At 35.6% G+C, this 288358-nt stretch overlaps 3 protein-coding genes and 1 pseudogene across 4 annotated transcripts; 2 read left to right on the top strand and 2 right to left on the bottom strand.

Annotated features, from left to right (window-relative positions):
• Nucleotides 1-107429: 107429 nt before the first annotated feature.
• Nucleotides 107430-107546, bottom strand: LOC149076653 (5S ribosomal RNA; annotated as a pseudogene).
• A 16022-nt stretch (nt 107547-123568) lies between these two features.
• On the bottom strand, nt 123569-287741 carry LOC149076650 (uncharacterized). Of its 2 annotated transcripts, none has more exons than XM_089244267.1 (6): nt 287450-287741; nt 247694-248460; nt 218468-218510; nt 198738-198927; nt 178162-178364; nt 123569-124148 (listed from the first exon to the last, which is right to left on the bottom strand). In XM_089244267.1, exons 2-6 carry the CDS (start codon nt 248452-248454, stop codon nt 123873-123875), a joined length of 1473 nt encoding a protein of 490 aa, XP_089100393.1. In that variant the 5' UTR covers nt 248455-248460; nt 287450-287741; the 3' UTR covers nt 123569-123872. The 2 variants fall into 2 exon arrangements, with proteins under 2 accessions (XP_089100393.1, XP_089100392.1); XM_089244266.1 differs by having other exon boundaries at nt 287297-287702.
• Nucleotides 262295-264157, top strand: LOC149076652 (uncharacterized). The gene has a single exon (XM_089242279.1). The coding sequence runs from the start codon at nt 262295-262297 to the stop codon at nt 264155-264157; it is 1863 nt and encodes a 620-aa protein (XP_089098405.1).
• Nucleotides 264288-265795, top strand: LOC149076651 (uncharacterized). Its single transcript, XM_089242278.1, has 2 exons — nt 264288-265682; nt 265784-265795. The coding sequence occupies exons 1-2, from the start codon at nt 264288-264290 to the stop codon at nt 265793-265795; spliced, it is 1407 nt and encodes a 468-aa protein (XP_089098404.1).
• Nucleotides 287742-288358: the final 617 nt, after the last annotated feature.

Genomic DNA, 288358 nt, shown 5'->3' with positions numbered 1-288358 from the left:
GCCCTTAGGATTTTGAAACATGAAAATTTGGATAGATTTGTGGAAATTTCCACGTCTATGAACAAATGACAGAAATATGCATTAGTTTTCCTTATTTGAAATGAAATTCTGTACAAAATGCACATTATGAATTTTTAATAGCATGAAAATAGTTTTTTTTGCAAAATTGACCGTACCGGCCCTTAGGATTTTGGAACATGAAAATTTGGGCAGATTTGTGGAAATTTCTCCGTCTATAAACAAATGATAGAAATATGGTTAGTTTTCCTTATTCGAAATGAAATTCTCTACAAAATGCACATTATGAATTTTGAACAGCATGAAAATAGCTTTTTGGCAAAATTAACTGTACCGGCCCTTAGGATTTTGAAACATGAAAATTTGGACAGATTTGTGGAAATTTCTCCGTCTATGAACAAATGACAGAAATATGGATTGTTTTTCCTTATTCGAAATGAAATTCTCTATAAAAAGCACATGATGAATTTTGAATAGCATGAAAATAGTTTTTTTTGCAAAATTGACAGTACCGGCCGGCCCTTAAGATTTTGAAACATGAAAATTTGGACAGATTTGTGGAAATTTCTCCGTCTATTAACAAATGACAGAAATATGCATTAGTTTCCCTTATTCGAAATGGAATTCTCTACAAAATGCACATTATGAATTTTGAATAGCATGAAAATAGTTTTTTTGCAAAATTGACAGTACCGGCCCTTAGGATTTTGAAACATGAAAATGTGGGCAGATTTGTGGAAATTTCTCCATCTATGAACAAATGACAGAAATATGGATTAGTTTTCCTTATTTGAAATGAAATTCTGTACAAAATGCACATTATGAATTTTGAATAGCATGAAAATAGTTTTTTTGCAAAATTGCCCGTACCGGCCCTTAGGATTTTATTATGAATTTTCAGTAGCATGAAAAACCTTTTTTTTTTTTAAATTAACCGTACCGGCCCTTGCAATTTTAAAACATGAAAATTTGGACAGATTTATGGAAATTTCTCCGAACAAATGACAGAAATATGGATTAATTTACCTTATTTCGTAATGAAATTTTCTACAAAATGCCCATTATGAATTTTCAGTAGCATGGAAAACATTTTTTTTAAAAATTGACAGTACCAGCCCTTAGGATTTTGAAACATGAAAATTTGGACAGATTTGTGGAAATTTCTGAGTCTATGAACAAATGACAGAAATATGGTTAGTTTTCCTTATTTGAAATGAAATTCTGTACAAAATGCACATTATGAATTTTGAATAGCATGAAAATAGTTTTTTTGCAAAACTGACAGTACCTGGCCTTGCAATTTTAAAACATAAAAATTTGGACAGATTTGTGGAAATTTCTCAGTCTATGAACAAATGACAGAAATATGCATAATTTTCCTTATTCAAAATGGAATTCTCTACAAAATGCACATTATGAATTTTGAATAGCATGAAAATAGTTTTTTTGCAAAATTGACAGTACCGGCCCTTAGGATTTTGAAACATGAAAATGTGGGCAGATTTGTGGAAATTTCTCCATCTATGAACAAATGACAGATATATGCATTAGTTTTACTTATTCGAAATGAAATTCTCTACGAAATGCACATTTTGAATTTTGAATAGCATGAAAATAGTTCTTTTGCAAAATTGACAGTACCGGCCCTTGCAATTTTAAAACATAGAAATTTGGACAGATTTGTGGAAATTTCTCAGTCTATGAACAAATGACAGAAATATGGATTAGTTTTCCTTATTTGAAATGAAATTCTGTACAAAATGCACATTATGAATTTTGAATAGCATGAAAATAGTTTTTTTGCAAAATTGACCGTACCGGCCCTTAGGATTTTGAAACATGAAAATTTGGATAGATTTGTGGAAATTTCCACGTCTATGAACAAATGACAGAAATATGCATTAGTTTTCCTTATTTGAAATAAAATTCTGTACAAAATGCACATTATGAATTTTTAATAGCATGAAAATAGTTTTTTTTGCAAAATTGACCGTACCGGCCCTTAGGATTTTGGAACATGAAAATTTGGGCAGATTTGTGGAAATTTCTCCGTCTATAAACAAATGATAGAAATATGGTTAGTTTTCCTTATTCGAAATGAAATTCTCTACAAAATGCACATTATGAATTTTGAACAGCATGAAAATAGCTTTTTGGCAAAATTAACTGTACCGGCCCTTAGGATTTTGAAACATGAAAATTTGGACAGATTTGTGGAAATTTCTCCGTCTATGAACAAATGACAGAAATATGGATTGTTTTTCCTTATTCGAAATGAAATTCTCTATAAAAAGCACATGATGAATTTTGAATAGCATGAAAATAGTTTTTTTTGCAAAATTGACAGTACCGGCCGGCCCTTAAGATTTTGAAACATGAAAATTTGGACAGATTTGTGGAAATTTCTCCGTCTATTAACAAATGACAGAAATATGCATTAGTTTCCCTTATTCGAAATGGAATTCTCTACAAAATGCACATTATGAATTTTGAATAGCATGAAAATAGTTTTTTTGCAAAATTGACAGTATCGGCCCTTAGGATTTTGAAACATGAAAATGTGGGCAGATTTGTGGAAATTTCTCCATCTATGAACAAATGACAGAAATATGGATTAGTTTTCCTTATTTGAAATGAAATTCTGTACAAAATGCACATTATGAATTTTGAATAGCATGAAAATAGTTTTTTTGCAAAATTGACCGTACCGGCCCTTAGGATTTTGGAACATGAAAATTTGGGCAGATTTGTGGAAATTTCTCCGTCTATAAACAAATGATAGAAATATGGTTAGTTTTCCTTATTCGAAATGAAATTCTCTACAAAATGCACATTATGAATTTTGAACAGCATGAAAATAGCTTTTTGGCAAAATTAACTGTACCGGCCCTTAGGATTTTGAAACATGAAAATTTGGAAAGATTTGTGGAAATTTCTGAGTCTATAAACAAATGACAGAAATATGGTTAGTTTTCCTTATTTGAAATGAAATTCTGTACAAAATGCACATTATGAATTTTGAATAGCATGAAAATAGTTTTTTTGCAAAATTGACAGTACCTGGCCTTGCAATTTTAAAACATAAAAATTTGGACAGATTTGTGGAAATTTCTCAGTCTATGAACAAATGACAGAAATATGCATAATTTTCCTTATTCGAAATGGAATTCTCTACAAAATGCACATTATGAATTTTGAATAGCATGAAAATAGTTTTTTTGCAAAATTGACAGTACCGGCCCTTAGGATTTTGAAACATGAAAATGTGGGCAGATTTGTGGAAATTTCTCCATCTATGAACAAATGACAGATATATGCATTAGTTTTACTTATTCGAAATGAAATTCTCTACGAAATGCACATTTTGAATTTTGAATAGCATGAAAATAGTTCTTTTGCAAAATTGACAGTACCGGCCCTTGCAATTTTAAAACATAGAAATTTGGACAGATTTGTGGAAATTTCTCAGTCTATGAACAAATGACAGAAATATGGATTAGTTTTCCTTATTTGAAATGAAATTCTGTACAAAATGCACATTATGAATTTTGAATAGCATGAAAATAGTTTTTTTGCAAAATTGACCGTACCGGCCCTTAGGATTTTGAAACATGAAAATTTGGATAGATTTGTGGAAATTTCCACGTCTATGAACAAATGACAGAAATATGCATTAGTTTTCCTTATTTGAAATAAAATTCTGTACAAAATGCACATTATGAATTTTTAATAGCATGAAAATAGTTTTTTTTGCAAAATTGACCGTACCGGCCCTTAGGATTTTGGAACATGAAAATTTGGGCAGATTTGTGGAAATTTCTCCGTCTATAAACAAATGATAGAAATATGGTTAGTTTTCCTTATTCGAAATGAAATTCTCTACAAAATGCACATTATGAATTTTGAACAGCATGAAAATAGCTTTTTGGCAAAATTAACTGTACCGGCCCTTAGGATTTTGAAACATGAAAATTTGGACAGATTTGTGGAAATTTCTCCGTCTATGAACAAATGACAGAAATATGGATTGTTTTTCCTTATTCGAAATGAAATTCTCTATAAAAAGCACATGATGAATTTTGAATAGCATGAAAATAGTTTTTTTTGCAAAATTGACAGTACCGGCCGGCCCTTAAGATTTTGAAACATGAAAATTTGGACAGATTTGTGGAAATTTCTCCGTCTATTAACAAATGACAGAAATATGCATTAGTTTCCCTTATTCGAAATGGAATTCTCTACAAAATGCACATTATGAATTTTGAATAGCATGAAAATAGTTTTTTTGCAAAATTGACAGTATCGGCCCTTAGGATTTTGAAACATGAAAATGTGGGCAGATTTGTGGAAATTTCTCCATCTATGAACAAATGACAGAAATATGGATTAGTTTTCCTTATTTGAAATGAAATTCTGTACAAAATGCACATTATGAATTTTGAATAGCATGAAAATAGTTTTTTTGCAAAATTGACCGTACCGGCCCTTAGGATTTTGGAACATGAAAATTTGGGCAGATTTGTGGAAATTTCTCCGTCTATAAACAAATGATAGAAATATGGTTAGTTTTCCTTATTCGAAATGAAATTCTCTACAAAATGCACATTATGAATTTTGAACAGCATGAAAATAGCTTTTTGGCAAAATTAACTGTACCGGCCCTTAGGATTTTGAAACATGAAAATTTGGAAAGATTTGTGGAAATTTCTGAGTCTATAAACAAATGACAGAAATATGGTTAGTTTTCCTTATTTGAAATGAAATTCTGTACAAAATGCACATTATGAATTTTGAATAGCATGAAAATAGTTTTTTTGCAAAATTGACAGTACCTGGCCTTGCAATTTTAAAACATAAAAATTTGGACAGATTTGTGGAAATTTCTCAGTCTATGAACAAATGACAGAAATATGCATAATTTTCCTTATTCGAAATGGAATTCTCTACAAAATGCACATTATGAATTTTGAATAGCATGAAAATAGTTTTTTTGCAAAATTGACAGTACCGGCCCTTAGGATTTTGAAACATGAAAATGTGGGCAGATTTGTGGAAATTTCTCCATCTATGAACAAATGACAGATATATGCATTAGTTGTACTTATTCGAAATGAAATTCTCTACGAAATGCACATTTTGAATTTTGAATAGCATGAAAATAGTTCTTTTGCAAAATTGACAGTACCGGCCCTTGCAATTTTAAAACATAGAAATTTGGACAGATTTGTGGAAATTTCTCAGTCTATGAACAAATGACAGAAATATGGATTAGTTTTCCTTATTTGAAATGAAATTCTGTACAAAATGCACATTATGAATTTTGAATAGCATGAAAATAGTTTTTTTGCAAAATTGACCGTACCGGCCCTTAGGATTTTGAAACATGAAAATTTGGATAGATTTGTGGAAATTTCCACGTCTATGAACAAATGACAGAAATATGCATTAGTTTTCCTTATTTGAAATGAAATTCTGTACAAAATGCACATTATGAATTTTTAATAGCATGAAAATAGCTTTTTGGCAAAATTAACTGTACCGGCCCTTAGGATTTTGAAACATGAAAATTTGGGCAGATTTGTGGAAATTTCTCCGTCTATAAACAAATGATAGATATATGGTTAGTTTTCCTTATTCGAAATGAAATTCTCTACAAAATGCACATTATGAATTTTGAACAGCATGAAAATAGCTTTTTGGCAAAATTAACTGTACCGGCCCTTAGGATTTTGAAACATGAAAATTTGGACAGATTTGTGGAAATTTCTCAGTCTATAAACAAATGACAGAAATATGGTTACTTTTCCTTATTCGAAATGAAATTCTCTACAAAATGCACATTATGAATTTTGAACAGCATGAAAATAGTTTTTTTGCAAAATTGACCGTACCGGCCCTTAGGATTTTGGAACATGAAAATTTGGGCAGATTTGTGGAAATTTCTCCGTCTATAAACAAATGACAGAAATATGGTTAGTTTTCCTTATTCGAAATGAAATTCTCTACAAAATGCACATTATGAATTTTGAACAGCATGAAAATAGTTTTTTTGCAAAATTGACCGTACCGGCCCTTAGGATTTTGGAACATGAAAATTTGGGCAGATTTGTGGAAATTTCTCTGTCTATGAACAAATGACAGAAATATGCATTAGTTTTACTTATTTGAAATGAAATTCTGTACAAAATGCACATTATGAATTTTGAATAGCATGAAAATAGTTTTTTTTGCAAAATTGACCGTACCGGCCCTTAGGATTTTGGAACATGAAAATTTGGGCAGATTTGTGGAAATTTCTCCGTCTATAAACAAATGATAGAAATATGGTTAGTTTTCCTTATTCGAAATGAAATTCTCTACAAAATGCACATTATGAATTTTGAACAGCATGAAAATAGCTTTTTGGCAAAATTAACTGTACCGGCCCTTAGGATTTTGAAATATGAAAATTTGGACAGATTTGTGGAAATTTCTCCGTCTATGAACAAATGACAGAAATATGGATTAGTTTTCCTTATTCGAAATGAAATTCTCTACAAAATGCACATTTTGAATTTTGAACAGCATGAAAATAGTTTTTTCGCAAAATTGACAGTACCGGCCCTCCCTTGCAATTTTAAAACATAAAAATTTGGACAGATTTGTGGAAATTTCTCAGTCTATGAACAAATGACAGAAATATGCATTAGTTTTCCTTATTCGAAATGGAATTCTCTACAAAATGCACATTATGAATTTTGAATAGCATGAAAATAGTTATTTTGCAAAATTGACCGTACCGGTTCTTGTAATTTTAAAACATAAAAATTTGGACAGATTTGTGGAAATTTCGCAGTCTATGAACAAATGACAGAAATATGGATTAGTTTTCCTTATTTGAAATGAAATTCTCTACAAAATGCACATAATGAATTTTGAATACCATGAAAATAAGTTTTTTGCAAAATTGAACCGGCCCTTGCAATTTTAAAACATAAAAATTTGGATAGATTTGTGGAAATTTCTCCGTGTACGAACAAATCACAGAAATATGCATTAGTTTCCCTTATTTGAAATGAAATTCTCTACAAAATGCACATAATGAATTTTGAATACCATGAAAATAAGTTTTTTGAAAAATTGAACCGGCCCTTGCAATTTTAAAACATAAAAATTTGAACAGATTTGTGGAAATTTCTCCATCTATGAACAAATTAACAGAAATATGGATTAGTTCACTTTATTCGAAATGAAATTCTCTTTAAAATGCACATTATTAGTTTTTAATAGCATGAAAAACGTTTTTTTGCAAAATTGACTGATCCTTGCAATTTTAAAACATGAAAATTTGGAAAGATTTGTGGAAATTTCTCCGTCTATGAACAAATGACAGAAATATGGATTAGTTTTCCTTATTTGAAATGAAATTCTGTACAAAATGCACATTATGAATTTTGAATAGCATGAAAATAGTTTTTTTGCAAAATTGACCGTACCGGCCCTTAGGATTTTGGAACATGAAAATTTGGGCAGATTTGTGGAAATTTCTCCGTCTATAAACAAATGATAGAAATATGGTTAGTTTTCCTTATTGGAAATGAAATTCTCTACAAAATGCACATTATGAATTTTGAACAGCATGAAAATAGCTTTTTGGCAAAATTAACTGTACCGGCCCTTAGGATTTTGAAACATGAAAATTTGGACAGATTTGTGGAAATTTCTCCGTCTATGAACAAATGACAGAAATATGGATTAGTTTTCCTTATTCGAAATGAAATTCTCTACAAAATGCACATTTTGAATTTTGAACAGCATGAAAATAGTTTTTTCGCAAAATTGCCCGTACCGGCCCTTAGGATTTTATTATGAATTTTCAGTAGCATGAAAAACCTTTTTTTTTTTTTTAAATTAACCGTACCAGCCCTTGCAATTTTAAAACATGAAAATTTGGACAGATTTATGGAAATTTCTCCGAACAAATGACAGAAATATGGATTAATTTACCTTATTTCGTAATGAAATTTTCTACAAAATGCCCATTATGAATTTTCAGTAGCATGGAAAACATTTTTTTTAAAAATTGACAGTACCAGCCCTTAGGATTTTGAAACATGGAAATTTGGACAGATTTATGGAAATTTCTCCGTCTATTAACAAATGACAGAAATATGCATTAGTTTTCCTTATTCGAAATGAAATTCTCTACAAAATGCACATTATGAATTTTGAATAGCATGAAAATAGTTTTTTTTGCAAAATTGACAGTACCTGGCTGTAAGGTTTTCCCCATTGGGAAGGAGCATGATGGGAGTAGAAAGCGTGGGTGGGGGAGAAAGGCCCTCGACGAAGAGAAAAGAAGCTTGGTGTGTTTTCGGTTAGTTAGAGAGTGGCTCCTGTGGACTCAGGAGGTAATTTCAAAGGCTCGCTGTAAGCGAGGAGGACGTGTTAATAGTATAACGTTTATTGTGATAAAGCATGATTAAACCAAATATTATATATAAAAGTGGCAGAGAGTGCTTATGATTGTGTGTGGCAATTATTCATTGAAAACGAACCCTACATAGTGGTGTCAGCAGTGCGGTCAGTAGAACTATACTGAATGGAAACTGACTATTTTGTGCGAAGGTGATCGCAGGAATAAATCATCGTTAAGCGGTTGACAAAATAGAAGGATCAGGACTGATCACTTGGCGTGGCTGATCACACATTGGGTGGTCACCAGTGTCTCAGGACATCGGAATATTTATGTGAAAGTTCGACCATCGGCAGAAACGAACGAGCATCAAGACTTTCGCCTATACTGAGGTGAGCGGTCACATTTTTTTTGTTTGTTAGGCGAAACCGAACTATTTTCGTACAGTAATTTCATTAGATACTGATTTAAGAAAAGAAAAAATACAAAAAATGGCCATCTTTGCCAGGGGACGAAAAGAGGACCTGCTGATTTTAGCAGATGAGTTACGGGTGGAAGTCCCCAAAGCCGCAAAGGTTGTGGATTTGAAAGAGCTAATCATGAAAAGCCCTCATTATGAACCAGAATTTGTGAAAGAATTACTAAATAGTATTATCGATGAAAGAACAGAGCGAGAAGCAAGAAACCACGAATTAGAGGTAGAGAGAATAAAACATAATGAAAGACGTGGAACACGTGGAAATAATGATTTTATTGGGTATTTGAATTTAATGAAAGGTGTAATACCAGAGGTGACGGAAAACATAGAGGATTGGCCTTTTTTCTTTCATCAAGCAGAGACTATATTCAAGTTGTATGAGGTCCCGGAGGAATACCATGGGAAAATTATACTATGCATTTTGAAGGGGAAGGCTGGATGCATAAGTATGAGGCAGGCAGAACCCGATTTTGATGATTACAACAGAATCAAAGAGATGATTTTGAAGGAATTTCAAATCACTCCCATTGAGCATAAAAAGAATCTAGATACAATGAAAAGGAAAACGAAGGAAACGTGTAGTCAATATGCGGTCAGGGTGGAAACAGCTGTAGATTTATACCTCAAGTCGAGGGAAGTTAGCACATTTGAGGATTTGAAACAATTGGTCATCGTTGATAAAATTAAGGAAAGCCTGTCCCCAAACATCAGAACCTATATACAGTTGAAAGAAACAGACGGTTGGTTAGATGCAGTCAAACTCGCGAAAGAAGTAGATAATTACACGAGTGCGACAAATAATAGCGGTTCACATTCAGAAAATTTTTCTGACATAGGATGTTATGATAACCAACAGAATAGATATTTTCGTGAGCATGACCATGGAAAGAAATATTCTGATCAGAAGCCACTTCGAGGGGAAGGTTGTTTCATTTGTTCGTCAAGATTCCATGTGAAAAGAAACTGTCCTGAAAATAAGAACAAAGTCAGCATGAGTAATAGAAGAGCAGGTAATTTGGATACTAGAGTCAACCAGATAGAAACGGAAAGTGTACCACAAGATACAGAAGCGTTTTCAGTAACAGGAATCGGTATCAGTGACGATATCAGACAGGATTCCGGATATATCCAATCTATCACCGCATTGAAGAGAATGAAAGTTAGCATTGAGGGAAAAATTGTGAATGCATTGATTGATTCAGGTTGCCAAATTTCTGTCTTAAGAGAAGATTTGGTCCCCCGCTACAAGACAGAGTCTAAAGCAAAGACATATTTGAAACCTGCATTCGGAAAGCCTGTTTTGGCAGGTTTGAGACACATCAATCTGGCCATTCCCAGAACGGACAAAACAAGTGTAGTCCACCACAGAGCTATTTTGTGCGCTATTACACCCCACATAAGTGAGGAGGCCATATTACATCCACAAATTATCAACTTACTCAAAGGGGAAGTGAAGGTCCAAAAGATCGCAGCTGTGAACAAGAAGCATATAACGAACAACGAAATGCCGGCAAAGCAGGGTGGGAGAGATGGAGTGGATGAGAGGAAAAAACATAAACAGAGCACACCCTCAACCCACGAGAAGAATTTCGAAGAAGCGACCCACTGGTTGCTGAATGGGAGTCAGCAGCGAAGGGTAAGTGAGGATACGGCGGGCTGCGCCCTTCAACAAAGGGGTTGGGGGTTGGTTTTACCAAAGGAAAAAAAAAAAGTTTTTTTGCGAAGGGCCCGTGAAACTCCTTTTGAGGGACATTACAAGAGCGCTAAGAAACAAATGACAGAATCTAGTACTCATTTTATTGGGAGGGGATTGTCAAGGATACGAAGGAATTTTGTGTGTGCATGTGAGGCTTGCCAGTTGAGAGGAAAGAACGAAGTCTCAGACAGAGCTTCAATTACTCCATCAGTAGGGGCAGAACAAAAACTCATACTGTCCGACCATCATCACAACACCTGGAAGCGGACACTCCGGGGACAGACAACGTAAGCGCAGACGTGATATCACGTTTACGAACAGAATGAATTGTGTGAACTGAAATAATGAACATTAATGGTTACTTGCGTTTTATTGCAAATTATGTAAATATTTATTGCTATCAGTATCGTGTTATTTGATCATATCCTAGTTTCTATTATCAGTATCAATGCATGTAATCAGATTGTCTTGTAAAATATGTTATGCATATTTCACGCTTAGGAAGGGGGTAATGTAAGGTTTTCCCCATTGGGAAGGAGCATGATGGGAGTAGAAAGCGTGGGTGGGGGAGAAAGGCCCTCGACGAAGAGAAAAGAAGCTTGGTGTGTTTTCGGTTAGTTAGAGAGTGGCTCCTGTGGACTCAGGAGGTAATTTCAAAGGCTCGCTGTAAGCGAGGAGGACGTGTTAATAGTATAACGTTTATTGTGATAAAGCATGATTAAACCAAATATTATATATAAAAGTGTCAGAGAGTGCTTATGATTGTGTGTGGCAATTATTCATTGAAAACGAACCCTACACTGGCCTTGCAATTTTAAAACATAAAAATTTGGACAGATTTGTGGAAATTTCTCAGTCTATGAACAAATGACAGAAATATGCATTAGTTTCCCTTATTCGAAATGGAATTCTCTACAAAATGCACATTATGAATTTTGAATAGCATGAAAATAGTTTTTTTGCAAAATTGACAGTACCGGCCCTTAGGATTTTGAAACATGAAAATGTGGGCAGATTTGTGGAAATTTCTCCATCTATGAACAAATGACAGAAATATGGATTAGTTTTCCTTATTTGAAATGAAATTCTGTACAAAATGCACATTATGAATTTTGAATAGCATGAAAATAGTTTTTTTGCAAAATTGACCGTACCGGCCCTTAGGATTTTGGAACATGAAAATTTGGGCAGATTTGTGGAAATTTCTCCATCTATAAACAAATGATAGAAATATGGTTAGTTTTCCTTATTCGAAATGAAATTCTCTACAAAATGCACATTATGAATTTTGAACAGCATGAAAATAGCTTTTTGGCAAAATTAACTGTACCGGCCCTTAGGATTTTGAAACATGAAAATTTGGACAGATTTGTGGAAATTTCTCCGTCTATGAACAAATGACAGAAATATGGATTAGTTTTCCTTATTCGAAATGAAATTCTCTACAAAATGCACATTTTGAATTTTGAACAGCATGAAAATAGTTTTTTCGCAAAATTGCCCGTACCGGCCCTTAGGATTTTATTATGAATTTTCAGTAGCATGAAAAACCTTTTTTTTTTTTAAATTAACCGTACCGGCCCTTGCAATTTTAAAACATGAAAATTTGGACAGATTTATGGAAATTTCTCCGAACAAATGACAGAAATATGGATTAATTTACCTTATTTCGTAATGAAATTTTCTACAAAATGCCCATTATGAATTTTCAGTAGCATGGAAAACATTTTTTTTAAAAATTGACAGTACCAGCCCTTAGGATTTTGAAACATGAAAATTTGGACAGATTTGTGGAAATTTCTGAGTCTATGAACAAATGACAGAAATATGGTTAGTTTTCCTTATTTGAAATGAAATTCTGTACAAAATGCACATTATGAATTTTGAATAGCATGAAAATAGTTTTTTTGCAAAACTGACAGTACCTGGCCTTGCAATTTTAAAACATAAAAATTTGGACAGATTTGTGGAAATTTCTCAGTCTATGAACAAATGACAGAAATATGCATAATTTTCCTTATTCAAAATGGAATTCTCTACAAAATGCACATTATGAATTTTGAATAGCATGAAAATAGTTTTTTTGCAAAATTGACAGTACCGGCCCTTAGGATTTTGAAACATGAAAATGTGGGCAGATTTGTGGAAATTTCTCCATCTATGAACAAATGACAGATATATGCATTAGTTTTACTTATTCGAAATGAAATTCTCTACGAAATGCACATTTTGAATTTTGAATAGCATGAAAATAGTTCTTTTGCAAAATTGACAGTACCGGCCCTTGCAATTTTAAAACATAGAAATTTGGACAGATTTGTGGAAATTTCTCAGTCTATGAACAAATGACAGAAATATGGATTAGTTTTCCTTATTTGAAATGAAATTCTGTACAAAATGCACATTATGAATTTTGAATAGCATGAAAATAGTTTTTTTGCAAAATTGACCGTACCGGCCCTTAGGATTTTGAAACATGAAAATTTGGATAGATTTGTGGAAATTTCCACGTCTATGAACAAATGACAGAAATATGCATTAGTTTTCCTTATTTGAAATGAAATTCTGTACAAAATGCACATTATGAATTTTTAATAGCATGAAAATAGTTTTTTTTGCAAAATTGACCGTACCGGCCCTTAGGATTTTGGAACATGAAAATTTGGGCAGATTTGTGGAAATTTCTCCGTCTATAAACAAATGATAGAAATATGGTTAGTTTTCCTTATTCGAAATGAAATTCTCTACAAAATGCACATTATGAATTTTGAACAGCATGAAAATAGCTTTTTGGCAAAATTAACTGTACCGGCCCTTAGGATTTTGAAACATGAAAATTTGGACAGATTTGTGGAAATTTCTCCGTCTATGAACAAATGACAGAAATATGGATTGTTTTTCCTTATTCGAAATGAAATTCTCTATAAAAAGCACATGATGAATTTTGAATAGCATGAAAATAGTTTTTTTTTGCAAAATTGACAGTACCGGCCGGCCCTTAAGATTTTGAAACATGAAAATTTGGACAGATTTGTGGAAATTTCTCCGTCTATTAACAAATGACAGAAATATGCATTAGTTTCCCTTATTCGAAATGGAATTCTCTACAAAATGCACATTATGAATTTTGAATAGCATGAAAATAGTTTTTTTGCAAAATTGACAGTACCGGCCCTTAGGATTTTGAAACATGAAAATGTGGGCAGATTTGTGGAAATTTCTCCATCTATGAACAAATGACAGAAATATGGATTAGTTTTCCTTATTTGAAATGAAATTCTGTACAAAATGCACATTATGAATTTTGAATAGCATGAAAATAGTTTTTTTGCAAAATTGACCGTACCGGCCCTTAGGATTTTGGAACATGAAAATTTGGGCAGATTTGTGGAAATTTCTCCGTCTATAAACAAATGATAGAAATATGGTTAGTTTTCCTTATTCGAAATGAAATTCTCTACAAAATGCACATTATGAATTTTGAACAGCATGAAAATAGCTTTTTGGCAAAATTAACTGTACCGGCCCTTAGGATTTTGAAACATGAAAATTTGGACAGATTTATGGAAATTTCTCCGTCTATGAACAAATGACAGAAATATGCATTAGTTTTCCTTATTCGAAATGAAATTCTCTACAAAATGCACATTATGAATTTCGAATAGCATGAAAATAGTTTTTTTGGAAAATTGACAGTATCGGCCCTTAGGATTTTGAAACATGAAAATTTGGAAAGATTTGTGGAAATTTCTCCGTCTATGAACAAATGACAGAAATATGGATTAGTTTTACTTATTTGAAATGAAATTCTGTACAAAATGCACATTATCAATTTTGAATAGATTGAAAATAGTTTTTTTGCAAAATTGACAGTACCTGGCCTTGCAATTTTAAAACATAAAAATTTGGACAGATTTGTGGAAATTTCTCAGTCTATGAACAAATGACAGAAATATGCATAATTTTCCTTATTTGAAATGGAATTCTCTACAAAATGCACATTATGAATTTTGAATAGCATGAAAATAGTTTTTTTGCAAAATTGACAGTACCGGCCCTTAGGATTTTGAAACATGAAAATGTGGGCAGATTTGTGGAAATTTCTCCATCTATGAACTAATGACAGATATATGCATTAGTTGTACTTATTCGAAATGAAATTCTCTACGAAATGCACATTTTGAATTTTGAATAGCATGAAAATAGTTCTTTTGCAAAATTGACAGTACCGGCCCTTGCAATTTTAAAACATAGAAATTTGGACAGATTTGTGGAAATTTCTCAGTCTATGAACAAATGACAGAAATATGGATTAGTTTTCCTTATTTGAAATGAAATTCTGTACAAAATGCACATTATGAATTTTGAATAGCATGAAAATAGTTTTTTTGCAAAATTGACCGTACCGGCCCTTAGGATTTTGAAACATGAAAATTTGGATAGATTTGTGGAAATTTCCACGTCTATGAACAAATGACAGAAATATGCATTAGTTTTCCTTATTTGAAATGAAATTCTGTACAAAATGCACATTATGAATTTTTAATAGCATGAAAATAACTTTTTGGCAAAATTAACTGTACCGGCCCTTAGGATTTTGAAACATGAAAATTTGGGCAGATTTGTGGAAATTTCACCGTCTATAAACAAATGATAGAAATATGGTTAGTTTTCCTTATTCGAAATGAAATTCTCTACAAAATGCACATTATGAATTTTGAACAGCATGAAAATAGCTTTTTGGCAAAATTAACTGTACCGGCCCTTAGGATTTTGAAACATGAAAATTTGGACAGATTTGTGGAAATTTCTCAGTCTATAAACAAATGACAGAAATATGGTTACTTTTCCTTATTCGAAATGAAATTCTCTACAAAATGCACATTATGAATTTTGAACAGCATGAAAATAGTTTTTTTGCAAAATTGACCATACCGGCCCTTAGGATTTTGGAACATGAAAATTTGGGCAGATTTGTGGAAATTTCTCCGTCTATAAACAAATGATAGAAATATGGTTAGTTTTCCTTATTCGAAATGAAATTCTCTACAAAATGCACATTATGAATTTTGAACAGCATGAAAATAGCTTTTTGGCAAAATTAACTGTACCGGCCCTTAGGATTTTGAAACATGAAAATTTGGACAGATTTATGGAAATTTCTCCGTCTATGAACAAATGACAGAAATATGCATTAGTTTTCCTTATTCGAAATGAAATTCTCTACAAAATGCACATTATGAATTTCGAATAGCATGAAAATAGTTTTTTTGGAAAATTGACAGTATCGGCCCTTAGGATTTTGAAACATGAAAATTTGGACAGATTTGTGGAAATTTCTCCGTCTATAAACAAATGACAGAAATATGCATTAGTTTTACTTATTTGAAATGAAATTCTGTACAAAATGCACATTATGAATTTTGAATAGCATGAAAATAGTTTTTTTTGCCAAATTGACCGTACCGGCCCTTAGGATTTTGGAACATGAAAATTTGGGCAGATTTGTGGAAATTTCTCCGTCTATAAACAAATGATAGAAATATGGTTAGTTTTCCTTATTCGAAATGAAATTCTCTACAAAATGCACATTATGAATTTTGAACAGCATGAAAATAGCTTTTTGGCAAAATTAACTGTACCGGCCCTTAGGATTTTGAAATATGAAAATTTGGACAGATTTGTGGAAATTTCTCCGTCTATGAACAAATGACAGAAATATGGATTAGTTTTCCTTATTCGAAATGAAATTCTCTACAAAATGCACATTTTGAATTTTGAACAGCATGAAAATAGTTTTTTCGCAAAATTGACAGTACCGGCCCTCCCTTGCAATTTTAAAACATAAAAATTTGGACAGATTTGTGGAAATTTCTCAGTCTATGAACAAATGACAGAAATATGCATTAGTTTTCCTTATTCGAAATGGAATTCTCTACAAAATGCACATTATGAATTTTGAATAGCATGAAAATAGTTATTTTGCAAAATTGACCGTACCGGTTCTTGTAATTTTAAAACATAAAAATTTGGACAGATTTGTGGAAATTTCGCAGTCTATGAACAAATGACAGAAATATGGATTAGTTTTCCTTATTTGAAATGAAATTCTCTACAAAATGCACATAATGAATTTTGAATACCATGAAAATAAGTTTTTTGCAAAATTGAACCGGCCCTTGCAATTTTAAAACATAAAAATTTGGATAGATTTGTGGAAATTTCTCCGTGTACGAACAAATCACAGAAATATGCATTAGTTTCCCTTATTTGAAATGAAATTCTCTACAAAATGCACATAATGAATTTTGAATACCATGAAAATAAGTTTTTTGAAAAATTGAACCGGCCCTTGCAATTTTAAAACATAAAAATTTGGACAGATTTGTGGAAATTTCTCCATCTATAAACAAATTAACAGAAATATGGATTAGTTCACTTTATTCGAAATGAAATTCTCTTTAAAATGCACATTATTAGTTTTTAATAGCATGAAAAACGTTTTTTTGCAAAATTGACTGATCCTTGCAATTTTAAAACATGAAAATTTGGAAAGATTTGTGGAAATTTCTCCGTCTATGAACAAATGACAGAAATATGGATTAGTTTTCCTTATTTGAAATGAAATTCTCTACAAAATTGACATTATGAATATTCAGTAGCATGAAAAAAGTTTTTTTGCAAAATTGACAGTACCGGCCCTTAGGATTTTGAAACATGAAAATGTGGGCAGATTTGTGGAAATTTCTCCATCTATGAACAAATGACAGAAATATGGATTAGTTTTCCTTATTTGAAATGAAATTCTGTACAAAATGCACATTATGAATTTTGAACAGCATGAAAATAGCTTTTTGGCAAAATTAACTGTACCGGGCCTTAGGATTTTGAAACATGAAAATTTGGACAGATTTGTGGAAATTTCTCCGTCTATGAACAAATGACAGAAATATGGATTAGTTTTCCTTATTCGAAATGAAATTCTCTACAAAATGCACATTTTGAATTTTGAACAGCATGAAAATAGTTTTTTCGCAAAATTGACAGTACCGGCCCTCCCTTGCAATTTTAAAACATAAAAATTTGGACAGATTTGTGGAAATTTCTCAGTCTATGAACAAATGACAGAAATATGCATTAGTTTTCCTTATTCGAAATGGAATTCTCTACAAAATGCACATTATGAATTTTGAATAGCATGAAAATAGTTATTTTGCAAAATTGACCGTACCGGTTCTTGTAATTTTAAAACATAAAAATTTGGACAGATTTGTGGAAATTTCGCAGTCTATGAACAAATGACAGAAATATGGATTAGTTTTCCTTATTTGAAATGAAATTCTCTACAAAATGCACATAATGAATTTTGAATACCATGAAAATAAGTTTTTTGCAAAATTGAACCGGCCCTTGCAATTTTAAAACATAAAAATTTGGATAGATTTGTGGAAATTTCTCCGTGTACGAACAAATCACAGAAATATGCATTAGTTACCCTTATTTGAAATGAAATTCTCTACAAAATGCACATAATGAATTTTGAATACCATGAAAATAAGTTTTTTGAAAAATTGAACCGGCCCTTGCAATTTTAAAACATAAAAATTTGGACAGATTTGTGGAAATTTCTCCATCTATGAACAAATTAACAGAAATATGGATTAGTTCACTTTATTCGAAATGAAATTCTCTTTAAAATGCACATTATTAGTTTTTAATAGCATGAAAAACGTTTTTTTGCAAAATTGACTGATCCTTGCAATTTTAAAACATGAAAATTTGGAAAGATTTGTGGAAATTTCTCCGTCTATGAACAAATGACAGAAATATGGATTAGTTTTCCTTATTTGAAATGAAATTCTCTACAAAATTGACATTATGAATATTCAGTAGCATGAAAAAAGTTTTTTTGCAAAATTGACAGTACCGGCCCTTAGGATTTTGAAACATGAAAATGTGGGCAGATTTGTGGAAATTTCTCCATCTATGAACAAATGACAGAAATATGGATTAGTTTTCCTTATTTGAAATGAAATTCTGTACAAAATGCACATTATGAATTTTGAACAGCATGAAAATAGCTTTTTGGCAAAATTAACTGTACCGGGCCTTAGGATTTTGAAACATGAAAATTTGGACAGATTTGTGGAAATTTCTCCGTCTATGAACAAATGACAGAAATATGGATTAGTTTTCCTTATTCGAAATGAAATTCTCTACAAAATGCACATTTTGAATTTTGAACAGCATGAAAATAGTTTTTTCGCAAAATTGCCCGTACCGGCCCTTAGGATTTTATTATGAATTTTCAGTAGCATGAAAAACCTTTTTTTTTTTTTTAAATTAACCGTACCAGCCCTTGCAATTTTAAAACATGAAAATTTGGACAGATTTATGGAAATTTCTCCGAACAAATGACAGAAATATGGATTAATTTACCTTATTTCGTAATGAAATTTTCTACAAAATGCCCATTATGAATTTTCAGTAGCATGGAAAACATTTTTTTTAAAAATTGACAGTACCAGCCCTTAGGATTTTGAAACATGGAAATTTGGACAGATTTATGGAAATTTCTCCGTCTATTAACAAATGACAGAAATATGCATTAGTTTTCCTTATTCGAAATGAAATTCTCTACAAAATGCACATTATGAATTTTGAATAGCATGAAAATAGTTTTTTTTGCAAAATTGACAGTACCTGGCTGTAAGGTTTTCCCCATTGGGAAGGAGCATGATGGGAGTAGAAAGCGTGGGTGGGGGAGAAAGGCCCTCGACGAAGAGAAAAGAAGCTTGGTGTGTTTTCGGTTAGTTAGAGAGTGGCTCCTGTGGACTCAGGAGGTAATTTCAAAGGCTCGCTGTAAGCGAGGAGGACGTGTTAATAGTATAACGTTTATTGTGATAAAGCATGATTAAACCAAATATTATATATAAAAGTGGCAGAGAGTGCTTATGATTGTGTGTGGCAATTATTCATTGAAAACGAACCCTACATAGTGGTGTCAGCAGTGCGGTCAGTAGAACTATACTGAATGGAAACTGACTATTTTGTGCGAAGGTGATCGCAGGAATAAATCATCGTTAAGCGGTTGACAAAATAGAAGGATCAGGACTGATCACTTGGCGTGGCTGATCACACATTGGGTGGTCACCAGTGTCTCAGGACATCGGAATATTTATGTGAAAGTTCGACCATCGGCAGAAACGAACGAGCATCAAGACTTTCGCCTATACTGAGGTGAGCGGTCACATTTTTTTTGTTTGTTAGGCGAAACCGAACTATTTTCGTACAGTAATTTCATTAGATACTGATTTAAGAAAAGAAAAAATACAAAAAATGGCCATCTTTGCCAGGGGACGAAAAGAGGACCTGCTGATTTTAGCAGATGAGTTACGGGTGGAAGTCCCCAAAGCCGCAAAGGTTGTGGATTTGAAAGAGCTAATCATGAAAAGCCCTCATTATGAACCAGAATTTGTGAAAGAATTACTAAATAGTATTATCGATGAAAGAACAGAGCGAGAAGCAAGAAACCACGAATTAGAGGTAGAGAGAATAAAACATAATGAAAGACGTGGAACACGTGGAAATAATGATTTTATTGGGTATTTGAATTTAATGAAAGGTGTAATACCAGAGGTGACGGAAAACATAGAGGATTGGCCTTTTTTCTTTCATCAAGCAGAGACTATATTCAAGTTGTATGAGGTCCCGGAGGAATACCATGGGAAAATTATACTATGCATTTTGAAGGGGAAGGCTGGATGCATAAGTATGAGGCAGGCAGAACCCGATTTTGATGATTACAACAGAATCAAAGAGATGATTTTGAAGGAATTTCAAATCACTCCCATTGAGCATAAAAAGAATCTAGATACAATGAAAAGGAAAACGAAGGAAACGTGTAGTCAATATGCGGTCAGGGTGGAAACAGCTGTAGATTTATACCTCAAGTCGAGGGAAGTTAGCACATTTGAGGATTTGAAACAATTGGTCATCGTTGATAAAATTAAGGAAAGCCTGTCCCCAAACATCAGAACCTATATACAGTTGAAAGAAACAGACGGTTGGTTAGATGCAGTCAAACTCGCGAAAGAAGTAGATAATTACACGAGTGCGACAAATAATAGCGGTTCACATTCAGAAAATTTTTCTGACATAGGATGTTATGATAACCAACAGAATAGATATTTTCGTGAGCATGACCATGGAAAGAAATATTCTGATCAGAAGCCACTTCGAGGGGAAGGTTGTTTCATTTGTTCGTCAAGATTCCATGTGAAAAGAAACTGTCCTGAAAATAAGAACAAAGTCAGCATGAGTAATAGAAGAGCAGGTAATTTGGATACTAGAGTCAACCAGATAGAAACGGAAAGTGTACCACAAGATACAGAAGCGTTTTCAGTAACAGGAATCGGTATCAGTGACGATATCAGACAGGATTCCGGATATATCCAATCTATCACCGCATTGAAGAGAATGAAAGTTAGCATTGAGGGAAAAATTGTGAATGCATTGATTGATTCAGGTTGCCAAATTTCTGTCTTAAGAGAAGATTTGGTCCCCCGCTACAAGACAGAGTCTAAAGCAAAGACATATTTGAAACCTGCATTCGGAAAGCCTGTTTTGGCAGGTTTGAGACACATCAATCTGGCCATTCCCAGAACGGACAAAACAAGTGTAGTCCACCACAGAGCTATTTTGTGCGCTATTACACCCCACATAAGTGAGGAGGCCATATTACATCCACAAATTATCAACTTACTCAAAGGGGAAGTGAAGGTCCAAAAGATCGCAGCTGTGAACAAGAAGCATATAACGAACAACGAAATGCCGGCAAAGCAGGGTGGGAGAGATGGAGTGGATGAGAGGAAAAAACATAAACAGAGCACACCCTCAACCCACGAGAAGAATTTCGAAGAAGCGACCCACTGGTTGCTGAATGGGAGTCAGCAGCGAAGGGTAAGTGAGGATACGGCGGGCTGCGCCCTTCAACAAAGGGGTTGGGGGTTGGTTTTACCAAAGGAAAAAAAAAAAGTTTTTTTGCGAAGGGCCCGTGAAACTCCTTTTGAGGGACATTACAAGAGCGCTAAGAAACAAATGACAGAATCTAGTACTCATTTTATTGGGAGGGGATTGTCAAGGATACGAAGGAATTTTGTGTGTGCATGTGAGGCTTGCCAGTTGAGAGGAAAGAACGAAGTCTCAGACAGAGCTTCAATTACTCCATCAGTAGGGGCAGAACAAAAACTCATACTGTCCGACCATCATCACAACACCTGGAAGCGGACACTCCGGGGACAGACAACGTAAGCGCAGACGTGATATCACGTTTACGAACAGAATGAATTGTGTGAACTGAAATAATGAACATTAATGGTTACTTGCGTTTTATTGCAAATTATGTAAATATTTATTGCTATCAGTATCGTGTTATTTGATCATATCCTAGTTTCTATTATCAGTATCAATGCATGTAATCAGATTGTCTTGTAAAATATGTTATGCATATTTCACGCTTAGGAAGGGGGTAATGTAAGGTTTTCCCCATTGGGAAGGAGCATGATGGGAGTAGAAAGCGTGGGTGGGGGAGAAAGGCCCTCGACGAAGAGAAAAGAAGCTTGGTGTGTTTTCGGTTAGTTAGAGAGTGGCTCCTGTGGACTCAGGAGGTAATTTCAAAGGCTCGCTGTAAGCGAGGAGGACGTGTTAATAGTATAACGTTTATTGTGATAAAGCATGATTAAACCAAATATTATATATAAAAGTGTCAGAGAGTGCTTATGATTGTGTGTGGCAATTATTCATTGAAAACGAACCCTACACTGGCCTTGCAATTTTAAAACATAAAAATTTGGACAGATTTGTGGAAATTTCTCAGTCTATGAACAAATGACAGAAATATGCATTAGTTTCCCTTATTCGAAATGGAATTCTCTACAAAATGCACATTATGAATTTTGAATAGCATGAAAATAGTTTTTTTGCAAAATTGACAGTACCGGCCCTTAGGATTTTGAAACATGAAAATGTGGGCAGATTTGTGGAAATTTCTCCATCTATGAACAAATGACAGAAATATGGATTAGTTTTCCTTATTTGAAATGAAATTCTGTACAAAATGCACATTATGAATTTTGAATAGCATGAAAATAGTTTTTTTGCAAAATTGACCGTACCGGCCCTTAGGATTTTGGAACATGAAAATTTGGGCAGATTTGTGGAAATTTCTCCGTCTATAAACAAATGATAGAAATATGGTTAGTTTTCCTTATTCGAAATGAAATTCTCTACAAAATGCACATTATGAATTTTGAACAGCATGAAAATAGCTTTTTGGCAAAATTAACTGTACCGGCCCTTAGGATTTTGAAACATGAAAATTTGGACAGATTTGTGGAAATTTCTCCGTCTATGAACAAATGACAGAAATATGGATTAGTTTTCCTTATTCGAAATGAAATTCTCTACAAAATGCACATTTTGAATTTTGAACAGCATGAAAATAGTTTTTTCGCAAAATTGCCCGTACCGGCCCTTAGGATTTTATTATGAATTTTCAGTAGCATGAAAAACCTTTTTTTTTTTTAAATTAACCGTACCGGCCCTTGCAATTTTAAAACATGAAAATTTGGACAGATTTATGGAAATTTCTCCGAACAAATGACAGAAATATGGATTAATTTACCTTATTTCGTAATGAAATTTTCTACAAAATGCCCATTATGAATTTTCAGTAGCATGGAAAACATTTTTTTTAAAAATTGACAGTACCAGCCCTTAGGATTTTGAAACATGAAAATTTGGACAGATTTGTGGAAATTTCTGAGTCTATGAACAAATGACAGAAATATGGTTAGTTTTCCTTATTTGAAATGAAATTCTGTACAAAATGCACATTATGAATTTTGAATAGCATGAAAATAGTTTTTTTGCAAAACTGACAGTAACTGGCCTTGCAATTTTAAAACATAAAAATTTGGACAGATTTGTGGAAATTTCTCAGTCTATGAACAAATGACAGAAATATGCATAATTTTCCTTATTCAAAATGGAATTCTCTACAAAATGCACATTATGAATTTTGAATAGCATGAAAATAGTTTTTTTGCAAAATTGACAGTACCGGCCCTTAGGATTTTGAAACATGAAAATGTGGGCAGATTTGTGGAAATTTCTCCATCTATGAACAAATGACAGATATATGCATTAGTTTTACTTATTCGAAATGAAATTCTCTACGAAATGCACATTTTGAATTTTGAATAGCATGAAAATAGTTCTTTTGCAAAATTGACAGTACCGGCCCTTGCAATTTTAAAACATAGAAATTTGGACAGATTTGTGGAAATTTCTCAGTCTATGAACAAATGACAGAAATATGGATTAGTTTTCCTTATTTGAAATGAAATTCTGTACAAAATGCACATTATGAATTTTGAATAGCATGAAAATAGTTTTTTTGCAAAATTGACCGTACCGGCCCTTAGGATTTTGAAACATGAAAATTTGGATAGATTTGTGGAAATTTCCACGTCTATGAACAAATGACAGAAATATGCATTAGTTTTCCTTATTTGAAATGAAATTCTGTACAAAATGCACATTATGAATTTTTAATAGCATGAAAATAGTTTTTTTTGCAAAATTGACCGTACCGGCCCTTAGGATTTTGGAACATGAAAATTTGGGCAGAGTTGTGGAAATTTCTCCGTCTATAAACAAATGATAGAAATATGGTTAGTTTTCCTTATTCGAAATGAAATTCTCTACAAAATGCACATTATGAATTTTGAACAGCATGAAAATAGCTTTTTGGCAAAATTAACTGTACCGGCCCTTAGGATTTTGAAACATGAAAATTTGGACAGATTTGTGGAAATTTCTCCGTCTATGAACAAATGACAGAAATATGGATTGTTTTTCCTTATTCGAAATGAAATTCTCTATAAAAAGCACATGATGAATTTTGAATAGCATGAAAATAGTTTTTTTTGCAAAATTGACAGTACCGGCCGGCCCTTAAGATTTTGAAACATGAAAATTTGGACAGATTTGTGGAAATTTCTCCGTCTATTAACAAATGACAGAAATATGCATTAGTTTCCCTTATTCGAAATGGAATTCTCTACAAAATGCACATTATGAATTTTGAATAGCATGAAAATAGTTTTTTTGCAAAATTGACAGTACCGGCCCTTAGGATTTTGAAACATGAAAATGTGGGCAGATTTGTGGAAATTTCTCCATCTATGAACAAATGACAGAAATATGGATTAGTTTTCCTTATTCGAAATGAAATTCTCTACAAAATGCACATTTTGAATTTTGAACAGCATGAAAATAGTTTTTTCGCAAAATTGCCCGTACCGGCCCTTAGGATTTTATTATGAATTTTCAGTAGCATGAAAAACCTTTTTTTTTTTTAAATTAACCGTACCGGCCCTTACAATTTTAAAACATGAAAATTTGGACAGATTTATGGAAATTTCTCCGAACAAATGACAGAAATATGGATTAATTTACCTTATTTCGTAATGAAATTTTCTACAAAATGCCCATTATGAATTTTCAGTAGCATGGAAAACATTTTTTTTAAAAATTGACAGTACCAGCCCTTAGGATTTTGAAACATGAAAATTTGGACAGATTTGTGGAAATTTCTGAGTCTATGAACAAATGACAGAAATATGGTTAGTTTTCCTTATTCGAAATGAAATTCTCTACGAAATGCACATTTTGAATTTTGAATAGCATGAAAATAGTTCTTTTGCAAAATTGACAGTACCGGCCCTTGCAATTTTAAAACATAGAAATTTGGACAGATTTGTGGAAATTTCTCAGTCTATGAACAAATGACAGAAATATGGATTAGTTTTCCTTATTTGAAATGAAATTCTGTACAAAATGCACATTATGAATTTTGAATAGCATGAAAATAGTTTTTTTGCAAAATTGACCGTACCGGCCCTTAGGATTTTGAAACATGAAAATTTGGATAGATTTGTGGAAATTTCCACGTCTATGAACAAATGACAGAAATATGCATTAGTTTTCCTTATTTGAAATGAAATTCTGTACAAAATGCACATTATGAATTTTTAATAGCATGAAAATAGTTTTTTTTGCAAAATTGACCGTACCGGCCCTTAGGATTTTGGAACATGAAAATTTGGGCAGAGTTGTGGAAATTTCTCCGTCTATAAACAAATGATAGAAATATGGTTAGTTTTCCTTATTCGAAATGAAATTCTCTACAAAATGCACATTATGAATTTTGAACAGCATGAAAATAGCTTTTTGGCAAAATTAACTGTACCGGCCCTTAGGATTTTGAAACATGAAAATTTGGACAGATTTGTGGAAATTTCTCCGTCTATGAACAAATGACAGAAATATGGATTGTTTTTCCTTATTCGAAATGAAATTCTCTATAAAAAGCACATGATGAATTTTGAATAGCATGAAAATAGTTTTTTTTGCAAAATTGACAGTACCGGCCGGCCCTTAAGATTTTGAAACATGAAAATTTGGACAGATTTGTGGAAATTTCTCCGTCTATTAACAAATGACAGAAATATGCATTAGTTTCCCTTATTCGAAATGGAATTCTCTACAAAATGCACATTATGAATTTTGAATAGCATGAAAATAGTTTTTTTGCAAAATTGACAGTACCGGCCCTTAGGATTTTGAAACATGAAAATGTGGGCAGATTTGTGGAAATTTCTCCATCTATGAACAAATGACAGAAATATGGATTAGTTTTCCTTATTCGAAATGAAATTCTCTACAAAATGCACATTTTGAATTTTGAACAGCATGAAAATAGTTTTTTCGCAAAATTGCCCGTACCGGCCCTTAGGATTTTATTATGAATTTTCAGTAGCATGAAAAACCTTTTTTTTTTTTAAATTAACCGTACCGGCCCTTGCAATTTTAAAACATGAAAATTTGGACAGATTTATGGAAATTTCTCCGAACAAATGACAGAAATATGGATTAATTTACCTTATTTCGTAATGAAATTTTCTACAAAATGCCCATTATGAATTTTCAGTAGCATGGAAAACATTTTTTTTAAAAATTGACAGTACCAGCCCTTAGGATTTTGAAACATGAAAATTTGGACAGATTTGTGGAAATTTCTGAGTCTATGAACAAATGACAGAAATATGGTTAGTTTTCCTTATTTGAAATGAAATTCTGTACAAAATGCACATTATGAATTTTGAATAGCATGAAAATAGTTTTTTTGCAAAACTGACAGTAACTGGCCTTGCAATTTTAAAACATAAAAATTTGGACAGATTTGTGGAAATTTCTCAGTCTATGAACAAATGACAGAAATATGCATAATTTTCCTTATTCAAAATGGAATTCTCTACAAAATGCACATTATGAATTTTGAATAGCATGAAAATAGTTTTTTTGCAAAATTGACAGTACCGGCCCTTAGGATTTTGAAACATGAAAATGTGGGCAGATTTGTGGAAATTTCTCCATCTATGAACAAATGACAGATATATGCATTAGTTTTACTTATTCGAAATGAAATTCTCTACGAAATGCACATTTTGAATTTTGAATAGCATGAAAATAGTTCCTTTGCAAAATTGACAGTACCGGCCCTTGCAATTTTAAAACATAGAAATTTGGACAGATTTGTGGAAATTTCTCAGTCTATGAACAAATGACAGAAATATGGATTAGTTTTCCTTATTTGAAATGAAATTCTGTACAAAATGCACATTATGAATTTTGAATAGCATGAAAATAGTTTTTTTGCAAAATTGACCGTACCGGCCCTTAGGATTTTGAAACATGAAAATTTGGATAGATTTGTGGAAATTTCCACGTCTATGAACAAATGACAGAAATATGCATTAGTTTTCCTTATTTGAAATGAAATTCTGTACAAAATGCACATTATGAATTTTTAATAGCATGAAAATAGTTTTTTTTGCAAAATTGACCGTACCGGCCCTTAGGATTTTGGAACATGAAAATTTGGGCAGAGTTGTGGAAATTTCTCCGTCTATAAACAAATGATAGAAATATGGTTAGTTTTCCTTATTCGAAATGAAATTCTCTACAAAATGCACATTATGAATTTTGAACAGCATGAAAATAGCTTTTTGGCAAAATTAACTGTACCGGCCCTTAGGATTTTGAAACATGAAAATTTGGACAGATTTGTGGAAATTTCTCCGTCTATGAACAAATGACAGAAATATGGATTGTTTTTCCTTATTCGAAATGAAATTCTCTATAAAAAGCACATGATGAATTTTGAATAGCATGAAAATAGTTTTTTTTGCAAAATTGACAGTACCGGCCGGCCCTTAAGATTTTGAAACATGAAAATTTGGACAGATTTGTGGAAATTTCTCCGTCTATTAACAAATGACAGAAATATGCATTAGTTTCCCTTATTCGAAATGGAATTCTCTACAAAATGCACATTATGAATTTTGAATAGCATGAAAATAGTTTTTTTGCAAAATTGACAGTACCGGCCCTTAGGATTTTGAAACATGAAAATGTGGGCAGATTTGTGGAAATTTCTCCATCTATGAACAAATGACAGAAATATGGATTAGTTTTCCTTATTTGAAATGAAATTCTGTACAAAATGCACATTATGAATTTTGAATAGCATGAAAATAGTTTTTTTGCAAAATTGACCGTACCGGCCCTTAGGATTTTGGAACATGAAAATTTGGGCAGATTTGTGGAAATTTCTCCGTCTATAAACAAATGATAGAAATATGGTTAGTTTTCCTTATTCGAAATGAAATTCTCTACAAAATGCACATTATGAATTTTGAACAGCATGAAAATAGCTTTTTGGCAAAATTAACTGTACCGGCCCTTAGGATTTTGAAACATGAAAATTTGGACAGATTTGTGGAAATTTCTCAGTCTATAAACAAATGACAGAAATATGGTTACTTTTCCTTATTCGAAATGAAATTCTCTACAAAATGCACATTATGAATTTTGAACAGCATGAAAATAGTTTTTTTGCAAAATTGACCGTACCGGCCCTTAGGATTTTGGAACATGAAAATTTGGGCAGATTTGTGGAAATTTCTCCGTCTATAAACAAATGACAGAAATATGGTTAGTTTTCCTTATTCGAAATGAAATTCTCTACAAAATGCACATTATGAATTTTGAACAGCATGAAAATAGTTTTTTTGCAAAATTGACCATACCGGTCCTTAGGATTTTGAAACATGAAAATTTGGATAGATTTGTGGAAATTTCTCCGTCTATGAACAAATGACAGAAATATGCATTAGTTTTACTTATTTGAAATGAAATTCTGTACAAAATGCACATTATGAATTTTGAATAGCATGAAAATAGTTTTTTTTGCAAAATTGACCGTACCGGCCCTTAGGATTTTGGAACATGAAAATTTGGGAAGATTTGTGGAAATTTCTCCGTCTATAAACAAATGATAGAAATATGGTTAGTTTTCCTTATTCGAAATGAAATTCTCTACAAAATGCACATTATGAATTTTGAACAGCATGAAAATAGCTTTTTGGCAAAATTAACTGTACCGGCCCTTAGGATTTTGAAATATGAAAATTTGGACAGATTTGTGGAAATTTCTCCGTCTATGAACAAATGACAGAAATATGGATTAGTTTTCCTTATTCGAAATGAAATTCTCTACAAAATGCACATTTTGAATTTTGAACAGCATGAAAATAGTTTTTTCGCAAAATTGACAGTACCGGCCCTCCCTTGCAATTTTAAAACATAAAAATTTGGACAGATTTGTGGAAATTTCTCAGTCTATGAACAAATGACAGAAATATGCATTAGTTTTCCTTATTCGAAATGGAATTCTCTACAAAATGCACATTATGAATTTTGAATAGCATGAAAATAGTTATTTTGCAAAATTGACCGTACCGGTTCTTGTAATTTTAAAACATAAAAATTTGGACAGATTTGTGGAAATTTCGCAGTCTATGAACAAATGACAGAAATATGGATTAGTTTTCCTTATTTGAAATGAAATTCTCTACAAAATGCACATAATGAATTTTGAATACCATGAAAATAAGTTTTTTGCAAAATTGAACCGGCCCTTGCAATTTTAAAACATAAAAATTTGGATAGATTTGTGGAAATTTCTCCGTGTACGAACAAATCACAGAAATATGCATTAGTTTCCCTTATTTGAAATGAAATTCTCTACAAAATGCACATAATGAATTTTGAATACCATGAAAATAAGTTTTTTGAAAAATTGAACCGGCCCTTGCAATTTTAAAACATAAAAATTTGGACAGATTTGTGGAAATTTCTCCATCTATGAACAAATTAACAGAAATATGGATTAGTTCACTTTATTCGAAATGAAATTTTCTTTAAAATGCACATTATTAGTTTTTAATAGCATGAAAAAAGTTTTTTTGCAAAATTGACTGATCCTTGCAATTTTAAAACATGAAAATTTGGAAAGATTTGTGGAAATTTCTCCGTCTATGAACAAATGACAGAAATATGGATTAGTTTTCCTTATTTGAAATGAAATTCTCTACAAAATTGACATTATGAATATTCAGTAGCATGAAAAAAGTTTTTTTGCAAAATTGACAGTACCGGCCCTTAGGATTTTGAAACATGAAAATGTGGGCAGATTTGTGGAAATTTCTCCATCTATGAACAAATGACAGAAATATGGATTAGTTTTCCTTATTTGAAATGAAATTCTGTACAAAATGCACATTATGAATTTTCAATAGCATGAAAATAGTTTTTTTGCAAAATTGACCGTACCGGCCCTTAGGATTTTGGAACATGAAAATTTGGGCAGATTTGTGGAAATTTCTCCGTCTATAAACAAATGATAGAAATATGGTTAGTTTTCCTTATTGGAAATGAAATTCTCTACAAAATGCACATTATGAATTTTGAACAGCATGAAAATAGCTTTTTGGCAAAATTAACTGTACCGGCCCTTAGGATTTTGAAACATGAAAATTTGGACAGATTTGTGGAAATTTCTCCGTCTATGAACAAATGACAGAAATATGGATTAGTTTTCCTTATTCGAAATGAAATTCTCTACAAAATGCACATTTTGAATTTTGAACAGCATGAAAATAGTTTTTTCGCAAAATTGCCCGTACCGGCCCTTAGGATTTTATTATGAATTTTCAGTAGCATGAAAAACCTTTTTTTTTTTTTTAAATTAACCGTACCAGCCCTTGCAATTTTAAAACATGAAAATTTGGACAGATTTATGGAAATTTCTCCGAACAAATGACAGAAATATGGATTAATTTACCTTATTTCGTAATGAAATTTTCTACAAAATGCCCATTATGAATTTTCAGTAGCATGGAAAACATTTTTTTTAAAAATTGACAGTACCAGCCCTTAGGATTTTGAAACATGGAAATTTGGACAGATTTATGGAAATTTCTCCGTCTATTAACAAATGACAGAAATATGCATTAGTTTTCCTTATTCGAAATGAAATTCTCTACAAAATGCACATTATGAATTTTGAATAGCATGAAAATAGTTTTTTTTGCAAAATTGACAGTACCTGGCTGTAAGGTTTTCCCCATTGGGAAGGAGCATGATGGGAGTAGAAAGCGTGGGTGGGGGAGAAAGGCCCTCGACGAAGAGAAAAGAAGCTTGGTGTGTTTTCGGTTAGTTAGAGAGTGGCTCCTGTGGACTCAGGAGGTAATTTCAAAGGCTCGCTGTAAGCGAGGAGGACGTGTTAATAGTATAACGTTTATTGTGATAAAGCATGATTAAACCAAATATTATATATAAAAGTGGCAGAGAGTGCTTATGATTGTGTGTGGCAATTATTCATTGAAAACGAACCCTACATAGTGGTGTCAGCAGTGCGGTCAGTAGAACTATACTGAATGGAAACTGACTATTTTGTGCGAAGGTGATCGCAGGAATAAATCATCGTTAAGCGGTTGACAAAATAGAAGGATCAGGACTGATCACTTGGCGTGGCTGATCACACATTGGGTGGTCACCAGTGTCTCAGGACATCGGAATATTTATGTGAAAGTTCGACCATCGGCAGAAACGAACGAGCATCAAGACTTTCGCCTATACTGAGGTGAGCGGTCACATTTTTTTTGTTTGTTAGGCGAAACCGAACTATTTTCGTACAGTAATTTCATTAGATACTGATTTAAGAAAAGAAAAAATACAAAAAATGGCCATCTTTGCCAGGGGACGAAAAGAGGACCTGCTGATTTTAGCAGATGAGTTACGGGTGGAAGTCCCCAAAGCCGCAAAGGTTGTGGATTTGAAAGAGCTAATCATGAAAAGCCCTCATTATGAACCAGAATTTGTGAAAGAATTACTAAATAGTATTATCGATGAAAGAACAGAGCGAGAAGCAAGAAACCACGAATTAGAGGTAGAGAGAATAAAACATAATGAAAGACGTGGAACACGTGGAAATAATGATTTTATTGGGTATTTGAATTTAATGAAAGGTGTAATACCAGAGGTGACGGAAAACATAGAGGATTGGCCTTTTTTCTTTCATCAAGCAGAGACTATATTCAAGTTGTATGAGGTCCCGGAGGAATACCATGGGAAAATTATACTATGCATTTTGAAGGGGAAGGCTGGATGCATAAGTATGAGGCAGGCAGAACCCGATTTTGATGATTACAACAGAATCAAAGAGATGATTTTGAAGGAATTTCAAATCACTCCCATTGAGCATAAAAAGAATCTAGATACAATGAAAAGGAAAACGAAGGAAACGTGTAGTCAATATGCGGTCAGGGTGGAAACAGCTGTAGATTTATACCTCAAGTCGAGGGAAGTTAGCACATTTGAGGATTTGAAACAATTGGTCATCGTTGATAAAATTAAGGAAAGCCTGTCCCCAAACATCAGAACCTATATACAGTTGAAAGAAACAGACGGTTGGTTAGATGCAGTCAAACTCGCGAAAGAAGTAGATAATTACACGAGTGCGACAAATAATAGCGGTTCACATTCAGAAAATTTTTCTGACATAGGATGTTATGATAACCAACAGAATAGATATTTTCGTGAGCATGACCATGGAAAGAAATATTCTGATCAGAAGCCACTTCGAGGGGAAGGTTGTTTCATTTGTTCGTCAAGATTCCATGTGAAAAGAAACTGTCCTGAAAATAAGAACAAAGTCAGCATGAGTAATAGAAGAGCAGGTAATTTGGATACTAGAGTCAACCAGATAGAAACGGAAAGTGTACCACAAGATACAGAAGCGTTTTCAGTAACAGGAATCGGTATCAGTGACGATATCAGACAGGATTCCGGATATATCCAATCTATCACCGCATTGAAGAGAATGAAAGTTAGCATTGAGGGAAAAATTGTGAATGCATTGATTGATTCAGGTTGCCAAATTTCTGTCTTAAGAGAAGATTTGGTCCCCCGCTACAAGACAGAGTCTAAAGCAAAGACATATTTGAAACCTGCATTCGGAAAGCCTGTTTTGGCAGGTTTGAGACACATCAATCTGGCCATTCCCAGAACGGACAAAACAAGTGTAGTCCACCACAGAGCTATTTTGTGCGCTATTACACCCCACATAAGTGAGGAGGCCATATTACATCCACAAATTATCAACTTACTCAAAGGGGAAGTGAAGGTCCAAAAGATCGCAGCTGTGAACAAGAAGCATATAACGAACAACGAAATGCCGGCAAAGCAGGGTGGGAGAGATGGAGTGGATGAGAGGAAAAAACATAAACAGAGCACACCCTCAACCCACGAGAAGAATTTCGAAGAAGCGACCCACTGGTTGCTGAATGGGAGTCAGCAGCGAAGGGTAAGTGAGGATACGGCGGGCTGCGCCCTTCAACAAAGGGGTTGGGGGTTGGTTTTACCAAAGGAAAAAAAAAAAGTTTTTTTGCGAAGGGCCCGTGAAACTCCTTTTGAGGGACATTACAAGAGCGCTAAGAAACAAATGACAGAATCTAGTACTCATTTTATTGGGAGGGGATTGTCAAGGATACGAAGGAATTTTGTGTGTGCATGTGAGGCTTGCCAGTTGAGAGGAAAGAACGAAGTCTCAGACAGAGCTTCAATTACTCCATCAGTAGGGGCAGAACAAAAACTCATACTGTCCGACCATCATCACAACACCTGGAAGCGGACACTCCGGGGACAGACAACGTAAGCGCAGACGTGATATCACGTTTACGAACAGAATGAATTGTGTGAACTGAAATAATGAACATTAATGGTTACTTGCGTTTTATTGCAAATTATGTAAATATTTATTGCTATCAGTATCGTGTTATTTGATCATATCCTAGTTTCTATTATCAGTATCAATGCATGTAATCAGATTGTCTTGTAAAATATGTTATGCATATTTCACGCTTAGGAAGGGGGTAATGTAAGGTTTTCCCCATTGGGAAGGAGCATGATGGGAGTAGAAAGCGTGGGTGGGGGAGAAAGGCCCTCGACGAAGAGAAAAGAAGCTTGGTGTGTTTTCGGTTAGTTAGAGAGTGGCTCCTGTGGACTCAGGAGGTAATTTCAAAGGCTCGCTGTAAGCGAGGAGGACGTGTTAATAGTATAACGTTTATTGTGATAAAGCATGATTAAACCAAATATTATATATAAAAGTGTCAGAGAGTGCTTATGATTGTGTGTGGCAATTATTCATTGAAAACGAACCCTACACTGGCCTTGCAATTTTAAAACATAAAAATTTGGACAGATTTGTGGAAATTTCTCAGTCTATGAACAAATGACAGAAATATGCATTAGTTTCCCTTATTCGAAATGGAATTCTCTACAAAATGCACATTATGAATTTTGAATAGCATGAAAATAGTTTTTTTGCAAAATTGACAGTACCGGCCCTTAGGATTTTGAAACATGAAAATGTGGGCAGATTTGTGGAAATTTCTCCATCTATGAACAAATGACAGAAATATGGATTAGTTTTCCTTATTTGAAATGAAATTCTGTACAAAATGCACATTATGAATTTTGAATAGCATGAAAATAGTTTTTTTGCAAAATTGACCGTACCGGCCCTTAGGATTTTGGAACATGAAAATTTGGGCAGATTTGTGGAAATTTCTCCGTCTATAAACAAATGATAGAAATATGGTTAGTTTTCCTTATTCGAAATGAAATTCTCTACAAAATGCACATTATGAATTTTGAACAGCATGAAAATAGCTTTTTGGCAAAATTAACTGTACCGGCCCTTAGGATTTTGAAACATGAAAATTTGGACAGATTTGTGGAAATTTCTCCGTCTATGAACAAATGACAGAAATATGGATTAGTTTTCCTTATTCGAAATGAAATTCTCTACAAAATGCACATTTTGAATTTTGAACAGCATGAAAATAGTTTTTTCGCAAAATTGCCCGTACCGGCCCTTAGGATTTTATTATGAATTTTCAGTAGCATGAAAAACCTTTTTTTTTTTTAAATTAACCGTACCGGCCCTTGCAATTTTAAAACATGAAAATTTGGACAGATTTATGGAAATTTCTCCGAACAAATGACAGAAATATGGATTAATTTACCTTATTTCGTAATGAAATTTTCTACAAAATGCCCATTATGAATTTTCAGTAGCATGGAAAACATTTTTTTTAAAAATTGACAGTACCAGTCCTTATAATTTTGAAACATGAAAATTTGGACAGATTTGTGGAAATTTCTGAGTCTATGAACAAATGACAGAAATATGGTTAGTTTTCCTTATTTGAAATGAAATTCTGTACAAAATGCACATTATGAATTTTGAATAGCATGAAAATAGTTTTTTTGCAAAACTGACAGTAACTGGCCTTGCAATTTTAAAACATAAAAATTTGGACAGATTTGTGGAAATTTCTCAGTCTATGAACAAATGACAGAAATATGCATAATTTTCCTTATTCAAAATGGAATTCTCTACAAAATGCACATTATGAATTTTGAATAGCATGAAAATAGTTTTTTTGCAAAATTGACAGTACCGGCCCTTAGGATTTTGAAACATGAAAATGTGGGCAGATTTGTGGAAATTTCTCCATCTATGAACAAATGACAGATATATGCATTAGTTTTACTTATTCGAAATGAAATTCTCTACGAAATGCACATTTTGAATTTTGAATAGCATGAAAATAGTTCTTTTGCAAAATTGACAGTACCGGCCCTTGCAATTTTAAAACATAGAAATTTGGACAGATTTGTGGAAATTTCTCAGTCTATGAACAAATGACAGAAATATGGATTAGTTTTCCTTATTTGAAATGAAATTCTGTACAAAATGCACATTATGAATTTTGAATAGCATGAAAATAGTTTTTTTGCAAAATTGACCGTACCGGCCCTTAGGATTTTGAAACATGAAAATTTGGATAGATTTGTGGAAATTTCCACGTCTATGAACAAATGACAGAAATATGCATTAGTTTTCCTTATTTGAAATGAAATTCTGTACAAAATGCACATTATGAATTTTTAATAGCATGAAAATAGTTTTTTTTGCAAAATTGACCGTACCGGCCCTTAGGATTTTGGAACATGAAAATTTGGGCAGATTTGTGGAAATTTCTCCGTCTATAAACAAATGATAGAAATATGGTTAGTTTTCCTTATTCGAAATGAAATTCTCTACAAAATGCACATTATGAATTTTGAACAGCATGAAAATAGCTTTTTGGCAAAATTAACTGTACCGGCCCTTAGGATTTTGAAACATGAAAATTTGGACAGATTTGTGGAAATTTCTCCGTCTATGAACAAATGACAGAAATATGGATTGTTTTTCCTTATTCGAAATGAAATTCTCTATAAAAAGCACATGATGAATTTTGAATAGCATGAAAATAGTTTTTTTTGCAAAATTGACAGTACCGGCCGGCCCTTAAGATTTTGAAACATGAAAATTTGGACAGATTTGTGGAAATTTCTCCGTCTATTAACAAATGACAGAAATATGGATTAGTTTTCCTTATTTGAAATGAAATTCTGTACAAAATGCACATTATGAATTTTGAATAGCATGAAAATAGTTTTTTTGCAAAATTGACAGTACCGGCCCTTAGGATTTTGAAACATGAAAATGTGGGCAGATTTGTGGAAATTTCTCCATCTATGAACAAATGACAGAAATATGGATTAGTTTTCCTTATTTGAAATGAAATTCTGTACAAAATGCACATTATGAATTTTGAATAGCATGAAAATAGTTTTTTTGCAAAATTGACCGTACCGGCCCTTAGGATTTTGGAACATGAAAATTTGGGCAGATTTGTGGAAATTTCTCCGTCTATAAACAAATGATAGAAATATGGTTAGTTTTCCTTATTCGAAATGAAATTCTCTACAAAATGCACATTATGAATTTTGAACAGCATGAAAATAGCTTTTTGGCAAAATTAACTGTACCGGCCCTTAGGATTTTGAAACATGAAAATTTGGACAGATTTATGGAAATTTCTCCGTCTATGAACAAATGAAGAAATATGCATTAGTTTTCCTTATTCGAAATGAAATTCTCTACAAAATGCACATTATGAATTTCGAATAGCATGAAAATAGTTTTTTTGGAAAATTGACAGTATCGGCCCTTAGGATTTTGAAACATGAAAATTTGGAAAGATTTGTGGAAATTTCTCCGTCTATGAACAAATCACAGAAATATGGATTAGTTTTACTTATTTGAAATGAAATTCTGTACAAAATGCACATTATCAATTTTGAATAGATTGAAAATAGTTTTTTTGCAAAATTGACCGTACCGGCCCTTAGGATTTTGAAACATGAAAATTTGGACAGATTTGTGGAAATTTCTGAGTCTATAAACAAATGACAGAAATATGGTTAGTTTTCCTTATTTGAAATGAAATTCTGTACAAAATGCACATTATGAATTTTGAATAGCATGAAAATAGTTTTTTTGCAAAATTGACAGTACCTGGCCTTGCAATTTTAAAACATAAAAATTTGGACAGATTTGTGGAAATTTCTCAGTCTATGAACAAATGACAGAAATATGCATAATTTTCCTTATTCGAAATGGAATTCTCTACAAAATGCACATTATGAATTTTGAATAGCATGAAAATAGTTTTTTTGCAAAATTGACAGTACCGGCCCTTAGGATTTTGAAACATGAAAATGTGGGCAGATTTGTGGAAATTTCTCCATCTATGAACAAATGACAGATATATGCATTAGTTGTACTTATTCGAAATGAAATTCTCTACGAAATGCACATTTTGAATTTTGAATAGCATGAAAATAGTTCTTTTGCAAAATTGACAGTACCGGCCCTTGCAATTTTAAAACATAGAAATTTGGACAGATTTGTGGAAATTTCTCAGTCTATGAACAAATGACAGAAATATGGATTAGTTTTCCTTATTTGAAATGAAATTCTGTACAAAATGCACATTATGAATTTTGAATAGCATGAAAATAGTTTTTTTGCAAAATTGACCGTACCGGCCCTTAGGATTTTGAAACATGAAAATTTGGATAGATTTGTGGAAATTTCCACGTCTATGAACAAATGACAGAAATATGCATTAGTTTTCCTTATTTGAAATGAAATTCTGTACAAAATGCACATTATGAATTTTTAATAGCATGAAAATAGCTTTTTGGCAAAATTAACTGTACCGGCCCTTAGGATTTTGAAACATGAAAATTTGGACAGATTTGTGGAAATTTCTCAGTCTATAAACAAATGACAGAAATATGGTTACTTTTCCTTATTCAAAATGAAATTCTCTACAAAATGCACATTATGAATTTTGAACAGCATGAAAATAGTTTTTTTGCAAAATTGACCGTACCGGCCCTTAGGATTTTGGAACATGAAAATTTGGGCAGATTTGTGGAAATTTCTCCGTCTATAAACAAATGACAGAAATATGGTTAGTTTTCCTTATTCGAAATGAAATTCTCTACAAAATGCACATTATGAATTTTGAACAGCATGAAAATAGTTTTTTTGCAAAATTGACCATACCGGTCCTTAGGATTTTGAAACATGAAAATTTGGATAGATTTGTGGAAATTTCTCCGTCTATGAACAAGTGACAGAAATATGCATTAGTTTTACTTATTTGAAATGAAATTCTGTACAAAATGCACATTATGAATTTTGAATAGCATGAAAATAGTTTTTTTTGCAAAATTGACCGTACCGGCCCTTAGGATTTTGGAACATGAAAATTTGGGCAGATTTGTGGAAATTTCTCCGTCTATAAACAAATGATAGAAATATGGTTAGTTTTCCTTATTCGAAATGAAATTCTCTACAAAATGCACATTATGAATTTTGAACAGCATGAAAATAGCTTTTTGGCAAAATTAACTGTACCGGCCCTTAGGATTTTGAAATATGAAAATTTGGACAGATTTGTGGAAATTTCTCCGTCTATGAACAAATGACAGAAATATGGATTAGTTTTCCTTATTCGAAATGAAATTCTCTACAAAATGCACATTTTGAATTTTGAACAGCATGAAAATAGTTTTTTCGCAAAATTGACAGTACCGGCCCTCCCTTGCAATTTTAAAACATAAAAATTTGGACAGATTTGTGGAAATTTCTCAGTCTATGAACAAATGACAGAAATATGCATTAGTTTTCCTTATTCGAAATGGAATTCTCTACAAAATGCACATTATGAATTTTGAATAGCATGAAAATAGTTATTTTGCAAAATTGACCGTACCGGTTCTTGTAATTTTAAAACATAAAAATTTGGACAGATTTGTGGAAATTTCGCAGTCTATGAACAAATGACAGGAATATGGATTAGTTTTCCTTATTTGAAATGAAATTCTCTACAAAATGCACATAATGAATTTTGAATACCATGAAAATAAGTTTTTTGCAAAATTGAACCGGCCCTTGCAATTTTAAAACATAAAAATTTGGATAGATTTGTGGAAATTTCTCCGTGTACGAACAAATCACAGAAATATGCATTAGTTTCCCTTATTTGAAATGAAATTCTCTACAAAATGCACATAATGAATTTTGAATACCATGAAAATAAGTTTTTTGAAAAATTGAACCGGCCCTTGCAATTTTAAAACATAAAAATTTGGACAGATTTGTGGAAATTTCTCCATCTATGAACAAATTAACAGAAATATGGATTAGTTCACTTTATTCGAAATGAAATTCTCTTTAAAATGCACATTATTAGTTTTTAATAGCATGAAAAACGTTTTTTTGCAAAATTGACTGATCCTTGCAATTTTAAAACATGAAAATTTGGAAAGATTTGTGGAAATTTCTCCGTCTATGAACAAATGACAGAAATATGGATTAGTTTTCCTTATTTGAAATGAAATTCTCTACAAAATTGACATTATGAATATTCAGTAGCATGAAAAAAGTTTTTTTGCAAAATTGACAGTACCGGCCCTCGCAATTTTAAAACATGAAAATTTGGACAGATTTGTGGAAATTTCTCCGTCTATGAACTAACGACAGAAATATGGATTAGTTTTACTTATTCGAAATGAAATTCTCCACGAAATGCACATTTTGAATTTTGAACAGCATGAAAATAGTTCTTTTGCAAAATTGACAGTACCGGCCCTTGCAATTTTAAAACATAAAAATTTGGACAGATTTGTGGAAATTTCTGAGTCTATGAACAAATGACAGAAATATGGATTAGTTTTCCTTATTTGAAATGAAATTCTCTACAAAATGCACATAATGAATTTTGAATACCATGAAAATAAGTTTTTTGCAAAATTGAACCGGCCCTTGCAATTTTAAAACATAAAAATTTGGACAGATTTGTGGAAATTTCTCCATCTATGAACAAATTAACAGAAATATGGATTAGTTCACTTTATTCGAAATGAAATTCTCTTTAAAATGCACATTATTAGTTTTTAATAGCATGAAAAACGTTTTTTTGCAAAATTGACTGATCCTTGCAATTTTAAAACATGAAAATTTGGGCAGATTTGTGGAAATTTCTCCGTCTATAAACAAATGATAGAAATATGGTTAGTTTTCCTTATTCGAAATGAAATTCTCTACAAAATGCACATTATGAATTTTGAACAGCATGAAAATAGCTTTTTGGCAAAATTAACTGTACCGGCCTTTAGGATTTTGAAATATGAAAATTTGGACAGATTTGTGGAAATTTCTCCGTCTATGAACAAATGACAGAAATATGCATTAGTTTTCCTTATTCGAAATGGAATTCTCTACAAAATGCACATTATGAATTTTGAATAGCATGAAAATAGTTATTTTGCAAAATTGACCGTACCGGTTCTTGTAATTTTAAAACATAAAAATTTGGACAGATTTGTGGAAATTTCGCAGTCTATGAACAAATGACAGAAATATGGATTAGTTTTCCTTATTTGAAATGAAATTCTCTACAAAATGCACATTATGAATTTTGAATACCATGAAAATAAGTTTTTTGCAAAATTGAACCGGCCCTTGCAATTTTAAAACATAAAAATTTGGACAGATTTGTGGATATTTCTCCGTCTATGAACAAATGACAGAAATATGGATTAGTTCACTTTATTCGAAATGAAATTCTCTTTAAAATGCACATTATTAGTTTTTAATAGCATGAAAAACGTTTTTTTGCAAAATTGACTGATCCTTGCAATTTTAAAACATGAAAATTTGGAAAGATTTGTGGAAATTTCTCCGTCTATGAACAAATGACAGAAATATGGATTAGTTTTCCTTATTTGAAATGAAATTCTCTACAAAATTGACATTATGAATATTCAGTAGCATGAAAAAAGTTTTTTTGCAAAATTGACAGTACCGGCCCTTGCAATTTTAAAACATAAAAATTTGGACAGATTTGTGGAAATTTCTGAGTCTATGAACAAATGACAGAAATATGGATTAGTTTTCCTTATTTGAAATGAAATTCTCTACAAAATGCACATAATGAATTTTGAATACCATGAAAATAAGTTTTTTGCAAAATTGAACCGGCCCTTGCAATTTTAAAACATAAAAATTTGGATAGATTTGTGGAAATTTCTCCGTGTACGAACAAATCACAGAAATATGCATTAGTTTCCCTTATTTGAAATGAAATTCTCTACAAAATGCACATAATGAATTTTGAATACCATGAAAATAAGTTTTTTGAAAAATTGAACCGGCCCTTGCAATTTTAAAACATAAAAATTTGGACAGATTTGTGGAAATTTCTCCATCTATGAACAAATTAACAGAAATATGGATTAGTTCACTTTATTCGAAATGAAATTCTCTTTAAAATGCACATTATTAGTTTTTAATAGCATGAAAAACGTTTTTTTGCAAAATTGACTGATCCTTGCAATTTTAAAACATGAAAATTTGGAAAGATTTGTGGAAATTTCTCCGTCTATGAACAAATGACAGAAATATGGATTAGTTTTCCTTATTTGAAATGAAATTCTCTACAAAATTGACATTATGAATATTCAGTAGCATGAAAAAAGTTTTTTTGCAAAATTGACAGTACCGGCCCTCGCAATTTTAAAACATGAAAATTTGGACAGATTTGTGGAAATTTCTCCGTCTATGAACTAACGACAGAAATATGGATTAGTTTTACTTATTCGAAATGAAATTCTCCACGAAATGCACATTTTGAATTTTGAACAGCATGAAAATAGTTCTTTTGCAAAATTGACAGTACCGGCCCTTGCAATTTTAAAACATAAAAATTTGGACAGATTTGTGGAAATTTCTGAGTCTATGAACAAATGACAGAAATATGGATTAGTTTTCCTTATTTGAAATGAAATTCTCTACAAAATGCACATAATGAATTTTGAATACCATGAAAATAAGTTTTTTGCAAAATTGAACCGGCCCTTGCAATTTTAAAACATAAAAATTTGGACAGATTTGTGGAAATTTCTCCATCTATGAACAAATTAACAGAAATATGGATTAGTTCACTTTATTCGAAATGAAATTCTCTTTAAAATGCACATTATTAGTTTTTAATAGCATGAAAAACGTTTTTTTGCAAAATTGACTGATCCTTGCAATTTTAAAACATGAAAATTTGGGCAGATTTGTGGAAATTTCTCCGTCTATAAACAAATGATAGAAATATGGTTAGTTTTCCTTATTCGAAATGAAATTCTCTACAAAATGCACATTATGAATTTTGAACAGCATGAAAATAGCTTTTTGGCAAAATTAACTGTACCGGCCTTTAGGATTTTGAAATATGAAAATTTGGACAGATTTGTGGAAATTTCTCCGTCTATGAACAAATGACAGAAATATGCATTAGTTTTCCTTATTCGAAATGGAATTCTCTACAAAATGCACATTATGAATTTTGAATAGCATGAAAATAGTTATTTTGCAAAATTGACCGTACCGGTTCTTGTAATTTTAAAACATAAAAATTTGGACAGATTTGTGGAAATTTCGCAGTCTATGAACAAATGACAGAAATATGGATTAGTTTTCCTTATTTGAAATGAAATTCTCTACAAAATGCACATAATGAATTTTGAATACCATGAAAATAAGTTTTTTGCAAAATTGAACCGGCCCTTGCAATTTTAAAACATAAAAATTTGGACAGATTTGTGGATATTTCTCCATCTATGAACAAATTAACAGAAATATGGATTAGTTCACTTTATTCGAAATGAAATTCTCTTTAAAATGCACATTATTAGTTTTTAATAGCATGAAAAACGTTTTTTTGCAAAATTGACTGATCCTTGCAATTTTAAAACATGAAAATTTGGAAAGATTTGTGGAAATTTCTCCGTCTATGAACAAATGACAGAAATATGGATTAGTTTTCCTTATTTGAAATGAAATTCTCTACAAAATTGACATTATGAATATTCAGTAGCATGAAAATAGTTCTTTTGCAAAATTGACAGTACCGGCCCTTGCAATTTTAAAACATAAAAATTTGGACAGATTTGTGGAAATTTCTGAGTCTATGAACAAATGACAGAAATATGGATTAGTTTTCCTTATTTGAAATGAAATTCTCTACAAAATGCACATAATGAATTTTGAATACCATGAAAATAAGTTTTTTGCAAAATTGAACCGGCCCTTGCAATTTTAAAACATAAAAATTTGGACAGATTTGTGGATATTTCTCCATCTATGAACAAATTAACAGAAATATGGATTAGTTCACTTTATTCGAAATGAAATTCTCTTTAAAATGCACATTATTAGTTTTTAATAGCATGAAAAACGTTTTTTTGCAAAATTGACTGATCCTTGCAATTTTAAAACATAAAAATTTGGACAGATTTGTGGAAATTTCTGAGTCTATGAACAAATGACAGAAATATGGATTAGTTTTCCTTATTTGAAATGAAATTCTGTACAAAATGCACATTATGAATTTTTTTTGCAAAATTGACAGTACCGGCCCTTGCAATTTTAAAACATAAAAATTTGGACAGATTTGTGGAAATTTCTCCGTCTATGAACAAATCACAGAAATATGGATTAGTTTTACTTATTTGAAATGAAATTCTCTACAAAATGCACATTATGAATTTTGAATAGCATGAAAATAGTTTTTTTGCAAAATTGACAGTACCTGGCCTTGCAATTTTAAAACATAAAAATTTGGACAGATTTGTGGAAATTTCTCCGTGTATGAACAAATGACCGAAATATGGATTAGTTTTCCCTATTCAAAATGAAATTCTCTACAAAATGCCCATTATGAATTTTGAATAGCATGAAAAAAGTTTTTTTCCAAAATTGACAGTACCTGGCCTTGCAATTTTAAAACATAAAAATTTGGACAGATTTGTGGAAATTTCTCAGTCTATGAACAAATGACAGAAATATGCATAATTTTCCTTATTCGAAATGGAATTCTCTACAAAATGCACATTATGAATTTTGAATAGCATGAAAATAGCTTTTTGGCAAAATTAACTGTACCGGCCCTTAGGATTTTGAAACATGAAAATGTGGGCAGATTTGTGGAAATTTCTCAGTCTATGAACAAATGACAGAAATATGGATTAGTTTTCCTTATTTGAAATGAAATTCTGTACAAAATGCACATTATGAATTTTGAATAGCATGAAAATAGTTTTTTTGCAAAATTGACCGTACCGGCCCTTAGGATTTTGAAACATGAAAATTTGGATAGATTTGTGGAAATTTCCACGTCTATGAACAAATGACAGAAATATGCATTAGTTTTCCTTATTCGAAATGAAATTCTCTACAAAATGCACATTATGAATTTTGAACAGCATGAAAATAGCTTTTTGGCAAAATTAACTGTACCGGCCCTTAGGATTTTGAAACATGAAAATTTGGACAGATTTGTGGAAATTTCTCAGTCTATAAACAAATGACAGAAATATGGTTACTTTTCCTTATTCGAAATGAAATTCTCTACAAAATGCACATTATGAATTTTGAACAGCATGAAAATAGTTTTTTTGCAAAATTGACCGTACCGGCCCTTAGGATTTTGGAACATGAAAATTTGGGCAGATTTGTGGAAATTTCTCCGTCTATAAACAAATGACAGAAATATGGTTAGTTTTCCTTATTCGAAATGAAATTCTCTACAAAATGCACATTATGAATTTTGAACAGCATGAAAATAGTTTTTTTGCAAAATTGACCATACCGGTCCTTAGGATTTTGAAACATGAAAATTTGGATAGATTTGTGGAAATTTCTCCGTCTATGAACAAATGACAGAAATATGCATTAGTTTTACTTATTTGAAATGAAATTCTGTACAAAATGCACATTATGAATTTTGAATAGCATGAAAATAGTTTTTTTTGCAAAATTGACCGTACCGGCCCTTAGGATTTTGGAACATGAAAATTTGGGCAGATTTGTGGAAATTTCTCCGTCTATAAACAAATGACAGAAATATGGATTAGTTTTCCTTATTCGAAATGAAATTCTCTACAAAATGCACATTTTGAATTTTGAACAGCATGAAAATAGTTTTTTCGCAAAATTGACAGTACCGGCCCTCCCTTGCAATTTTAAAACATAAAAATTTGGACAGATTTGTGAAAATTTCTCAGTCTATGAACAAATGACAGAAATATGCATTAGTTTTCCTTATTCGAAATGGAATTCTCTACAAAATGCACATTATGAATTTTGAATAGCATGAAAATAGTTATTTTGCAAAATTGACCGTACCGGTTCTTGTAATTTTAAAACATAAAAATTTGGACAGATTTGTGGAAATTTCGCAGTCTATGAACAAATGACAGAAATATGGATTAGTTTTCCTTATTTGAAATGAAATTCTCTACAAAATGCACATAATGAATTTTGAATACCATGAAAATAAGTTTTTTGCAAAATTGAACCGGCCCTTGCAATTTTAAAACATAAAAATTTGGACAGATTTGTGGATATTTCTCCATCTATGAACAAATTAACAGAAATATGGATTAGTTCACTTTATTCGAAATGAAATTCTCTTTAAAATGCACATTATTAGTTTTTAATAGCATGAAAAACCTTTTTTTGCAAAATTGACTGATCCTTGCAATTTTAAAACATGAAAATTTGGAAAGATTTGTGGAAATTTCTCCGTCTATGAACAAATGACAGAAATATGGATTAGTTTTCCTTATTTGAAATGAAATTCTCTACAAAATTGACATTATGAATATTCAGTAGCATGAAAAAAGTTTTTTTGCAAAATTGACAGTACCGGCCCTTGCAATTTTAAAACATAAAAATTTGGACAGATTTGTGGAAATTTCTCCGTCTATGAACAAATCACAGAAATATGGATTAGTTTTACTTATTTGAAATGAAATTCTCTACAAAATGCACATTATGAATTTTGAATAGCATGAAAATAGTTTTTTTGCAAAATTGACCGTACCGGCCCTTAGGATTTTGAAACATGAAAATTTGGACAGATTTGTGGAAATTTCTCCGTGTATGAACAAATGACCGAAATATGGATTAGTTTTCCCTATTCAAAATGAAATTCTCTACAAAATGCCCATTATGAATTTTGAATAGCATGAAAAAAGTTTTTTTCCAAAATTGACAGTACCGGCCCTTGCAATTTTAAAACATGAAAATTTGGACAGATTTGTGGAAATTTCTCCGTCTATGAACTAACGACAGAAATATGGATTAGTTTTACTTATTCGAAATGAAATTCTCCACGAAATGCACATTTTGAATTTTGAACAGCATGAAAATAGTTCTTTTGCAAAATTGACAGTACCGGCCCTTGCAATTTTAAAACATAAAAATTTGGACAGATTTGTGGAAATTTCTGAGTCTATGAACAAATGACAGAAATATGGATTAGTTTTCCTTATTTGAAATGAAATTCTCTACAAAATGCACATAATGAATTTTGAATACCATGAAAATAAGTTTTTTGCAAAATTGAACCGGCCCTTGCAATTTTAAAACATAAAAATTTGGACAGATTTGTGGAAATTTCTCCATCTATGAACAAATTAACAGAAATATGGATTAGTTCACTTTATTCGAAATGAAATTCTCTTTAAAATGCACATTATTAGTTTTTAATAGCATGAAAAACGTTTTTTTGCAAAATTGACTGATCCTTGCAATTTTAAAACATGAAAATTTGGAAAGATTTGTGGAAATTTCTCCGTCTATGAACAAATGACAGAAATATGGATTAGTTTTCCTTATTTGAAATGAAATTCTCTACAAAATTGACATTATGAATATTCAGTAGCATGAAAAAAGTTTTTTTGCAAAATTGACAGTACCGGCCCTCGCAATTTTAAAACATGAAAATTTGGACAGATTTGTGGAAATTTCTCCGTCTATGAACTAACGACAGAAATATGGATTAGTTTTACTTATTCGAAATGAAATTCTCCACGAAATGCACATTTTGAATTTTGAACAGCATGAAAATAGTTCTTTTGCAAAATTGACAGTACCGGCCCTTGCAATTTTAAAACATAAAAATTTGGACAGATTTGTGGAAATTTCTGAGTCTATGAACAAATGACAGAAATATGGATTAGTTTTCCTTATTTGAAATGAAATTCTCTACAAAATGCACATAATGAATTTTGAATACCATGAAAATAAGTTTTTTGCAAAATTGAACCGGCCCTTGCAATTTTAAAACATAAAAATTTGGACAGATTTGTGGAAATTTCTCCATCTATGAACAAATTAACAGAAATATGGATTAGTTCACTTTATTCGAAATGAAATTCTCTTTAAAATGCACATTATTAGTTTTTAATAGCATGAAAAACGTTTTTTTGCAAAATTGACTGATCCTTGCAATTTTAAAACATGAAAATTTGGGCAGATTTGTGGAAATTTCTCCGTCTATAAACAAATGATAGAAATATGGTTAGTTTTCCTTATTCGAAATGAAATTCTCTACAAAATGCACATTATGAATTTTGAACAGCATGAAAATAGCTTTTTGGCAAAATTAACTGTACCGGCCTTTAGGATTTTGAAATATGAAAATTTGGACAGATTTGTGGAAATTTCTCCGTCTATGAACAAATGACAGAAATATGCATTAGTTTTCCTTATTCGAAATGGAATTCTCTACAAAATGCACATTATGAATTTTGAATAGCATGAAAATAGTTATTTTGCAAAATTGACCGTACCGGTTCTTGTAATTTTAAAACATAAAAATTTGGACAGATTTGTGGAAATTTCGCAGTCTATGAACAAATGACAGAAATATGGATTAGTTTTCCTTATTTGAAATGAAATTCTCTACAAAATGCACATAATGAATTTTGAATACCATGAAAATAAGTTTTTTGCAAAATTGAACCGGCCCTTGCAATTTTAAAACATAAAAATTTGGACAGATTTGTGGATATTTCTCCATCTATGAACAAATTAACAGAAATATGGATTAGTTCACTTTATTCGAAATGAAATTCTCTTTAAAATGCACATTATTAGTTTTTAATAGCATGAAAAACGTTTTTTTGCAAAATTGACTGATCCTTGCAATTTTAAAACATGAAAATTTGGAAAGATTTGTGGAAATTTCTCCGTCTATGAACAAATGACAGAAATATGGATTAGTTTTCCTTATTTGAAATGAAATTCTCTACAAAATTGACATTATGAATATTCAGTAGCATGAAAATAGTTCTTTTGCAAAATTGACAGTACCGGCCCTTGCAATTTTAAAACATAAAAATTTGGACAGATTTGTGGAAATTTCTGAGTCTATGAACAAATGACAGAAATATGGATTAGTTTTCCTTATTTGAAATGAAATTCTCTACAAAATGCACATAATGAATTTTGAATACCATGAAAATAAGTTTTTTGCAAAATTGAACCGGCCCTTGCAATTTTAAAACATAAAAATTTGGACAGATTTGTGGATATTTCTCCATCTATGAACAAATTAACAGAAATATGGATTAGTTCACTTTATTCGAAATGAAATTCTCTTTAAAATGCACATTATTAGTTTTTAATAGCATGAAAAACGTTTTTTTGCAAAATTGACTGATCCTTGCAATTTTAAAACATAAAAATTTGGACAGATTTGTGGAAATTTCTGAGTCTATGAACAAATGACAGAAATATGGATTAGTTTTCCTTATTTGAAATGAAATTCTGTACAAAATGCACATTATGAATTTTTTTTGCAAAATTGACAGTACCGGCCCTTGCAATTTTAAAACATAAAAATTTGGACAGATTTGTGGAAATTTCTCCGTCTATGAACAAATCACAGAAATATGGATTAGTTTTACTTATTTGAAATGAAATTCTCTACAAAATGCACATTATGAATTTTGAATAGCATGAAAATAGTTTTTTTGCAAAATTGACAGTACCTGGCCTTGCAATTTTAAAACATAAAAATTTGGACAGATTTGTGGAAATTTCTCCGTGTATGAACAAATGACCGAAATATGGATTAGTTTTCCCTATTCAAAATGAAATTCTCTACAAAATGCCCATTATGAATTTTGAATAGCATGAAAAAAGTTTTTTTCCAAAATTGACAGTACCTGGCCTTGCAATTTTAAAACATAAAAATTTGGACAGATTTGTGGAAATTTCTCAGTCTATGAACAAATGACAGAAATATGCATAATTTTCCTTATTCGAAATGGAATTCTCTACAAAATGCACATTATGAATTTTGAATAGCATGAAAATAGCTTTTTGGCAAAATTAACTGTACCGGCCCTTAGGATTTTGAAACATGAAAATGTGGGCAGATTTGTGGAAATTTCTCAGTCTATGAACAAATGACAGAAATATGGATTAGTTTTCCTTATTTGAAATGAAATTCTGTACAAAATGCACATTATGAATTTTGAATAGCATGAAAATAGTTTTTTTGCAAAATTGACCGTACCGGCCCTTAGGATTTTGAAACATGAAAATTTGGATAGATTTGTGGAAATTTCCACGTCTATGAACAAATGACAGAAATATGCATTAGTTTTCCTTATTCGAAATGAAATTCTCTACAAAATGCACATTATGAATTTTGAACAGCATGAAAATAGCTTTTTGGCAAAATTAACTGTACCGGCCCTTAGGATTTTGAAACATGAAAATTTGGACAGATTTGTGGAAATTTCTCAGTCTATAAACAAATGACAGAAATATGGTTACTTTTCCTTATTCGAAATGAAATTCTCTACAAAATGCACATTATGAATTTTGAACAGCATGAAAATAGTTTTTTTGCAAAATTGACCGTACCGGCCCTTAGGATTTTGGAACATGAAAATTTGGGCAGATTTGTGGAAATTTCTCCGTCTATAAACAAATGACAGAAATATGGTTAGTTTTCCTTATTCGAAATGAAATTCTCTACAAAATGCACATTATGAATTTTGAACAGCATGAAAATAGTTTTTTTGCAAAATTGACCATACCGGTCCTTAGGATTTTGAAACATGAAAATTTGGATAGATTTGTGGAAATTTCTCCGTCTATGAACAAATGACAGAAATATGCATTAGTTTTACTTATTTGAAATGAAATTCTGTACAAAATGCACATTATGAATTTTGAATAGCATGAAAATAGTTTTTTTTGCAAAATTGACCGTACCGGCCCTTAGGATTTTGGAACATGAAAATTTGGGCAGATTTGTGGAAATTTCTCCGTCTATAAACAAATGACAGAAATATGGATTAGTTTTCCTTATTCGAAATGAAATTCTCTACAAAATGCACATTTTGAATTTTGAACAGCATGAAAATAGTTTTTTCGCAAAATTGACAGTACCGGCCCTCCCTTGCAATTTTAAAACATAAAAATTTGGACAGATTTGTGAAAATTTCTCAGTCTATGAACAAATGACAGAAATATGCATTAGTTTTCCTTATTCGAAATGGAATTCTCTACAAAATGCACATTATGAATTTTGAATAGCATGAAAATAGTTATTTTGCAAAATTGACCGTACCGGTTCTTGTAATTTTAAAACATAAAAATTTGGACAGATTTGTGGAAATTTCGCAGTCTATGAACAAATGACAGAAATATGGATTAGTTTTCCTTATTTGAAATGAAATTCTCTACAAAATGCACATAATGAATTTTGAATACCATGAAAATAAGTTTTTTGCAAAATTGAACCGGCCCTTGCAATTTTAAAACATAAAAATTTGGACAGATTTGTGGATATTTCTCCATCTATGAACAAATTAACAGAAATATGGATTAGTTCACTTTATTCGAAATGAAATTCTCTTTAAAATGCACATTATTAGTTTTTAATAGCATGAAAAACCTTTTTTTGCAAAATTGACTGATCCTTGCAATTTTAAAACATGAAAATTTGGAAAGATTTGTGGAAATTTCTCCGTCTATGAACAAATGACAGAAATATGGATTAGTTTTCCTTATTTGAAATGAAATTCTCTACAAAATTGACATTATGAATATTCAGTAGCATGAAAAAAGTTTTTTTGCAAAATTGACAGTACCGGCCCTTGCAATTTTAAAACATAAAAATTTGGACAGATTTGTGGAAATTTCTCCGTCTATGAACAAATCACAGAAATATGGATTAGTTTTACTTATTTGAAATGAAATTCTCTACAAAATGCACATTATGAATTTTGAATAGCATGAAAATAGTTTTTTTGCAAAATTGACCGTACCGGCCCTTAGGATTTTGAAACATGAAAATTTGGACAGATTTGTGGAAATTTCTCCGTGTATGAACAAATGACCGAAATATGGATTAGTTTTCCCTATTCAAAATGAAATTCTCTACAAAATGCCCATTATGAATTTTGAATAGCATGAAAAAAGTTTTTTTCCAAAATTGACAGTACCGGCCCTTGCAATTTTAAAACATGAAAATTTGGACAGATTTGTGGAAATTTCTCCGTCTATGAACTAACGACAGAAATATGGATTAGTTTTACTTATTCGAAATGAAATTCTCCACGAAATGCACATTTTGAATTTTGAACAGCATGAAAATAGTTCTTTTGCAAAATTGACAGTACCGGCCCTTGCAATTTTAAAACATAAAAATTTGGACAGATTTGTGGAAATTTCTGAGTCTATGAACAAATGACAGAAATATGGATTAGTTTTCCTTATTTGAAATGAAATTCTCTACAAAATGCACATAATGAATTTTGAATACCATGAAAATAAGTTTTTTGCAAAATTGAACCGGCCCTTGCAATTTTAAAACATAAAAATTTGGACAGATTTGTGGAAATTTCTCCATCTATGAACAAATTAACAGAAATATGGATTAGTTCACTTTATTCGAAATGAAATTCTCTTTAAAATGCACATTATTAGTTTTTAATAGCATGAAAAACGTTTTTTTGCAAAATTGACTGATCCTTGCAATTTTAAAACATGAAAATTTGGGCAGATTTGTGGAAATTTCTCCGTCTATAAACAAATGATAGAAATATGGTTAGTTTTCCTTATTCGAAATGAAATTCTCTACAAAATGCACATTATGAATTTTGAACAGCATGAAAATAGCTTTTTGGCAAAATTAACTGTACCGGCCTTTAGGATTTTGAAATATGAAAATTTGGACAGATTTGTGGAAATTTCTCCGTCTATGAACAAATGACAGAAATATGCATTAGTTTTCCTTATTCGAAATGGAATTCTCTACAAAATGCACATTATGAATTTTGAATAGCATGAAAATAGTTATTTTGCAAAATTGACCGTACCGGTTCTTGTAATTTTAAAACATAAAAATTTGGACAGATTTGTGGAAATTTCGCAGTCTATGAACAAATGACAGAAATATGGATTAGTTTTCCTTATTTGAAATGAAATTCTCTACAAAATGCACATAATGAATTTTGAATACCATGAAAATAAGTTTTTTGCAAAATTGAACCGGCCCTTGCAATTTTAAAACATAAAAATTTGGACAGATTTGTGGATATTTCTCCATCTATGAACAAATTAACAGAAATATGGATTAGTTCACTTTATTCGAAATGAAATTCTCTTTAAAATGCACATTATTAGTTTTTAATAGCATGAAAAACGTTTTTTTGCAAAATTGTCTGATCCTTGCAATTTTAAAACATGAAAATTTGGAAAGATTTGTGGAAATTTCTCCGTCTATGAACAAATGACAGAAATATGGATTAGTTTTCCTTATTTGAAATGAAATTCTCTACAAAATTGACATTATGAATATTCAGTAGCATGAAAAAAGTTTTTTTGCAAAATTGACAGTACCGGCCCTTGCAATTTTAAAACATAAAAATTTGGACAGATTTATGGAAATTTCTCAGTCTAGGAACAAATGACAGAAATATGGATTAGTTTACCTTATTTCGTAACGAAATTTTCTGCAAAATGCACATTATGAATTTTCAATAGCATGAAAAAAGTTGTTTTGAAAAATTGACAGTGGCCTGTTATGAATTTTGAATAGCATGAAAAAAGGGGAGAGAAAGCTATAGTGTCTTGTGTTTGGACAGAGCCTGTCCCTACTCCCTTTTTTTGCCTTCTTATCGAAGATAAGAAACCGATCTCCCAAACCGGTTCGCTTTCTCCATTGGACTTCAGTTTTAGCACTTTGACTATACGGAGCGGGGGCGAAAAGATACGATTGTCATCGTCTTAAAAAAAAACTTTTTTCTTTTTCAGTAGCGAGTTGTGAAGAAATTAAAACAAGTCAAAAGGGATGGAAAGCAGTGACATTTTGCGGTTTCTCAGAATTTGCATAGTGAGATATTGGCTGTAAACAAAAGGAAGGGAGGGATAAAATAGGAATAGTAGGAGAGAATTGGAATAAAATAGGACAACTGCGACGAAAGTAAGAAAATAAGAGGGCGTTTTTTTCAGCTAAAAAAATGTATATTAACCGTGTTAAGTGCAATAGTACAAATAAATAAAAAGTTTGCAGATGAAAAGAGAATATCAAAAGCATATGAATTATTTTAAAATGCTCCTAAAATCCTACTTCCTTCTCTCTTGCTTGAAAAAAAATTAAAGCTTACACCGGACACAACAGTATACACAAATAAAAAAATACATTCGTATGTATTCGTTAAATATTTTTTTTCCAGCTTTTCATGTCAAAGTAGGTATATACTTTCCTATTAATGTAATTTTTTTTATCCCTGCGAAAGTATGTTTCTCTCTGCGATATTTTGATAACAATTACGTAAAACAATATGAAGAAAGTAAGATCTCGGTCAACCAGAGGAAACTAATTCTGAGCTACCTCGCATACCAGAAACCTTGTTTAATAGAGACGATCCTTGAATATTTGGAGAAACATTAACACAAAAACCCAACACACAAAAACAAAGCATTTATCAATTAAGTATGCTGCGGACACGCAATTATAGTCCCTTACCCGTAACGGGTCACACTGCGCTTGCGAAAAATGTATGTGACAACTCAAACTTTAAATGGCCACATGTTATCAGAAATAAAAAGCTGAACCTACATTTTGGTTCTTACATGCAGGTTCCACGGTAATGCAGTTTTGATGGGCATTGCACCCATGTTCTTGGTGGTGCCCGGGGCCTTCGCGTGGCTCCGAGGGTGCAGTTGCTGCTGTCCTGGGATGGGAAGACCTGTGCGCTGGGACTTTGCAGTGACCCTGGTGGCCTGCCGGAAGTGTTCTCCCAGCATGACCCAACTGTTTGATAATCTGTTTCTATCTAAAAATGGACAGAGCAGGAGCCATGTCTGGTGTTGGTGGTGATAAAGCAGTTTCGGTTTCAGTGTAGAAGAAGAGTTTTGTTATCTATTCAGATTTTGTGTGCCACTACTGAGACCGGCCAAATGAGATTCGTTTACATCAGTGAGGGATCCCCAGATGGGCCCTCTGCGGTCTCGTTCGGTATCCCATTTATTTGCCGGCCGATTCATGGGGGGGGGGGGCCCTCAGTTGGCTCTGCTTGGCTCATACTTGCCACCCAGCACTGGACCTGACCCAAGGGACTTTTTTTCCCATCCATGAGGGACCCTCAGGTGAGCTTTCTGTGGTCTCTGCTCGTTTTGCTCAGCACCTTGTTTAGTCTTTACCCTTGATCTGCTTGGTGTATGCACTGAAAAGGTTGGGAACGACTGCTAGAAACTCAAGCGTCTACAGCTGAACTGTAGCTCAAGCTCTGCTCACTTTAACAACTTTTGGTGTTTGCGAATACGCTATAAAGACTTAGTGATTTGTTTAGGGAACATTAAGCATTCTTCTTTTAACTACTCACATTCCTGACAATTAGTGTTTCTGTGAAAGATTTTAAAAATTCGAATAAAATTTTATATATATAATATAACACTACAAATACTAATATAACACTACACTATCTTCTCTTCAAATGGAAAGAAACTCTACTGTAAAAATAAGCTTTTGCCCACTGATGACATGTCTCTATTCACAAATAATACTTTTTAACTTCATTTACGGCTTATAATTTTCAAATAAAATGATGAAATCAATAAAATTCATTAAAAATTTCCAGCTTTGTACACCTGATGTATGAACATTTTTGCGTCAAAAACCCCTATTCTTTGCCTTCAAATAAAGCATCTCATACTACAACGTATAGAGATAGATGCTCAATAATCCCTCCAGTAATCCTGCGTTTTTAGGCCGGTTTTCTTCGAGCATAGAAGAGGAAAACATGACAGTGCATGTCTAAGAGCCGAAGTTTATATTATTTGAATGAGCTTTTCAATCAAGTTGCAGTAATTGCCAGCGATTTCGGTAACCCAGAACACGCTGGTGGGATATTGTAACATGACGTCCTCCGGGTCATGCTTTTCCTTAATTATAATATCAAGAGAGTACTTACCTTTAGACCACAGGGACCGCTTCAGGGCCCTACACACGTTCAGTTATACCTGTGCAGGCAAAGCTTCTGGAACCGGTTCTAGGCAATCTGTGGGGATATTTTCATTCTTCTATCTCTGTCTTAGCGGTCTTTTGATCAGTTCGGATTTTTTCATAGTCTATACAGTTCGGAATATTCTAGTATGATTTCCACAGATGATGCTTTGGGTGTAGTTGGATTGGTTATGGCACTGAAAATTATTAATTAAAAAAAAAAGAAGAAAAAAAACGGATAACGTGGTGCAAAGATTGGTTAAAAAAAGCAACAATATTCATACCTTAAATTATTACAGGAATTGAGATTTACACCAAAAGATTGCCATAATTTTCTCAGAATGGATCAAGATACCTACTCAAAGCTACGAACTTCAGTGACTCCATTAATAGTGTAATGAATATGTCATTATTCGAGTCATCCCCCCACCCCCCCCAAAGGTGAGGCTGGGATCAGGATTCTGGTTTCAGAGCCCGAGACGATTCCCATCATTCTTTTTCCCTCGTTAAAAAATTCACTACAGTGGCGGCCCGGCAAAGAAAATAGCCTCTATGCCCTGCGGCAGGATGTGGGTGGGCACGGGAATGACGCCCAAGAGCCGCGATGCACACTTTGAGGAATACTGCTGTAATGGAAGATGTTGAATCTACATCATATAAAGTACAATAATGTATTTTTTCCCTTCAAAATTTTGATGCTACTAAAACCTCTCATACTGACCGATTGTCATGACTTAAGTAAAAGGCACTATTGCCTACTCATGCTTATCAAGAATGCTATCCATATCTACAGTGATTACGACAATATAGGCAATAAAAGAGAAATTTTGGTATCACAGTCGATGGCCGATATAACGACACCTTCGTCCCGTCGAGAATAGACATTATATTTGGAGCAAGGTCGTAGTGAGAGGGGGGAGACTTGAGGGTGTGGTAGGGCTTGATTGGGAGGGCCGTTAAATGAGTAAAACATATCATTGTAGTTCTAGGAAAACATTAGAGACTTATCCTACCAGTCATTGTAATAGAATGATCGCTATAATGTGAGGTTGTTGTAACGAGCGTCAACTGTATCTACGAAAACAAGCATCGTTTCTCCTCTGAATATACGGATAAGGGATACATGCTCCTCCAGCATCGTATGATAGCATTTTTTTTCTCGCGATAGCGTCGATTTAAAAAAAAAAAGTCTTGGAAAATTTTTATGGCAACTCACGTAGTGTTTCTCTTTGAAAGAAAACAATGCATTTTTCGCGCGACCTCTTAAGATTAATTCAAGTCAATTCGAAATTGACTTATGGTATGTATATTAATAGTATTACTCACTATATAATATAATTATATTGTCAATCGTATCTCTCTCAGAATTTTTCTATTGTTTTCTTACGTTAAAAACTAGCGTAATTTCATCTGAATTTTTTCTTTCAATGTTTGAGCTGAAAGTTGAAATTCGTTGCAATCTGACGAGATGTGTTCAAAAAACAAATTCAATGAGATCCATTAAGAATTACATGTAAAAGAAAATAATAAATTGCAGTGATTTTTGTCCTGTTGATGCTTTGCTGGTTTTCGGTCAAGAAAATAGTGGGAATCCTGCATTTGAAATTGCAAACATTAACTGACTCATATAAATACCTGCTTGATTTCTACATGTGAAAGAATACAAAATAATCTGACGTTATACACAGAGCCTCTAAAATCTCCAAGAACCATGGTTAGAGACCTCCTCTCTAAATAATCCATAAACAATTAATAGTCATAGCACATTATTTGAATATAGAGTTTGTGTGTTTCGGTGCATAATTTCGGGCAAATTTATTGAAAAGAGTGATTTCAGAAACAAAATTACGAATTTTAACAATGGTCGAAATATTTCTAAAATTTTATTTTGATATGAAATTGTAAGAAAATATCATGAAAATTACACCATTAGAAAATTTTCTTCTAATTAAATGGAATCCCTCTCCAAAACAAGTTATTCAGTTATTATTGTTCTATTACATTAAACATCAGTGAAAAAAGAAGAGGGAAGAAAGTAGGGTGCTAGTAAAAAAGCGGGAAAAAATAACTGCGCAGTTATACCCGATGGCCCATACACACGGTCAGTTATACCGAATCGAAAAACCATTCCCTTCAGGTCGCCTGTGCAGGTATAACTGAGCGTGTGTAGGGCCCTTTAGTCACCAGAAACCACCGAAGGTCTCGCTAGCATACCGGTATGGGCTAGTTCGTCCGCTTAGTCTTTCGGCTGGAGTCTTCCAGTCAGTCGCTTGACGAGGATGAGACTGCAGGTTGGGCAGCTAATGTCCTATCTAAATTAATCTCTCGCGATATTATCTTCCTTAGTTCTTAATCTGTTGGTGCCTCCCGGGAGATATGTCACCTGGTATCATTGGAGGTGTTGTCCCTTGGTATGTTTCATGTCAACTTAAGTATTTCGTTTGCCGGCGGATGGCCGCGGACCTCCGTTGATAAACTTTCCAGATTGTCGTTGGTCGTGTTGGGTGAACCTGGCCAGTTAACCTGAGATGTTGCCAAACGGTAATTTAATGTTTATGCTAATATTCTGAAACTATATGTAAATTATGTTGATGTTTTCTTGTTGTGACGTAATAGTTTATAGTTATGACGTAATATTTTTCTTGATGTGATGGAGTATTTCCTCGGTCCAAGTGGACCAAAAATACTTGTTTTCTGATTATTATATATACAGATTCTGGTTATCGAACGTTCACATCTAATCACATTGCATTTCACCTCACTCGTTTAACGAGTCTGGTAGCACAATGGTGCTAGTCTTTCACAAGTTAGATCTAATGTAGTGTGACTTCATCTAGCCTTAGGCTTGGAAACATATCCTGTGATGATTATCTAATTTGCATTTGTGTCTTGACAGGTCTGAACTTACTTTTAATAGTAGCTTTACATATAAGCGATGGTTTGGTTCTTCTAACGCTAGCCAGGTGATGTCGGAAAGTTCTCTACACCTAAAGCTCCTGGTCTAATTGGTATCGCAAACTATGTGAAATAGACAGGTCAACAACCGCTGTTCACAACATCTGCCTCATCGCGGCCTGATTCCCGATCTTCTGCAGTTCTAGCCCTTCGGCACCCGCTGGGCTGACGTCCAACGATTGTCTCACCTACAGATTTGCATCTCTTGCTTGGTGAGAATCCTCTTGGTTCCGATGTTGTGCTAATTCTAGACAGTGCACCTTGAAATGGGAAACATGGTTCCCAGTCGGCTTCATCCATCTCGGGACCAGTGAGAATCGGCTCTCCGACGGGTCTACGTGACAGCAGACGTCCACTTCAAAACCGGACTTGGTGCCTCATCTCTAGTCGCTTGCAGAAGTTTCGGACCGCCTTCAGATAAGTGTGAAAACATAACATGAAAAAATCTAATATATTTACATTGTTTTTTATTTAACGTTAAACTAAATTTTTAATGTCATTAGTAAATTCTTGAATTAATATTGTAACAATGTTTAGCTTTTGATAATTGAATAAATGTATTGATTTGAATTCTGGTATCGATTTATTTCCTTGTGCTGTCAAAAAACTTGAGGATAAAAATAGAATCCGGGAGTGCACTAAACACATTGCAATATGTGCCAGTTTAGCAAGAGTCTATTGTATATTAATAATTCATATCTCTATCAATTCCAGAAATATTCAACTCCTTCTGCGTTTTTTTATGCTGCTATTTCTTCAGTTTTCTCAATATTTTTCTACATTGCTCAGATTTTGAACTTGCATGTCCCACCACTGAAGGCAGTGTGGTATTTATGGGGTGGGGGGCTTAGAGGACTATAGCCCAGGGCAGCAAGTTCAGAGGGATCAAGAAAATTAGTAATATAGTATGAAAAGTGGTGAAATTTGTATAACCCTCAATAAATCCACCTCTGCCTCAGACAACAAGTGACTAGGTCAGTGAATGACCAAAAGAGTAACCTAGAGAATTTGCAAGCAGGTGAGTGAGCAAAAAAGTAACCTAGAGAATTTGCAAGCAAATGAGTGAGCAAAAGAGTTTTTAAGAGTGAGAGTAAGCATGTGCGAATGACCAAACGAGTGACCCACAGAGCGAAAGGCCAGTTCAGTAAGTGGCCTAGAGTCAACCATCTTAAGCACGTCCTGGGTCCTCCAGTAAAGTGATTTTTGAGGCCTCTACCTGGCGAGACATATTTACTTTCAAAAATTTTAACCAGATATCACTTTTACGAGGTCCCCCCCCCCCCTGCACTCGAGGTCCCTACCCATGTTGGGGGAGGGATGCGTTAAGACAGCATTGCCTAGAGCGTGTACAAGTAACCAAACAGTGACCAAAACTGTGTGCAAGCTGTGAATGACTAAAACAGTAACACGTGTACTTGCGGAAGTATGGAAGGGGGGGGGGGCAAGTGGGCTATAGCACAGGATGGTGAATTCGAAGAAAGAGTCAAGAAAATTAAGGAAGAATTGGAGAAAGGTAGCAAAATTCGTGTAGTCCTCAAGCAGCAAAATCAAATGTGCATCTGGGGTCCCTGTTAAAATCATTATCAGTTAATCTGCAAGCAAATGCAGCTTCATTCCCTGGGAAAACTCCAGATATGCTACAAAAATTGTAGAATATAGTATCTTCACCTACCTATTTTAAAACTTTAAAATTTTCACTTACCGAAACAACCTTTATTTCAAAGATCTGGCCATTTTTCGGTCGATCTCAAGCTTATACGTCTAAGGACTAAAAGAAAAAAAAACCAGGAAATTGGTGATTCACCTTATTCGATGCTTGTGCTTTATTGTGCGTTACTAATAAAACTGAAGGGTGTACGTTTGCTTCTCTCCTTGCAAAAATTACACTTGTGCCCTTAGGCGCTATGGATATCTATGGGTGAGTTGCACTGGAAAGGCAATGTGACTAGGTTATTTTTTGGCGGTAATACAACTGAATTGACCCTCCTCCAGCCACGGCTTCTTTATTCTTTCGACCTTACCAGCAGAAGAACAAGAAAAATCAAGGTCAAACTTCAAGTGCACAAATTTCAGCAAAAGGAAATTTAAGAAAAAAAAGAAAGAAATTAATTTAAAAAAATTAAGAATTAATAAAGAAAAAAGTGAGGAGTTATGTTTTCTTGAAGGCTCTTGGGAGGGGCGATCGCCCCATTGCCCCTGCACCGATCACCTACTGATTCCATGCATAGCCCATTTTACTGCTGAACATGGTTTAAAAATTTTTAGGCATATTGGCCTTATAAAAGGCCATCAGATTCCAATTAATCCTGATGATATACATAAAACTGCTATATGTACACCATTTGGATTGTTCTAAAATACACGAATGCAATTTGGCTTAACGCATCTGCAACATTATGTTTCATCTACAAAGGCACTCAAGATTTACCGGGAGTAACTGCTTTCGTTTATCATATTGTATCTAAAGACAATGAAGAACATTGTGAGCATTTGAAAGCTTTATTTTCAAAATTGCAGGAATATGCATGTTTCGAAATGCACATTTGACACATCCAGTACTGACTGCTTAGGTTTTCATCTATCCAAAGGAATTCAACTACCTTAACTCAACTGTGTAGATTTATTGATATATCGATTTCTATAGGCGTTTCATACCCAAAGCTGCACGTATACTTGCTCCCTTAGTACAATTTTTAGAAGGACACAAAAATCAAAATCTCATTCTAAAGTTTCCACTTCGAACGAGCAATCTTGAGTGGGAGGAAAATACAGAACAATCCTTTATTGCTGCCCAGACAACTATTGCTCAGGCCACTTCCTTGAAGCATCCTATTCCAGGAGCTCAGTTGAGCATATGGGTTGATGCATCAGATGTTGCTATAGACGGCACTCTACTGCAATTTTCTAATGAAAATTGGGAACCACTTGCTTTTTTCTCAATGAAATTTAACAAAAATGGTTGACATATGACAAGAAATTATTTTTGATTTATTCTGGAATAAAGAAATTTAGACACATGTTAGAAGGTAGAAATTTTCAAATTTACACGGATCAAAAACCATTAATTTATGCTCTTTCAAGCAAAATCCTAACAAATGTTCCCCTCGACAATTACGTCATTTAGATTTTATTTTCCAATACTCAACTGACATCAGACATGGGCAGAGAAAATGTAGTCGCAGATACACTATCTAGGATTGAAATTCTATTACAAAATATCCAATTTTGAGATTTAATAAATTTTCGGAAGCGTAGAAAAATGATCCCGAGGTACAAAAATGATATCTCAAAAATTCTCAGTCTCAAATGATTTCTCGCAAATATCTGTCTACAATTGTAGGTTTGTTATTCACAAAATTAAACAAAAAAAAATTAAATTCACAAAATTATTTATATATATATATATATATATATATATATTAAAAATTAAGAAACGCAGTTGCCACCTCAATCACACGTGAAGTCCAGGCCGAACATACTCACTACGTGGCTTGACGTTGAGGGGTTAGTAAACAAACTCCTTTGGTGACAGCATTGAATTATGATTGCATGACTATGAAATGAGGTAATCTTTTATAAATCAATGTCCTCCACTTCACTTCCTCTGCATTCAGTGAAAAAGACCCATTTTTCTTCAGGCTGCTTTTCTCTCTACCTTGAAAAAAAAACTTCCATCCCTTGTGATACAGGATAGGTAACAAATTTAGAGAGAATGCAAATGAATAAAAAAAGAAAGACATCAGTATATGAAGTGTCACAATTCAGATTTATTCGTCATGAAGTTGTATCAAATCAATTCACAATACAATTTGATTTGGACAAATATGTACAAAATGAACAAATATGTACATTCTTGAACAAATATGTAACAAGCAGAACCGTGAGAGTCAATAGGTAACAAATTAAATAACATTCCATTCCTTTCAAACAAAAATAAAGGGAAAAAGATAAATTTCATTTTGTAAAAAAGACAATCGGATATAGATATCATTTAGACATACAGCAGGGCTGGATAAATCCTAGGCTACTAAAAAATTGGCATTTGGCTCCTAAAATTCTCTTTGTGTAGTTACTAAATTCAAGGCTGAAAGCAGCCAATGTTTGGGATTTACAGCAGCATATCTGTTGACCCTTTGTTGCTAACTTGACTAGCTTCTCAAACCGTTAAATTCAATTCATAATGGATAAAAATAGGTTTACTATTTACTTTGAACTTTTCCTTTTCAATCATAGAAGACACCACCAAACAAAACAATCCATGATCTTCAGCTGTGACACGTTATTTAAAATCCTTGTATTTACAAGAATTTTTTTTTTTTTTTTTTTTTGTGATTACAAAATTGTACCTGCACACTCCTTTAGGCCTAAGTAGACAGCCTACAACTTTTTTTGTTGAAATCCCAACTTTAAAGGGTAGTGTGCCGTAAAGGATTTACATAAAAGTGGGTCACTATGCTCTGAAAAAGTCAAAAGCAGCATTATTTTGGACCGTTTTCTCCAAGTAAAAATTTTTTAGCACCTGAAATTTTTTTATGGTGATCTAGAATCTAGAAAAACTAGAAAGATCTAGATTCTAGATCTTTCTAGCTTTTTTTTTTGGGTGAAGGATTTTTCCAACCCTGACATTCAGTATATCTATGTATAAGATAGGTGGATACAGAGAGGGTAACTGCAGGTGGTTATCCTAACGGCTCCATATATCTCTAAGAATTTGTATCTGCATATGATGTATAATATATATAATTATTGCTCAATGATGAAATACAAAACTAATTTGATTCCCTCAAAGGTTAAATTCATTTCATATAATTTACATTTTTCAGTCCAATTTATTAACAATGCCATTCAAATATAATGAATTTTCTCATTCAATGTAAAAATTCATATGCATAGATACAAAGGGACACACTTACTGGTTACAAAATGGATTAATACTATAAGACATTATAGATAGTGAAAATCATATAGTTTTGCGTAGCAGCTAAAAAAAAAATAAAACATCTCTACTGTGTATACCAGCATTACTGATTTCCAGAACACAGAAATCAAAATACATATTTGCTTTATACTGAACAGAGAGAAAGAGAATAAACTCTGTACAATTGTGAAATTTTCAGATACATGTTTCGTATTTGTGTTTTTGAGTGGAGAATTTACCTCACCTAAAGAATTTTTTTCCAGCCCATTATACAATTTTAATTTGAAAATACAGTGGAGCTTGGTTAAATCAAAGTTCAGTTAATCTGCAAAAACTATAATTATTTATTTTACCGATACAGGAACTTAGATTGACCACAAGAGACTGTCTTTAATATTCATATAATAATTGATTATTTTTAGGATTTTAAAAATTTAGTTATGCTTACCTGATAAAGTATTTTTTCATGTTTTTCAGTCATTTCAAGATACAACCCGTTGACATTAAAGCTAATGTTATCAAGATCCCCTTCCACTGTCTTCTTCCCCTCTCATCAGAGGCTGGCCCAATTAACTGGCTGTAAATTGATTCATAGTCCTAAACAGGTCATGCAGACAGCAAGGCCTCAATATTTTCACATCCTTAGCAAATTTCAGACAACTCAATAGCCAGTGAAGTCAGATATGAAGTCGTTAGTGACGTCACGCCCTTAATGCAAATTCTCAACGAGCCTCATAACGCAAATCTCAGCGACCATTGTCAAAAACTTGATTTTTCTCAGCAACCCCCGGTATGTCGTTATCTATTTTACGAAAAACTACCTGGTCCGAGAGTTGCGTTAGCTCCGAAAGGGGATGGACCAATCGGATAATCATCATCACTATCAAGGAGTGCTGCAGCACGTGCGTTATTATTTTATTTATTTGTGCGCATTAGTGTGTGTTGGTTGTGCCTAATTTTCTAAGCTGCATTTTTTTTTTTACTTCATCCGGATTCTTTTTATTTTCATCGAATATTTGAGAAAAAGGTAGGCTATGCACGCACATGATACTGGAGCGGGAAAATTTTCTAAATTATTACGTTTAAAAAATTATTTTCTATTGAAGGTCAATGATATGAATTTCCAAAACGACTATCAAAAATATCATCATATATTACCGTGTTTTTAACACATTTATCTACCGCCTTGATATTAAGTCAAAATGAAGAACAATCTTTTATTTACATCATTAATTAGAAAATTGGTTTCCTTGTTTCACACATGAAAATGAAGTGCCACCAAATTTACACTGTTGTTGACATCTTTTTTATACTCCGTTCAGAAAATACACTCAAGGATTAGAAAAAATTTATTTGTTGATTAATAAAATTTACTTTGATTTTTTATAGTGTACTTAGTGCACAGAGTATAGTGTGTGTGTAATGGTGTTTACTGCATTACACTTCTGTGTACTGCACAGAAAGTAGCAATACTTAATTGATATTACAAAATATCAATGTTATTAAACGAATTAAGAAGGGGGAAATCTGGAGACGTTTAAATATATATTGACGTCGATTTTAAACGAGATGTAAAATAAATATCGAGCAAATTTCAAAATGTCTTGAAAACATCGCGATAAAGAGATTTGCCAGTTAAATAATATTCTTATATCGAGATGAGTTTAAGATTAGAATAAAGGCATTTCCATGCAAGATTAAAAAAAAAAATAACAACGTGTAGAGTGATTTATCTTTCATGGTTCGTACTCTTCCAACGAAAAAAAATTCAAGGACTATTCAAGCACTTTTCAAGGTAAAACTTAAAAATTCAAGGACTTTTTTTACAAACGCATATTTTTCACATGAATAGGCGCATATTTAATTTTGATTAAAACTTTCAGAGATTACATTTCTACCTACTTTATTTCACATTATCTGTAATTAATAAAGGAGGCCACATACACATATATATCATACAAAACATATGACACATAGAATAACACAGTTCGTGCCTGCCAGTTTCCTCATTGAAACGTAGTTTAGTCTCTAAATATTGCAATTAATTTTCTTTTAAAGACTAAAAAAAAAAAAAACTCTTCTAAAGATAATGAAAGACATAATTTAATGTTTTTCTAATTCTGAATTTATTTATTCCATCAATGCTGAAAAAATTTCTTTCGTTAATTCTGGAATTTTTTCATCAATTCTGGAATTATTTCTTTCATTACTTTTGGAATAATTGCTTTCATTATTTTTGGAATAATTGCTTTCATCAATTTTGGATTTGTTTCTTTTGCTAATGCTAAAATTCTTTCTTTCATTAATGCTGAATTCTTTTATTGATTCTAAAATTATTTCATTAATTTTGGAATTATTGCTTTATTAATTTTGGAATTATTGCTTTATTAATTTTGGAATTATTGCTTTATTAATTTTGGAATTATTGCTTTATTAATTTTGGAATTATTGCTTTATTAATTTTGGAATTATCTCTTTTATCAATGCTGAAATTGTCTTTCATTAAGTTTGGAATTCTCTCTCATTAATTTTGGAATTATCTCTCATTAATTTTGGAATTATCTCTCATTAATTCTGTAATTTTTTCTTTCATTAATTCTTTCACTATCTCTTTCATTTATTCTTTCACTATCTCTTTCATTAATTTTGGAATTATTTCTCATTAATTTTGAAATCATATCATCAATACTGAAATTATTTCTTTCATTTATTGTTTGAAACTCCTTTAAACAACTATGGATGCCATTAGAAAATAACGGAGATGTGGCGACATTCTACGCGTCACGCAATCTTCCAAGGAATGATGTAGACCATTCACACGTCATACCAGCGCCGGTAATAGAGGGCGCAGCGGGGGGGGGGGGGGGGGGCAACTGCCCCGGGTGACAATTTTTAGGTGAACACCGTTATAAAATTATCGAATTCCGAATTGGTGGGGGCGGCAAGACAATACAAAAATCCTAGTTATGGCCCTGCATCACACTCCCTCCAGTAATATAAGTTCAATTTATTTGAGCGCCGATTCACCCATTGGAGCACAGCTTGCATTTGGCGGTATTTTTGTCTGGCACACTCAGCAACCAATCTTGATAGAAGGGATTTTTTAGACACAAGTAATTAAAAGTACACACACTTGCTACTCATTTTTTGTTTTCTTTCTTTAAAGAACCTTGTACAAGCACGGAGATACGGGGGGGGGGGGGGGCAGCGTGAAAGGTGAAGTTGACTGATCTAATGTATATATGTAATGCGCCCCCCAGAAATAATGACCGTGCCCCCCCCCAGACTTCCAAGTCAATCTCCGCCTATGGTTGACAGTAATCAGAGGAAGCTTCGCTCACTTACGGACCGAAAGGCTGAAATTATTTCGGCAAAAATTATGAAACTTTTTTTTCCTAAGATATTGATTTCTCAAGTCATCCAGAAAAAATACCTAGTACAAAAGTTTAATGACTTTCAACGACTCCAAATACGTCTACATACGATCACAGGATACATGCTACCATAAAGCCAGGTTTTCCTAAAAGTGGGTTATTGAAATAGATTCTAGAGCAGAAGGACTTCTACTCTAGAAATAGGTATTGGTTGGTTGTTGAAGGCCAGAGCGGGCCGATTGAGCTGAAGAAAAAAAAACAACGATCAGAAGTTCATTTTGAACTCTAGCTTTTATTCCATAAAAAGTTGCAAAAAAACAAAAAAAAAACAAGATCATTTACACGATCATAAAAAAAATAAATAAATAAAACGGCCGACAAATAACAACCGGCAATCTCAGGGAGAAAAAAAAACAATCCAGACATACAAACACGCATGAAAAAACCAGCCTACAGTATAAAGTCGAGCTTCCGTGAGGGTGAGAGCACATCGCTGGCGATTTACATATTGCATCGGGCCGAGCAGTTCCACGTGCACAGAGAATAAAAAGGGAAAAAACATTACAACATAGGTTTTTAGCGCTGCATGAGCCGAACTGAATCGGATCATTTCGCGTCGACAGAAACGTGTTACATAATCACACTACGCGTTTGTGTATTCCTACCGTGGTGCATCAGCTCTCTCACGGCTACTATGTACTATGACTATCAACTACTATGTCATCTGCATGCTCCGGTTTGAAGGGAAGCATCGAGCTCGATGAAGGGAAGTGAAAGAAAACCAAAATGAAGAGAAGATCGGTAAAACGAGTGGCGCATAACGCATTTGACTCCTTCAGAAGCAGTCGGCCAATCACGCCCGACGTAAAACACTGTCGTGAGGCTTGTTGCGCTCTCTAGGAAAACAGTCAAACTTGTTTTCTTATTATTGGTGAGTGGACGCCGTGTCACGCTGGGCGATTCACTTTGCACGCGGCACAGAAAACCTGCTCCTACGAAAACCCGGCTTAAGAATAATGGGAAAAAACGTGCTTTAAATTCAATTATCCAGGGTTATTGGCTGCTAAGGCTTTTGCCCTATGCTTTGCACTTTTTTAAGGACGTCACTTGCGGAGTAAATAAAAAAATGGCGAAAACTATTTTGGAAAACACAAATTTTTCAAGGACTCTTATGGATTTTCAAGGCCTTGAAAATGAACTTTTTTTTTTCAAGGACTTTTCAAGGTTTTCAAGGACCGTACGAACCATGTCTTTGTACCGAGTATAATAATTTATAACGATTTACCACTATGAATAATTTTTTCCAATCAGTATGTGTACAGATAACATTTTAAACGATAATGCTGTCTCTGAATCATGTTACTAAATTAAGTAATGTAATTCAGAGAATTACATTATAATGAACAACTTGATAAATTAATAATGAATGAATAATTTCCAATTCTAACTAATTTGTCTCCGTTGCTCTCACCATCGAAAAATGTATGCGCGAGCGGCCATGTTTATTTCCGTAACGCGAACATAACGAGTGATCTCCGATTCTCGTTAGTTAACGTTTCACGTAGCGATGACTATAATGAAAATTGCTAGTAACGATGTGAGAAAAATCAACCTTTAGCGATGATGACGTAAATCTATCCCACAATGCACAGCAAACCCCAAACACGTTTGAAACGCGGGCATAACGACATGAGCGTAATAGACCCCCTGGAGGTCCAACCAAAGATCTCCTTTGTTGAGTCTCTGCTTGAGTTTCTTACTGATTTTGTGATATAAATATGGACCTTAACTGAAGAATTTCAGCCCAAGCCAGTGTTACAGGAACATAATTTTCAAGAGTAATTTCACACCTCTCCAAAATTTTAAGGGGTAATTTGAAAAAAAGGGGATATTTTTTTTAATGAAAAATAGCAAAAACTTTAATAAAAAGAAATTACCAAAAATTTTATGGCGTATTTTCATTCCTCATCAAAATTTGGAGTGAAATTTAATTTTGATGCATGAATCACGCATCTAAATGCATATTGTCATACACTAGTCCAAACAATGACTTAATTTTCTAGGAACATTCTTACATTATTTTGCAAAAATTAATGTTACTGGAAAAAAAGTATTTCAGATTTTTCAGAAAAAAGAACGAAGTAATCACTCATTTCAAAAAACGACTATGGGGCACACTGAAACTACATTTCTTGTTAGGAAAATAATTATTTTTCTTATTTTTGCTGTTGACACAAATTCGTGTTTTTTATGCACTCTTTACAAGTGCAAATTTTTTACAATGATTGGGGCCGTTCAAATATTACGTCAGCAAATGTTTAACCATTTTTGACCCCTTCATAAGCGAAAAAAACAACATTTGACCCCAATCAACACTGCCCCCCACCTCCTAACGCATATTGGTGGGATCAAAAAATGTACGCAGGAGGGGAGGCATAAGGGGGCTTGTGCGCCTCCCCCGATGGAAAAAAATTTTAAATGTAAAAAATTAAAATTTCGAAAGAAAATACCTTTCATTTTATAATCAATTTGTTAATTTCAATGCTATTTGAAGGGTAACAACTCAAAATTTCTCTTTAGGAATTCATTGCGACCCACCCTTTAAGCCATGTATGGCAAACCCTTGACCAGCAGATCTAATGTGGCCCTGAAAGTTATGATGTGGCTTGCCCCAAAATGAACTAAGCTACACATTTACAAATCGCTTAAATGACTCGTGGCACAATTCCAGAGCATTTAAGTGGCCCACGGAATATTTTTGGATCACTGAAGTATGCCTGAAAGATCACTTAAGTAACCTGCAACACAGTACCATAACACTTACGATCCGTGGCACATTGAGATCCTTGGAGTAGCTTCCCAGTGCAGTTCTACATTACTCAAGTTACCCGCGGAACATTCCCAGATTACTTGAATGATCCATGGCATAATTACAGATCATTTGAGTGATACGTGGCACAGTTCCAGAACACTTGAGCAGCCCGGACACATTTTCAGAGCACTTGAAAGATCAGTGAAACATTTAGAGATCACTAAAATGGCACTGTAGGGGACTTATCAATAATGACAATGTTAATTCAGGTGCCCGATAACTATCAAATGTTTTTTTCCATTTTTGGTGCACTGAATAAGATGCTATTAAGAATATTTCATATCTTCATAAAGGGTGGTTGATGATGTAAGCCTCATCCAAACCCCATTCCCCCCTTGTCATCGAAAGTCAGCAAATCGGAAACCCCCCCCATTGATGCTGACATAATACTTGAATGACCCCTTTAAACAGAATGTCAAATTCAAATTTTTCCTTTCTTGCCTTGAGAAATAGAGAGAGTTAGTGTAATTGTCACAGAAAAACTACACGTGATTCGTGTTGAGGCATCAGGATTCGAACCCATTCAGTTCTATTAAATATACCACTTTGCGATGACTCCATTTTTCTCTTTCTAATTTCTCAAAGATTCAGTAAGAGTAAATGTATTTTAGTATCTCATTCATTATCTTACCCCCCTTCCAGGAAATTCTAGTCAGTCTATCTCAGTGAAACAGCAAGAATGTTTTTAAGGGGATAGTGTCACCCACTCCCAAAGAATAAAATAGATTTTTTTAAAATATACTACCACCACTACTAAACTACACATGCACCTTGTTCACATTCCTCTGCAGAACTTCTAACAAATTGGTACAGGTTGGAATGTGCATGCAAGTTTTATGAACCTGACGTGAAGTTTGTTTCGGTGTAACACTTGTTACATGAAGTGCTGCCATCAGTTTTTGTAACAATGAGTGAAGTGCAATGATTGACTAGTTGTATCGTTGTAGGCTTGTTGCTCTCTGTGACAAGACTTTTGAACAGGGAGATCGACTCGCATTTGCGCCTTTAAGTTAGGAACCACAGAAAACTAACTTCAGCCAACTTCCATTGTGGCGGCGGTGGGGTATTTTGTCTAGAGATGTTTTCACAAATGAAAATAAGATCAGAGTTTTACCCCTCTTGTCTCTAGTGTTTTAATAACAAACACTTCCAATAATAATTTAATCAAAAGAAATATTAAAAAATCAGATGCGAAAAACTAGTCCCAAATTTTGGAAAAGCATAAGTAAAAATTAGAGCTTGACAAATTGTGAAGAGAACCAGAAAATTTTTTATGCGTCAAATATTATTTTCCATGAAAAATTAGTCAAAAACTATTCTTTAGACTTTTCCAGGACTTAGTGACAGTCTTCGTTACTGATAGATACTTTAATTTAAAAAATGTGTATTGTCCTCCGATTTCACTTTAGCAGCCCCATATACAAAAGCTAAGGTGCCAATCAGAGTTCACCCTGACTTTTTATTAATTGTAGCAATTTGGCTAATCAGATGGAAAAAGCTGTAGCCAAATGAGAGAGAATCTTATCCAAATTGACACATCATAAAATATGGATTCCAAAACAACTTATATAAAGTTCAAGATGAAAATATAAATCAAAATACAAATGATTTAAAAATAAAAATTGTTTAATATAAAATGTAAATTACAGTAAAAAAAATATTTTAGTTCTCAACAATTTGCGGATATTTTTTTTGCTGTCCACAATTCAAAAGCATTTTCAAAATTCAATTGTTGCCTGCTGGGACCATTAACAGGAAAAGAAATACTATTATTTATAGTTTTACATTTATTCTGTTCCGCAACTGCGCTATAATAAAGTTCATAGTACTGAGAGGCAGATATGCCACTCCACTCAAATTTACTTGAGTCCCAGGACCCAAGTTATTGGCAAAATATGGGTCCTTTTTGAGTGAAAGTGGGTTCTTCTCAGGAAAAAAAAAAGTTTGTTTCCCCCTCATCATTGACAGGCACCCCTGTGAATCAAACAAATAATTGATTTCTATAAAAACAAGTTGAATCCAAAGATTTAGGGGAAAGTGCCTGAAATCTGTCCCCTGCCGCAAATTCGTCCTCTCTCTAATTTACATGTACAGAGCTGCTATCTTGCGAAAGTGCCAGAAAACTCTTCAGACCCATTCAGTTGACTACTTGCAGTGATGCAGTTGCTTTGCTCTCTTTATTCATGCCTTAATTTTTCAAAAATAGTTTTTGTTATAACTGGTTACAGTGCGGAATCAACTTTGAACAGTTATATTTATAGATCGTTAATTGAATATTGCTTTGCATATTTCACCATAGTCGTGTAGCTGTAGTCGTTTAGTCTGGAAGTGCCAATTTTTGCTATAGCTGAATTCCTAAATTCTTCCTCTCTGAGTATCAGAGGGAAACTCTTTTTTCCTGCCTACTTAGATTCAGTTTGATTGATGCATGATGACTTGTCAGCATTTTTATACCGAGTTTAACTATATGTCTCTATATATTTTTATACTATATCTTATTCATCTAGAAAAGCTAATTATATAAATATAATAAAGCAAGAAATATAAGCAATATAAATGGTATATATGTACATAATAACTGGAGGGGGAAGGAATTTGGATACATTTGATGAAAATCCAAAATTTGGCATTGTTTTTTTTTTTTTGGTTAGGAAAAATTCCGTACAATGACACTAGCAGCACAATTTGGTATGGACTTGAGTTACCTAAATCAGTTTTCAAATTATTTTTAACTCTAAATAAATTTTCAGCACTAACAATTTTGCTTGGGTGGGGGACGGTATTTGGGCACTTTCCCTTACTAACAAAAAAAGTTTAATTTAATAGTATAACTAGGTTTAGTTTTTTTTAATATTCATTGCTAAATATTCTATTGGTACAAAAAAAGAGCTGCAAAGAAATCCAACAACACTGAGGAATTAACAAGTGTAACTAATTTAAAACAAATATAATTAAGTTAAGCACCATTATATACGGTATTTACTAATAAATCAGTCTATAATTTCTGATTTTTCATTTTAGAAAATCTTAGCTTCAATAATGAATTTGAAGCAAATGATTCTGATGATCACCTTCTGATTCATATAAATCTTTTTTGAGCAATTCCCAGCTTGGAATGATACCCCCCGCCCTCTCGATGGTCCACAACTGTGGTCCACCACCATTTAACATCTTAATACCGGAGCTATGTCCGATTTGTATTGGCCTTGCAATTCCTAAAAAATAATATTTTGGCAACTTCCATTTCTGATTTTGCGACTCTCCAGAGTGGACAAACATTCCCCCCCCCCCTTTTTTCAATCAACAATTTTTTTTTTTCACTCTTTCATCTCGGATTTGGTGACCCTCCCGGAACGGCAACCAGTGTAAGTCGCATATCCCGGGAGCCGCTTCTGCATCGTCGCAACTGAATTTTTTTTCCAAAGGATAGCCAACTGAAAAGTTGGAAAACTTCAGAAAATAGAATTTATTCTACCACCACTGTGCATTAGCGGTGGCTTCGAAACAGGGATTTTCGTGACGTGAAACTCACAACCGCATAGCGGCTTGTTGATAACTGAATAATTATGATACAGTTTTTACAGATGTAATTTTTTTTTCTCCAACGATCTCAGAAAATTGAATTACAATTCGAACAGGCGATTCTTCAAAATTGTATTTGCAATCTCGTGGAAATGAAGCGAATTTATGCTGTAAATATTCTGTCTCTGACGTGGGTGGGTAGTTGCGAACGTACAGTAATTTGATATATAACCCTTAGGAGGAAAAAAACCCTCAGAAATTGGAAAATTCAGTATATTAGCCGCTCTCATTCTAGGCGCAACTTGATATTTCGTCAGCCTTATTCGCTTTTAAGGTCATGGTACCTCATCGCGATCATGACAGACATTGAGAAGGAGGAAAAATAAAACAAGTTGGTACACAGGTTTCCCCCCTCCGTATTTTTTCCCCTTGAAACTCGGGAAGTATGCGTCCCACGGGAAGCGTGAACAGAATTTTTATGCATCCTTTCCCGAAATTCTGGGTATTTGACGCACAATAGCACGTCATCTGTGCTGATGGACTGATTATCATCGAGTAAAAGGGTCAAACAGGTTGTTTTTTGCGTGTATGCTCTTGGGGCATGCTCAGCTAGTAACGCTTCTAGATAAGGTTGACCGTCCCTGTAAACCCCCCACCCTCCTCTGGATCCATACTGAAAGTGGCGTACAAAGTATGCTGGATCCGTACCAAAAGTAGTGTACCGAATGGACACTCGTGACTTGGAGAACTCAATCTTTTATTTATTCGCCAAATGATATATTGTAGCGATTTAGCGCAATGGCGGTCAACAGCACGAACACCAATACTAATTTCGTAGCCGCCATGGTGACCTAGGATTTTTCAAATTCAAAGTTATATAAACTAAAACTGATCTAGCAACTGACGGAGAAAAATCTAGATTAAAAAATCATCGTGTTTGAAAATGGTCACTCAATATGCAAACCTCTAGACTATTTTGAATGTTGGAAGGCTGTATTGGTACCAGCATTTTGATGAGTTTTGTCTTTTCCTCGCCCTGATTTGACATGATGTGACATTTAGCATAAGCATATGATGTCATTTTGGGGGAATAAGCCTAATTAACAGACTTTTACCATGTAAATTCTTTGAAAACCCCTTTCTTGAAAACTAAGGATTTTTTTTATGATTTCATTCAATATTGCGTAGATAAAGGAATCATTCAGGAGTCTGGGAGAAAGGACAGAAATTTGGAAGTCGCATATAAAATTCTGGAGAATTAGCAGCTATTAGTCATTCTTTCTCGACTCTCCCGAATACATCAGAACATTTTCCACTGCACATAGCTAGTCAGAAGAAATTGACATAAGGAACTCAAAGGGATCACCCCTTTACAAGAAAAAAAGTAGCTAGAGAAAGAAACCACAATTTCTATCGTATTTATAGCAATGGTTTCTCATTCAACCCACAGCTCCCTTGCCTGGTCAAATGTTGTCAGAACCACTGGCACTGAAACCTGGGGGCTCAAGCAATACCACACTATAGACAACTCCAAAGTGGTATTGGCTTAATCCATTACCCCAACATCCTGAAGTAAGACCCCTAGGCTGGGATCTTTAATGGGCCCCCTTCACAGTGAATTTATAGCATGAAAAGAGAAGCCCTCCTGTGCTACACAGCTGGAGCCTTGTCATCCCTACCTTTCGGAGCCATGGCTCCGTTTATGGCCTTTTGGTTATGAGGTTACGTGATTTGTATGAAATAAAGGATTCAGGATGATTAATTAATTTCTTAAAATAATAATTTATTTACAACACGAAATATAAATCTACGGGAGCGACATGTCACTCGCTTGATGGTTTGGTCGCCTATCTCACGATTCCCCATGTGACAATAGGATGGCGTCAGCTTTACAAGTGGCACCATCTGTGAGATAAAATACAAATCGAATCTCACCACATGAGTTCCCCCCCAGTGAAGGAATATTGTGAGAGAATGATAAATGTGATGCGAAATGAAAATATGATACAAAAAATTAACCATAAGATGCAGAATAATAGATGTGCAAGACATAATACAATGATGCAGGAAATCATGTGCAATAAGTAAACACTTAAAAATATATGATGCAAATGTGCAATTGAATGCAGAAAATTCAAAAAGGCGTAAAATATATATGGATGCACAGTGTAAATAAGATGGATGAAATACAAGATGCAAAAGAAAATCAATGAAATGTAGAATTACGTGATGCAAAAAAAAAAAATTATGATGCACAATTTGAAATTAAATGAATTTCAGTTATCAGCCTAGGATTGAATTTGACTTTTCTGCCAGACCTAGTGACATATGGCTGTACTGACACATTGTCATTTTTCTTTTCTTCAAGCTTGTTTTTGTGAAGTTACACGCAGACATTATTAAAGATAAATGCGGGTTTCACTCTGTCAAGTGAAACACAGGTCTTTCTCCCATATACATTTAAAGTGATTTTTTTCTCCTTACGAGAAATCACTTCATGGGGTCCAGTATATGGTTGTGTCAAAGGTGGTGTGATCTTGTCAATTCGAAGAAACACATGTGAGCATGTTTGCAGTTGAGGATGCACATAAATTTTGGATTGCTCAAGAGATGATGTTTTGCATGGTTTGATACTAATCATACTCTCTCTGAGCTGTTGTACGTATGTGTATGTTGATGAGAGCTGACCGGGTATATCCGTGCAGAGATCTGCAAGTAATCTCAAAGATGTACCAAAAACTAACTTGGCACTAGAGGCTTTGATATCCGGCTTGACGGCTGCCCTGAGACCAAGTAAGATGGCTGGCAATGTGACGGTCCACTTTGGATTCTCATGTGCCTTCAATGAGCTTTTTAAGACACTGTGGAACCGTTCGACCAATCCATTGGCCTGTGGATGGTAAGCAATGGTACGAATCCTGCTAGTGCCAAGAAGATTGATCAGTTCTCTGAAGAGTGATGATTCGAACTGCCGTCCATGATCGGTTGATGGACATCCATAATGGCAAATCCAACCATCGAACAAGGCACGACAAACTGTCTGCTGTGATGTCAGCTATAGGTATTACTTCTGGCCATCTGGTGTAGCAATCAATTACTGTTAAGCAGTATGTTTTTCCTTCTAAAGGAGGCAGAGGTCCTACCAGTTCGATATGAATATGAGAAAATCTTGCATCGGGTGTTGCAAAGGTGCCTAAAGGTGTTTTGGTATGCTTATGAAACCTTTGAGCGTTGACACTCATTGCAACACTACCCAATTTTTGATGTCCCTTCTCATGTTAGGCCAAACGTATCTTGCAGATATTAGCTGAGTAGATGCTGTTACACCTGCATGAGCAAGATTGTGGAAATGATGGAAAATAGTCTTGCGGAAGCTCGCTGGAACAAATGGTCTTGGCGAGCCTGTAGACACTTCACATACCAGTTCTGCTATGGTAAATGGCAGTGATCTAGAGTTGTCTTGCTGTAACTGTTTTAATTCAGGATCCTCTCGTAGAGCAGTTGCAAAAAGGTCAAAATGCAGGAATGGTGATTTCGAAATTGAATTGATTTCTATTCTTGAAAGAGCATCAGCTACCACATTATCTGCACCTTTTATATGAAGAACATCAGTGCTGAATTGCGAGATGAAGTCAAGGTGTCGCCATTGACGTGGGCTGCATTTATCAGGATTTTGCTTGAAGGCGAAGACGAGAGGTTTCTGATCTGTGAAAATTGTGAATTCACGGCCGTCTAGCATGTGTCGGAATCTTTTGACAGCAGTGTACATTGCTAACAGTTCTCGGTCGTAAGTGGAGAACTTCTGTTGACTCTTTAGTTGTTTTTCTGTCAGTTTCATGGACATGAATGCAATGGGTTCCCATCCTTTTCCATTTGATTGCATTAGCAAACCACTGACTGCTAAATCACTGGCGTCGACCCAAAGACTTAGTTTGGCACCAGGAATTGGATGGTGAAGTAATGTTGCACCAGCTAAAGCTTGATTCGCATCGATGAATGCTTGCTCAGCTCGATCAGCCCACTGAAGGATATCAGCTGGCTTGGTTGGAGTAGCTCTTTTGGATTTCTTCTTGTTTTTTATTCCCTCCAAAAACTTGTGTAGAGGTGTTAAGATTGTATGCAGCTCTGGGCACAAAATGACGATAAAAGTTAGAGACCAGGAAAACATCTTAGTTGGGTGATGGTGCTTGGCTTAGGAAAGTTCAGGATGCAATCAACACGATCTGTCAAAGGTTTGATGCCAGATCCAGAAACATTGTAACCCAAAAATTCAATTGATGTTACACCAAATACACATTTAGAGGGCTTGATGCTGACGCCATATATTTGCAGAAGTTCGAATAACAACCTTAGATGTTCGATGTGCTCTTCTCGTGATTTCGAGGCTACCAGTATGTCATCAACAAAGGCATATACAAATGGAAGTCCACAAGTGACCTTGTCAATAAACCTTTGGAATGTGGCTGCAGCGTTGCAAAGGCCAAATTGCATTCGAGTGCTCTCGAATAACCCAAATGGTGTGATAATAGCACTTTCATGGACATCTTCCAGATGTATAGGGATCTGATGATAGGCCCTGATGAGATCTATGCGAGAAAAGATTTTATTACCATGCAATTCAGATGTGAAGTACAAAACATTTGGAACACTATACCGGTCCTTCACAGTCTGTGCATTTAAAGCTCGGTAATCACCAACTGGACGCCATTCATCACTGTCCTTTTTTGGGACCAAGTGCAGAGGTGATGCGTAGCAGCTGTTAGATGGTCCTAAATGGTCAAGGTCAAGCATCTGCTGAAATTCTTGCTTCACGACTTTCAATCGATCAGGAGCCAGGCGTCTTGGTTTGGCACACACAGGTGGACCAACAGTCTCAATATGATGCACGATAGAGTGTTTCACAGGTTGTCGTGGCTTGATGATGTCAGGAAACTGGCTGAGAAGGCTGTGATGGATGGTGTCACCTTCGATGAGTTTGATTGAGTAACTTCAGCAATGTGAAGATCACAGTCAGCATTGAGTTTTGTTGTCCTATCTAGTAAACATCGTCGTCGGAGATCCGGAACAACATCAAAGTTGAACAGAAAGTCTGCCCCAATAATGGGTGTGGAAACATTTGCCAGTAGGAAAGTCCAAGTGAAATTACGATGGAGATTGAAATGTAATGTCGCCCTCTTTTGACCTTAAACACTAATGGATGAAGCATTAGCAGCAGAGAGCTTCATAGTGGTGTCACAGCGTCGTTGTGATGGTGATGCTGGAAGGATAGAAACATCGGATCCAGTGTCAATCAGGAATCAAATTTCAGAATTTCTGTCCATGGCAAAAAGGCGACGAGATGCCTGTGGCAAGGAGCAGGTCGCGATTACAGTCAAACCTTGTTAATGAGTCACTATTGGGAGAGCAAAAATATTACTTAGTAAGCAGAGTGACTCGTTAAATGGAGTAAGCCATAGCTGTGCCAATTTCTGTCTGAGGACAATTGGGACTTCCGAAAAGTGACCCGTTGAGCGGAGTGACGTGTTAACCCGGTGACGCACTAACGAGGTTTGACTGTACTTCTCCCCTGACTCGTTTTTTTTAAACTTGCACAGCGACACGCACTTTCTGACGTTGTTGCCAAATTTGTTGTGATACCAGCAGTTTTCCGATCGTGGATGCAGACTGCGCGCACGTTAGGTACGCTGATGAGAGTTGCTACGCGAACGCAGGACGTTTTTCAATTCACGGCGTAACTGAGCCACCTCCTCCCGAAGTTGCGCGACGGAATTCGGCTGTTGTGGTTTCTTAACTGCGTCCACATGCTGAGGATTCACTTCCTGAATTTGTCGGCGAGTTGAGCAGCTTTCTCGAGAATGAGTGGAGTGACAGTAGCGAGAATGGACTGTGGTGATGCAGGTAGGTGCTGGAGAAAAAGCTCCATCAGCAATTCGTCGGAGACGGCATGTGTTTCTGCTTGTCGTTAAGCTAAGGCTACACACACACAAGCAAGAGAGGGAAATAACTGCAGAAAAATGAATGGATTGTATAGGACCAGTCATGCACAAAAAGTGCATGCTCAAAATAGCACACAAAAACGCAACCGGTTCTATTTTTTGTTTTTCTCTTCAGTCGGAGTGGACATAAGAATTTCATCAAGCTGCAGTTATTTATTTCTCTATTCTATATTTCCTTAATTTTTTTTTTTTTTGCTATTTAGAAATGGATTAATTTGGAATTTTTTTATGCCGATTTCTCTCATTTTTTCCCTATTTTTCCAGTCATCCTGTTGGGAAATTTGTGTGTTGTGGCTTCTGATTTCATATTTATATTTGCATAAAGCAAGAATTCTGAAACCTATGGGTCGCGACAAAAACTTGGTTTGTTGGCTCTGAGATGGATCTACTGCAAGAAGTCTTAAATATACATGATTAAAGGCATGATTTATCAACTGTAGAAATCGGCTGTTTGCCATTAGAATCGACGCACATCGCCAGACAGGGATGTGCATCAGAAAAAAATACCCTCTAAATACAATGTGCCCTTTCCTTTACTGATTGCATTACCGCATGCAGACAAATCGTATTGGTGCAGGTAAAATAAAAAAATTAGGAGAAATGTTCCTTATATACGAGAGTCAAAACCATTGTGTAAGGGTACAAACATAGTCCGGCTGATTTTCCAATTAGGAGGGAAACACAGTAGGGGGTCACAGGTTCCAGCCCTATAGCCTGGAACCCTAAACAAGATAATTCTTGTTTTTGTTTTTCCACACTGTGAACTCACTATACGGGTGCCCGTGAAAAATATTTGACCTGAGCCCACCAAAGATCACAGCTTAGGGGCCTACTGCAAGATATGGGGCCACTAGACCAGTGTTTCTCAACCTTTGGAATCCTGCAGCACAGTTGATTTCTTTTTCTTAATTGGAAGGCCTGGGTATACACAAGATTAATGGGAAATAAATGGGTAAAAATGAAGCAATAAACCACTCACAGCCCAGTTAGGCTGATGCCAGGGCCCGGCGGTTAAGGAACACTGCATTAGACAAACCAAGGACCTTTCAAAAGAAGGCGCATGGATTTCAAATATTCTTTTTTCTATTCACATTTTTGGAAGTCCAATGTTATTGGACTTGCTATTTGGTCTATCGTCATGCTTAGGTGTCCGTCTAGATCAGGCATCTTCAATCCATTGCTAACGAGCCCCATGGTGCTCCCTGAAACACCCTGAGTGCTTGATGCTCGTGTCCGATTTTGTGCTTGTGACTTTTCCAGGCAAAAATTTAAAACTCAAGGATATTCATATTGACTGATAAAATAACCGATAAAAATGAATTTTCCTAAAAATCAAATTAACTTGATTTTTCTTTTTATTCAACATTTCTTTAACCTTGAATACATGATTTTTTTTACAGCTAATAATGCTTTTCCAAGCTATGTATAGAAAGCCAGAGAAAGAGGAAAAACCATTTAATAAAATCTATTTTGAAACGTACTGCTTATACAGAGCCTAAAAAAAAAAGCACAAATCCTAAAAATTTCATATAAAATAAACGTATTAAATCAATATTACTTTCTAGACATATAATTCTACCTTCTTCGTGATTGAAACCCTCTTCGTGTAAAGAAAAAAAAATTGAGTTGCAAACTTAAAGGTAAAATTAAGAAATTAACAAATTAGCAAAATCACAGCCACATATGCTCTGCAACAAACAAAGAATTGTTATTGGGACATCTATCCACAAATTCAAAGTAAAATGGAAAGAACCTTACCTTATATGCGAAAGAGATTCTGAGTTTTTATCTTCTGACTGACTGCAGTAATGAAAGTTTAAAGAACCATTTGCACATATGCAAAGCATTTAAAGGTTAATTTCGAGTTTGAAAAGCTAATTTATTATAGATACCAGTTTCAGGGGTGCAAGCGCCCCTCATCTATTTCGGAGCATCAAATTTCATTTTTGGAGCAGAAATTTTGAAAATAGAGCAGAACTAAAAATGAACTATATCTGTAATATAAGGAGTAATTTTTCTGTGAAATGCCAAATGTTTTGCCAAAAATGGTTGAAACAAATAATTCTAAATAATTTTCCTTCACAAATTAAAATCCATTTAATTTTTTTCTGAATTATCTTATTTCTGTCACTACTAAAACATGCATTACTGAATGGACGAATAAAAAATATTACTTATCAAATTAAGCAACATGCATAGTAAAAACCTAGGCAGCAAGAATTCCTGCTGCTTGAACACCAAAATTTTATTCATCCTGATATAGCAAAATAAAGTGTGTGAAGAATATAATAACGGTTTCCGTGAAAAAAAATTAGCTTCTCACAGAATTTAAAGGAATTATTAAATTTAAATGCAAAAATATGAAAAATATAAAGATACCTTATTTACTTAAACAATTTCTCAACCTAATAGCATGTTAATAGATTATGAATCACGAGTCGCTTTCAGAAAATCAGCATCTCAATAACAATTTTTTTCAAATTATTCATGCCCTGGAACATAAGATTTTGTATGTCTTATTCCATTAAAGCATTGGATAGACAGATTTTTCAATGTTCGAACAGACTTTTATTTATTTGTTAACAATAAACTCTTTCACTGTCTGCATTACCATGTGCTATAGATAAAAAAGCCTTCACCAAAACTGGCAAAATTTTGAACTTTGAGCTTCTTTCAAGGTACAAAGTTTGAATATGTGTCTGCCCAATATCTATCTATCCTCTGAACTGATTTCACTTCTTGCAATTTTTTGCATTGTAGTGCAACCCATTCACCATAATTGATAGTTCCGTTGGGGATACAATGTTAAGCAACATCCCAGCAAAATACGTGAATGTACCATCCCAACAATGCACGAGAGAGAGAGAGCGAAAAACAAGGAGTGGGTGCAAATATTTCAATCTCTCCAACAACATGCTATGGAAAGGTAGGACATTAATATAAAAAGGTATCTCACAGAAGTTATGTAAAATAAGCACATGCTCTTAGTACAAACTCTTTTCTTTGAATATTGTCAAGAGCTTGCCCCTCCACCACCAATGCAGTGGCGGACCGTGCGACCATATTGGGCACCGCTCTAGGAGGGGTGCCAAATAGAGTAGAAAGGATGAAAAAAGCTTTGTTGACCAAAAAAAAAAAAAAAGTGGTCAGTAGCACCAAAAATAGGTTCTGCATGGGTAGTTTTTTTTTTCTCGAGCCGCACGTTTGCCAAATCTGGATTTTTTGTGATGTGAAATTTTCACGATCGGCAACCACAGACAATAACCACACGCGCATAGTGGCTAGATGACAAAACTATGAATATATTAGCTGGAGTTTTTACAGATCCCATTTTCTCCCAATGTTCTCCATTAAGTTAAACGAGTAAACCAATCCTCTTTTCGATGTATGCCGTCTTCGAACGCAGGTTGGCAGCCACGAAATTACTGTTATTTCCTTTATATAACCCACAGGAGAAAAAACTATCTCCAAAAGTGGAAAATTTGGTATATTCATTCAGGGACTTTGATAGCCCGCCGGTTATACCAATAGCAGTATAGGACTTTATACTTCAAGGTAGTATTTTATATACTTCAAGGTACTTTCCACGGTCATGAGATAACGTGATTGTGGTAGTTCATGGGAAGTGAAAAAAAATTGAAGTTTCTCCCTCTCCGTATCTTTTTCAGTGTCTCGGAAAAAAAGCATCCCGTGAACAAAATTTTTATGCTTCTTTTTCCTAAATTCCGGGTATTTGATGCACTACACTACCATTCGCGGTACCTCCGTGAACCACAAACAATTGGTGAAAATGCGCAGGGATTCAGCGCCTTGGCGCACCATGTAGCAAGAGAACCGTTTCGGCGCAGTTTGGCGCAGCTCTTGCACCCCTGCAGTTTTGAGAAACACATGTCTCATTTTGTATTTGTAGACAATACCAAAATGGAAAAATTCTTCAAAGTTTAGCATACAAATGACATCTAAGATGAAATCATCTAATGTTTGAAACAGTATTGAAATTTATACTTGATAAAAAAAATCAAAAGCATTGCCATATATGGGCAACAGACAATAATTTAATTATTTGAAATAATTTGAAGAAATATATTAAATGCAGTTTTTTGCTGCTCGATTTTATGTAACACCTTTCCAAGCACATATGTATGACGATCTGTCCTGTAATGCATTGTTATAACTCTGTTCGTTTTTTTGTCAGCCGACCTTTGTTTAGCCGGAAAGAAGGGATTTGACGGAAGAAACTAACATAAAAAAAAGTTCAAGCACTTACCAGCACTTGAAAATGATGATAATTTTCAAGGACTGCAACAATTTTTCAAAGACTTCTAAATTTTAAAGACTTGGAAATAAACTTTTTTCTTCAAGGAATTTCAAGAAGTGTACGAAACCTGGATAAGGAAATAACATATAAAAAAACTGGAGAGATACGCTGACACAACAGATTTTTAATCAAAATATCTATTTGTCAAAGACTACCACGAGCGTGAAAGATGACTTTCAATAAGCGTCTCACTTATCTTAAAATTCTTCAACTTATAATTTTTTTATAATTCCCTTAGCTACTACAATGAAAAGTTACTTTTAATAATTGCTCTAGATTTTACACACATTTTTTAGTTCCATAAAAGCAATGGTGTAGCCAGAGGGGGAGTAGAGAGAGCGAATGCTTCCCAATCAAAATTCTGTCAACATTGGCGTCTATCTTCCTATAAGTGACTAACTAAGTCTTCAGAAATTGAGACAAAAAAACAAGTTCTGAATTTTTTACTGTTAGGTTTCTTTTGTAGTTCGGCTTCAGAGGGCACAATATATATGGCAGAAATTATTCCAAGAAAATGACTGACGCCTGCATCTCTTTTCCCCATATGTACTTGATGGCAGAGTACATACAATCAAAGATAGACACAATTAAGCATACACTATACAATTGATAAAAGCAAGTTTTTGAGTAAGGAAAATACAGGATATTAAGTAAATACAGGATAATTTGAGTAATTATGTCCATATAAATAGAGGAGTCCCACAAGGATCTATATTGGGTCCTTTGTTTTTCTGATTTTCATTAATGATCTTTGTAATTTAGAATTTGACGGTTCCATGATCACTTATGCCGATGATTGTGTTTTAATGTATTCATGTGATGATCTTGACAGCCTTAAGAATCATATTACCCACGATTTAATATTAATTCAAAAATGGTTTTATGCTAATGACTTAAAATTGAATTTACAGAAGACAAAATACGTTAATTTCAATCTTATGCAATCTGATTTACATCTTAATCTTAAATTTCACACCCTCGCTTGTGATTTTAAACCTCACTGTGATGCAATTGAAGAAGTAAATACTATTAAATACTTGGGTTTAAATGTAGACAGCAATTTAAAATGGAAATCTCATGTTCATGAATTACTTAAAAAACTTCGTTTTGTTTTATATAATTTTTATTATATAAGTAAGAAAGTTTCCACTATTTTCTTAAAAGACCTTTACTATGCTTGGTATTATTCAGTTATAAATAAGGGTGGAATTATATGGGGTGGTGATTATAAAACTAATTTATTGCCTTTATTTTCAATACAAAACAAAAGTTTTCAAAATTATGAATCTGGGTCAATCTCATTCTTCCACAATTTTTAGAAATCTTAATCTACTTCCCTTATGCCATATTTATTCCTTTATTCCTTCCTTTTTCGTACTATTCTTTTCTTAAACCGTAATAAAGACTTATGCAGTTTAAAAGATAATGTTTCCGAGCGAAGACCTCATATGATTTACCGTTTTCCTACTTTTCGGAAAGAAATTTTTTGTAAACATTTTAATTATTTAGCTCAGAAATATATAATTCACTACCATTAGAAATACAAAATATACCCATGAACTCGCCATTTTAAAAAGCATTATTCTAATTTTTCATTTCAATAGACAATGTAGACTCTTATTTTGACCTTTAGGAAGAGCAATAAAATTTATTAAATTTAGCTTTGCCACTTTATTATGTATATTTTTTCAATTAAAAAAATTTGTTCTTGTTTGTGTTTATCTATGTATGCGCCAGTTTCATTTTTTTATTTTTATGTTTTGTTATATTTTACATTTCTCGCCATGCATTAAAAACTTTGTCTTTTTTGTGTTGTGTATGTTTTTTCGTTCTTGATTTTTTACCTTTACATATTTTTTTATTTGACAGTGATAATTTTGTCTCTTTTATGTTGTATATGTGTCCTTTTTTTAATGTTTCTGTTCATGTCGTATGCTTTATATATTTTATTCATTAATTATCATGCAAATTTTCAATCATCCATACAGGCATCACAGCCTCTGGATGATAAATGTTTTTTTAAAGTAATCCAAATCTCTGTTTGTTGGAAATGAATAAATTTGATTGGATTAGGAAAAAAGTGGGCTTAGAATCATAGGCGGAGATAGATCTGGTGGCACGGTCATTATTGCTGTGGGCATGATGATGGTGATGTCAATTCATATATACATTATATCAGTCGACTCCACCTTTGACGCTGGGGGTCAATGCCCCCCCCCCCCCATATCTGCACCCATGCTTAGAATATACATGGACTGCAGTTGTCGCAAAGCTTATAACTTCCAGAAGCTTGTGTTCCCTTTATAGTATCATTGCTTTCTACCACTTCAATACTGATACCTTCATATCCCAAGTGAATTACCAAGTTATTTTTCATCAAGTGGTCAATATTTTTTCTAGATGTTTTCTTTTACTTAATATTTGATTGGTGAGTACATTTGTGAATATATATATATATATATATATATATTTTTTTTTTCTTTGTGTATATTAAGGCTTAAATACAAACTAGGCTACAAGTTTTTTTTTTTTTTTTCAAGCCGAGCAGAACTCAGGTCTATCACCATGGGCAATTTACCACCTAGTGAGTTGCGCCGGAAGTGTAACTGTGTGTGTACCTAATAGTCAGAGTGCACTAACAACTGCAGTTAGAGTTCAAAATGAACTTCTGATCGTTGTTTTTCTTTCTTCAGCTCAGTCGGCACGCTCTGCCCATTCAACTTTGTCAAGATTAATCCTATCAACTACAGGTTGTTTAAATTGTTGTGGGCAGTCCCGTCTTAACGCACGGCCTGGGGCCTCAAGAGAAGAGAGGCCTAACAAAAATGAGATCTAGTTGAAATTTTCCAGAATGCACCTGGTAGGGCCTCAGAAAAACCACTTAGCCCAGGGGCCCATGATGCTCTTAAGATGGCCCTGGTTGTGGGAGGACATGAACATCCTTCACAACGCTTTGTTTTTTGTACACCAAAGTTAGGTGGCTGTCTCGGGGTTAAGTCCTGATGTTGCTGTTCCAACTTCGGAACGAGGTAGCTCTTTTTTTAGGAAATGTTTAAAACACTTCACGATTTCTTGTCACAAGCTGAGCTAAATTTAACAGGCGGCCACTTGTACGGATTAAAATCCTGGTTTGAAAAATATTTTTCAGAGCCAGAAATGGGTGCCAGAAAACGGTTACATCTAATCCTTTCAAAGAAGGCTATTTTGCACCGGCTTTTGATTGTTGATTCCAGAAAAAGATAAATTGCTAGAGCTTGCATGAGATAACCCTCTGAACATCCTCTTCAATGACAGGATGGTGAACCTAGTCCGTTTTCGGGTTTGCCGCAGTGAAGAATACGTTGAACTGTCTGGAAAAGCCATAATATTTTTGTTGCCGTTTGTTAGCACAGAGCTTGTTGAACGGGCGTCTTCTTCATACATGAAAAATAAATTAATAAAATAACACGATTTGAGTTTGTATTTATCCTCTTTTGAGCTTAATTTTTCAAAACTTTGTAATTCAATACAGTCCCAAACATCATATTAATTTTTTCCCAATCTTTGTGTTAATTTGTTTGCTTACTTGAAAAATAAAAAAAGCTAAATAATTAAAAAAATAGACCATTTAATTTAATTCAACGTGTACCCTTTTTTTTACATTTTCCAAAAACTGTAATGGGTGAAACAGATTTGGGGTTGGGGGTACGCGGACTGAAAAAAATTGGGGACCACTGCTCTACAACAATATTTTTTCAGATCTTGATTGGAATTACCTGTAGTCTAATGCTAAACTACTCGATACAACGATATAATTTACTACGATAAATCTCTCTATAGCGATATTTCTTAAGATCTTTCAAAACTGCTGCAATATTTTGCAATAATTTGCCCAAAATAGTTTTGAATTGGATTTTAACTCTGCCACTTATTTTCGTTCTTCTGAATGCATCTTATTACACTGGTATTTTGCACCACAGGATCACAGAAAGCGCTGAAGCAGTATTGCTATTTTCTGTGTATGTCGTGACAGTGAAACGCAGTAAACAACTTTATGGGAGCAATGCATCTGAATTTTATTAATCAATTACAATTTTTTTGCAGCGAACTAATCCATAAAAGCACATTTTCTAGTGATACTAACAATGGTGATTCAGAAAAGATGAGAAAAAAAAGTATAAATTTGATGACATGCAATAATGTTACGTCTCTATACAACGATAATTAATCCCTCTACAACGATATTTTTTCCTGGTCCTCAGAGTATCGTTATATCAAGGTTTCACTGTATATAAAATCGGGTATAAAATTAGAGAAGGATGGGGGCAAGCACTCAAACTCGTCAAAACCATGTGAATAACTTAGGGTTATCTCTTAAGTATGTGTGTTTTGGTCAGTCTTATGATGGAGCAAGCACAATGTCTGGGGCAGTTTCAGGTTTACAGACCCGAAGTGAGTAAACGCTATAGCCCTGCACACCATTTTCATACAATGCTGTGCGCACAACCTGAATGTGGTTCTTGCGGATGCAATGAATTCAAACATTGGTACACAATTGTTTTCTTGAACTTTAGAAAACATTTTTGCATTTTTCACTGGAAGTCTACTGCGACTTTCAGTTCTGAGAGAGGAGCAGCAAAAAAGTCTCGAAAGCCATTCATTGCCAATAAAAAAAACTGAAATCAGATGGACATTAAAAAAATCTTCAGTGGTGGCAACTTAACAGAATCTGGTAAGGATTTTGTCTGCACTGCAACAAATTTTGAATGGAGATATACATTGCACCGTTAAACAACTTTCGGACATTAACAGGCTTATTTCAACAGTTGGTACATACAAATGAACTATCATTCTTGTTTTCTGGAATAAAGTTCTTGAGAAAACTGATCGGTTATCGAATTACTTACAGCAGAGATGCCATTGACACGCTATAACGTGTGAAATACCCAAAATTTCAGGAAAGGACACAAAAATTTGGTTCACACGACCTCTGGGATACATTCTTTCCTAGTTCCAGGATGAAAAAAGTGGAGAGAAAAACCTCCCCAACATTTTTCCCTTTTTTCTTCTTTTCAGTCTTATCACGATCGCACGCGTGACCTTGAAAAAGTGGTTTTACAACTTTGTATACCGTACTTTATTGATATACATGCAGGTTGTTAAAGATATTTAGTACAGAATTTTCGAAGAGAATTTAGGAGTTTTTACTTCCATACAGATTTTCTCCTCTACGGTTACATATCAGAAATAATGGTACTTTTACTACTATGGTACTTATACTAAATGGCCGGCTATCTGCCGGCATTCAAAGACAGTGTTCTACACAGCGTAAATTCACCTTGTTCTTACAAGATTACGAATGCGCATTTTTCAAAAATCGTTAAGGATTTGGAACGCTTGTTCAAAGTGGGAAACATTTTCCGAGATCGTTGGAAAAAAAAACGAATCTGTAAAAACTCTACCTTGAATATTCAGTTTTGGCATCTAGCTGCTATGTGGTAGACGCTGTTTCGCATCGCGAAAATCACTGGCGTGTACGCGGAATCTGCTCTAGGAGGGGCAGAAGGATTTCTTCCAAAGAACACTTGTGGATCATTAACGCTCAAAAAGAATTTTAAATTAACATGGTACAGTAAACTCTTAGTAACTCAACACCAAAAAGTATCGACAAACATGTCGAGTTAGCGGGGTTTCACTCTAAATTTTTGTCCAATCATTTTTGTGTACGTAATTATATACATTCTAACAATTGTATTAAATAAAATGCTAATTTTAATTCGGGGTTGTGTTTCATAATAGAATCAAAACGTATAAAAAAAATTTACCTCATGAAAAATAATCATGTACATTTACTTGTTTTTCCTTCAGAAGAGAAAAAAATGTTTCTACACTATTTATAGTTTATACTGCAATTGTTCGGCTTTTTCCTGACTGTGTAGGAAGTGACGTATCACATCTAGAGTTTTTGTACATCATTGAGAGATGGTGCAAATACTTCATCTGAACTTTCTGTGTGTGATTCTATTTCTTCGAAACATGAAGCACTTGCTTTGGTGATTGATTCTAGAATATCGTTGTCTGCTAAAAGTCCTGAAGTTACAAGATCGGAGTCAATGCTTACAAATTCATCGTCTATACAATCACCCATATTGCTATTTATGCTTTCTCCACACTTAATCTGGGAGGAATTTTTAAAAAAAATAATCGTTTTCCAAAGACTCAGAACAAAAACCAACATGACGGAAGCAGTTCCGAATCGTGGCACTTGTGCCTGAGTTCCGTGCATAATCAATCATTTCAACTGCATCTAAAATAGAAATTTTTGTGTCTACTCCAACATCCACAAATTCACAAATTTTTTGTCTGTAATTTTCTGTAAAAACTTTTCATACTCAGGATAATTCCTAATTTCCTTGATTGATACTTTTCGCAAAATCATGCTTTCTCTTGAATTATTGATCGTGATAATGGGATTGAGGGAGATCGAGGGATTTGAACCACAAAAAAGTTGCTTCCTCTAAATAACTGAATTCTAATTTCTTATGCGTTTTCTGCTTGGTTTATAAGAAGATTCAAATGCTGAAAAAAAATTTCCCTAATTTTTAGCAAATGTTGAATGGGTTATAAATGGTAAAAAAATAGCAATTGAGATGGGCTCTGTGCAACTCCATATTCTTCAGAAAGTTCACTCTGAGTTTTTCCAGATTCTAACTTTTTGAAAATTTCAACTTTTGATTTCAAAGTTAAAGTATGAAGTTCGAGTGGAGCCATTGCATTCATGGCAGTCTATACTCACAATGATAACCAAATGACATTCAGCGTCTAACCTGGCTTTACCTTTTCTTCTTTTATTCCTTTTCCAAGAAATCGTTCCACCAAAAACATTCTCCGCAACAGACAATATCAAAACTCAACCTATTGGAACCCGCGATTGCGTAGTGGTAATTGGCTAAAATACGATTTTCTAAGGTTTCCAATTAGAGTTGGCTATTCCTTTGAAAGCTCTGATCGCCGCGAAAATCACACAGACCTACAACACAAATAGGCATACATTAAATTTCCAATCCATGAAAAACCAATTTGGAGGATAGATTCAGGGCTGCAACTAGGGTGAAGGGAGAGAGCAGGAGGGTCTAGTTCCCCCAGGCTCTGGAATAGAGTGGAAGCAGAATTCACCCTTCATAACTGCTTCTTCTACATCACACAGGGTGCCAAAATGTGTGCTTGCCCCATTTGAGAAATTATGGCTACTGAACACAAAACACGCTGAATACTGGGCACACACACAAACACATTTAACTTTCACCAACACAAATCTGACATAGCTTCCATATTCAGGTGTGAAAACATGTGGCAGTTAAATGTCGACAGATCAGAGTGATGGACCAACCGGGAGGGAAAATAAAATTTTTCTACCAGGAAATAGCTTCGCAAGGATTGGTATGAAATCCTTGTTTGTATGGATAGAGAGAATCAGAAGATAATTATCTGACAGAGTATGTACAGAGAAAGAGAGAAAAAGAAAGAGAACATCTCATTTGCTTTTTAAATTTAAAATCAGAAGATAAAGAGCTAAGATTGTTTTTAAAGAAATAAAAATCAATCAGAAAGGAATTAATAAATCAATCTATTGATAAATATATAAATGTGTTTCTTCAACTTTTAATTACAGTGGATACTGCTTATAATGTTTTTCAAAAAATAGTCATAAAAAAAAGTTGTAAGCAGGAAATCACTGCAAACAGGAAATCTTAAAAGGAAAAATAATTATTTACAGATGGGACCATGAAAATCAGTTGTACTAACCGGAAAAATTTTCTAAATGGGAATGTTATAAGCGTGATCAACTGTATATTTGGTTTAGATTAGTTATATGTGCTACATTCTTTATGTTAAATTCTCATATATTAATGAGATTCTTTGCAAGCTTTTCCTACTAGTAGACAATGAAAACAAATGAACCTTTGGATAGAACATGTTTTTGGAAACAAATTATTTGATTCACCTACCGAAGAAATATAAGCAGGTGATGAAAGACCTGGGGCATGATAAAAAAAAATTCACAGATACCAGTGAATTATGGAGAGGGGGGGGGAGGCATACTTATTTTTCGAGGTAATTTTTTTCGAGAGGGACCCGATTTCACTTAAAAAGGGACCCAGATTTTTCGCATACAATGGGTCCTGGGACAAAGATAAATTAAACTACAGTGGCATCTCTGTTACAGAATAGTAAAGTTGACATCTTGACTGCTTACAAGTTTATCTGCTCTATGAAAATTCAAATGAACGAAATTCATCAAAATGATAAAAGTCAGTTTCAGACTCTAGAATCAACTGCTTCTGAATTAGCAGGAAAGTGCAGTATTCCTGTCTAGTACCAAAAATACAGGATTTGAAGAAAAAAACTTTTCTATGATGAGATCACCAAATATGAAGTTGTGTCGAATAGTCAGAGAAACTTCATCACAAAAACATATCTAGTCTCACTAGATTCCATCATTAACATCTTAACAGAAAGATTCACACAGTTCGAAGAAACAGCGTGCAACTTTGTCTCACTTGGATCCGATTGCCTTTTTTGAAGACGACGCGCAAGAAAAAAAAATCAATGTTTTGGCTAAAGAATATGTCGTTTTAGATAAAGACGAACTGGTGAAGGAATTTTTATAATTTAGAAACCTCTGCAAAGATATATCGGATAACATAAAAGCATTGAGTGTCAGCACAATGCTAAAATTCATGATTACACATGGAATGAATGCAATTGTTTTTTCCAAATATGGAAAAATTGTACAGACTTTATTCAACTTTGCCAAGCTCTTCTGCAGAAAGATCATTCAGAAGAGGTTAAAAATTATTATATCTTATTTAAGATGGACCATGAAAGAAGTAAGATTAGTGGGATTGGCTTCGTTGCCGATGGAAAGGAAATTAGCCACAATGAGCTTAATATTCAAAAAGTAATTGAGTACTTTTCAAAGATGAAAAAAAAAAAGCGGAAAAAGTTATGATTATGGATATTACTCTTGCAAAAATTTGTGTCAAAACTCAGAGGAAGCGGATCATATAGGTTTTAATCGAACTTTTTCAGCTTCACTTATGAGTGCGAAACTGTTACATACACATCCCATGATAAAAACAATATGCATAGTTCTAGAAACCCATAAATATATTTTTTTTCACTGTCGTGATAAGTTCAAATTTTTTAGGGTTTTCGTTCCGCAAATATATATATCTTGTAGTTTACACTATATAAACTATTATTTAAATTTTTATTTTCAGTTAAAAAAGTTGTGTGAAAAATAAAAGCTAAAACAAAACGTAAACAAATGAAATTTTTATTGAAATTTTAACAAGCTCCTTTGTATAATTAATTTTGTAATTGCGGCTAAATGAGCAATATAATAAACAGCCTTTTGCTCCTCCACTGACAAAAACCTGGCTAGGCCACTGCATAAAAGTGGCTTTTCAGATAGTTAAGAATAATGAACTTTGCACTCTAAAGAAAGCATAATTGAGGAAAAGAACAGTATTTTCCAACAGATTTTATTGAAATTTGTTTAGCACAAAATATTTTTAATGACCAATGACTGCACCAACAGATCTTCGGGGACTGTGTAAGCAGCCGTCATGCTCTCTAGCTATGATTTCAAAATTATATTGGTTGTAGCCTGCAAAATTTTGAAACTTCACCTTCCAGCAAGCGTGAGTATACAGACGTAAGCTGATCATTTAATCATTTTTGTCGCACCACGGTACTTTTCACCACACAAGGGCTAATTAGGGACCGGGAACTACAATTTAGTGTCGATTCCGAAAGGCAGGCTTGTTTTTATATTCATCGAGAGGTTGGTACGCTAACACCTCAATGGAGACTCCCTGCAATAGCAATTTTTTCTGCCGTCATGTCGGCGTTTCTGTTGTACCCCTGTGCCAGGAAAGTTTTCTATCAAAAACGAAATGAGCATCGAACTCGCGACACCTCTAAACATCCTTTGGTACTTTAGGCAAGTATCTTATAGACCTGGGCTACCGCGCCGGCGTGTACCGAATTTAAGCTAATATATATTAATTTAAAGTGCCCTGCACACTTTCGTCTTTATATCTTCGCCGTAAAAAATTGTCTTCCTCTTCTGACGTTAGAGGCTACATCCTGGTTTCTCCATAGGCACAATTTGTATTTCTAAGATATATGTGACTATTCCAGTAAGTTTCATGCAACACATGGTTCAGCTGCAAAATTTGTAAGAAATTTATGTGTCTCGATATGAATATATAATATAATAATTTGACATGAATATATTATAATTAATATATAAGCATCAATATAAGGAAAATTATGTAAAAAAATATATTTTGTTTGCAATGACTAGTAAAAATACTAGTCATGAAATTTTTAGTTACTTTGTTTATATAAATACTTATACAGTAAAACTGTACAAAATGGAAAGTCAATAGAATGAAATAATGTTCAGTTTTATAAAGGTGAAGATAAAAGCACTAATCATTGAACAGACTATATTTTGGTTCGTTTAAGACAGGTTCGTTTAAGACTGGTTCTGTATTATACTCTTTTTTTATAAAAAAAGAAATTTTTTCATTCATTTTATTTATTTTCAAAATCTGTATTTATTAGCTATCAAATTTTAGTTACTGGACTTCAGCAAAATTGAATTTTACATTAGCATATCCAGGAAATACATGCAACCTACAATGTTGGTATAGAGCAGTGTTTTTCAACTGCCCGGGTTTGCCCTATACCAGGTCTCAGGAATAAGTGAAACAAAATAGCAGGGTGGAGCATAGAAAAAAGCCCAAAACAAAAGCAACAACTTTTGAAATTTTGATGTTTCCTGACCCACCAAATGGTTCCGTTAAATGAAAAACAGTGTAAGAAAATCCCAGTGCAATTGCTCATCTTCAGATTCCACAAACAGCCGTTTTGGTAATGGTTTAACTAACACAGTGTCAACAATGTGAGCTTTGGCCTGAGTGAGGTCTGGCTGTCGATGTACAGCCTCGTTCAGCCAACACCATTTGTAATAGAAGGCCTCCGTGCGAAGCTCGTGAAGTCACTGAAGAAGTCCATTTCACTTACAGTCATTGGATATATTGCAAAAAAAAGTAAAGATATCGCATACGTCGGCCTGCTATATAAAACGGCTACAGGTGAAATGGACTTCAATAAAGTCAAAACTTCACGCTAAGGCCTTCTGCTCTAGATGGTGTTGGTTTAGCACACATGAGCTTAAGGAAAGAGGATGTAGGCTTTGTAGTTTAATGGTCTTGGGTGCGCACCCGGAAAGTGAAAGGACGTGGGTCCGATTCCCTGCCAGAACAGTTGAATTTTTGTTTTTGGATTTATCTTCGCATCACAGCCAGCTGCCGAAACTTACGAAGTAATAACGGAGTGACACCGCACACACACACACATCTTTGGATAAGCTGATAAAACCTCATTTGTCAACACTTATCAAAATTGCAAGATGCAATAAATAAGTACTTTCCATCTCTTACCACTGAGAATCTAGACTGGGCTGTCTCACCATTTGTTTTTACAGACAGTGCAGAGGAAATAAATTTTACTGCTTGAGAACGAGATGAATTTATTGATTTCTGCACTGATTAATGCATTCAAAGGTAAGTTCACCAAAAGAGTGAGACGTCGGCGGCTGCTTTTTGGCTGGAACTGAGAGAGTATTCAAATCAAATGAAGAAAGTAATTAATGCACTTTTGTTCTTTCCAACATCAGATCTAAGCAAGCAAGCCTTCTCCGTATAACAACAATAAAACACAAAACAAGAAATCACTACTGTACTACTCAACTGTACATGCAGTTTATACACATTCCTCTATGGAATCTCTAACGAATTAGTACACGCCGGAATGTGCGTGTATATGTTGTGAATCCAACATGAAATTTATTTGTGTAATTCTTATGTGGAGTGCAGCCATCTGTCGAGAAATAGACTGGAAGACTCAGAGGACAATTTACATGTTTTGTTGCTACCTGTAAGGCCTGATTTCAAGTATCTGTGCTCTAAGCACCAATCACAAATTTCATATTAATCGAACAAAACTTTATTGATGTATTTTTACTCAGTGATTTTTGTTGTAGTAAACTATATTCAAGAAAGGGTGCCCCAAGTTTTTAATGTTATTCCCAAGGGTGCCACAAACTTCAGAAAGTTAGGAAATGCTGGTACAGAATTCAAGGCTTAATACAAAAAAACTATTCCTGTTTTTCAATAATGGGAATCCTGGTGTCACGTTGCAATGCATTGAAAATAGTGCAGTTTAGCTCCCTATATTTTTCTGCAATGCAAGGGTGCAAGCGCCCTCATCTATTTCGGAGCAGCAAATTTAATTTTTGAAGCAGAAATTTTGAAAATGGAGCAGAGCTAAAAACGAACTACAATAAAACCTTGTTAAGTCGTCACCCTGATAAGTCGTCAATCCAGTTAAGTAGTCACTGTTCTTCAGACCCTTCTAGCTCTCATAGACCACAATGTTATTAAACCCTTGTTTACTCGTCGCTAATTTTGGTTAAGTCGTCACTATGAAAAAGTATGAGAAAGAAAGACTATTTTTATGGCTCCCATTAAAAAAAGAGCTTGTTAACCGCATTGTCATATGCTTAAAAGTCACCATAAAATTCTATATACCCAAACAGAACAGTTTAAGTAACGAACAAAAACTGCTTAAACTAGATCCCATTTGTGCCTGGGCTCCATTGGAGAAACTGGACAAACTGCGAGACACCCAAGCTCTGTCGAGAGAAGCAACGTAAGCACTTCGCCCCCCTCCCAAGGAGAGGGGCAGGACATCTCCAGCAAAACCAAAATTTATTGATATGTCAAAGATTACATATAGTGCAAGGAAATCAAAAATTATGTAAATCGAAGAATCAAATTAATCAAGTTAAAGTCAAAGTGCAACGCGGGCACAGATAATAAATAATCATAGAAAGAATGGACTACTAATTTAGGACTTGAAATTTAAGCAAAATATCTTAGTTGAAAAAAATCAGACATTCTTTCCCAAGTTGAGGTCTTCTGTTTACTTTTCCCTGACCAGGGCCCCTCCACCAATGTCAAAAGTGTGCAAGATTATTTTGTAGTTGCATCATGAACTACTGATGAAGAATTCAAACACTAAAATTAAGTTTGATGTATATGTAAAATTAATGTGCAATAATGTAATGTAATGCTGTTATGAAGAAAAGCTACTTATTCAAACAGTTGCTCTGTTAGTCTAAATCAAAAATTACTAGTATAAATCAAAGTGTACAGTACACTTCACCACAATGATTTAAATCAGCATCTGAATGACAATTTTTTTCAAATTATTCATGCCCTGGAACATAAGATTTTGTATGTCTTATTCCATTAAAGCATACGATGGACAGATTTTTCAATGTTCGAACAGACTTTTATTTATTTGTTAACAATAGACACTGTCTGCGTTACCATGTGCAAAAGATAAAAAAACCTTCACCAAAACTGGCAAAATTTTGAACTTTGGACTGCTTTCAAGGTTATAAAGTTTGAATATGTGTCTGCCCAATCTATCCTCTGAACTGATTTCACTTCTTGCAAATTTTTGCACTGTAGTGCAACCCATTCACCACACATAATTGATAGTTCTGTTGGGGATATGTTAAGCAACATCCCAGCAAAATACGTGAGGGAGTAATGTACCATCCCAGCAATGCATGAGAGAGCCGCCCCTGTTTGCCAAATCTGCATTTTTTGTGATGTGAAATTGTCACGATCGACAACCACAGACAATAACCACACGCGTATAGTGGCTAGATGACAAAACTATGAATATTTTAGCTGGAGTTTTTACAGATCCCATTTTCTCCCAACGATCTCCGGTAAGTTAAACAAGTAAACCAATCCCCTTTTCGATGTATGCCGTCTTCGAACGCAGGTTGGCAGCCACGAAATTATTGTTATTTTCTTTATATAACCCGCAGGAGAAAAAACTGTCTCCGAAAGTGGAAAATTTGGTATATTTATTCACGGACTTTGATAGCCTGCCAGTTATACCAATAGCAGGGGTGGGAAGTGACTAAGTCCATTTCGGAGCAGCTTTGGAGCAGCAAAATTCAGGATTCGGAGCAGTTTTGGAGCAGCAAAATATGGGATTCGGAGCAGATATTTATAAATTGGAGCAGTGAAATTAACAAGAATATTTTCGTTAACCCTCAACCCTTTTCAAAATAAAACTGCACTGTCTTTTGTTATCAAACATGTTTTCGTCAGCTTGATTTTTGCTTTTGGTGTTTTAGGCTTTTGACACCTTGTTTGAAAGAGCGGCTGTCATAAAACCTTTTGCACCCGTCTATTTAAGATGATTTTTGCTTACTGAGGGCACTATTTGCTGCCTTGAACAGCAGCACTTCAAATGAGCTAAAAAATTTTTTTATAATTTTTCAATTTTTTTATACTTGGAAAGAAATTGTTGCAAAATGGGAGAGAATTTCGGAAGAATCAACTCGATGTTTGGCAAATCAGCACTCATTATCTGGCGAAATCGGCGATCTGATACTCGCTATTTGGCGAGATTGGCAATATGACACTCGTTATTTGGCGAGATTGGCAATATGACACTCGTTATTTGACGAGATTGGCGATTAACGCTTGTTATTCGGCAAAGATTCTAAACTAACATTTGTAATTCGGCGGACATGCGCTTTTAACTCCCGGAATGAAATTTTTTTCACGAAACATCGGGATTTAAAACAATGACAATCGACTACAGTAATTTCTGCTGCTTCCAGTGACGACATTTTTTTTTAAACGGAAACACTCGAATTTGCACTTTAAAGCTGAAAGGCATTGCAAACCATCTTCAGTTCCACGATCACGGACAGTATCAGGGTTTCGCGATGGAAAGCCTGATCAGGGGCCGATAGTTTAAGGCTATAGTTTTAGTGGAATAAAACACGCTCTTCTTGTAAAGAAACGTTTCGTGGCTAGCAGGAACAAAAAAATTTTTGGCGTCCTTTCCGAAATTCCGGGCATACTGAAGCAAAATTCGCTACTTGGCGCAGAAAAATGCGAAAATACGCTATTGGAGCAGGATGGCGCAACTTATTAGTTTTGGCGCAGTGCGGCACAATTGGCGAAGAGTTCCCACCCCTGCAATAGCAGCATAGGACTTCATACTTCAACAAGGTCACCAGATAATGCGATTGTGGTAGATGGTGGGAAGTAAAAAAAAAATTGAAGTTGCTCCCACATTTTTTTCAGTGTCTTCGAAAGAATGCGTCGAGTGAACAAAATTTTTATGCTTCTTTTTCCTAAATTCCAGTATTTGACACACCACAGTGCATTAGCGATACCTCCGCGAACCACAAACAAGAACTGGCACAAATGCGCTAGGATTCAGTACCTTGGCGCACCATGTAGCAAGAGAACCATTTCGGCGCAGCTCTTGCACCCCTGGCAATGTTTTCCATTCACAAAATCAAGAAATACAGCAGTTTTTTTTCTTCACTGTATCTAGGGATTAAGTTCAAGTCTATCTTTACCACAAAGATATTTTATACCAGTGGTTTTCAACCTGGGATCATATGGTCCCCTTGCGGTCCTGGGATGCCAATGGAGAAAATCAGAAGAAATGTGAGCCACGACAGGTGGTGACACATTCATTAAAGAATTCAAAGAATTTAATTCTGTTGTGGCCAAGACTAGGATTACTTTTTGTGTTTTTAATGTTTTTATAGATGGTGTTTTTAAGGGTATTTATGGCAAATAATTAAAAAAATTCAGTGCAAAATCATCTTTAAAAAATAGCCAAAGGACGGATTCGCTCCGCATCGTGTGAATAGCTCAGAATAACCCAATTGTCAAAACTTCTATTTGCGGATGCGGAGCCCGCACTTAGGTTTTGTCACATGCGGACGACGTCCGGACCCGCATGAACATTTCCTAGGTGCAGCGAAATTTCAGCTCGTCTGAAAGGCTCAGTATATTCCAATTGTTAAAACTTCTTCCGGACCCGCATCCGCTCCGTGTGAAAGGGGCCTAAGAAGGGTATTACTATATATTGATTGATATCAATAAATCCTTCTTTCATAAGAGAAATTGTTTTGAACATTGTCTGTTCTTTTATTACAGCAACTATTACAACATAATTTTTGCCCTGAAAATTACACGAATACACAATCGGTTTGTGATTGCACAGGTTTGATATTCAACAATCGATCAAGACTTTTTTTCAGCAGGAAAAAAAATCCTGTAACTCTCACAAAATTCTGCACTTTACTTGAAAATCCGGCTAACGTAATTTAGCATGCCAAATATTTTAATAGTCATAACCACCAACATAAGTATTACGTAAAAAACAGGGTTGGTGGGTTTTTGACGAAGATAGTTTAAACCGTCAAAAACTGAAAAAGTCAAAAACTTTAAATATTAGTTTTCATTTTCTTTAAAAATTCCCTGTTAATTGCATATAACGTTTAAAGTGACTATGTTAAACAAAGAATAGATACTTAATATGATTGTAAAATAATTTTCTACTTCCTACAGTTTTATTTTGGACAATATATACAGTGTATAAGCCGACCCCCCCCCCCCACTTCAAAACCACCAAAACCGCAATAAATTGAAAACCAGTGTACAAGCCGACCCCAAAAAATTTGATATTAAATAAAATTCTTATACTTTTATGCAAAATGAATAGCTTACGGAAATTTGCAATGGAAAATGATTCAAACTTTTTAATCTGTTTCTTCTGTCTCCAAGCTGATAGTAACCCATCAGATCATCAGAGGGTGCCACCAAATTCCACACCTCATGTACCCATTGGCACACTAGGCCAATGCCAAGTTTCTTCAAGGCACCACTTTTTGTAGTTTTTTTATAATCGGAATTCATCCATTTGATCCACAAATTCCCCAAACAGTCTTTGAGAGGCTTGTTGCTGCTCACATCTATAAGCTGTACAATTGACGTTAGCCCACCTGGTATCAAAGCTAATGATGTTTGATTTCTTTGCCTCGGCTTTGACATTATCAGTTTTGTACAGAATTGTAAAAAACCTGGTTTTTTTTTGAGAAAAATTATATTTCATACTTCCACAACCGCAAAATATCTAATTTAAACATGCATATACATCCTTTATATATGTCTAAATATAAATTTTTGGTACATGTTTAACTATGTATTTGATTAATAAAATATACCATACAATAAGGCCCCAAAGCAGAATGTGCCAAAATCTGAAACGTATGTCGCAGAACAATTTGGAAGAATTTTAAGAAAAAGTGCAAAAAAATCACTATTAAATTTTTACCGCAGAACATTTCCAGTCAGCTGAGGGCTCATTGCAGAACAGTGCTAAACATTCTTCTTTAAGGCAATAAGGGAATAATTGTTCACACAAACACATTCACTTCTGCATAATTTTAACTGAACCTTGAGTTGTATACAGAACTGTAGCAAGAAAATTGTGGTAAAATAAATGAATTTTGATAATGAAAATTCTGATAAATCAAGATAGTGACTGAATTTTTTCTTTTCTAAATTTTTTAAATCCTGCAGAAAATGAATTCAAAAGTAAAGATGTGAGGTGAGAATATTTTCGGAGAACGAGAATATTCTCTTGGATGTAAAGATTGGAGAATAATTATGAATATTGATTTTTCTTTTAAATAATTTAAATTTTTTTAATAATTTTATTTATATTGTGAAACATAAATCAGTTTTCATTGCCTGAAACATTTACAACAAAACAATTTTTGCTGTTTTCCCCCAACGACAACTTTTAGTTCGAGGATATCATTATTCTCCAGGTCATGATGAGAGGTTTTAAAAGTGTGGTTATAAAGATTTTAGAAACCTTCATATTAAAACCTTGAAAAATTATTTTAAAATTAGATGAATTTAAAAAAAATACGTTCAAAACAAAAGAAATTAAACCAAAGTTGATTGATAAAAGAAGATATTCTTCTACAATCATTTTCATTCCAAGAAGATACAGAGCTGTTGTTTTCTTCAATGCACATACACTTAAATTCTGTATCACTCACATTTCCTTGAAACTTGTGCAATTCAGCCAATTCAGCCTGTTGGTTTAATTTTCTTGCATTCAAACTTTAATATTGTGGTCTACAAACTTCAATGTTCCCATCTTGAAGGGGAAGAGAGACGGGGACAGAGTATTCTCAAAGGACTACAATTATAAATTACTGAGTTATAATTATTCTAAAGTTATTTATCGAGATTATTTATTGTAATACATGTTATATATATATATTCTTGATAATACTCTGGAAAGCTTTCTGTAAGTGAAACATATTCTTATCGAGGAGAATATTCTCTGCAAGCAGTATCATTTTAATAACTTCAGAATAATTCTTATTTTTTATACGAATATTCCCCAGTAATTTATGAAACTAGCCTTCTTATCAAACTAGCTATCCTTCAAGAGAATATTCTCAAGGATATTATATGTAGCTATATTATAAATAACAAGAGAATATTCTCATCAAGTATAATAGTAGTCCTACCAAAGAATATTCTTAAATATTCTCCGAAAGATTATTGTCGAGAATTTTACATCTCTATTCAAACGTGTCCCGATCAGTCAAAATTAAAACGTTCAGCTAGGTAACCAGAACCATAAAGTTTTTTTAAATCGAACCCAGACTTTCAGGAGCTAAAGTCACATGCTTCTCTTTTTCTTGAATTCCTCACTGTTGAAGAATACCCCTGCTTCATTAAATTAAATGCTGAAATATTTTTAAAAAAAGAGCAGTAATAATTAAAAAATGATCTGGTTAAGAGGAGAAGATAAGTCATTCTGAAGGATTCATTACTCTGGAGGCGTTGTCCGCATCTTTAGTTTGAAATTTGTGCATAAAAACTATTTTTTCACAATTTTTGTAATTACTTTTCTCCTTCACCCCTGATTCAGTGCCTAGAGGCATTCTTTGGTGGTTTAGTCAAGAGCCCCATAGAATATGGGTTTAAAGATGTCTTCATTCCGATCCTCACAAGTATTCGATGGGAGAAAATGTCTTAAAATATTTGCAAAAGATTTTGAAAAAAAAAAATCTGTCTTTTCAGAAAAATATGGAAGAAAAATTCCAAAAACATCCAATGATGTTCCAAAAAAAAAAGAAAAAAAAATCAGGAGATATCAAAGAATTTGCAAGTAGAAAAAAAGGGGAAAGGTGGAGACTTTCAAAATGTCTGTGCTTAGAAATATTCACATCACAATACTGTCTTAGGCCGGGATTACACTATAAAAGTTCATTTATAAAACTTGAAAAATGCAACCAATAGGCGGATCAGTTAAGTTCGCTCGAATGTAACAGATGTAAGATATACGGAAGACTGGATATTTATTATTTGAGATATTTTTTTTCTAAGGAAGGAAAATCTCATCTCTGCCTCTATCGGGAGACGAACCTGGGTCCCTCAATTGCCGGACGAGTGCTCTAACCACTAAGCTACAGAGGAGATAGAGATTTTCCTTCACTATAGCGTATATATGTGCCAAACGGAACCATGCAATGGACGGTGAACTGATCAGCCAATAGCTCATGGACAACGAGCCACCAGATGGCTATATATATGACATGAATGTCGCTCTTCACTTGTTAATACAAGATATACGGAAGACTGGATACTACTCCCGGTATAGGCAGAGATGACTCTACAGAAAATTCAGAAAACTTTTTTTTGGGTATGTGGTAGACACTGGTAATGAAAATAATATGGTAACCAGTTAGCATTTCTCGCAGCTACAGTGACCATTTTCGTCGCATCATTATCTTATTCTGCATATGAGGGCTAATTGTATTGGGTTCTATAGTTTATAGCCAATTCTAAAACAGATGCACTTCCAGACGATGTCAATCGCCCCTTCCAAGATCTGAATATTATGAGAAACATTGGTCTGTATCATAAAATATGAGATGATCTAACAAAACTATGAAATAGATCATCCTGGACCAGTCCTTTTTTTATCGGTCATCTCACGCAAGCTACTCCTACTAAACCACACATCATCTCGTCCATATTCCTCTGCGGAACCTCTAACAAATTGGTACAGGCGGGAATCTGCATGTACATGTAGTGAAACCTGACGTGAAGTTTCTTTCTGTGTAATGCTTGTTATGTGTAGTGCTGCCGTCTGCCATCAGTTTTCTAACTATGAGTGAAGTGATTTACCCATGCAGGCTACATTGCTTCGAGATAGAGTAGTTATACAAACAGCTATAGGGGCTTGCACATCTAGGAATGTGGTTTACCTATAGTCCGTTTCAGGTTAACTTTACAGTGGAGAGAAAGGTAGAGAATGTATTCCTTCGTCGCAAAATAAAGTTCCCATAAATAGTAGTTTTATGATGATCATTTATACAGAATATTTCAATTTTTTTAATGATTTTGGAAAAATAATGAAAAAATATCGTTTTGAACCGATGTTTCTTCGTTTGAAATTTTTAAATTAGAAAAAAATATTTTTTACCATTATCCAAAAATCTATAGCAACCACAATGACATTTTGGTGCGATACCCTAGATATCGTCCATACCTTACAGAGGCCGCGTATTGATACATTGGTTAAGAGGCTTTTGTTGCCATAGCAACGAGTGATGAGGTTCCCTTGTAGCTTCCTCTTTACTGCAAAGTTAACTTGAAACGGACTATAGGTCATTATTTTCTATGCACACCCGGGTCCCTTTATTAAAAAAATATATAATAGCCCCATGCAATCATGTGAAGAAGCAGGAAAAGGCTCGAGACCAAATTCTCATCTGTGCAAGACATCATTTTGGTACCTCTGGCTTATAAGCTGCATGAGTAAAATTATCTGGGGGAAACTCAGATTTGTACATGCCATGAGTAATATAGTCAGAAATAACATACGCAGTTTAGTCATTAAAGCTCTTATTGTGGGCTTCATATCCACTCACTTCATAAACTTACACATATCCATTGTATACTATTTGAGTTGTGTTCCAGCTAGATGAAATGAATAGGAAATTACAATGGTTTCTGAAAATTATTCCATCTAATAGTCATAGTTTGAAATTTGCAAAAAAAAAAAAAATTTAATTTTCATTCTCATTTTTGATTTGGAAGATACATGAGAACACTAACATGAATTATCTTTTCATTCCTTTGAAACCAACCATGACTATGGTCTAGACTAGTTTTTCTCAACCTTTCTGAACCCAAGGGCCAGTAAAATGTCTGAAATAATTCGACGGACCATTTTTGTCTGTATTATGGGTCATTTCTGTATTTTTGGTGGTTTTGAATTTCTTTTTTCATTCACTTGTCCCGTGATTTTCACTGATGTTTATTTCAATTTATGATGTTCACTAAAATTTTTAATAAACACTGTATTAGTGATTTTAGTGAAATCGTGTGTAACATGTTATAATTACAAAATTATAACATAATTTTGGGTATAAATACAAATATTTATCTAACATTGCAAGTTAAAATGTTTTCCCCTCAATTTTTCAGCACTTCTAACTTTTCATTGGGAGATTTTGCTGACTTATAGCAACATTTTTAAACACAATTGGCAACGTCCTGCATTTTACAGTAATTGGGTCATTTGAACTCTTTTCGTTAAATTTTTGTTGACTTTGATTTGTAGCTACCTATTATTTCTCCACCCGCCATCCCCTTTTACCAGTAAGCCTAATTGGCAAATTTGTCATAAACAGTATTTTTGGGCTGCAAATTAGACATATCCCGCATTTTTCTAATGAACTCAAGTATAAAGGTACAATTTTCATTTGTGAATCCATATGGATATTATTATAATATGAATAACAACAACCGAGTAATTTTCCACCCAGTTAAAATTAAATTATGAAGTCTGCCTACCAAATATGCCATCATCGCGGACCACAGGTTAAGAAACACTGGCTGGTCTAGACAAAGAAATTTCAATTAATGCTCATCTGGAAACCATGTTCCATTGAACATTAAACATACCGGTGAATGGTGTAAAAGGAAATGGCATATCAAGAGAATGAATAATAGAAAACTTAAAAGCAAAATGAGATACTGAAAATCTGTTAAAGATGCTTAAAAATAATATATATGGAGCCATCACAAATCAGTGAAAAATAGGGAGTGAAAACAGATGTACTCGGATTGAATTTTTTGTGAAAAGAGAATCATTCTATTAAATAGTTTAATCATTATAATAGTTTTTATTTCTATAGTTTAAATCAGTGGTTCTCAACTGGGGGCCATATGGCCCCTAGTGGTACTGGGATTCCTCAAGGGGGCCACGCAAGAAAATGGAAAAAGGGCCATGACAGGTGGTTTGGAGGGCTTCAGATAGCTGAGAAGAAAAATTAAGAAGTGAGGAAATAAAGCTTTTATATTAGTGACTATACACTATATATATAATCCAACAAAACCACCCATAAAACCAGGGCCATCTTAGGGCATGGACCTACCCGGCCTCACCGCCTGCATTTTGCAACAAGTTCCCTTGGATGAAGTTTTTCGCAGGTCCCTGGCTAGATTTTTCACAGGCCCCATTCTCTCTATTGAATTATAGTGTGAAAAAACAAAAAATGATGAAAAACATATCAGGTCCCGGGTTGCAGCTCTGACTGTCCACTCTTGTGAGGGGTCATGCCCGGGATCCTCATGTCCATAAGTAAGGTAGGGACATTATGATATTTGTATAGTACAATAAATTTTGAAAATAAGTAGGAAATGTATAGGCTGTTTATTTTCAGCTATATATGGGACAAACATAGTATCACTTTGCCTTGGGCGGGGGGGTTCGTGATGTTGAGACGGTTCTGATAGAACTCTGACTAGTGGGGAGATTGATAAATTCTAGGCCAGTGGTCTGGATGCCAATTTTCTTTGCAAAATTTTCGTTCAGTATAAATTCAATGAAAAAATTATTTCAATACGTATAAAGGATCTTGCCTCTAGATCTGGGTCAAAGACTCAGGGTAAGACAGGGGACCACGAGAAAAAAAAAATGGTTCAAAGGGGGCCACAGGCAAAAAAAGGTTAAGAAACACTGGTTTAAATAAAAAATAATTAATTCTAGTTTTTATTTTTATAGTTTAAATAAAAAATAATTAATGTTTTAGTTTAAGTTAAAAATAATTCAAGTCTATAGTTTTTAATAACTATTTAAATTTCTGAGAATTTCGAATAAATATTTAAAGAATGACTCAGGAAAATAAGTGGTTTTCTGTGGTATGTTGAATCAAACTGAGATAATGATCAAGAGCAAACTCAAAAAGAAACACTAATTTTAAAATTAATATGAAATGGTAAATTCTGGTAAAACAAGTAAGATCATACGTTCATAAATGCTTGAAACTCCAAAGAACAAAAGCACAACTTAGACGTGCATTTAGCGGTAAAAACAAGAAAAATTATTACTTTTTCTAATGAGCGTTTCAAGTCTCTCCTTTAGTGATTTTTTTTAAATTAGTGATTACCAGGTCAACAAGCTAAATCTAAAAACAATCATTTTCAAATTATTTCAGAAATCTGTAATACCATATACAAATAAAACGCTACAACAGGCAAAATGCCCAATGAGGTGGCTGAGAAAAGTGATGCCAACAGCACGCTGTGTTCCCAGGTGGTCACCCTCCCAAGTACTAACCGCACCCGATGCTGCTTAACTTCGGTGATCCGACGAGAACCGGTGTTTTCAGCATGTTGGCCATATGATACCATATATTAGCCTCTCATTTTGATGTTGGAGAGAATGTAAAAATAAATATCAAGAAAGAGTCTCAAAATTTTTTTATGATTAAAAAAAATTTCTAATTTTGTGCATGGGGGCACCTTCTTCTTCTGAGCTGAGATAACGCTGTTTTTTAAAGTAAAAAGTAATCTTGTGTATGCTACTGCATATATGTACATAAAACAATAGTTACTGAAAATTTTGAAGTGCTACAAAACTGATAAATGCTGCTATAAAAACATTTTTGCTGCAACAAAAATAATTTTTTCGGCTACAAAAATAAAATTATCATTTCTCCCCCCCCCCCCTCCCCCTGTAATATGTGAAGCTCATACCTAAATACTTACCTAAAAAAAATAGGAGATATATAAAAAAAGTGTGTTTGTGATTCCAAGAAATTATCACTTTTGCTCCCAAAAAAAGTTTTGACCGTTTGAAGAGCGGTGGGAACTCCTTTATCCCACCTTTTTCAAAAATTCATAACTCCCCAAAAAATAAGAATTTTTTGCTGCAAATCGAATTAAAATGTAGTTTATAATTCCGAAAGTTATCAGAAGATGGCTCTAGTTGTCCACAATCTTTTTTTCATATTACTAATGGTAGTTCTTTTTCGTCAAATATTTTTGCTGACACTATGAAAAAAGTGATTGCAGATTTTTACCAAATTTTAAATCACCAACTGGGTGAAATGATACTAATTCAATGTATAGTATTATGAATATTGTCTTTGCAAGTAATTTTTGAATCCACAAGATTTTTTTCAGAACGTATTTGATGAAGAAAAAGGGTGGGATACATGTAGTCCCACCGCGCGTCTACAGCATCCCCCTACAGAGGGCAGCACCAATTTCCTCACCCTTGGGAAATATCTTTGGAATGCATGTTTTGTAACATGATACTGTTGCGTCTGGCAATTTTTTTTTTATTTGTGTCTCTTCTTCAGTACAGAGAATGGTCCCTGTATAAAGTAGAAGAAAATTTACAACCCTGGTTCTATAGGGTTTGAACATATCCCATACCAATAATGCCGGTTTTTTGAACACTAGTTCCACCTCTAGTTCAGATCCTGGGTACGCCCTTGATGTGATGACATATTTTGTATCAGTCAAAGAAAACATGTCAGAAATGAAAGGGGAAAACAACAGGTATTTTTTTTGGGTGACCATATATAAAACCCGTTTTCCTGAGATGCATTTTCCACGGTTATTATTTTTAGCAATAATTGCCCATTTTGGCATCATATTTGGTGATAATTCAATTTTTCATATTTGAAATCCTGAGAGAGAGGTTGCCCAAATTTTCCTGAGAAACCGGGGTCAGCCTGAAATATAGAGACTAAGTAAAGCATATTTTTTTAGGAATTTTCCATTCAAACAAAGCATAATTTAAGGAATTTCTCTTTCAAGATACGAAAAATTATAAGGATCAGATTTCCGAACGGAGGATTTTAATGATGCTGAAAACTCTGAAGCATTGACACCTATGCATATATGTAATGCTAATTTCAGTTATTAAATCACCTAGGTAATCATTAATACTTAAAACAATGCCCTTATTGTGAATAACATTAGAATATATCTAGTAATCAAAATACTAAGTTGTAGGACTGATTGTATATGATGCTCAAGAAACTCCTTTGGCTTATTCTTAGTGTGAAAGTAAGAATAACCAAGTTTAACTACAATACGGTATATTTACTAGCATTTATATAATACAATGGTTGGTTTTCCCATTGAAGCTGTATCTGAATGTGCAAAACAATGCTTTGGGTATAAAGTCCTGTCAGCTCTGCTTTTATTGAAAATACTCAACTCTGGATTCTAAACAACCAACCTAAGCTATATTTAGGTGAGAATAAGCAAGTTTAATTGTTGTATTAACAGACGCTGTGCAAGAATTTTTATACGAAATAAAATTTTAGGCATATCAAAAAATTTATATAATATCTAAATAGATACTCAATTATAATTCAAAATATAAAGCACTTTAATGTACATAAAAGTGTTTTGCTATTTAATGTATCTGGTTAAAAAGTATTAAACAACATAGACCTAGTTTTTAAATGATTTGATACTGAGATGGTTTCTGAGGCCAAAAAACCTAACACTGATGCCCTATCACACTTATTTTGAATAAACAGCTCTATTTTGCTTACCAAATTGAACACAGGTAATTAGTAATTTAGATAAAATGATAAAATTATATTTTATATGTTCTAGATCCTTTTTATGTCGAAAAAATTCAAAATTGCAAATTATAATTATTTCTTGATTTTAATTATTGTAATAAATTGTTTAAAAATAAAACATTGTAATATGCAAAAAAGCAAGTTTTACCCGATGTTACGTACCTATCGTGTTCAAAATATTATCCAAACGCATTCATTTAGGTTTTTAAACTGGTTTTTAACGTCAAAAACCCAACCCTAATGAAAACACCATATCAGGGGGGGCCTTGAGGAAAATACCCCCCAGATATGTAAGAAAATGACTGAAGAAGGGGCAAAAGATGGCCAAATCTATTGTTCTATCACTTTGGTTCCCCTCTAAAAGAAATTTCTGGCTGATACACAGGATGACCAAACTAACAATATTTTACCCGTGGGGTAAAATCCCTGTATTTTCGTTATCATTCAATGTCCGACTATTATATAGAAATGCCAATTATTTTTCAATGTGATGCTCCCTTGAATGATACTTACTGGGCATTTTTGTTATGTTGACCTTTTTCCCGTGAAATATTCTAACAGATTTATAAAAAGCCCTCAATTTCTCTCCTGTCAAAATTAAGAATTTTTGCCTATAGCTAGTAATGCCCTGTATTTTTTATATATACTTCATGATTTCCATAATTTTCACTGCAGCCAGCACAGTATTACTATCTACAGCCATCTTACGATCAAACACACATTTAAAGGGGGGGGGGAACCTTTCAATGTGAATGGTCCGTAATGAACATTCATACATTAGGGCAGCTTTGGTCACTGTTCCTACAAAGTAGATTTTTCATGTAAATGGGGGATTGGGCCGCTTTCTAAAGAAAGAAAGTGCTAAGGGCAGTAGTGGAAAACCTCAAACTGTGTCTTTTCATTTTTAAAAAGTTCTAATTTTTTTATGTTAATGGCAATAGAAACCCAGCAATATGAATTCATAATCGAATCCAGAATCTCTGTAGACGTTGAGAAATCTGGCATTCCCGGCTAAATCAGGAAAGATGGCAAGTCTGCTGGTCCCTTCAAATTTCTCAATTGAATTTCAATGTGTTTTCAAGAATTTGATAAAGCATTGGTGCATAGCTATTTTATATAGAGCTGTTTCATTCAGTTCTTTAAAGCTAATTTTCTTTTTATTTAGTGTTTTATTTTCTTTAAAGGACAGTACACTGGTAGTAATTTTCTGCCAAATATATACAGCATACATAATTATATAAAATCTGGCACCCATATCTGGAGGTAACTAGATTTTTGAATTTCAACCTGTATTATAAAGTTTTTTTTACTAAAATGTGACAATATGAATATTTTTCATATAAAAAGTGTGCGTATATTTTTTTGCAATGTTGCCTTCTCTCCTGAAAAGATCGTTTTTAAATAAAATAATTCAAGACCAATTAGACACACATTTAAAAATATTGATAATTAAGAAACTTAACTTCTGACCTCTGAGAAAAAAAATCCCAGTAAGAAAAACTGCTTTTTACAAAAATTTTTTTTTTGTTACTTTTGAATTTTGTCAAATTCATGCTCCACTGGACTTCCTCATCACCATTATTATCATGCAAGACATTGTCAAGTGATAACACTATCATGAAATGATAATTAAATACCATATTTCCCCGGCATTGGCCAGCATACTGAAAAAAAAAAAAAGAGGACACTAGCTTTTCGAATGTTTCTATTCCTGGCATGCTGAGAAAAGCAAGGTTCAATAAGGTTTACAGAATAAATTCAAAAGGCCTATGTTAATTTATATTAAGAACTGACTTACAAACGGTTTCCGGGTTATTAGACCATGGTCTAGGAGATTTTCTTCCTGACGTTTCACCCACATGTGTGACAAGCATCATCTGATGCCATTTGGATACGACGACTGGAGAATTTGTGGAAGAAGAAAGCTGACCACCTGAGCTTGCTCGCCTTCGTACTTCGATGCAGAGACACTAAGAGCATGCCCAAGTTCATCGAATTGAAGAGAATATTCAAATCCGCCCAAGCTCACAGAATCTATTGCCGCGATGAAGACTCACTCCTGCGTGAAAGGATTTACGCAACTCACCGAGCCCTTGAAAAAGTTGACGATGAACTGTTCACGATGCACCTGAAACTGAGCAATTTACTAGAACCCATGGACTGGATAAAAATCTACTTCTTAACGTACATGGCAATGGAAATAAGGAAGGAAAGAAACAAAGTGCGCCAGATACAGAAGTTTGACAAAGTGAAAAAGAAAATCAAACAGTCATAAATCGCTACGGACCGCATCATTATAAACTTGTCCGACAGAGAACTCTCAACAGAGGAAACGTCTATCCTGAGCAAATGGGGGAATTTTGCCATCACAGCACCGGCCGTCCCAGTGGAGAACATCATTGCGAATGTGGAGGCTGCAATAAGAACGCTGCCAAAAGAAGCTGAAGACATCAGAATTGAAACATCTAGAATTCTCAGAAAGACTCCTAAGCCTTCCAGCAACATCAGTGCAAAAGAACAACGCGCAATCAGGAAACTTAATGCAGATTCTTCAATTATCATACTACCAGCAGACAAGGGGAACGCCACGGTGATGAAAATAACGGACTACAATGGAAAGATTAAGCAACTGCTTGAGCCCAACACCTACAAGAAGCTACTTAAAGAACCGACTGCAGGACTAGTACGCCATACTAACGACTTGATTAAAAAAACCTTCCTTAGACAATGAGGTCAAAATACATTTGAGACATTCTGAAGCCTTACCACCTCGACTTTATGGGCTCCCCAAGATACACAAAGTAAATGTGCCACTGCATCCCATCGTCAGCGCAATAGGATTGGTTACTCATGCTCTGGCCAAGCATTTTGTCACTATACTTCAACCCCTTGTGGGCAACACTTCTTCGAACATCAGAAATTCATCACATTTCATCCAGAAAATAAAGGATCTCCAATTTTCTCTATCAACCCGTATGGTCAGCTTCGATGCGGTTTCGCTCTTCACAAAAGTCCCTCTCAAGGACGTCATCTAACAACTACATGTTTCCACAAGATACAGTGAACCTGTTTTGTCACTGCCTCACGTCATCCTACTTCATCTGGAATGGCAGTATATATGAGCAACTTGACGGTGTAGCAATGGGCAGCCCCCTCAGTCCAATGGTGGCTAATTTATTCATGGAGAGATTTGAAGCTGAAGCCTTACGGTCTGCCCCACTAAGCCCTTTGGTAAGGCTCCATTACGTAGGCGACACATTTGTGTTATGGCAGCACAGGGACCTTGAACTACAAAGATTCTTGGGACATCAACATTTACCCAGCTATCAAGTTCACAATGGAAACAAAGAAAAATGCACTACTAGCGTTCCTGGATGTTCTGGTGAACAGAACTGACGACAACCGATTAGGGCACAACGTTTTTAGGAAACCTACTCATACAGACCGGGACCTACACAACAACTCCAACCACCATCAGGTGGTAAACTGTGCTAACCGTATCTGTGAGCTGCAACATCTCGACAAAGAACTGGTTTATCTACGGAAGGCCTTTTAAAGCCAACCGTTATACGATAAAAGAGTTTTAAAGAGCCATATGACCTCGCCTGAAAAACAACAACAATAGTAACAATGGGAATCGGGAACCCCAAGTCAAAGCCTATTTATCATACATCCGGAAGGTCACCGATCGAATTAGTAGTTTTGGAAAACTTGGACATCAAGCCAATTTTCAAACAGACCAGAAACTTAGCACAATCGCTAAGCTCGGCAAAAGATTCAAGAGACCCGCTGCGCATGGCAAGTGTCTACAGGATTCCATGCTAGTGTGGAAAAGTATACATAGGAACAACAAAAAGAAGTACTGCTACAAGAATAAAGGAACACCAAAGAGGCTGCCGACTGGGTAAACCTGAAAGTTCAGCCGTTGCAGAACATATGTGGGAAACCAGCCACAAAATTAAATTTGAAAAAACCGAGGCAATATTGTCTGAGGTGTACTACCATGCTCGTCTTCATAGAGAACCCATCAAAATATTCAAGCACCACAACATAAATCAAAAGGAGGAGACGATGAAGGTGCATCACACTTGGGTCCCGGTACTTCAGTGGCGTAGAGAGTCGAGATGTGCTCCCGATGAATGCCCCAGAAAATGACCTCGACAGCCAATCGTCGCCAGACACCACTTGCAGCCAATCAGCACACAATACATCCACAAAAGCCAACCAATTCGGTTCTTCTGCGGCCGATCAAGTCTCAAAAGTGCATATAGAGAACAAGTCAATGACAGTAGATGTACGAAGCCTTTCTCGCTTGCCGCGGAAAAACTTACGTCCAAATAACCTCAGATGATGCTTGCCACAGATGTGGGCGAAACGTCTGGAAGAAAATCTCCTAGACCATGGCCTAATAACCCGGAAACCGTTTGTAAGTCATTTAACGCCGGCCATGAAAGCCTCAGACAATATATTAAGAACTGAATAAAAAAATTAAGAATTAAATATTATCAAAATTTATAGTTCCCATTAAAGCTGTTTTGTCCAGGAATTTGATAATGGTAAGAAAAACTAAGTGAATTTAATTATCTGAAAATAATACAAAATACACATACACATGTTTTCTGTGTGTTCAGAGATGGAAGAAATAGGCTGACACTTATGTTTATCACTTGAGTTTTCCAACACGTGGGAAAATAGATATTTGAAATGCTGGTCTCCCTCGCTGTTTCCCGGCTTGAGGAGGAATATGGTATAAATAATGCTTGTTACTAAATCAGGTTATTTGGCAGATTATGAATCATACATAAACACATTACTTTACCAAAAAATATTTATACACAATTTTATTATTGATTTGAAAAATCAACTTTTAATGTAATAAGCCATAATGAATGAAATGAATAATTAATGAAATGCCATAATTAAATTACCAAACTGATGGCAGTCAAAAACTGAAATTTTTCATAGTTCAACCATGAAGTATAGAGAGCAATTTTGAAAGGAGGATATCCCTTTTTCAAAAAATCTAAACTTCAGAGTTTTTTTTTTCCACATTGTTTCAGTTAGAGATGGGACGAATATTCGGCTGCTATTTGGTTTCTTTTGCCTAATATTCGGTTTGACCGAATAATGTCAATCTAAGGAAAATAATTTAAAAAAATTATATTGGTGGGAATTTTTCACGTATATATATAAACTAACAATTCACTAATTATATTTTGTGTGCTGTATATCTCTTTTTCTGCAAAAAGAAGTTATGTCAGGGTGAATTTCTAGCAAAGTTGGTAAAAAACAATTTTTTAAAAAAACCAAAAAACTGGGTTTTTGATTTAAACTGTTTTTTTTAAGTTTAAATCAGGGTTGTAAAAACCCAGCCCAGGTGGGTTTTTCTAAAGAACCCATGTTTTTTGGGAAAAATTAAATTTCCTTTTTCCACAACCACAAAATATCTAATTTAAACATGTATATGCATTCTTTATGTGTATATCTTACATTATGCCTAAATATATATTTTTACTGCAAATGGGAATGACTAAATTTTTGCAAGTTTCATTGTGCAGCTTTTCGCCTGCTTTGTCAGAACAAAAAAACAGAACTTACCACAAAGAGGTGGCTGTCTGTCGAGTTCCACCTACACACTATCCAATTAACCATCCAAAGTAGGAGTGTGTAATTGACATTATATTTAAAAACTACTTACCAAAATTGACAAGTTAAAAATCTAACAATTAGGAGAAATTAGACATAACTGATCTTAATGTAATGTAGATCTCTGTGTAGATCTGATGTAGCCATCTCTACCTTCATGTCCACATACTTTAGTTGAGGCTTCTGTAACAAGTTTGACACATCTCTAGACTGTGAGTGTGGCAGGGACACGGAAACTTTTTTATAGCTCTGATGTTAATGTCAGAATTGATGAATAAAATATCATTACATACTTCCCGTAGCATTGGGGAGGATACAACAGGCCAGTATTCCAGTAAACTGAACAGAACAAACCAATCACAACCAGGCTCTGTCACATTAGCCATGTAAGCTCCATGCCCAAAAGGACACGGTCATGCCGGAAAAAACTTTAGTCGATAGTCTGGTCGGTTAATCAAGGGATCAGGATAAAAAAGTAAGAAAATTAAAAATGTAACAGAAAATAATTAAGCTAGGCTAATGCAATTAAGCTTAGCATGAAGTGTTCAATAGTTTTTAATTCTGAGGTGGATTATCTTGCTTTTAAAATTCTTCTATACCCAATATATCTTGAATGCGCTCTATGTCATCAATGATCACAGCCAATAGTAAATTTTCAAGGTGTGAAAAGAACGCACTGTGTTCAATTACTGGATTAACAACTTGAAGTAAGTCGTCAAATAACTAACACAATGTTTGAATTGCTAGAAAAACATGATTAGCCCGTCACTAAAATACTTTTCATTTTTGATGTCGAACCGTGACAGAGGACCAGGATCTCAAATTGGCAAATACTCTGGAGAATGTCTCGACATTATTGCTTTGGGTATGTCTTATAAATACAGTACTTCTGGCCTTTTGCACAGCATCTTTCTGGCTGCTTCAAGAATCAAATAATCTCATGATTCATACTCCACCACAGTGCTTTTCAAACGCAGTAAGCTGTTATCCAATGGACCTAGAAAAAGATTTTGGCCCTGTGAGTGCATCATCTATATGCTGAAAAATATGACAGAAAGGGAGTTCATTGAGAAATGGAGTAGACACACGATCCACTGTAGTGTTCTTCTCCAGTGCAATTCACATGTGCTCCAGCCCCACTCAAGCAGTCAAGAAATGTGCCTGACTGTTACAGAGTCCTCAGCTAAAGTATGTGAAGATGAAGCTAGAGATAGCTACACCAATTCTATGCTGTTATCAAAATTAGTCATGCCTAATTTCTCCCAAAAGTCAGACTTTAAACGTGAACACTTGGAAAAGAAATAATAGATGAAACTGTAAACCACTAAATCCTAATCAATTTTGGTAACTATAATGTAAATTACACACACTTTCCTACATTGGATGGTTGATTGGATAGAGTGTAGGTGGAACTCGATGAGCAGTCACCTCATCCTGGTAAGTTCTGGGTCATTTTATTCTGACAAAGCATGTGAAGAGCTGCACAATGCAACTTGCAAAAATTTGGTCAATTCCAGTTTTACGAGCACATTGTGCGACCGATAAACATTGAATGATGAAACATATTAATGATGTTTTAATTTATTTTACTTTATTGAACCATAAAATAAGAATAACAAACTTCGGCATGTCAATCGTCAAATTTTAAGTAATATTAAAAAATAAAGAAAAATTATTCAATTTTGTCAATTTTCATAAACTTCAAGTACGATGCACGAACGGAAGATGTCAACCGATTTTAAAATTTTTTACTTCATTTTTCTTTTTATGAAAGGACACTACTTTTCTGCACTATAGCGATTTGAAAATAATTTTTTTTTTTTCGACCCACTCTAATATACATCATTTATGTGTACATCTTATATTATATTTAAATATACATTTTTGGTGCATGTTAAACTATGTATTTGATCAATAAAATTTACCATACTATAGGGCATAATTGTTCACACACCAACTTCTGTATAATTATATCTGAACCTTGAGTTGTATGCAGAACTGTAGCAAGAAGATTGTTTGTGGTAAAATTAATGAATTTGGATAATGAAAATTCTGAGAAATCAGAATGGTGCTTGAATTTTTTTCCTCCAAACCCCGCAGAAAATGTAACCAAAAGTGTCCTGATACGTCAAAAATAAAACTTTTAGCTATGTAACCAGAACCATAAAGTTTTTTTTTTAATCGAACCCAAACTTTCAGGAGCTAGTCTCATGCTTCTCTTTTTCTTGAATTCTTCACTGTTAAAGAATATCCCTACTTCATTAAATTAAATGCTGAAATATTTTTAAAGGAGCAGTAATAATTAAAAAATGATCTGGTTAAGAGGAAATAGCAGTCATTCTGAGGATTCATTACACTAGAGGTGTTTTCCACTTGTCCAAATTAGCTATTTTTGGGAACTAAGAAATTACAGAATAACTTGAATTATCATTAAATACAAATGTCAATAACATTATTGTATATTAATATCACTTTATACAAGACAATCTGTCATGTATAGCAACAGATCAACAGAATAATGATCACAGCTGATCATTTCAACAGGCCAATTTTCGGGGTCAGGATTATATTATGAGCAGCATGAAAAATCAAGCTAAGGCTTATTTTATGGTTATGTCTTATTTTTTTTGAGAAAAACTATACTTTTTGTTCTGTTTGACTTGAAGATGTTTGTTAAATTAAGGAACTGAACATTGGTAACGAAGTTATTTTCTTTTTGTTATGAGCTAATGTTACTTTTCTCTCTTGATATTTTAGTTATGAAAGTCTGATGTGCCTGTATAAAACTTATAAAAATGTAATGCAAACATGTAAATATTTTTTGAATGAAAACTCAGTTTACATACATTGGTTTACTTCTTCACAGAGACTTCAATTTATTTATACAAGGATGTGTGTGTGAAAAATCATTGTATTATAAATAAGCAATAATTTTTGTGGATATGCTTATCACATATTACATATCAGGTACATTTGTTAAACTAAGGTCCATGGTTATAATTTTCTGTTTGTGGTTACTTGCAACATATTTTAATATGTGAATCTCATACCTAAATGCTTACATATAAAACGTAGAAAAACTATAAAAATGTGTGTGTGTGATTCTAAGAAATTATCAAATATTTGTTTCTAAAAAAATCGTAAAAAATATTTAAAAATATACATATTCTACAAACTGCGCTATGCAGCAATTTTTGGAATACATGAACTAACCTCAAACCTGAAAATAAAACACTTTTTTTTAAAACAAACAATATTCCCCAAAAAAAAAACCCCCGGGTTTTTTTAGACTAAAAGACTCAGCCTGGAGTGGGGGGGGGGGGGGGAATGGGTATCTACCAGGGGAGCAAATTTGACAACCGTGGTTGAAATAGCATTAACATTAAAAACAATAAAATTTCTGAAAAACCATTCAAACTTCTACTAATTCATTAAAATAAAATGTTTATTAATGTGATTAACACTATTCCCATATCAATTAATCTACAAATATTTCTTACATTTTAACAAAAATCCATTTTTGCAATTTAGTTATTTTTTTCACGTAACTCAATGAGTTACTTTGTATTTGAAAATTCTTAATGTTATTATTAACCATATAATATAAAAATGTTCTCCCTAGTTACTTTCAGTATGCGTAATTAGGAAGCTATTTTACAAAAACTAATAATACAGATTAATTAGCAATGATTTACGATATAAAGGGCAGGGTTGTTTGGTTTAAGCCAAGTGTTTTTTTTTCGAAAAAATCAAATAAAAGTGGCCTAAATATCATCTTTTCCTTAAAAAATATATTGGTTCCTTATCCAAAATTTTTTATTTTTAGCACATTTTATGTTCTTGGGGTACATTCTGATGGTATATCTTTAAATGGCATAAGATGGTATAAGTGTTTTTTCCCCCAAAAAGTCTCATAAAAGTGACTTGCAGACGTGCCAACTTCTGGAATCCAGAAATCCGGAGATTCTCCCGAAGGAGCCCCACCCCCTCCCAGAACGATAAAAAAAAAATTCACAAAAATTCTTTCGCAAAATTTTTTTTAAAATCAATTCAGAAGTTTCATTTCTCCCCCCCCCCCCACCCACAAAGAAGGTTCTGCATTGCCCCCGAGCAGAATATAATTCCATTTAAATCATTCCATGCAAAATAGACAAATCACATCTACATATACTGTTGATAAAACATAAGTGTTTCCTTCCGTGGAAGCTGTCAGTGATTGATAATCTTGGGTCTCAATGAATTAATGAACTCTTAAAAGCTTGATATTTAGCTTCATATAGCTTATAGTTTTATATTTTCTTTCTGAAGACATATTTAATCAGAGAAAACAATTTAAAAAACTTCAAAATACAAAGCTGCTGATGAGAAAACTTTTGTTTACCGCACGGCTATTAATGGAATACAATAACAATTATACAGGAATTTTGGCAACCAAGGTCATGAACTTGAAAATGATTGCTGATAAACGCTATGTAAACAAAATCACGTCTTTGCCAGTTACTTAAATGTGGACATCAAGACTTTTTTACGGCTGGTCAATGGAAATGAGCAGGGCTGTCCTCTATGGGTGTTTCCCCTAATGACAACGGCAGTCATTGACGCCATGATGATGTGAAAGCTAGCGTAAAATCTAATTTTCTGCCCAAATCCAGAGAAATTTTAACAAATCCAGAGAGTGGGAGGAAGGATGAAAAATCTGGAGTCTCTCGCCTAAATCCGGCAGAGAGGGTTTTTTTTTTTTTGGGGGGGGGGGGCCTTGAATATATATAATTTTTTTTTTTCATATGAAGTATCTCAGTTATTTAATGTTATAAACAGAAGCCAAAATTTTTCATTCTTACCACATTTTTTAACCTTTGCTAAAGATAGAGCAGCAGAATTTAGCCTAATTCATGAATAAGGATTGCATCATATCTAAATGTATTGGTGCATTATCTCACAGGGTTTTCCCCCTCCACAAACAAGCAGCAACAGTAGTGACACTATCCTGCTAAGGGCAGATGGTCCTATAATCCAATAAAGACACCAGCTGTCCCGGAAGGACAAAGACTAGTGTACTGGTAGTTACATTATCTCAGACATTTCCATTCCCATAAGTAGCATATCTCCCAGTCTTAATGCTCAATAGTTGTTTTTTTTATGCTGTTAAGCCCAGTCAATCAATAAAGTAAGTAAAATCAATATAGTAGTAAGAGATTTATGAAAAATAATCAGATATATATACAAGGTGATTATGAATAGAGTTTTGATTACAAAACTACACAATAAGTACTGGTCAGAATGACTTGAAAACTTGCATGGATACTCCTGAAGCAATGGAAAAATGTTTGGCGAAAGAAAAAAATATTCAAGTAGTGCAAAATATGCAAGTAGGTGATGTACTGTACTTGGCCAGCAGTATAATCTATTTTGTGCAACCACATCATTTCGGCACTTCAATTCAATAGCATCAGTGTGTGGATAGAACAACTTCTTTCAAGATGCACATTGCAATACCAGCAAAGCTGCTGCCGAAGACCCATTTTGACAATAACAGGATGACATGACACTTGGCCGGCCGCCAGTTCACCTGACCTTAATCCTCACAACATTTGGCTGTGGGGGGTACCTCAAAAGGTTATGAACAGTGGTCAAATTGCAAACTTTGATGAATTGCATGCTCCAATGCATCCCCTATACGTAAGAAGTTCCCCAAGAATATTAGAGTGAGGGGCGCACTTGGTTTAATAAAGGTGAACTGCAAGGGCATCCATATCATGACCGTGGCATACTCTGATCTGTTGCTGTGCTTTCACCTCATAGCCAGAACATGGTGGACAAAATATTTAACTTTCCTTGAGTAGTTTGTAGTTATTTGTTCAATTACATTCTTCCATGATGTTTCCATGAACTATGAAATCGTGCAATGCTAATTAAGCTATCGTTTTGCCCTGACTAGCTATCTTGTCCATTCTGTGAGCAAATTTCCTATGTGTTGAATGAATACAGTGTTGTTAAATTTACATTTTTAAGTATATTTTTCCCCTTTGCCATATAAAATTCCATTGCTTCAGGAATATTCATGTAAATTTTCAAGTCATTCTGACCAGTAGTTCTTATTGCATAGTTTTGTAAACAAAACTATAAATTACATAGCTGCCAATTTTTGAAAATGAAAATTCGGGAGATTTTCATGCAAACCTGTATTTTATGTTAAAACTACTCCCTAATGAATACAATAGGGATTTTTCCAAATAAAATAGGGATTTCACACACATGGAAGTTAAACCCTTGGGAATAAAATTCCTACGCAAAAAACAAGTGAAATTGGAGGCCAAAACTTCAATGATGTGAAAATAAATATTGTGTTCAATCAGAAACACTGTGAACAAACATTCTGCGCGAATGACCCCAAAATCATTAGAAGATAGAGAAAAAAAGTCAATTTTTGAATAAAACTGACATTTTGTGACACTTGCTTGATGTTTTTTTTTTGTTTTTTTTTTCATTTCACAAGTGATGATGGCAGTCTTTCTATGACCGATGTTTATTTCCTTAACACAACTTGTACAAAAAGTTTGCCTTTTTCTGGAACACTTGATGAAAGGAAATTCATCTGGGAATAAGTATCTTTAAAACTGATTAAATATGGTTTTGCTTATCAGTATTCATGTTTTGTTATATCACACATACGTAACTTAAAAGAAATTTTGACCATATGCACGTCAATAATCTTCAATTATTATCCAGGACTATTGGCTGCTAAGCCATTTTTCTGCACGATAACTTCCTTGTTACCATCAGAGGGTTTCTAAAACTTCCTTAAAAAGGGAATTTCCCTATTTACGACGCATGACGTCATTTCGAAAGGGAAAAAAAGGCTTCATGCCCCACAAGAAATTCCTTAGAAATTGTTTTCATAAACAGGGATTTTTTTTAATGAAGTAGGGAATTTTTAGGGACAACTAGGAATTTTTTATTATTTTCGTAAAAATTCAGGTTGAGTGATGAAGCTAAAATTCGGGAGATACCCGAAAAATTCGGGAGACGTGGCAGCTATGAAATTATAATCACCATGTATATAGTTGATTATTTTTCGTAAATCTGTTGCTACTATACAGTAGAGCCTTGATTAACTGGACTTAATGATTAAAGTATAAAAAAAAGATTATTGAACATTAAGATTGGGTGATATACAGTATGAGATGTGCTACTTCTCATGGGAAAGAAAATGAAAATTTATGTGAGGTAATGTAGCTACTAGTACACTGGTCTTTGTCCTTTAGGGACACTGGTGTCCTTAGGGTCTTTGTCCTTAGGGACACTGGTGTCTTATAATTGTCTATTGGATTATTAGACCACCTGTGTCCCTCGCCTGATGGTGTCACTACTGTTGCCGCTTCTTTGTGAAGGAAAAAAAAACTCGTGAGATAATGAACCACTACATTTAGATGTGTAATTCAATTCTTATTCATGAATTTGCTAAAGATAGAGCATGAGAATGTAGCCAAAAGTTAGAGAATGTGGTAAGAATGAGAAATTTTGGCTTCTGTATATGAACTTTAAATAACTAAGATACTTTATATGGCAAAAATATATACATACGGGCCCCGTTTTTGAAAAAACCACTTAAATCATTTTACACCATTTAAAGATATACCTTCAGAATGACCCCAAGAATATAAAATGTGGTGAGAATGAAAAATTTTGGCTAATAATAAACAAATATGATATTTTTCAAAGAAAAAATTATATTTAGGCCACTTTGATTTGATTTTTTAAAAAAACCACTTAGTTAAGACCGTGGTTTAAACCAAACACCCCGATTTCTAGTAAAATATGAAACTGAAAATAGAATCCTACTGTAATATAGTGGAAGTAAACACGAATAACACAAGTTCACTAACTGAAGGATGTACCAAGATAACAAACATTCAGCTACGGCCAAACGTCGAAGAGGAAAAATGAGAAAAGTTGTAAATTTTATGATGCATTAAAGAGTAAATAATGGCTGACATTTTCTTGATTAGATGTAAAATTGTGACAAGCATTGGAAAAAGACTGATTCTGAAAGTAATATTAAAATGATATATATCATCGTGAAATTTGATTGTCAGCATCATAGATTCAATAACTACTTTTATAATATGAGTTTAAATAATAAATTACATAATTAAAATTCAATATAAATCATTTGAAATAACAAATAATTTTATTTTCAATTAAAAACACTAGTTTCACTCTAATTGTGATGAATTTTTAAAAAACTGGTATTCGGCCAAATCACCGGCCTATTCGTCCCATCACTAGTTTTAATGCACTGTATGAAAACGTTTTGCTTACTGAACCAACTAATTTTTCATGAAAGGTTTTATCATTTAATTTAAGTTAATATTAAAGATGAATTATTAGGCATCAAATTCAGTGAGGGGAAGTAGAACAAAAATATAAACCTTCAAAGGCTACCGAAATTTACCAGTACAATAGAAAAAAAAAATTATGCATCACATGCCATGCATCGTTCTTTATCACTCAAACACAGCTGAACATCATTTGCATGAACATCTTTAACATCCAAATGACCTGCACACGAAGAATAACTACAGCTTCTTCGGATAAATGACTCAGACTCATCGGACGGAGATGAACTTGATGAAGATTTATCATTCACTTCAGAATTCTGAGCTTCTCTATGCTTTGGTGATGAGGAATTCATTGGGCTTCCTCCAATGAACTGTAAACGATCATCACAAAAATTCTCCCATAAACCTTTCTGGAAAAAAGAACAAAAAAAACAACTTGTGACTAGTAAAATTATATATTTACCATGACAATAACTGAAAACTAAGGTAATAAAAAAAAATTGATCCACCTAATTTAAAGCAGTTTACTTTAAATGCACTCTTTGATCTCATTAATCATTAGGAATGCCCTGGTTTAATAGGAAATATGTGGTGAAAATTCCAATAATTGTTTTTCTCAATTTCTTCCATTTTTCTTAAAATTCTTCAAGACTGTTATGCAAGGCACACAGTTTTCCACATATTTTGGTTTGGGGGACTTGAGTCCTTTATTCATAAGGGCTACCCTCTTTTGTAAAGTGAAATCAGTTTCATAGATTTCATCAGTTTTCATAGGTCTACAAAAAAATACTTTTCGAAATTTGTTCATGCTTTAATAACAGATTTTATATTATTTTCAGTGCTGATTAGAAAATGAATCTTTTTTTTTTTTTCATCGCACATAACGTTTTCTCACAAAAAAATCTCATACTTTGATGAAATAACTCGAATCAAATTATTTCGACATTTTCAGATGTGCCAACTTTTGAAATTCAGAAATCCGGAAATTCTCCCGAGGAGGGGGGGGGGGGGCGGCAGCACTGACAGACTCGATCAAAAAAAAAAAAAAAAATTCACAAAAAAAAATATTTCGAAAAATTTTTTTTTAATCAATTGAGAAAAAGTTACATTTCCCCCCCCACCCCAAGGCAGGTTCTGCATTGCCCCTGAGCAGAATATAATTCCATGTCACTCTTTCCGTGCAGAATAGAGAAATCACATCTACATACTGTTCATAAAATATGTTTCCTTTCATGAATGCTATCAGTGATTCTATCTTGGGTATATGTATTAGGATGAGTCCGTGGATCAATTACAATATATGGTTTTATTACGGAAACACACATTACTACAAACTACACAACACGTACAAGGACAAAAGGAATGAGAACAAACAGTACACTGATCAGAGCATAACAACATATGTTATAGGTGCTGCCATCTATCAGACATTATTTACACTGACATATTTCACTGTTGTTATTTACACCAACACCCCCCTTTAATTCAGTCTGTCTGAATTATCTTAGTAGAAATCAGGTGACAAGTCCAAGTTCTTTGCAAAGCTTTTGATGAGCTGGTCTTGGCAGTCCTTTCATAAGTATGTCTGCAATCATATCTTGACTCTGGACATATTCAAGGAGTATGTCCCCTTCTCTGATCTTGGATCTAATATGATGATGCCTTACATCAATATGTTTGGCGCGAGCACAGAATTTTGGGTTCTCTGCAGATTTTATTACAGATTGATTGTCACAATAAATCACAGTGGATTTTTGATGTCCTTTCAATTTCAGCTCACACATTATTCCTCTCAACCAGGCACATTCCTGTGCTGCTGAACGTAAAGACATATATTCAGCTTCGGTTGAACTGAGAGCTACGGAGTGTTGCTGTTTTGACATCCGGGTGACAGCTTCTCCTAACATCATGAATGCATATCCAGATAGGGACCTTCTGGTGTCCAAACAATTTCCCCAATCTGCATCAGCATATGCAGAAAGCTCAGAGTAATCAGCTTCATACATCATTTTCATGGAAACAGTTGACTTGATGTATCGAAGAACACGCTTCAGTGCAGTCCAGTGAGCTTTCCCAGGATTTTTGTTGAACTTGCTTAGATGACCAACAGCAAAAGCTATATCAGGCCTCGTTGAATATGCAGCGAAGATGAGAGAGCCAACTAATTCTCTGTAAGGTACATTGGACATCTCTTCCTTTTCAGATTCAGTCTTCGGTTCATCATTCTTGGATAGACTAAGACCAACCTCAAGAGGAGTGGCAACACCATGACAATCAGACATGCCAAAACGGATGAGAACATCTTTCAGATATTTTTCTTGATCAATGAAAATTTTTCTGTTCTTTCGATCACGAGTGATCCTCATACCTAAACAATGGTTCACTTCACCAAGGTCTTTCATCTTAAACTTTTTGACAAGAGCAGCTTTGAGATCATCAGTAGCAGATTTATCATCACTGAAAATTAGAATGTCATCCACATATATTCCCACAATGATTGTTTTCCCCCCTTCGATCTTGAAGTACACACAAGAATCATATTCAGACGGAGTGAACTCAAGGTCGAGAAGAACATCATGTAGTATAAACCATAGACAGATTTCAAAAGACGACAAATGGATCCAGATGGAAGCTTGACATACAGGTCTTCATCCACCTTCGGATGGAGGAAGGCTGTCACAACATCCATGTGATGAACATCCCAGTCATATTTAGCAGCAAGGGCAAGCAAAAGTCTGATCGAGGTTGTTCGGATGACCGGTGAGAAGGTTTCATCATAATCAATGCCATAGCTTTGGAAGCATCCACGAGCAACCAAACGGGCTTTGTACCGTTCAATAGAACCATCAGCAGTCTGCTTAATCTTGAATACCCATTTCATGGAAATGGCTTTCCGACCTGGAGGAAGTTCAGCTGGAATCCATGTTTGATTATCAGCATGCGATTTCAGTTCCTCGTCAATGGCCCTTTTCCAATGTTCAGCATCCTGGCTGTTCAGAGCTTCAGTCAATGATTCAGGTGTACTTTCACACAATGAAGCTTGGAAGGATACAAAATCATCATTGAAGATACAAATGTTTTGTTGTCGTGAACGTTGAGGATAGCGATCAGATCTAATCGGAACATTTGGCAAAATGTCTGGTGTCCTCACAGTATGGGAAGCAGAAGACTGTTCTGAACTGTTTTCCAATGATGTTTCAGTCTCTAGAGAAGGCTCAGAGATAGTAACGGTTGAAAACTGTATCAGCTGCATTTTCAGGCGACGGAAATAAATCATGGCTCGGTGAATCCATTTTGCCAAATGGAAACTGGTCTTCAAAAAACTTCACATCTCTAACAATTTGCACCTCTTCTGTTTGGGGGTTGTAAATGCGATAACCCTTGGTTTCATCGCTGTAGCCAAGAAAGATACCATCCCAAGCTTTAGGATCCAGCTTCTTTCTTTTACACTGGGGGATATGAACCATGGATCGACATCCAAAAATGCAAAGATGCAATATGCTAGGTTTTAGTCCAGACCACAGTTTTGCGTTTTTTTAGAGCTTGTGTAGGACATCAGTTGCGAATGTAGGTAGCTGTCAAGACAGCTTCGGCCCAAAACACGATGTCCAAATTAGAGTTGAAAAGCATTGCACGAGCAGCTTCCATCAAAGTGCGGTTGAGGTGTTCAGCTACTCCATTCTGCTCAGGTGTATGTGGTACAGTTTGCTGATGCAATATTCCAGCATCTTTCAGAAAACTTTCCATTTTCTCAGAGACATATTCTCCACCATTGTCAGAACGTAAGGCTTTGATTTTTCTTTCCATCTGATTTTCGACAAATGTCTTGAATTCAACGAATTTGTCAAAAACTTGATCTTTAGACTTCAGGAAGTATACAAAGCATTTGCGAGAGAAATCATCAATAAAAGTAAGAAAATAACGAGCTCCACCTTTTGATGAGATTTGCATGGGGCCACAGAGATCTGAGTGAACAAGTTCCAGAAGATTTCCTGCATGTGTCTTGCTTGATTTTGGAAATGATTGGCGGTGTGATTTTGCACGAACACAAACATCACAATCCTCAAAATCAGATTTTAAATCACATTTGAAATAAAGTGACTTTTGCAGCTCTCTTAGAGAACGAAAATTAAGGTGACCCAGCCTCCTGTGCCATAACTGACAGGTGTCTTGCTTCATTGAAGTGGTACAAACAAAGTTTGTTTCATTATCAAGACGATACAGTCCATTCACCTCTGTTGCAGTTGCCAAAACAGATGAACTGTCAACCATGGGTTTCTCTTTTAGTATCCTGCAACCAGTCTCATCAAAGATGACTGACAGCTTAGGCTGACTGTGTACAAGTTTACTAACACTTAACAAATTCAGCGCGAGGGTAGGCACAGACTTGACATCTTTAGCATGCAGTGTTTTTGAAGAACTGAGCACTATGGCGACGTCTCGGTGCCCTGTGACTGGCAATTTTTCACCATTGGCTAGACGGATCTCTTCTTCGAATGATACATCGTGTGAAATTGGCAATAAACAACTGAGATGAGTTGATGCACCAGAGTCTGTGAACCATTCATGTTTGTCAGAGAAAACCGCGGTAGAAAATACAGAAGAAACAGTTGCTCCAGAAGCAATTTCTTTTTCAGAGCAAACTGCATTAGCAGAACACTTAGATTCAGTTTTCCGGTGATTTTTCTTTTTTGGTTTCGAGCAGGTCGTAGACTTGTGTCCGCGCTCATTGCAATTAAAGCAACAGATTCCTTTTGTAGCACTGGCAGATTGCTTTTTTACAAAAAACACGGTATTTGATGGCGGTTTCGGAACTTCAGTTGCGTCTTCTAGCAGCAGGCTTTTCACAAATGAAGTCGTGATTTCTTCTCCAGATCTGCGAATACCCAGGACGAGAGGCTTGTAATAGTCCGGTAATTTCACGAGAATGAAACCACCGATGACATGGTCGTCCAACGGCTTGCCGACGTTTTCGAGCTGTTCCGCAAACATTCGTGAATTTATTCAAGTATTCGTCTACTGTACGGCAATCGTGAAAACGAATGTCCAGAAGACTCTGATACAGGCCTACCACACGAACAAAAGCTTTATCTTCGAAGGTGTCATTGAGAAAGTACCGTGCTTCTTTGGCAGTTTCACATTTCCGCGTGATCGTTGCAGTCGCAGGCTTGAGAGACAAGTTGATTTTCGCGAGAGCTAGGCAATCCAATGCATTGTCGATTGGTTCGGTTCCTGGCACAATACAACTCCACAAACCACAGTCAATGAGGAAGTTCTTCATGGCGAATTTCCAATCGGTGAAATTTTTCGGACCTTCGAGATGTTTAGATTCAGGCAACGTGCCTACGGAAAAACTGGTTGTCACAGTCCTGGAAGTCGTCGACATCGAAAGCCTCAGAGTTTCCAATTACCGCCTCAAGGCTTCGTATTCTTCAGCGGTCGCCATGTTGGAGAAAAAACTTTGGCGAGAGAAAGATCGTTAAAAAAACATCGGAACTCGCGAGTCTGTAGTCACAAAAATAATCTTATGCGCCGTGCCCCATAACCTATTAGGATGAGTCCGTGGATCAATTACGATATATGGTTTTATTACGGAAACACACATTACTACAAACCACACAACACGTACAAGGACGATTACAAAAGGAATGAGAACAAACAGTACACTGATCAGAGTATAACATACGTTATAGGTGCTGCCATCTATCAGACATTATTTACACTGACATATTTCACTGTTGTTATTTACACTAACAATATGAACTCTCAAAAGCTTTATTATAGCTTCAAGTTTTATATTTTCTTTCTGAACACGCTTAATCGGAAGAAACAATTAAAAAAAACTCAAATTACAAAGCTGCCGACGAAAAAACATGTTTACCGCACGGCTGTTAATGGAATACAATAACGATTATACAGGAATTTCTCCAATGGAGCCCAGGCACAAATGGGATCTAGTTTGAGCAGTCCCCCACGTTCCAAAAACCTTAGTCGGCAAATGAACTTTCCCAGCATAACTTTTGTCACTTAAACTGTTCTGTTTGGGAATATAGAATTTTATGGTGACTTTTAAGCATATGACAATGCTTTTAACAAGATTTTTTTAATGGGAGCCATAAAAATAGTCTTTCTCTTTCTCATACTTTTTCATAGTGACGACTTGACCAAAATTAGCGACGAGTAAACGAGATTTTAATAACATTGTGGTCTATAAGAGCTAGAAGGGTCTGAAGAAAAGTGACGACTTATCAGGGTGACTACTTGAAGAGGTTTTACTGTGTATCTGAGGATGATGTCACACTCTGCTATCCAAAAAAAAAAAAAAAAAAGATTTTTAACTCCTGGCTGATGTGAAGATATATTATTTAGGAAAGAAAAAATTCAACTGCCATTGCAGAGAGTTGAACCCACTTCTTTTCACTTTCCGGGTGAACGCACTAGACTACAAAGGCAACAACTACCACGGTATTTACTATGGTTTTTACCGTATACTGTCCAAAACCTCCTATTTATAACTATAAGTGAAAAACTTTGCAATTTGATAAAGAGGTAACTTCTATAATCAATTAAACTTTATATTATATAAATTATATTATTAATCACATTAAATATAATAAAATTTTGAAATTCAAAACAGTATATGCAAAGGGTTGGAAACGAAGAGGAAACATGAAGAGAGTAAATTATTTTTCATTTTATAAATTTTTTGTCACTTTCTGAATTCTTTTTTTTTATTTGAAAACAATACAGGGTGTTTCAAAAAGTTAGACCAAATATTAAAGAGATAGTAGACAAGAGGAAGTAGACCATTTCAGTACAAGAATATTAATTAAGAGCCACGATTTTTTGCTGTGAGGTCAGAAATTAAACTGGCTAGAGGTGTGCAACAAGCACCCATTTTCAGGGCTCCCACTCGTCCTACTTTTCAGTAAAATGTCCTACTTGCTCGGGTTTGTCCTACTTTTTTACCAAATTCTATCAACAAAATTTATGTAATTGATTTTAATTGAGCAAATAATCCTTGATATATTGCCAAATATTATAAATGTTGGAGATTACAATTAATGATTCTGCCAAAGCAGAAATTGTATCGCTTTAAAGGTTATTTGGGGACGGGGTGTATGTGGACCATTTGATTTATTAGTTTTTCATTTGCTTAGTTTGAGGGTTCAATAAGTATAGCAGTCATTAAAAACTTCTGCTGGTTGAAAAGAAAATAATTTTGTATTTATTACTCTTCATGGTCTTGGACAGTAACTAGCATTCATCATTCAAAATTATGGTGCAAATAGGTGAAACAACAGTTTGCATTACAAAGCAGTTGGATACATAGGCCTATTCTAAGTTTGGTGATTCTGATGCTACCTAATAGCATTCAGTTGTCTTCTGTATTTTTAAGGCATGAATAGGCATAAACAATATTTACCAGAGTTGGCAAGATTTTGGATAGTACGGTAAAATATAAAATCGTACTGTCCAAAACTGTCCTAATCCTCATATTTATAACTAAGTGAAAAACTTTGCAATTTGATAAAGAGGTAACTTCTATAATCAAATAATAAACTTTATATTATATAAATTACATTATAATATTAAAATTACATTAAATATAAAATTTTGAAATATAAAATTTTGAAATTCAAAACAGTATGTGCAAAGGGTTATATGACTGATATCAGGTAATCAAACAATTGAAACTGAACTGTCTTGAGGTTAGATATTAGATTTATGAAAACATCAAAGATACAAGAATGGGATAAAAAGTTGGTGCATGGAAATAAGAAAAAAACAATAGATATCACTACAGAATGAAATTAAACTTGAACAATGATAGAATTGTAATTTTATGAATTGCACAATTGTATTGTATTGATAGTATTGAATGATAGAATTGTAAATATAACTTGGATTTATTTGGTAAAATATTAGCTCCTAGCCTCATAACCGCAGCAATTCAAATTTAACAAAAACTTTGGGTCTTGAAGTCTTTTATCATCATATAGGCGTAATCAGTGTTTGCGAAATTGTGTTTTGTTAGTCATGAGTAGGTGCTACATAGTGGCCTCATTTTCTTCAGATATATTTTCCTTTATTTATAATTCGTTTTTAAAAATTGAGAATGTAAAATAGAAAGATCTATTTAAAATTTAAAAAAAAAGTTTGAAAAGTCAAAACAGAACAATTTGCATCAAATAAACACTACACCATTCGTATATATTCACACCATTATATTGCTATCTAATAAAAAATAATATTTATATTGAGTTTCACAATAATGCAATGATTATAACTGTGACTATGTGTATTTGGTACCTTCAATATATTTTTTAAAGAAAAGTGTTTGGAGAGATTCGGCAGGGTTTTGGACAATCACTGTACTAAATACAGTACCTGCTTCATAATCATACATGAAAAATAAGATGTGGAGTAGAAATAACATTTATGACACTTTAAAAAACTGAAAACAGTGTTTATATTTAAAGTTATATACGTGATATTAATTTACTATCAGATTTCCAACTTAAAACCATCAATTTGGTGAAAGTTTACTTAGGAAAAAAAACAAATGACACCTTTTTGAAATATTTTTGATTTAGTTTTATTTTCTAGTATTTTTTGTAATATGTTAGTATCATGAAAGAAAAAAAAAATCCAAAATGTTTCCACATAACATTTTGAAACTTGGAGGTTTTAGACAGTTTCAGACACTTTTGGACAGTTTATCCCACGTGTGCGGTCCAAAACCCCAACCCTGCAACGAATATCTTAATCTTTCCTTGGAGTTCTTAATAAATATATCTTCACATCAGCCAGCTGTTAAAACCTTCATATGGATAGTGACATCTTCCTTGGATAAGTCGCCATCTGGTGGCAGTGTCAGCAATTGTGAGCTTTGGCCTAAGTTAGGTCCGACCGTTCATGCATGGTCCTGTTCAGTACACGAGCTCCAAAGAAAGACCGAGATATTCGTTGCCTTTGTACTCCAGTATTCTAGGGCATTCACCCAGAAAGTGAAAGGACATGGGTTTGATTCCTCGCAAGAGCAGTTGAATTTTCTCTTTCCTAAATATATCTTCGCATCAGCCAGCTGCTAAAAACCTTCATACTTTCTATATTTCTGAATGGAAGAGGTCATATACCTTACTCTCCACTCAAGTTCATGGAATTTGCTGTTGGTGAGCAAACAATCATGTTTTTAAAAAGGAAATGTTATCAGTGGTGTCGGTGCTGTGGATGCTTGAGCACCTTTTGTTGCACCTCATGGGGCGAAGCACCCACAGAATTGATTCAGAAATAAATGGATTATATAGATCTTTTTTCCACAAATATTGAACATGAAGAAAATATTGAACAAATATTGAAAATTAAGAAGGAAAAACAGCCTTTTTCTTTCCCCATGCATCTTGAATCTTGCTGGAGAGCCTTTGTTTCAAAACAATTGATATTACGCTGTTGGAGGCGCAACGTCGTTCGGTAGGATTGCTCACAAGTTGAATACAGCTATTGTTAATTATTTACATTATATTACAACCATTATAACTTTAACGGCAGGAGCGTGTGGCAGACGTACGGAGAAGCCAAATGCAAAACAAACAATAATGATAGTCGGCTTTGACTACATAAAAATAGACATGTTGCCACACTGACATAAGTAATAATAATAATAACAAAGAATGATAATAAACATAGTTGGAAAAAGAGTCGCTACATGACCCCCTTCCAGTCAAGAGGATTATAGGCTCTCGACGAATTATACATTGAAACGCACTCTCTTTCCTAGCGCAGTTCCAGTTCTTTTTGGCCTGAGGATACAGTCTTTGGTGGGACCGAAATTATGTCCTTTGGCTTCAGCAAGAAGGCAGGTTTCAGTCTGTCAACACTTATAGCAGTGACACGGTCCGGGAAATACAATGTGAAATGTCTATCACCTCTGCTGATGACTGCGTAAGGGCCATCATAAGGCGGTCGCAAGGGAGGCTTAACTGCGTCACATCGCACAAAAACATGAGAACAGTCACCTAGAGCTGGATGCCAGAAGATTTTGTGCGAGTCATGTGTGGTTGTGGGAACTGGACGAATTTGCGACATAGTGTTGCGGAGGGTTTCCCCAAATTCATTGTTGGAGAGCTGAAAAAACTCCCCAGGTAAAAGAAGTGCCGTCCCATAGACTAGTTCTGCTGATGAAGCTCCGATGTCCTCCTTTACACACGAGCAGATATCTAGAAGAACGCTAGGAAGCATGTTGGTCCAGTGGTCAGTTTCGAGGCAGCATAACGCTGTCTTCAGGTCACGATGAAAACGTTCAACACAACCATTTGCAGCCGGATGATATGGTGTGGTACGAATTCTTTTAATACCAAGAATTGTAGCAAGGGCTCGAAACAAGGGACTTTCCCGTTGTCGACCTTGATCGCTGGTGATGGTTTCAGGGGTACCAAAACGGCTGATCCAACTTGAAAAGAAACATCTTGCAACAATTTTTGCTGTCATGTCCTCCAAGGGAATAACTCTTGGCCATCGGGTGAAACTATCCACTATTGTTAGGCAGTACCGGAATCCACGGGAGAGTGGGAGTGGTCCCACAATGTCTATGTGCACATGTCTAAAACGTTTATCACACAACAGGAATTTTCCAAGTGGCACTTTGGTGTGTTTGATGATTTTAGATTTTTGGCATGGAAGACAAGTCTTGCACCATTCTGCGCAGTCTTTTTTTCATATCTTTCCAAACAAAACGACTGCAGAGCAAGTTTTCAGTGGCTCGTTTGCCAGGAAGATTCAAGTTGTGAACAGTGCTGAATGCTTGAAGTCTGAATGGTTCAGGAATGTAAGGTCCAATCTATCCAGTTGAAACGTTTCCAATGTTGCTGTTGATCAGCATGGGTTTGAACTCTAAGCTAGTAGAAGTTCGAAGTTGTTCCAACTCTTCATCTTCCCCTTGAGCTTTGGCAATTTCCTTATAATCGAAAGAAGGAAATTTGATCGAACTGATACGAGAAAAAGCGTCAGCAACAACATTTTCAACACCAGATATATGACGAATATCGGTAGAGCATTGTGATATAAAGTCCAGATACCTTATCTGCCTGGCTGAGTTGTTCTTACTGATGTGATTGAAGGCATAGGACAATGGTTTATGGTCACTAAACCATTATAAAGTGTCGTCCTTCTAATAGGTATAGAAAATGCTTTATAGCAGCGTATGTAGCTAATAGTTCTCTGTCGAAAGTGTAGTTCTGCTCAGATTTTGACAACTTACGAGAGAAAAATACAATAGGTTACCAGTCATTTCCAACTCGTTGTTGTAGGGCACCTTCAATCGCATAGTCGGATACATCGACCATCAGTGCCAACGCATAATTTTGCTGTGGATATGACAAAAGAGTTATATTAGCCAAATCAGTCTTGCAATTTTCAAAGGCGTTTTTGGATTCTTCAGTCCATTGGATGAGACGTCTATCGTGCCTTTTGCTATCTTTAAGATACGCGTTGAGCAAAATTTGCTTTTTCGTGCCGTTTGGGATGAAGCATCTGTAAAAATTAAGCATCCCAAGAAATTGGCGCAGCTCTTGAATGGTCTGCAGTTGTGGATAGTTCAGGATAGCTTCAACTTTCTTTTCCAATGGTTTGATACCGTGCTCATTTACAGTATGTCCTAAAAATGTTACTTCAGATTTTCCGAAAATGCACTTATCAATATTTAAGACAATTCAGAATTCTGAGAATTTCTCGAAAATGTATCTTAAGTGAACAAGATGTTCCTCTGGACACGTCGAAGCGATGAATACATCATCCAAGTAAGGAAAACTAAAGTCAAATTCTTGAAGTACAGAGTTCATGAGCCTTTGCAGTGTTTCGCCGGCATTGCACAAACCGAAAGGCATGTAAAGAAACTCGTACAGTCCGAATGAAGTGATGACTGCCGTCTCCTCAATGTGTGCTGGCTGTACAGGAATCTGGTAGTAGGATTTAACCAAGTCAAGGGTACTGAATATCGTTTTTCCAGCGAGAAAATTAGCGAAGTCATGCACGTGGGGAATTGGGTAGCGGTCGGGTTTCGTTTTGGCATTTAATATGCGATAATCCCCGCAACAACGCCATCCTCCATCTGCTTTTGCAACCATGTACAAAGGGTTTGCTTTGCTTTTGGAGGGCCGACACCAACCTTGACTTTCCATGTAAGCGAATTCGCGTTTAGCGATAGCAAGCTTGTCCTGTGCCAAACGTCTGGCCATGGCGAACACAGGTGGGCCTGTCGGCTCGATAAACTGAGTAACGTTATGTTTAATGGACTTGGTCGAGAAATTTATCTTAGTCATTTCGGAAAATTTGGATAGCAGCTTATGATAGTCAGTAGTATCATGCATAGCAAATGTCACACCAGTGGATGGTACTTCTGCCCTGGATCCGGATATGGACATTTTTGAATCTTGTGAAACTAATCGACATTTGTTCATGTGAATCAAAAAGCTGTATCGACTGAGAAAATCAGCGCCTAGGATTGGCTTATTGATTGAGGCCACAAGAAATTTCCAAACGAAATTCTTATGCATACCAAAGTCCAAGTTCAGTATCTTAGTACCGAATGTAGGTATCTGAGTGCCATTGGTTTTGTTCAAAAATTCAGATTTTTCAGCGTGTAACACAGATACCGATGCTCCAGTATGAACAAGGAAGTGCAATCCGTTTTTACAATCATACACAAATAGGCGACTTGCAATATTAGCATTTACGCTGTGCGCCCAAAACGAATGCTCTACTAGTTTTTTGAGTGCTTGTAAGAGCAGGGCGCTGTGCACTTGTGCGCTTTTTCTCTGAATTTCCTATGTTACCAGCAAATTTGAGATGCTTGTCCCGCTGAGAGAGATTGGCGAGACCTAGATCGCGAACGATAACAAAAACGCTTTCCATGAGGTCTAGTTTCTAATCTAGACAGGCAAGTGCAGATCACATCCAATCTGGTATCGATTGGACACGGCTGGACTGAACTGACTTCCGTGGGCTTGGTAACGTCCAATATGCCGTCTGCCATCTCCGCAAGCTTCTGCAAGTCGTCAGTGCTTATGGCTAATATTTGCTGAGCAGCTACTGGCAATTGTTGTAACCACAAGGTTTTCAAAATTTTACCATCAAAATGCTTGCCAGCTAAATCGCGCATCTCCAATAACAAACGTGACGGGCGCTTGTCACCCAAAACTAGGCCTTGCAAAAGAGCCTTTAACCTAGAAGATTCGGAATCGTCATACTGGGATATCAACTGATTTTTCAGGGCATCATAGCTATTTTGAGCCGGTGGATTCATTAAGATATCCGAAATGACAGAGTTCCTGCTGATCTAAACTAGTAATTACATAGTTGAATTTCGTCGAGTCAGCGCTAATTTTGGAGAGCAAAAATTGTGATTCGATCTGTTTGAACCACAATTCCGGGCGATTTTGCCAGAACGGAGGCATTTTTACCGCGACTGGGTTGATTTCCATCGATTCGGATTGAGCCGTTGACATCGTGGTGCTTGCGACACAAATGAAGAAAAGTTCAAAAAGAACCTACCGTATGCTTGACAACATCTTCAGAAGGTGAGATGACAGCATCTGTTTTCATCGGAAACGGTAAAACGCTGGTAGCCGAAAACGCAAGTTCACGGTCGTAGCACAAACAACGTGATCAGGAAAGGGAAACAGCAACTTGCATCTCACATGCTCAAAAAAACAGGTCACCACTATTATGCTGTTGCAGGCGCAATGTCGTTCGGTAGGCTTGCTCACAAGTTGAATACAGCGATAGTTAATTATTTACATGTGTTATTTACATTATATTACAACCATTATAACTGTAACGGCAGGAGCGTGTGGCAGACGTACAGAGAAGGCGAATGCAAAACAAACAATAATGATAGTCGGCTTTGACTAAATAAAAATAGACATTTTGCCACACTGACATAATAATAATAATGATAATAAACATAGTTGGAAAAAAAGTCGCTACAATTGACATAGCCTTAGGCGCCAATAAAGGAGGCATTACTGTAAAGCCAATGCTAGCTATAGTAGACTACTACTACTAAACTAGACATGCACCTCATCCATATTCCTTTGCGGAACTTCTAAGAAATTGGTACATGTTGGAATGAGTGTGTGTGGTGAACTTTCAGTGAAGTTTGCTATGTGTAGTGCTGCCATCTGCCATCAAGTTTTGCAACTATGCATGAAATGTAATGATTGAATAGTATACTGTTGTAGGCCTGTTGCTCTCTGCAGTGAAACAGAATGATCGGCTCACACTTGTGCCTCAAAGTTTGGCGAACCACAGAAAACCAACTTCAGCCGATCACCACTGTGGGGCTAGAATCTGGGTCCTCACGATACGAGTCTGTCACTATGCCTACTGGACTACCACAGCGGCTAGCTATAGTAGACTACAGCTGGTGTTGATAGAGCTCCCATTAAACTGTATCAAGGCAAGACTTCATCTCTGTGTTTGAACTTTCTTTTATTTGAAGCAACTATATACAGGGCCGCAACTAGATGCTTGGTCACCTGGGACAAGCGTGCATTTTGACGCCCCCTTGTAATGTTGAAGGTGTTTCAGAATGAACTTTGTGCCCCCTCGAATCCAGGGCCCGGGACACAATACCCCCCTTGCTCCCACCTAGATGCGGCCCTGACTACATAGCAAGGTTGATTTTTTGTTTTTTTAAATTGAATTATTTGATTTAGATTTGTTTGATTTTTTAAACAATATATATACAGTCAAACCTCGTTAATGAGTCACTCTTTGGAGAGCAAAAATATGAATTAGTAAGCGGAGTGACTCGTTAAACGGAGTAAGCCATAGCTGTGCCAATTCCTGCCTGAGGACAATTAAGACTTCCAAAAAGTGACCCGATAAGCGGAATGACGTATTAACCGAGTGACGCACTAACGAGGTTTAACTGTATTACTAACACACTAGTCATTAATCTATGCTTTCTTTAAAGTATATAAAATTTAAAAAAATTTTACTTACAAAACCAATGACTATTAAAAAAATATTTGCAAACTAAAGTTAAAGAATCCAGAAATACGAAGATTCTTCCAAGGGGGACCCCCCCCCCCCGCACTCACGGACTCGATCAAAAAAAAAAATCAATTCAGAAAAAGGTCCCCCTCCCCCAAGGCAAGTTCTGCATTGCCCCTGAGCAGAATATAATTCCATGTCAGTCTTTCCATGCAGAATAATGAAATCGCATCTACATACTGTTCGTAAAACAGGTGTTACCTTTTGTTTTGTATGTAATTACTGACACATAGTTGTACATAATCAGCATTAAATTCTAGGTAGAAGACACAGCTCAAAACATAAAACAACTTTATTCTCTTTCCGGGTGCTTACATACTGGCAGCCTTGACCGCGTTTTTGTGTGTGTTGCCATAGGCAAACATGAACACATGACATTCCCTACATAAGTAAAAGAAAAATACTCAGGGATTTCTGATAATATTAAAAAAATGGACGTAATGGGAGGTATATTACAACCTAACCAGGCTGAAGAAGAAATATATGTATACACACAATTTTCACATTTACAGAAAAAAAAAGTTACGATGCCAAGGAGAAAAAAAAACAAAAACACACTTCCTATTACAGTGCTATATATCCGAACATGGATGTGTACATACATTAAAACACACAAAAGAAGTCCAACTTCACAGGCGCACGACAGGCACGCTGTGGTGGTCGAGTGGTCATAGTGACGGACTCGCATCGCGAGGATCCGGGTTCGAACCCCACCGGCGCCACAGTGGTGGTCGGCTGAAGTTGGTTTTCTGTGGTTCCCAACCACAAAAGGTCCAACCAATGTAAAGGTCCTTCCGAATAAATATTTGCGGAAACGGGAGACGCCGAATATCAGAACAAAAGCTCCGCTTTAGTAAGCGATCGGGAAGCAAAGGCAATTGGTCGAACTCCACGAGCTGACAGATGCGATAATACTGCTCCAACACCATATGGACTAGCATCACCCTGCAAATGGACTTCTTTGGTTTCGCCAAAATGCACCAGCAAGGAAGAAGATAACCTTTTCTTAGTTTCAGAGAAAGCATTTTTCTCCAACTTAGTCCACTTTCAGGACTCGTTTTTATTCAGCAATTTGTACAGCGGAGATAACACTGATGACATGTTCAGCAGAAATTTAACATAGTAAGTCAGTAACCTTATGAAGGATTTAAGTTCCTTCACATTGGCTGGCTCAGGTGCTTTCTCAATAGCATCCAACTTTGTTTGGACAGGATGCAGACCATCCGAATCTATCCTGTGCCCTAAATACTATACAGATGGCTGCATGAAAACACACTTTGATGGATGCAGTTTGATGCCAGCTTCTTGCAAGGTTGTCAGGACCCTTTATAGGTTTCTTAAATGATCTTCTGCTGATAGACCTGTAATGAGTAAATCGTCTAAATCAGGGGTTCTCAACCGGGGGGCCATGGAAAATTTAGAAAGGGGCCATGATAGGTAGTTTGGAGGGCTGCAGAGAGCCGAGAAGAAAAATTAAGGTGTGAAGAAATAAAGCTTTTAAGGTGTGAAGAAATAAAGCTTTTAAGGTGTGAAGAAATAAAGCTTTTAAGGTGTGAAGAAATAAAGCTTTTAAGGTGTGAAGAAATAAAGCTTTTAAGGTGTGAAGAAATAAAGCTTTTAAGGTGTGAAGAAATAAAGCTTTTAAGGTGTGAAGAAATAAAGCTTTTAAGGTGTGAAGAAATAAAGCTTTTAAGGTGTGAAGAAATAAAGCTTTTAAGGTGTGAAGAAATAAAGCTTTTAAGGTGTGAAGAAATAAAGCTTTTAAGGTGTGAAGAAATAAAGCTTTTAAGGTGTGAAGAAATAAAGCTTTTAAGGTGTGAAGAAATAAAGCTTTTAAGGTGTGAAGAAATAAAGCTTTTAAGGTGTGAAGAAATAAAGCTTTTATATTAGTGACTATACACTTACAGAATCCAACAAAATCACCCACAAAACCTGGGTTGTCTTAGGGCATGGACCCACCCGGTCCTCACCGCCTACATATTGCAGCAGGTTCCCTATGATGGGGTTTTTTGCAGGCCCCCGGAGAGATTTTTCACAGACCGCTCTATATTAAATTTATAGTGTGAAAAAAAAATGATGAAACCATAGCAGGCCCACTCTTGTGAGGGTTCATGCCCGGGTGTCTCATGCCCATAAGTCACCCCACCTTATATTTTCTATAGTACAATAAATTTTGAAAATAAGTAGAAAATATGTAGGCTGTTTATTTCCGGTTAAGTATGGGACTGCCATAGCGCCACTTTGCCCAGGGAGGCCCCCATGATGTTGAGACGGTCCTGAATAGAACTCTGATTAGCGGGGAGCTCAGTCAATTCTAGGACAGTGGTCTGGAGGCCAATCTTATTTGCAAAATTTCCATTCAGTATAAATTCACTGGAAAAATCAATTCAATACGTATAAAGGATCTTGCCTCTAGATCAGGGTAGAAGACTCTGGGTAAGACAGGGGAGCCACAAGAGAAAAAATATGCTTCAAAGGGGGGCCACGGGCAAAAAAAGGTTAAGAAACACTGGTGCACAAAGCGCTATCATGTCCCTGCAGAAGTTTATCCATTTCCCTTTAAAAAATAGCAGGAGCTGAAGCTACTCTGAATGGTAGCCTTGTATAACGGAATAAACCTTTATGCGTGTTTATCACCAGGATATCCTTAGAGACCTCGTCCAGCTCCAGCTGACAATATGCATCTGACAAGTCAATCTTGGAGAAGGTTGCACCCCCAGAAAGACATGCAAACAAGTCCTTGATGTTTGGAAGAGGATATTGCTCCAGGTCAGTAGCGATGTTGGCGGTCAGTTTGAAATCATCACACAACCTTATTTTCAAGTTTGACTTCAGTACTGGCACTACTGGTGTAGCCCATGCAGATGATGCCACTCTCGCCAGGACACATAACTCCAAAAGCCTGTCGATTTCATCTTCAACTTTCTTTTTGTATGGATACGGTACAGGACGAGCCTTGAAGAACCCTGGTGCCACAGATTCTTTCTTGTTTAAGTGCACCTTTACATCCTTCAACTTTCCCAGTCCCTGGGAAAAGAGCCCCTGGTGGTCCTTCAAGACTGTCGGTAAGCTTATTTGCAGTGGTGATGGAAGGCGAGTCTTGATCGCATTTATAGGCAATGTAGACCTGATATCATGCCAGACTTCTAGCTCGTTGACCCAGCTCCTCCCCATCAGGATCACAGAACACTGTCCCACTACTAGAATAGGAAGCACCACATTTTTTTCTTTGTACTTCACAGAGACATCTTAAGGGTATGTATGCTTGGTGAAAGATCTCAACTTGATGTGCGTATCTCGCAATGCAGGAAACTTATGTTTATACTTTACAAAAAGAGCAAGAGGCATTATTGTAAATGGAGCACCCGTGTCTACCTCCATTTCTATCTGGGATGAAACAAAAAAACCAATGAGATTCATCAAGCACCCTTCCAAAATGGGTCAACTTCCCTCATGAGGGTCCCCAGCCTGGAGTCCCCACCCCACGAGTACCACAAAAAATTGTAATTCATATTCATTTTACCAACGACTAAAATCCAAGAGCCCCCAACCAAGGAGCGGGAAGTCAATATGCAAATTTTTTTATAGGTCTGATACATTGATTTAGAGCAAACTTTTACTGCTAAAATTACAAAAAGCTGAAGCTGGTTTTCTGTGGTTCCCAACTTCAAGGAACGAATGTGAGCCGATCTCCACTTTAAATGGTAATAGGCTTGAGTTGTGCTTGGTTTGAATAAAAGAAAGCCCCCCACCCCCCGGATATCACTCTCTCAAACAATCTGGGAATGTGCCGCGGCCGCTCAATTGAAATAAGAATTTGCCACGAGCCACTAAATTTATCTGTAAGTGTAGCGTCGCCACTTGAGGCAGGCCACATTTAGGCCATGTGTTGAGCACATGTATGCTTTAAAATAAATAAGGGGCTGTTCAAGTATTACGTCAGAAAATTTTCAACAATTTTTGACTCGCCCCTCTTGTCAGAAAAAGTCAGCAAAACTCTCACCCTCCCTCTGCCCCCTCCCTCCTAACGCTTATTGGTGGAATCTGAATTGGGGGCTTCCCCCCAGATGATCAAAAATTTATTTTTTTAATCCACAAAATATTTTTTAAAAGAATTGTAAAAATATTTTTTACAATTCTTTTGTACAATTCAAATATTTTTTACAATATCGAAACAATATATTTATATGTTATTATAATCAATTTTTGTTAATTTCAATACTATTTGAAGGCTAAGAACACAAAATTGCTCAAGAAATTCATTGCGACCCTACCTCTCTAACCCCTTGGTAACCCTTGACCCGCAGTAAACATTGGGTCTCTGTGGACCAAATGTGGCCCTGGTGTTTTATGATGTGGCCTGGCCCTAAATCTATTTTTGTAACAATGAACCAAGTGACACATTTACAGATCGCTTAAGTGACTCATGGCACAATTCCAGACCATTTAAGCAATCTGTGGCACATTAAACAATCCCTTGTGTGACATGTGACAAAGTTTTAGAGCATTGGTCCTACCACCAGTGCGGTTCTACATCACTCAAGTTATCCGCGGCATAATCACGGATCACTTATATGACTAGCGGCATGGCTCTAAAGAATTTGGATCTGCTAAATATTTGAAGATCACTAGAGTGCCTCTGACTGACTCAATAGGGAGAATGTTGGTTCAGGTGCCCACAAACTAGTGAAAAGTTTTACTCTTTTTTCGCGCACCGAGTAAGACGCCATTAAGAATATTTCATATTTTTTATAAAGGGTGGTTGATGACGTAAGAATCTTCCCCCCCCCTCCACGTCAACAAATCTAAAATCCCCCATCCATGCTGAAGTAATACTTGAATGACCCCTAACATAAAGATACCCGAAAGTTATTTTCTGAAGGTTAAAAGGTTCAAAAAAGTGGGTTCAGCTATAGCGGCTGATCGGTTCGTCCTCCCCCCCCCCCCCTGTAAACCAGACGTGGCTCGGGCTGTCACTTTTAAAAGCCAGGTTTTCTATGCCGCGCATAATGTAAATCACCCAGCGCGACACACTGTCTATTCATCACTATGAAAAGCAGTACAACTGTTTTCTAAAGAGCGCAATACAGCTCACGACAGCGCTTTACATCGGGCGTGATTGGCAGACTGCTTCTGGAGGAGTTAAGCTTGGTGTGCAGCGTGTTTCAGCGATCTTCCCTTTATTTTCGTGTTGTGTCTCTTTCCTTTAAACCGGAGCATGCATCCGATAGAGTAGATGACGCCAGGGTCATATACTATATAGCCGTCCTGAGCCAATGCTCCACGCTTGGAAAACGCAAATGCGTAAATGTCATTATGTAACTCATTTCTGCGACACGAAATGATCCAGTTAGGTTCAAGCGGCGCAAAAAGCCTACTCCTAGGAAAACCTGGCTTCAGGGATGAACGCTCGTTACGCGTTCGTTCCAGTAAAGTTACGAGATCCCAGGAGAGATAAACCCATTGTCTCTCTCTCTCTCATGGAATCTCTTGTGTGTGTGTGGATAGAGCCCGTTCCTCTTTTTTTTTCTCCCTTTTTATTTACGCCAACCAATCTGCGAAACAGATTCGCTTTCCCCACTGGACTTCAGTTTTTAAGCCACGGCGGCGAAAAGATACACTTGTCGTCATCCCTTACTCCAGTGGGACTGAAATTTTTTTTCCTTTCTTCTTTTTCAGTAGCGAGTTGTAATGTGAATAAAACACGTCAAAAAAACTGCGGAAAGCAGTGACATTTTGTGGTTTCTCGGAATTTTTGTAGTGAGATATTGGCTGTAAGCAAATGGGAAGGACGGATAAAATAGGAATAGTAGGAGAGAATTGCGGTAAAAAAAAAGACGATTGTGGCGAAAGTAGAAAAATAATAGGCAAGCTGCGAGGTCTGCACTCAGTATACTGTGTAATATAGGAGGTTCGAGACATCGTTTCGCAGCATAAGTAAAAACTTTCTCACCACTGGGCATGGGGGAATTTTCGGCTACTGGTTCAGCAGAGTGATGCCGTTCTATGGACCATCGATTTCCAACGCTGTCCAGTTTGCGACACAAGCAGGAAAACACGTAAAAATTAACGATTCGGTAAAAAATCATATTTTTAGAAGCAAAAGCAAATAATCGTATTAATTTACTAAATACGACAAAATCGTAACAGTTGGCAGGTATGCACAACCACTGGATGTCCCAATCCCATCCCCTGCTTTCACATTTCCTATTACAAAGGGAGAGAGCGTTTTTTTTCCTCTTTTCTTCTTTATATTCGGGGGAAACATCCTCTTATTTTTCTAGGCAATGCTATTCATCACCATGGGAAATGCCTATTCTAAAGGGCCCTTTACACGCTCAGTTATACCTGCGCAGTTATGCCTGTACAGGCCAACAGTGCAGGCATAACTGAGCGCGTGTAGGGGCCGTCAGTTGACCTGCATAGGCGACTTGAAAGGAATGGTTTTTCGATTCGGTATAACTGTACAGTTATGCCTGCGCAGGTATAACTGAGCGTGTGTATGGGTCATCAGGTATAACTGCGCAGTTATTTTTTCCCGCTTTCTTATATTCGCCCTACTTTCTTCCCTCTTCTTTTTTCACAGATAATGTAAAGTAATCGAACAAAAATAAGTTAACTTGTTTTGGAGAGGGATTCCATTTAATTAGAAGAAATTTTTCTAATGGCGTAATTTTCACAATATTTTCTTACAATTTCATATCAAAATAAAATTTTAGAAATATTTCGACCATTTAGAAATATTTCGCAACTTTGTTTCTGAAATCACTCTTTTCAATAAATTTGCCCGAAATTATGCACAGAAACACACAAACTCTATATTCAAATAATGTGCTATGACTATTAATTGTTTATTGATTATTTAGAGAAGAGGTCTCTAACCAGGGTTCTTGGCGATTTTAGGGGCCCTGTGACATCAGATTTTAGTATTCTTTCACATGTACTTCCTTTAGAAATCAAGATTCCTAGAAATCAAGCAGGTGTTTATACGAGTTAGTTAATGTTTGCAATTGTTTGCAATTTCAAATGCAGGATTCCCACTCCTTCCTTGACCGAAAACCAGCAAGCATCAACAGGACAAAAATCACTATAATTTATTTTCTTTTACATTTAATGAATCTCATTGAATTTGTTTTTTGGACACATCTCGTCAGATTGCAACAAATTTCAACTTTCAGCTCAAACATTGAAAGAAAAAAATTCAGATGAAATTACGCTAATTAAACGTAAGAAAACAATCGAAAAATTCTTTGAGAGAGATATACGATTGATAATATAATTATATCATTGAGTAATACTATTAATATACATACTGTGCTTAATAATAAGTCAATTTCTAATTGAGTTAAATTAATCGTAAGAGGTCTCGTGAAAATGCAGTTTTCTTTCAAGGAAAAACACTACGTAAGTTACCATAGAAATTCTCAAGTCAAAAAAATTATTATTTTTTAAATTGATGCTATTGCGAGAAGAAAATGCTATCATACGATGATGAAGGAGCATGTATCCCCTATCTGTATATTCAGAGGAGAAACAATGCTTATTTTCGAAGATACAGTCGACGCTCGTTATGACAACTTCACGTTATAGCGACAAAGACTAGTAGGGTAAGTCCCAAATGTTTAATTTATATAACGACCGTCCCAATCAGATCCGACCACACCCCCAAGTCTCCCCCTCGCTACGACCTTGCTCCAAATATAACGTCCATTCTCGACGAGATGAAGGGGTCGTTATATCGGGCGTCGATTGTAATACCAAAATTTCTCTTTTATTGCCTATACGTATTGTCATAATCACTGTAGATATGGATAGCATTCTTGATAAGCATGAGGTCATTATAAGAGGTTTTAGTAACATCAAAATACATTATTCAAAAAATGAAATCTCTCTTCATAACTCAAGCTTACTTCAGGACTCTAGTCAGCGGATAGTGCTGGGGCTTTGCACCACACAACCGTATCGTGTTGCTCCGATGGGGACGGATGTTTGTCCTCTTGGTGTTGTCATCCCGGACTGTCGGAGCAGTGGGTGGGAGCTCTAAAATTCCTGGACCTGATTCTGAACCAGACTCGGGGCATTCAGTCTTGTTCAGGTGGAACTGATTTCGTCTCACAGATCCCCTTGACGTCTTGATGATGAAAGATCTCGGGGTATCTGCCCTGCGCTCAATTTCACCCCACATGTTCATGTCAGTCACCCACACTGTCTCCTACATTCAGCTGCTCTGGAGTGCGGAGACCATGTGGCAATTATTATAACTTTTCCTCTGCATCTCAATCCTTCCCTTCTAATTCCCCCTTATGAACGTAGAAGTATGGTAATTCTTGGCTCAATGTCTTCTTATCTGGCCAACTGACAGCAACGACAGAAATTACCTTCGAGGTCGTGACATCTTTCTTCTGTCGATCTTTGATCTCTAATAGCCTATCCTCCGAAGTAGGAAGTGTAGAGATGACAAGTCTCAAGTAGGCCTCGATCTCTTCCTCCAATTCGCTGGTTGTCACTTTCAGGACAACCAGGCTCTTGAGACGGTGTCTGCTGTTAAGAGCTGTTTACCTGGAGTGTTATCTTCGAGATTGTGACATCTCTTTTCTGTCCATCTTTGATCTCTAATATCCTAGTCTCCGAAGCAGGAAGTGTGGAGATGACAAGTCTCACGCAGGCCTTAGTCTCTTCCCCCAATTCACCGGAGTTGTCACTCTCAAGAGGGGCTCTTGAAAGGACGTCTGCTGCTAAGATCTGTTTACCTGCATTATAAACGAGGCGTTAATTCTCCAGTTGCTTCGTGGCACGAGTGGTTTGTGATCGGTCTCAAGACGCACTTCGTCCCATAATGAAGTCTTCAAATTTCTCACAAGCCTAAGTACGTGGTAACGCTTTGTTTACGATTTGAGCGCATCTTCTTTCTGCAATGGACATAGTTCTTGACGCATAGGCCACAGGGTGTACCGTACCATCCTTGTGATCTTGGAGCAACACACTTCCAAAGTCGTAAGACGATTCATCTGTAGAGATGATGACCGGTAGCTTAGGATCAAACCATGTTAGGACTGGTGTAGACATAAGCAAGCATGTGATTTCCTGGAAGCATCGAGCTTGCTCAAAGTCCCACACAAAGTCATTTGTTGTTTTCAATAGCAAGTATATCGGAGCCAAAATTTCGCTCAAATTCAGTATGAACTTGGCCAAATATTTCACTATTCCAATGAAACGTTGAGTTTCACGTAGATATTTTGGTGGCTGAAGATTTTCTATGGCTTCTACTTTCTTCAGGTCAGGCAGGATTCCTATGTGGTCTATGAGATGACCTAAGAACCTCACTTCAGTGACGCCGAAAACACTTGTCCTATTTGAGGGTGACATTCGCATCACGGAACTGTCGAAGAACTTCTCTGAGATGTCTGTCAGGTTCGTCACGGCTGGGATACCCTGTAGAAGTTCTGCAATGTCTCATTGAAGAACTTCTGGAGCTGAAGAAATTCCAAACAGAAGTCTCAAGAAACAGAACCTTCCAAAAGGCATGATGAAAGTCGTAAACTTTTGAGACCTCTCTGCCAAAACCCTGTTTTTAGCATCCAGCTTGGAAAAGATCCTGGCTTCTGGGGGTATCTGGCCCAACAGAAGATCAACTGAAGGTAATGGAAAGTTCTCACGTTGAACGCTGCTGTTCAACTTAGTCAGATGGACGTTAAGCCTGATGTCTCCATTCAGTTTCGCTGCTAACAAAAGTGGAGCACACCATTCACCCGGTTCCATCACTGATTTGATTATTCCGTCCTTCAACATCGCATCGAGATGCTGTTTGACTTTATCCATCAATGGGATAGGAACTCACCTTGGAACGTGAACTGCAAAAGACACGGCACCGGGCTTCAGCTTGATTTCGTATTTTCCCTTCAGTTCTCCAAGCCCATCGAAAATTCGTGTAAATTATTTTTCCGGGTCGACTTGAGTTAGACTGTTAGCTGTCACTTCATTGAGTCATCGAATCAACTTCAGTTGGACAAAATGTTCTCTTGACAATAGTGGACGATTGGGCCCCTTGATCACATAGACATTCGCCGATGTTGAGGCTGACTTGCAAGTTAGCTGACACTCGAACATTTCCTTGACGTTCAAGTTCGCTGCACAGGGACTCGAAAGATTCCGGTCAGGAGGCTTGAGTCTGTTTCTCTTTTAGATCACTCTTAATAACTACAATGATACCTCAACCGAACACTTCCGCTTCTGCATATTGGCTAATAAAGATTTTATTAGAGACTTTTCTGTCTTAACTAATGAATAATGAACATTTTTGTCAATATCTATAGCCATGCTACCTCACAATGCCGTCGCTACCATACGTAATGTTGGTGTCTACGGCGGAATTTGCCGACAAGCAGACTTTTTTCAGTCTTTTTCACCAGTCAAGCATTTGCCGTCGCTGATATACGTAATGGTGTTGCCTATGACGGCAATTGCAGACACAAAGACTTTTTGGTCTTTTTCACATAGATAAGATGAAATAATTTGTCATACATGTGCTGCCATCTCTGTACAGCCATCCTTCTACTTTATTATCTCATCACTAGATGGAGTTGACAATTATATTTCAAGGTCTGAAATTATTATTACTATTATCTTTGTCATGTTTTGCAAAGCTGCATCCCCATCGCTTTTTTTTTCCGGTTCCATTACGAAGATGCATCTGTTTTATTGCTCATATATCTTTTAACAAAGTTTCAACTACTATGGTTCCACATAAATCCATCAACAGCATTTCTTTTAGTCACAGGACATTATGACCGCCCCTCCCCACTTTTGGGGGTGTCATATTATATCTCGACACATTCGAGCTATAAAAAAACATGCTATAAAAAAAATATTTTAATATTTCAAACTTCCAGGAAAAGGGAAAAAAAAGGAAAAAGCGCACGCATCTTCAAAAAAAAAGTGGGCACTGCGGGTAACGCTCAGAGAAATTAATTGGACAGTTGACTGGTTAACCAGTTATAGGGTTCTGGCCTCAAAAATCAGTATTACATGTTTGATAAAGCTTACATCCACTTGTAGGGACGTAAAAATTTGTCAATGCAATCTGGACGTAAAAAGAAAAAAATTACAAATCAAAGAAATAAGCATACATTAAAAAAAAAAGAAGAAAAACTCATGACATACTCAAACTTTAATTTTTTGTTTCTTTCTATTTCCCTCAAGAACGCTACACATATTTTTCTTTCGATGTTTTCAGAAGAATTTGCCCACTTTCGATGTCTGCAAATTTTTTTCTCTTTATCCCCACTTCTATCATTTTCCCTGCAGTGTTTAGCATAGTTTTGGATAACTGAATTTCAAACTCACTTTCTTCTGCTTTTAGTCTTCAATTCTCATCTGGTCGTCGAACTTTCTTATCAAAAGTTTTTTGGTACTAAAGTCTGTCTTGATACTTCTGATGCGAGCTGCGAACAGCTTTCAGAAGATTGGCATCAACATCAATATCTTTAGCACTTTGAGAATGCTGTACATAAGATTTTATTTGCCTAATGCCATTGATACTTTCAATCGAAAAATTTGATCTATGTTGCAGGAAATGTTTGTTTACACTAAAGCCCCTCTCACACTGTACATTTCCATGGGCAAGACATGATAAGGCTTTGATGAGCGCAGGCAAAATTTTGAACTTTTGCACTTCCATTTTGCAATTTTTTCAGATCAAATATAAATCCCCAATACTGATCTAACCTTTGATAACTTACCTGTATATCTTCATACTGCAGAGAAATCCATTCATCTAAACAGATGTATCTGTGTCCTTCAGAAAAGATGTATCTAAAGGACAAACAACTTGCGGTAGCTTTGAAACAATGTACTTAAACATTGTATATGATAATGAGTTTTCCCAGTCGGAAAACGCAATGCAAACACTTTTTCAGCATGGTGTCCTCAAACGGTAAAACTCACTATATAAAACACAAGCTATATAAAATGATCTAGCACCTAATAGAAATTTTTTCTTGAGAATATCCCTTGGCTCAGCAAAAGATTGGATTCTATTTCAGCATCAACAACCACATTTTTCCACCAGTTCTCACTGCTTTCTATAAATACATTCTGGAGCCCAGAAACTAACATTTTGAATATGTTCAGATTTCAGGAAACACACCATAATCTTTCTAACAAGAGCTCTTAGCTCATGATACAAAATGTGTATGAGGGACTCCTCTTTTTGAAATAATGTGAGAAAGAAACTGAAAAGTCCTGATGCTCCTTTCAGAAACAAAACTTTTACCAAAACATTCATCTAAAAGGACTTTCTGGAATGGTCTGACCTGGACTCCTAACTTCTGAAAAACTTCAATGCCTCAATCTGCTCGATAAATCATGAAACAGACAGCGTAAGCCATATGCTATTCACAAGACAAACAATGCTCTGGGAAGTTTAAAGCACACTGCAGATCTTTGAAATCACTACTCTGTATGGCAGATCTTTTGAAAAAGGAGTAAGTATTGATAATGAGAGATTCTATTTCTCCACAGGGCACATTCCAAACAGTTCAGCCTACGAGCAAAAGCGTTATGCACTTTATGGAGAGAGCATTCTCCTATGTCCAATAACCCAAGACAACATACCTTCATTTTATTTTGAATGCTTTCATGACATTTGGGCCATCACTATAAAACTTATAACCTGAGCAGAGTTCAAGCCAACTAGAGCAGTTTGAATCTTTTCATGTAAGATGTCAGATGTTGAATGCCCAATGTGAAATGATTCAAGATGTTCCACAACTATCTTCTTTAGAAGATTCGTTATAATACCTGACCAAAATATCAAACTACTGGACATATTTTTCAGCCATTTTAGTAACTGGAGTTTCATCAACTTGTATATGGTCATGAAAGCATTTGTCAGATTGATTTCCTCTACCATCAAATTCTTGATATGAGGCCCAATGCCATCTGATACCATGTAATCTTGTTTCTATGGCATGAAAAATCTTTCTGCAATTTTAGAATCTCCAAACATAACTGGGAATAACTCTGTTGCAGTATCTCCAAATGTATATGGTATATTGTTAGCAGCAACTGAAATAGCAAACAGTGTCTCAGCAATCGACACTTGATCTGTATGACTTAAATGCTCATTTTTCTTCCCTTGGAAATTTAGAAGAGGTTGATTGATTATAGTTGACTTCACAAGTTTTTTGGAATCTCTTTTCCCATCATAATACAACACATGTTTTTTACCTTGAGCATGTCTTTTTATTGCAGTCACACCATGTTGCTTACAACTGATTGTAACATTGTAAACTGTACAATAACCATCTTCAGGTTTGATACTTCCTCTGCACCAGTCAGATCTCCATTGCAATCAATTTTTTCAAGGATATCTGCATTAAATCACAAGATCTGGAAAATAAAGGAAAGTATATATAGTTAGTACTATAAGTATAGGAATTACAAGTTACAAGTAGAGTTGCTTGTTGCTTTAAATTAACTTAAAACTTTTACAACTTAAAAAATTACTAGACACCATATCAATGTTTAAGATAGGCTGATACTAATAAAAATCAATCCTGTATCAGTAAAAAGTAAGGACAAGAAAAAGTAACATTTTTGGAATCATGAGACCTCTTTTTCAGAACATCCAAGTTATTTTTTCCGCGTCACTCTACTCTCGAGTTCAGAATATTTATTGAAATATAATGTACGACAATTATTACTGTCCTAATAAAAGGAAAACCAATGCTTAAAATCCAGGAGTTTCCCGATATTCTAGCAGACCAGTATGCCAAAGGGGTGGCATAGATTTCTTTTTTATGAATTTCAATAATACTCGTGACAAACTCCAATATGTCTTAATTGGAAAAACCCAAATATTCTTTGAGAATGGCTATTCATCATAAGTCTTATGAAAACTATTTTTTATGTTACACAAAAAATGTTTTACCTGCAATTATTTTTCCTGAAAACATTCAATCATCAAAAGTTTTATATCTTTTCATTCATTTTCAATAAACAAATAAGAGGTCATTCAAGTATTACATCAGCATGGAGGGAAGGGTGTTTCTGATTTACTGACTTCTGATGACATGGGGGAGGAGGGGGGTTTGGATGATGCTTACATCATCAACCACCTTTTATAAAAATATGAAATATTATTAATGGTATTGTTACGTGTTGGAGGCACAACATTGTTCCTCATTCGGTAGGCGAGCTCACAAGTTGAATACATAGATTCTTAAATATTTACGTTTTATTTACAAATATCACACTTATTAATAACGTAATTATACGAGCATGTGACAGGCACGTCAATAAGATGAATGTAAATAAACAATAATAGTCGTTGCCACACAGACATAAATAATAATAAAAAAATAGAATGATAATAAACATAGCTGAAAAAGGCTCGCTACATGACCCCTCCCAGTTGAGAGGATCATAGGCTCTCGACGAATTATACGTTGAAACATTTTCTTTCCGGAATGCAGTTCCATTTCTTTTTGGCCTGAGGATAGTCTTCTGTGGGACCGAACTTATGTCCTTTGGCTTTAGCAAGGAGGAGGTTTCAGTCTGTCAACACTCAGTGGTGACATGGTCCAGGAACTGCAATGTGAAATGTCTATCACCTCTGCTGATGAGAGCGTAAGGGTCATCTGCGTCACATCGCACAAAAACATGAAAACAGTCTGGATGTCTGAGAACATAGCGACATAGTGTTGCAGAGTGTTTCCAAAAATTCATCGGGTGAAACATCGTTAGAGAACTGGAAAAACTCCCCAGGTAAGCAAAGTGGCATTCCATAGACTAGTTCAGCTGATGAAGTTCCGATGTCCTCCTTTACACACGAGTGTCTACCCAGAAAAACGCTAGGAAGCATGTTGGTCCAATGGTCAGTTTCGAGGCAGCGTAATGCAGTTTTCAGGTCACAATAATAACGTTCAACACAACCATTTGCTGCCGGGTGATATGGTGTGAAACGAATTCTTTTGATACCAAGAATTGTAGTGAGGGCTCAAAACAAGGAACTTTCTACCTTGATCACTGGTGATGGTCTCAGGGGTACCAAAACGGTTGATCCAACTTGAAAAGAAACATCTTGCAACAATTTCTGCTGGCATGTCCTCCATGGGAATAACTTCCAGCCATCAAGTGAAACGATCCCCTACTGTTAGGCAGCACCGGAGTCCACAGGAGGGTGGGAGTGGTCCCACAATGTCTATGTGCACATGCCAAAAACGTTTATCACACAACAGGAATTTTCGTCGTGGGGCTTTGATGATTTTAGATGTTTGTCATGCGAAACAAGTCTTATATTATTTTGCGCTGGCTTTTTTCATATCTTTCCAAACAAAGCAACTGCAAAGCAAGTTTTCAGTAGCTTATTTGCCAGGATGAAGTTGTGCACAGTGCTGAATGCTTTAAATCTGAATGGTTCGGAAATGTAAGGTCTAATCTTTCCAGTTGAAACGTCGCATAAAATTTCAATTTTGCTGTTGATCAGCATGGGTTTGAACTCTAAGCTAGTAGAAGTGTGAAGTTGTTTCAACTCTACATCTTCTCTTTGAGCTTTGGCAATTTCTTTATAATCGAGAGAAGGAAATTTGATCCAACTGATACGGGAAAAAGAGTCAGCAACAACATTTTCGGTGGAGTATTGATATAAAGTCCAGATACCTTATCTGCCTGGCTGAGTTGTTCTTATTGATTATTGATGTGATTGAAGGCATAAGACAATGGTTTATGACCACTAAAAATTATGAAGTGCCGTCCTTCTAATAGGTATAGAAAATGCTTTATAGCAGCGTATGTAGCTAATAGTTCTCTGTCGAAAACACTGTAGTTCTGCTCAGATTTTGACAACTTACGAGAGAAAAATACAATAGGTTACCAGTCATTTCCAACTCATTGTTATAGGGCACCTGCAATCACATAATTGGATCCATCGAGAGAGAGAGAGAGAGACCATCAGTGCCAACACCGAATTTTGCTGTGGACATGACAAAAAAATTATATGAGTCTTGTTATTTTCAAAAGCAATTTTGGATTCCTTCCATTGGACGAAATGTTTATTGTGCCTTTTGCTATCTTTAAAATATGTGTTAATCAAAATTTGCTTTTTCGCTGCGTTTGGGATAAAGCATCTGTAAAAGTTAAGCATCCGAAGAAATCACCACAGCTCTTGAATGGTTAGCAGTGGTGGATAATTCAGGATAGCTTCAACTCATTTCATCGCGACAAATTTGAATTGCTTTAAAATTCATATGTTTGTTGTGATCTTATAAATAGGATAGTTACTTTAGGCGTAAAAAATGGAACTAATTTTTTTTCTCATTTATTGGAAATGTTTCCCTTTCCTATCTGTTTTAATTTTTAACAAATGAAGGAAAGTATTCATTGAAGTCATTAAATTTTTAAAATTTAATTTTTACCATATAAGCCGCATTTCTGTTAGGATTTCCATTTCTTGCAGTGAGGGGCCTTGAGGAGCTCACCCAAATAATAAATTGGGATCAAATAAATTTTTAAATTTTAATTTCCACCGTATAAGCCACATTTCTCACTTTTTGTCGGGATTTCTATTTCTCGTAGTGAGGGGCGTTGGGAGCTCACCCAAATAATAAATTGGGATCAAATAAATTTTGAAAATTTAGTTTCCATCGTATAGGCCGTGCTTCCCGCTTTCTGTAGGGATTTCCATTTCTTGCAGCAAGGGGAGTTGGGGGGGGGGGATGGATTGTGGCCCCTCCAGCATGATTTCCGTAATTCACTATTAAATGTATCCATGCAGAGAATACATCTTTAAGGAATTTTTTATGACAATGTATCTAAGTTTTATGTGTAACAGCTGCGAAAAGTATTATTTTCAAATTATTTTTTGCAATGCAGTGTACATTTCAAATCACTTTGTATTATCACACCGAAATGATATTCAAACACTCCGACCATAGGCACCAGAACTGGGGGTGATGCCATTTGAGCCCCCCCCCCCCCCCAACTCCAATAACTAGTGAATATGCAATGCACCATTTCGCCTCCTGAGTACGGGTTTGAGTCCCTTATAAACGGAATGAATGACGATTTTCAACCCCCCCCCCCACCCCTCAATGTTTCCTTCATGTCGGCACCTTTGACTGGCCAAGGATGCCGGAAGTGTTTGGAACTTGTGGGTTCCTGTCTTGATCTTGAAATAGGAAATTTTTATTTCTGAATCATATCTCTGGGTGCTCATACCCATTCCATAAAGTACCCTGGGCACCAACAGCATCCGTATCTGACACTACTGCAAATAGCAATCGATTTTTGGATTGTTTTTTTCAACTCTAAAGTAACAACTCTCAAGTAAAAAGAATGAAATCAAACTTTTAATTAGCCCATAGTATGTAACTTCATGTACTAGAAAAATACACTAGAATACACTAGAAATTAAAATTACAATTTCAATTACATTTAAAAATTTAAGTGCATATAAAAATTTAACTATATTTGAAAATTCAATTATAAAAATTTGAAATGTTAAATAATTGTTTTTTGCTGTGATAAAATTTCTACATCATGTGGAAAAATTTCGGTTTGTATGATATTCCCCAAATTAAAGTGAGCCTATCTTTGACGGTAAATTTCTATCTGCCCCATAGTCTTTAGAGTTTCTCCCCCCCCCCCCGCCCCCCTCGAGAGTCACCAACATTTACCATTACAGTATCTCCATAAGAACCTGAAATATTAAATTAATTAATAGTTCAATTAAATAACATTTAATTTTCACCGTATAAGCCACACTTCCCGCTTTTGTTGGGATTTCTATTTCTCACAGTGAAGGGAGTTGGGCGCAGATCAAGGGTGGAAATGTACAGTGCTTATGAATGACAATTCGATGAAGTTTTCATAATGCCCACAGGATGTAATGTAACAGTAAATGTTTGTAGTACCGACAAAGGCAATGTAATCATAATTACCAATAACAAAGATGACTATAGGTCAGTCGCATAGATATAATATAACTATTAATCTTATGTTTATCATCAGTCGCATATCTTTGGCTGGCTTGTTTGACTATTTTCACATAGTTTTCATTAGCACCTAAGCTTTTGGTACAAGGTTGGTGTGCTTGGTCTACGGCTTCAGTCAACAATTAGTAAAAACTTCTTACAATACAAGTGAATTAACATTAACAGACAATGTAAGATTATGTTCAGGGGTATATTTCCTAGGTGGGGACGGGGTATGCAGGCTTTATCCCAAGATGACAAGTTCAAGTGCGTAACCAAAATTAAGTAACTGGTGATCAAGAACATGAATTAGAAAGGAAGAAGGGAGGCAAGGTTTGAATAGCCCACAGGTGGTAAAGCTATAAATCCGCCTCTGATTATAGCCTACATTTTATGTGATTAGGATAATTAGATGTGAATTAGGATAATTTTAATTTTAAAAACAATTTGTATCGTACATATAAACACTTCACAATAACTAAACCTTTATTTATTTTCAGTGCCTTTGAGTAACATTTTATTTAAACACTTATATAACATGAATACTGCAATAAAAAGCCAGATGATGATTAATAGAATAAGAAGTGTGATGCTATTTTAAACTACCATAATTTTTTTTAACAACACATAGGAGAAGATTTAAATTTATTGCAATTTAAATTGAATTCAAACAATTTAATTTAAAATGTACATCATTATTTTTTGTCATCCGTATAACCTGTATCTCTCTTTAAGATACAACAAAAAACTCAAATAAAGAAAATTAATAATAGGCTAATTCACACATTCAATTGCATTAAAAGTTTTTCTAATTTCGGAACATGAATTATGGGGGGAAAACTTACACGTAAAAAAACACACACGTAAACCAACATATCATTTCCAAGTTCAGTTTTGCAATATTCCATGTTTTTGCCAACAGAAATATGTAGGCAAGCACACCAACCTTGTACCAAAAGCTTAGATACCAATGAAAACTATGTGAAAATATTCAAACAAGCCAGCCAAAGATATGCGACTGATTATAAACATAAGATTAATGGTTATATATATGCGACTGACCCATAGTCGTCTTTCTTATTGGCGATTACATGGTCTTTGTCGGTGCTCATCCTGTGGGCAAAATCAAAATTTATCAAATCGTCATTCATAAAAAAGCACTGTACATTTCTACCCTTGATCTGCGCCCAACTCCCTTCGCCGTGAAAAATAGAAATCCCAACAAAAGCGGGAAGTGCGGCTTATACGGTAAAAATTAAATATTAATTTCATTGAATTATTATATGATTGAATTATTATATATTTCAGGTTCTTATGGAGATACTGTAATGGTAAATGCTGGTGACTCTCGAAGGGGGGTGGGAGAAATTCTCGAGACCATGGGGCAGATACAAATTTACCGTTAAAGATATTCCCCAAACAATAGTGAGCCTATCATACAAACCGAAATTTTTCCACATGATATTGAAATTTTATCACAGCAAAAATAAATTATTTAACATTTCAAATTTTTATAACTGAATTTTCAAATATAGTTAAATTTTTATATGTAGTTAAATTTTTAAATGTAGTTAAATTTTTAAATGTAATTGATATTGTAATTTTAATTTCGATGACCTTTCTGCATTGACAAAAAAAATTATTTTCAGTTAACTGCGTGTAAACTTTTGTTCATGTTTTTATTTCACGTGTAAGACAAAAACCTACATACAAGCTCGCGTGGCACATGTACAGTGAAGAATTCACGGTTCGACGAATTGACATGGCGGCCAACTTGTACAGCTACGAATTGGAGCTGCAACAAATTTGTACCCAGACGAATTGACACTGCGACAAATTTGTATGGCGACAAATTGACACTGTAACAAATTTGTATTGTGACTAATTGACACTGCGACGATTTTGTACCACGACGAATTGACACTGCGACGATTTCGTACCTCGACAAATTAAGGCGCGACGAGTTGAGCGCAACAAGTTGAGTGCGACAAATTGACCGGCTATGTTGCTTTTAGAGAGCCAACACCAACCTTGACTTCCTATATAAGTAAATTCACGTTTAGCAATAGTAAGCTTGTCCTGTGCCAAATGTCTGGCCTTAACAAACACATAGGTGGACCTGTTGTCTCGATAAAATAAGCAATGTTGTGTTTAACGGAGTTGATCGAGAAATTTATCTTAATTTGGGAAATTTGGATACCAGCTTATGATAAGCAGTAATATACATCAGGGTTGTCAAATTCGCTCCCCGGGTAGATACCTATTTCCCCCAGGCTGGGTTTTTTAGGGAAAATAGTTTTTTTGGGGTAAATTGTTTGTTTTCGAAGAAAATGTGTTGCTTTGATGTAAAAATTTTATTTTGAGGCTAGTTTATGTATTCCAAAAACTGTTCCATACCCTTTTTATGTAAGCATTTAGGTATGAGATTCACAAATTAAAATATGTTTTATAGAAACTACAAGCAGAAAATTATCCATGCACCTTAATTTAAAAAATATACCTGATATGTAATATGTGATAAGCAATAAGCATATCCACAGAAATTCTTTATTCATAATACACAATTTTTCACACACGCACAAATCCTTGTATAAATAGATTGAAGCTTCTGTGAAGAAGTAAATGTATATAAACTGAATTTTCATTCAAAAAATATTTACATGTTTGCATTACTTTTTCACAAGTTTGCGGCGGCTCACCAAAGACTGGCCAACAGTCACCAAGTGTGGAGACGGCGCAAGTCAATGTTTGTGACTCTACAGACTGGAGCAGAATGTTGATTCAATATGTTGTATTGTCTATGATACATAAAAAGCTGATTGTCGCAGTAGTGACCAAAATATTTGTTATCCTGACCAAACAAAATAGAGCGATTACAAAAAGGCCCTACCCTGATCCTAATGGCATCGGCGGCATGCAGCAAAGGCAGATGCATAAGTTTATACAATGTGCCGATGTATATGTATATACAAACTACACTGAATAATTATTTGAAAGGGTTGGGAAAAAAAATGACAACAGAAATAGCTTGGACTGACACAGGGGTGGGAAGTGACAAAGTCTATTTCGGAGCAGCAAAATATAGGATTCGGAGCAGCTCCAGAGCAGCAAAATATAGGATTCGGAGCAGTTATTTATAAATTGGAGTAGAAAAATTAACTTACAAGAATATTTTAGGTAACCCTAATCCCTTTTCAAACTAAAACAACTGCACTGTCTTTTGTTATCAAACATATGTTTATCAACTTGTTTTTAATTTTTGGTGTTTCAGGATTTTGGACACCTTGTTTGAAAGAGAGGCTGTCATAAAACCGTCTGGAAATTTTATTTTGGGTCGAAGCATGAAAAATCATTGTTACTAATCAGTTCTACACTTTACTTTTGACCACAGTGTAAGTATATGAACACTTAGTAACCAGGTTAAAGAGAGGTGGAATGCTAAGAATTTGACAATACTTTTATTTATGTGACAAACGATAAACACCTTAAAACGGTTCTAGTTTTTGGAAATCTTTTGTACACCACTGTGTTACAATATCCTATAATGTATATACTTAAAAAAGGAAAATGCTATTAATCTGAAATACTCAGAAAAGGAAAAAAACAATACCAAATTTATCCAATACTTTTATTGACCTTATTTAACCTTCTGCTTTTTTGAACAGCTTCCCATTTGCTCCTTTTTGTTTTTTTCTAAGCGGGACATTATTTCTGCAATTTTTTTATTTGAATCTGATAGCAAAACTCCTCCACATTCTACATCTACAAAAGATTTCCTTTTCAGTCCATCACTTATGGATTGCTCTGCCTTTTTCAGCAAAATTTGTGTGGACTGCAACCTTCTATTCAATTCTTTTTCTTCATTCTTCAAGTCTTTCAATCTTTGGTCAGTCTCCCCTATCTCTTTTTGTTTCTCTTTGTTTTCTTCAGACTTCGTTCTTTCTTCATAGCGTCGCCATGACATTTTCACAGCAGTCAGAATATTTGCGTTCAAGGAAATTTCCCCACACTTCTTAGCCGCAGATTTGATTTTTCTAATGCCATTAATGCTGGCAATACTAAGGCTGCTTCTGGATTGCAAGCTGTTGTTATTCAGACTGAAACCTCGCTCACAATCTGCATTTCCATGAGCCAATGTTAACAGCGCTTTAATTAAAATTGGCAAATGTTTGTATTTGGCATTACCTAATGAATCTTTATGACTGAATATTTCTGACCAATATTCATCTATTCTTTTAGAATTTGATTCACTAGTTTCAGGATCGATTGATAGATGATCCATTCATCTACTGCGCTTGATACACTACTGGGTTCTATGACAGTAGGTACAGATGATACCAAATGCCTAATACATGTTAAGGATGATGCCTCGTACTTGAATAATGGATGCAGGCATTTAAGCCACATCAGAAACTTGTTGCCCAGTGGCAAAGATTTCAAAAGGTGTTAAGTGGAAGAGATATAAAAAGCTTGAGCTCCTAAAAAGAACTCGTGCTTTTCTGGGTTACTCCAGTTCACCTTCTCCTTGAGAGTATCACTCCCAACTTCAGGCTTTTTCAACCAATTTTCTCCTTTACGCAGATCAATTTCCTGCAGTTGGCTGCCATTTTTTTCTAGAAAAGTTGTGGTAATCATAAATCTTCCGAGAATTTTTTTCACTAGCGAAGTTAATTCTTCATATAACACATGAATTAAAGGTTCTTCTTTCTGGAACAATAGTAAAAAACCTGTGAACAAATTAGATATATTTTGCAAAAATAATGCCTTTGCATATATCGTCTTATATGCAAAGGCCTGACAAAGTCTACTCCATCGCTGGGTATCACGAGCATTACATTTTTTTAAATTCTTTATTAAAAAATGCTTCCAATACAGGGAATTGTTCTATAATCCAGCAAAGGGATTGACCTAAGGTCAACCATCTACTATTTACATGCCTTGTAAAGATGTGTTGAGCAATATCCATCTCAGATTGCAAATTTTTGAAGTCATCACTTTGTGCTGGTGATCTTTTGAAAAAGTAATAAATGTCCATTACTAACAATTCAATATCACTGCCAAATGAATTCAATCCAGCAGCAAAAGCATTGTGGACTTTATGGAATGAACATTCCCTAATGTCTAGAAAATTAGGATTCACTTTCTTCAACTTGGCCTTCAACGACTTCATGACATTTAGCCCATCGCTATAAAAGGCTAGAAGTTTTTCAGATGGAAGCTTTGTTAGGGCTTCAACAATACAGTCCAACATATTTTGTGATGTGGCATGTCCAATATGAAATGATTCTAGATGATCAACAACAATTCGCTGACACTTCTCACTAAAGTAGCAGATAAGAATATTAAGCTGCTGAATTCTCTTTTCAGATACAGGTGTCTCATCTATTTGAATAGAATAAAAGGCTTCAGATTTTGATATATCTGTCATCATTTCCTCTTTCAGATAAGGTCCAATTCCATCAGAAATCATGTACGAAACTTTTTTTTTACTGCAAGAGAATTCTTTTGCAATTTTAGAATTGGGGAACATTTTATAGAAAGTATCACTTGCTACATCACCAAGACTATATGGAAGGTCTTTCTGTGCAACCATGATAGCGAATCTGGTTTCTGCAGCAATTACATCATCTTTGCCTTGATTCGGATTTTTCAAGTTATTCCATGAATTCACAGAGAGTTGTTGCTGCTGCATACAAATCTTGAGTTTACCATTGTCACCCCTCGCCTTACTACACAGCTCAACATGTCTCTTTCCAAGTGCATGACGTTTTACAGCAAATATGCCATGTTGTTTGCAATTTATTATGACATTACAAATCCTGCACTGTGCTTCTCCGGGCTTGAATCCAGCCAAACACCAGCTGCGAATACAGTCTCCATTACTGTCAATCTCATCCAGCACAGAAGGATTAAACTCTGAGCTTCTTCCTGCAACATAAATACAACATTTGAGAATATGATCTTTTAAAAAGAGTTATACATTAACTGAATGAAATGTATCTGAACATATAATCTGCAAGCACATGGCCAGAACCAGGGGGGAAGGCGGAAAGGAACAATTGCTCCCACAGTATATTTTCGAGAGGAAAAAAAGAAGCATAAAATCTAGTGACTTTCACAGCCAAGGGTAGGGGTTAACGTTCACCCTCAGTGCCGCAACTAGAAATGGAAATTCACTTTAACGTGGAGTTGGTATCAATTTTTTTCACCCCCTCTCCCCCTATTATTTTGAATGGAAAAAGTACATGTGGCGCCCCTTCTGGTCTAGCACCCGGGATACTAGAATCTAGTCTTTCCCTAGTTGCAGCCTTGTTTCACTCTCACCTCCAGAACATTTTTGACTTGCAATTACTAGGCTGGCCACATTTACTTAAGAAAAATACAAGAAATTGGGATTCAAATGTGGACATCGCCAATTACCGCCAAAAATGATGCTATAGGTAAGCAATGTTGCAAATATTGCATAAATTACTTTCAAAATTGCTATTGACAAAGAATTGAGCATTACTGCAAATTGCAATGGATTAAAATTACAATGGAATTTCCATGAAACAAAACTTTAACCATGACAAATTTGTGAGATGAATATTCTTATAGTTGTAATTTCCGAAATATAATTTGAATTGAAAAATAATTTCAATAAATAATAAAAATTCTAGTATTTCCTAAAAATACGTGAAAAATCGGAAGCGTCAGAATCGCGTCAAAAATACGGAAATGTCCCGGGAAATACGGGACGTATGGTCACCCCGTCAGTTACGGATATTACTATATAGGTTTAATTCGCGAAGTGCGAATGTCTTGCTTAAAACACTACGCTATTAGAAAACCTTAATTTCCCGATAGCTCAATGATCTAAAAACGTCCCGCGAAGCAATGCTGATGTTTTTTTCCCTATCAAATTTATATATTTATTAAGGATTAACAACATTTTTGGCACGCGTGTTATGTTAAAAAAATATCTGAATTTCTTAGTGCAGATTTACTGCTATGCTCTATCCACGGGCGAAACTGGGGTGGGGAGGGGTGGCAATTGTCCCAGGCAAAAACTAGAAGGGAACAAAATACCATTGAAGAAATCATCGAGTTTCATGGGAGGAAGGGGGTGGTGAAATCATGTTTCTTCACAAAAAGAATAGATGTTACGGCCGCTAATTGTTTTTTCCTCTGAAAGGTTAGAAATAAAAATTTCCAAAATTAGTTAAAATTATTGAAAATTTTTTTTTTTGAAAATTTATGGATATACATAGAAGAAAAACCTTGACAGAAATTCCTTTAATTCCCCTTTAATGTTTCGTTATTGATAAATGACATTCGTGTATCAAATGCAACGCTGCAGACTATTTCTTTCACAGGCGATAATTGGTTGGAAATAATAAATGGAAAAAAACAGTTACCCATTTACTCGAACCGCGCTCCAGTTCGGGCAACAAAAAAATTTTGAATTTGATGATTTTATTTTAAAACACCTATTTTCCAAAAAAATTTTTTTTTCTTTTCCTTGTAGCCCAAATTGAGTCATCTTTTTTTAATTGATATGATGCACAACAAAGAAAAGTAATTTCCATTTCTGGTGCATTTCTTCTGAAATAAATTACATTTTTAATGGGTTAAAAAAAATCGAAAAATCAAAAGAAAATCACAAAAATGATTTTATTTCCTGGGCCTGAAATTTATTGAATAATTATTTTCGAGAAGAAAGATGGAAAAAGTTAGCTATTTCTTAATTTTCACCGTGAGCGCGTTTGTTCCTGTCAATCATTGCTTTAGATTTTCAAAAAAAACGAATTATACAAAAGGACCTCAAATAATTTAAATAAAAGAATCGAAATCTTACCTTTCAATTTCGAAAGACTCATCTTGTATTTTTTTCCCCACTCAAGAACACGGCATCGTCATCGCAGCACGTGGTAAACCAAAAAAAAAAATCTGCCAACTTCCGTGTCTCCTTCCTGAAATAAAAGTACCCAAGGAGGTTGTAATACGCTTTTTCTTTGCTCCGTGAATTCGTCACGGTTCGTCAGTAGAACAGCAACATCTTCCTCAGTGGGTGACGTATGTTTTCCGTAAGCCAATCACAAACACGGAGAAATAAGCTGAAGCTTCTACGTCAGCTGCAAGCCTTAGAAGCGCGGTGAGATTTTGGTGCAAAATCGAAGTTTGGCGCAGAATGACGCAAAAACACACCATTGGCGCAGGATATTCATTTTGCCGCACTATGACCCCCCCCCCCCCCCCTGCTGACATAGCAAATGATAAATTTCGAAATTCCAAAACGCTATTGTCAAATGCAAATCCGAAACCTGATGCCAAACTCGTACTTCAAATAGACGCATCCGCTTTTACAATTGACGGTGCACTGTTTCATGTGGTTAACGAGTTTCAGCCTCTTGCATTCATTTCTAGGAAATTATCTCCCACAGAATGCAACTACAGTGCATAGGGCCACAAGTTGCTGGATGCATATGCTTCTATAAAGCAGTTTCGGCATATGCTAGAAGCTAGGAAGTTTTCTTTACTCACGGACTATAGACCATTGACATATTCCTTCAGACAAAAATTAGACAAGGCTTCTCGTCAATGCAGGCAATTAGATTTTATCTCCCAAGTCACTACTGACATACACTATATCAAGGGTTGCGAAAACATATCCGTGGATGCTTTTTCCCGCATTGCATCAATTTCAATGCCCAATCCTATTGACTATAAAGAAATTTCAAAAGAACAAGAATGCAACCAAACTTTAACTGATCTTTTACAAAATCCACAAGGATTACAGCTAAAAAAAAAGTGACTTTGCCAGATTCAAATAACTTCACTATTTTGTGATCTCTCCACTGGCACAGCTCTAGACCATATATACTAGAATAATTTTGCAAGCAGATTTTCTACACCATTCATAATATTTTCCATCCAGGAATTAAAGCTACAACTAAATTGATTCGGATTCGCTTCATTTGGTCTTCATTAAATAAAGATTGCAATAACTGGTTCAGACAATGTATACCTTGTCAAAAATCCAAAATAACACGACATACGAAAACCTCATTAGGTTTATTTCCAGACCAAACTGAGTGATTTGATAATATCCATCTTGATATCATAGCTGCCAACTTTTGAAAATGAAAATTCGGGAGATTTTCGCACACACCCGTATTTTATGCTAAAACCACTCCCTAATAAATACAATAGGGATTTTTCCAAATAAAATAGGGATTTTACAAACATAAAAGTTGAAGCGTAAGGAATAAAATCCCTACTCAAAAACTGAAGTCAAATTAAAATAGGGATTTTACACACATAAAAGTTAAACCCTTGGGAATAAAATTCCTACGCAAAAAACAAGTGAAATTGGAGGCCAAAACTTCAATGATGTAAAAATAAATATTGTGTTCAATCAGAAACGCTGTGAACAAATATTCTGCGCGAATGACCCCAAAATCATCGGAAGATGAAGGAAAACACCGTCAATTTTTGAAGAACACTGACTTTTTGTGACACTTGCTTGATGTTTTTTTTCACTTCACGACTGATGATGGCAGTCTTTCCGTGACCGATGTTTATGTCCGTAACACAACTTGTACAAAAAGGAAAAGTCAGCCCTCTTCTGGAACGTTTGATGAAAGGAAATTCATCGGAATAAGTATCTTTAAAATTGATTAAATATGTTTTTGCTTATCATTATTCATGCTTTGTTATATCGCACGTACGTAACTTATCCAAAAGAAATTTTGACCACATGTGCATCACCATAATCATCAATTATTATCCAGGACTATTGGCTGCTAAGCCATTTCCCTGCGCGATAAGACAAACAACTTTCTTGTTACCATCAGAGGGCTTGTAAAACTTCCTTAAAAAGGGAATTTCCCCATTTACGACGTGTGACGTCATTTCGAAAGGGGGAAAAAAAGAGGCTTCATGCCCCACAAGAAATTCCTTAGGGATTGTTTTCATAAGTGGGGATTTTTTTAATGAAGTAGGGAATTTTTAGGGACAATTAGGGATTTTTGTGATTTTCGTAAAAATTCGGGAGATTGAAGAACATTTCGGGAGATCGAGCGATGAAGATAAAATTCGGGAGACTTGGCAGCTATGTGATATCATCGGTCCTCTTCCCCCTTCTGGTAGCAATGCCTATTGTCTAACTATGGTCGACAGACTCACACGTTGGCTGGAGGCGGTCCTGATTCCAGACATCAGCACTGAGACTGTAGCTAGCATATTCTACTCAACATGGATATCTCGCATCTGGGTGCCATCCAAGATTACAACAGATTAAGGAAGTCAATTCGAGAGCTCCCTCTTCCTAGCACTGGGAAGAGTAGTAGGAATTCAACAAATACGGTCCTCACCATATCACCAACAAGCAAATGGCCTCATAGAGAAGATATACAGACCACTCAAAGCTGCCATCAAGGCATATAACACAGAGCACTGGCCTTGACTCTCATATTCGTCGGTTTCGTAGTGTCTTCAAAGATCTGGAAGCTACCACCGCGGAATTAGTATACGGCATTAGTCTCAGACTTCCCGAAGAAATATTCTATCACACTCCGAAGAAAAAATCATCAAAAAAACTTGAGACTATCAAAGAACATTTTTCGAAATTACGACCGCGACCAACATCTTGTCATGGACCACCAAGTATTTTCATCCACCCTCATCTAAAGGACTGACACATATTCATTCGGCACGATGGAGTATGGAAGCCGCTCCAAGCTCCATATGACGGATCATTTCAAGTGATCCAACGACGCGAAAAGACATTTGACATCAATGTCTGTGGAAAAACAAACAGTTTATCTGGACAGACTGAAACCCGCCTTCCTGGCTTCAGATGTAAATGATTCCAGTCCGTCATCACTGCCTTCATTTAGGGAAGTGATTAAAGAAGTCATTTAGGAAGTGACCCCCCGGCTTTTGAAAATACACTACAAATGATATATATATATATATATATATATATATATGTACCTTAATTCCTCAGACAAGAAAAACACGTTCTGGATGAACTGTCCATTTCCTGGACTGTTTTGAACCAGAAGTTCACTACTGGGGGTGGAAAGCGTGCAGCAGCTCACCAAAGACTGGCCAACAGTCGCCGAGTGCGGAGACAGTGCAAGTCAATGTTTGCAACTCTACAGACCGTAGCAGAATGCAGAATCAATATGTTGTGTTGTCTATGATACATAAAAAGGTGATTGTCTTAAGTTTTATACAGATACATCAGACTTTCATAACTGAAATATCAAGAGAAAAAATAACATTCACATAAGGAAAAGAAAATAACTTTGTGGGATTCTTGAATTGAACATTGGTAATGAACACCTTAGAGTAAAACAGAACAAAAAGTAGTTTTTCTCCAAAAATAAGACCTAACCAGAAAACATAGGCCCTAGCTTGATTTTTCAAGATGCTCATAATAGAAGCCTGACCCCAAAAATTGGCCTGTTGAAATGATCAGCTAGATTAGGTTATTCTGTCGATCTGTTGCTATACATGACAGATTGTCTGTCTGTCTAAGTGATATTAATATACAATAATGTTATTGACATTTGTATTTAATGATAATTTACATTTTGTAGTTTTAAGTTCCCAAAAATTGCTAATTTGGACAAGTGTAAAACACCCCCAGAGTAATGAATCCTCAGAATGACTTATCTCCTCCTCTTAACAAGATCATTTTTTAATTATTATTGCTCCTTTAAAAATATTTCAGAATTTAATTTAATGAAGCGGGATATCCTTGTAAGGAATTCAAGAAAAGGGGAAGCACGCAACTCATGAAAGTTTGGGTTTGATTATAAAAAAAACTATGGGGTTCTGGTTACGTAGCTATAAGTTTTATTTGTGACGGATCAGGACACATTTGGATACATTTTCTTGAGGGTTTGAAAAATTAGGAGGAAAAAAAAATTCAGGCACCATCCTGATTTCTCAAAATTTTCATTATCCAAATTCATTTATTTTACCACAATCTTCTTGCTACAGTTCTGCATACGATTCCAGATTCAGATACAATTATACAGAAGTGGGTGTGTTTGTGTGAACAATTATTCCCTTATAGTTTGGTCAATTTTATTGATCAAATACATAGTTTAACATGCACCAAAAAATTAATATTTTGAAATAAGATGTACACATGAAGTATGTACATACATTTTTAAGTTACATATTCTGAAGTTGTGGAAAAAGGAAATGTGTAATAGTCAAGCTGTTGACAAGGATATACAATACTTTTATTCACGAGACACGTGAAATTTGAGTTGTATCAAGAGACAGACATTCTTGAGGAGTTGGATTTTAATCTTCATGACGAAGGGGTGTCAGTTTCGCATGTTAATGTACAGTTGTTCTGTATTAATGTAGAATAAAGGAATTTTCAGTGTTTGCCGTTCCATATACGCCACACCAACCATCACAAATTCAATTTTACCCCCATTTTGCCCAAAAAAAAAAAACCCATCTGGGCTGTAAGTGAACAATTATTCCCTTATTGATTTTAATTTTATTAATTAAATCCATAGTTTAACATGCATTAAAAATTTATATTTAGACATAATGTAAGATGTACACATAAATACAAATACAACGCCACAACGGGCAAATTGCCCAACGAGGTGGCTGACTTAAGAACATCATGGATCCCCGAGCCATTTTTTGGAGGCCCTACCTACTACTACTACACCACACATGTAACCTGCCCACAGCCCCCCCCCCCCCCGCGGAACCCCCCAACGAATCGGTACATGCGGGAATGTGCGTGTAGTGAAACCTGAGGTGAAGTTTTGTTGTTTCTCTGTAATGCTTGTTATGTGTAGTGCTGCCATCTGCCACAGTTTTTCTAACTATGAGTGAAGTGTTATGATTGAATGATTTATCGTTGAGGACTGTTGCTCTCTGTGGCGAGACTTTTTAACGGGGAGATCATTTCGCATTTGCGCCTTGAAGTTGGGAACCACAGAAAGTCAACTTCAGCCGACCACCACTGTGGGGTTCAAACCCGGATCCTCGCATCGCGAGTCCGTCACTATAACCATGTACAGGATGTACATTAGGATGGAATGAAATTTTTTTTTCGAAATTGCCATTGTAATAGAATTTAAAATATGCCTTTATGTGAAGAAATGCCATTCCTAATTTTTTTCCCCAAAACTCAAATTTCTTGACATTTCTCATCGCCCCTAAAGTTTTACGCACATGTGGAATTCTGTAACATGACACCACGGAGGAGACTTCCCTATTCCCCTGAACACGTGATTCATCATTCAGTGACCTCAATGTTTTTCCCTTGTTTTCAGTATTTATTTGCAATCTTACCCTTAACTGAGAAGGTGTATAGCAGTCAAAATTACGACCAGAGAAGCTGCTTTTATCGTTGTGACATTTTAGTAAATCCTAAAGAATTGGATTCTTGGGTCTTGCCCACCTATGGTGATGTTATGCTTTATTATTTGCTGGCTAAACACAGTATAAAGGCACAACAATCAAGAAAAGATCCAGCTATTGCAGACATTCTGGAAATTATCGTACCAAAGATAGAAAATATTTGGAAAACTGCTTCAATTTCTCACCAACGGATATGCAAAATTTACAAAGTCTTTGCAGCATGCAAATGTGATTTTGAAGACTTCATAGCCTCGTTCACATGTGCAAGATTGGGGGTCACTTTGGTGATAATTACCGGCATGACAACTTTTTTCCCCCTCGTAGGGAAGAAAAAAGTAGAGAGAAGCTGATAAAAAAAACCCATCTTTCTTGGGGTGGATTGGTGGTAGACACTGATCTTCTCTCCCATAATCCTTTGGGCTGCAAAAACTACTATAAGCTCCTTCGTCAGCCATCTTGAATCAATCACTTCCGTTCAACCTACGTAACCAGTGACAACTTCCGGAAAGAAGAGGGGGGGATTACCGGCATAAACTTAACGTCATGTGAATGGTTTGTAGCGAAAATCCCTGTTACCGGGAACTTCCCTGGATTGCACATGTGAACGGGGCTTAATTGTGACAAGTTGATTGAGAAAGGTCTCAAATTTAGAGCAAGATTTCTTGCAAGGTCAAAGAAGTACACGCAAGATGGCCATTGGTCGAGTAGATGTCATAAGAATGAAGAAATTGAAAAACAATAAACGAAGAAAAATGAAAATGACATCCCATTTGAAGTCATCTCAAGAAGAAACAGCGGAAACTAGTTCATCAACCACTGAAAACTCATCTATATCCAACGATTCTGAGAAAAGTGATCCATATGAGCCAAAACACAGTTTACCGTTGAAGTTATCATTTCCATCTACAAGTACTGAAGCTGGTCCATCAATTGCTGCCAAAGCAAATACTTCATTTGCTTTTGAAGTTCTAACATCATCGTCTCAGATGAGAGCTAAATTAACAAATGTTCCTCTTGCTTGTGATAGAACTGGTGTGTCTGATCGATCAGCTGCAATTATTGTGAATGCTGTGTTGGAAGATGATGGGTTATTGACAAAAGAGAAGCTAAATATGACAATAGACTGGATGAAAATAAGCCATGAAAGAGCATCGCAGAGAGTTTTGCAAGATAAAATTCCTAGAACAAAATGTGCGAGAAACAAATTTTGATGTTCAAAAAGACAAAACCTTAGCTAATGTTAAAGTAGGTGATTCTTTCCATAGAAGAACCATATGAAGACATATAACCATATTACAGGAACCAGAGTCAATTTATCTTGGTCACACAACTCCAAGAAGCAGTACAGCAAGGGATGTAATCAATCTTAGACTTTTTGAAGAAAGATTTTGATACGAAGGAATTGATGGCGATTGAATGGAAAGGGACTGTTACAAATACTGGTTATAAGAATGGTGTTTCAAATTAATAGAGAAAGAAATATAAAGTAATAATTAGTAATATTAGTAATTTTAAGTAAAGCCATCCTTTGCAATGGCTTATTTGTCTTTTTCACTTTAATGAGTTACCTCTAAGGGATCTTGTGAAGCATCTAGATCAGTGATTCTTAACATGGGCGTTAACGCCTCCCGGGGGGGGGGGCGATGGAAGAAACTACAGGTATAACACAAGATGCTATGGGTTAGATTGTGTTGGGGGCGATGGGAGAAAAAAGTTCTAAGCCGACCCAGAGAATTTATTGCTCTCATTACTCTCCGATGAGAATCTCATTTACAAAAAACTGGGAATCAAGAGAATTCTGAAAATTAAAAATGAAGGATGACGCAGAAATCCATACATTTTTTCCATGTTCCGAAAATAAACTTTTCTGCTAAGCACTATTCGGAACTAATTGCATGGGATCAAGTGCAAGTGACTGAACCAACCATTATAAAAAAATCAGGAAATAAACTCACCAATATTATCTGAACCTGCTTTTCCATCTATACCGAATTTTCGTGTCACACACAAGCAGTTAAACGGTGCGTACGGCTCATAAGTGATGTTTCACTGCGTAACTGAAACATCGCTTGATGTATCAACAACCGAGAGTCGTAAAGGCTTCATTCAAGCCAGAATAAAATCGGAGTACTCTTCCATCGTTTTAAAAAAAGCAGACTATTTTGCAAAAAATGAAATGTAATAGCAGTGTGATAACAGGTAAATAGTGATAAAATCAATAGAGGCATTCTCCTGACACCTATATCGTCAAATTATGGTTTTTTTTAAATTTGGAACATGGTTATAGTTTTGTCCTCTCCCCAAAAAAAGGTGTATTTTCATCTCCCTCTATCAATCACTATTCGGAGTCCTTGAAAAATTCTCCTTTCAACTGTCATGGCAGCTGCAAATTGGAAAGCTGTTCGGAAAGATTTTTATATAATGTGTACTCTTAGAAAAGTCTTTTTGTTCGACCTTTAATGTCTGTGAGGAACCTCAAGATATTAAAATATTTTTCAAGATTTTGGTATAATTTCTTAAAACCTTGAAAGGCATCTTTGAATACTAAAACAACATCAATTTCCAAAAAAAAAAGTGAAAAAACACCCTTTTTCGTTCCACCCTAATGTATATACATGTTTAAATTAGATATTTTAAGGTTGTGGAAAAAAGTAAATTTACTTTTCCCTATTTTGCCCAAAAAATACGGGTTTTCAGAAAAACCTGCCCGGGCTGGGTTTTTTTTACAACCCTGTCATGCATAGCAAATGTCAGACAAGTGGAGGGTGCTTCTGCCATGGATCCAGATATGGACATTTTTGAATCTTGTGAAACTAATCGACATTTGTCATGCCAACCAAAAAGCTGTATCAACTAAGAAAATCAGCGCCTAGGATTGACTTATTGAGGCCACAACAAATTTCCAAACGAAATTCTAATGCAGATCCAAGTCCAGTATCTTAGTACCAAATGTAGGAATCAGAGCCATTAGCAGCAGTTAACTGAAAGGAATTGGTTTTGTTTGACAATTCAATTTTTCAGTGGATAACACAGATACCAATGATCCAGCATAAACAAGGAAGTGCAATCCGTTTTTACGATCATACACAAATAGGCGACTTGCAATATTAGCATTTCTGCTGTGCACCCCCAACGAATGCTCTACTCGTTTTTTGATTGCTTGTAAGAGCATGGAGCTGTGCACTTGTGAGCTTTTTTGCTGAATTTCCTGTGGTAAAATATTTGAGAAGTTTATCCCACTGAGAAAGATTGGTGAGACCTAGATCGCGAATGATAACGAAAACAGTGTCCATGATGCTGTCCATTCTAATCCAAACAGTCGAGTACAGCTCTCATCTAATCTGGTATTGATTGGACACGGCTGGACTGAACTGACGTCCGTAGACTTGGTAACGTCCAATATGCTGTCTACTATCTCCACAAGCTTCGGCAAGTCAATAGTGCTTAAAGCTAGTACCTGCTTAACAGCTACTGGCAATTGTTGCAATCACAAAGTTTTCGAAATCTTAACAAAATGCTTACCAGCGGAATCGCGCATCGCCAATAGCAAACGTTACGGGCGCTTGTCACCCAAAACTAGGCCTTGCAAAAGAGCCTTTAACCTAGAAGATTCGGAATCAGCACACTGGAATATAACTGCTCTCGCAAGGCATCATGGCTATTTTGGTGGATTCATTAATATATCTGAAATGACAGAGAGCCCCTGCTGATCTTAACTACTAATTGCATAGTTGAATTTCGTTGAGTCAGCGCTAATTTTGAAGAGCAAAAATTACGATTTGATATGTTTGAACCACAATTCTGGACAATATCGCCAAAACGGTGGCATTTTTACCGCAACTGGGTTGATTTCCATAGATTGAAGTTGAGTCGTAGACATCGTGGTGATTGCGACACAAATGAAAAGTTCAAAAAGAGCCCACTGCATGCTTGAAAACATCTTAAGAAGATGAGATGACAGTATCTGTTTTCATCAGAAATCGTAAAACGTCAGTAGCCAAAAACGCAAGTTCACGGTAGTAGCACAAACAACGTGGTCAAGAAGTTCAAAAAAAGGTCAACACTGTTACGAGTTGAAGGCGCAACGTTGTTCGGTAGGCGAGCTAACAAGTTGAATACATTGATTCTTAAATATTTACATGTTTTATTTACAAATATTACACTTATTATTAACGTGACATAAATAATAATAAAAAATAGAATAATAAACATAGCTGAAAAAGGGACGCTACAGCATCTTACTCCATGCAACAAAAAACGAGTAAAACCTTTCGCTAGTTTGTGGGCACCTGAAATAACATTCCCCCTATTGATAAGTCCCCTGCAGTGTCACTTTAGTGATCTCTACTGTTTCGCGGATCCAAGTAATCTGTAAATGTGTCGCGGGCGGCTGAAGTGCTCTGGACCAGTGCCGCATGTCATACACATGAACCGTGACATTGATCACTGTCGTCACAGGTGATTATGTAATTATTAAATAGTTGTTGTTTTTATATGCCACGGGTAACTTGAGTGATGTAAGGGCATTGGGGACAGCACCAGCGGTCTGAAACTGTGCCACCTCACACAAGGAATCTCTAAATGTGCCACAGATCGCTCAAGTGTTCTGGAACTGTGTCGTGGGTCACTGAAATGGTCTGGAATTGTGCCACCGGTGACTTAAACTATCCGTAAATGTGCCGCTTAGTTCATTTTTACAGAATTAGGATTAAGAGGTACAAGCCACATCGTAACCCCCAGGGCCACATTTGGTCCGGGAGCCAAGGGTTTACCATATACGGCTTAGAGGGTGGGTCGGAATGAATTTCTTAAGAAATTCTGAGTTCTTGACCTTCAAGTAACATTGAAATTGAAAGAAATGAGAAAAACAACATATAAAAGAGATATTTTTTTGATTGCCTGGCAGGAGAGGGCCACAAGCCCCCCCCCCTCCCCCGCGCACGTCTGCGATACCACCAATATGCATTAGGAGATAAGGACAGAGCTGATAAAATTTTGCTGATAGAGGCAGTCAAAAATGACTACAAATTTTCTGATGTAATACTTGAACAGCCCCTAACTCTGAATCAAATTTTCAGTACTGAGAAAATTTTTCGTTTCTTGGGATAAATGGACAGGCCGACGCATGCTCATTTTGGGGGGGGGGGGAAATTGTGTTACGGAACCAGCGTTGTTAATGCAGCGCCAAGACTTGAAACCAGCAGAATATTGCATTGCATAGTCCGCCAAGATGGAAAACCCCACATGGCATAAAACATTTCCGGAAATGTTCGGATTTTCTGGAACAAGTTTATAGAAACAAACTAATTTTCGAACAATTTTCATTGCCAGAAGTTGCACCAAGGCAGGAATGGATGACAAGATGTAGCAGGTACATCGAATAGCAATACAAGTCTCCTTAGGAAATTAGCGATACGGTCAAACATAGGGGGGGGGGACAAAATTCTTGCTGACCTGATAAAAAAAAACAACTTAATAATTTATGTTAATAAGATATTGATGATAATTTAATTGATTGACTTACCTTTACACTTCACAGATGCCATTTCAAAAATGAAAACAGGGTGCAATGGGAGCTTCATAACCTTTTTGGCGCCGAACGAGCTCCGGACACCCTAGATTTTCCAAGGGCTACAGTCCCAAAGAAAGAAACTGCTTCTATTAAAAAAAACCAGTTTCTTGATATATTGAAATTTGGGGGGGGGGGGAGAGAATCGCAACGCGTGTAGCATAGCATGTCAGTGTTTTAAATTCCGAAAACCTGCGTCGTCTGCGATTGGTTAAAAACCAGAATTTCAACCTTTTCTAGCTTGAAATTTGGTTTTTTAACCAATTCAAGATGATGCAGGTTTTCGGAATATGAAATATGAATGCCCTTTGTCAATATCGCCTAGATACTACTTAAGCTATCAAGGAGGTATTGACTATGTTCACATATAAATGCAGGAAACATTTGCAGAACCAGTATCTTGATGAATTCTGCAAAAAAAACCCAGCACATACCCAAAGGCTTTTCATAAGTTACCGTAGCAACGCCGAGATTGGCCTCACCGCATGACTCAAATGATGTCACGAAAGCAAAATTCGAAGAGGGTAATTTCAGAGAAACCCAATTGGTGAAGCGTCTTAAAAATAAATGTTATGGTGCAGCATGTAGCAGAGGAAATTGCTAATGACGCAGCAATCCCATCCCTGGTCATGTCGAATGCAAAATCTTATCCCACATGTATCTGTAATTTCTTTTTCTCAAATTTTTGAACTATTTCATGTAAATGAATTTAGCTAATAAAAATGCATTGAAAAAGAAGTAACTTATGTTTTCAGAGCACGAGTTCTTTCTGTGCTAAAAGTCGAGCTGAACAACCTGGATATTCCAGTAGCTTAACTTTTCTATATGCACGTATCAGACACAAAGTAACTGACCAAATCACATATGATAGAGACACTTATCAACTCAACTGAATTGTATCGACACTAGCTTTAGTAGATAGTGTTGGTTGTGTATAATAATGTCAAATAAAGTTCTTTCATCTTCCTGTAAATTCTTTTTTTCCAACTTTTTAAGCTAAACTCTGGTCAGATTTTGTCCCCTTTCATAGCTCTATTTGGTGTTTAGTTTAGAATTTCATGCAGCTCCTGGAACGAATTAAGCTATTCTTCATAGAAACAAATCTTTAAACAACCACATTTTGGTAAATTAAGATTTTGTCCCCTTTCATAGCTCTATTTGATGTTTAGTTTAGAATTTCATGCAGCTCCTGGAACGAATTAAGCTATTCTTCATAGAAACAAATCTTTAAACAACCACATTTTGGTAAATTAAGATTTTGGCTAACAAACATGATTCTGTGAACAAATCATCTTCATTGGCTGAGGTATCACTATATCAATGAAAATAATGATTTACTGCACTAGGAAAAAATAAGCATTCCAGATTTTGTTTTAGAATCTTTAAGACCCCAATTTTTATCTTCTATTGTATTCACCACACTCGGCCCCTCCTTGAAAGAGGTGATATTTCCTTACAGACAATATGAAGTCTCAATAAATAATTTTTACATCACTGATTTGTGAGCATTAAAAGATCCTTGGCTAACCTTTTTAAAAAGTGTGGGGTTCAACAAAAAATGTCCTCCAAGACAACAGCACACGTCCCTTCCTCCTTTCTTTACAAACATTTGAGAGATTTGTGGTTTCTCATTGATCATTTTTGTCGCACCACTGTCATTTTCTACACACGAAGGCTAATTAAACCAGGACCTACAATTTTTTGCAATTCCGAACGACAGGCTTGATTTTTTATACTCATCGAGAGGTATTAGTGGTTTCTCAAAATGCCTTGTTTTAAAATGTTTAGTTTCCCTTGTGTGAATTTTAATTCTCATTTCTTTTATAATAGAATTCTAGACTAAAACATAAAATTTAATTTTCAATATAATACAGGAAAGTGAGTGAGTAAATGAATGAGTGAGTCACTCATAGGATCATTCACTCGATCATTTATACAGTTGTACTTGTATCTGGTTGAAAATGACACTTTAGAAAATACCACAATAGTTTTGCATTAAATATCGTACCCCCTCATGCATGTGAATGTACATATTTCAGCTTTTTATCAGCTAGTTGGATACTCATTTCGCTATCTATGTTTTGCCTGAAATACAAATGTGTATCCCTGTTGAAACAAGTTATAACTGCAATACAGTAAATATTTAAACATCATTTCCCACATCCTTACTTTCTCAAGAACATTGCACATTAGTGCTTGTAGTATGAGGACGACGATCAGATACTGTAACAGGAAAATTACACCAATTTTTACTGCAGAGCATTTTCTGTCAGATGTGGACACGTTACAGACCAATAGAAATACTCTACTTAGGGAATTGCTGGTTGATTGTTGAATGTCAATCCTAAAGCATAGCATTCACTATATTATAATTTATGACTGAAGGGATTTTTAATCAAGTGTTTTTTACAATTCTGTAAGCATTCAACAAACCTGAATATCTAGATCAGGAAGCGAAGAATCCATTCCAACTGGCTCATCAAGTGGGGAAAACTCATTGTTAACAATCTCATTCCTTGAAGAATTGGTATTTCCACTGCCAATTTCTTCCTTTGCTTTGATGATAGAGGCATCAGTTCCATTTAAATCAACATCAGTTTTTTTCAGCTCCCCCTTTTCAATCAACTCCAGCCGCTCTAGTTAACAAGACAACCTTTAATTAACAATAGCAAAAATGTTTTGTATATTTAACTCAAAAAATTCTTACACATATACAAACACAAAGACCACAACAGACTAAATGCTCAATGAGGAGGCTGAAAAAAAAACCATGCCCATATGGATGTCCAATATACAGGGTGATTCGGGAAAAACTTTGAGGTGATAATACACACCAATGCAAACAATTGTCATCAAAGAATGAGTCTAACATGAAACGGAAACGTGCTAGCATGTTTCAAAATGGCTGCTCCCAAAAAATTATAACAGCATTCCTGTTAAAATTTATCAGGAAAAAAAAGAACACCACGCATGCAAACGCAACCTAGGGAAGAAGAATAAACCATATGCAAATCTGCGTCAAGTGAATAAAAGGCGCAGACACCAGCCCTGTGAAGTTATTCTAGCGTGCAACCATTTTAACAGTTGTAACGTACAAGATAACAAATTTTGCTAATACTGAAAAATCAGACATGCATTTCATTTACGGAGCTGCAAGTGAAAGTATAACAGAAACAGCATGAATGGACAATGAGGGGTTTCCCAATCCGAAAACATTTGCGTGCTTGCATCGGCAGCTGTGCGAAACTGGATCCTTTCTTGCTTTCCGGTCTGATCGTCGTACAAGAACTGCCAGAACAGCAGGTGTGGAATAGAAGATTTTGGAGATGGTGGCAGATAACCCAACTACAAGACCACAAGTTGTGGACCGTAGCCCTGGTGTGCCACAATCCACAACATGGCAGGTGCTAAAGGGTGAGAGGTTGTACCCATACCATTTTCAACGAGTCCAAGCATTGAATGAAGAAGATTATGCTCGTTGCGTAGACTTCGCCCGCTGCCTCCTACGTCAGAGTGCAGCATACCCAAATTTCGCAACAACTATTCTTTTCTCCAATGAATGCACTTTCGCATGAGATGGTACATTTAACAGCCACAATAAACATGTCTGGGTGTCTAAGTCCACATGAGCACGTTACACCATCAATGTCTGAGCAGGAATCATCAGCGACCACGTAATATAATCGTATCTTCAAGCGGAATGCCTTGACGAGGGCAAATACCAGGCGTTTCTGCAAGAGGTGCTACCACTTTGTTTTTGCAAAAAAAAAACCCCACAAAATACATAAAAAAAACAGAACAAAAGCACATAGAAAGAACAACACATGAACACAATAAATAGTGATATTGGACCCCAAGGGACATAACGTCCTTCCAGACAGCCCTATGGATTAAATTATTATATTTTGCCGCCATTTTTTTTTCTAAGTACTGTACGTTATGTTAATAAATGTTATGTAATAGTATATGAATATTTCAAAAATTTATGCAATTTGAATTGTGAGATCTGAAATTGTTGAATCACAATATTTCTTGTATAAATAATTAGTCTATGAAATAAATTTTCCTTTTCGTTTCACAAAACCTTCATATATACACATACATACTCACATGACTACGTACATGCTCATAGAGATACACATATACATATATATATACCCACACATATCCTTTTTATTTTCTTATTATTTATCTTATTTTGTTTTTGTATCATGACATCATAATAAATGTTTGTTTATTTCAGCTACGATTAAATTATTCCAATATTTCCCATTGATGTCACTATATTGTATTTTATGAAAACAATGTTAAAATATATTTTCGTAATTTTTTACACTTTTTGCGTACATGAAAGCATCATATTTATTGTTACAATTATGAGCTGTCGACTGAAATGAATTCATTATTTTTGGAGCAGTAAACAAGAAACATTTTTGAAAAAGGTATTTATTTGTTTTTGGAACTTAAAATTCATGTTTGATTCCTGCCAAAGTTCTGTTTGTTTTCTTCTTTAACCAGTTGTTGTTTTTGAACACAAAATTTATAAGTCTGTAAATGTATACCTGTCTAATGTCCAATGTATGGCAATTGATATTGTTATCGTACGTGTTACATGTTTGTATTATTAGTGTTCTTGCTTTGTTGTGTTATTTAATTTCGAAATATTGGTTAGGTAAGCCCCACCCCAGGCACATAATCCATAGGTTATAATTGAATAAATCCATGCATAAAAAATGTCCTTTAAAAAATCTCCATCTATTAAATATTTTAATTTATAAAGTAAAACTATATAAAATCGGATTTTATTAGTTAATTTATCACATTGCAAGTTCCATTTTAAATCGTCCTACTCCTAGGTATTCATATTGGTGCACTCTTTGTATATCGTGACAATTGCAGTTCTGTTGTGTTTGTTGTTGGCAAGTGTGAATTTTAATGGAGATCTCGAAATTGGAGTTTATGTTTCTTGTTTTAATGCATTGATACTGGGTTTTGTGTACGTTTAATTCGAGTTTGTTTTCGGTCATCCATTGATTAATATATCTGAGGTCTCTTTCTGTTTTTTCTATAAGGTTCTCAAAGTTATCATCTTCCACGTAAAGAGCTGTATCATCAGCGAATGATACACGTTTTCCATTTAGATTCAGCAAACAGAAGTCATAACATAAATCAAAAATAATGTAGGGCACAAAACTGATCCCTGAGGGACACCCTTTTGAACCTGTGGGTATTTGCTTATTTGCTTATTGATGACGACTGCCTGTTGCCTTCTAGAATAATAAGTTTTGAACCATTCCAGAATAATTTCTCGAACACCAGCTTTATGCAACTTTTGTGTTAATATATTAAGATCAACATTATCAAACTCTTGTTTTAAATCCAGGTAGATTATCATAGAATATTTATTATTATTGTATCCTGTATTCATGCATTGACAAAGTTTGATTATTGCCATTTCTGTATTTTTCTTGTTGAAATCCATACTGATTTGGTGCAAAAAAAATTATGATTTAGAAAATTTACAACTTGTTTGTTCATATGTTTCTCTATTACTTTAGAAAAAATCGGGAGAACTGAAATTGGTCTGTAATTATTCATATTATTAGGATCTCCTTTTTTGTAAATTGGGTAAACAAGGGAATATTTCATTTCGTCATAGAAGTAACTTTCTTTGATTGACAAGTCAATTAGATGTTTTAATATTTCAATGTGATAGAATGAAATTATTTTTAGCATTTTCGATGTTAAGCCATCATAACCAATTGCTTTAAAATCATCTAAATCATTTATTAATTTTTTTAAAGTAGGTATATCAATATCTATAACTGCTATTGAGTTTACAATATTGTATATACTTTCATGTTGACGCGTGTATCCTATAGTATTGGTATTCAAGTTTCTATCAATGAATTCCTTATTAAAGTCATTTGCTAAATTTTTAGGATCATAATGGATTGGGATTTGTTTTGTTATTTTTATTGAGTATAAAAGTATTTATACAATTCCATTGTTTTCGTTTGTCTCTATTGCATTCAATAAATTTGTTTTTTAGATGTTCTTGTTTAGCTTTTTTTATTTGAAATTTTAACATTTTATCATAATTCTTATATTCATTTTTATATGCAAGTATGTTGGGATATTTCCTATATTTTTTATATAACTTTTCTTTAGTATTTATCTTCAGTATGAGATCTTTAGTAATCCACTCATTTTTTCTATTACATTTACATTGTTGTGTTTTGGTCCAGAGGTTAGAATTGAGTGAGATAATATCTGTAAATCGTTTATATTTTTGTTTGGTTTCTTTTTCTGAGAAAACATTTCCGAAGGATACATTTGATATGAATCTTTCAAATTTAGTATAATCAATTTTTGTTTTGGAGTATTCTTTATTATTTTTAATACTCTTTTGATCTTGAAAATCAATGTAACCAAGTATTGGATAGTGATCAGTAACGTGTGTTTTAAGTACAGAGAATTGTTGTAAAGTATTTTTATTTGATCTATAAAAAAACATGATCAATGCAAGTACTTCCTTCATGTAATTCTCTGGTTACTGACTCCTGTAAAGCAATGAAACCATTTACAGCCATTATGTCAAGATAATTTGATACCTCATTATTATTCTCTAATATATTAATGTTTAAATCCCCAGTGATTAACATGCTTTTTTTTGTTTTTGAAATAAAGGAATTCAACTCCTCATTGAACTGTGAAATAGTATATGAGTGAGATCTATATAGTAATAAAATATCAATATCACAATCTGGCAGGTTAATACATAAGCGTTTAGCAGTTATGAAATTTCAAGTGTTTTTGAGGCTTTTAATTGATTTATTAATATACATAATAACCCCCCTCCCTGATTTTTTATACGTTCTACAGTTAGAATATGTTTGATAATCATTCAAATGATCATAATTAACAATGTCATAACTGAATAATTCCTCTTCCTTTAACCATATTTCTGTTAGGCATATAATATCTATATGTTGTGGTAATGACCTCAAAAATACCAGAAAATTATCAAAATTGGATTTTAAACTTTGTATATTCAAGATGAGGATATTAATGTTCTTGCTGCTTTTTAAGGAATAATTAAAAAAATTATTTACTTCACATATTTCCTCCAGAGTAGGTTGTTGTTGGTACGAGTCTATTATATCATTTTCATTGTTCATCCGCACTCAACTTTTTGAGGTCTTCCTCATCCCTTATTCTTATGATTCTAAAGTCATCAAGGCTCCGGAGGAAAATTTTTCCATCTTTTGCCCAAGCATACTTGAAGTCGTTGCTTTTTTTAAACTCTCTGGTCAGGAAAAACAAACGTTTGCTCTCCTGTGAAAGATGTTCATTTATATATATTCTGTTGGATGCGAAGTTGGGGTTTACTGTATCAGCTGTCAATTCTTGAGACTTTGCCTTTTGTATCCATAATTTTTTTGAGTGTTCACTTGCAAATCTTATTATTATAGGTTTGCTTTTATTTTCATTTCTTGTGAGTACTCTATGCAGGTTCTCTATTTCTGTGTTTTCCTGTATCCCTATTTCTTGCTTTATTACATTCACAATTTCTACGATATTTTCTGAAGGCATCTCTGGAACTCTATTTATTTCAATGTTGTTTTTTCTACTCTTGTTTTCTATGTCATTTATTCTGATTTTGAGCTCCTTCACTTCTTTTTTTAGGTTTCGATTTTCTGATTTAATTTCTTTATTTTCCTTATCAATACTTTCAATGTATAATTTCATTTCACATATCTTTTTCCCGAGATCCTCAACACACTGTGAATTAAAAGTTATTGCCTTTGCTATATCAACTGTTTCTTTGTTCAGCTCCTCTTGTCTTGTTGCCAGTTTTTCGATTGCCGCAGTAAAATCATTTTTCATCTCCTGTCGAAGTTTCTCAATGATTTTTTCCAGTTTGTCAAGTTTATCGTCAAAGCCAGCTTTGATTTTTTAGATTCCCTCCGCATTAACACTTTCACACTTAAGGCATAAATAAGCATCTTTTTTTATTTTAGACATTCTTCTAAAAGCACTCTTGCTTGTTCCTACACAAACCGGGTGTAGCATCAGAGCACATTTTTTACATTGAAATACCTTAGTCTTGTCCACAATGGCACCTTTACAGTTCTCAAATTCCATACTTCCCGATTTTTTTTTTTATGTTTCACTTTTTGACTAACAGATGTCACTACGATTGTTGTTTTGTTGTCAATTTGTTACATGTGCTTTTTATGTTTACATTATATATTTTGATAAATTTACGTGAATTTTATATTTTTCGTTTACTTGGTACTTACATTTTTCAGAATATAATCCCTATCATGTAATATCTTGTTAAAATTCGTCTAATATTCACAAAAAATAGAGAGCTCTCGAACATAGGTGTTTGTAACGTAGGATGTTAAAATTATCCTCTGGAGATGTACATGGTTCCAGCACCATGGAGCTCCAGCCCATTTTGGGTGAGAGATACGCTAGTATCTGGACACCACTTTTCCAAAGTGATGGATTGGGTGAGGTTTTAGTTTCATAACCTAACATGAAATAAACAAAGATAAATTTATTCACACGAAAGATAGTACACCTTGTTGAGTACAGATGGAATGACAACTGATTTTTCTTCCTCCCTGGAAGCGCATGCTACCTGTTAACCACCGCAGCGCCAAAGTACCCCCGCTTCCAGTGCAGATCGCATAAACTAATTATTGACAACAAGGGAATATATATATACACGCATAAGGATGAAATTATATATGGACTTATAAAATGAGACTATTTGGGGAGAGCGTTCGTCAATCCCTCCTTCGCCGCTGTTCTCCTTGCATCACCGTTGGCAGTTGCTCTTTTGAACAATTATAAATTACTCATTAAAACTGCCATTTTAACATATACGTTATTCTTTTGTTTTCTCCTCGTATCAACAGTTTTACTATGTTGCGCTCTATAACACGTTTCCATTTCATTTTAGACCATGCATTCTTTGATGAAAAGTGTGTGTTTTTGTGTGTACTACCACCTCTTAAAGTTTTTCTCATCTTTTCTGAATCACCCTGTATATCTACACTACATCAAAAATGCAGCAACCAAAAAAAGAGCAATAAGAAACCAATAGTTATGATAAAATATAAATATACAGCCCATAAAAACTTATGGTTTTCTCATCTAAGTATAGAGATAGCTTCTCGATTTATCCCAATATCTTCGTAGTATTTCTTTTAAAACATGTCAGTCGTGTTAGAATGCACGACCCATGGAGGTAAGCTATTCTATTTATTGACAACCCTACAAGAGAAAACTCCACGCAACATCACAGTCTAGGACTGTCCCTTACCAATTGATACTAGTGTGCCCTTGTCAAAGCTAGTGAGTGACAGTGTGGACTCATGGTCCATTTTATCCATCCCGTTGAATATTTTAAACACTTCAATCACCTCTCCCCCAACATCTATACTCATCCAATTCAAACATAGTTATTCACAAAAATCAAGTCTGTCTTCCTAGTTCAAGCCTAATGTGCCATCAAGAGCATGTGTGGCTCTTCTTTGCAACCCCTCGATGAAGTCAATGTCTCCCTGTAAGTATTGTAAGGAGAGAGAGATGCTCTACCCTCAGTTGGATGCAAGTACCCTCTGGTGATATATACAAAGCTGAACTGTCTGTCACTGGATTGATACAGAATGCTAGGCAGACATTGACTTACATGTAACAGACCAGACGCGGTCTACAATGCTCACACTATAGACAGTCATATATTTGTTTTGTGTTTTATTCCTGTCTTGGTTATATTTATCAAGACTATCCAATTAAATTCTTATATTACAGATGACTGCTACATTTATAAGAATGGATATAATGTATAAATGTAACTAAGACAGTAATAGAACACGAAAGACAGATAAACAGCCGTGTATAGAGACATTATGTAATCTCTTACGTATGCGCCAACGCCTGAAGAGTATTCACAATAAAGCCAGCGGTAGACAACTCTGTACTCATTTATGATTTCTAGATCTTCATTTTGCCACTTAAAGACCATCATGAACCAGTTTACCGCCCCTTCTGAAAATCATTACTTCTTGTTCAGGTTCACATATAAATCTAGTTTCAAAAAAGCACAAACTGATTTTTTCCGAAGAGGAACACATTTTCTGCCAATAACACAATTACAGAGTTGCTTGGTTTAAACCATATATAAATATCAAACAAAAAATATCATATTGGTTCATTAATAGCCAAAAAAAAAATTTTCATTCTTACCACATTTTATATTCTTGGGGTACATTCTGATGGTATATCTTTAGATGATATAAGTGGTTTTTTTCCAAAAAAAAATCTCATAAAAGTGTCCGGAATATATATATATATATTTTTTCATATAAAGTATCTTAGTTATTTAAAGTTGTATACAGAAGCCAAAATTTCTCATTCTTACTATATTTTCTAACCTTTGCCTATATTCTGATGCTCTATCTTTAGCAAATTCATTAATAAGGATTGCATCACATCTAAATGTAGTGGTGTATTATCTCGCAGGGGTTTCTGCTTTAGTTTTTTTCCTTCACAAAGAAGCAGCAACAGTAGTGACACCATCATGCTAGGGGACAGGTGCATGGGCGGATATAGGACTGATCAAAGGTGAAGTCGACTGATCTAATCCATATATGTATAGATGAAGTGACATCCTCGTGTCCCCCCAGACTTCCAAGTTTATCTCCACTTGTGGGCAGGTGGTAGTGTACTAGTAGTTACATTACCTCAGACATTTTAATTTTCTTTCCCATAAGTAGCAGCACATCTCCTACTGTATATCTCCCAGTCTTAATATTCAATAGTTGTTTTTTTAACAGATTTATGAAAAATAATCAGCTATATACAGGGTGATTGTAATTAAAGTTTTGATTCCAAAACTATACAATAAGAGCTACAGGTCAGAATGACGAAAATTTGCATGGTTACTCCTGAAGAAATGGAAATTTCTTTGGCAAGAAAAAAAATGCTACTGCAAAATGTCCAAGTAGATGATGCTGTACTTGGCCAACAGTATAATCTATTTTGTGCAACCACATAATTTCAGCATTTCCACAGCATCAGTGTGTGGATAGAACTTCTATCAAGATGCACATTGCAATACCAGCAAAGCAACTGCTGAAGACCCATTTTGACAGGATGCACCTTAATCCTTGAAACTTCTGGCTGTGGGGTACCTCAAAATGTTATAAACAATGGTCAGATTGCAAACTCTGGTGAATTGTGATCTCCAGCGCATCCCCTATATGTTAGAAGATCCTGAGGAATGTTAGCGTGCGGGCGCGTTTGGTTTAATAAAGGTGAATTGCAAGTGCATCCACATCATGACCATCACATACACTGATGAAATAAATTAAGAGAATTTGAATATTTTATCGAATTTCATGAACTGAACTGAATGTAAAACCACTGCTTCTAGAGAAAAATGCCAATCTTGTACTTCAAATACGTAAGCGTACACATGTGTGTAGGCGGAGCCAGTAGAGAAACAGGCTTTATAAGCTTACGTTCGCTAGCACACCTCGGCGAATTTCTTGGTGTTATTTTGCAGCAATCAGTTAATTTCAAATTGTAACAGTAAAAATGAGTAACCACCAACGTTTAGATGATGGAATGAGGTGGCGAATTGTGGGGAGGCTAGAAGCAGGCCAATCTCAAGTCCAGATTTGTAGAGAGTTCAATTTAACGCCCAGCATCGTGCGTAACTTATGTAACAGTTCCAGGATACCGGATCCATCGAGAGAAAGCCTGGGCAAGGTCGTCCAAGAGCCACGACAGCCAGAGAAGATCACCATATGTTGATTATAGCGAGGCGTAACAGGAGTGCTACAGCTTCTCAGCTCTCTTGTGACTTGTATGCAGCCACAGGAACCCGTGTATCCAGGGTGACTGTTTCCAAAAGACTTCATGAGAGAGGGTTGTTTGCAAAAAGACCTCCTGTTTGCGTCCCGCTCACTTCTACGGACAGGAAAATACGTTTATCATGGTTCAGAGAGCATAGAGATTGGAGTATGGATCAATGGCAGGGTTCATACAAAATTTTCAAAATGAAAAGTAAGGACTTTTTAAGGAGTTTCAAGCAGTTTTTAAGGAGTCATGGCAAACTTCATAACTTACAAGTTTTACAGCAAAAAAAAAAAGGGCGGGGCACATATGCAAATTTATTTTGAATTTGCAAACAAACTTTCCCTCTTCTCAAAAATATAGATGTAGAAGTGGTTCAAAAATTACAAGTTTTGATTTGTTACCCGACATCATAAGAATTCATAAAATAATCAATCCACGTACATGCTTTCTGTCATCACCAAAGTGTTCTAAAACCTTAGTGTTAGTCAAAAATATAACTCTTAACAGCATCACATAAATTCTAAAAATTCTAAAAGTGATATTCATTCCCCCTCCAATTATTCAAAATAAAAACCACAGCCAACAAAGATTTTTCTTACAAAATTATTTATATTTGCAGCAACTCTTCAGGGCTCATACAAAATTTTCAAAATGAAAAGTAAGGAGTTTTTAAGGTGTCGTGGGGCCACGCCCCCTCCGAAAAAAAAATTGCACCAGTAGACAATAAAAGAAGCCCACATGTGAATTGATTTTCATTTAATTTCCTTTTCAATGTTTCCAAGACTTCAACTTTCAGAATAAAGGGTATAATGGGTAGCAATTTCAGCTGAAAAGAAAGATATGCAGTGACTGTACGCACGAGTAACAAGCGACAAGAGAACACAAATTTGAACAGTAACAGAGCATGATGATCAAGATTAGGTATTGAGAAGTGTAGTAAGAAAGAAGAGAGAGAGTTGCGGTAGTATATAGTATTAAAATGATTTAAAGAAATCAGAAGTGATGTACGGAGTTTGCAATAAATTTTGTTTTTATCTTGCTTGAGCTGTGGCCACTTCTGCCAGAGACAGATACAAATACAACGCCACAACAGGCAAAATGTCCAACGAGGTGGCTAAGAAAAAGATGCCCATAAAAATATGGATGTCATATTTCAAAAATACAGCAACCCAATTAAAAATGCAATGATCTGGGGCATAATGACGGATCACTTATATGACGCGTGGCACAGCTCCAGAGCATTTGGATCCGCTAAGTATTTGAAGATCACTAGAGTGGCTCTGTAGGGGACTCAATAGGGAGAATGTTAGTTCAGGTGCCCACAAACTAGTGAAAAGTTTTACTCGTTTTTCGCGCACCGAGTAAGACGCCATTAAGAATATTTCATATTTTTTATAAAGGGTGGTTGATGACGTAAGAATCATCCAACCCCCCACCTCTCCACGTCATCAAGTCAGCAAATCGAAAATCCCCCATCCATGCTGACGTAATACTTGAATGACCCCTAACATAAAGATACCCGAAAGTTATTTTCTGAAGGTTAAAAGGTTCAAAAAAGTGGGTTCAGCTATAGCGGCTGATCGGTTCGTCCTCCCCCCTCCCCTCCTGTAAAACCAGACGTGGCTCGGGCTGTCACTTTTAAAAGCCGGGTTTTACTAGCAGGTTTTCTATGGCGTGCGCAACGTGAATCACCCAGCGCGACACGCCGTCTATTCATCAATATGAAAAGCAGTACGACTGTTTTCCTATAGAGCGCAATACGGCTCACAACAGCGCTTTACATCGGGCGTGATTGGCAGACTGCTTCTAGTGAGTTAAGCGTCGTGTGCCGCGCGTTTCAGCGATCTTCCCTTCATTTTCGTGTTGTGTCTCTTCCCTTTAAACCGGAGCATGCAGCCGATAGAGTAGATGACGCCAGGGACATATACTATATAGCCATCCTTAGCCGATGCGCCACGCTTGGAAAACGCAAATGCGTAACGCCATTATGTAACTCATTTCTGCAGACACGAAATGATCCAGTTAGGTTCACGCGGCACAAAAAGTCTACTCCTAGGAAAACCTGGCTTCAGGGATGAACGCTCGTTACGGGATCCCAGGAGAGATAAACCCATTCTCTCTCATGGAATCTCTTGTGTGTGGATAGAGCATGTTCCTTTTCTTTTTTTTTTTTTTTGCCTTTTTATTTACGGCAACCAATCTGCGAAACAGATTCGCTTTCCCCACTGGACTTCAGTTTTTAGCATTTTAAGGAGCGGCGGCGAAAAGATACGCTTGTCGTCGTCCCTTACTCGAAATTTTTTTTCTTTCTTTTTCAGTAGCGAGTTGTAATGTGAATAAAACACGTCAAAAAAACTGTGGAAAGCAGTGACATTTTGCGGTTTCTCTGAATTTTCGTAGTGAGATATTGGCTGTAAGCAAATAGGAAGGAGGGATAAAATAGGAACAGTAGGAGAGAATTGTGGTAAAAAAAAAGACGATTGCGGCGAAAGTAGGAAAATAGTAGGATAAATAGGAAAGCTGCGAGGGCTGCACTCAGTATACTGCGTAATATAGGAGGTTTGAGACATCGTTTTGCCGCATAAGTAAAAACTTTCTCACCACTGGGCATGGGGGAATTTTCGGCTACTGGTTCAGCGGAGTGATGTTGTTCTACGAACCATCGATTTCCAACGCTGACCAGTTTGCGACATAGGCAGGAAAACACGCCAAAACTAGCGATTCGGTAAAAAATGGCATTTTTAGAAGCAAAAGCGTATACAAAATCGTAATGGTTGGCAGGTATGCACAACCATTGGATGTTCCAATCCCATCCCCTGCTTTCACATTTCCTATTACAAAGGGAGAGAGCGTTTTTTTTTTCTTTTCTTCCTCTTTATATTGGGGGGAAGCTTCCTCTTATTTTTTTAGGCAATGCTATTCATCACCGTGGGGAACGCCTATTCTAAGAAAGATCATCCCTTCAGAGAAAAAAAAAAACAGACTTTTTCAGGCGTGGCTGCAAAAAGTAAGGAGTTATAAGGGCCCTTCCAGAGGGAAATGAAAAGTTAGGAGTTTTTAAGGAGTTTGTAAGGATGTGCGAACCCTGAATGGGCAACCGTTCTCTTCACTGATGAGTCCCGATTCAGCCTAAGCACCGATTCTCGCCGTACGCTCATATGGAGAGAACCAGGGACCCGCTACCTACCCTCCAATGTCCGCGAAATCAACCATTATGGCGGAGGAGGTTTAATGGTCTGGGCAGGAATCATGTTGGATGGCTGCACACCTCTCCATGTCTTTGAAAGAGGCACTGTGACTGGTGTGAGGTGTAGGGATGAGGTCTTGGAACACTATGTTCGCCTTTTCAGAGGTGCAGTTGGGCCCAAGTTCATTTTAATGGACGATAACGCGAGGCCACATAGAGCTGTTCTGCTCGACGATTTTCTAGAGTGAGGATATTTGCCGGATGGATTGGCCAGCCAGATCTCCAGACCTTAACCCTATAGAGCATGTCTGGGATGCTTTGGGGAGGGCAATTACAACTCGCAACCCCCCGGGAACCATCCAGGGAATGAAAACAGCGTTGCTGTTTGCCACAGGAAATGATAAACTTCCTTATTTCAAGTATGAAATCACGCTGCGAGACCTGTATATCTGTAACAGGGGACCATACCCCCTATTAACCCATTTTATTTTTGTTTATTCTGCAACCCCGCTGTTTCATACCTTCCGACTCCAACGAGTGTTATGCACGATCATGCGTGTGTATTACAATTATTGAATGGTTATTTGTTTCGTATTGTATCAATGTATGTACATATCAAACTCGGTACAGTAGTTCTAGAGATAATCGACCAAGTCTGCAAATTCTCTTAATTTCTTACACCAGTGTACTCTGATGTGTTGTTGAAAAATAATTTTTGTGCTTTCACCTCATAGCCAGAACACGATGGACAACATATTTAACATTGCTTGGGCAAGTTGTAGTTGTTTGTTCAATTACTTCGTTTTTTTTTTGTGATGTTTCCATGAATTATGAAAATGTGCAATGCTATGATTAAGTTATCATTTTGTTATGACTACTTCACCAAACACCAACTCTGTGTTATGACTCTGTTATGACTGGCTATTGTTTCCATTCTGCAAGCAGATTTCCCACATGTTGGATGATGTGATTTTTTTTAAGTATTTTTTTCCCCTTTACCAAATAAAATTACATTTCTTCAGGAATATTTATGTAAATTTTCAAGTCATTCTGACAATTGTTCTTTTTTCTTTTTTTTTTAGTGTTTTGAAATCAGAACCTTAGTTATAATCACCCTGTATATTGGAAATCATTGCTAATTAATCTGCATTATTTATGCTTCATTAAATACATAACATTCACCTAATTTTTATCATACTTTTTGCAAAATAGCTTCCTAATTAAGCATACTGAAAGCAACTGGAGAAAACATCTTCATGTGTGATTAATAATAATATTAAAAGAATTTGCAAAACACAAGTTTGTTAAGCAAAAAATAACTAAATTACAAAAGTTTGTTTTTGTTAAAATGTAAGAAATATTTATAGATCACTTTGTGTTAAGCAAAAAATAACTAAATTACAAAAGTTTGTTTTTGTTAAAATGTAAGAAATATTTATAGATCAATATGGGAATAGTGTTAATCACATTAATAAACATTTGTTTTAATTAATTTTTACAAGTTTGAATGATTTTTCAAAAATTTTATTTTTAATGTTAATACTATTTAAAACAAAAACTGGTTAAAACCAAAAAAAAAAAAGTTTTTGGTTTTTTCAAAAACTGTTTTTTACCAAACCTGACACAATATCACCCACATAAAGTAGACGGAGTATTTCATTTTTATAATCAATTGAGAGACCTCAGACCATGGAATTGGAAAAAATGATAAGTACAGCCTGGAAATTCAGGCAAATTGCTATAAATCGTTTTTTTTTGCTTATTTTTAAACGTTTTTGGTAAAAATGTTTTTTTGTTTTTTTTTAAATTTTCGTCAGGGTTGTTAGGTTTAAACTATGTTTGTTTTAAACAGTTTTTGTTTTTTTTTAAAACCAGTCAGGTTTTTTCAAAAAAAAAAATCTCAAAAGTGGCTGAAGTATAATTTTTCTCCTTGAAAAATTTGTTTCATTATCAGCCAAACATTGATTCATTATCAGCCAAAAAAAAACGTTTAATTCTTACCACATTTTATATTCTTGGGGTAAATTCTGATGGTGTATCTTTTTAAATGATATAAGTGGTTTTTTCTGAAAAAAATCTCATAAAAGTAGCCTGAATATAAATTTTCTTTCATATTAAGTACTTTAGTTGCTTGAAAATTATACAGTATCGAAATTTCTGATTTTTAATCCATTTTCTTAATTTTGCACTACATTCTGATGCTTTATCTTGAGCAAATTCATGAATGAAGATTGCATCACGAGTATGTGGTGTGTCTTTTATCTTAGTCTTTTTTCCCCCTTCATAAAGAAGCAGAAACAGTAGTGACTCCACTGTCATGAGAAGGGCAGGTGGTCTTATAATTCAAAACACACCAGCTGCTCCAAAGGACCAGTGGTTTTTCATTTACCTCAGAAATTTTCTTTTTCTTTCCATAGGAAGCAACACATCTCGTACTGCATAATGCTACCAGGCATAATATTGTATTATTTTTTTACATATTTTCAACATGAACCCCAGTTAATCAAGGTTCTACTGTACAGTAGTAAAAGCCCGAAATTGGCCAGTTCTTGAAGTGGCTGGTGATCCCTGTCCAAATAATTCTCAGTTAGAAATTCCTTGGAATATGGACTGGGTCACCATTTGGTTATGATGTACAGAAGTTAGTGATTTATGAAAAATAATCAGCTGTATGAAGGGTGATTATAATTACAGTTCTGATTCCAAAACATGAATAAGAACACACACACACAAGTTGCTCTTTCAATATGCTTAATTAGGACTATTTTGCAAAACTATGATAAAACTAAACAACTGAAATGTCTTTAATGAAGCATAATTAATGCAATTTAATTAGCAATGATTTACAATACACAGGGTGATTAAAACTAAAGTTCTGATTTCAAAACACCGTGAAACAAAAACTACTGGTCAGAATGACTTGAAAATTTTCATGAATATTCCTGAAGCAATGAAATTTTGTATGGCGAAGAGAAAAATTACTTTAAAATGTAAAATAGAAGATGCTGTACTCATCCAGCATGTGGGAAATATACTCACAGAATGGAAAAGATAGCCAGTTAGGGCAAAATGATAATTTAATTAGTATCACACTATTTCATAGTTTATAAGAACCACTAAAAAATGAAGCTGTTTAAACAAATAACAACAACTTGCACAAGAAATGTTAAATATGTTCTCCACTGTGTTCTGGTTGTGACGTGAAAGCATAAAAATGCTTGTTCAACTACGGATCATAGCATTATATGGTAATGATGTGTGGATGTGCTTTCAATTCACTTAAGTTTGCAATCTGACATCTTGTTTGCACAAAATCTTTGCACTGACAATCTGTTTGCACAAAATCTCTGCACTGACCATCTTTTTGCACAAAATCTTTGCACTGACAATCTGTTTGCACAAAATCTTTGCACTGACAATCTGTTTGCACATGAAATTTTTGGGTATCTCCAAAGCCAAAACTTGCTAGGGTTATAGTAGCGTATTCACATTGTATTCATGGGAACATGGCAGCCAGATATTGTATCATGTTATTGTCAAAATGGTTCTTCAGCATCTGCTTCACTGGTGTTGCAATGTGCATCTTGATAAAAGTTGTGCTATCGCCAGCCAAATTCGTTAAGAGCAAAAGATGTTTTTCCCCAAGAAAAATAATCCTGAGTAATGTGGTTAATTACAAAATCAAAAAAAATTGCCACATACTTATACTTCATATTAGCAATAATGCAAATAAAATTTTAGGTGTGAAAACTGAATTTCTAGTCGCCCTGGCATCTGGGATTTGTCCAACCCTATTCACACACTGATGCTGTTGAAATGCCAAAATGATGTGGTTGCGCAAAATAGATCATACCGCTAGCCAAGTACAGCATTATCTACTTGTACATTTTAAATTTTTCTTTTGCCAAAAAAAATTCCATTGCTTCATGCAATCAATCGATGCAAATTTTCAAGCCATTATGACCAGCAGTTGTTATTAATGTTTTGGAATCAGAACTGTAATTATAATCACCCTGTATACAGCTGATTATTTTTGATAAATCACTCACTTCTGTACACAGACGTGCCAACTTTTGAAATCCAGAAATCCGTAGATTACCCCCCCCCCCCGGACACTCATAAACTCGATCAAAAAAAAAGTTCATAAGAAAACTTTCGAAAAAAAGTTATTTTCTTTAAATAAATTAAGAAAAGGTTACATTCTCCCCCCACCCCCCACAAGGCAGGTTCTGCATTGCCCCTGAGAAGAATATAATTCCATGTCAGTCTTTCCATGCAGAATAGAAAAATCACATCTACGTACTGGTCATAAAGTATAAGTGTTACCTTTCGTGAATGCTATCAGTGATTGATAATCTTGGGTATAGGAATTCTTAAAAGCTTTATATTTAGCTGTATATAGCTTAAAGTTTTATATTTTCTTCCTGAAAATGTTTAATCGGAAGAAACGATTAAAAAAAACTCAAATTACAAAGCTGCGGACGAAAAAACGTGTTTACCGCACGGCTGTTAATAGAATACAATAACGATTATACAGGAATTTTGGCAACCAAGGTCATGCCCCTGATAAATGATTGCAGATAAATGCTACGAAAACGAAGTCACGTCTTTGCCAGTTGCTTAAATGCGGTCAGGGAGACTTTTTTTACGGCTGTCCTCTATGGGTGTTTTCCCTAACAACGACGGTAATCATTGACACCACGACAACGTGAAAGCTCGTGTAAAATCTAATTTTCTGCCAAAATCCGGAGAGCGGGAGGAAGGATGAAAAATCTGGATTCTCCCGCCTAAATCGGGAGAGTTGGCCGGTCTGTGTACATCATAACCAAATGGTGACCCAGTCCATATTCCAAGGAATTTCTAACTGAAAATTATTTGGACAGGGATCACCAGCCACTTCAAGAACTGGCCAATTTCGGGCTTTTACTACTGCACAGTAGAATCTTGATTAACTGGGAAACATGTTGAAAATATTTAAAAAATAATAACTTAATATCAAACCTGGTGGCGATATGCAGTACGAGATGTGCCGCTTCCTATGGAAAGAAAAAGAAAATTTCTGAGGTAAATGAAACCACTAGTATACTGGTCCTTGTCCTTTAGGAGCAGCTAGCTGGTGTGTTTTGAATTATAAGACCACCTGCCCTTAGCATGACAGTGAAGTCACTACTGTTTCTGCTTCTTTATGAAGGGAAAAAAGACTAAAGTGGTATAGACACCACATATTTGTGATGCATTCATGACCTCATTCATGAATTTTCTCAAGATAAAGCATCAGAATGTAGTGCAAAATTATAAAATGCAGTAAGAATGAGAAATTTTGATACTGTATATAATTTTTAGCAACTAAGGTACTTAATATGAAAGAAAATTTATTCAGGCCACTTTTAAGATTTTTTTTTTTGCAAAAAAAAAAAAAAAACACTTATATCATCTCACACCATTTAAAGATACACCATCAGAATGTACCCCAACAACAAAAAATGTGGTAAGAATAAAACACATTGGCTAATAATGAACCAATGTGATATGTTAAAGGTGGAAACATAAAAGGTCACATAAAAGGCCACTTTTATGTGATTTTTTGAAAAAAGCAAACTTTTTTTTTAAAAAAAACCACTTGGTTAAAACCAAACAACCCTGCCATGCATTAACTTTGCTTTTACATGATGACATTAGACGTGAATGGATTTGTTTCAGATGAATGCAGCCCGTGTTAGAAAAGCAGAGAATATAGAAATTTGTTTCTCTATATGCTTCACATGTTTCGCTCAGGCATCGGACTTCGTTTCATAGCGAACCGATGATTGTCCGAAGAGGTCATTAATTAAAGTCATGGCTCATACAAGTGGAGGGGATTGGGGGGGGGTAGGAGCAGACAGGGCTCTGGGCCCCATGTTGTTTTGATTTGATTTTTGACCATAAATGCACTGCAAACAACATTAAACATGCATATTTAGTATTCGATTAAATTGACCAGAATTGCTCTAAGAGGTAGGTGTATGACAGATGAAGCCACAAAAAGAAAAAGTAAATTTTTTTCACAAAAGTAGAACAAGGTAGCCATGTTTCAACTTTTTTTTTTTTTCCAAACCGAGCACAACTCACGTCTATTACCACAGGCAATTTACTACTTAGTGAGTTGTGCCGGAAGTGTAAGTGCGTGTACCTACCAGTCTGAGTGCATATCTAGTGTTGTGTATGATTTTTCAGTGCTGCCATCTATATCTCAGAAAAGAAGTGAGTGATGTGTAGTGACTGAATATTTGTACTGTTTGTAGGACTGTTGCTCTCTGTGGCAAGACTGTTTAACGGGGAGATCGGCTCACATTTGCGCCTCGAAGTTGGGAACCACAGAAAACCAACTTCAGCCGACCACCACTGTGGTGACGGTGGGGCTCGAACCCGGGTCCCTGCAAAGCGAGTCCGTCACTATGATCACTCGACCACCACAGCGGCACCATGTTTCAACAACAGAGATAACAATTATCCTACATAATATAATAAACTAGAATTATTTGCAACTCGAGGAAGCCCCAAAGATAATTTTCTCTACCGGCTCCGCATCTTTCTGTAATGGTGGCTCTGAAATTGGCCTAATCGTAAGGGTCAACGAACATTTTATTTGGGGCTTGAAATCAATTTGATTTGGATAATAATGCAGTTATTGTAGACTATAATTACAACAATAGATGGATTAAGTGCAACTAATTTTTCAGGTAGTTTTTGGACCATTAATACCTTTGTTTTGTCATTTTTCTTTCTTCTAAAAATAATGTTTTTTTAGTGCCTATTTTAGCCATTTTTATTGCCTTTTTGCCTGCCTATTTTTAATAATGCCGCTGTGGTGGTCGAGTGGTCATAGTCACGGAATCGCATTGCGAGGATCCGGGTTCGAACCCCACCGGAGCCACAGTGGTGGTCAGCTGAAGTTGGTTTTCTGTGGTTCCCAACTTCGAGGCGCAAATGTGAGCCGATCTCCCCGTTAAACAGTCTTGCCACAGAGAGCAACAGTCCTACAAACAGTACAAATATTCAGTCACTACACATCACTCACTTCTTTTCTGAGATATAGATGGCAGCACTGAAAAATCATACACAACACTAGATATGCACTCAGACTGTTAGGTACTCTCACTCTGTTCCAGACTCTGGCACAAAGCTGGGCTGGAAGGAATAAGAACAGGATAAGTTCGGTGGCAAAGCCCCTGGCATTCATTCAGGCCCATTTTTAGTGCGGAATTATGAGAAAAGCAACAAATAAAAAAATTATCAAAATCTGTGACCATGGGTTACCTGGCTGGGTGATTTGACATGGAATGACCCTACAAGGATTTTTCATTAATAAAAGTAAAATTGTAGGTTTTTTGGCCTTTGCAAAAACGTGACATCATGCAAGCCATCACCAATGTCAAGTCCCCAATTATCACCAACCAATAGGTAAGTTGTCATTGCTACTCCTAAATCAAACCTCGCCATCAAAAAAATTGTAATTGGGTCTAAAACTGAGCATAGACTTAATCAGACACGTGGTCAAAGCAGATACAAGTCATTTCCCTAATCTTGGATGTTGAAAGACCAAATTGTCTTTTCCACTAAAAAATTTAAAAAAAAAATTGTGATTTGACACAATGACTGCAATTTATATCATGTACATGACGTGATTTTTAAGATTAAAAACATGAATCCAGTCTTTTTCCCCTTGATTATATTGTTTGGGAATAATTTTTTTCTCTAAAATATCTATTTTTATTATAATTTTTAAAATATTTATTTTTATCAATCAACAACTCAGTCAAAATTCAGGCGATTTAAGAATTGGCGGGCCACATGATCTGGTTAGGAGGGAGTCCGGGAGATGGGGTATATTTCCGGGAATTCTTGACAGCTTTGCTCTTGGCATGGGAAATCAGATTATCTATGATAATGTTACCCTTACCTGGATTAGCCATACTTTTCCGGATTGATGCAGGATCTTTGCTGCTCCACTTTTTGAATTCCTCTTCCATTTTTTCCACCTTTGAAGGATTTAAAGCCCACAGATATCCTTTTCTCTGAGCTCCATTCCCTGTAGGTTTCTCGATCTTCTCGAAGCATTTATTCAAAGACAAGTTGTGACGAACAGAATTCTATATTGTGGAATTATATATAAATTAAAAACTGATTACAGATTCTATAGTACCTAAAAATATGAAGTTAATTTCAGGTATTCTATAACCCCTCAAAAAAGACAGTAAAAACTAAGTAAATACCCTGGTAATTTAATACCTTTGTAGTGACCTTGAGTGCTCACTATTCAAAGAACATATCATGACATACACAAACTTATTAATAAAAAAAATTAGAATAAGAACGTGAACTTGAGACAATAATCTTACTCGATTGCTTTCACACACCATTCTCCCCCTCTTTTTATTTTTGAATGTCCCTTTTTTGATTTTGCAATCTCCGGTCTCCTGAGGCTTTTTTTCTTCTTGTTCTCTGGAGCCTCATACTGTATTGTTACATCAAGGTTTTAACTGAAAAACATGCATACAGAACACTACCCCCCCCCCAAGATTGGGGATTTACCTATAATCACAAACTGAATTCTCTTGTTTTTTCTGTTCTTTGACGAATTTGAACAGGGTGGCTCGAAATACCTCACCAACGGTCCAGCATCAACCTTTTTAGATGCCCTGGTCGTCACCTCGATGATCTCCACATCGTCTATCACTGAAATTCGGAAGTAATCTATTTGGAGGAGTTTCTTGAGCATCTTGCCAGTCGCCGCGTCCCTGCAACCTATTGTAGACTCTCAGAACTTCTCGGACGCCAACTTGATGGACCGACTTGCGTGAATCGGGACTATCACCTCGATGTTCAGAAACGACCACAACACATCAGACATCGATATGATTTCACCCACCCTTGTGTTTTATGTCGAAGCCCTTTATCAATGGCAGGACGAGGATGTTCCCGGTGGCCTCGTGGAAACAATGATTTGTTCCGCCTCGAAAAACGTGAGGCAGATGCGCGTACTGCATGTGTCCCATCTCATGGTGAATACTGATGAAATCATCCCCGGTTCTGTCTAAGCACATCTTGATCCAGCAGTCCAATCCATCGGACAAATCATGTGCAGATGTGTGGCAAACCATATTCTTGCCTTTGGGCCTGTGGAATACAGACTTCTCCCAGAATGACTTTGTCATTGACTTCAATCTCATCGAAGTGAAAACCCTTCAGCCATCTTCATTTTGAGCAACGCCATTATAATAACGACGCAGCCGAAACACGGGAAGAACCACTCTATATGTGCTGGGTGCATTTTCTTTAATTAAGGTATATATGTTAATTATGTACACTTATTACATCGTAGGTATAATTTGGTTAGTCAGCTCTTCACATGAGCTGCTTACATCCTCTCGTTTGTACGTTCCCTCCTAGACTGTGTCTCTTTTTTGTCCTCCTCTCCTTGTCCACCTCTCTCTCTCTCCTCCGTCCCTCGGCTCCTGGTATGCAGTCCCCCCATCTGACCCTTCCCACGCTTTCGTCGTGGAGGGTCATCACGGATCTCACAGTCATATTTTTTGCTTTTAATGTCAGAGCAACGTCCACCGATGGCTTCTCTGTAAATTACTTCACTTGGTCCATAATGCTACCCCATTGCTGGGCCCACATGTGGCCTAAAATATGCGTCAGAACAAGTCAGTGTTCTTGAATCTTGTCACTACTTTAACAGTTCCTGGGCATGCACTGGAAATAAGCGTGGAATTGCTTGTACAGTGGCTTCACCTGATTCCACACCTTGGACATGGCGTCTTCGAGTATGCTGCACCCATAGCTATCCAGACACATGAATCTGGTGTCTTCAAAGTCATTGAGCTTCGTGGTTTCATTGCTGAGCTTATTAAAAATTCCCAGAAAGGTTTTCTAGCAAATTTACCGGTGACGTCTCTCCAAGATATCCACAAGTATGCCATTTCGTCATATACGCGAGCTTCCGCTACGATCCTCTTTATATCCAGTTCTATTTGTAAATTGCACTCCTCTGATTTGCTTCGGCTATCAGTTGTATTGAGAAGACGAATTTCTCTGACCTTCTTGCATTTGAATTTGCAAATTTTGGTGGTGTCGAAATGTCAGTCATGTCATCCACCAGCTGTGCCTGCCTTTTGTATTTGTCCTCTTCTTCAATATTCGCACTCATGCCCTCCTCACTTTGCTCCATCAACTTGTGGTCTTCCCTTTCAGACGGGAAGGACAATCCTGTATCTTCGGTGTCGCAGACCTCGCAAAGTAATCCATATACATTTGGTGGATCTTCAGATCTACCTTTTGTGTTAACCTTATTTCTTCTGTCACAATCTTGAGCAAAATGATTCAAACCACAGATGTAACACTCCTTTGGGATTTTTCTGATATTCATGTTTTCGGTCTTGTCGAACCCTTGTTTTAGCCCTTATCGTAACAATACTTTCGAGTTGGTGGTGGATATACTGTTGTTGTCAATGTTTCTCGTCCCTCTCCATAGCTGAAGTGCTGCTGCTGTAACAATGACTTTTCCTCTTCGAAAAAATCCTTTGGCCTCTTGCCGATGTCTGGCCTAACGTTCTCCTAGTCATCCAACTTATTAGCAAAAATGTCGTGTTGCTTGAATTGAGACCACTCGTCAATAACATGGTCTCGAATCTCTGACAATACTTTCCATTTTATCTGATCCGCAATAATCAAATCAGACAGTTCTTCAACCGTGGTAATCTCCAGGCCTTAAATCCATTCAGTGAAGATGTTTCTGAGTTCATAAAAGCAAAATCACACCACATTGCTTCCAATCATTTACTGTGCTTCATGAACATCTGTCGAAACCTATTGAGAGTAAACTTATACCTCTTCAGCAAAATGGATTTGACTTGCGTCACCTCATAAGGTAATAGTCCAATCAGATATGAAACTCTGAGTTCCCTTTTTATTTCAGCTCTTTTCGCTTGCCTCTAAACAGCACTAGGTAGAGCCTGACCTCGTTGCTCTTCGGATCAAACTTTTGCCAAATGTTCTGTAGCCTAGCGATTCAGTTAATCGGGAATTCACCTGCTGCTCCAATACGAATTCTTCTATTTTCTAGTCGCATTTTTCTGTTGTGTGTGTGTGAGAGAGTTCGAACTCCATTCGTCTCTCCTCACTAGCTTCCTTCCTGTTTTCTCTCTTCACTATCTTCTACCTCTTCCTTCCTGTTTTCTCTCCTCAATTACAGTGTTAAAAAACTGTTCGATGAACTCTTTGTCGTAACATTCTGTCCCAGTTATTGCACAGATTTGAGTTGAAATACCTTCATATCCGTAACATTTTCAACTCCCATTTCCACAGCGACTTGCTGTAAGTCCTCTTTTTTGCATCCAGCTAAGAAAGTCGTAATTCCCTCAAACATAAAAAAAAAACTGGATTTTTCTTATAAAAAAAACGCTCACTACACTTTTCCTTCATTCTTCCAACACTCTTTAAGGGCGCTTCATATCACCTTCTCACGTCAAAAGTTTTTCTGTTAAATATTGTCCGATCTATTGCTCACTATCCTACCGGCTGCGCCAATGTAGTGGCCTTATGTTCTTCGAATAGTGAGCACTCATCACGACAAACATAAAGAGGAATTTATTAATAAAAAAATTAGAATAAGAATGTAAAATTCAGACGACAATCCTACTCGATCGCTTTCACATACCATTCTCCCCCCTCTTTTTACAAACGCATATTTTTCACATGAATAGGAGCATATTTAATTTTGATTAAAATTTTCAGAGATTACATTTCTACATACGGGGTGATTATAAAAAAACTATCCCGACATATGGGCCCCTAACTATCATACCATTCACAGAAACTGAATGAAATTTTGGCATAAGGTATTTTGAGGTATGCGCTCAAGAATGATATGGAAAACAACAGTGTCACTAACAGTTACGGTTACAGTGAGAATATTTCGAAAATATCAAACGGCAACACCAAGTTTTTTGTATTGGAATGCGATCTTCATACTGAAAAACACTAAATAGCGTTGGAATAGCACCTGTAGTACGAAAATCCCCAGAGCTAGGCAAGGAAAAAGTAAAAAGGACTTTGTCGTGCACCAGAGCATTAATGTTCATTTCATTCGTCACACCGTTTCTTCGGCTGAGATCCCAGCCTGATTAGTCCTCCACAAGGTCATGTGGAAAATTTGTGAAACACAATAAAATGCTTTATTTTATGCTGCTTCTCTGTCCTTATTGGTTGTCCTCACTTTTAGCCTATCTACCGCCGGTGATTTTCATGCTACAGTTGCCGTTCGAACGCTATTTAGGGTTTTTCACAATAGAGATCACATTCCAATACAAAAAACTTGGTGTTGCCATTTGATATTTTCGAAATTTTCTCACTGCAACCGTAACTGTTGCCATATCATTCCATATCATTCTTGAGCACATACATCAAAATACCTTATGCCAAAATTTCATTCAGTTTCTGTGAATGGTATGATGGTTAGGGGCCCATATGTCAGGATAGTTTTTCTATAATCACCCTGTACTTTGTTCCACATCATCCGTAATGAATAAAGGAGACCACATATACATATATATCATACAAAACATATGACACATCGAATAACACAGTTCGAGCCTGTCAATTTCCTCCTCGTTGAAACGTAGTTTAGTCTCTAAATATTGCAATTAATTTTCTTTTCAAGACTAAAAAAAAGATCTCTTCTAAAGATAGAAAAAGATTAAATTATTTCTTTCATTAATTCTGAATTTACTTATTTCATTAATGCTGAAAAAATTTCTTTCGTTAATGCTGAAAAAATTGCTTTCATTACTTTCGGAATAATTGCTTTCATTACTTTCGGAATAATTGCTTTCATTACTTTCGGAATAATTGCTTTCATTACTTTCAAAATAATTGCTTTCATTACTTTCGAAATAATTGCTTTCATTACTTTCGGAATAATTGCTTTCATTACTTTCGGAATAATTGCTTTCATTACTTTCGGAATAATTGCTTTCATTACTTTCGGAATAATTGCTTTCATCAATTCTGGATTTGTTTCTTTCGCTAATGCTGAATTCTTTTATTGATTCTAAAACTATTTAATTAATTCTGGAATTATTGCTTTATTAATTTTGGAATTCTCTTATCAATGCTGAAATTGTCTTTCATTAATTCTGGAATTCTCATTAATTTTGGAATTATCTTTCATTAATTCTGTAATTTTTTCTTTCATTAATTCTGGAACTATCTCTTTCATTAATTTTGGAACTATCTCTTTCATTAATTTCGGAATAATCTCTCATTAATTTTGGAATAATCTCTCATTAATTTTGGAATAATCTCATCAATTTTGAAAAAATCTCATCAATTTTGGAATAATCTCATCAATTTTGGAATAATCTCATCAATTTTGGAATAATCTCTCATTGATACTGAAATTATTTCTTTCATTTATTGTTTTAAACTCCTTTAAACAACTATGGATGCCATTAAAAAATAACGGAGATGACATTCAACACGTCACATGATTCTCCAAGGAATGATGTAGACTATTGACGTCATACCAGCGCCGGTAATAGAGGGCGCGGCGGGGGGGGGGGCTGCCCCGGGTGGCAATTTTTAGGTGAACACCGTTATAAAATTATCGAATTCCGAATTGGTGGGGGCGGCAGTGCCGTCTCAACGCATGGGCCCGCCCGGGCACCTGAAGAGAAGAGGGGTCTCAAAAAAATTAGTAGTTGAATTATTTGAAAATTTGCTAGGTAGGGCCTCGGAAAAATCATTTGGCCCGGGGGCCCACGATGCTCTTAAAACGGCCCTGGGAGGCGGCAAGTCAATACAAAAATCCTAGTTATGGCCCTGCGTCATACTCCCTCCAGTAATATAAGTTCAATTTATTTGAGCGCCGATTCACCCATTGAAGCACAGCTTGCATTTGGCGGCATTTTTGTCTGGCACACTCAGCAACCAATCTTGATAGAAGGGATTTTTCAGCCACAAGTAATTAAAAGTACACACACTTGCTACTCATTTTTTGTTTTCTTTCTTTAAAGAACTTTGTACAAGCGCTTCACATCACTCCTAAATAAATATTTTGTTGACAGCATGGGCAGAGATACGGGGGGGGGGGGGGCCCAGCGTGAAAGGTGAAGTTGACTGATCTAATGCATATATGAATTGACATCATCATCATCGTGCCCCCCAGAAATAATGACCGTGCCCCCGTTATTGCAATAGATTCTAGAGCAGAAGGACTTCTTTCTACTCTAGGAGGAGGTATTGGTTGTTGGGGGCTAGAGCGTGACGACTGAGCTGAAGAAAAAAACAACGATTGAAAGTTCATTTTGAACTCTAGCTTTTATTCCATAATATTGCGTCGGGCCGAACGGTTCCATGTGCACAGAGAATAAAAAGGGAAAAAACATTCCAACATAGGTTTTTGGCACCGCATGAACCGAACTGGATCATTTCGCGTCGACAGAAACGTGTTACATAATCACACTACGCATTTGTGTATTTCTACCGTGAAGCATCTGCAAGGAAAAAAAACACGATCATTTACGATCATAAAAAAAATAAATAAAACGGCCGACAAATAACAACCGGCAATCTCCGAGGGGAAAAAACAATCCTGACATACACGCGGAAAAAAACCAGCCTATTACAGTATAAAGCCAATACCTTCTAAAGCAGAGTGTGTGGGTGTTGCTCTAGAAGGTGTTGATAAAGCCGAGCTCCCGTGAGGGTGAGAGTACACCGCCGGCGATTTACATATTGCGTCGGGCCGAGCAGTTCCACGTGCAGAGAATAAAAGGGGGGAAAAACATTCCAACATAGGTTTTTTTGTGTCGCATGAACAGAACTGGATCATTTCGTGTAGACAGAAACGTGTTACATAATCACACTGCGCGTTCGTGTATTTCTACCGTGGCGCATCTGCTACTCTGTCATTTGCTTACTCCGGTTTGAAGGGAAGCATCGAGCTTGATGAAGGGAAGTGAAAAAAAAACAAAAATGAAGAGGAGATCGGTAAAACGAGTGGCGCACAATGCATTTGACTCCTCCAGAACAATACCTTCTAAAGCAGAAGGTGCTGCTCTAGAAGGTGTTGTCCAGAAGCAGTCGGCCAATCACGCTTGACTCACACTGCCGTGAGGCTTGTTGCGCTCTCTAGGAAAACAGTCGAACTTGTTTTCTTATTATTGGTGAGTGGACATCGTGTCACGCTGGACGATTCACTTTGCACACAGCACAGAAAAGAGTAAAGGGAAAAAAATGTGCTTTAAATCCAATTATCCAGGATTATTGGCTGCTAAGGCTTTTTTCCCTGTGCTTTGCACTTTTTTAAGGACGTCACTTTTGGAGTAAAAAAAAAAAAGTGGAAAAAACTATTTTGAAAACAAATTTTTCAAGGACTCGCAGAATTTAAAAAAAAAAATTTTTTCAAGGACTCTCAAGGTTTTCAAGGACCGTAGGAACCATGTGTGAGATTGACTCAAGCTAAAGCAAAATGACAAAAAAAAAAAAAAAAGCAAATGACAACAAACAAATGTAACAAAAACAATTTTTGGCCAAAACAGTGTAGCAGCAACCACAGATAATTCTACACCCTGTTTTCCCTCACAATATATTACTTTTTTTTTTTGGAGTCCTCTAAAATCTAGTGTGTAAACTCATTTCTTTGTTGCACAGCAAAGACAAGTTTTTTTAAGAATAATGCACGAACAGTTCCAAAAGCACTATCAAAAATGTGTTAATTACAGGGCCAAATAAATCAATTCGTATCATAATTAACCATAAATCAAGATGGTTTTACTGTGATTTGTTCACATTTTACTGTTCAATGTCAGTGTTCATAAATGAAGCACTTTCATTTCTGGATCTTTGTAAACATTGTTTATAAGGAAAGCGTTGACGTTTTTAGAGACTCATTTTTATAAATTTTATTTTGGCAATAAAAAAATCATAGTACATATTGAAGGAAATTTTATTGGCAACAAGGATATGTTTGTGATATGTTTAATTTTAGTTACAAATTGCACCGATATATGGTGCTACAGGCAGCATTACCATAAGTAGGCTGTACATAGTGGGTAATGCAAGCTCGTCGAGTGTTAAAGGATTGCTGCTGTAAACAATGTGCCCCACAGAAAGTAGTCGCAGGGGTGAGGTCGGGTGAATACAGAGGCTAGTCCATGCCTTTTCCCTTAACTGTCAAATAGTTACACACAATAACTATCTATTATTAATGGACAAAAATAGTCAGCAAAAAAAGAATCATAACAATTACAATCTCCTTCAATATCTGTAGGTTCCCCAAGAATATCCAACAGGTGGCCAGTGGCAAAACAATAACTATGATGAATACAGAACAAAGCTCCAATTTTAATAATTATATATGTGACCAATTTTTACCAAATACACGCCACTAACATGGAAGGTCTCCTGACTGTCATCCACTGAATTTAATAGAAATTAATAAGGCGATTAAATATCAAATAAGTAAGATATATCAAAAATTTTATTTTGATAATTACAACTGGAACATAAGTCAAAACTTCTTGTTTCTGTTGTTACTCCAACATTCGTTTTAGACTTTTCTGACAGTTGTTTCTGCAAAAAGTGCCAATTTTTTTATCATGGGAGGCTTCATACACATCATAAATTTGCTCAGGATATTTAAATTGGCAAGCAACTAGGTAAAGATATTTCATCGACCCTCTACAGTAATTTTTTTCTGTAAAGGTGAAACTACATTACAATGATACACGATATAACAATAAATCTGTACGTAATGATGTTTTTTTTTCTGCTTTGGAAATGCCTATACTCTAATGTCACGCTGCTGTTTCTCGATGCCGCTGTGGTGGTCGAGTGGTTATAGTGACGGACTCGCGATGCGAGGATCCGAGTTCGAACCCCACAGTGGTGGTCGGCTGAAGTTGGTTTTCTGTGGTTCCCAACTTCAAGGCGCAAATGCGAGCCGATCTCCCCGTTAAAAAGTCTCGCCACAGAGAGCAACAGTCCTACAACGGTAAATCATTCAACCATAACACTTCACTCATAGTTAGTAAAACTGGGGGCAGATGACAGCACTACACATAACAAGCATTACACAGAAACAAACTTTACGTCAGGTTGCACTACACGTACACGCACATTCCCGCATGTACTGATTCGTTGGGGGGTTCCGCGGGGGGGGGGGGGGTGCATGTGTGGTGTAGCAGTAGTAGGTAGGGGCTCGGGGATCCATGATGTTCTTAAGTCAGCCACCTCGTTGGGCAATTTGCCTGTTGTGGCGTTGTATTTGTATTTGTATTGAAGTATTTGTGTAGAAAGTCAAAAGCTGCTTGTGTATGGTGTGGGCAAGCCCAATCTTGCATGAACCATGCTGTGCCGGGTCGATCGTCCAACACTTGTTCAGTGGCGACAAATTTTTTCATAAGTGCAATATACCGGTCAGTCATCACAGTTTCTCGCAAGAAAAAGGGCGAAGTGATACCTTTGCATTGTGTCTGTTAGAGAAGTAAAATTCTTGAGAATAATCTTTTGGAGAATATTCTCTGGAAGGACTATTATAAATAACTTGTGAATATTCTTATAGAAAATAAGAATTATTATGAAGTTATTAATAAAAAATATTCCTTAAAGAATATTCTTGAATATTTTCCTCGAAGAGAAAAATTCAGTTACCAAAATCTTTAAGGAGAGTATTTGAAGAATATATGTAATAACATGTGTAGACGTGCCAATTTTTAGAATCCAGAAATCCGGGCGAGGGGGTACCCCCACTCCGGCACTCAGACTCGATCAAAAAAAAAAACTAAATGAAAAAAAATTTGTAAAGAAAAAGTTCCATTCTCCCCCCCCCCCCCAAGGCAGTTTCAGCATTGCCCCTGAGCAGAATATAATTCCATGTCAGTCTTTCCATGCAGAATAGAGAAATCACATCTACATACTGTTCACAAAACATAAGTGTTTCCTTTCATGGATGCTATCAGTGATTAATAATCTTGGATATATGAACTCTTAAAAGCTTTATATTCAGCTTTATATTTTCTTTCTGAAGACATTTAATCAGAGGAAACAATTTAAAAAACTTCAAAATACAAAGCTGCTGACGAGAAAACTTTTGTTTACCGCACGGCTATTAATGGAATACAATAACAATTATACAGGAATTTCGGCAACCAAGGGCTTACCCCTGATAAATGATGGCCAATAAAGGCTACATAAACAAAGTCACGTCTTTGCCAGTTGCTTAAATGCAGTCACCAAGACTTTTTTCCGGTTGCTCGATGGAAATGACCAGGTCTGTCCTCTATGGTTGTTTTTCCTAATGACGACGGCAGTCATTGACGCCACGACAACGTGAAAGCTCGTGTGAAATCTTGGTCATGCTCTGACGAAATTTTAAACTAGCCTATCATTCAAGTCGGATCCCATTTGGTATATATGCAAAATTCTGTGACAATCTATCTAAAATTGTAGATTTGTAGGGAGAAGGGGTGTGGGTCATAATCCCGACAGACGAAATCCCGACAAGTCACAATCCCGACACGGTCAAAATCCCGACACGGCCGAATTTAAAAATTCAATTTCGCCGTATAAGCCGCACTTCGCGATTTCTGTCCGGATTTGAATTTCTTGCGGCAAGGGGCCTTGGGGTGACGATGAGAATGATAAATTGCGATGAAATAAATTTTTCAAATTTTAATTTCGCCGTATAAGCCGCACTTCGCGATTTCTGTCGGGATTTGAATTTCTCGTGGCGAGGGGCGTCGGTGAGAATGATGAATTGCGATCAAATAAAATTTTTAAATTTTAATTTCGCCGTATAAGCCGCACTTCGCGATTTCTGTCGGGATTTGAATTTCTTGCGGCAAGGGGCGTTGGGGTGACGATGAGAATGATAAATTGCGATGAAATAAATTTTTCAAATTTTAATTTCGCCGTATAAGCCGCACTTCGCGATTTCTGTCGGGATTTGAATTTCTCGTGGCGAGGGGCGTGGGGGCGCTGGTGAGAATGATGAATTGCTATCAAATAAAATTTTTAAATTTTAATTTCGCCGTATAAGTCGCACTTCACGATTTCTGTCGGGATTTGACTTTCTCGCGATTAAGGGCGTTGGGGCGACGATGAGAATGATGAATTGCTATCAAATAAATTTTCAAACTTTAATTTCGCCGTATAAGCCGCACTTCGCGATTTCTGTCGGGATTTGACTTTCTCGCGATTAAGGGCGTTGGGGCGACGATGAGAATGATGAATTGCTATCAAATAAATTTTCAAACTTTAATTTCGCCGTATAAGCCGCACTTCGCGATTTCTGTCGGGATTTCCGTTTGTCGCTGCAAGTGGTTTGTGGCGCATACCATGATCAATGGAGATCAATAATTTGGAAATTCATTTACTTTTCCAACTTGGCGAAAAGCAAAGGATTCAGGGTTACCTTTTTCTGGCATTTATCGATTTTTCTATCCTCCACAAACACTGCTGTTCCTTATTATTTTCTTTGAGAATTTTTCGAAATTCTTTCTCGCTCAAGTTTCAAATAGACTTAAAATGTCAAATGATATTGCACAAAGTTAGACCGTTTCATGAAGATCTTAATTTAAAATTTTCAAGGTTTTCGAAAGCAATGTAATAGTAGAGAAATATTTTTATTCATATGTATAAAATTACATGTCTTGACAGCTTAATTCACTGATTCATCGCCGAGCCGCAACCACTGAAGGTCAGGCCCGTATCTAGAAATTCCATTCGGGGGGGGGGGGGGACAAGGTGGTCAAATAATATATCTGGCCATGTTTTACCTTATTTCAATCATTTTCTCTCATTTCGAAGGGACCGGATCCCCAATTCCCCCTTCTCACTACGAAGCTATAAACATAAAATTCTGTCAATAGTTTTATTTTATACTGTTGAGACTCCCAAAAAAATTTCTTAAAATTCTATCTCTAAGTTGGTCTTAAGGCTTTGAAGAGAGTATGCAAATTGTGTGGTAGTGTAGTTGCATACAGGGTGTCCTTCAAGAGTTAGTACGGCCATTGTCTTCTCAACCATCCGTGGTAGAGATGATTTCAGTTTGAAAAAATGCTCAAAAGGCGTTCAAAAATTACCCTGTACCAGTTTTGAGAGTGAAAACACAGTGTGTAACAAAATAAAAAAATATAAATTTTTAAAACTTCTAATTATAAAGTGACTGCACCGTATCTCCTGAGACCAACAAAAAAAATCTAAGTTGACAAGTACAATGTTCGCCGAGATATTTGAATTCAAAATTCGAAGGAAAGGTGGAAAGGACAGCATAAATTTGGGGAAGGAGCGTTGTCGATTAGTTTTTGCTGTCTTTTCATAACTTTTCTCCAGTTTTCGAATTCAAATATCTTAGCGAATATTGCACTGAGAAACATGCAATTTTTCTGTTGGCATCAGGAGAGACAATGCAACAACTTTCAAATTGGAAGTTAAAGGACGGGAAATCAAAGAAAAATTTAGATTTTTTTGTTTTGAGCCACACACACACTGTATTTTCCGAGGATGATATCACTTTCCGCTATCTATACGAAGGTTTCAACGGTTGGCTGATGCGAGATGAAGTTAGGAAGGAAAAACTCACCTGTGCTCTTGCTAGGAATCAAACCCACGTTCTCGAGCTTTCTGGGTGAGCCCACTAGACTACAAAGGCAAAGAATATCAATTTTTACTTGGAACTTGTATGCGATGAACGGTCGGACCTAACTCAGGCCTCTGGAATCACGAAGTGCGGCTTATACGGCGAAATTAAAATTTGAAAATTTATTTGATCGCAATTTATCATTCTCATCGGCGCCCCCACGCCCCTCACCGCAAGAAATTCAAATCCCGAACCGCGGCTTATACGGCGAAATTAAAATTTGAAAATTTATTTGATCGAAATTTATCATTCTCATCGTCACCCCAACGCCCCTTGCCGCAAGAAATTCAAATCCCGACAGAAATCGCGAAGTGCGGTTTATACGGCGAAATTAAAATTTGAAAAATTTATTTGATCGCAATTTATCATTCTCATCGTCACCCCAACGCCCTTCATCGCGAGAAATTCAAATCCCGACAGAAATCGCGAAGTGCGGCTTATACGGCGAAATTAAAATTTGAAAAATTTATTTGATCGCAATTTATCATTCTCATCGGCGCCCGCACGCCCCTCACCGCGAGAAATTCAAATCACGACAGAAATCACGAAGTGCGGCTTATACGGCGAAATTGAATTTTTAAATTGGACAGTGTCGGGATTCTGACCGTGTCGGGATTTTGACTTGTCGGGATTTCGACCCTGTCGGGATTTTGACCTGTCGGGATTTCGACCCTGTCGGGATTTCGTCTGTCGGGATTGTGAACGGAACCCAGGGAGAAGATACACACAGAAAATCAATTTTATATATATAGATAAGAATATTCTCTTGCCCCGACAATGTGAAAGCTCGTGTGAAATCTAATTTTCTTTCAAAATCCAGAGAAATTTTAATAAATCTGGAGAGCAGTGGGAAGGATGAAAAATCCGGAGTCTCCCGCATAAATCCGGAGAGTTTGGCAGGTCTGCATGTATTATAATAATCTCGATAAATAACTTGATCATAATAATTATTTTTGACTAGCTGTGATACCCAGCGCTGCCCGGGTTTTCTTTAATGAGGCTTTTTGGATCACGTGATATCTCTTTCTTTGAGGGACATGCAAACCGTGTCTAAGTTAACCACCATGAAGACTTCCTGCGCGACTCATGAAATAAACAAATCTAGATTTAAAGAAATGTAGACATAAATATATTATATTTTACTTTTTTAAGGGGCGCTAAGTATTTCCATTCCCCCCCCCCCAAACTTCAAGTTATCCATCTGCTTTCAACTTTCAAAAATGCTTAACCCATTAGCTGCCACAATCCCTATTTGGGGATTTTGGAATTTTTACGTTCTTTACATTTACAACTTTTTGTGCATATATATAATTTATCCGGCCAAGAATTTCAAAAAAAAAAAAAATTGGCAGTTAATGGGTTTAATTAAAGCTGTGGAATTATTTTGATTTACTTTTTATGAGCCCATAATTAATTTTAAAATATCCTAACCCACATGAATTTATGCAGTTCAATATTAAAAGACAATACAGAGACATTAATTTTTATGCTTGAGAAGAGATAAATAAAAAGTTGAAATCAATGTTATTGCATGAACATCCAACTCAAAAGTAGGTTCAGCAAATTACTTCATATTTAATCTCCTGGGCTTTGCATATCTCTGAGCATATTTCAAAAATCGAGAATTCTATACAATTTTTATAATTACTACTGTGACAGAAAACTTAGTTTCAGCATTTCTATACTAAAATATGCAATTTTAACACTGATTTCTATGAGAATCACCCTTTCACTGACCCTCAAAGTGATACTGATGATGTCGTCTATTCAAAAAGCCTCATTACTGAGAGTATTGAAAATGTGGCAAATCATTATAAAGGCATAAACTGTTATATATATAGTTAACAGGATTAGAGAAGTAAACCATTGTAAAGGCATATACATGTTTGAAACGCATTGCTAGGGAACCACGGTAACCAAAGTAAGCATTCGGAAAATGATTGTTGAGGCTAAAAAACCATTGTTGCACAAGTTTTTTTGCCCGTTTGGGGCATTGGCCATGCTCTGACGAAATTTTAAAGTAGTAATATATCATTCAAGTCGGATCCCATTTGGTATATATGCAAAATTCGGTGACGATCGGTCTAAAATTGTAGATTTGTATGGAGAACATACACACAGAAAATCAATTTTATATATAGATAAGAATATTCTCTCAAAGGACTACTATTATCTTATTTATACTAAGATAATACTTACTAATTACCTTTACTATTATCCTAGTATTTAGCAAGAAAATTATGGCAAGAGGGCTGAATTGCACAACTTTTAAAGAAATATGAGTGATAAAAAATTTAAGTGTATGTACATTGAAGAAAACATTTGTGTATTCTTAGAATGAAGGTGATTGAAAGAATTGCTTCCTTTGTCACCTTTGGTTTTAATTTTTTGCTCTCAACCTTATTTCTGAAAATTTAAAACCTTAAAATATTATTTTAAAATAAGATAATCTCAAGGTTTCTAAAATCTCCATAACCAAACTTTTAAAACCTCTCATCATAACCAAGAGAATATTTCTGAGAATGTTCTCGAACTAAAAGTTGCCATTGGAGGTGATTATATCAAAAAAAAAATTTAATGTTTCAGGTAAGGAAAAAAAAAGATTTATATTTCATAATATAAACAAACAAAATTAGTAAAAAATGTTTCATATATTATTCACAAGAAACATGAATACTCTCCATTCTTCCATTTTTACTTCCAGGAGAATATTCTCACCTCACATCTCTATTTGTGATAATGTAAATAATTCATAAAGGGAGGCTTGCCAAAGACATTGTATAATTTTACAATGAGAAATAGTAAATATTTCTTATTAATTATGTAAACATTAAGTATAAAGTTTTTAGTATGATAACTGAACACTGAAATGATTTTATGATCATGCATTCTATCACTATTATTTAGAGCAGCGGTTCTCAACCGGTGCTCTGCGGAGCCCTCGGGGATCCTTGTGCACTCTCCAGAGGCTCCGCGGCCGGTCGAGGAAAATAAAAAAAATTAAAATTTAAAAAAATAATTATAAATATTTTTAAATTGTAAAAATAAATCAATAAGTTTGATGAATAATTAAAAGAATTGGCGGAACAGCTTTGGTATAAGAGACAGGTTGGCGATTTTTTTCCGGCGCCAAATATGTCCGATGGCCCGAGAAAAAGCCGCCAGACACTACGTGTGCCAGAAGAAAAAATCGCCAGCATAGAAAACAGTAATGACAAATGGTATAAACAAAAATAAGCTCTGGATTGTTTAAAAAATAAAACTGGATAAAAATAAATGAATCAATGTTTAAATCATAGTTTTCCAAACTTTTTGTTCCATCGCCCCCAGCTCAATCGAATCCATAGAATCTTATGTTATACTCGTAGCTTCTACCGCCCCCTTGGACCATTTCATCGCCCACCAGGGGGCGATATTGCCCACTTTGGGAAACACTGGTTTAAATAAAACCCAGACCGTTGTAATAAATCGATCAGGGTTTAAATAAAAGGGTTTAATAAACTGTTCCCCAGGTTCTTATAAATAAGCAACGGTCCTGCATGTTGTATAAATAAATATATTCTATGTATTATAAATTAAAACCCGGACTCTCTTTCCAGAAATGCGGATTCAAATAAGCTCGATGGCAGCTTATCGCCGGAAAAAAAAAAAAAAATCTCCAATTTGGCATGTCCCTTATACCAAAGCTGTTCCAAATTGGCCTATAAGGCTCCGCCATAGAATTTTTTTACTTAAAAGGGCTCAGCGAGTCAAAAAAGGTTGAGAACCGCTGACTTAGAGTATATTTATAGTATTTTAGCTACAGTAAAAATAATAACAAAGAAAATTGTGAATACAATCAAGTAAATAGTCCTGCCTCTTATAGAAATATCCAATTAAGATTGGTCCGATACCTCACTTTCATATTTTCGGTTAAGAAATGTTTGATATTTTCAGTCAAGAATCAGTCGATATTTTCAGTTGTGAATGATCCGATACTGACCAAGAGTGGTATGATATTTTTATTAGAGAATGGAATGGAAAAACTTTTCCCCCCTATATGTATTTTTTTCCTTTTAATGAATCATTGTTAAAAAAAATTTTTCTTGCTCTCTTTTGGCTAAGTCCTGCTTTACTTCTTACCTTCGGCAAAGCTTTAGAAGTTCATAACAGGGTTGTTTGGTTTAAACCACGTTGGTTTAAACCTTGGTTTTAACCAAGTGGTTTTTTTTCAAAAAATCAAATAAAAGTTGCCTAAATATAATTTTTTTCCTTGAAAAATATCATATTGGTTCATTATTAGCCAAAATGTTTCATTTTTACCACATTTTATATCCTTGGGGTACATTCTGATGGTATATCTTTAAATGACATAAGATTTTATAAGCGGTTTTTTTCAAAAAGTCTCATAAAAGTGGCCAGAATATATATATATATTTTTCATATGAAGTATCTCAGTCATTTAAAGTTATATAAAAAAGCCAAAATTTCTCATTCTTACAACATTTTCCCTTTGGCTACATTCTGATGCTTTATCTTTAGCAAATTCATGAATAAGGATTGCATCACACATCTAAATGTAGTGATGTATTATCTCACAGGGTTTCTTTTTCCCTTCACAAAGAAGCAGGGACAGTAGTGACACCATCATGCTAGGGGCAGGTGGTCCTATAATCCAATAAAGACATCAGCTGTCCTTGAAGGACAAAGACCAGTGTACTAGTAGTTACATTACCTCACATACATTTTCATTTTCTTTCCTATAAGAAGTAGCACATCTCCTACTGTATATCTCCCAGTCTTAATATTCAATAGTAGTTTTTTCATACTTTCACACTGTTAAGCCCAGTTAATCAGGGTTCTACTGAATAATAACAGATTTATAAAAAATAATCAGCTATATACAGGGAGATTATAATTTGAATTCTCCAAAACTATACAATAAGTACTGATCAGAATGACTTGAAAATTTGCATGGATACTCCTGAAGCAATGGAAGTTTCTTTCGCAAAAGAAAAAAGTGCAAAATGTGCAAGTAGATGATGCTGTACTTGGCCAGCAGTATAATCTATTTTGTGCAACCACATCATTTCAGCACTTCCACAGCATCAGTGTGTGGATAGAACTTCTATCAAGCTGCACATGGCAATACCAGCAAAGCAGCTGCTGAAGACCCATTTTGACAGGATGCACCTTAACCCTTGCAACTTCTGGCTGTGGGTGTAATAAACAGTGGTCAGATTGCAAACTTTGAATTGCAACCTCCAGCACATTCCCTATATGTTAGAAGTTCCTCAGGAATATTAACGGGGGGGGGGGGGGGGGGGCATTTGGTTTAATAAAGCTGAATTGCAAGCACATCTACATCATGACCATGGCATACTCCGATTCTGTTGTTGAACAACAATTTTTGTGCTTTCAACCTCAGGTTGGACAACGTATTTAACATTTCTTAAGTAAGTTGTAGTTATTTGTTCAATTACTTCGTTTTTTGTGATGTTTCCATGAATTATGAAATCATGCAATGCTATAATTAAGGTATCATTTTGCCATGACTGGCTATCGTTTCCATTCTGCGAGCAAATTTCCCACATGTTGGATGATGTCATTAATTTTACATTTTTAAGTATTTTTTCCCCTTTACCAAATAAAATTGCATTTTTTCAGGAATATTCATGTCAATTTTCAAGTCATTTTGACAATCGTTCTTTTTTTACAGTGTTTTGAAATCATAACCTTAGTTATAATCACCCTGTATATCATAAATCATTGCTAATTAATCTGCATTATTTATGCTTCATTAAATACATTATATTCACTTAATTTTTATTACTTTTTTCAAAATAGCTTCGTAATTAAGCATACTGAAAGTAACTGGAGAAAAACCTTTATATACTATATGATTAATAATAACATTGGAAGAATTTTCAAACACACAGTAATCCATTGAGTTGAGCAAAAAATAATTAAATTGCAAAAGTTGGTTTTTGTTAAAATGTAAGAAATATTTATTGATTAATTAGTATGGGAATAGTGTTAATTACATTAATAACCATTTCATTTTAGTTAATTATTAGAAGTTTGAATGATTTTTCAGAAATTTCATTGTTTTTAATGTTAATACTATTTAAAACAAAAAACCGGTTTAAACCAAAAAACTGGTTTAAACCAAAAAAACCCGGTTTTTTGGTTTTTTTCAAAAAAACCCGGTTTTTTTACCAACCCTGGTTCATATGCTGACCTGTCACTTGGTGACTTGCAATCAGATTATAAACATTCTATTTTCTCTCTCATTCCAAAGTTTGGATGGAATTCCAAAGGTAACACATGCTCCCTATTGACCAATCAGAAAATATTATCTCTATCAGATTGTTTCAACTCTAGGTGTATCTCACTTTCTGGCGGGACTCGAAAAAAAAAGATGTAAAATATATTACAAGGAGATGGAAAATAATTTTTTGTGGCTGTTAGTACACCGATTATTTTTGTTATTTAGTCTCATTTCTGTCATTCTGCTTTGGCTGGAGTCAATCTTACAGAATACTGAAATAGTGCTAAGAAAAAAATTTCCAATTCTTTTAAATAAAAAAAATAAATTTTGGTTTTTTCCATAAGACTGACTATATTGCCTTAAGGGGGGCACCCCCCATCATACTTTTTCTAATTTTTTTGAGTGGGAGTTCTGATATATTGATATATCATTACATTGTGATGTAAAGTTGACAAAGTATCACAATGTAAAATTTTCAATATTGCCCGTCCTATCACTATAGGAAACTCATGAGCAATCTTGGAGAGGGGAGTTTCATATATATATGCCCAGAAAAAAAAAGGTTAGTAATTTTTCAGAAAAAAATTTAATTGATGCTTTTTTCCCATATCTCTTCTGTAAGAAATAATAAGCCTAATCATAATTTCAAAGTAAATTAAACTGTCATGTGAATTAACATTTTTGATTTGCAACAATAAAAAAAACATTTTAAATTAATATAAAAAAAAATTACCTTCCAACCGTTAGGAGCAGTCTTGAAATACGGGAAGTTTTCACTAAAAATAAAAAAGACAAAGGAAATTAAATAATACCCATCAACTGAGCAAAAACAATGTGAAATCAACATTATTATCTATATCAGTCAGAACCAGAACTGGACAGCAGTCATAAAATCATCGAATTTTACACTGGTGGGGCCAGTAAAATCATGTGTGGTCTTCCCTAATAAAAATCCTAGTAAAATGACAATACAATCTAATCCTGTTTTAACGAATACCAGTTATAGCAAAAATCTTGTAGCAAAAACTTTTGTAATAAATTTACATAGGAACAACGTATTGCGAATTCTGCTATTACAAAATGAAAAATCAGATAATTCAAAAACAAGTTTCTGGAAATCCAAAAAAGAATACAGAATGTTGCAAATATGATCCCATAAAATTGGTTTAAGAGCTGAACTGTTTAAAAGGGTTGTCCTATGCCTTACACGGGAAGTAATTTCAACTAATATGATGAATGAAAAACATAAAATCTGTAGTAAGCCAATCTGTAGTAAGCGCGTTAGGAATATTTCATATTTCTTCTAAGAAGTGGCCTCGAAAGGAAAAATATCTTGATTAAAGAAAAACTTGATAGTAAACAAAAGCAATGTGGCATTAAAATGTAGCATATCTCCATCTCATGTTTAAACATTTTTTTTAAAAATTGGACAAGTTTGGAATTTCAAATTCGAACAGCAGTCACAGGATTCCATATAAAAAATACTTTTTTCTCAAGATATGGAAGTAGTTGTCTTTACAGAAAAATTGGTTCAAGACATTTTCCAGAAATACATGGCTTTAGAACATTCACACTCGAAATGTGCCATTTACCAGCCCACTCACAGAGATGTCACTGTATTCTAATTTACCTGGGTCCCAGGTTATTTAACAAAAAGAAAGAAGCAAGACCTCATCGCTCTAGCTCAAGCATTGGGAGTAGCAGTGTCAACCGACATGACAGTCATTCAGATAAAATCTGCAATAATCAACCACGATGATTATGATGAGGACTTAATGAAAGAATTCCTGCTAACTGTCATCGATGAGAGAATTTCGGACTCTAAACGCCAAGATCAACGGGAACAAGCCACGCTTCAAGCGGAAAAGGAAATCAAAATCCGAAAGTTGGAAATGCAATTCGAACTTGAAAAACTCAAACTTCAACCCGAAGTCGCTTATAACAGTGCCAGCTCTGTGTCAAAGTCACCAGAATTTAGATTTGAACTTCATAAACTGCTCCCGAGTTTCGACATTCAAAAGGATGACATATCCTTGTTCCTATCTCTCGCTGAACGGCAACTCAAATTGACGAAGGTCCCTGAAGAATTTTGGGTATCCCACCTCATCACAGTCCTGCCGAGTAATGTAACATCGCTCATCGCACAGGAACCTGAAGATAAAGCATCTGATTATCAACATGTAAAAGGGGTCCTCCTGAAACGTTTCCGATTATAAGCTGAAAAATTCCGTCAACTGTTTGCTACTCACAAGAAATCGAAAGACAGTACTTAGCGTGATTACTATTTCGAGCTCAGGTCGTTCTTCGAGAACTGGTTAACTGAAAAGAACATCACAACTTTCCATGGGTTAAAGGACTTGATCATTACCGACCAGATGAAAAAGAAAGTCCCCCTGAATGCAAAGAGCATCTAATGGATGAGTGGACAGAAGTAATCTCACCCACTGTTCTTGCCGATAAACTGGATACCTATGTCAATATCAGAAGTGTTTTCAACCAAAACAATTTTCCGAATAAACCCGAACAAGTTCGTCAAACTGTGCAACCCCAAAAAATCTGTACCTTTTCATGACAGATTGTCTATCGATTGCTATGGATGCCGTATGCCAGGATTCATCAAAGCAAAATGTCCAAATTGCTCTCCATCGACTGAGACAGCTGTGAAATCACCAAACAACGCTATTTTGTACAGCTGTCAACCCACAGACGCTCAGGTATCGCTACCGCTGATGGAAATTCAAGTATGTCAAGATCATGGTCTCATATGTATCGACAACGGTGCGACACACTCGGTTGCAGGGGAGGTTTTATACAAGCTTTTCCTAAGTAAAAATATACCAATGAACAGTGCCGCCATGACTATTTGTCTGGCTGATGGTACCTGGTCTATCAGCAAGGTCTATGAAGTCAAAGTACCTGTACGCGTTGAAAATCAAACTATTGATACCACATTTTTAGTGTTTCCAGAAGAAAAGGGGAAACCGATCGCTGCTGGGATTAGACTTCCTGACAGCAGCAGGCATCGCTGTGGATCTAAAATGGAAATGTTGGTTTTTCAGTGACACTCCCCATCACCAATTCTCATTCCCACAGCTTCCAGTGGCTAATTGTGCAGTATCAGAATCAGTGGACCTCATGCATTCATACCGATTGCGTGCTGACGAGGGAAGAGATTTGACTCCCAAGCAAAAGCGTCAACTTAGCGCCCCGCTAAACGAACATCAGGATGTCTTCAAACCAGGGGGAGAGCCTACTCCATTCGTTCAACATCATATCAACACTGGTAATAGTTCACCAACACCTGTGTCTTAGTACCGATTGTATCCAGCGAAAACCAAGAGGGGTCGCAAGCCTGTCCCGCCTCGACTCGTGGACATCCGAAGCCAGAGAGAAAGGGGACGCAAAAAGGTAGAAGCCTTGATAGAAACAACGGCTATGCCCAGAAAAGACAATGCAAAGAAACAAAGGGTCGCTGCGAATCCTCCGCTCAACGCCAGATATTTATTCAGATGTCACGTCTGCCAGTTCGTTCAGAAGAGTCAGTTTCAGAGACGCGTTGGCGAGCAACACTCAAAAAACCATTCCATATCCACAAAGTCACCAACTTCAAGCAGCTGCAAGGTCGTGTCTGCCAGTCGCTTGCATGCTGCCTATGCTTGCGGAATCTGCCAGTCCACATTCAGTCGGAAATTGCAGATGATAAAGCACGTCATGACTCACATGAACGAGGCGTACGCCGAGGAAACGACAGCGTCATTGCCAGAATCGCGAAAGCCAATTCGCGTCCAGGTGATCGTCTGTCAATACTGTGAGATGACCTTCGAGGACGAATCAGTCTTCCAGGATCACGTAGAGTTCCACAAGATGAAAGAAAAAGACGAAAACTGTAAACACTCATTGCCGAGGCGCCAAAATTCTGCGGTGTCCCAGAGATCTCCATGTAGACATGATGTGGCCAGTACATCTTCACCTGAGGTATCGCTTGGAGTGAATCATACATCAGCACTTCAACCTTGCAAGAACATTGCACAGACACAGGTGATGCCTATGCGTCGACGAGGCTGCCCTCCGAAAAAGTCGTAGATTGATCTACGTACAAGTCATCGTTCTCGTGAAGAATGAACTATATATACATTATTTTTGAAAATATGTGTGATTTTTATTTTTATTTTTTGCCCTCGATTATTGAAATATGTGCGTCAAATATTTTTTGATTGTTTATATGCCCGTATTGTTTATGTTTGAAGACTCTTTCTGGTTTCATACCGAGATGGTTTCATGAAACCAGAAAGGGAGTCTGTAACGGTCAAGGCCGGCCGTATTCACGAATATAGCTGGCACGCCCGAGATTCGCTCTCGTGGCAGACGTGTTCGAGAGTGGTTCGAACGAAGTTGTTGTGATGTCGCCCACGCGGTGAATATGTTGTCGTAAGCCGGATTTCCCCCCCCCCCCCAGATGTAAATTTTCAGTCCCTTAAAAATAAAAATATAGTAGTTTCAACCCTACGAGGCTACACCGTTTATTTTGGGAAAAATCAAACTTCATTTTTCCACAACCTCAAAATCTCATCTTACATTATGTCTAAATATACATTTTTGGTGCATGCTAAACTATGTGTTTCATCAATAAAACTGACCATACAATAAGGGAATTTAATTGTTCACAAACAAACACACCCACTTCTGCATAATTGTATCTGAACCTTGAGTTGTATGCAGAACTGTAGCAAGATTGTGGTAAAATAACTGAATTTGGATAATGAAAATTCTGAAAAATTAGATGGTGACTGAATTTTTTTCCTTTTAATTTTTCAAACCCTGCAGAAAATTTATCTAAAATAGTCCTAATCCGTCAAAAATAAAACCTCTAGCTATGTATATATAACCAGAACAGTAAAGGGTTTCATTTTTTTTTTAAATCGTACCCAAACGTTAAGGAGCTAAAGTCACTTGCTTCTCGTGTTCTTGAATTCCTCACTGTTGAAGAATATCCCTGCTTCATTAAATTAAATTCTGCAATATTTTTAAAAGAGCAATAATAATTAAAAAAATGATCTGGGTAAGAGATAGCAGTCATTCTGAGAATTCATTACTCTGGAGGTGTTTTCCACTTGCCCAAATTAGCCACTTTTGGAAACTACAGAATAACTTGAATTATCATTACATACAAATGTCAATAACATTATTGTATACATAGGTGATAATTCACAGACTTGAAAAATCTGTAGTTTATCATTTTGCATAAAAAAACATGTTATACAGATAAAAATGAAAAACCGCGGACTTTTTAAATTGCAACAGGTGATCATATATAAATCCTATTTTTCCAGGATGCATTTTCTGCTGCGTTGATTTTTTAAGCAATAATTGGCCCCTTTGCATGCATGCTTTTGGCATCATATTTGGCAACAATTAGATTTTTCGTACTTGAAATCCTGATTCCCCATATATTTCCTGAGAAACCAGAGTCATCCTGAAATTGAAAGGACTGGAAGAATATTTTCTTTAGTAATTTCGCATTCAAACAAAGCACAACGATGACTTTTAGGAATTTTTCTATGAAGATACGAAAAATCGGAAAAATCTGATTCCGACCGGAATAGTCTGAAAAATCTGAAGCCTTCCGGAAAAATCGGAACATGAAAATCGGAAAATGAAAATTTGATTTTTGTAGAAGGAAAAATTTTTGTAGCAGCATTTATCAGTTTTGCAGCACTAAAATTTTTGCAGTAAATAAAATACACAGTTTATATGTACATATACACAGTAGCATACACAAGATGATTATTTTTTACTTCAAAACACAGTGCTATCTCAGCTCAGAAGGCAGCAGTACTACCCTCCCCCCCTCCAGGACACAAAATATAGATATGAAATCTCTAAGAGAAATTTTTGTTTAATTTTTAAAGCATAAAAAATTTGAGTGACTTCTTGATGTTTTATATTTTTACATTCTCTACAATATCAACAAATGATAGTGTTAAAAACAAATGGTATTTCATATTTCAAAAATAACTTGAAATGAATGTTTTTAGATTTACCTTGAAATTAACAAAGAAAGCTATTATACATTTCCACCTGTGGAGGAAAATATCTTTAGTACAGAACAATGCTGTGGGATTATCGTTTACCTATTTTTGGTACAAAGTTTAGATATGCAAAGAATTCACGTTAAGGTGTGTATCGATCGTCTTGAAAACAAAATACAGTGCTGCATTATCTTTGCCATAGTCGAAAGTTACCTGTTATCAGGACTCAAGAGCTCATTCAACACCCCCAAAGAAAAGGGGAAAGTTCTTTTCGGAGTGTGGTTCAATATGGATGAAAGTATTTAGGGGAAGGGGGAACGCGAGCATAGAAATAAGTACGTATTCGTGAATAGTTTTGAAGAGAAAGAGGGAAGATATTTCTTTTCTTATACAAAAGTGTACGTTCGTAAATGAGGACAATACATGTCTGTTAGTAGGAATATAGAAGCATAGAGAATACGAAGCATCATCTCGTTTTTGCCAGTTCGGTTTCATACTGTGTTTGCTAAAAGAAAACAAAAATGGGAGATATAATTTGTGTGGCCCGACCAAAAATAAAAAAATTTTCGGATGAACAAAAAGTAAATGACAAATAATTTGTGGACCAGCAACAAATAAATAAATGAGAGAAATAATTTGAAGTTCTGCTGACGGGTAAAATAAGAATAAAAATCAATATAGAGACAGTAGTATACTATGTAATGTATTTAAAATTAAATTGAAAATCAAATCTCTCGAAAGTTACGTAGCGACTATATGAATTGGGCAAAATGTTCCATGGACTAACAGTCAAATATTGTTCAAGATCAATTGTGAATATCGATCTCAAAGATTTCCCGTTCCTGACATCACATCAAGCATTGAGCCAGGGATCTCCAGCCACTTTGTGAAATAGCCAGTCTAAGCCCAAATCATTTCTGCAATTCAGACGGAACTTGGCCAAAACTCTTAGCCCATTTGCGAAGTGGCCGGTCCTATCTCAAATTAGTCGTGATTCAGGCTTTGGCAGTAACATGTATATATAGGTGTACTGCTTATAGATTCTTTTTCTAAAAAATAAACAGCATATATTCAAACTTTTAATTTTTTTTCCCCATCTCTCAGTCATTTTACATGTATGCATTATTTTGTACGGTAATTTTTTTTTAAATACCAAAAAAAAATTATTTTTTACTCTGATGTACATCAAATATTTCAACTTGTTTTGACACCTCTTATTATCTAGTGCCCTGTGCAATTGCACAGGTCGCACTGCCCTAAGATCGCCATTGGCCTTATACTGTTTGTGTGGCCTTTGTATATCATTCACGGTATTGCATCGTCACCTTTACTTAATTGGCAAAAAAGATCCTTGAAACACAAAAGGTTTATAAAGCTGACTTATTTTATTTCTTTTAATTATACACCGGGACATGGTCTCAAAAAAGTTAAAACTAGCACACCAAACTTGAGTAAAGTTATTTTTAACTCAGTTTTTTGTAGCACATTAAAATATATTGTAAAATGCGTCTATAATAATAATGAAAGAATGTTTTTACTCTTCGTTGCTGACAACAAACACAAAGCTCTCATACGAACTGATAAGAAAATTCCATTCACTTTCAATACGTGTTGTTATAGACTTATGGATAAGTCAATGAATAGAATTCAGCATGTACTTGTAGGGGGTGTTATTTACAAAGAGGTTTCTGTAAAATGGTTTATCTACTGCAGAGGTACACACCTATCTGACATTTTCTTTTCTTCTCTCTCAATACACCGCTAGTGACATAAAAATACGGCTGTACAAAAAAAACCTTTCCCAATTTAAAAGAATTCCAATTATCCGGATTATTCTTGGAATCAGAAATTTTCTTTCAGCACTGTACATAAAAATGTCGTTTTATATACAGTGTTGTGTAACATAAATTAATTGCATCTCAATATTCCTAATTCTCATATTATTTTGCTAAAGTTAATGTTACTGTAATAGAAAAGGGAAATTTTTTGTATCTTTTTTACTTCATAAGGTAAGTTTTCGGTCTTTCGAGACATTCATTCTTTATAAAGCATTTTTCATCAGTTTTTAGGTCATGAAAATCCTAGCCTCAGTTATAAGCATACTTGCCAACTATGGAATTCACATAGTTTCTACTGATTTCCACCACAAAATATGAAACTACGTTGGAATCGTAAAAAATGAAAGAAATATGGTTGTTTTTTAGAAACTTCTTTTGTTCACGGATTTCTTGGAATACCATTATCCTATCGTGTAAAAAATGACATCACACAAAGACTTCATTTCCAAAGAATAAATATTGAATTAATAACAAATTTACAATTGACCTAAAAAAGTGTGGTTTAAACTAAGATAACTTATCGTGCCTGCAGGTAACTAGGCTGGGGCAACCGGGGCCCTCTCTGAACTTCCTCAATGAGAGAGAACACATTACTATTATATTTTTTATAACAAGCTGCAACATCACGCCCCCCTTTATATTTAATACCTCATCATAATATTATAAATTATAATGCAATTGTAATTTCTATAATGATACAGTAATACCCCAACTTACGATAAAATGAGTTGCGTGATTTTCTATGAAAAGTTGCATGTTTCTGATATTCCATCATAATCACAGGATTAATGCTGAGATAGTAAAACATATATTAAGTAAAAATCAAGTAAGAGTTGTTTTATTCTATCCGAACACCATATGAAATAAAACTACATCAATTTCTACGAGGCATAGTATATATATATATAGAGCATATAAAGATGTAAAATTTGCAGTGATTTAGAAATTAAATCTCAAGGGGTTTAATGATAGCAGCCATTTTTCTGGAAAAAGTCACAATTATCAACACATCTGGTAAAACGGGTGAGGATAGAAAGTTGTAAAGAGAGAATTTTTAAGGTAAAAAAAATTAAAAAGAAAATATTTTTTCCCACAACGTAATGCAAAAAGACATTTTGTTTGCTACTTGATCACCATAGTGCAACCCCCCGTATAAAAAATTCTAATTATGGACCTGGGTGGAAGATGAAACAACTAAGGTGTGACGGACCAGAGGTGTGCCAAAATGCATGTTGGCGGGCTGGCCAAGTTTTTGGCTGCAGCCCTGATTGAATTAACTATTTATTGAATTCTTGAATGATTCACTAACCCTCAAGAATCATTTAAGAAATATTATCAAAGAAGTGTTCAGGGTTCATACAAAATTTTCAAAATGAAAAGTAAGGAGTTTTTAAGGAGTTTCAAGCTGTTTTTAAGGAGTCATGGCAAACTTCATAACTTACAAGTTTTACAGCAGAAAAAGGGGCGGGGCACATATGCAAATTTATTTTTAATTTGCAAACAAACTTTCCCTCTTCTCAAAAATATAGATGTAGAAGTGGTTCAAAAATTACAAGTTTTGATTTGTTACCCAGCATCATAAGAATTCATAAAATAATCAATCCATATACATGCTTTCTGTCGTCACCAAAGTGTTCTAAAACCTTCAAGTATTAGTCAAAAATATAACTCATAACAGCATCACATAAGTTACAAAAATTCTAAAAGTGATATTCATTCCCCCTCCAATTATTCAAAATAAAAACCACAGCCGACAAAGATTTTTCTTACAAAATTATTTATATTTGCAGCAACTCTAGGCACACACACACACTTCCAGCACAACTTCCTAGATAGTAAATTGCCCATAGATGGTAACAGACCTGAGTTATGCTTGGTTTGAAAGAATGAAAGCCCCCCCCCTCCCCCCGGAAATCACTCACTCAAACAATCTGGGAATGTGCAGAGGGCCGCTCAATTGAAGTAAGAATTTGCCAGGAGCCACTTGAGGCAGGCCACATTTAGGCCATGTGTTGAGCACATGTATGCTTTAAAATAAGGGGCTGTTCAAGTATTACGTCAGCAAATTTTCAGCAATTTTTGACTCACCCCTCTTGTCAGAAAAAGTCAGCAAAACTCTCACTCCCCCCTTGTCAGCACTCTGTCCCCCTTCCTCCTAACGCTTATTGGTGGAATCTGAATTGGGGGCTTCCCCCCAGATGATCAAAAATTTATTTTTTTAATCCACAAAATATTTTTTTAAAAATTGTAAAAATATTTTTTACAATTTTGAAACAAAATATCTTTATATGTCATTATAATCAATTTTTGTTAATTTCAATGCTATTTGAAGGCTAAGAACCCGAAATTGCTCAAGAAATTCATTGCGACCCTACCTCTCTAACCCCTTGGTAACCCTTGACCCGCGGTAAACATTCGGCCTGTGCGGACCAAATGCGGCCCTGGCGTTATGATGTGGCCTGCCCCTAAATCTATTTTTGTAGCAATGAACCAAGTGACACATTTACAGATCGCTTAAGTGACTCATGGCACAATTCCAGACCATTTAAGCGATCTGTGGCACATTAAACAATCCCTTGTGTGACATGTGACAAAGTTTTAGAGCATTGGTCCTACCACCAGTGCGGTTCTACATCACTCAAGTTATCCGCGGCACATTCCCAGATTACTTAAGTGATCTGCGGCATAATCACGGATCACTTATATGATGCGCGGCACAGCTCCAGAGCATTTGGATCCGCTAAGTATTTCAAGATCACTAGAGTGGCTTTGTAGGGGACTCAATAGGGAGAGTGTTAGTTCAGGTGCCCACAAACTAGTGAAAAGTTTTACTCGTTTTTCGCGCACTGAGTAAGACGCCATTAAGAATATTTCATATTTGTTATAAAGGGTGGTTGATGACGTAAGAATCTTCCCCCCCCCCCCTCCACGTCAACAAATCTAAAATCCCCCATCCATGCTGAAGTAATACTTGAATGACCCCTAACATAAAGATACCCGAAAGTTATTTTCTGAAGGTTAAAAGGTTCAAAAAAGTGGGTTCAGCTATAGCGGCTGATCGGTTCGTCCTCCCCCCCCCTCCCCTCCTGTAAAACCAGACGTGGCTCGGGCTGTCACTTTTAAAAGCCGGGTTTTACTAGCAGGTTTTCTATGGCGTGCGCAACGTGAATCACCCAGCGCGACACGGCGTCTATTCATCAATATGAAAAGCAGTACGACTGTTTTCCTATAGAGCGCAATACGGCTCACGACAGCGCTTTACATCGGGCGTGATTGGCAGACTGCTTCTAGTGAGTTAAGCGTCATGTGCCGCGCGTTTCAGCGATCTTCCCTTCATTTTCGTGTTGTGTCTCTTCCCTTTAAACCGGAGTATGCAGCCGATAGAGTATATGACGCCAGGGACATATACTATATAGCCGTCCTGAGCCGATGCACCACGCTTGGAAAACGCAAATGTGTAACGTCATTATGTAACTCATTTCTGCCAACACGAAATGATCCAGATAGGTTCACGCGGTGCAAAAAGCCTACTCCTAGGAAAAACGTGGCTTCAAGGATGAACGCTCGTTACGGGATCCCAGGAGAGAGAAACCCATTGTCTCTCATAGAATCTCTTGTGTGTGGATACAGCCTGTTCCTCTTCTTTTTTTTTTTTTGCCTTTTTATTTACGGCAACCAATCTGTGAAACAGATTCGCTTTCCCCACTGGACTTCAGTTTTTAGCACTTTAAGGTGCGACGACGAAAAGATACGCTTGTCATCGTCCCTTACTCCAGTGGAACTGAAATTTTTTTTCCTTTCTTCCTTTTTAGTAGCGAGTTGTAATGTGAATAAAACACGTCAAAAAAACTGCGGAAAGCAGTGACATTTTGCGATTTCTCAAAATTTTCGTAGTGAGATATTGGTTGTAAGCAAATGGGAAGGAGGGATAAAATAGGAATAGAAGGAGAGAATTTCCAGTAAAAAAAAAGACGATTGCGGCGATAGTAGGAAAAATAAGAAAGCTGCGAGGCCTGCACTCAGTATACTGCGTAATATAGGAGGTTCGAGACATCGTTTCGACACATAAGTAAAAACTTAAAAAAACTTTCTCACCACTGGGCATGGGGGAATTTTCGGCTACTGGTTCAGCGGAGTGATGTCGTTCTACGGACAATCGATTTCCAAGGCTGACCAGTTTGCGACATAGGCAGGAAAACACGTCAAAACTAGCGATTCGGTAAAAAAACGCATTTTTAGAAGCAAAAGCGTATAATCGTATTAATTTACTAAATATGACAAAATCGTAACGGTTGGCAGGTATGCACAACCATTGGATGTTCCAATCCCATCCCCTGCTTTCACATTTCCTATTACAAAGGGAGAGAGCGTTTTTTTTTTTCTTTTCTTCCTCTTTATATTCGGGGGAAGCTTCCTCTTATTTTTCTAGGCAATGCTATTCATCACCATAGGGAATGCCTATTCTAAGAAAGATCATCCCTTCAGAGAACAAAAAAAAAAAGGCTTTTTCAGGCGTGGCTGCAAAAAGTAAGGAGTTATAAGTGCCCTTCCAGAGGGAAATGAAAAGTTAGGAGTTTGTAAGGATGTGCGAACCCTGATGTTGCAATAAATATTATAATTATTCAAAAAATGTTAATTTTAGAGCAAAAAATCAATCAATCAAAAAGTCAATTTTAAAAGTTTTAAAATTTGAACTTGTCAGAACTATTACTATATTGCCGCTGTGGTGGTCGAGTGGTTATAGTGCCGGACTCGTGATGCGAGAATCCGGTGAACCCCACAGTGGTGGTCGGCTGAAGTTGGTTTTCTGTGGTTCCCAACTTCAAGGCGCAAATGCGAGCCGATCTCCCCGTTAAAAAGTCTCGCCACAGAGAGCAACAGTCCTACAACGGTAAATCATTCAACCATAACACTTCACTCATAGTTAGTAAAACTGGGGGCAGATGACAGCACTACACATAACAAGCATTACACAGAAACAAACTTTACGTCAGGTTGCACTACACGTACACGCACATTCCCGCATGTACTGATTCGTTGGGGGGTTCCGCGGGGGGGGGGGGTGCATGTGTGGTGTAGCAGTAGTAGGTAGGGGCTCGGGGATCCATGATGTTCTTAAGTCAGCCACCTCGTTGGGCAGTTTGCCTGTTGTGGCGTTGTATTTGTATTAACAAGTGCAATCAATTATATTACGATGTTTCCGAACTTCTTTGGGAATATTATAAAAAGCTTCAAGAAACGAGTTTTCTCAAATGCACAGCTATAACCATATTCTCAAATAACACACCCACACAGAGAGATTTCGCTATTCAAGATAACTATAGTACATAATAGAGAACACAGTGTCCTTTATTCATGTCTGCTTGCTGTATTATGTGCCAGTGAAGAGTTTTCTACAATGAGATCAGCATTACTGAATGCAGAGGTAGCAGCTCGTCAAACAGAATGGGGACAAGTCTCAGACAAAGCAGCTAGGGTAAGGCACTGGTCTGACCAGAACGCGTTGACGCATCCTTACCCATTTTCGAAAGAATTTTCATGACACATCAATGCGTCTTTGACGATTGAAAGGTTAACAGACACTACAGATGTGAGGTGAGCATATTCTCCTGAATATAAAACTTGGAGAATAATCAAGAATATTAATTTTTCTTGTGAATAATGAAACTTACTAATTTTGTTTACATTATGAAATATAAATCAGTTTTCATTGCCTGAAACATTGAAAAAAAAAACCAATTTTTGACATAATCACCAGGTCATGACAAGAGGTTTTAAAAGTTTGGTTATGGAGAATTGAGAAACCTTGAGATTAAAACCTTTAAATATTATTCTACACTGCTGGCCACCGTAAATGCAACACCCTGAAGGAAGCATGCAAATAATATGAAATTTACAACATGCATTAGCGGAGGTGAGATATACAAATGATTAGAATTTCAGCGCAGACGCACATCACGCGCGCCTGTGGCGCCACTTCAAAGCGCTATTTAAGGCTTGGAGATTTCGACAATTTGAAATACGGCAATTGTGTTTTTCTTGTGGTTTTTTCAAAAAAACGATCAATTATGCCTCGTAGAAAACCGTGATCATCTTTTGATCAAGTATCCGAGTTCGACAGAGGAAGGATAGTGGCCTACCGAGATTGTGGATTATCTTTCAGGGAAATCGGTAGTCGTGTTGGACGAAACGAAACAACTGTAATGCGGATATGTGATCGTTGAATGCAGGAGGGTACGACGGACCGACGTGTTCGATCGCATCCACCTCAGTGCACCACTTCACGTGATGACAGGCGTATTGTGCGTATGGCAGTGACGGATCGCTCAGCCACATCACGAACCATAGCACAGCACATTCAGTCTGTACCGCATCATCCATTGTCTGCGCGTACCATTCGACGCCGTTTACAGCAGAGTGGTCTGTCCGCAAGATGTCCATTGCTTCGTCTACCCTTGACGCAGAACCACAGACGTCTCCGCCGCCAATGGTGCGATGAAAGAAGGATGTGGACGGCACAATGGAATGAAATTGTCTTTACTGACGAGTCACGCTTCTGTCTGCAACACCACGATGGTCGGATTCGAGTCTGGAGACACCGTGGAGAGAGGATGCTGAACAGCTGCGTTATGCACCGCCACACTGGTCCTGCACCGGGTATTATGGTATGGGGCGGTATTGGATATCACTCTCGCACTCCTCTAGTACGCATTGCCGGTACTTTGAAAAGCCAGCGCTACATCTCCGAGGTGTTGGAGCCAGTTGTCCTTCCTTACCTTCAGGGCTTGCCCACAGCCATATTTCAACAGAATAATGCTCGACCACACGTGGCACGCATTGTCCAAAGGTTCTTCGTCAATCGCCAGATTGAATTGCTTCCCTGGCCAGCTCGCTCTCCGGATCTTTCGCCGATAGAAAACATGTGGTCCATGGTTGCTCAACGATTGACCAGATTACATCCCCAGCTGCCACACCAGATCAACTTTGGCAACGCGTGGAAGCTGCTTGGTCTGCTGTACCCCAAGAACACATCCAAAGTCTCTTTGAATCAATGCCGAGGCGTGTGGCAGCGGTGATCTCCAACAATGGCGGCTACTCTGGCTACTGATTTTGGCAGGAACCACACTTCACAGAAGTCTATAAATTTAATCATTTGATGCTTGGTCAACATGTTATCTACAAAATAAATATTGTTGCGATATTTCTTGTCTTTCTTGGTGTTGCAATTTGGGTGGCCAGCAGTGTAAAATAAGATACATTTTCAGAACAAAGATTCAGATAAAGATTCAGAACAAAAAATTAAACCAAAGGTGATTGATAAAGGAAGCTATTCTTGTATAATCACCTTCATTCTAAGATACAGAACTGTTGTTTACTTCAATGCACATACGCTTAAAATTCTGTATCACTCATATTTCTTTAAAAGTTGTGTAATTCAGCCCTCTTGGCTTAATTTTCTTGCTTTCAAACTTAAATATTGTGGTCTACAAACTTCAATATTCCCATCTTCTTGACGGGACTTCATTCAGGGACTTTGATAGCCCACGGGTATACCAATAATAGGTACAAAATTGGTAATTATACCAATAGGTACAGGAATTACTTATTATTACTTCAAGGCAGGGTTGGCAGGTTTTTGACGCATGTCAGTTTTTGACGGTTTAAACCGCGGTTTAAACTGTCACGTCAAAAACCCTCTGTCAAAAACCTCAAATACTGCTTTTCAACATATAAATTCCCATTGAAAATACGCACATTGATTGCATGTAATGCTTAAAGTGACTATGCTGCAATACATAATGTGTGATTTTAAAATAATCTTCCCCCTCCCTACATAATTATTTTGGACAATTATATACACTTGTAAAATACAGAATTTGAGTAGAGCATAGCATAAAACTACAGAAGGATATGTAATGTATTCAAGATAGTTTCAACCTTCTAAAATTTCTTCAACTGTTTATTTATATATGAATATATATATATTTGCATATCAACATCTGCTCTACTTTTTTTTTTACAACAGATACATGTTTAAAAAGTTCTTTCATGCTTGCTATATATAATGTTGATTTCTGTTATTATATTATCTAGACAATCCCAGATATTTAAAACAATATTATTATTGTACATAACATTAGAATATATATATCCAGCAATCAAAATACTAAATTATCCTAAAATAATTTTTCCCCTGAAAAATTAAATCTAAATGTAGTGGTATATATCTCACAGGGTTTTGTTTTTCTTTTTCCTTCACCAAGAAGCAGCAACAGTAGTGACTGCATTATCATGCTAGGGGCAGATGGTCTTATAATCCAATAAAGACACCAGCTACCCTTAGAGGACAAAGACCAGTGTACTAGAGAGAAGTCCAACTTTGCTATTTATTGTTTGAATTGTAAAGTAGTGAGGATTAATATGGAAACCAATTTCAGAAATTTCATTTGATATTATTTTATGTTTAGTGAAACCAATTTCTAAGAAATCATAAATATTTAGTCTATTATTAGTTTAAAATATAATGAATCGTGGTGGAAGGCCACAGTATATAGCCTGGCAAAATTTTGATAAAGTAGAGAAAAATGGAAAGATATATGCAAAATGCATTAATTGTGGAGTTATACGATGTAATCGTGTGGACAGGATGAAGAGCCATATAGCTCAGTGTATTGGAAGGGGCAATGATGTTGAACAAATACCTGATGTACAAAAAGCAACTACATCAACATCTACAGAGTCCACTGCTTCATAACTTATTATTTTGTTGGAATAAACAGAACCTGAAATTTTCACTCAAAAAAAGAAGCAAAAAATTGATGACTTCATTGTGAAATCAAATTCTGCTACAACTAAAAAAATTGATTTATTAGTGGCAAAGTTTTTTTATGCCAATAATATCCCATTCAGTGTTGTTGAACATTCAAGTTTCAAAGATCTAGTTTCTGCTTTGCGACCTGGTTATAATACCCCAAGTAGAAAAGCTTTGGCTCAGTCATTGCTTGATGAAGTTACAAGAGAGGTTGAGAAAACTGCAAAAGACAATCTCAGTGGAAAAGCTGTAACTTTAATTGAAGATGGATGGAGCAATATTCATAACGATCCAGTCATAGCTACATGTATACATTCTGAAGGTAAATCCTATTTTCTTGAAGCTGTTGAGTGTGGTGCTATTATGAAAAATGCAGAGTACCACAAGCAAATAATTGACAATTCCATACGTTTGGCCCACGATAAATATTCTTGTGAAGTAAAGGCAGTTGTAACTGATAATGCAAAAGTAATGGAGAAAGCCAGGCAACTTTTGCTTAATGAGATTGACCAAAATTTAATAGAATATGGGTGCTCTTCTCATTGGCTCAACTTACTCGGACAAGATACCTGAAGCACCTGAAGCTGTGCTCAAACAGGTGGTTAAAATACAAAAATACTTTAGAAACCATCATTTGCCTTCGGGATGACTTAATGAACATATGGGGTCAATAAAACCCCAATTACCTGGTGATACTCTATGGAAGAATACACTTACTTGTCTTGAAACATTTTTACACAATAGGCAATTTTTTCATAAAATAGTAGAAGATCACGAAAATGACATTGACAAAGGAATTGTTATTTTAATCAACAATTATAATTTATACAAACAATGTAAAGATCTAGAGAGATATAGATGGCTTTTTTCTCAGCCAGAGATATCAAGGAAACAGTCATTTTCCGGATATTATGCTGAGGTGAGCTCGGAAAGAAAAGTCATCATGTCTCTGCCGGGACTCGAACCCAGGCCCTCTTGCATACCGGGCAAGCATGCTACCATCTACACCACTGGAGACACATGAATCTGCCTTCCTAATTTCACGCACTGTGTCGTGAGGCGCTTAAAAAAGCCATCTATATCTCTCTAAACCGTCCCACCCGGGGGCCATTTCCTGAAGTTAAGAGAGGCTACTAATGCCTCTACTTCAGCGCCTCACGACACAGTGCGTGAAATTAGGAAGGCAGATTCATGTGTCTCCAGTGGTGTAGATGGTAGCATGCTTGCCCGGTATGCAAGAGGGCCTGGGTTCGAGTCCCGGCGGAGACGTGATGACTTTTCTTTCCGAGCTCACCTCAGCATAATATCCGGAAAATGACTGTTTCCTTGAATGTAAAGATCTTTCATTCCAACTCAAGCCAATAAGTGTTGCATTGGATATTCGTCAAACAGACACAGCTACAATAGCTGACTCATGCCGTGTTTGGCTAAGCCTTCTCAAAGAAAGTGCTCTTCAGCCTCACATTGAAAAGATACAAAACAGGATGAACCAGATTCTGAGACCATTTCATTATTTGGCATATAATTTGCACCCAAAATATAAAGGTGAAGGACTGACTGATGTGCAAAGTGATTTGGCTCGCACATGGGCAACAGAGAAAATTAACGGTTGTCTGCCATTGCTAATTTCATATGAAGCAGAAGAAACTCCTTTTCCACCTTCTTATTTCAGTGCAGCAGGAAGAATAACAAACCCTGTGATTTGGTGGAAAAAACTTTCTAAATGTAATGCTTTTTCAGCTGAGCCTGCATCTGAACTCATAAAACTAGCAATGCTTTTGCTGTCCAGTCCCGCCAGCTCAGCCTCCATCGAAAGAGTATTTTCTAACTTTGGATTTGTCCATTCAAAACTTAGAAATCGTTTATGTGTAGAAAAATACACAAAATTAGTTACATGTTATCGGATGCTACGTGGTAAAAATGAACCATACTATTAATTATATATCTATTCTAGACATTTTGTACCTCAAATTCTAAATCGCAAATTATAATTAATATTTTGTTTCAATTTTAATAAATTAGTGTTTGAAAATGAAACATTGTAATATCAAAGTGCCATTAAGTTATATACCTATATACCTATTCTATTCGAAACATCCCAAAGTATTCATTTAGGTTTTTGACGGTTTAAACCAGTTTTTGACACTTGTCACGTCAAGTTTTTGACGTCAAAAACACAACCCTGCTTCAAGGTAATAGAACTACTTTCCAAGGTCATGAGATAACACGATTGTGGTAGATGGCGGGAAGTGAAAAAAATTGAAGTTTCCCTCTCCGTATCTTTTTTTCCTTGTCTCAGAAAGAATGTGTACCATGAACAAAATTTTCATGCTTCTTTTTCCTAAATTCTGGGTGTTTGATGCAGTACCTCCGTGAACCACAAACAATTGGTGCAAATGCGCAGAAATTCAGCGCCTTGGGCCCCATGTAGCAAGAGAACCATTTGGGCGTAGTTTGGCGCAGCTCTTGCATCCCTAAAATATTTTAATGAAGTTAATTGGGGGGGGTCATTCCATTTTAAATCACCCAGCAAAATGCCAAAATGACACCCCATGGAAAGATTTTTGTAATTTGTTGCTTTCATCATTCTTACTAGCCATGTGAAATATTATTGGCATATGTCTAAAACTTTGAGGGAAAAAATGTTGAAATTTATCAAAAAATGACAAAGATGACTTTTCCGAGGCTCAATTTTCAAGCGGCTTGTTTGAGAAAATGAATCATAACTTTTTCAATTTTCAAGTAAAATTTTCACTAAAATGTTCACAAAAACATACAAAATATGAATAAAGATAATTCATACACTTACATTTGAAATTTATATGCAAAAAAATTATGTCACCTTTGTTTTTATGGTATTTTTTGTGAGTAAAAATACAATTTTACTAACGTATTTTTGGACAAGAGGCACAGCAGTTACCAAAACAACTTTTGTTTAAATTTCTCCTAAATATATGAAGTAAAAGACTAGACAAAAAAAATGTTTTTTTATTATTAATATATTCTGGCTCGCAACACAAAATTCATTGAAATACTGGGCAGCTCGTATTTCAAATCATTCAACTAGATACTGAAAACCATCATCCCAGATTTTAATTATTTTTTGTTTATTGCTTTTACCATCCTTGTTGACCATGAAAAATTTCATTGGAAAAATTTCACTTTTTGAGAGAAAAATTGTTTGAAATATTGAATTGAAAGTGCAAAGTTATGATATATTATGATATATGAGGTGGCCAAATTGTTGTACTTGATAAATCCATGTATCAAGAGTCGGTTGAAAAATTAATTAGCGATGGACCATACACTTGTCTCAATACGGATCCAGCTCCTACCCTTCTAAAATTGGTTCAAAAGAAAATCAATCAGACTCCCATTCTACATTCTTCGACCAAGAAACGCATCTTTCCATCCGCCGCAAACTGCGGGAGACTTTATGCTCTTCCAAAAATACACAAACCTTCATTTTCAGTAAGACCCATAATTTCTTGCATTGGATCACCTACGCATCAACTTGCTAAATTTCTCGTTGAACTTTTGTCCCCTCTCTGCAAAAAGCATCGTTTCACAGTAAAGAATTCCTCAGAATTTGTTTCCATCATCCGCAGCATTCAACCAGATAACGCTACAATGATTTCCTTCGATATCAAATCCATGTTTACTAACATTCCCATCAGCGGTGCAATTTCTTTCCTGAAACAACGTCTGCAAGAATTCCACTTCTCCTCGATTGAAATCGAAGAAATATGTCAACTCACCCAACTTTGTGTATCGCACAATTATTTTTCAGTGTTTGGAAAGTTTTACCGCCAAACAGAAGGTCTTGCCATGGGCAACCCACTCTCGCCTATCCTCTGTGACATATATATGGATTTTTTCGAAACAAAACTTTTGGAAACCCACCACTTCAAACTTTGGATCAGGTATGTTGATGACACATTCACTTTAGTTGATGAGACTGATGTTAATGTCACTGAGTTATTCAATTTTATGAATTCTATTGACCCTGTGGTGAGATTCGATTTGTATTTTATCTCACAGATGGCGGCACTTGTAAAGCCGACGCCATTGGATTGTCGCGCGGGAAATCGGAAGAGAAGCGACCGAACCATCAAGAGCTTAACATGTCGCTCCGTAGATTTTTTTTATTTCGTCTTATGTTTCGTGTTGTAAATAAATAATTATTTTAAGAAATTAATCAATTATCCTGAATCCATCATTTTATCCAAATCACGCAACCTCATAACCCAAAGTATGGTGACCGCGGACTTCAAACAAGTTCCAGTTTCTTCACTGCAGCACGAGGCAATCTACTGGCGTTTCCCGTGAGTGAACTTTCGCTTTCCGGAACTTGACATCACTTTTCCTGGATTTTCATCATGGAAGTAAGTGCCGTTCAGGTACCACTTTTTAACCACCATGATCCAGCGCTGTGGTTTATCATGTGTGAAAGCACTTTCGCTCTCGCTGTTCCGAAACCGATAACCGAATCTGTCACAAAGTACAACTATGTTGTCGCGAATCTGCCTCCGGAAAGTGCGGCTCTTGTCCGGGACATTCTCGTTAATCCGCCGGCCACGGATCCGTATGAAAGGCTGAAATCGGAACTGATTAAACGGTCGAGCGAGTCGTCGTCCACTCAACTTCGAAAGCTCTTAACATGCGGGTCATTGGGAGATCGGAAACCATCCGACATTCTCCGCGAATTGCGACGACGAGCGGAATCGCATTCTGTCTCCGACGAATTGCTGATGGAGCTTTTTCTCTAACACCTACCGGCATCAACTCAGTCCATTCTCGCTGCTGTCACTCCACTCGTTCTCGAGAAAGCTGCTCAACTCGCCGACAAAATTCATGAAGTGAACCCTCAGCATGTTGACGCAGTTGAGAAACCGCAACAGCCGGATTCCGTCGCGCAACTTCGGGACGAAGTGGCTCAGTTACGCCGCGAGTTGAAAAACGTCCTGCGTTCGCGTAGCAACTCTCGCCAACGTACCTCACGTGCGCGCAGTCCGCATCCACGATCGGAAAACTGCTGGTATCACAACAAATTCGGCAACAACGCCAAAAAGTGCGTGTCGCCGTGCAAGTTTCAAAAAAACGGGGCGGGCGAGGAGTAATCGCGACATGCTCCTTGCCACAGGCATCTCGTCGCCTTTTTACCATGGACAGAAATTCCAAAATTCGATTCCTGATTGACACTGGATCCGATGTTTCTATCCTTCCGGCATCACCATCACAACGACGCCGCGACGCCACTATGAAGCTCTCTGCTGCTAATGCTTCATCCATTAGTGTTTATGGTCAAAAGAGGGTGACATTAGATTTCAATCTCCGTCGTAATTTCACTTGGACTTTCCTACTGGCTAATGTTTCCACACCCATCATTGGGGCAGACTTTCTGTTCAACTTTGATCTTGTTCCGGATCTCCGACGACGATGTTTGCTGGATAGGACAACAAAACTCAATACTGACTGTGATCTTCACATTGCAGAAGTTCACTCAATCAAACTCATCGAAGGTGACACCATCTACCACAGCCTTCTCAGCAAGTTTCCCGACATCATCAAACCACCACAACCAGGACAACCTGTGAAACACTCTGTCGTGCATCATATCGAGACTGTTGGTCCACCTGTGCATGCCAAACCAAGACGTCTAGCTCCTGATCGATTGAAAATCGTGAAGCAAGAATTTCAGCAGATGCTTGACCTCGGCCATTTACGACCATCTAACAGCTGCTACGCATCACCTCTGCACTTGGTCCCGAAAAAGGACAGTGATGAATGGCGTCCAGTTGGTGATTACCGAGCTTTAAATGCACAGACTGTGAAGGACCGGTACAGTGTTCCAAATGTTCTGGACTTTACATCTGAATTGCATGGTAGTAAAATCTTTTCCCACATAGATCTCATTAGGGCCTATCATCAGATTCCTATACATCCGGAAGATGTCCATAAAAGTGCTATTATCACACCGTTTGGGTTGTTCGAGAGCACTCGAATGCAATTTGGCCTTTGCAACGCTGCAGCCACATTCCAAAGGTTTATTGACGAGGTCACTCGTGGACTTCCATTTGTATATGCCTTTGTTGATGACATACTGGTAGCCTCGAAATCACCAGAAGAGCACATCGAACATCTAAGGTTGTTATTCGAACGTCTGCAAATATATGGCCTCAGCATCAAGCCCTCTAAATGTGTATTTGGTGTTTCATCAATTGAATTTTTGGGTTACCAAGTTTCTGGATCTGGCATCGAGCCTTTAACAGATCGTGTTGATTGCATCCTGAACTTTCCTAAGCCAAACACCATCACTCAATTACGACGTTTTCTTGGTCTCTTCAACTTTTATCGTCGTTTTGTGCCCAGAGCTGCACACATCTTAACACCTCTACACAAGTTTTTGGAGGGAATAAAAAACAAAAAGAAATCCAAAAGAGCTACTCAAACCAAGCCAGCTGATATCCTTCAGTGGACTGATCCAGCCGAGCAAGCATTCATCGATGCGAAGCAAGCTTTAGCGGGTGCAACATTACTTCACCATCCAATTCCTGGTGCCAAGCTAAGTCTATGGGTTGACGCCAGTGATTTAGCAGTCGGTGGTTCGCTAATGCAATCAAATGGAAAAGGATGGGAACCCATTGCATTCCTGTCCATGAAACTGACAAAGAGTCAACAGAAGTTCTCCACTTACGACCGAGAACTGTTAGCAATGTACACTGCTGTCAAAAGATTCCGGCACATGCTAGACGGCCGTGAGTTCATAATTTTCACCGATCAGAAACCTCTCGTCTTCGCCTTCAAGCAAAATCCTGATAAATGCAGCCCACGTCAATGGCGACACCTTGACTTCATCTCGCAATTCAGCACTGATGTTCGTCATACTAAAGGTGCAGATAATGTGGTAGCTGACGCTCTTTCAAGAATAGAAATCAACTCGATTTCCAAATCACCATTCCTGGATTTTGACCTTTTTGCAACTGCTCAACGAGAGGATCCAGAATTAAAACAGTTACAGCAAGACAACTCTAGTTCACTGACTTTCAAGTCAATGCCAAGTCCATTTACCGCAACAGAACTCGTGTGTGATGTGTCTACAGGCTCACCAAGACCATTTGTTCCAGCGAGCTTCCGCAAGACTATTTTTCATCATTTCCACAATCTTGCTCATGCAGGTGTAACATCATCTACTCAGCTAATATCTGCAAGATACGTTTGGCCTAACATGAGAAGGAACATCAAAGATTGGGTAAAGTGTTGCAATGAGTGCCAACGCTCAAAGGTTCATAAGCATACCAAAACACCTTTAGGCACCTTTGCAACACCCGATGCAAGATTTTCTCATATTCATATCGATCTGGTTGGACCTCTGCCTCCTTCAGAAGGAAAGACATACTGCTTAACAGTAATTGATCGCTACACCAGATGGCCGGAAGTCATACCTGTAGCAGACATCACAGCAGACACAGTTTGTTGTGCCTTGTTCGATGGTTGGATTTGCCGTTATGGATGTCCATCAACCATAACAACCGATCAAGGACGGCAGTTCGAATCATCGCTCTTCAGAGAACTGATCAACCTGCTTGGCACTAGCAGGATTCGTACCACTGCTTACCATCCACAGGCCAATGGCATGGTCGAACGGTTCCACCGTGTCTTAAAAAGCTCATTGAAGGCGCATGAGAATCCAAAGTGGACCGTCACATTGCCAGCCATCTTACTTGGTCTCAGGGCAGCCGTCAAGCCGGATATCAAAGCCTCTAGTGCCGAGTTAGTTTTTGGTACATCTTTGAGATTACCTGCAGATCTCTGCACGGATACACCCGGTCAGCTCTCATCAACATACACATACGTACAACAGCTCAGAGAGCGTATGAATAGTATCAAACCATGCAAAACATCAGCTCATGGTCAATCCAAAATTTATGTGCATCCTCAACTGCAAACTTGCTCACATGTGTTTCTTCGAATTGACAAGATCACACCACCTTTGACACAACCATATACTGGACCCCATGAAGTGATTTCTCGTAATGAAAAAAATATCACTTTAAATGTAAATGGGAGAAAGACCTGTGTTTCACTTGACAGAGTGAAACCCGCATTTATCTTCAACGATGTCTGTGTGGAACTTGACAAAAACAAGCTCGAAGAAAAGAAAAATGACACTGTGCCAGTACAACCATATGTCACTAGGTCTGGCAGAAAAGTCAAATTCAGTCCTAGGCTGATAACCGAAATTAATTTTGTTTCGAATTGTGCATCATAATATTTTTTTTGCATCTTGTATTTCATGCATCTCATTTATATTATGCATCCGATATATATTTTGTACAGCTTATTGAATTTTCTGCATTTAATTGTACATTTTGCATCATATTTTTTTTAAGTGTATACTTATTGCACATGATTTCCTGCATCATTGTATTATGTCTTGCACATCTATTATTCTGCATCTTATGAATAATTTTTTGTATCACATTTTCATTTTGTATCTCATTTATCGTTCTCTCACCATGTTCCTTCACTGGGGGGAAACTCATGTGGTGAGATTCGATTTGTATTTTATCTCACAGATGGCGGCACTTGTAAAGCCGACGCCATTGGATTGTCGCGCGGGAAATCGGAAGAGAAGCGACCGAACCATCAAGAGCTTAACATGTCGCTCCGTAGATTTTTTTTTTATTTCGTCTTATGTTTCGTGTTGTAAATAAATAATTATTTTAAGAAATTAATCAATTATCCTGAATCCATCATTTTATCCAAATCACGCAACCTCATAACCCAAAACCCACATATTGAATTCACCTATGAAATGGAAAAAAATAATATGCTGCCTTTTCTCGATGTGCTCATTAAAAAGACAGACACTGAAATTCATACATCTGTGTACCGTAAGCCATTCGCTATCTCCATGCCACCTCATGCAAAATCCTTTCATCCTCCCAATCAGAAACTTTCGGCATTTTCTTCTTTTGTTCATCGAGCACTAAAACTTTGCAGTGATTCAGCCTCCCTCCAGAATGAACTCCATATCCTTTGTGACATCGCTTCTAATCGGGGGTTTTCACCTTTTACCATCGACAAGGTCCTCAGAAAAATGACCCAGACATGCACCACGAACCTGCTCCCAGCTGACTCAAAACAGTTTTCTAATACCGTTGTTCTTCCATTCGTTTCTTCAAGTTTCATGATCTCTTCTATCTTCAAGAAATTTGACTTCCATACAATATTCCAGCCAACAAATATACTCACCTTTTCCCATCTGAAAGATCCTATCTCACCCTCCAAAGAATCTGGTATCTACTTCATCCCATGCAAGAATTGTGAAAATGGATATATTGGCCAAACCAGAAGAAATCTAAATATTCGAGTTCTCGAACACCGAAAGCATGTTGAGAAGGGACGGACGGATAATTCGGCTATTGCCCAACACTGTTGGCAACATTCACATTATTTTGATTTTGATAAAGCGTTTGTTTTTAAAAAAGCAACACACAATTCTGAATTGAATTTTCTCGAGGGATACTTCATCAGAACATGCCAGAATTTCCTCGTTAATGATGGAAGAAACACACCACCTATTTCGTCAGCTTGGACAGGCTTTATTAACCTCAGTCGTGACAAAACTTTCAACACTTTACAACAGATGGCTCCCCAATTTGCATCCAAAGACCACTCGGACGCAGCAAATACAAAGGCGAACTCTTCGGAGGACCAGACGTAAACATCACTCTTCCACGATTCATTCGTGTGAATTCTGACCACGAAGTCCTGATGACGGTTCTCCATTGAAGAGCCGAAACGCGCCGACCATTCGAATTTATTTGTCATATGAAAATATATCATAACTTTGCACTTTCAATTCGTTCAAATTATATTTACACTAAATATGCTCACAAAAAAAAAGCAGATTATGACCTAAAACAAATTTAAACATTATTGCAAAAAAATAATTTAAATTTAATTTGACTTTTTTTATAATTAATTTTTCAAACATTTTCTTTTGTGTGGATGCGCTGCATGAATTTTCTAATTTTTTTTCTTTCTTTTTTCTAATTTAATCCTATTAATATATTAAGTAAAAGACTATAAAAGTATAAACATTATTTTGACGTTTAATACATTTGAGTCACAAAACACAATTGTACTTACGCGGCTACATTAATTATATTTGTACATTTTGACCTGATATTGACATTGACTTGATTCCTGCTTAACAAAAAAAAATTTAAAAAGTGTAACAGGCAAGCTGTTAACAAGGATGTGCAGCAATACTTTTATTCACGAGACACGCGAGATTTAAGTTGTATCGAGAGACGAAGACATTCTCGAGGAGTTCGATTTGAACCTTCATGACGAAGGGTTGTATGTTTCGCAGGTTAATGCAAAATAAAGGAATGCTTCATGTTTGTCGCTTCGTATACACCTCACCAATCGGCACACAATTGAAATGCACGTATTTATGAAGGTGTAGTTTTACGTACACATGTTTCTATGAAACTGCGCGAGATAAATTTTTCCCAGTTTTTTGGAAAAATAACATTAACAAAATGAAACGATCTACAGAATTTGTGATAAATCTTCCATCAGACCTGCATAAGCAACTTTGTCGTTTCCTTTTTTTTCGGTTAATAATATCTTATGTGTTTTTCCAAGTATTTATTTTACTGCAGAAATAAATCACACCAGTCAAGTATATTTAATAAAATTTATCATCAATTTAAATAGTTTTATTCTCGGGCTATAAACTGTTCATACCGATTTAAAATTATTTCAGCACATGAGAAAAATTTAGTATCAGAATAAAAGAAAAATTGTCCAAGTGTTTCATATTCTGATTATTTTCTAGTGTCTTTTCAAAAAAGGTCGCCAACACCGCGAAAAAATAATGCAACCTCCACTCTGTACTTTTCGTTTTGTGCGGTATTGTTACCAACAAAAATAAACTTTCTTCACTTCCTTCTATGGAAGACAGTAACTTTACTTGGATATAATCAGTCCATTCTCAAGGAACATTCTACTGTAGTACATCAGCCTTTCAAATCCCATTGATAGGGCGTTGCGGTTGTCTTCTCTGTTCCCGCCTCTGACAAGAGCTTTCATCATCTTCCCCATTGGTGACAAAAGCCCACCAAAACATACCCATACCCTCTAGCTGGGCCGACTTGAGGCGGTTATGGGCATTAAGCTACTTGGCCGACTTCGGGCGATCTGGGCATTATAGAGTTAATTAAAGTGGATCCTGCTTATAACGTTTTTAAAAAACCGTCATAAAAAACTTTATAAAAATTCTAAAACACTTTAAACGGGAAATCTCAATGAGAATTACTTATTGTTAGGACCACGAAAATAAGTTCATACATTCTAAATGGGAGAAACTTTATAAGCGGGATCAACTGTATATTTGTTTCAGATTTATTACATGTACAGAATTCCATACATTAAATTCTCAGTGGTAATGAGCTTCTTCTTTCAAGTTTTTCCTACTAGTAGACAATGATAGTAAATGAACTTTTGGATAGAATATGTTTTTAGAAATGAATTACTTGATTCACAGATACCTTCTTCTCTTACCCACAACATGACCCACCGCTCAGTCTCAAAGAAGAAATACAAGCAGGTGATCAAAAACCTGGGGCATGTTGGAAGAAAATTCATAGAGATAACAGTGAATTATGGGGGGGGGGGGACAATTATTTTCAAGATAAACTTTTTTCAGAGGGATCCACTTTCACTCAAAAAGGACCCAGGTAAATTAAAGTCCAGTGGCATCTCTGACTGCATAATACAGCCAGGAGGTAGAGACAGTTTTGGCACATAAGTCGTACCAGTAAAAAAATTTTTACTGGTATGACTTATGTTTTTACTAAAAATACTGGGAAAACTCCTAATGGTGTTCTAATTTTTCTCACCGTGGGGCATAGAGGAATGTTTAACTAATGGTTCCGAGGGATGACGCAGACCATCAATTTCTAACACTGACTAGTTTGTGGCACATAGGCAGCAAACTTCAATACTAGCTATTCTGTAAAAAATTGTATTTTCATTGAAAGCAAAAGCATATAATTGTATTAATTGAATAAAATTGTTCTAAATACGATAAAATCGTAGCAGTTGGCAACAGAGCTGTTTGGTTTAAACCTTGGTTTTTAGTCACTTAGACTCTATATTCCCAAAAATTATAGAAATATTAATTTGTGGTAATATCAACATAAATGTATTAGTATTCACGTAAGGTTCTTTCATTCGGCTGCAATATTCATACCATTGTTTTTTCTTAGTACTTCTAATTAGTTTCTTGAAAATAACATGTTCTTTCTTAAACTCTAGTTGTTCTGTCATCTTCTTTTATGTAATTTACTTTTCTTTCCATTGCACGAAATTTGCACTTTTTAGTCAAATGTTCATTCCATCATGATAATTTGGAAATCGTTTTGGGAACTTTTAAAGTGAAAATATTACTACACATGCAGTCATTAAAAGATCTAAGACTCTCTACTAAGGTTAGTGATCCTTGATTATCGTATGTGTCTTGATGTTTCAGCTCATCTAATAGATTGTTTAGAGGTTCTTGTAGCTTTTTGCAAAGCAACTTTAATTTTCTGTTACGTGATATCAGGGATAAGATTAAACCGAATGCTATCAGAAATGCTGATTCTTCTACATCTAATTATGAAAATGTCACCCATTAAGTTCTCAAGTATTAATGCATCATAAAATGTATGACTTATATATACTCTAGATGCTCTTTGCCCCTCTCATTAGCTCAATGTGTTTCTTGTCTAGGTACATTTTTCAGTTGAACTTGCATAATTCATGCTCACTCCCACATTATTGCAGTAGGATTCTATTTTCAGCTTCATGTTTTACTTATCCCAAAAAATTCACCCAGACAACCTCTTCCACAGAAAGGGATAGGTATGCACCCCACAATAAAATATAATCAGTAAATTGTTAATTTATACAAAAAATTTGAATTAATACAATTTTTTAAATTAGTTTGTTTAAAAGAGATTACACAGATATCTACACAGAACTTTTTTTTACTAAGATTCACACAGATGTTTGGCTGAATACCAAATAGCAGCCAAATATTTGTTTCATCTCTACTGGAAAGTATGCCTATAGGTTCAATGGTTCATCAGTAATTTGCGGTTCGGGTTGGCAGCTATGCACTTTGTATACATCATTAATCAGATAACATTCATTTTATGCCAATGAACGCTTTAAGCGCTAACAAAAATAAATAGGCAGTGTTAGTATATGCTACTTACATCATGAAATCATATATTTCATTCACTGGGAGGCTTCCTGTTCTGCTGTTTTTCAATGCCATGGCAATCAAACAGCTGTAGGAATATGCAGGTTTAGGATAGGAATTGTCATCACTACTTTGACAAATAATCTTTGAATGTTGTTTTTGCCTGGACCTGGGCTTGGTGAGATCACTAGAATCCTTCACAACTTGCAAGGAATACACATTCTGAACTTGTGGGAAAGATTGTGTTTCTTGCAACTGATCTTCACTTGTCACGGATGGCACAGGCACAGTCATATTCACTTTAGAATGCTTATCTTCACCATCAGAAAATACTGCTCCAGTTGTTGTAAAAGGCAAAGACAATCTCACTGACTCGTTACTAATAGATGAATCAGTTTTACTCGGAGAAAGAGTGGCGCTTACTGCTCCAACAAAACCAGAAGAAACAGTTCTGGCAGCTGCAGAAAGACTCGTCATTGAAACAGGCAATGCTGTTTCAGGATTAACTAAAAGTCCATTAATACTATCAAGATCAGAACTGACATTATACATCTGGGAATTGTTCATCCACCCAATCCTACCGTCATCTGAAAATTCTGAATCCATTGTATTGTCACTAGCATCGATAGACATCCCTGAAGGATGTGATGATAATATAGGTGATCCAGGAGTGTGTGGAAGATCAGAAAAATAATCGTCCAACTCTGAACGGATACTCCGCAAGTCCGAGTCAATCATATCTGTTATTTTAAAGCTTTCATCATAGAGATCCATTGCACCCTGAAATTAAAAAAGAATTCCATGAGAGTTACATGAAATAATTAGGGAAAACTTTTTTTTTCTCCCCAACAAAATTTCTGAATCATATATTTCCATGACTATCAAATGACTATTTCCTTGACTGTATATTTAATGAATGAAACATCAAATTGGTACAGTATCATTCCTTCAAAAGTTGCATTTTCATATAACATATCATATACGTATTTTTAAGAAAGCATTTTATCAAGATTTCCATTTGATCAGAACAGCTCTTTCATCGAAAAACAAGGAATGATAGATTGTTGAACTGTTTAATTTTTAGGAGTTTTTTTTTTAATGCCAGCATGCCATAGGAAATAACAGTAACGTACAGATTCTGAGCAATCGTTAAATATATATATATATAGACTCCAAGAATTGATTGAAGTGACCGGTTTCAACTTTTTTGTTTCCGGTATCTGTTTTATTAAGTTGAGATAGGTTGACACATATTCTCTTCCTACTGCAATCTTGATTATTCATACTCGTAGCTATATTATGACTTCTAATTAGAAAATCAAACGCGATTTAATGAGTTAAATGGACATATGTTAATGATTTTTTCCTTGATCAAATATACAAGATTGGATTGGAAAGAGCAATTATTTACATGCAATATTTAAAAATACAATATTCTAAAATGGAAATACTTTTAGTCGACTGAACAAAGAAAACTTATAAAACTGATGATAAAATACAAAAATATCTGTGAAACAAATGCAAAAGAAACATTTATGGAGAGAATAGCTTGCAAATTAGAAATATTTCATGAAATCTGCTTCATAGCTAATGAAAGCTCAATAGCATGGTTCATACTCTTTGAGAGTGAAAAAAATTCAAGCACTTTTCCAGGCACACAAAATTGTAGAATAATCAAGAATATTCATTTTTCTTTCAAATAATTTAAATTTTTACTAATTTTGTTTATATTGTGAAATATATAAATCAGTTTTCATTACTTGAAACATTTACAACAAAACAATTTTTGGTATAATCACCCCCCCAATGACAACTTTAGTTCGAGGTCATGATGAGAGGTTTTAAAAGTTTGGTTATGAAGATTTTAGAAACATTTAGATTAAAACCTTAAAAAGTTATTTAAAATTAGAGAAATTTTCAGGAATAAGTTCACAACAAAAGAAATTAAGCCAAAGGTGATTGATAAAGGAAGCTATACTTATATAATCACCTTCATTCTAATACAGAACTGTTGTTTTTTCAATGCTCATAAACTTAAATATTTTATATCACTCACATTTCTTTAAAAGTTGTGCAATTCAGCCTTGTTGGTTTAATTTTCTTGCTTTTAAACTTTAATATTGTGGTCTACAAACTTCAATATACCCATCTTCTTGAAGGGAAGAGAGACAGGGACAGAATATTCCTTCAAAGGACTATTATAAATTACTAGAGAATATTCTTATCAAAAATAATTATTCTCAAGTTATTTATCGAGATATATTTATTATAATATGTTATTACATATATTCTTGATAATACTCTCTGGAAAGATTTTTCGGCAACTGAAGAATATTCTCATCAAGGAGAATATTCTCTGGAAAGACTTATTAAAAACTTCAGAATAATTCTTATTATTTTCTATAAGAATATTCCTAGTAATTTATGAAAGTAGTCCTTCCAGAGAATATTCTCAAGAATAACTATTTAACAATAAATAACTATCCTGTTATTTATAATATATATAACTATACAGAGATGCCAATGGACTCTAATTTACCTGGGTCCCGGGACCCAGGTTATTTGAAAAATCTGGGTCCTTTTTGAGTGAAAGTGGGTTCCTCTAAAAAAAAATTTATCTCGAAAAAAATTGTGTCTCCCCCCCCCCCCCCCATAATTCACTGGTATCTATGAATTCTCTTCTAGTATGCCCCAGGTTTTTGATCACCTGCTTATATTTCTTTGTTGAGACTGGTAAGAGAAGGTATCTGTGAATAAAGTATAAAATTCATTTCTAAAAACATGTTCTATCCAAAGGTTCATTTACTTTCATTGTCTACTAGTAGGAAAAACTTGCAAAAAGAAGCTCATTAGCACCGAGAATTTAATGTATGGAATTCCGCACATGAAATAAATCTAAAACAAATATACAGTTGATCCTGCTTATAATGTTTCTCCCATTTAGAATGTATGAACTTACTTTCGTGGTCCTAACAATAAGTAATTCTTCATGAGATTTCCCTAAGAAGTGTTTTCCTATTTATAATGTTTTTTATGATGGTTTTTAAAAAACGTTATAAGCAGGATTCACTTTAATTAACAGTTGAGGGCACACATTTATATATCTACGATTAATCAATGTATAAATTCCCTTCCGATTGATTTTACATTTCGTTAAAAATATCTTGGCATTTTCAATATCTTCTGATCAAATTTAAAGCAAATTAGATTCTCTCTCAGAATCTTCCGATTCCCTATTCATACTTTGGTTATCCGCCTGTCTGTGTGATCGCCGTGGCAACCAGAAGTTTTTTCAAAAGGAATAGCCAACTCAAAATTTGAAATCTTAAGAGTATCACATTTTTAGCCGATTACCATAGCGCAATCGCTAGTTCCAAACACGGATTTTCACCAAAAGCAAAATTTGGGGGTGGTTATAAGGGGCCTCTTCCTTTCCCTCCCCGGATAAAAAAATAAAAAATATTTTTGTAGAGAATTAAAATATTGGAATAAAATTATTTATTTTATACTATCTGTGAAGAATTTGATTCTGGTACCCCTCCAAAAGCCGATTCTGCGTACACACCTGGGATTTTTACGATGCGAAACGGTGACTACCGCATAGCAGCTAGATGACAAAACTGGATATTCAAGGTTGAGTTTTTACAGATTCGGTTGTTTTTTTCCCCACGATATCGGGAATGTTTTACAATTTGAACAGGCATTCAAATCCTTTACGATTAAAAAAAAAAAAATGTGCATTCGCAATATTGTAAGAACAAGACTAATTTACGCCGTACAGACGCATCTTTGAATGCCGGCCGATAGCCGCGAAAGTACCGTAATTTCCCGTATATAACTAGAACGGAGAAAATCTGCAGGGGTAATAAAAATCAGAAATTTGAAACTTCTGTACACTGCCCCTCATTCAGAGAAGCAACTAGATATCCCTCATCTTAAGCCGGGTTTTCCTAGGAATAAGTTTTTTGCACAGCGTGAACCTAATTAGACCATTTTGCGCAGGCAGAAACATGTTACATAATTACGCTAAGCGTTTGTGTTTTCCTAGCGTGGCGCATCAGATCAGGGCGGCTATATTATAGTACATGGCCTTGGCATCAGCTACTCTGTCGTCTGCATGCTTCGGTTTAAAGGGAAGCGAAAGAAAACACAAGAGAGAGAGAGAGAGTGAAGTGAGAACATCGGCAAAACGCGCGGCACATTTGACTCCTCCAGAAGCAGTCGGTCAATCACGCCCAACGTAAAGCGCTGTTGTGAGGCGTTTTTCACTCTGTAGGAAAACAGTCATGCTGCTTTTCTCATCAGTGAGTGGGCAGCGTGTCGCTGGACGAATAGCGTTATGCGCAGCACAGGGAACCTGCTCCTAGGAAAACCCGGCTTTATTCTTCAACAACCCGCGTGTATATCGATACAGTAGTGTACAAAAGTTTGACAAAGAAACTGTAAAATAGAATTTTGTGGAATGTTCTATTTCTCGAAGTTTCTGTCGGGGTTGTAAATAGTCTGCTGCTCACGAGATGGCAGGCTCAGACAGCACAAGAAGATTCAGTCAGTTGTGTTTAAACTTTGCGAGAAAGTTGTTAGCTCTCTGATTAGGCTGTAAATACGTGTTAATTACTGTTCTGTGAATAAATCTGTGTTTGTCTGTCGAACCACTTCTTGTTTTGCAACCTCGAAGTCTTGTGGAAAATTAGCCGGAACAATATATATAACTATATATTTTTATCTGCATCTTTCTCAGCCACCGCGTAGGGCATTTCGCCTGTTGTGGCGTTGTATTTGTATAACGGGATATATATATATTATAAATAATGCCGCCTGACAGTCGAGTGGTTAGGGAACTAGGTTCTCACTGTGCAGGTCTGGGTTCAAATCCCGGTTCGGGCATGGATGTCTACTAACACTAACAAATTTGCTAGACAGATCATGCTGATCCCTTAAGAATATGTGAAGATCACGTTATTTAAAAAAAATACAATTTTCTCATCAAGAACTTATAAGAATATTCTCGAATATTCTCCTCAATGGGAATATTCTCTGAAAGATTATTCTCAAGAATTTTACATCTCTATTAAAAAAAATGTATTATTTTCTCCTGAATTTTCAATGAATAAATTAGAATTTTTTTATTTCTTTACTGAAATTAAGTACTAAAATTATTTTTCCAACTATGAATCATATCATGATATAATTATGACTTAAAATTTGTATTTTCATTTCACATATTTGTCATGTTAGTTTTTTTCCCCACATAATTCATTTAAATCTATACTGCTTGAACATAATGGTACTTCATTTTCTGCCTTTGGTGATTTCTGGGAATTTTAGCAATAACTGGCAATTCTGCTTACCTTTGGCACCAATTTTAATGAAAATGGAAAATTTTTACATATTTTTATCGAGGAAATATGGTCAGCCTATATTCATGCAACAGACATTCATTAATATATTAATTCAATAGTTTAAAATATTTTGAAACAGTATCTTAAGCGCAGCGTTCTGCAGCTAGATTTTTACGCAACATCTTTTTCAGCACAGACACCTCAGGTATGTGTATAAAGATTATTCTCGAGAATTTTACATTTCTATTGAAGACAATAAAATAAAAGGATATGAAAAAACTTTCTTCTGACAACAATCATGGGCATTCAAGAGTGCGTTTGTTGACAACCCAGACTCTGTGGTCAGCTCCGACAGAGTTCCCACGAGTCACTAAAAATCTGTGTTTATGCCACATGAAAGGTCTTTGAGCTTAAATTAACTTCATTAATATTTTTCTTGTAGAGTGCTTCTATTCATGAGACTTCTCCATCTAACTTAAGTAAGTGCCTTGTGGCAGCTCAGTATCACATGTGTGGTGCGTGTGCGCATAGGTCTCTCAATTAACTTTATGTACAACCAAAGGGTCAGTAAAACATTCCTTCTAAATGAAAAACATTCCTTTGACAATATTGTTTATTGCACCATTGATAAATACATATTGTGATGCATTTTTGACTGGCATGATGTTGTTTAATCAGGGTTCATACAAAATTTCCTAATTAAAACTATTTTAAGGAGTCATGTGGCACTAACTTCATAACTTTCAAGTTTTACAGCAAAAAAAAAATGGAGAAAGAACACACATGCAAACTTTATTTCATTTACAATAACCCCAGAAGGCATGAAATGCACTTATACTGGAAGAAAAAAAAAAAAAAATACTCAGAACGGGAAGCACTTCGCATACAGAGTCAGGTCAAAATCCCCAATAGCGGAAGCAAATCTTGCGTAGGAGGCACATACAAGTTCTGATGGAAAACTGTTCCATATTCTTGCCACACGGCATCTATATTCGTGGAAAAAGCAATCCCTTCTAGCCGTTGGTATTCTTATTTGGAAGCGATGCCTACGTAGGTTAACTCGCCTGTCTATGATCTCAAAGAAAGGCTCTCTCGATGGTAGATAAACAATTTGGTTGACTAGTTTGTAGCACATCTTCAGATCTGCAGCGATTCTACGCCATTCCAGTGAGTGTATACCCAGAAATTGAAGTCTCTGGCAATAAGATAGACCGCTCATGCCAGGTATTCGTTTAGTAAACGACCTCTGTGGCTTTTCGAGGAGCTTTATGTCCTTGATTTTGTAAGGGCTCCATACTTGCGAACAGAACTCCAGAGTCGGGCAAACGTACACACAGAAAGCATATGACAACGTATGCGCATCACACTTACGGTATGCCGTACGTAACATATATGAAATTCTATTAGCTTTGCAGACTATGCCATGATAATGATCAGTGAAATCCAGAATGCGGCTCATTGCAATTCCTAAATCCACGCATGTATCCAATTGCTGTAACGTTTCATTACCTAGTTGGTAATATTCAGGATCGGTGCGTCTACCTAAATGCATTGATCCACTTTTTGATGATGAAATAGGTAGCTTATACTGACAACTCCACTGGAAAAGTTGTTGGCATGCAATTCTTAGGCCCCTAGTGTTTTCCACTGGAGAGAATAACTTCACGTCATCAGCGAATTGCAATAGAGAGATGAGTGACACAGCCTGAGTAATATCGTAAGTGTACAAAGTAAATAAGATCGGACCTAACACCGATCCCTGGACAACTCTGCTTGGCACCTGACATTCTCTAGACATCACGCTGGCTACGCGAACCTGATGAACTCTGTCTGGCAGCAGTTCTTGAATTATCCTCACAACTTTATCCGGAACCCCCACGCAAGCTAGCTTCCTCAGTACAAATACAACGCCACAACAGGCAAACCGCCCAACGAGGTGGCTGACTTAAGAACATCATGGATCCCCGAGCCATTTTTTGGAAGCCCTACCTACCACTACTACACCACCACCACCCCCCGCGGAACCCCCCAACGAATCGGTACATGCGGGAATGTGCGTGTACGTGTAGTGAAACCTGACGTGAAGTTTTGTTGTTTCTCTGTAATGCTTGTTATGTGTGGTGCTGCCATTTGCCACTAGTTTTTATAACTATGAGTGAAGTGTTATGATTGAATGATTTTTCGTTGTAGGACTGTTGCTCTCTGTGGCGAGACTTTTTAACGGGGAGATCGGCTCGCATTTGCGCCTTGAAGTTGGGAACCACAGAAAACCAACTTCAGCCGACCACCACTGTGGGGTTCGAACCCGGATCCTCGCATCGCGAGTCCGTCACTATAACCACTCGACCACCACAGCGGCTATAGAGTGGTAGCAATACAGTAGTAGCAATCTGTCTACTTTATCAAATGCCTTTTGGAAATCGGCGTAAATTACAACAATCTCTTGTCCAGAGTCTATAGCACTCTCCCATATATCATGACAAATCAACTGCTGCACTGGTAAGGAGCAACCAGGAATGAAGCCAAACTGAACTGAGGGGATTAAGCCCTTCTCGTCGGCAAATGGAAGTAACTGATTGACGATGCATCTCTCGAAAATTTTACAGGATATATCGGTTAACGATATTGGGCGATAATTATTCAGATCTGCCCTTTATTCTTATAAATTGGACTAATAACTGCAGATTTCCAAGAGCATGGGATAGACCCGTAGTCATAGAAGGATGTGAAGATGGAGCTAAGCAGAGAAGATATCGAGTCTGAAAGACGTTTGTAGAAATAACTGGGTATTCTGTCAGGACCCGGAGATGATCGACCAGGAAGAGAAGCAATAATGGCTTTTATCGTCTGAGTGCTGAACATGTCACGAAAGAAGGGATGATCATTTATAAGGCCTTGATAACGATGGTCGTAACCGGAACAACTGAAATTATATGAACCAGAAAATATGTCCGCAAAAACATTTGCTTTCTCATAATCTTCAGTTATCGTGGTGCCATTCACAGTTAGTGTTGGTATGTCCCGGGATACACGAAGTCTACTGCGGACATCTCGGTGGAAAAAGTTCCGATCATGATTTTTACAGAGATTGAGGAGATGTAAACTCTCTTTCTCTTGTACGTAATTTGCATAGTTCCTAGCCATGACCTTGTATTGTTCTTTAGTGGTTTGACTAGATATTGATCTATATTGACACCAAGCATACAATTTCCTATTGTTTAGCATTCGTAAAACCTTATCTTTTTTTCTATATCTCATTTGACGGGGAACATGTTCACGAGACCGCAGAAATGGAGCTGGCAAAGCATCCACAGCTGAGGTGCTGAGATAGTTCCAGCCAGTACTTGGTTCTGTAGATCTTTTACAATAGTGATAATCGTGGATAATCTGCATTGTGATAGTTTAGTGTTGATCGGCAATCTAATCCTGTTGTAATATGCAATGAGTAGTGTAGCGGCAAGTACGGTGGATTATCGCTGTTGCAGAAGGGTGGAAGGACATAGACCACCGAAGGATCGGTAGCAAACAGGAGATCTAAGAAGTTTTCCCCTTTCGTGGGAAAATCGACCAACTGAACAAGGCCTAGTTCTGCTGATAGACATGAACTGTGACTCTAATTCAGATGAGAATCTCCCGTTTATCCAATTCAGATGAGAATCTCCCGTTTATCCAATTCAGATGAGAATCTCCCGTTTATCCAATTCAGATGAGAATCTCCCGTTTATCCAATTCAGATGAGAATCTCCCGTTTATCCAATTCAGATGAGAATCTCCCGTTTATCCAATTCAGATGAGAATCTCCCGTTTATCCAATTCAGATGAGAATCTCCCGTTTATCCAATTCAGATGAGAATCTCCCGTTTATCCAATTCAGATGAGAATCTCCCGTTTATCCAATCCATTCCCCGTATGTTGAAGTCCCCGACCAAAATCACCGGAAAGCACGCAGAGCAGTAATGCCTTTGTTCTCTCCAAAACTCACACCAATGATCTAAATCACAGGCTTTATTTGGTGGAACGTACGCCGTAATAAGCCCGCACTTCCTATTTCCGCTTTTTATATCCACCGATATTATCTCAACATCTTAATTTCCATTATGCACGTTCACCAGCTTAGGTTTCAGGCTGCTTCGAATAATAATGCATACACCTCCTCCCGCAGTAGTTTCTCTGTCGTATCGGAAAATATCATTGTCACACAAATTTATCCTCATAAAAAATATAGATGTAGAAGTGGTTGAGAAATTACGACTTTCGATTTGTTACCCAGCATTCTAAAAATTAATAAAATAATCAACCCATATACATTTGTATAAGGCTTGATTAAAATCCATACTTTTAGGTGCTTTAAAACCACCAAGTTTTGGTCAAAATTACAACTAACATAACGGTATCACATGAATTATAAAAATTCTGATAGTTATATTTGTTTCCCCCCCCCCCCAATTATTGAAAATAAAAAAACCAAAGCTGAAAAAGGTTTTCTTTACAAAATTATTTATATTTGCAGCAACTCTGTATTCACCTTTTGATGAAAGTGTCACATATACAAACAATTCTTTAAAACAAGTTTTTCAATTTTATGGTCATGATTTCTGCTGGCTTCTTGTTTTTCAGTTATACTCAGAAATAAGCTGTTGCAAAATGGGAGCAAATTTCGGAAGACTCTACACAATGTTTTGCGATTTAGCACTTGTTCTTTGACAATATTAGCGAGATAGCAGGTGAGGCCACTGGTGTCTGACTAATCAGGTGTCGTGACCTCTTAGCTGAGCCAGTCATCAGCAGAACTGTTTCCACCCACTACAGGGTGGCCTGTAGAAATAGAGAAATATTTCTCCCAAAACTCCTTTTTCCTTTTTATCAGTAATCTTCTTTCAGCATCAAGTACTGCCGCTGTGGTGGTCAAGTGGCCATAGTGACGGACTCGCAACACAAGGTCCTGGATTCGAACCCCACAGTGGTGGTTGGCTGAAGTTGGTTTTCTGTGGTTCCCAACTTTGAGGTGCGAATGCAAGCCGATAATACCATTAATAAGTCTCGCCGCAGAGAGCAACAGGCCTACAACGGTAAAATCTTCAAACATCTCTCTTAACTTATAGTTTGAAAAATATGTGGCAAATGGCAGCACCATAACGAGCATTACACAGAAACAAGCTTCACATTAGGTTCACAACACAGACCAATGTACAATTCATTGGAAGTTCTGAAGAGGAATATGGATGAGGTACACGTATGGTTTAGTAGTAACATCAAGTACATCATCAACCAGAGCAGGAAGTATTATTTCTAATATTATGCCAGGTAGGGAAAAATAATGAATTGTTTTTGGAACAGCTGAAAAGATTTTAGAGTTTTAAAAGGCCCTTATATATAAGGCAAATTAATGGCTTCTTTTTTAGGAACACTGATTCAAATCACTTGATTTTGAAAAAAATCATTGATTTAAATAAAAAATTTAAATTGTTTTTCTTTGAATAACTTCAATGATATTTCTGAAAATTTATCCAATTTTAAATAACTTTTTAAGGTTTTAATCTGAAGATTCCTAAAATCTTCGTAACCAAACTTTTAAAACCTCTCACTATGACCAGAAGAATATTCTGAGAATATTCTCGAACTAAAAGTTGTCATTATGAGGTGATTATGCCAAAAAATCATTTGTTTTAAATATTTCAGACTATGAAAAAAAAACCGATTTATATTTCATAATATGAACAAAATTAGTAAAAAAGAATTCATTTAAGAGAAAAATGAATATTCTCGATTATTCCTTCAATTTCTACATCCAGGAGAATATTCTCAGAATATTCTCACTTCAGATCTTTAAATCAGGCATTTGCCCAACTCTGACGAACTATTAAAGTAGCAACTGCCGTTTAAGTGGAGGGTCTTGACAGATGCAAAATTTGATATGAAATTGCAGATACACAGAAAATAAATTTTATAAATGTAGAGCAGTGGTTCTCATCCTCTTTCGACTTATTGAACCCCGTAGGCTTATTTTTTATTTACTCAAAGTTACTGTGATTTATTTTTATTAAAAATTTTTTCCAAATTTATTGTTTTTTAATATTTTTTTCGAGTGACCGAGAAGCCCCTGGTAAGTTCACACGGAGCCCTGGTTGAGAACCACTGATGTAGAGTTTCTCCATTTACAACATCATCTGTGAGTGAAATTTGAACTTTCTCTTATCAAAAAGAACTCTAGAATCTTAGTGCGAACAGCACCTTTTCATGTCAATTAGTTGATTAGTTATTAATATAGTATTTATTCTTTGGAGATGCTGTATATGCTTGACGTCATACCTTATTTGATAGGATAACGAAATTCAAAGAAATCCTTGAACCAAAGAAGTTTCTAAAAAAATACCAGATTTCCGTAGTTTTTCAAGATTTACAGTAATTCTGTAGTTTATGGTAAAAAACCGTAGAAACTACAGAAATTCCATAGTTAGTTGTTGGAAGTATGCAGGTTAAATCCCCCCCCCCCCACTCTGGATAACTAATATGAGAGGCATAAACACGAGATTTATACCAACTACCACCACTACACCATAGGGTTTAAGCTATGGTCGCATTTGTCACAAAATGCATACAGGAGGAACGAAACGAGAAGACATCCAACCATAAATCATTAGCATTGTAGCATTTTGCTAAAGCTCTCCCCCCTCCCCCATTTTCACGTTTTTGCTAAAGGAATTTTTTTATCTAGCATAAACCCGGCTACACCACCTACAATCCATTAAAAACGCCATTAAATTTCAACAAATAATTTTGAAGTGAAAGAAAAATCATCCCGATGATGTAATTGCACTTTGACCAGATTTTAAACATTTTACCAGATCAAAATTTAGAATACGAGGGTGGGGACGCCATGTGTTTTTTTAATTTCCTCATGGAGTTAATGTTTTATCAAAGGTTATAAAGGAGTCTCTGGGTCCTCTATCACATTTTGTATCCATTTCTGAGAAAATGAAATTGCAATTGCATAGCCTATTTTGAATACAGTAAAACCTTAATAAGTCGTCACCTCATGTTATCGAAAAATTATGACAACTTAAGCGGAGTGCGGTCAGTTTCAATGTGCAATATTGTGAAAATAGTATAAATTTAAATTAATATATTTCCTTTTAGAGGGTTTTGACCGTAATCCTTCAAGCTGGCCAGCGCGGGTTGGAGGAAGCCCAACTGCACCCGTTCACCATGTGTTAAACACACACATGCGGATTGGAATTTTAGTGTTTCAATTCTTCACCAGTAATTCATGATACAACAAGATAATCTCGAACACAGGATCCACTTTTGATTTGGGGAGGCTGGGCAGGAAAAAGTAAACATTAGAAGACCTAAATTTTGGAAAGAATGTCTGGTTTTTCAAAAAAGATATTTTCTTTGAATTTGAAACCCTAAATTAGTACGGGTCCATGCAGAAATCTGGTCTAGTTCGAACTAAACGTTTCAAAAAACTTCAATAAATAAATAAATAACGTCAATAAATAAATAAATAACGTCAATAAATAAACTTCTCCAGCGTAACTTTCGTTACTTAAATTAGTAGCTCTCAACCAGGGTTGGGTTTTTGATGTCAAAACCTGACATGACAAGCATCAAAAACTAGTTTAAACTGTTGAAAACTGTCAAAAACCTAAATGAATGCTTTTGGATAATGTTTTGAACACAATAGGTATTTAACATGAAATACTTTTTTTGCATATTACACAATGTTTTATTGTTAAACATAATATTTAACAAACATAAAACAAAATATTAATTATAATTTGAAATTTTTCAACATGAGTATCTATAACACACATAAAATATAATTTTATGGTTTATTTATCTAAGCTACTTATTATAGTCCACCGATCACGAGAACAACACTGGCTACATCACGTTACGTCATGTCGGACGATTCTATTATTTACTTTTAGGTAAAGTAAGGCGTAAGAGCAGCAACGCTTTCTCGTTTGGCGTCTTTGGTGCTATTTTGGCCTCCTAGACATTTCACTAAAAGTGCCACAGCAGTGCTCTGGATAATGTCGTCATCGCAGTGTTTTTGTTATGTAAACACCGGCTGTTCGACAGTGTCGTCTTAAGGCATTAGATTCACAAAAATAAGATCTGGTTGAAATTTTCCAGAATTTACGTGGTAGGGCCTTAGAAAAATCACTTTGCCTGGGAAAGCCTGTGATACTCTTAAGACGGACCGGCTGCTCGAGCACTTACGGCACATTATATATTTTATTACAAAAAATATTTATTTTTATTCCGCAGAAGGGATCGAAAACTCCAGCCTTTTCTTAATAATCAGTTCCATGCATCAAGCTGAAGCTGAACACTACACGTATAAAACATTTTCGACCATGGCCCCCCAGAAGAATAGGCTACTGCACCGCACATCAACTCCGGTCATATATCGCCATACGGCAATTTCCAACCAGTGGAGTTGGGTGGGAAATGAAGGCTCCATCCATCGGTGGTCACCCTAGGTTCGGTAGGTAAAGAACTTGCTTCAACTGTTCTATGCCCGGATTCGAACCCATGGACCTTGATGGTAACCTTCATAGTAGAAGAGGAGCTGAAGACGAAGGATGGGCTGACAAAATCCAGCCTATAGGAGAATTCTTATAATTTTCTTTTTTTTTCCACACTGTAAATTCAGAATGGACGGCCGGTGAGAGATCCCAGTCAGGATCTCTGCTGCAGCATGAGAGGACCATTCTTCCAATGCCCTTAAGGATGACCCCACATCTTGCAGCCGGGCTCTCAGATTGGAATCTTCGACGGGTCACTCTAAAATGAATTTATAGTTGTAAAAAATTATTTGAATCATCCCCAGGGCTGGATCCCAGTCAGCCTTGCCCTTGGGGGGGGGGGGGGGGGGGACATGCCCTTAAGGTGGCTTTAGACGTAACTGCAAACTTGACAAGCAGACATACTCAATCTTTTTATTTGTCACTACTGCATTTGTCACCTATTTAAAAAGCCCTGTTAGGCCGATACATCAAATTATGTGAGTTGGCGGCTATTTTGTACGCCAATTGTAGCGAGCGTTTTTCTGTGACTGTATTACGAAATAAGTCGTTAACCAGGAAAGGAGACGAGCAGTAGGCTGTCCCTTTAAAAATAAAGTTAGTACTATAGGAGTACGTGTTTAAGTTCAATTGTGTGATTGAATCTCATTAATGCACAGTAGTAGCATTTTTAGGTTACATTTTTAACTGAGCTATTGAACAGTTGGTCCGTCGAGAGCGATAGGGTAATTGAAAATGAATGCTAAATATAATCGTCAAAAAGGAACTGTAAAATCTAAAGTTACTCAACTAGAAAATTTTGCTAAGGACTTTGAGCCATCAGTGGATTCAAAACAATTACTTGATGTGAAATTGAACAATGTCGCCGACATCAAAAAAAATGTTGAAGCATTGAGGAAAATATTATACGCTCAACCAGAGACTATAGACATTAGCGTGTTCGACGAAGAGCTGCTGCACATAGATGAGCGACTAGAAACTCTGGAGGTAAGATTTCTTTTCTACCAAGAGTCGATGAAAAGTTATCAAAAAGTTAATGTTGATGAGCGTAAAGATATCTGTCGTATAAAATTGCCAGACATTCCTCTACCAGAATTTTCTGGCAAGTATGAGGAATTTAGTCAGTTCAAAAATCAATTTAAGTGTTTAATTGAAGGCAACGAACAATTAACCGACGTACAAAAGCTGTATTATTTGCGAGCATCATTAAAAGGGGATGCAAAAAAGCTTGAAACAGCTGACGAAAGCTATGCTTCTTTGTTTGAGGCGTTAACAACTCGTTATGAAAACAAAAGAATAGTTGTTGACACTCATATCCAAGCTTTAATAAATTGCGCTAAAGTTCAACATGAGTCAGCTAAGGAATTGCGCAATCTAATTGACAATGTAAATAGAAATTTAAGAGAGTTGAAATCATTGAAATTTGAAAGAAATGATTTATCAGACACCATGTTACTGAATGTATTACTTCAGAAAATAGATAAAGAATCCAGAAAGGAATATGAGTTAACATTAACAACTACCGAGGTTCCTAAACTAGACAATTTTCTGGAATTCATTGAAAAAAGAAGTATAATGCTTGAAAGTGTCGGAAAACTAAATAGTCGTCAGCAGAAGCCTGACCACAGAATACAACCGAAAGCAAAAGCTTTCATGGTATATGATAGTGATAATATCAAAGAATATACAAGATCTTGTGTCTCTTGCAAAGGTTTTCATGCATTATATAAATGTGTAAAATTTCAAAGAATGAGTGTTTCGCAAAGATATGAATTTGTGCGAAAGCATAATTTATGCTATTGTTGCTTAAAAATTGGCCATATTACGTCTCAGTGCTTATCAAAGGTCGTTTGCTCTATTTGCAATTTGAGACACAACACTCTCTTACATCGGGGAGAAACGGCGTCTCCAAAAAGCAATAAAGATGTCATCCAACGAAAAAGCGAAAGCGCTTCCCCCATACCCTCAGAGGGAGGAGCAGTAGGGGGCCAACAGCCAGATGTTCTTCATAGTCTGAGCAATGTGATAAACACAAATTCATCAGCACTTCTCAGTACTGTGAATGTTTACGTCTGCGATTCCCAAGGAAAAGAGACTCGAGTTAGGGCCATACTCGATAATGGTAGTCAAGTGAACATGATGACAACAAGCTGTGCCGAAGCCCTCGGGTTGAAGAAAGAAAAAGTTTATGCCCCAGTTTGTGGCATTAATGGCTTGTCACATACCGTGAAAAACAAAACTACCGGGGTAGTCGCAAACAAAAGCGGCGAGTTCAAGAAAGAATTGGATTTTTTGATTGTATCCAAAATAACAGATTTCACCCCATCGTCTCCTCTCGATTTATCTGGCTTGAAGTTTCCCGAAGGAGTTGAACTTGCTGACCCACATTTTTCCAAGCCAGGGAAAATACAACTTTTGATCGGAGCAAAAATATTTTTTGAGGCATTGAAGAGCGGACAGCTGTATCTCAGCAACGAAGTGTTGCTTCAGAATTCTGTATTTGGGTACATAGTCTCCGGGACAATTTCTCACTCGTCATCTCAGCAATGCTGTTTTCTCTCGAGAGAAGTTGAGGTGTTAGATCAATCAATCCATTAGGAAGTTTTGGGAAATTGAATCTGTGGAGGAGAAGCTACCCCTGAAAAGCAAAGAAGAACTTTTTTGCGAGGATCATTTTGTAAAAACCCATCGTAGAAATGAAAGAGGGGAATATATAGTTGATCTTCCGATGAAGGAAAATGTTGAACCTGGGGAATCCATGCAATTAGCTGAGCAAAGGCTGAATTGGCTGTGGAAAAAATTGGATAAAAATCCCCAAATGTCTGTTCTTTACAAAAATTTTATGGCCGAGTATGAGGACTTGGGTCACATGCAGGAGATGATGGAGGGACATGAGGATATAAAATATGTTATGCCTCACCATGGAGTCTACAAACCTGATAGCAGTACCACTAAATTAAGAGTAGTTTTCGACGCATCAGCCCCTTCTACCAATGGGTTATCACTTAACAACTGCTTGTTAAATGGGGGTGTGGTCCAAGAAGACATCTTTTCGATACTGCTAAGATTTAGAAGACATAAAATCGCTTTCACTGCCGATGTGAAAAAGATGTACAGGCAGATCTGGGTCAATCCTGATCATTGCAACTTACAATGCATCTTATGGAAAGAAAGTCCGTTAGATGAACCCAAACTGTACAAGTTACTTACAGTAACATATGGAACAAAATGTGCACCATATTTAGCCACTAGGGTGTTAAGGCAGTTAGCTTATGACGAACAGAAGAAATATCCTCTTGCTGCTGCCGCAACTCATACTGATTTTTATGTTGATGATATTCTAACTGGTTCTAACGATGTAACAAGTGCCATTGAATTGCAGCAACAGCTGATTTCTATGTTAAAATGTGGAGGCATGGATTTACACAAGTGGTGCTCCAACGAAAATGCTTTGTTGAACAATGTTCCTGTTCATGAACGAGAATATTGCTTTCAGGATCCTGAAAATGACACGGTGAAAACTTTGGGTTTAAGATGGAACCCTAAAGAAGATTTTTTTGGTTTCACTGTTGCTCCTGGTAACAACATACCTACCAAGCGTGCTGTGTTGACAGATATCGCAAAATTATTTGATCCGTTAGGCTTGCTTGGTCCTGTTCTAGTACAAGCAAAGATTTACTTGCAGAAGCTCTGGCTGTTGAAAATCGACTGGGACGATGAACTGCCGTCTCAACACTCGAAAAACTGGAGAAAATTCCGAGAAGGACTTACAAAGTTGACAAACCTCCAGATTGATCGTTTCGTCTTATCAGACATTGCTGAAAAATTAGAAATTCATGCATTTTCAGACGCGTCAAAGGATGCATACGGGGCTGTTATATATGTGCGTTCTATTACTGCCGTGGGTGACGTGAAGGTGGTGCTTCTTTGTAGCAAATCCAGAGTTGCACCTCTAAAAGTAGTAACCCTACCACGTCTTGAACTTTGTGCTGCAGAACTGCTCTCAAAGCTTGTTGAGAAGGTGCTATCTTCTCTACGTGTGGAAGTGGACAAAGTGTGTCTGTATACCGACTCAACAATAGCGTTGGGTTGGATCATCCCGGAGTTCAAGAAATATGCTGATGTGACTTTGACTCTAAATCTGAACGAAGTTTTCATGGATTCTTTATTTTGCATTACAAATGATTATGCTAAATTAATTCGCATTCTTAGTTTTGTTTTCAGGTTCATCCATAATTCGAGAAATCCACTTAATAAGCGAAAGGGTCCTTTGTCACATCAGGAACTTCAAGGTAGTATGCAATATATAGTTCGTTGCGCACAAGAAATAGAGTTTAAAGGTGACATATCCAATCTTAGAAAAGGGAAATTGGCAACAGACAAGATAAAAAACTTACTTCCATACTTAGACGAAAAGGATATTTTGCGAGTAGGTGGTCGTTTAAGGCACAGTCAAATAAGTGATAGCCAAAAACATCCGATCATATTACCATCAAAACATAAGCTCACTAGAATGATCATTGAGCATCATCATAAAAAATATTTACACATTGGTCCGCAAAATTTATTGTATTCTTTGAGGAGAGAATTTTGGCCATTACGTGGCAGAGATACGTGTCGTAAGGTTGTACATGACTGTATCACTTGTTTCAAGATAAAACCTGTAACAGTAGAACAACTCATGGGGGATTTACCTAAAGAAAGAGTCACTGTGAACTATCCCTTTAACTGCTCTGGTGTCGACTTTTGTGGACCGTTTCTGATAAAATATAAGGGCCAGAGAAAGGGGATCTACCACAAGGTGTATATTTGCATTTTTGTATGCATGGTCACGAAGGCCACTCATTTGGAAATAGTGTCTGATTTGACATCCGAAGCATTTATCGCTTGCTTGAAAAGATTTGTTGCCAGGAGAGGCAAACCTCAAAAAATGTTCAGCGATAATGCAAAAAACTTCGTAAGTGCTAATAAAACTCTGAAAAATTGGTATGCCGATATTGTGCAGAGTAATATCAATCTCGTCAACTATTTATCAGCAGAGGGTATTCAGTGGCAGTTTATACCTCCCAGAGCACCCAACTTTGGTGGTTTGTGGGAGGCCGGGGTAAAATCCTTTAAGCACCATTTGAAACGTGTAGTTGGGAATTCGAAACTAACATACGAAGAACTGTTAACTATTGTCAATCAAGTAGAGGGAATTTTAAATTCACGTCCGTTAACACCACTATCTAGTGATATAGATGATTTAGATATTCTTACGCCTGGTCATTTCCTCATTGGTCGCCCAGTCACTGCCATTGTAGAGCCATCACTGACTGATGTTAAGGAAACCAGATTGAATTTATGGCAACGTACATCTAAGTTGGTGCAAACAATCTGGAAGCATTGGCAAAACAATTATTTGAGCACTTTACAACAACGAAATAAATGGAAAGGTTCCAAGCCCAACATCAATGTTGGAGATATGGTTGTCATGAAAGAAGAAAACCTCCCAAGTTGTAAATGGATTTTGGGAAGAGTCGTGGAGGTTTTCCAGGGTAGGGATAATAAAGTGAGAATTGCAAATGTAAAAACAATGAATGGGATCTTCAAAAGATCAATATGTAAAATCGCGTTGTTGCCATTAGAAGGGTCTCGATAGAAAAAAAAAAAATCATTAGGTTTCCGCCTTGAAATTATAATTGTATAATATAGCACATTTGTGTATGTATATAGTGCATTTGTATTTTATATAATTAATTTTTGTTTCGCAAATATGATATCTGTACTGCATCGAATTTTAGTTATATGTGAATTTTGTTTATGTATTCAAGTTTTATATTGTCGTATTTATTGAAATTAATATTTCAATGCCGGGCGGCATGTTAGGCCGATACATCAAATTATGTGAGTTGGCGGCTATTTTGTACGCCAATTGTAGCGAGCGTTTTTCTGTGACTGTATTACGAAATAAGTCGTTAACCAGGAAAGGAGACGAGCAGTAGGCTGTCCCTTTAAAAATAAAGTTAGTACTATAGGAGTACGTGTTTAAGTTCAATTGTGTGATTGAATCTCATTAATGCACAGTAGTAGCATTTTTAGGTTACATTTTTAACTGAGCTATTGAACAAGCCCATATGAGCAGCTTTTGTGGAGAAAGTAAAAAAGGGAAAAAGATGATGATATGGTTATAAGAGAAGGTAAACAAAAGAATGGCTAATTGCTGGCAGGTGGCATTCTCTTGCTGTGGTAAAGAAATTAAACCGAAGAAAATGCCATAAAATTTACAGTAGTAATAAATTATTGTTATATTAATACTCCTTTTGAATTAAATTATTAATTTAAAGTAATTTAACAATTTATTTATTTTATTATTTTAGGAATTTAGTTATTAATTTACTCCCTTCGAATTTTTTTCTGTATCAAATATTTTAGTTCAAAATATTAAATTTAATAAAAATTCAAATTTTTTTAAATTAAAAAATTTAATTTACTTCCAAAAAGGAGTGGCAACAGCGAACGCTGTAGGTGTTGTTTACTTGTTGCTCCGTAATTTTTCTTAATTTTTAGTAATTTTCTTGAAGTTTGGTGGCTAATTCTTTATTAATAGGTTCAAGTAATTGTTGATGATTTAATTTATGTAAGTGTTTAAGCTCCTGTCATCTAATTACATCGTTTAATCATGCCGAAGTGTGACACGTGCTCGGATTCAGTTGAGGTTTCCGATTCACTCAAATGTAACGGGTGCCAACAAATTCTCCATTTTACATGTGGCGGTTTCAGCGGTAAGGCTATACGTAAACTGTCACAGGATAAACAGAAGAAATGGACTTGTGTAGCGTGTACGTCCTCTCCCAAGGATACTTTTGCTGGCGGTAGTGATTGCCCGAATATTTCGGATTTCTTGGAGAGGATTATGCAACAAAACACCGATTTCAAGGACTTCGTAACCAACAAGTTGGAAGAATTCAAGCAAGTGATCAATTTCAATAATGCTGTCATAAAAGGCCTGAAGGACTCTACAATTCAGCTAAAAACAAAAATGAGGAATTGCAATCAAGGAATGAGACTCTCGCAACTGAAAACATGGAGATCAAATCCGAAATGAGGAAACTGCAATATGACATCACTGAGTTGAAGCAATATTCAAGGCGTACTAACATGGAGATTACTAATGTCCCGGAATCAGAAAATGAGAATCTGTCCCAGATCTTATCTAAGATCTGAGATTTGGCTGAATGTGAAATGATCAACAGCATAATGGTCGCTCACCGTGTGCCTAGTATGAATAAAGACAAACCTAAACCGATTATCGTTCAATTCTCGTCTACGCTGGTGCGTGATCAGGTGTTGAAGAAATTGAAAGATAAAAAAAGAAGTGCATCACAAATCAATTCACGATTCTCTACTATCCCGGTATATTTCAATGAACTCCTGAGCTGAAGTTGTTTTTCCTTGTACGAAAACTTAAAGCTGAGCATGACTATAAGTTTGGTTGGAAACGTGACGGCAAAATTTTTTTGCGAAAGAATGAATCATCCAGAGTCATACAAATAAACTCTGAAAAGGATTTACCTTCGATTTCTTAACTGATATAATAACTGAACCTGATTATGATTATAAAATTATTACAAGTCTGGATGATATAAGTGCATTTTTTACGTCTTTATCCACCAAGTATAGTTTAAATATATTTCATACAAATATTCAGAGTTTGCGAGCTAACTATGATCATTTTTTAGCAGAATTTTCAGGTTGTTTGAACAAAATATCTTTATTAATTTTTTCTGAAATTTGGATTTATAGTAATAGTTTAAATGAACTTGTATAATAAGTTGGATAATTTCAACTCGTTTTTCTGTTGCAGAGAAAATAGCAGGTCGGGGGAATCGCAGTCTTTGCATGGAAAAATATGGGTTTTTATTAGATTGATATTCATTTCACTACGGCTGAATGTATCCTATTATTCAGTAGGGAATTTAATATTGCAGTGTTATCTATCTATCGTTCTCACCAATTCACAATAGCTGAAGTTAATAATGAGCTCCAATCTGTTTTATCCAACCTTAATTTTGATATTATAATTATTGGGGATTTAAATATAGACATTTTCACAAACAGTATTGACGTCCTTGATTACCTGAACTGTCTAAGCCAATATGGTTTTAATTGTCTGATAAATAAACCTACTAGAGTGAGAGATACATCCACTTGCATCGATCATATTTTTTTCAAATCACAAAATAACCCATCCACTATTTCTTTTGGAATAATTATTAATAATCTAAGTGATCATTTTCCCATAGTTATGAAATTGAGCCATGATACAATTCCAAGCTCAAAAATTTCTGATTGTAGGTATTTTACAGTAATCGACAAAAATATGCTTTCTAATTTTCTAAATAGTTATAAATACAATTGGAGGGATAATGTTGATATCGATACGCAATATAAAACTTTTGCATTTGTATTGAATTCTATTAAAAATCATTTCAAATATCGCACTAGGAGAACGCATAAATTTAATAACTGGATGACAAACGAATTGTTACGTATGGTTCGTAGAAAAGAAAAACTGTATAAAAAAATTCGGAAATATCCATTTGACAGATTCTACAGAACAGCGTATCAATGCACAGCCAATGAGCTTAAAATCTGTATTAAATTAGTTAAAAAATGAATATTACAAACAACAGTTTATGAAATGTGATACAAATCAAAAGAAATGGGAATTTATTAACAATATTGTGAAAAAAACAAAATAAAGCTATTGTGTTGCCAGATTCTACTGATACTCTAGAACTTGCAAATCAATTCAACACCCACTTTGATCATATAAACCACAATATGTCTTTATTTGGTAACAATGATGATTTAAAAAAATACCTCACGCCTACCATAAATTCCTTTGCCTTTTTTGATGTAGTCGATCTTGAGGTACATAGCACTTTAAATTCTTTTTCTAAAACTAATTCATATGATTATGATGGAATTAATATTTACTTGATTAAAGAGTTTACTGCAAATAATGTCGCATTTATCACAAAGTTCATAAATACCTCATTTCAACTTGCTGTATTTCCTGAGTCACTGAAACGAGCCACGATTACTCCTGTTTTTAAAGCTGGTGATAAAAATTCCCTGCTGAGTTATAGGCCTATCTCAATTGTACCGATTTTTTTTTAAACTTATTGAAAAATTCTTTCAACTAAAATATAATTTTTTGTATTCTGTGAATTTTTTTGCTAAAAACCAATTTGGTTTTCTAAAAGGAAGAGGTGTAGAAAATGCCCTTTTGGTCTTTTCGAAATTTATTTATAATGGCATTGACAAGAACAAATTTACTGTTGCAATAGTTTTAGATATTTCAAAGGCTTTTGACAATGTGAACCATTATATTTTCATTCAAAAACTCAATTCAGCTGGTATTCTGGGTCATATTTTAAATTGGTTTTCATATTTATATAATAGAGAACAAAGAGTCAAAATACAGGATAATTTTAGTAATTATGTCCATATAAATACAGGAGTTCCACAAGGACCTATATTGGGTCCTTTACTTTTTCTGATTTTCATTAATGATCTTTGTAATTTAGAATTTGACGATTCCATGATCACTTATGCCGATGATTCTGTTTTAATGTATTCATGTGATGATCTTGACAGCCTTAAGAATCATATTACCCACGATCTAATATTAATTCAAAAATGATTCTATGCTAATGATTTAAAATTAAATTTACAGAAGACAAAATACGTTAATTTCAATCTTATGCAGTCTGATTTACATCTTAATCTAAAATTTCATACCCTCGCTTGTGATTTTCAACCTCATTGTCATTGCAATGCAATTCAAGAAGTAAATAGTATTAAATACTTGGGTTTAAATGTAGACAGCAATTTAAAATGGAAATCTCATGTTCATGAACTACTTAAAAAACTTCGTTTTGTTTTATATAATTTTTATTATATAAGTAAGAAAGTTTCCACTATTTTCTTAAAAGACCTTTACTATGCTTGGTATTATTCACTTATAAATTATGGTGTAATTATATGGGGTGGTGATTATAAAACTAATTTATTGCCTTTATTTTCAATACAAAACAAAAGTTTTCAAAATTATGAATCTGGGTCAATCTCATTCTTCTATAATTTTTAGAAATCTTAATCTACTTCCTTTATGCCATAATGCTCTTTTTCGTATTTTTCTGTTCTTAAATTGTAATAAAGACTTATGCAGTATAAAAGATGATGTTTCCGAACAAAGACCTCATATGATTTACAGTATTCCTACTTTTAGGAAAGAAATTTTTAATAAACATTTTTATTATTTAGCTCCGAAATTATATAATTCACTACCACTAGAAATACAAAATATACCCACACACACTGCATTTGAAAAATCATTATTCAAATTATTAATTTCAATAGCCGATGTAGACTCTTATTTTGACCTTTACAAGGAGCAATAAAATTTATTCAATTTAGCTTTGCCACTTTAATTATTTGTATTTTTTCAATTAAAAAAAAATTGTTCGTGTTTGTCTATGTATGTGCGAGTTTCATTTTTTTTTCCTTATATATTTTTTATCTATAATGGTGTTGGTGTTTTTTCGTCGATTCATGCAAATTTAGTTTTACGTCACAAGAGTGGCGTTATTTTCTTCCCACAAGCCTTGTGTATATACCTGTTTTTAGAATGAATAAATATACATTGCTCCCATTCAGTTTTTGTAGTTGTTTTCACTGATAGTTACGAACCATGAAAGTGGTCGATCCTCGACAAATTGGTAGCAGAGCGTGGTTAGGAAGTACTAAAGTAATCTGTACTTAACTTGTAAATGTGAAAACTCTGTTTTTTCGAAAATCGTTTACTTCTCGGAAGCAAAGCTGACCTTGGAAAGTGAATGGCATCGGCGGAAGAAACGAGTGTGTTCAAATTTCGAAGATTAAATCGTGATAATTTCAAGGAATGGAAATTCAACATGAAGATGCTTCTCATGAACTATGACGTGTTTGCCCTTGTGGATGGATCCGAGCTCAAGCCTCAAGAAAATGAAAAAGAACTCAGAGTATGGAGAAAACGGGACTCAAAAGCATTGTCAACGATATGTCTCCTCATTGACGATGATTTAAAGAACTTGGTGAGTGAAGCCACAACAGCTAAAGATGCCTGGGACATTTTGTGTGGTGCTTTTGCTCCAACGACCTGTGCTAGAATTGCCACTCTACGAACTGAATTCATGAACTGTAGACTGAAATCTGACGAAAGCATGTCTGTTTTCTTGGGTCGCCTTATGAGAGCTGCTAAAGAATTGGAATCGGCGGGCAAGATTGTAGCAGATGACGAAATTGCGTATCAAATGTTATCCAACTTGCCAGAAAAATACGACAACGTCATAATACAAGTGTATCAACTATCGGATAAGGACTTTACATCCGAAAACGTACGCAAAGCATTAATATCGGAGTACGATTGTCTTCAACATCGTGGAAATCAAGATATTCCGAGTGACTCTTCGCAGACAGTATTCCCGATGGAAAATCGGAAATTCAGATTAACCTGTTTTGGATGTGGTAAACCAGGACATTTTATAAGACATTGTCAACAGTCGGGAAAACGGTGGAAAGCGTCAAGACGGGGGAGTGAATTCAAGATGAGACCTCGGCAAGCCGGTGAACCTCAAGAATCGAATCGTACTACTGGTTCTAGTGCAACTTCATTTCTAGCTAGTGCATTATCGATCGACTCAAACACTGTAGAATTTGCGGTTGATACAGCAGCAACTGATCATTTCTGCAATAACAAGACATTGTTCCAAAATTTTATGGATCTCAAAAATTCAAAGGCTACAATTGCAGAGGGAACAACAGAGATATGTGGGCGAGGAGATATCAAGCTGGAGGTTCATCAACGTAAAGGTAAAGAAATTTTACTGCTCAAAAATGTTTTGTATGCCCCAAATGTGACTAGGAACTTGATTTCTGATAGATTAATTGACAAAGCTGGTTATTCGCTTTTTATAAGGAATGGTAAAGCAGTGATCAGAAAGTCAAATGGCAGATTTTTTCTAGAAATACCTTCAAAAGATAATTTATATATTTTGACTGCGGGAAATGCAGACTCAATATCAGAAAGCTATATAGCTAAAAGAAATGATTTAATGTTATGGCACTGTAAATATGGTCATCAAAACTCTAGGGTTTTGAAACAATTTTCGAAAGAAAATTTTAGCTATGGTATCAAAAATCTGAGTGGCGAGTTTGAATTTTGTGAAGCTTGTAACTTAGCAAAATCGACGAGAGAAAGATTTAAAAGCATAAACAGGATTGTAACAAATGATGTGCTTGAACTTTTGCATGTAGATGCGTGGGGACCAGCCCCAGTGCAGTCGTTAGGTGGTTCCAGATATTTTCTTAGTATAATTGATGATTATTCTAGATACGGAACAGTGTATTTTATGAAACACAAAAATGAAGCTTTTGAGCGTTTTAAAGATTTTCAAGCTGAAGCTGAAAGACTGCATGGAAAGAAAATAAAATTGATTCGTAGTGATAACGGTTTAGAATTTACAGCCGATTATTTTGAAAAGCACTTAAAAGAGCAAGGTATCAGGATTGAGCGAACGAACATTTACTCTCCGGAAATGAACGGAGTTGCAGAAAGATTTAATAGAACAATCATGGAAGGTGTTCGGACTTTTCTGTACAAAACAGAGTTGCCGAAATTTTTGTGGGCTGAATTTGTGCATACACAAAATTATCTGAAGAATCGTTTTCCGCACAGTAGTCTAGACGGAAAAGCCCCCGTGAATGTCTGGTTGAATAGACGTTTTTCTGTCAAACATTTCAAGAGAATCGGGTGCATAGCGTATATGCATGTCCCAAAACAAAGAAGGGGAAAATTAGACCTAACAGCGAAAATAGGATATCTGGTTGGTTATGCCCGGAGAACGAAGGGATACAGAATTTGGGAACCTAGCGCATGCAGAGTGATAGAAACCAAACATGTAAGATTTGATGAAAATAAATTCAAATACAAGACTGGAAACTCGGCAAATGAAGTACACATTAAAAATGTAAATGAAACATGTGATGATGAAAACTCGAACATGGACTTGTTTGATCTTCATCCAGTGAAAATTAAATGGGTGCGAAAAATAATGACCCGAAAAACTGGAAAATCCGCAGGGAGAAAGGACGTTTACTATTACCCTGAGCCAAATGTTAGACTAAGAAGCTTAAATGAGATTAAGCAATATTGTGAAAGTAATTCTCTAAATTTTGAACCTGAACATTTTGATTTTTCAGGAAAAACTGACGATCGTAATGAAAATGTGGTTAGCGATCTAGAATCTGAAACTGAAATAGTAAATGAGGACGAAACTGAAGCTCATTGCGCAGATGTGAAAATTCCATTATCATTTGACGATGCGAAAAATGGACCGGATAATGCGAAATGGTTTGAAGCAATGAATGAAGAACTAGAAACCCTTAAATCCTGTGATGTGTATGATCTAATTCCTAGAGATCAAGCGAAGAAAATCTTAGACAGTAAATGGGTTTATAGCGTAAAAACTGACTGTCAAGGGAAAATAAAAAGATACAAAGCACGACTTGTCGCCAAAGGTTTCAAGCAGATTAAAGGTATAGACTATTTTGACACATTTTCGCCAGTTGTGTGTTTTACTTTAGTGAGATTATTTTACATCATTTTGGTAATATTGAAAAATTGGAGACATGTGCATGCCGATATTAAATGTGCTTATCTTTATGCAAACCTATCGGAAAACATTTACCTAGAACAACCCCAAGGTTTTGTGGAACAGGGTAAAGAACATTTTGTAAAGAAATTGAAAAAAGCTTTATACGGGCTGCATCAAGCAGGTCGTGAATGGTTTCATAGGCTACACACAGTTCTTTTAGAACTCAAATTTGAAAAACTGTCAAGCTGCAATTGCGTGTACCATTTAAACTGGAATGTAATCGTACTGGTATATGTAGACGATCTTGCGATTTTTGCGCCTGATCGTGATTTAATAAATTTAGCGATCGGAAAAATAAGATCCAAGTTTGATATTAAGGTTTTTGGCCGATCGAAAAATTTCTAGGCGTAGAGTTTGAAACGAGAAATAATGAAGTATTAACGCATCAAAAAGGTTATATAGAGAAATTGTGTGAGGTGTTTAATGGTATTCTAGTTAATGCCAAAATTATGACTCCGATATAAATTGGTATTGTTGTTGAAAAATGTGATAAAAATGAAATTATTGATAATGCATTATATAGATCACTAATCGGAAATCTTTTATTTTTGGCAACAAGGACTAGGCCCGATATAATGTTTGCAGTATCACTTTTATCTAAGTATTGTATTTCTCCATCTGAAAAACATTTAAAATTGTTATATGAAGTTTTTCAATATGTTTCAATATATACGAAAGACTATGCTATAAATTTGTCTCTTGCTAAAATTTTTGATATTACAGTTTATGTAGATGGTCATCTGACCGTGATGACAGAAAATGTGTCAGTGGATTCGTGGTTTTGATTGGTGGTATTCCTTTTTCTTTGTTATCATCAAAACAAAATGCTGTAGCGCTTTCGAGCATGGAAGCTGAATTTATAGCTCTTTCTGAGGTTGTTAAGGAGCTTATCTGGTTGTCACGAATACTGTGTGAATGTGTAAACCTGAAAATTAACTTTGAAAAACATGGCGTATATTGTGGCAGTAAGAGTGGTATTTATTTTGCAAAAAATTTTATTGAAAATAGACAAACAAAACATGTGAATACTAGATATTTTTTTGTCAAAGATGAATTGAATCGAGGTGAATTCAATTTAATTCACATCGCCGGTAAGCAAAACTTAGCCAATATACTTACTAAATGTATTTCTATTGAAAAAATTAAGGACTTTTGTCGCAATATTTTTGTCTTATGTGAAAGAATAGACTAAAAACGGAGGACAGATGCTGGTGTTTTTCCGTCGATTCATGCAAATTTAGTTTTACGTCACAAGAGTGGCATTATTTTCTTCCCACAAGCCTTGTGTATATATACCTGTTTTTAGAATGAATAAATATACATTGCTCCCATTCAGTTTTTGACTCTGGATCAGTTTTTGTAGTTGTTTTCACTGATAGTTACGAACCATGAAAGTGGTCGATCCTCGACAGTTTTGTTGTATTTTACATTTCTTGCCATGCATTAAGAACTTTGTCTTTTTTTGTGTTGTGTATGTTTTTTCGTTCTTGATTTTTTTTTTTTTATCTTTACGTATTTTTTTATTTGACAGTGATAATTTTGTCTCTTATGTTGCATATCTGTCTTTTTTTTTTTAATGTTTCTGTTTATGTTGTATGTTTTATATATTCTACTCATTAATTATCATGTAAATTTTCAATCATCCGTACAGGCATCACAGCCTCTGGATGATAAATGTTTTACTTTGTTTAAACTATTCTAAATCTCTGTATGTTGTGAATGAATAAATTGATTTGATTTGAATTTATAACAATTTTCGAGTACATGTTTTAACAAACGCCAACACAAAAAGTGCAGATCACTCAAGCGTGAAGACTGACGGAGTTCACTGAAGCGTGAAGAATACCCGCATACAAAGATTTGCACCAAGACAGTCTTTACTGGCAACCCGGATAATTTTTATCCTTATCCCACGCAGAAATGGACCCTGTCTAGAGGGGGGGGGGTGTTCGTGTTACTCTTCTCGTGATCTGAGGACTATACCTGTGTTCAATTTGCTGAACAGGATAGAGCTGCTTATTCAAAATGTGTATAAGCATCAGGGTGTGTGGGCATCAGGGTGTGTGGGCATCAGGGTTAGGTTTTTGATTTCATAAACTAAATCAGTATTATAACAGTCAAAAATGTATAGTCATGTTGCGAAATAATTTTTTAACCTGATATGTTAAATAACAAAACACATATGTAGATGAAAGGTTTTTATATTTGGAATTATAATTACTGAGAATCTATTTTGATATTTTAAATTTTCTGATCTGCCCAAAATTTTATTCCATATAAAAACTCATGCAGCATCTGTTATAATACACTAATTAAACTCATTTATTTCAAACTAAAAATTTCTTAACTCCGGATGTATAAATTCAGAGTTTTACCAACCAAAGCAGAACTGACAGGACTTAATACCCAAAGCACATTTAAATTAACTAAGTTTAATAACTAAGCACGTTTAAATAACTAATTTTGACTAAGGATGAGTTACAGGAGTTTCTTAAGCTTCATGTACAAGCTAGCACTGCCAAATTAAATGACATTTTAGTCCTAGATTTTGATCACTAGATATATTTCAATGTATATGCACAATAAGAGTATGATTTTAAATATCAGTGATTATCTAGATAATTTAATAACAAAAATGAACATTACATATGATGTAATAAACTTTTTAAACACTTATCTGTTATATATATGGGTCATCCCCAAGAAAGTATACAAACTGTTTCCAAGACTTTGCAATTTTTTTTACAAAATTTCAGAGCACTCTAGTGGTAATTTTAATTTTTTTTTAGTTCATTGAATTCTCTGGCATGCAGTGTTTCTTAATTTGTTTCAGGTATATAATTTTTTTTAAAAATCATTGTAACAAAACGTTAAAATCTGGCTGTCCCAGCTTCAAAGAAGTGTTAAACAAAGAGACTTGGTGCAAACCTAGAATTTTTTTTTAGAAAACTTTGAATCACATTTTATATATGTGCCATAGATTAATAAAATTGGCAATAACATTTTGAAAAAAAAAATTTTTTTCTTATGAAAAACTATTTTTTTGTTCATGTCCCGAAGTTTTTCCCATTTTAAAATGTCCACTCTGTTACGGTCATTTGGGAAATATATTTTTATACCAGATTAAATCTGATAACACTTTTGAGCTCATTGAATGGTTTAATTTAAATGCGTGATGAACAATTTTGGATTTGACTTTTGCAAAATGACTTAATATTCAGTCTTTAGTACCCGATTTTTCTGTCAGATGTCCACTCTGTTACATTATTATCATAAATAATTAAGATATCTATATCAGCATCTAGTGATAGCACATGGAAATATACTTCAAAATATAATAAAAGTTTTCACAAATCATTTAAATTTATAATGAAAAAATAAAATTTAGGCTGATTTGTCCACTCTGTTAAGTCTTCCAAAAACTCGACCAACGCAACAGAATGGAAACTATGATTTAAAGTAAAGTATTCTTAGTTAAGAGGTTTTGAAGTTTTGAGTTAAATTTAATAAGTTATCTATTCAATTTAAACCCTTTACCACATTTCCCCCCCCCCCATCATATTTTAAGTTAAATACAAAAATTAAATAGTACAGATCGTCAAAATCACTGCCAGGCACAGATCCAGGGAGATTTCGCATAAGGGGCATTTCAGTATGAATAAAGGTTGTTATATGACAATATGGCAATACATTCTGCATTTTAAAGGGACATAATTATTTCCCTATAAAATTATTTTTGTTTCCTGGCTCTAACTCCCCCCCACCCCCAAGTCTCACTAGATATACTCTGGATCACTAATGTGAGAGACAAACACAAAATTTATACCAACATAAAATTACCATTCAATTTGAACAAAAAATTTTGAAGTAAAAGAAAGTTGGAAACAGGGAAACACATGCTTATGTTGGCAGCACAGTAATTTAACCCTTTGAAGGGCGGTGGGAACCCCTTTATCCCACCTTTTTCAAAAATTCATAACTCCACGAAAAATAGGAATTTTTTGCTGTAAATCGAATTAAAATATAGTTTATAATTCCAAAAGTTATCAGGAGATGGCTCCAGTTGTCCACAATCTTTTTTTCATATTACTGATGGTAGTTCTTTTTTGTCAAATATTTTTGCTGACACTATGAAAAAAGTGATTGCAGATTTTTACAAAATTTTGCATCACCAACTAGGTGAAATGATACAAATTCAATGTATGGTATTATGAATTTTGTCTTGGACGTAATTTTTGAATCCACAAGATTTTTTCAGAACGTATTTGCTGAAGAAAAAGGGTGGGATACATGTAGTCCCACCGCGCGTCTACAGCATCCTCCCTACAGAGTGCAGCACCAATTTCCTCACCCTTGGGAAATCTCTTTGGAATGAGTGTTTTGTAACATGATACTGTCGCGTCTGGAAATTTTTTTTGTATTTGTGTCTCTTCTTTAGTACAGAGAATGGTCCCCTCTATAAAGTAGAAGAAAATTCAAAATGCCTCGAAAAGGACTAACAGCTGCTGAAGCTCTTGCTTTGATTGAAGAATACCATTGGATCCAGAATCCTCAATTGAACTTGATGATGAAATGCAAGAATGGGAAGAATTTCGCGTATCGGGATGAAGAATTGACTATCGTAGAAGAATCTATTGTTGATGAAACATCGACTCCGGGACCATCAACAATAGATATAATAACTTGAGTAAAACCCCACGACACAACACTATTCCAGAATTCAGAAAAAGGACTGGGCCAGGTGATGAGATTTTGGAACTGGAAGAACAATCTCCTATTGCGATATTTTTTTTGTCATCAGCCCTGATTGAGCATATCGTTTTCCAAACAAATCTTTGTGTAACCCAAGAAGGAAAGAGGTTTGATCCAGTTCTAAAGACGAGTTTCTATGCTTTTTAGCCATAAATTTAGCTATGGGCATAAAAAAACTCCCTATCTACAGAGACTACTGGTCAACAAATCCAATTCTGGCTGATAGTTTCATAAGCAAACTAATGCCAGTGAAAAGATTCACCTGGATGTTGGTCCACCTACACCTGAATGATAATTCGGTTCAGCTAAAGAAAGGTGACCCCAACTTTGACAAACTATAAAGTGTGACCCTTATTGAGTCATTTGTCAGGGAGATTGCTATAGAATTTTGTACTTAGCACGTCATTATTTGAGACTGTCTTCCATTAACATTTAAAATACAATTTAGAAGTATTTCTCTATATTATGACATCCTTTAACTATTCTAATCTTTTCTTGGCTAATAAAATGAAATAAGCACTATTGTAAATGCGCCTCAGTAATGCTTTCCCTGCCAAGCATTTTCACCGCGCTGATAAGCGCTAAGTGCGCGGTGGGACAAACGGTATCCCACCTCATATATAAATAAAAATGCGATTTTTTTTTCACTTTTTTGAAAAACGTAATATGTACACCCATATGCATCGGTACATCGTCATTTTTTTATATTTTTCATATTTTGATGTCGCGCCCTTCAAAGGGTTAAAATATAAATTGATTGCACTATATAAACTGAGATAAATCCAAACAACATCTCCTGAAACCATAGTTGATGATATCACATGCAGCAGAGAGTCTAAATCCTGTATGTATGGCAAATGTTTGAATTGTCATGACAAGATGGTATCTATAAATGCAATTTCTAAATCGCTGGATGAGAATAGCACTGTACAGTGTGAAGAATGGTAGCGCAAACAAGAAAAAATAGAAAAGAATGGTAAAATGAAACGTTACAAAAATAACAAAAGAGCAGAGATTGTGGAACCTAACAGACTTAATCATTGTTTTCCAAAAAGAAATGACATTGTTCAAGAAATACAGTTTCAATATCAAACACCAATATAGGGCTTACCAAATGTGCATTAGAAACATACAAAAACATGCTGTTCTTCATGTGTATTTCAGTGAAAATCATAATTGCAAATTATCTGATAGAGTGTAAAGTCATCATTTCGGTGGGTCAAGAAATCAAGTATGTCTTCATACCTGAGTGCTGTATGTTGCGAAATGTGAGAAGTCAATTTCGTTCTGCTCATTGTCACCGAATTTGGAGCATGGACCATCTATTTGGACTCGTTTAAAACCGATTTTTGAAAGTGATGAAAGAAGAATATGAAATAAATGTGGTTCACTTTTTTTCTGATGGATCTTGTACTCAATACAAACAAAAGAAAAATTTTTACTTATTAGACAAATATGTCTCAAAATATTTCAAGTGGTTTACTTGGAATTTTCTTGAAGCAAACCATGGAAAAGGAGCAGTTGATGGTGTTAGTGATATATTGAAAGGACAGCTGATAACATGTGGGAATGACATCAGATGCTACTCAGTTTTTTACAATTCTCAAAGATGTCACCTATGTAAAATTGTACAAAATCAAAAATTAAGAAATAAAAGGTATAAAAAAAATTATCCTGAATGATATACCTGTGCTGAAAGGCACTATGGCAGTCAAGTATAAAAACTGTAAGTTCTACAAGCGATTTCAGAGTTTGAATCTCTGGAAAATGACATTCAAGAAAATTTATCATTCTTACAACATTTTCAAACCTTTTGCTACATTCTGATACTCTATATTATCTTTAACAAATTCATGAATAAAGGCCTCTTTACAGTGTAATAGGTACGCAAAAGCGTACGTGTAAAGTTAACACGTACGCTTTTGCACACGCGATAGCTGTAAACAACTTCAGAACCGTCTTCAAGACTGTGCGTGTAAAGGCGAAAAAAATGTGCGCTTAGGAGTGCGCGCAAGAACTGGTCATTCCAGTATTCAATCGCGGACTCAAAATCGTACGTCTAAACGCAAACCCAACCTACAGGCAAAAATGGGGCGAATCCCTCGTCTCCTGCTTCTCCCTCCTTCGTTATCATTCTAAAAAAAGAGATGTATACAATGTAAATTTTTTTCAGCAATAATATTTATTGCAATTTTTTTTTTTCAAAGTTTTTTTTATATATTTGACGATTTTCCTTCCTGAATTGTTTTTTTAAAGAAATGATAAATTAGTTTCAAGTGCCGCAATTACATTCATTAGGTTTTTGTAATAATTTTTGAACTTTTTGGTTTGGTTCCGTTATCTACTAACATTATTATACGAGATTTATAGATATGTTAAATTACTATTATTATTTTGATAACTTCGCAAGCTTTCATTTACGCTCAGGGTGTGGGAAAAATTTAAAATAGTTTAACCAGGGGCTCTTAACCTATAAGTTTTTTTTAAAGAAAATAATTGTTTTTTAATAGCAAAAAAAGCATTTTAAGAAAAATCAGTTTCAAATTTTGAAATTAACGATAGAAGTAAGTACGCATAATTAATGCGAGAATTGATGAAAGAAGTTATTCCAAAATTAATAAAAATCCAGAATTGAAAAAAGATAATTTCAGAATAGATGAAAGCCTTTCAATAATTTGGTGCCCCTTTTTGACCTGTTCACTGACCAGTTAAGACGCCTACCACTGGCTACAGAAATTTCAATTAAAAAAAACATTTTATTATTTAGAAATTTATTCAATACGCATATTTTTAAAATTAGAAATATATCTGGGAAACACAAAGTTGATGTTTTTAAGTCGCTGCTAAAAAGGTTAAGAACATAAAAGGGATCTAAGGAAGAAAAAACTTCCATTATCTGAATGTCTGAAGGTTAACAATGATACTGTTTAAAAAGAAGCACCCTGTTCATTAGATTCTGCCAACTATGCATTCATAGCAGGTGTTCAGTGGACAATGTACTGTACTTTTTCATGATAAGATCACAAAAGATGTCCAAGGTCAAGTGATGTTTAAAATACCAAGTAAAAGGGATGTTTCATGCTATAAGATTATCGCCGATTTCATTTAAAACCAAAAAACCATCCAATATCATGAAAGATATCCAACTAACAATGTATTGCTTTTCGCAATTTTAATTTTATTGCTGTCATAGCATGACACAACGTTTGTCAACACAATGTTTTAGGATAAGAATACATGTATAGAGTTGTTAAAAATTTGAAAAAATTATGCTTCAATTTATTTGTTGTAATTTTTGTATTGTTATGAACTGCTTATGCTCGACAACATTAAATTGAAATGATTTTTTAAGGATATGAATATAACAGAGAGAAATTTATCAAGAATTTATTAATATCTGAAATAAAGCCCTACAAAATAACACCATAATTTCAAAAAATGCAGTGAAACCTCGATATAACGATACTCAGCGGACCAAGAAAAATATTGTTGTAGAGGGATTATCGTTATATCGGGAGGCAGCAGTTCAACATTAGAATATAGACATTTCCAAAAAAGATTTGAAGACATATCGTTGTTGAAGGACTTATCGTTATATCGAGAATCGTTGTAGCGAGGTTTCAATGTAATAATTTTCATCTATTTTTCTGGCTGGTATTATTAAAAAAAACATCGGCTACACACCGAGTCAATAATTGATGGAAGTTGTTTTGGTAAAATTATAATATTAAGTATATAAACAATTAAATTCAGAAAATGTAGTTAAGAGCTAATTACAGCAATTAAAGTTGAACCAACAAATGAAAATCGAATCAAAACAAAAATTTGAAATTAAAAATCATAGAAATTTTAGTTCTTAATTTCTTATCAATTGCATAAAAAATTACCATAAATTTGTAACAGTAATTTCAATTAATAATTATTGAAATTATTTTTAAAACCGAATAATCCAAGTAGTAATATATATATATAAAATTAGCTTTTGAAATCTATATTTTTTCCATGCAAACGTCAGCGGATTTCAATCTGCCAACATGGAAAAAACTTTGGCCAGGGATGTGAAGTTTTGTGCTTCCACGCGCCACATAAAAGCGTATAAATTTTGCCACATGCTTCCCTCTACACACACAATTCTGAACGGGGCCTTCTTTCACGCAGGAGAGAGAGCACACAAGAATGTGTCTCTTTTTAACAATGTGCTCTTGATCGGCGCGTTCCCAACCGCCCTCCAATCCTTCGCGCAAGAACGTCCCGCTCCGGGCATACGGGAAAGATTGTACGTGTAAAGGGGCCTTAAGGATTGCATCACACATCTAAATGTAGTGGCGTATTATCTCACAGGTTTCTTTTTCCCTTCACAAAGAAGCAGCAACAGTAGTGACACCATCATGCTATGGCAGGTGGTCCTATAATTCAATAGACACCAGCTGTCCTTAAACGACAAAGACTAGAGTACTAGTAGTTACACTACCTCACATACATTTTCATTTTCTTTCCCATAAGAAATAGCACATCTCCTACTGTATATCACCCAGTCTTAATATTCGATAGTTGTTTTTTTATACTTTCATGGTAAGCTCGGCTAATCAAGGTTCAACTGTATAACAACAGATTTATGAAAAATAATCAGCTATATACAGGGTTAATATAATTTGAAGTTTTGATTCCAAAACTATTCAATAAAAACTACTTGTCAGAATGACTTGAAAATTTACATGGATACTCCTGAAGCAAAAAAAAAGTGCAAGTAGTGCAAAATGTGCAAGTAGATTATGCTGTACTTGGCCAGCAGTTTAATCTATTTTGTGCAACCACATCATTTTGGCACTTCAACAGTGCGTGGATAGAACTTTCAAGATGCACATTGCAATACCAGCAAAGCGGAAGACCCATTTTGACAGGATGCACCTTAACCCTTGCTAAGTCTGGCTGTGTGGGGTACCTCAAAATGTCAAAGAGTGGTCAGATTGCAAACTATGGTGAATTGCAATCTCCAGCACATCCCCTATATGTTAGAAGTTCCGTTTTGATTTAATAAAGCTGAATTGCAAGCACATCTACATCAAAACCATGGCATACTCTGATCTGTTGTTGAACAAGAATTTTTGTGCTTTCAAGCTCATGGCCAGAACATGGTGGACAACATATTTAACATTTCTTAAGTAAGTTGTAGTTATTTGTTCAATTACTTTGTTTCTTGTGATGTTTCCATGAATTATGAAATAGTGCAATGCTATAATTAAGTTATTTTGCCATGGCTGGCTTTTTCCATTCTGCTTTACCAAATAAAATAACATTTTTTCAGGAATATTCATGTCAATTTTCAAGTCATTTTGACAATTGTTCTTTTTTTTTTACAGTGTTTTGAAATCAGAACCTTAGTTATAATCACCCTGTATATCGTAAATCATTGCTAATTAATCTGCATTGTTTATGCTTATATTATATTCACCTAATTTTTATTATAATTTTTGAAAAATAGCTTTCTAATTAAGCATACTGAAAGTAACTGGAGAAAACATCTCTATATATATGTATATATATATGATTAATAATAACATCAAAAGAATTTTCAAATGCACAGTAGTCCATTGAGTTGAGCAAAAAATAATTAAATTTCAAAAGTTGGTTTTTGTTAAAATGTAAGAAATATTTATTAATATGGGAATAGTGTTAATTACCATTAATAAACATTTTAATTTAATTAATTATTAGAAGTTTCAATGGTTTTTCAGAAATTTAATTGTTTTTAATGTTAATACAATTTAAAACAAAAAAAACCTGGTTCAAACCAAAAAAAAGGTTTTCTTACCAACCCTGATATTTGCAGTGTCAGACAGAATACGGAAAACTTGACTTTGATCCAGTTTATCAATTCTCCTGATGATGCCAACCACTAGTGTTGGGGAAACGTTGAGAACAAACTCAAACGGACGACGGTCTTCGAACCCGAAAAAACAATTTTTATCAAATGATGGCCGCGAAAACCTTATAGACTAGAATACGGAGTGTCTGTATATAGATGTGAATCCACCCTTATCGAGGTTGCACTGTACTATACATGTGGAATTTTCTAGGCTAACAAATAGTTTTAACAAAACCCACTTCCTAGCAATAAAACCTTGACTGTTTTTATAGATAGACCTGTACAGCAATCTGTCCAGCATAAATTTAAGATTCATTTTACATATCCCTCAGAACATTCCGTGTCTGAAAAATGGACCTTTCACAAAATACAAATAAATGAAACAATAAATACAAATTAATGAAACTTTAAATTTAACATTTAAATTAAAATAAATAAAATTAAATTTTTCTTGTTAAATTAAAATTAATTACAATTTCCACAAAATTAATGACCCTTTTCACAAAAACTGGACCTTATAAAAAAAATACGGAGAGACCATTGCTGCCCGTGTAAAGACAATGCCCATGGAAAGAAATTGTATTTAGCTGCAGTATCAATAACTGCACACTTTTACACAAACTAAGGAAAAATTATTCTACTTATGATAAATGTAAGGGGATTTGTGGGGGCACGGATGATTTTTTGCGCAAAATCCTTTTGGTTTTGTGTAGGTGACTTCCCTCCACCCGAAGCTCACCAGGGTTTTCTCGACTGAGCTCAGCTTGCCAACCCTGACTGCCACTTAGCTTCAATAAACCAAAAATAATATGACATTATACCAACAGTGAAAGCAATTTCAACCATTACCAGAACAAACGTTTGTCATCACTTAATTCTTCCCTTGGTGGCATGTAAGGTCTTTAATGCTTAATTCAACATTATCTATGTGAATACTAGAGCTTACATGCAAACCTTCCAGATTGCTCCAGTATAATTCACTTACAATCATTGACCAGGTTGATCAAGATTTCATCTTTTACCTGCAACTCACAATATACCATACACCTAATAGTTACAGAACCTTGACTATTGTTAAATAAACAGATTAATACACAAATTATAATAAAAAATTATGGCGACCAAAAGTGTTCTCCAGGAAGAGAGTCGCAAATAGAAAGGAAATTTCCCCCCCCCCCAATACTCCAATGCTGAAAGTGCGTTTATACGTTTCTTCAAAAAATTATGTCAAACAGCTGATTCTTCAACGTATTATTTAATTTGAGAAGCTATGAGCTTCGTGAATAACGATTTTTCAAAATATATTACATGGTTTCAAAAAACAAATGAATACTCGCGACAATATGCTTTTAAACTACAAAAGGACAACGTTACCGTGCAACATGTTCAAGTCTCGAATTCAAAAAGCAACTTTCACGACGTAAATATGAGAATCAAATGCAACATCATTTGTAACCATTTCAAAAATTTAGAGCCAATTCCGTGGTTGGTTGAGTGTTTGTAGCACGTGATGGACATCCTACTTACTTGAAAGCTGCACTTTGACGACTAATAGAGTCACCTACCCAGAATTTCCATCAGCGCGCATTTCAATTATCACAAACAATAATTAAGGAAGTAAAAAACACAAGTGATACATTTTTTTTTCTTTTTTTTGCATTGTAGAACATCGTTGAAATCTTTGGCTAGACAAAGAGTAAGAGCCATTTGAACCTCGTAAACTTTGATTCGCCAACGGCAATCACGTGAACAGCTTTCTATTTCTTCATAGGATATCAATGGGTGTAGGCTCCTAGGGCAGAAGAACCTACATCACAATGCAATAATAATTATACAGAACTTTCGGCAATGAAGATCATTTTCTGTTTATATCTAAAATGACACAAATGTATTGACAAATAAAAAGGCAGGATGAGAGAGGGAATAAAAAAACCGATAAAAACATTTTCCACACACTATAACACAATGTTACAAGAAGTTATTCGAATAGCTAACATTACATACGAATGAGGTTCAATGTATTAATCATAGGTGTTCGAAGTGTTTTAGACTTGTGACTGCTCAGATTCAGCTTCAGCAGGAAAATTATCATTTATGCAGGAACAGTCATCATTCATATTTACCCTTTGCAATAGTTTGTCATTTTTCTTACGCTTCCAGTAATGGGAAAACCCGGGCAGAGCCAGATTTTATTGCTAGCACCATGGAGCTTGTATTATTGGAGGGAGCATCCAGCCGCCGGCATAGACTAAGATACCTTCATATATAGGGGTTCTAGCAGTGGCGGATCATGAATTTGGGAGGCCCCAGGCGCAACCTGATCTGGAGGCCCCCCCTATCAGGGGCGGATTAAAGGTAGGGGCTGTCACCCCCCCCCCCCCCGAGAGCAGAAAAATTAAATGGAAAAAAAAAATATTTTCTACGTTTTTGACTGAA

Source organism: Pholcus phalangioides, unplaced genomic scaffold, assembly GCF_987345545.1.
Source record: "Pholcus phalangioides strain wild (caught in Gottingen) unplaced genomic scaffold, Ppha-v1.0 ptg000015l_1, whole genome shotgun sequence".
NCBI lineage: Eukaryota > Metazoa > Arthropoda > Arachnida > Araneae > Pholcidae > Pholcus > Pholcus phalangioides.
This window is presented reverse-complemented; position numbering and strand designations above follow the sequence as displayed.

Excerpts from the sequence above, each read along its gene's own strand:
- LOC149076650 (XM_089244267.1), bottom strand. The coding sequence starts at position 248,454 with ATGGATCTCTATGATGAAAGCTTTAAAATAACAGATATGATTGACTCG. Across the intron at positions 218,511-247,693 it reads GAAATATATGATTTCATGAT|TGAAAACTTCCCGTATTTCA; the intron begins GTAAGTAGCATA and ends TTTTATTTTTAG. Across the intron at positions 178,365-198,737 it reads GAAAAGTATGGCTAATCCAG|AGCGGCTGGAGTTGATTGAA; the intron begins GTAAGGGTAACA and ends CTTGTTAACTAG.
- LOC149076652 (XM_089242279.1), top strand. The coding sequence starts at position 262,295 with ATGAATGCTAAATATAATCGTCAAAAAGGAACTGTAAAATCTAAAGTT.
- LOC149076651 (XM_089242278.1), top strand. The coding sequence starts at position 264,288 with ATGAAGGAAAATGTTGAACCTGGGGAATCCATGCAATTAGCTGAGCAA.